This window comes from Chenopodium quinoa, unplaced genomic scaffold, assembly GCF_001683475.1.
Source record: "Chenopodium quinoa cultivar QQ74 unplaced genomic scaffold, ASM168347v1, whole genome shotgun sequence".
Taxonomy (NCBI): domain Eukaryota; kingdom Viridiplantae; phylum Streptophyta; class Magnoliopsida; order Caryophyllales; family Amaranthaceae; genus Chenopodium; species Chenopodium quinoa.
In genome coordinates, this window is record NW_018745195.1 from 452,872 (window position 1) to 741,229 (window position 288,358).

Consider the following 288,358-nt stretch of genomic DNA (forward strand, 5'->3'; position numbering starts at 1 on the left):
CCCCTATCATATATCACCACTTCTCCCATATAGTATTACTTCAATCTTTATTTATGTGATTTCTATGACAATTGTTAAGTACTTCAACAATCGAAAATTCTAGCCAGTGTTTCAATGCAGTTATGTTTTCTTGATGTGGCAAAGACACTGTAACATATCTCATGCTTTCTCACCGCTTGATGGCCATCCATGTCTGAGTGGCTTTGGTATGTAGACCTTGAAAAACTTTGACTTTGGCCTCTGGGCACATTATTATGCCCTACTTGAGTGTGTGCAGGTCTGCTCAGTCTGGACGTAATGCTGTTCTGCTTGAGTTTGTGCATGTCCTTTTCGGAGGCAATTGTTAAGGCTCAAAGACTTTCATTTTTTGTATTTGAAAATAATGTTTTTCTAATGCTTGGCCGACTTTATGTTTCTTCATATATTAAATGTTTGCTTCAAAGCCACCTTTGGCCTGTTTTGGATGCTTGCATATTCTTGTATGATGATTTTAATCCTTGCTGATTATGTGATAATACATTTGGTTCACATATTTGCTCATACGGCAATAAGAGTAGCAAATGGATAATTTTCATCTATATTTTCCCCCAAACCTCCATTAACATGTTTTGTCCTGATCTGGTATATATATTATGTTTTGACTGATTTTACTGTATGATGTTAGAGCCGAAATGCTTTAAGGGAAACATTTCCAAGTTATAGACCTTGCTTGGCCCATAAACTGATCTTATGAAAAACATGGTTGATCAATGACACTGTAGTAGTTTTTGTTTATGGGGTTTCTCAATAAGTGATTCTAAATATTTCAGGTGTGAAGGGTGCAACCACAAAGTTAGAGAAGTTAAAATTCTCTGATGGTGAACATGTCATCATACCGCAGCATATCCAAGTTCCTGATGCAGTGAAAAATGTACTGAGTTTTGGAAGCCTTGATGCATGTTTTGAGGTCAGGGAAAACTGTGTAGTAGCCAGTGAAAGCAATGGGAACTTTGACCTTGGTACTGATTCAGCTCAGGAGGAAACTGTCAGCAAACTTTCTTCATGGTCTGTTTAGTATGCTTATCCTCCCTCACTCCTCATTAATCTATGTCTCCTTTTATTAGGTGTCCTCTTTGGCTACGAGTTAGCTGATGATTGTTTCTATTTTGGCTGATAAAAATTCCTGATTTTAAGTTTGCTTTCTTTCTTTACTCCGCTGAAGTGCTCACTGCTCAGTTATTCTTTATTGCTCAAAAGAATGCAGATTAATTGCCATTCCAACTTTGTAAGTTGATTTATTTGGTTTAAATACATCTTAAGGTGATAAAAGTTAAGTTACAACTTAAGTGATATGTGTACTCAAGGGATGTCAAACAGTTCCATTTCAACATGGAAAGCTTAATCTTGATGTTGTAGATTTGCTGGTCTCTGCATGTTTACTATGTATTTTTTTTTTTGGAGCCTCGTTACCATATTTGTGAGTCATGTGTGCTGTGGAGTTCCCTTTGTCTTTCTAACTGTGGATGTGTGTTTTTTGTATCTTGTAAAAAGGATGACTGGTGGAGCTTATTGAGTTAAAAACCCTATGGCTCTAAATTTATTTTTTTATCTCAAACTATGTGCAGTGATCAAGATGGAATTTCAACTTTACCCCAGGCAATCCATGCAGATCATTTACAACCAGCTTCTCATTTACCTGGCAATAATTCACCCATTGATACAGAAGTTTCTTCATCTGCTACAGTTTCAAAAGCTGATCAGCCAAAGCAAGAGACTTTGCCAGCTGTAGGCCCCCCGTTTCCTGTTGTTCAAACTGCTCCAAGCTACGCCTTTGGTTTCATGCCTCCAATGGTGGCAAATGTGCTTGCCCAACCTGAAGGATTTGAGTCCCAAACTCATATTTCAAACTCTCTGGTATGTTTTATTGGGGCCTTTGTCAAGTATTTTCTCTCAAAAGGTTGCTAATTGATCCGTTTATTGCCTATGTCCCTTGTAGGCATTCTAGCACCCATCCTCATTGAAAATGCTAGATTCATTATAGCGTTTTCTATTAGGTTCTTTTGGCTAAGGGAAAACTCAAGTCCAATCATATTGGAGGCATTTTAGCACAGTAGCACCCATTCTCGTTGCATGTTCATTAGAAGCATTAGAAGTGATTGAAATGCAAACAGAACCTTGGTTGACGAATTTGTTCTTTTTATTTGAATTCACACAAAGTCAGGGTTTTCCAACTTTTGGAAATTAGATTGGACTGCAATAGAAATTTCAGGGGCTGTTTGGTGGTCATTGTGATCTAAGGAGATATGAATTTTAGGTATGGTGACGACTTTATTTGGACCATAATTTCTTTCAAATACCTTGATTGTGATTTAGACCTTTCCATAAGCATGCAACATTCTTTGAGCAAGAATTATACAATAAAATCATGTAAAACTGTTTATGCAGTCTTGTACTCCATGATTATGTGATTAGCTTAGGACTCCTTTTTACATCTTGCCTGTTTTTGCTCTGTTGAGCTCACCTGAATACTCACCTAACTGTTTTTTAATGATTGAAACTGATTTTTACTGATTAAAACTGGTTGTACTGATTCAAAGTGTCTTGTTACATGTGGTTAGTGATTTTTCCTGATTGCAATGGATTTTTCCTGAATGCTACTGATTTTGTCTTGATTAGAGCTGATTGCTGCTTATTAAAAATGGTTTTTTTACAGATCTACACTGATTACTGTATTTTTTTTGGGTGGAACTGAATAGGGCCTTTGTGCTTAACTGCTAACTATGATGTTCTGACTCCTATATGTGATTAGTTTAAAGGTTCTGACTATTGTATGGCTCTTAATTGCAGAGTGGGAGTTCTACAGCTGTGTCTACTTCTGCATCCACCCCTCCTCCAACGCAGTCTGATGCTGGGCAAAGCTCCGTAGCAGTATCTCCCCAGCCAATTCCTCTATTCCGTCATCCTTATCCTCCTAACTATATACCTTATAGCCATTACTTCTCTCCATTTTATGTACCTCCTACAATGCATCAGTATTATGGTCATACTGCATTCCCCCAACCACTTCCTACTGGCAATATGTATCTACCCCCTCCTACTGCTGCAGCAGGAATGAAACTTTCTCCTCATTTTAAGCCAGGTACCAATACAGGAAACCAAGTGCCTGTAGGGGTGCCATCTGGCTATGGGGCTTACAGTACTGCTCAGGTTGCCTACAGTCAAAATGCTGCTGCTGCTGTGACTTCGGGAAATTCCAGTAATGGTGAAGATCTTGGTACACCTGCCCTAAAAGAGAATAATATATTCCCTGGACAGCAGGTTGGTTTATGCTCTGTTTAGCTTCGTATTTGTTCATTAATGCATATTTTTGTTTTAGTTTTGAAATTGAGTATATATGGTAAATATGACAATATTCTTACTATTGTTGGTCTTTGGGGAAATCTAAAAGCTCGGTTTTCAGTAAAATCTCAAATAGCCCTTGTTTCTTTCGTATTTCCTTTAGTCATGTAATTTAGTTTGATAATTTGGTTATGGTGCTGCTGTATTGAAACATGTGCCAATATTCCTATGCGCCAATTCTGATACCTGTATGGCTGGCTCCTTGTGCTAGTATTTTATTCTGGTATATATATGTTATTCCTCTCAACATAAAATCTGAGATCATCCTCTCTTCACTATTTTTTTTTTTTTCCATATATTTGTGCGATCCAATCCATGTTATTTTAAATCAATTAGAACTTAGGCTCACTGTCCTGAACACTTCTTATGCTGATTCTTGATGTTTGAGTCAAAACTTGATTGATTACTAAGCTATTTCCTGCATAAATAAATCAGAACTCGTTGCATTTTTCAACGTAGGCTCACTGTCTTGAACACTTCTTATACTGATTCTTGATGTTTGAGTCAAAACTTGAATGGTTACTAAGCTATTTTCTGAACAGAGTGAAGGTTCAGCTGCCTGGCTTCATCCAGCAGCAGGTCGAGATACACCAAGCTTCTCGTTGAACCCTTTCTTAAATCTTCCTCAACAAGGACAGCACATACTCAATCCTCAATCTGGACACGGTGGCTTTGCTCTCTATCATGCTCTGCAACCCATGGGAAGTCCAGCACCGGGTCTTCCCCTGTTGCAGCAGTCTCAACCTGTGGTAGGATCAGTGGAATCAGTTGGCCCACCTTCAAATTCCTATCAACAGCCGCAACGACAACAGCAGGTTAACTGGAACATGTAGTTTCACAGCAATATTTGGTACATGACTAGAATGGTCTTTTTGAAGCCTTGTGGAGGGGAGGAGATAGTATAAATCGGCCTGCTCATAGTGTAAATATAGAACAATTTGTGGCCATGAATTTGAAAAACTGAAAGGAAAAAAAAAGAAAAGAAAAGAAAAGTGAGTAGATTTCTGTTTTGATCCCCATTGATATGCAACGCTTTCGGAATAGGTTACTAGGAGTTGTTAATGGCTTCCAATTTTAACATTTTCATTCTTTTTGTATTGGAGGCTGATAGGAATTTGGAGAAGTATGAGCAAATGAAATCCTTTTTTGTTATCAGAAAATCATTTCTCCTGTATATTGGATTTTGGTGAAACATGGTGGATTATAGAGTTTGTAATTGGTAGGAAAAAAAAAAAAATCAGTGTTAACTTATTCTATTAGTCATCCAATTGTATCTCTTTTTGTTATTCTTCCTCCAATCCTCCCCTCTCCCCATTCTTTTTACTTCTATTTAATTACAGAGTATATCATACTGTATACAATTGAAAAATGGATTAGCCTGTAAACCCGTGTGATGCACAAGTTATGTATTACTACAAATTACTCCGTATGATAATACTTCAAAATTGTGAGTTATATTACATGGTTTCTAGATACACAACCCTTATACCACCCGGAAAATTCACCTCATCTCTCACTTTTCTTACACTCCGTCGTTTACTCTAATTGCAAATGAAATAAATTGCGTGAAATCCCATACTCATCTTGTTTAATTCATTCAAAACCTTTAATACTTCTTACTTGTATTTTGTTTAATGCTAACATAGGAAATATATTCGATGCTTATACGTAGACTTTAGGTGGCATAAATAATACGAGTATCATTATTAGCCTTATTTTTCCCTCTAATTAACTTGTCCTGTATATGAATATGTATGCAGGTAAAATATGATCCGTGATGCCCTCAACAAAATGCAGACCAAGTCACTGTGGTTTTGTTAACCTAGTATCCTGGTAAAATTTGGCATTTTCTTCCATATTTTCTGGGGTAAATAATAATAAAATAAAAAATAAAATAAAAAAAAAGCTACTCGTATTATCAACCTTTTACTTCAATCTCACATTCACCCAAAGCAATTTCCATTTTAATTAACTATAATTTTCTTCTCTATTTTTTTGTTTTAAGTGGCTCATTAATCATAAATTAGTACACTCATGAATTGATCAAATTTTCTTATATTTTTGCTCATAAAATTATATGCACTAATTAACTTATTACTAAATAAACATTACAAATTAAGAGTTTGTTAAAATAATCTTTTCAGTTTTTTGATCTTTCACTAAGAAATTTTACAAGCATTTCTTTCTTCTAAATTAGCAATGCTGTTTAAGTTAATGATTTTGATACATCAACAAATTTCTTAAAATCAATAAATTTGATTCTATACTTTTATCTTTAGAGGACATTCCAATCAAGGAAACATCTTTAATTCTTTTTTCATCCTTTTATTTAAATATCTATTTACCAATAAAACCTCATTCTATATTGTGGGCATAATTTATTTTAATTATTATTAACATTATTACTGTTATATTGTCGGAGAGTTTTTCATGTCTGGAAAATCAAGGCAAATAGTAGTAGTCCTACATGGGACTGTGGAGGGATGCTACAAGGTTTCTTAAAAGAAAAGAAAGTGATGCAGGAGAATCAGGTTTATTTTCTTCTTCTCTTCAATTTTCCCTTTTTAATGCAGCGATAATAGATTTTAATGCCAACGAGTTGTTGCTCCCGGGTGCACAATATGATTACAACAATGGACTCGATCTTTTACGTGGTAACATATGTCCTTAAAAAGTTTTATCTCATAAAACAATGACACTTTAAAAATGGTTTATATGTAATGTTCAAATCTCCATAAATCAACACAATCAAAATAGAACATACTTTTTCTAGAAAAAAATGGGCATAATTTTAAAACATCTACCATAGATTATACTTTGAGTATTTGAGTGTGACTAAATCATGTCCCTTTGTATATAAGCAATCTACACTATTAGTTACGTGTGTCACATTCAATCTTTGCATTATTTAATGTTTGTTATATAGTTAAGATCATAAGTGGTCCATATAATTGATTCAAAACTTGCTGGTTATTTTTCTTAGCATCTAAGTGAATTGAATTTCAGTTTTATTCCACTCTATTAACGAAGTTGACAAACTTTCTCCTTTACCTGTATTTGTTGCATTCATTTTTTTTTTTGTTTTACCAGGTAGAGCTCTGGAGGAACTAAGAGGTTCTCTGTACAATGATCTACGTACGTCTTCAGAAACCGCCAAGCGGCAACAGCAGCGGTTCTGTGGTCCTGCCGTGGCCATGTCTTTCAATTTCATGGTTGCCGTTGGGATTATACTCACCAACAAATTGGTACATTTTTTTTGATCTTATTGTTACTTTTATAAAAATCTGATTAGATAGGATTTATTAAGTTTAACGGATGTCTGTGTCATCCTTTTCTATTTTTACTACTTTGTTACGTATGTTAGTTTGTGTGTTGCACATTTGTACTCGATCTATCTGTAGAGGTGACAAATGAGTTGTTCGCTTTGATTCTTATGCATAAGTAGCTTTGTTGTAACTTAAGCGAACACGGTTTATTTGTTTGGCTTTGTTGGTTACAGGTGATGGGAAAAGTGGGATTCAATTACCCAATATTCCTAACACTAATCCACTACACAGTAGCATGGATTATGATGGCCTTGTTCAAAGCATTATCTTGGCTCCCAGCCTCACCGCCTTCGAAATCAACACCTTTTTCTTCTCTGTTTTCTCTGGGAATTGTCATGGCTCTTTCCAATGGCCTTGCCAACACTAGCCTCCAGCATAACAGGTTCATCAGATCACCTCCAGCCTCTTCCAAACCCGAAGATGTAAACATAACTTAATCAGGAGTATGCTGTATTGTTTATGTTGTTTTTCATTTTGCAGTGTTGGATTTTATCAGATGGCAAAGATTGCTGTAACTCCAACAATTGTTCTCATAGAATTTGTCTTTTTCCGGAAGACCATATCTTATAACAAGGTCTGCTTTCTGTAATGTTATATACTTATATACTAAGGTGTGTTTTAGAGCTAATTTAAGTGTTATACTTCTTCTTTTCAGGTCATGGCTTTGGCTATAGTTTCATTAGGTATATCTGTTGCAACAGTGACAGATCTTGAGTTCAATGTATTTGGTGCTTGTGTCGCGGTTGCTTGGATACTTCCCAGTGCAGTGAACAAGATTCTGTGGTCTAATCTGCAACAGCAGAGCAACTGGACTGCTCTAGCGTAAGAAACTTCATTTATCGATTCAGAGTTGCTTCTTCGAAATTAGTCTTGTAAGTTTTTTTTTAACTAGGACACTTAATAAAAACAGTCTAACCAATGCAGATTGATGTGGAAGACAACTCCTGTCACAATATTCTTCTTAGTAGCTTTGATGCCATGGCTTGATCCTCCTGGAGTTTTGTCCTTCGATTGGAATGTCAGTAACTCATCAGCAGTTGTGTTGTCTGCTGTTCTTGGCTTTCTGCTACAATGGTCTGGAGCTTTAGCACTCGGGTACACATTTAGCACTTCATTCTATGATTTATTTTATCTCAAGTACCCGTGTCTAATCTGATACTCTACATTGTCACATTGGTATAGACGTACTCTTCACTTTGCACTCCAAACATGCCAAAACATTACTATAAATTGGCTAAAGTTACATTCATGTAACAAAGGTCTTAAGAAAAAGTAACAAAATACTGGCTAAGAATTTGAACAGAATCTTACTAGTTTTATGGAAATGCAGGGCAACATCAGCAACATCTCATGTAGTTTTGGGACAATTCAAGACCTGTGTCATCCTACTAGGAGGCTATCTATTGTTCAATTCAGATCCAGGACCTACGAGTCTTTGTGGAGCAGTGGCAGCGTTGGGTGGCATGTCAGTTTATACATCACTTAGCCTTAATGAATCCGTTGAAAGTGTTGTGAAGCAGATTCCGAGCTTGAATCAACTTGCAAAACCTAAATCAGACATTGAAGAAGATGAGGAGAAAGCAAGTGTGATAAGCGTCTCAAGTACCGAGTGATTAAGTAGTAGTGACAGTTTACAAAGAATGTAATGTAGGTGAGTGTCTAAGGGGCAAAGGAGGAGAAAGTAAGAGAGTGGCTTATTTTAGCTTTGATAATGCATGTTGTACAGAAGAAATGAATATAGGATTATTATGAGTTCAAACAGTAGTCAACTTTTTCATTTCTACTGATCATGCTTTAACAATACAAAACATGGGTTAATAACAAGAATACTTGCAGTCCATTTTCTGGCAGCAGCTTTCAAGATTGAACAACCTACCTTTGGTTTTTTTTTTTTTTTTTTTTTTTTTTTTTTTTTTTTTTTTTTTTTTTGGTAAAAAGGGAACATAGATTAATTATTTAAATGGTTTTGAACAAGGCAACTAGAGCAATTATAAGTTATATTAAAGTAATCCAAAGTAGTAGTTAAATTCAAAAAGCGATTACGAGCAAAGTTAATATCTTCCAAAATAAAGCTTAAGCAGCATGCATGGAGGAGTGTTGTTGTGTACAACCATATTATCAGTTGGTCTGTTCTTCTGCCTTGCTTGCTTCTTTTGCCGGGGCATCTGTCGCCTTGTTCTTCCTCTTTCTTCAAACTCCAAATCCGTCAGAAGTACTTACTTTGGCTTAGGAGTTGCCTGCATTTTTCCACAGTAAAGGTTAGCCTATTAATTTCCTCTTAGATTGGGTTTAATAGAGCAAAACAGGGAGCTAAACTAAACTTAACATTACGCAACACTCTAATTAGAATATGGGGTGTTACAATAATAACATAACTTACACTATCCAACTCTGTTGCCTTTTTTTTTATTCACCTGCAAATATTTTAGACATGTTTCGGTTAGAGGTTAAAACATGTAAATTAGATAAAATATATAAGAATTTATATTAAAAAAAATTAAATTAAATAAATATACTTGACAATGAAAAAAAAAATGTTGGTTTCTTCGATTTTTTGAGATGGGTTTTTGATCCAATTTCCCAAATTTGTAATGAACTGGGTTGAAATCCTTGTAGAGAATATACGATACATCTTGAAGAAAATGATTTCCTTCTACCGATGCACATGAGAATACAAGCGACATCTTCATTTTTAATGTTCGAAACAATTATTAAATTCAAATCAATAATTCTAAAACACAAACATCATAATAATCATAAAACAAAAATAGAATGAATAAAAAAAATTATCAGTTGATTTGATAGCTTTCTGAAGCCTTTTCAAACGGGCTAATTCCAGAGTTTTTTGGTAATACGTCAAAACTGACATGCCCGTTTGTTTTCCGTGCTTATAGTAATTTGATTTTCACTCCGCACCAGCATCATTATAATCACGAAAATTAAGCCACTTTGAAATCAAAGTGTCTCTAATAGGCTCCAACTAAGCAAAAAAAAAAAAAAAAAAAACTAAATTATCCAATGCGCGAAAATTAGATCATTTGAATATCAAAAAAGATTCTTCAAAGTTTAATGTAATATGTTAATTACGTAATTATTTCATGTAATTTGTTACACCTAAATGGTTTCGTGTAATTGATTTATTTAAAAAATTATTACTTATCTGTTTCAAAATGATATTCTCACTGTTCATTTTGTTATTTAATTACTTAAATTGTTTTGAACAAGGCAACTAGAGCAATTAGAAGTTATAATACAATCATCCAAAATAATAGTTAAGTTCAAAAGACGATCACGAGCAAAGTTAATATCTTCCAAAATAAAGTTTAAGCAGCATGGAGGAGTGTTGTTGTGTACAACCATGGTATCAGTTGGTCTGTTCTTCTGCTGTTAAGCCTTATATTAGTGTATAGTTATTGGGCCAATGTATTGAGCCCTAATCTCTTTAAGGTTGTATATATATACTTGTTCATACTCTAATACAAAAACACACTACACTATTCTCTCTATTTTTGACATGGTATCGGAGGCTTAATATTCCAAAACCCTAAAATTCTAAAAATTCTGAATTTTTTTCTTTCCACCGCACTGCTTGATTCACTACAATGGGCAACGATGGAAAACTCGATCTCTCATCCCCTTTTACCTTGGCGCCGGTGATCAACCGGGGAATTTGATCACTCACGTGGTCTTGAAAGGAGATAACTACCTTGCTTGGTCTAGGGCAATTACCTTATCCTTGAAATCTAGGCGAAAATATGGTTTCATTGATGGAACTATCTCAAAACCCTCTGAGAAGAAGAAATTACTTGATTGGGATACGGTGAATTCCATAATAGTTTCATGGATTTTACGAGCTATTGACCCTAAGGTTGCAGCATCCATACCTTACTTTGAGGAAGCCAAGGAACTTTAGGATTATTTGGAGAAGCGGTTTTACGAGGCTAGTGGTCCTCGTCTCCAACAATTGCGGACTGCTATTACCAATTGCAAATAATCGAAGGCTATGACTGTTGAAGACTATTATACTACTTTGATGGGGTATTTTGATGATCTTCTTCGTCTCAAGCCCCCTCATGGATGTGAATGTGGCCATTGCACGTGTAACGTTGCTGCGAAGTATGAATTGAATAGAGAAGAGGAGAAATGCATCAATACTTGATCGGCATTGATGTTGACATGTACGCTGTGGTGCGCACGAACCTTCTCTCGCAACAGCCCTCGACTACTCTTGACCATGCGTACCAAGCATTCCTTCAAGAGGAGCGTTCTCGTGGCATTGCTCAAGGGCATGCTCAATCAGAGAAGGCAGAGGCTCATGTTTTTGCTTTATCCTTAGATCGACGGCCTTCTCAATCTAACACTCGCGTTGATATTGCTCCCATCGCAAACGCTCGGGACACGACAATTCAGGTTGTTTTATACTCCATGGTTACCCCCCTTGGTGGCTCGAGAAGTATGGTAAAAAAGGGGGGGCATCGTCCTCGGGGCAGCAAGGTACTTCAGCTGTGCCCAGCAGGTTTGCTGCTGCTTCTTGTTCGCCTGCTGTTGCTGCTACGACTGTGTCTGATCACAGCAAGCCCACGGCTCGTGCCAATGCCGTGGGCACCTTTCTTGCTGTTGCTACATCTCTGCCCTCGCAGGAAACCCTCCAGGCTTTGTCGGAGCTTCAACCCGAGCATGTTCGTCTTCTTTTGACTATGGTTAATAATTGTCAACAAGACAAGATGACGGGTGAGTATTTTTCTTTGTCATGGATCATCGACACCGGCGCTTCTCATCATGTTACTGCTGATGAATCATGTTTAATGGATGTGCAATTCATTTCTCCTTGCCCTGTCGGTCTTCCGGATGGTGATCAGGCCATGGCTACGAAGGAAGGGCGAGTGTATTTAGCTGACGGAATAATTCTTGAGAACGTTTTATTCGTTCCCGAATAAAATTGCAATTTAATTTCCGTGTCTAAAATGATCGATGATTCACATTGTACTGTACAATTCACTGACTCTTTATGTGCTATACAGGACCAACACTTGGGGAGCCTGATTGGAGGCAGTGAACGGATAGATGGACTACTATTTCCGGTGAATTCCTAATAAAGTATGTGCGGTGACAAATTCGAAGGTCTCTGTATTCGAGTTATGGCATCGACGTATGGGTCATCCGTTGGATAAAATTTTCAAGTTAGTGCCGGATATTAGTACTAGTTCTGGTAGCAAATCTTTGAATAAAGCATGTGAAATTTGTCCACAAGCTAAACAATCACGGGATAGTTTTCCTAATAGTGATAGTAGGGCTAGTCGTATTTTTGAAATGATACATTGTGATTTATGGGGGTCGTATAAGACGCCTTCTACTTGTGGTGCTCATTATTTTTTGACTATTGTTGATGATTTTTCGAGAGGTGTTTGGGTTTGTTTATTGAATGACAAAACTGAAGTTTAATCTTCCTTTTGTTCTTTCTTTGCTATGGTTAAATGTCAATTTGATGCTCATGTAAAATGTGTACGGAGTGATAATGGTACGGAGTTCAAACATATGCTTCCGTATTTTAATAAAAATGACATTATTTTCCAAACCTCTTGTGTTGGCACACCACAACAAAATGGTCGGGTAGAGCGTAAGCTTCAACATATTTTAAATGTGAGTCGGGCATTGATGTTTCAAGGCAATTTGCCGATTGATTTTTGGGGTGAATGTGTCCTTGGAGCGGTTTATTTGATTAATCGCACTCCGTCTCATTTACTAGCCAATAAAACTCCATATGAAATTCTCTTTGGCAAAGAACCTAATTTTGATGAGTTGCGTGTTTTTGGGTGTCTTTGTTTTGCTCATAACCAAAAAGCAAAGGGCGACAAATTTGCTTCTAGGAGTAGGAAGTGTGTGTTTGTGGGTTATCCTCATGGCAAGAAGGGTTGGAAGTTGTATGATTTAGAAACCGGTGATATATTTAATTTGTCTCACGTGATGTTAAATTCTTTGAAAATGAATTCCATATGTGCATAAGAGTGATTCAATTTTTGCTAATGTGAGTACCGAAGGCATGGCAAACGACAATGTTGGGGATGAGGAAGGGGATGAGGAAATGAAGAAAACCATTGCTAAAGCTTGGACTGATGCAAGATCCGGGAAGACTGTCGATTCTCTGAAGGGATACCATTGATGATCTGTAGGCTATCAGAAAGTGCATATGCATCAGTTAGGGGATTCTGATCCATTTTTATGATGAAAATAAAATCGAGTTATAGAATACTGTATTTATTAAAAGTTATGATTAATTTTGTATATATGAAATATTAGAATTATAGTGATAATAAAACTCCATACAACATTTTTATTTTAAAAAATATATCCAAAAATCGCTTACTTAGCATCATATGTGTCACAATGATACCTATTTGTCGCCTACATGGTGCAACACTTGGTGAAAAATTGGAATGTCAAGTGTCACTCTCCGTGGTCTGACTGCGAGGCCGACTTTATTTATTAAAATGATATAATATTAGATTTTTTAGTCGCTTTTTTTTTTTTAAATTTTTTTTTGACAAGGATAGAAGGCGAAAGTAGATTGGTGGACCGAACTACTTCCCAAATTTCCCATGTTTTTTTTGTTTCAATCAGATTGTCATGATTTAGGAGTAGCTCCAGTGGATTTGGCTTCTCCTCGCCCATCATTAAACTAATACCTTGTCGTATTGTATCATTATAATGTTAAGTATTGTAAGATTTGTTACCATCGTCCAAAGGTATATATAGCAATGGCACTAGGTGAGGCAACCCGAGGTATTGCATGGCTCATGGCTCAGCGCATAGGCGCTAAACTTCATTGCGTGATAGGGTTCTGGCTCAGGCTATGCTTGGCTGCCCTTCTGAAAATTGCAACAAGTATCATTACTAGTGGGCTAAATTAGTGTCAAGCTTAGACAACTCTGGTGCACATGGACATATATAAGTCACAACACGAAACAGAGCAATCTTTGCATCTATCTAGTTGAATTAAAAGTGAAGTGAAACGGCCAAAGAAATGAGAACTTTACCTGAATCTATAATCTCAAATACACCAAGTAAAAATCACCAAATCAAAATCATGCATAGCCTCAGTTAACATGAATGATTTCATTTTTAAAAACAGTTAACAAATAAATATTCCAACACCATAAAATCATCTCTACTGTAGTGAAGAATACTTATAATCAAGTTAAACAACATAACATAACAAGGCTTTGAGCGGTAAGATTATCATCATAATACAATCCTCATAATGCTGTAGTTCGCCTCCCCTTCCAAAGGTTGGACAGGAGACAAGCTCACGCTCCAAAACAAAAATGCAGCCTATCCTTGCAAAAATTGATGCATGAAAGCTCAAAATCTCTCTGCCAGTCGTGCAGTGACTGCTCTAAGCTTCGAATAAACCTTTCCAGCAGGTGAACCTAATATTAGGCTGCAGAGTGAGCTCCTCGCTACCTTAATGTTTGTACAAGACCCCAAAATGTGAATCTTTGAGTCTGCAATTACAATGCGAGTCCTTGTTGAATTTTCAATGGCAAACTTTGTTTTACCACCTTTACCAGAAAGCCTTCCAATAGCACGAGATTTGTGGTCACCTTTAAGTGTTTTAACATCCTTGATCTCGAATGATTCAACATAAAGTTCATCTACCCTCAAAAGGGCAATTGCATCCGTAACATCAAACCCAAGCATGAAGGCATGGACAAAATCAGCACACTTCTGCAAGTTACTTACATCAGGGGTGTCAGCCCTTGTCTTCAGCTCAACCTTGCGATCTTTAAGATTCATCCTTACGTCAATTTTCATCTGTTCGTAAATTGGGTTGTAGATTTCCAGCCACGCTTTTTTCAAGGGCGTGTAACGATGAGGAGGAACACTCACCTTTCTGAATTGTACTTGACCATCAGACATCTCATGAACCCTCAAAGCCCCAAATTTGGGCCGTGATGGAAGAGAAGCAGATGCTGAGTTTGATGTCTCAACTTCCATGGCATTCATGTTTGTTTTTCGTTCTATTTCCACTGCTCCAGAGAAAAACTAGCAAAAAAACATATCACAAAACCATTCAGTTTAATATATCACCTACAATTTTTGCCAAAAAAAATAATTATAATAACAAGACACAAATTGATACTCCAACATTAAAATCTATCATCAAAGCAAAAGATGGTATACAATTCCACAGTTCCTCAGCCCTCTTGAACATTTCGATATAACCAGCAAAAGGAGAAAAGCTCCAAGAGCATAATTTGAACAATTTTTAAGCACAACAGTAACAGGACAAGCAAGTGATGTCATAGCTTTAAAGCTACTTTCTTCAATTACATAACCTTGCTCATTTGATCTTAAGATATTTATATCTTCTATAACAACCTATTTCTATTATAAACTAATTATGTTGCTACTGTACGCTTAAATAGAGCCATTATCCTAACACACATTCAATTGTCACAAGTTTTCATTTGTTTCAGGAGTATCCAACTCTATATACAAGATCCCAATCCAGGAAGCGGAACTGAAGTAAAGGCAAGTTGCAAGATATGAAAGGTGAACTTGAACTGATTTTCCTTATTTTAGATTTAATTCAGTTCTTGTCACATCCCAGTCACTTACTATTTAATTAAACTTTTAAATGACATTTTGCATTTTCTTACAAGATCCTATGACCTAAATGACCTGTTCAGAAGCAAGCAAGTATACAACAAAACCACAGCCAAAAGTACAAAATACTACAGTCTGAACATAAAATTGCAAAGTCCATTTTAGGCCAAGCAAAAGCAAAATATAGCCTTAGAAGTGTAATGGATACTCTCATGAACTCAAACATCCTAAAACTCCGAGCACAATTTGCATCGCATAATGCAGATTGTAGTATATATTCTTACTAAAGGTAAAGTTATCATTATAGTATCCTTTGCAATTTGCAAATAAGTAAACATTCATAAAACTATTGCTGCTAGGAGGTCTCGGGCCTCAAACTACCATCATAAACATAAGCTCTTCACGAACCCAGTAAACCCCTTATATTGTTTTATGATTCTTCAATTAGCCATTTTTTACTCCATCCCCAGGGACGGTGAGACGGCCGCCCTTTGCAGGCCCGTCCCTGAGGCAGGGCAGCTAGGCCCAGGGAGAAGAGATTTGATTTCATATTCAATTATCTCCAAAAATACATAATTTTAGGGATACTTGATTCAATAATCAAATTACGCTAATAATTTTCTTTTCTTTTGGAAGTGATGTTTCATAATCTACGAATTTACGAACCCTAAACTTAAAGCACTGATAATTAAATTAGGTTAGATCAAATATTAACAACAACAACAACAAACAACTTACCTTAGAAGCTGCTTCAATGGGGGATACAAGAAATAGATTCAACGGAGAACGCTTCAATGGAGAACGTTGAGTGCACTTCAATGAAATAACTCAGATGTAGGAGATAGGAACGGAGGCCTTTAAAAGCCATGACCCGCCGTAGTTATAATATGGGTTAGATCCGTCTGATAAATAAATGGGACGGGTCTTTATTCGTCTAATTATGAGATAGGTGGGTTTTATAAATGTTTTATGTAAACATGTTTTAAATTTTTTTAAATATTTCCGTACACCAAAGCTTGTATCAATTCTTTGTAAGTTTTTAAGATTTTTTTTTAAAAAGAAAACAGCTGAAATTACATTAATTAAACTGAGTTTACAACAAACAAAAGGACAGTAAGTAACATAAGTTACTATTGGCATAAGAAGCCCTTACACAATATCAATTAAGGTCATTAACAATATTTACCTTTTAGCTATTACAATGAGTGAGAACAACGTATATAAGGCTTACCAATATACATTTAAACATGCGATGAGATTATTGATAGAACGAGTGAAGTTGGTGATGATGTTTCGTGTTGTGCAAGGTATTTTCTAACATACAATTAAAAGTCTATGAATGTTGCTAAAATGACGGAGACAACCCAAAATCATATGTCTTACCCTAAAGGACCCTAATAATTCAAATGGATAAAATCCTCTTGAGATCTATGTTTCATACATGTCAATCACATTTCTTTGTGATCTGACAAAACCATATCTTATACTCCCTCCATCTCATAACATAGTTCATATTGTGTTTTTTTCACGGTATTTAAGAAATGGGAGGAGAAGTGGAAAAAAACTAGACAAAAGTACAAGGCAAGTGGATAATTTAGGGGAAAAAAGTGAAAAGTACAATTATAGACAAAAGTTAGAGAGAGAAAGTGAAAAAAGTACAATGCAAGTGGATAAGTTAAGGGATTTGTTAAACATCGCCCACAAATTACTACATAAAGCCCACAAAATTCACTTGGTTTGACAAAATTGCCCTTGACCTTAAAAAAAAACACTCACACTCTCATTGCTCATCTTCTTTCAACCTCTCTTAAAAAAAAAAATTTTCAAACAACGGCAATGTCGAGGCGGCAAGGCAAGGAATTGGCGGCGGCGGCGGAGGGAAGGATGTCCCAAGGAGGCAAGGTACAATTTGTAAAAAAAATAAAAAAAAAATAAAGGGAAAAACCGCCGTGACGGCGGTGGGGCGCCCTGGCTGGACGCCCAGCAAGCGGTGGTGGCGCCAGCTGCAGACGCCGCCACCAGTTGGCTGGCGCCTGGGCTGGACGCCATAGCCACGGTTGTGGCGTTTATTCAAGGCGCCGCAGCCGTGGCTGTGGCGTCCAGCCCAGGCGCCAGCCCACTGGTGGCGGCGTCTGCAGCTGGCGCCACCACCGCTGGCTGGGCGTCCAGCCAAGGCGCCCCCCCCCCTTTTTTTTTTTATATATATTTGTTTTAAAATATTGTTTTTAATTTTTTTTTTTGTGTAATATATTTTTGAATTGTTTTTATATTTTGTTGTTTATTTTTATATATTTTTTCAATTTCGTTGTATTTTTTCTATGTTTATATTTTGTTTACAATTATTTGTATGTTTTTAGTTTATTTGATTTGGGAGTGGTAGCTATTTTTCGTATAAATTTTTGTATGTTTATATATTTTAAAATTTTGTGTAGAATTCACTGGGTCGTCATGGTGCGGGGAAGAATGTAGAGCTTCTTAGTAGAAGCTATTCAGTGGAGAGGTCGGGGCATAGACATGTCAGATCCCGTGGTATTTCGGCCTCAGCTCGTAGAGAACGGATCCACCGTCGGGATGAGGATGACGATGACGATGATGATGCTGAGGAGGGTGACCAGGAGGAGGGCGCAGATGAGGATGAGGATGTGGACGATGGCAGTGGACCGTATGATGATTACGGTCCATTCAGTCAGAGGGTTGATGACATGTACGAGACACATATGGTGGAGGTGCGTAAGGGTAGGGGTGGTAGGTTTGTTAGTAGATCTGGCACATCATCTGCGTCCACTGTATCTGGGGCAAGCAGGAAACGGTCGAGGGCCGGTAATGATTCTTGGGTTGTTAGGAGTGAGGTGCCCGGTGGGCCTGTTGACAGGAGTGTGATTCCTAGCTTTCTAGGACACATAGCTTCCCGTATTTGGGAGGACCAGGAGAGGCCTTCAGTTACGGGGTTGTTGAAATGTCATACCCGGGAAAAGACTTGTAGCTTTTTGCGTACATGGGCTGAGGCTTGGCCGGCGGAGAGCGAGATGTTCGAGCGACTGGAGGGCACTGGGGTGAATCACGTTCCTGCCACCATGCACGATAAGATTGACAGTACGCTGATCACGGCTTTCATTGAGCGATGGCAGCCGGATACAAACTTTTCCACCTTCCGTTCGGTGAGATGACGATCATGTTACATGACGTCGAGGCCATTCTGGGGATTCGTGTTGAGGGTAAACGACTTTGTGCTGTGGCTGATGCGGATCAGGCAGATTTGCTGGCAGAGTTGTTGGCGGTGGACAGGGCTGCACTGTACACCGAGGCGCTAGGTGTTTGGGAACACGGAGGTGTGAAGATCGCATCCGTGTTGCAGCGGTGTTTGTACCCCAGTGCACGTAGGACGCACGACGCACAGCTGAGTGCTTATGTTTTTCTACTCCTCGGATGTACCTTGTTTCCGGATAAGAGCGGCGGAAACAAGCTCAGGCCACGCGACATAGTGGAGGCGTGTGACCCCGACAGTGTAGGCCAGTTTTCCTGGGGATCGGCTACGTTGGCGTATTTGTATCGCCAACTAGGATTTGCGAGTCGGGCTGACGCGGCAGGTATCACTGGGTGTCTGACTCTATTGTAGACCTGGATATACGAGTACTTTCCTGCATTGCGACCACATCGTGACCCAGTTCCTATTGACGAGGGGATGCCGCGTGCTTGTGCGTGGAGTCCGCGCTCGGAGAAGAAGTCCGTTGACCGCCTCCGATCGATACGGTTGTTGCTGGACAGGCTGTCCCCCTTAGAGGTAACGTTTATAAATTGTTTCTACATTTTATTATTTGCACATATTATATTCATGTTATTAAATTTTAAAACTATGTGCAGGTGAACTGGATGCCTTTCGGCCCGAACCCTAGTGTTAGGGTACCCAGGACCCTGTACACGGGACTCATTCAGTATCGTGAGATCGTCGAGACGTACATGCCCCAGCGTTGTCTTCGCCAGCTTGGATTTTTCCAAGTTGTCCCTCCTCCCCCGGCATGCCCGATGAAGGCGGTCCGACCTGCATCTTCGAGGGACTAGGTCGTGCAATGGCCGGATATCATGACCGGGATGTGGGACCAGTTTCCGATGGTGGCCCGCTTATGGACTGCGGAGTTGCAGCGGCCACCCTCTGGGGTTACTCCCATGTGTGACCATTACTACATGGAATGGTTCAACCGGTATTCGCACCCGAGGTTGATCGCAGATCTCGACCACAGCGATGATGATTATGTGCCACCGCCTACTGCCATGGAAGCGGTATGTCTTATATTATATTTATCGTTGTCTTTTAATTAAGTTTTATATGTTGTTATTGTATTTCATCTTCTGTTTTTTGTTGTATGCAGTGGATGGGAAAGATAATGCAGGACGTACATAAACTCTCTCTTGAGAAGGACAGCATGAGTGCAACAGGGAGAGCTGTTGTTGATAGTCTGGAACAGACCCTTGCGCAGTGGGAGTCGTCGTCGAGGAGGGATTACTGATGGTTTTGTCATTTTATTTATAGAGAACTTTAAATATCATCGTTTTAATTTATTAAATTGGACATTATGTTGTAAGTTTGTAACATTTTAGATTATGTTGTAAGTTTGTAACACTTTAAATACCAATAACAAGCGTCCTCCAGAATGAATGGACCTGATCAACATGTAACAACGCCCTTTCTTCTGTAATAACGCGGTGAATGGTGCATGCGCAAGGTAATCCATGAGTTACTGAAATAGCACACCCACACCGAGCATACACTTCGTCAGCCAAGTCCCTCATCCTGTTCAGCTCAGTGAGAATCAACCCCAAGCAGTAGTGCGACACACGACCATGGAGAATCTTAAATATAAAATGGCTATACATCGTACCATGTCGTCGTCCGGAGTCCTCTAGAGAGTTCCTGATGTCGTTCTTCTGAGTTTCAATTGACTTGTTCAGTCTAGCGAACAGTGTATCCAAAGCAGCGGTCGATGAATCAATCCAGTCCTTGGTAGCTCTATGAGCGCTCTCAACTCTACATGTTGTAGTGTTCCCAAAATGAAGTACCTGGTTTGTCCAATATTTGACAAACTTTTCCCTGTGAGGGACCCATTGCTGCATCACATAGTCCACCAGTGCCGGACACCACTGGTACGAATCCCTGAATTTAGCCAATGCTCGCTCATACGCTTCCTCTGTGGTAGCCTGTAGGATCTTCCGCCACTTACCATTCACCAATCTCTCTGCCATTTCCAAATTCTTCTTGAAAAGGTTGTAGGCTTTCACTTTCACGCAGTTGTTGATGTGCCATGTGCACAATAAGTGGTTCGATTCGGGAAACAGCTCTGCTATGGGGGCAAAGAGACCTCCCTCACAGTCGCTGACGATGGCTGCTGGATGAACATTAGGCCCGATGTAGTTTCTCAGCTTCTCCAACACCCAATAATAACTTGGAGCCGTCTCATCCTTGATGATTGCATGACCAATCAGAAAGTTCTGGTTCGTTGGAGTCATCCCCATGATCTCAACTAGTGGGAACTTGTACTTGTTTGTCTTGTACGTTGAGTCGATCAAAATCACAAATGGCCAAGACTTGATCATATCAGCACAATCAGGATGCACAAGGAAAAGATGAGTCACCTCCGCTGTATCTTCATCAGAATCAAACCAGAACAAGTAACCACGTGATTGTGCCTGGTGTAGCAGCTGCTGTATAGGGTTCCTTCCCTCTGACCGTTCAAACCTGAGTTGCTGTCTGACGTTGTAGATGTGTCTTCGGTTTGGATGGTCTTCTGGAAATTTCTCTAACACAGATGCTAATATTTTAGCAGGCTTCACTTGAGCATCACTCATTTCTTTCACAACTAGTTTCGCAGCAGGACTTAAGCCGCTCAGTTGTCGATGACCCTCTTCATATACTATCATCTCATGGTTGTGATACCCCCATTTAGAGTAACCAATCACTTCCCAACCGTCACGACTCCGTAGTTGTCGAACCTTTACTCTGAACTCACACCCACAACCTTTCCGCTTTGTATCAAACCGAGTGGCTGTACGAAAATCTCTTTCTTCTCTTTTGCGATAACGGTCACATCTCAAAATGCGATCCATTCTACCATCCCGTTGAGATTTATGAGTTACTACTACCAAGCAAAATCCAGCTGCAATTGCAACCTGTTTTGCCCAATCAATCGCCTGTTGAGCTTCTTCGAATGGACCATCATGTCCAAATATCCCACTGTAATCATTTCCGTCTCCACCATATTCCTGCATCAATTATATATTACAATAAATACATTTAACGGATAATACATTTAATTTCTATATTTACACAGAATTAACACAAAAAAAAGCATAATTATATATAATCAAACTTAATTTTTATAAAAACCCAATTCGAATTTTCAAACTAAATTTAAAAATATACCATTTCGAATTTTCAAACTTAATTTTAAAAAAAAACTATTTCGAATTTTCAAATTTAATTTAAAAAAAACCCATTTCGATTTTTTTTAAAAAATCATTTTCGATTTTTTTTTTTAAAAAAATTAAATAAAAAACAACAACAAAATTAAAAAAGAAAAAAAAAAAAATTAATTTATAAGGGTGGTGTCTGCCAGGGCTGCCACAGCCACTGGACTGGCGCCTGGTAGGGCCGCCTCAGCCAGTAGAGTGGCGCCTGGCCAGGACGCCAGTCTGGTGGTCTGGGCGTCTGGGCTGGACGCCACTCTGGTGGTTCTGGCGTCTGGCTTGGACGTCCAGGCTACGGTTTGGGCGTCCATCCTAGGCGCCAGAGCCACTCCGACGGTAAACCGTGAATTTTAACGGTTACTTACCTCGTTTTCCGTCGACGACGACGTACCTCCGGCGTCCCCCGCATCTCCGGCCTGCCCTCCGGTCTCCCCCGGCGAGCCAGCACGGCTCCACATTTTTTAAACCGAGATTATTTCAATTTTAGAAAATGGGCATAATGGTCACACCAAATCATATTTGTGGGCTTTATATGGTAAATTGCGGGCGATGTTTAGCGTTTCACTAAGTTAAAGGTAAATTAGGAAGTTCAACGATAAAGTAAAAAATAAGGGTATAATGGTCTTTACATACTATTTAAAAATAGAAACATGAACAACATTTTGGGTCTTTAAAATAGGAAAACAAAAACTATATAATGGGATAGAGGGAGTATATATTCTCATACAAGGTCATGATGTTGTAATGATTTTTACCGATATCACATACAAATGGGCTTAACAACACCTACTACAGGTTTATGTAAATCTGAAATTGAAATTTTGCTACATCTCCCAACAAACATAAGTAACACCACTTCCATTAAAGGAACACATTTTTATTAAAACTAAAGATATTAAAAAGGGCAATTCCAAGAGTCAAACGACTCCATTTCATCCTCTAATTTACCCTGAATTCGACTTGTTTTCGCTTTTCGATCTATTATATTGGGTGCTTCCAAAATATAAGTTTTATTTTTTAAAAAAATTCACTTTAATTTATTAATTCGAACTTTGAGCAATTTACTCTCAATAATCCTAACTTACATTTATTAGGGAGCACTATGAACTTTTGGGTTGATTTTCTTCCACTAGGTCGATTTACTAGTGACTCAAAGAAAGGGTGATTTTTATTTTGTAAAAGCCACGTGTGATGTATTGCAACATAATTGGTCCAAATTTTTTTTTGTAAAAAGAGAAAAAGAAAATTAAAACCCTTCCCATCCAGATACCATCCTCCCTCCCTTTAGCCTCGACCCTGAGCCCGACCGAAATTCAACTGCCCGCTTCCCCTAGCAACCGATAACAGTCGGTCGGCCCTTCCCTACCCCTAAAAACACTCGGGTGACCCACCTACACCATCGAAACCACCCCCCTTCCCCCATCCCCAAAATAGCCCCTCCCTTCTCAGGATGATGAAACTGCCCCTCCTCTCTTCCCTTGTCGTTGAAATGGCCGATTTTTTTAGCTCCCTCAATTGGAGATTATTGCCAAGAAATAAAATGTAGTTGTGTTACTCAAGGTTTTTGTGGTAGATTTTTTTAGATTTTTTTTTACAAAAAAAAAAAAAAAAAAAATTAAAAATAAATAAATGGTAGTTAGTTGTTCTCAAAGTAGTCATTATAATGGTACTTGTTGGTAAAATTTTCTTAAATTTTCACAAAATTACCCTAATCTAAAGTATAATACTCCCTTCTTCACTTTTTATTGGATACGTTTTGACTTTTACACGTTTGTCAATACACCTATTTGATTATTATTCATTACATACTTTGTAAAATTATAACGATTGAATATTAATAGAGCATTCGTTGAGACGAATCAAACATGATCTCACACGACTCTTTTACTTTTGTGAGTAAATTTGAAGATTATATAATACTCCCTTTATCCCAAAATACATGACACAGTCAACATTGCACACATGTCAATACACTACTTTGAATTTATTTGTATATAATTAAATATTATGACAATTATTTTAAAATTATATTTTTTGGAACTTTATATACATACCTAAAGATTACCAAACTTAAAGGAGAGAAATAAAGAACTGAAATAAATCTATAATAACGATTTATTTCCTTTTTATTTTCAGTAATTTAATTGCTTTGATTAATTATGTCTTGTTTAATTATTTTGTTTAGCTTAGATTTAATTATGAGTGAGTAGATTTATTTCTAGGGTTTGTGGGGATCCTTGAATAATATAAAGGGGTAAATTATTATTGTCAATTGTTAATGCTTGATTAATTTCCTATTGATTGATTTAATGCTATGCAATTAGATTATGCCTGGTTTAATTGTATGAGTTATGCAATATTGATTCGAGATTCGAGAGATGAGAATTGATGTTTAGGCTTAGTTTCAATAGGTAGGTTAATTTTTTTTTTCCACCTGCAAATATTTTAGACATGTTTTGGTTAGAGGTTAAGACATGTATAAAAAATTAAATTAAATAAATATACCCGACAATGAAAAAAATTAATGTCGATTCTTAGATTTTTTGTGATGGGTTTTTGACCTAATTTCTGAAATTTGTAATGAACTGGGTTGAAATCCTTGTCGAGAATATATATACGACACATCTTGAAGAAAATGATAACCGTCTATTGATGCACATGAGAATACAAGCGACATCTTCATTTTTAATGTTCGACACAATTATTAAATTCAAATCAATAATTCTAAAACACAAACATCATAATAATTATAAAACAAAAATAGAATGAATTAAAAAAAAAATTATAAGTTGATTTGATAGTTTTTCGAAGCCTTTTCAAACGGCTAATTCCAGAGTTTTTTGATAGTACGTCAATACTAACATGCCCGTTTGTTTACCATGCTTATAGTAATTTGATCTCCACTCTGCACCAGAATCATTATAATCACGAAAATTAAGCCACTTTGTAATCAAAGTGTCTATAATAGGCTCCAACTAAGCAAAAAAAAAAAAAACTAAATTATCAAAGGCGCGAAAATTAGATCATTTGAATATCAACTTGTACAATAAGAAAAAGTTTCTTCAAAGTTTAATGTAATTTGTTAATTACGTAATTATTTCATGTAATTTGTTACCCCTAAATGGTTTCGTGTAATTGATTTATTTAAAAAATTATTACTTATCTGTTTCAAAATGATATTCTCACTGGTCATTTTGTTATTTAATTACTTAAATTGTTTTGAACAAGGTAATTAGAGCAATTAGAATTTATAATACAATCATCCAAAGTAGTAGTTAAGTTCAAAAGACGATCACGAGCAAAGTTAATATCTTCCAAAATAAAGCTTAAGCAGCATGGAGGAGTTTTGTTGTGTACAACCATGGTATCAGTTGGTCTGTTCTTCTGCCTTGTTTGCTTCTTTTGCTAGGGCATCTGCCACCTTGTTTCTTCAAACTCCAGATCCGTCAAAAATACTTACTTTGGCTCAGGAGTTGCCTGCATTTCTCCACAATAGAGGTTAGCCCTTATTAATTTCCTAAGGTACAGTGTTTGGTCCAGTATCAACTGTATGTATGTTTGGCTTATTTGCAGCTTCCTGAACAACCTACTTAATCATGGATTTATATCCCTAAAATAACAAGAACAAACCTAAATACATGATACTTTCCTTAATGAGACAAGAAATACACAAGTTTTTTCATGGTTTTTGGCAGTCACAAACAAACACAACATATCAGTTTATAGACTAATGATATCTTACAGCCTGCAACGTGCTCACACTCATGGCAAAAATTCAATCCATATATACATGTTCAATTATCATGATTTTATAACCTTAAACACCATTATAAGTTCACAACATATAGGCATACAAACAAACAACAAGCTTAGATTGGATAGCTAAACTAAACTTAAGTGTAAAAAAAGCAACCCAAAATCTAATTTTTGGTTGGCCCAAAAAATATTATACTAAACTAACTAAAATAAAACTAGATCAATTAAAATAAAACTAAACATCACGCAACACTTTAATCATAATATGGGGTGTTACAATAGTAACATAACTTACACTGTCCAACTCCATTGCCTCTCTCTTTCTCTCTCTCTTTTTTTTTTTCCCACCTATATGAATTTTAGACATGTTTTGGTTAGACGGTAAAACATGTAAATTAGGTAAAATATACTGTTTTTTTCACCATATACCCCTAATTTTTTTTATTTATTCACCATATATCCTTGAAAATTTTCAAATTTACCATATACCCCTGAGTTATTACAAAAAATCACCATATACCCCTAATGACAACAAGATGAGTGAAATTTAGTTAATTATTCATCGAAACCACCTTAGATCTCTTCCCCCATCCTCAAGGCCACTCATCTCCTTTTTTCAACCCCCGAAACCACTCCAAATTTCCATAATCATATCTGTATGATTGATTTTGAGGATGAAAATAGGAAATTTGGGGGTGGGGAAAATAAATGTGGGTGATTTTCGGGAGTAGGGGAATGTATTTAAGGTGGTTTCAGGTCATTATTATCCCCAATGACTGACGAAATTAACAATTATTAGTTATCAAGGTGTATGGGCCTATTTTTGTGAAAACTCAAGTACCGAGTGATTAAGTAGTAGTGACAGTTAGGGATGTCAGTGGGGCGGGTCAAATAGGAGACCCGCCCCATGGCGGGGATGGGTCCTGGTTTGGCGGGTGATGGGGCGGGGATGGGGATAAAAACCATACACGCCATGGGTGATGGGGCGGGGGTGGATTTTAGGTTGTACGCCCCATCCCCGCCCCGCTTCGTACCCGCCCCATCCCCACCTACCCCACTTCGTACCCGCCCCATCCCTACATCCATATATTTTTAAAAACAAAATTATATACTTTTATACTATTTTATAAAAAAAATTATGTAAAATAAAATAGTAAATATAATACTTTGTAATACACTTATATTATAAACAAAAAAATGTGTAATATTAACAATAATTTTTTTTCTTTTTGCAACCTTTATTAATTATGAAGGATTGTGTATTTGGGAGGCGGGGATTAGGCGGGTCTTAGGTGGGGGTGGATATCCAAGTGGGGGTGGAGTGGGGATAGTTTTAGAATTGTACCCGCCGGGGCGGGGATGGGGATGAATTTTAGACCCGCCGCGGGGATGAGGATGGGGATGGGGATGGAGATGGGAAGGCCAACATCCGCCCCGTCCCGCCCCATTCACATCCCTAGTGACAGTTTACAAAGAAAGTAATGCAGGGGAGTGTCGTCTAAGGTGCAAAGGAAGAGAAAGTAAGAGAGTGGCTTATTTTAGCTTTGATAATGCATGTTGTACAGAAGAAATGAATATAGGATTATTATGAGTTCAAACAGTAGTCAACTTTTCCGTTTCTACTGATTATGCTTTACTTGATAGTCATAATTATAAAACCCGTCTAAAACAGAAGACAAGACGTCAGCGAAAATAACGTTGAGACGGTAGTGCCACTTTAAAGATTACCAAAAAGGAGAGAAATAAAGAAGTGAAATAAATATATAATAAAGCGAAAGAAATCTCAAATGGTCATATAAACTTTTTAATGAGGCATAACAACCTCAAACCCAATCATCACAAAAAGAGAAGGTTTAAAGATAACAAAAGAAAGTCTATAAGACTGTTAAGAAACAAACTAAACACTTTATTTTCAGCCCAGGCTCAACAAGAACTACTCTTCAATCACCTGCAAATAACATTTGCACCCTTAAATAATTTGTTAACCCCTAAAAATTATATACAATTATCTCACCCTTAAATAATTTGTTAACCCTTCGTTCAAAAAAAAAAAAAAAAGTTTGTTAACCCATTCAAAAAAAAAAGAAAAAAAGAAAAAATGTTGTTAACCCGTCTATAAATTATTAACCCCTTGATAGTATGCTCACCTCTAATAATTTGTTTATTTTTAAAAATCATATATAATTACCCCAATCAGATCAAAAGGGTTAGAACTTGGATGAGCAGTATCCTACCAAATAATTTGTTTATTCTTAAAAATCATATATAATCACCCCAATTAGATCAAAAGGGTTGGAACTCGGATGAGCAGTATCCTACCAATCAGATCAAAAGGTTGGTGCTCTTTTATGTTACACTTCATGTTCTTTTACATATACTAAGGGTTATATACTAAGTAGAGGAACATGGAGTGATATATATCTGTTTATCCAAAATAAAAGCTAAAAAAGTTTCAGTTATTTAAAAATGCTAACCGCAACCGAACCGTTAAGAAGGTTCAGTTACAGGTTAACCGTTAACCTATTTGGTATTGTTTTATTTTAATTATCATTGCATTTATCCTACATTATACAAGACATCAATACACATCAAAACCTAATTATTGCTCAAAAATAATTTCCCTGGGCCTTCTTGGTTATCACACTAGTTAGGATTTGTGGAGTATGCCCTCAAGACTTAATTGCCAAGTAACCTAGCTTCATTAATCGACATCCATATCTTATGTTATTCAATGTGATCACAAAGGTTGATGTCCAAAAATGATCATTGTGGCCTATTATATGTATAGCAATTACACAATCGGAGTTATGATTTAAGAACTCTACAATCATTTATACATCTTTGTGAGTAAATGTATGTTGCTATTGCATCTTTTTCGGGCATCTGTGGTTTTACTGCCATGGTGACAAGACTGCATTTTACTTTCTGAGTGTTGCTGAGCAAGATCACTAGATCAGACTGATATGTTTAACGTTTCTGAATTCCCTTCAATACCTTGGAGTGCCTTTGACATGCTGTTGTGTACTGACATTTTCGCGGACAAAGGGTTTGAGCAAAATCCTATGCTGGATAGCAGCAAGGAGCATTTTAATTAGCTTGTTTGCTTATGAGTGTGCACAATTTGGTCATTGGGCTAACTTCATTCACCCAGTTGCAAAAATTACAATCAACCAAGCTTACTGTACTTTTTATCAAAACTCAAAGAGGAGATCGATGTTGGGTTAAGAAAACGATATGAATTTGCTGTTTACACTTGAAGTTAGTATGCAATAGAAAACATTAAGCTTCTTGCTATGAACCTGAATCTACCAAAAACAACAATTATGGAAGCCTTGTAAAAATGTATCATCGAAGTAAAAAAAAAAAAGAAAAAAAAAAAAAAAAAAACCTCGTACATGAGTTCAAAGGAGAGATCTTTATTTCTTGCAATCATTTTGTAATTTATGAATCATATAAAAAAAATCTTCAAACTCGTGCATCATAAAAAAAATAACAAAAACACAAACTACACCACCTACCAAAATAGAAGCCCAGAAAATGGCATGAAATTCATCTAGGATCTAGTATCAGGGATCACATTAATGATTCACGAGGGTTTTCTCTAAATGTTCATTCTCTGTCCTCATGGCATCAAGGTCAGCTTGCAGTTTATGCTTATCCAAACTCCGGGAGGCAATTGCTGTTAACTTTACTTCAAGTTCTGCAGCTTCTCTTTTAGCTTTATCAGCTGCAAGGATTTGCTCCCGAATCTTCTCGAAGCATGCATGTATATTTGTTAGCAGCCTGTAAGCTTGACGTCCAACAGGATCTTTCTTTGCTTCCCTAAACATAAATGTTCAAACTTAAAAATAAGTCGGTAGCACTTTTGTGCCAAAGCAAGCTTGTTACAGAGATATTTCATATTTTTTTAGCTTTCCCCCCTTCTTAGAAAGAGTTTTTCCATTTTGAGGGAATAAGGCCCCCCTTCTTTTTAACTTTATAAAATCAGTGAAATAGTTTCATTCAGTTGAATTCGGTAGCTGCATTACTTAATCAGTAATAATCAGTTTTAATCAATTAAATCAGTTTTTATTTGAGAAAGTAATTTCAATAAATATCAAGTGAAGAGAAAAGGACCCAAGGTACAAAATTATAGACAATGGAAAAACATACGCCACAAATTATATTGTCTTAAAGGTCTTCCAGAGGGTAAAACAATGCACAAGCAAAACTTTTCAGGGTTCTCACCTTAATATTGTTTCATCAACCACTGCATATGTTCGATGAAGGCGTTCCTCAATGGAGTTACTCTCTAACTTCAGCTCTCTTGTTTCCTTCAAAATGGGATCAATATCTGTGTCCAATTTTCGACTGTTCTTTGTAATCTCAGTGATCCTTTCAATATATGATCTCCTAGAAGCAACTTTTGGCTGCTGCTTCATTTCTCCTGTAAGTTTAGTACATTCCTCTTCCCTTAAAAAAGACAAGAAAATTTAAGTCATTTGCCTTGAGTTTATAACCAGCGACAAGAAGCTTGAATGAAAGTATGTTCACTGAAGGAGATGAGAACGAGGAAAGCCAAAACCAGATCAAACAAGTAACACTTGATTACTACAGTAAAGTCTTATTCATCTATAAGTCAAAAATTTACCCAGTCATCACAGCATAATTAAGAAGGCCTATTTTATTTATACTCCGTACATATTTACCCATTAGGAAACTATATGATGGTAATCCAGCACTTAGGATTACTATAAATCAGGATGCTCATGATTAGGCTCAAAACAGCGTAAGCTGTAGGTATTGTACCTGTTTCTGATTTCAGATAAAACAGTATGAATTTCACTATCAATGTCTTTCAGTTTCTGCAGTTTGAGCTGACAGTCAGGATTACTCTCACAAAGGGACTCCAGAAGATTCCATTTTTTCTCTTCCAAAGACTTCCTATCAATGTCACTGTAAAGATAGAAATATAATATCAGCATACTACAGAATTACAGATCATTTTGCATGTCCAACAAATTGAGCTAACCAACTACGTTTACCCATAACAGAAAATGCCAGTAACATCAGCTAGAGCTATTTATATTTGTTTTGAAGCCACAACATCATATACTGATGCTGCAATGAGACATTAGGATTTGCATCATGCCTTAAAAGCTACACTGGGATTGTCCTACCAGCCTACCGATTATACATTAATGTTTCTTGGTTATAGTAATTTTGTTTCAGGTAGAAAACATCACCTAAGTACTCAATTCAAGTTCAATCTTAAAAAAATGTTAAAAGCATTAAAGCATCACCACTGGTTCTCCAACTCATGAAGGTTTTCATTTCTCGAGACTATTTCTCCACTGAGTTGCTCAACATAGTAACTGAAAGAAAGCTCATTATCAAGTGCCATTCTCATTGCTTCTTTGAGTAGTTCATGTTCTTCCTCTAGATGGTGTAATTCAAGATCTTTTCCTGTATCCTTATCAGGGAACACTATTTCTTGACCACATCTGCTTTTTACCATGCGTTTCAACTGCATAATACGTAAAAGGAAAAGAAATTTTAAGACAAATCTTAGTGTCCAGGTTGTCGACTCTTAATTTTGCTTCACATTTGACAGACAAAGTACTCTCTCCATCCTAAAATAGTCGTCAAATTATCCAAACCCTCATAGTTAAGGTTCTTATTCTTGTGTTCAATGCAGCAATGCCCATCACATAATTAAAGTAGTGACACTGTTAGAAACCAATCATAAATCACTGCGGAATATTAATTTAAAAATGGCAGCAGCTTTTTCCGGTATTCTAAAATAGTATATTTTGTTTAGGACTACTGATTATGGACAGAGGGAGTATCAATTTTCTGCTGTCATATCACTAAGATTTTCCACCACAAAAAAAGGCAAAATGAAAATAAAGTCAAGAACAAGTAGCAACAACATAAAAGATCCAGTCATGCATATACTATAACCTATTCAGTAGTACCTCAGGTGAGAACATCTCACAAGACATTGAATCCATCTCAGGCTTGCAAGTTTCTGTAACAACAGTAGTTTCCTTAACTTGAGCAGTCTTCTCAATCAAGTCTCTTGAACATGCTATTGTTTCTTGCTCGTCAACTTTGCCAGTTATAGCTGCCAAATTCAACTTCTCAGAAACAAGATTATCTTTAAGCAATGGAACTTTGGCACAGTTACTCAATGGTCCCAGTGCATCAGTCTCTGATCTCCCATCCAGCAATTCTTCTCTAACTTTCTGATTGTTTGGGTAGACCAAAGGTTTCAGTTCAGGTTCAGCTTCAGCAGTCGTCTCAGAGCAGGTCCTTGAAATGTCAACATTGCTGGACCTCACATTATCTGCAAACTTGACAGTTTTCCTGGCTTCAGACAATTCAGAAAGCTTTTCCACCAAAAATCTGACCAACTTATGCAAGTCCTCTTCAGACGGGTACAGGAACTGCCGTAAGCAACATATATATTCTGTAAATTATAAATAGTAGTTATAGAAACATAAGCATAATGGTTATGGTGAGAAATGATCAAGAATATTAGAAGTCATTAACAATTCCATTTGCAGACTAGAACTATAGAAATCTAAAACACAATTCTTTAGCAGCAAGAGAACAACCTTCACCAACTACACAAATTCATCTAAAATCATCCAAGAAAAAAGCAAGAATTTCTTCCCATACAAAGGCAGAATATAACATGACAAGGTTGAGAACAAATACTACCTTCCCAAGCTTATGCAGTCAGTTCACACACAATGCCGCAATGGTTGATATATTTGCGCTAGAATTTAGATGAAAGGGTGTTTGGCTGAGATTATTTGTCAGAAAAAATGGTTCCATTCACTAAACTATGGAATTATCTATCTTTTTTTTTTTTTTTTGAAACAAATCAATTCATTAATAAAAAGCTATCCGGCGTCTACAAATAAAATCTAAATTGACAAATACATAAAATTTAATCAAATTAGAGTTTCCTTCATCAAAGCTATCTTATTAATTATGAAATGATCAAGTCCTTTCTGTGCAAGCAGACGAAACATACATTATGAATTCTAGGCGGCGACAAAATGCTCGATTTTCAATCAACATTGAGAATGGCATGCACATAGGAACATGAATAGATTGAGTTCATTTGACACATAGCAAGATAGACTATAACACATCCAATAAAAATTCTCGGTACGATATCATATGTAAATCTCATAAAATTACTTGTACTTCAAAAACACCATACACAAATCACTTAAAACACTGTTAATTGTTGAATATACAATTGCAAAATCTTACTCAAGCTTAGTCACCACAAATCACATAAAAGTACTTGTACTTCAAATAATGACTATTTGAGTGACTAGGGGAGACTAGCCTATCCTGTCCGTTCCATATACTCGTTGTCTACAAGACCTACTAATTCTTTCGATTCATTAAAAATAGGCCAACATTTCCACTTAATTGATAACAGAAACACAGGAAAATACAAGAAAACAACAAATTGACAGAAAAAGATAAATAATTTATTTCCAATCTCAAATTAATTTCCTAAATCAAATATCCAAATTGCAATAATCTCCATTAAAGATAGAGAAAAAGGTTATACCTGATGGAAGCCAATCTCAAAAGGGTACCCGAATTGCTGAAAAAGGGAGGCCAAATGAGTGCAAGAATTGACCTTTTCTGCCATGGAACCAGGGAGTGAGGTTGGAAACGACGACGTTTTATTGGTGTTGTGAAGGAGAAGAAGGAGAGATTGGGAAGAAATGGAGAAGAAAGATGAAGAATCAAGGTCTTTAATTGAAGTGATTTGAGATGGAATTTCAATCCCTAGATTTCTGAGTGAGCTGATTAATATTTCTTTCGATCCTTCCATTTTTTTTTTCTCTCTTCAATGGCGTTCTGCAGTTCTGGGAGTGTAGGACGAATTTTACAAATCTACTTGCAAGCAAAATCATTTTTCGTTAAGTATTCCGATCTGACTCGGGTACTAGTGTCGGACACGATCGCACCGGTACATGTCTAAGTGTAAGTGTAATACTGAATTCGGTTTAATTGTGAAGGTTCGTCATGATTTTTAGGGGTGAGCATGGGACGGGTACCCGTACTGTTAACACTATCGGTTTGGGTACCCGATAACCAATAACACTAAAAATAATATCCATTAGCCGAACCAATAAGTTCGGGCACCCGAACTTCGAGTACTCGGATTTTCGGTTTGGTTATCGGTTACCCAATATGATATCCAATAATAAAAATTTAGACTTTATAATATAGTTATTATGATATCATTCAACACTAATTAGCAATAACACCACATGATCATGATCAAATTACTAATAATTACTAATCATTTAAATTATGAAATGATTACGAAGTAAAATAATCGTTTAGATTTTGAATAAATAGATTTAAGTACGAAAAAAAAAGAAAAAAATTGCTTATCGGAACGGATCGGGTAACCGTTAATTTTAAAATGATACCCGATAACCGTACCCGATAACAAATTATCGGATCGGGTACCCGAACCGTTATGGTTATCGGAACGGGTACCCTTATTTTCGGTTCGGTTACGGTTTGGATTTTCGGGTTTTCGGATAATTTTGCTCAGCCCTAATAATTTTAGCCTAAGATAGAGTGTTTGAGGGTCAACGTATGAGGATCCGACACAGATATGTTGTATGTTAGGTAAAATAAGTAAGATACTCTTGGTATTCGAGTTTCAAGAGAGCAAATTCTTAGGATCCTAATAACAAAAATTATACTCGTATAAAGCACTTTGTACAAGTATTTTGTATATGGTACATGTGTACATTTTTTTTGATACGAGTTCTTTTTTTGTTTTTTTAATTTATTGTACTCCGTAATAACTTTGGAGGTTATTGCTTATGTTAATTGCACATTTTTCGTCACATAAATTATGATTTTATTTTGGCAAAATCCTCCTATTTTTCTAAGGGTAATCAAAAGGCATTTCTAATTGATACATATAAGGTGAATAGTAGAAACATCAAAAGCATGGAAGAATGTGATCCTTTTTATTTTTATAAGAAGGATCATTTAATTTATTGTTACATTTTGGCCTTGTTCTTGTAATACCCATTTGGCTCATTTCAACTAAAAAGATAAAAAGTCCTATTCTTGCATTCTTGTGATGATGCTTCTACTATACATCTTCTGTGTATCAATTAGAAATGCCTTTTGTTGGTTGCATTTTTGTTTAGCTTGAAAGTTTTACAAGTCATGTTCTTGGCATTCTTTGTTAAACCTTTGAAGGATGCAATTCAAGAAGTTGATAAAAATTAATTCTGAGAAAAAAAGAAATAACTAAGAGCATGAAAAAGATGATGTTCACCAACTTATATCATATCTTTGATATATAGTTCATGTTTTGGTTGATTACAGTTGACTTAACAATTTGTTAGATTGAAAATAATGCTCTGATAGTATGATACAACTTTTAGTTTAGGCTAATAAATTTCTTGTTAAATCACAATAAAGATGGAGATTAGGAATCAGGACGAAATCGAGGACATGACATCAGTAAAAATTGGTTCAATGCAGATTGCAGGAAGCAATGGGTTTGGTCATAACATAGACTTAATGTCACAAGCCTATCTCAGGAACAGGAGTTCTGAAATCATCATAGAAGATGATTCTTCGCCTTCAGTGAACCGTCCTATTTCGATATATCTCAAGGTACTTAACAGTTAACATACATGATCATCAGTAAAAACCCTTCTAACAGTTAACTGCAATATGGAGTTAATCATTTACCATTTTTTTTTTCGTTTTTGAAAGTTTGAAGATGTTGAATACAAGGTAAGACACAATCAGGGATCAACAGCAAACCCAGTAAAAGCAGTGGTATCGAAAATGGCCTCACAACTCAATACAGAACATGACAATTATAAGCAAATATTGAAGGGCATAACAGGAAGTATTGGCCCTGGTGAAATTCTGGCTCTTATGGGTCCTTCTGGTAGTGGTAAGACCACCTTACTTAAAATCATCGGGGGTCGATTGCAGGAAAATGTCAGAGGAACTGTAACTTATAACAGCATTCCTTACAGTGCTGCTCTTAAGAGGAGGTTAGACAATAACTTCCAGTAGGATTTGATCATTGTAGGCCAGTAATATTAGTACAAAATTTTACATTCTTAATGAGTACTCTGAATATTTTCTACAGAATCGGGTTTGTGACACAGGATGATGTGCTGTTTCCACAGCTGAGTGTTGAAGAAACCTTAACTTTCGCTGCATACTTGAGGCTTCCTAGCAATATGAGCAAGAAACAGAAGTACCAAAGGGTTGAAATGATTATCAAAGAACTCGGCCTTGAAAGGTCTATCTTTTTAAGAATATATGTGACTGATCATACATTAACCTACATGTATATGCAATTATTGCAATATATGATGATTTTGATATTATTCTTTTGATGTAGATGCCGTCATACAAGAGTTGGAGGAGGGCTAGTCAGAGGAATATCAGGAGGTGAAAGAAAACGAACAAGCATAGGTTATGAGATTCTAGTCGATCCTTCTTTGCTATTGCTTGATGAACCAACTTCAGGACTCGATTCAACATCTGCCAATAGGCTAGTTCAAATTCTTCAAGGCCTTGCTAAGGTTCTTAATTATTTCATATCAATCAATCTTACAATAAATAGATAACTTATAGCATTGGTTTGTGACATATGAATACATTTTTGCTAATGATAGGCAGGAAGGACAATAATCACTACGATTCACCAGCCTTCGAGTAGAATGTTTCATATGTTCGACAAAATTCTCCTGCTATCAGAAGGATATCCTGTATATTATGGCAAAGCTTGGGAAACCATGGACTACTTCTCGTCTTTAAGGTTCACTCCAGAGATACCAATGAATCCTGCAGAATTCTTGCTCGATCTTGCTACCGGACAAGTAAATGGCATTACTGTTCCTGATGAGGTGAAGAGGGATAATGGCTCCCCTGCATCTGACAAGGCTGTTCTGAAAGTACTAATTCTTGCAAAAGCTTTGTTACATTTTTGATTTTTGGAAAAATCAATGTACTTGTAAAGTGTATAACATGTTTGGTTTTGTTTGATCAAATGGCAGTACATACAAGTCAAGTACAAGATGCTCTTGGAGCCGAAAGAAAAGGAAGAAAATCATCGATTGTCCAGCATACCGGAGCATCTTCGAATAGCCATCCAAGTTAAAAAGGACTGGTCTATGACTTGGTGTGACCAGTTCGGTATATTGTTTAAGAGAACATTCAAAGAAAGATGGAGGGATTATTTTGACAAGTTGAGATTACTTCAGGCACTTGGAGTAGCACTTTTATTGGGCCTTCTTTGGTGGAAATCGAAGAGTGAAACCGAGGCTCAACTAAGAGATCAGGTACATGTACTTATGATTATCCTAGTTTTTGTTAAGAATATGAAATGTATTTCCTACAATAATATCTTTAAAACTGGTTTATATACAATTATCAATATGTTTTACCTTGAGAAAAACTTAATTTGTCTAGGTTGGTTTGATGTTCTACATATGCATTTTTTGGACATCCTCGTCGATTTTTGGAGCAGTTTATGTATTCCCTTTTGAGAAGATTTACTTGGTGAAAGAACGAAAAGCAGACATGTACAGGCTAAGTGTGTACTATGTTTGTAGCACACTTAGTGATTTGTTAGCTCATATACTCTACCCTACTTGCTTCATGTCCATTGTTTACTTCATGGCCGGGTTCAAGAGAACCGTTGAGTGCTTTTTCCTTACCCTTTTTGCGATATTACTCATCGCGTTTACTAGCCAAGTAAGTTAAATTCAAAATTTAATGGAAAATTATTTACCGTGTTATCTGTTGAGTACTTATTTTTGCTGATTCTCTAGTATCGACTACTGACTTTGGACAAATGTACATGTTTTGTGCAATCGATTAGGGGGCTGGAGAACTTTTCGGAGCAGCAGTTTTGAGTATTAAAAGGTCGGGAATGATTGCTTCATTGATACTAATGTTGTTTCTTCTCACTGGAGGCTATTATGTTCAGGTAGTTAACTTTAGTTTCAATCGTTTCATAATGTTATCCAATTTTTTTTTTATGTTTTCGAAACAATAGTCTATACTTCTCTTAAACAAGTTAAAAAATAAAGGTTACGTTACATACTCCTAGATCTCCAGCAACACGTATTGTGTATCATAGTGTGGTAGTAATACGTTCTGATTTATTGTTGTTGTTATTGTTATTGTTGCAGCATATACCAAAGTTTATGAGGTGGTTGAAGTACGTATCGTTTATGTACTACGGATTTAGATTACTATTGAAAGTGCAATACTCAGGAGACCAACTATACGAGTGTGAAAGCAGTGGAGGATGTAGGCCTCTGCAGAGCTCCCCTTCCTTTGACACCGTCAATTTAAATGGTGGCTTGCAAGAAGTTTGGATCCTTCTAGCCATGGCTCTCGGCTATCGGGTACTCGCATACATTAGCCTCCGAAAAAGAATCAATTCTTGCCATCTTTGATCATCTAGATGTACTACTAAAACTCTTCTTCTAGACTGATTGATTACTTAACTGTCAAATTATTGGTAGGATAAGTGTACTATTATTGATAGAGAATACATGCACAATTATATTTATTATATTCATCCATTATTGCCAATTCATTTGTAGAGGGTTAAATAAAAATGATTATGGAGCCCATGTGCTTTGGGGTTAGCTAGGCCCGGCCCATGAGCTAAGCATTGTGCCTAAGCCAAATTTTAATGATTTTAGTGAGTTTTGTCATCTCGTGCTAGGTTGTGCTATTCCTTGTCGTGCTCCCAAATAATGGCAGCCTAAGCCGGCATACACTCACAACATGTGTTTTTTTTTTTTCATTTGTGACGGGATGTGGTGATACCGCGGGTGACTAGCCCGACTTAGTGCTATCTTTACAACTAATGTAACTATATTTTAATTTAAATTTTTTTTTTGGCAAGTTGAGTTTCCAAAAGTGCAAAAATTAAGACATTAAGCTCACACTTGATCACTATATAACGTCTGCAAACAGGTTGATTTATGCATGTTAATAGTCATGAAGCACTAATCTTGAATGTTTGTGAGTTGGCCTTGCTTTACATCCAACCGACTTGATCTATACGTAATCATCTTTTATGTAGGGTATGCAATGCACCCCTCTAGAAATTATACTAAGAAAACTATACTACTTAAACCCGATCTACATCCAATTGAACTAATAATTCCATAATCCAAATTTCATAATTCAATTCCGTATTCATTTTCATGAAACCTAACTAGCGATTAATAAAAAACTAATAACCTAACTTATGCAAGCAGTTGGCCACTATATGTACAATGATGCATGATTCGTCATGTATGAATAACTACTAATGCAAATTAGCTGATTGTTCCAATATTATAATGGAAGTTTCGTAGAAAATTCCTAAGATGACAAAAGCCTGACTTCTGAGCGAGCTTATTAAAACCGAAAGGTAAAATTTAAGATTGCACAATCATGATGTCAGATTAAAATACAAGAACAAAAAGTTACTACTGCTGAGGAATTTAGTATAGATGATACTGAATTTTTTGAATAGATATAGTGATATATCAATGGCTAAACAATGTACATCTACGGTGCCACCCCTAGTTTTGTCCATGCTCAAATTATTTGGTCGTGCTAAATCGAGAGTCTAATCACGTACAAGTCCAGTAATGATCCATGTTGAAATTGATCAATAAATGGTAATGGTTGGGAATAAACTTGAATATGAGCTGAAAGGTTGCATTATAAAACTAATTGATAATAGATGGAGTAGCCCACCAGACTAATTACTATGTTGATCGTACTCTTTTCTCTTCTTTAATGTTTAACATGTGTATCTATAAATAGTATCAACTAGCTTAGTCAGCCAAGGTCAAATTCGGACCACTTGTAAAGATTAATCATCTTTTGTTCATCTAAGTGTTCCATAATCTGATACAGCAATTAAGCAATATGATTAAGTAGTATTGCTATAAATTAGGCAATCTTAGAGCTGTATGAAAAAACAATGATCTACCTACTTTAACATATGAAAAACATTTACTTCCTAGTAAGATCCAAAAAGGAAAATTCTTGATAAACATCATCTTCTCAAGTTGTAGGCGGAACATAATATTTTTTTTCTTATGTACTGTATTTATATGCTACCAGAATCTCCTAAAACTACAACACCCAAAATTTCTTGAGAAAAAAAAAAAAAAAAAAAAGCCGAGAATGGGCTCATATTCTTGTAATGTATCTAATAGATATATGGAGTCATGTAGCAGTACTGTCCCATGGAGGGAGATGTTTCAATCTGCTTCGTTTCGTATGCCTAAATCCGATCCTTTTTCTGACACTGAAACAACTGATCATGTAATACCTCCTAAGGATCATGCTATGCAAACACAAGGATTAAGCGCGATTCATGTACCAGAAGCAGATGGAAGAAGTTCATGTTCTTCTGAGGTACATCTTTGTAGGCTAACATAATATACAAGATTTAGAAGTACTAGCTACTTCGTAACACTTTTGATAACATTTTAAAGGACTGATCTTATTTTCTCTCTATGTGAATGACTTCAGTAACAACATGTCCTTGAATTTAAAATGTTTATCACTTCTTAAATAATTTCTTTCTATTCCCTTTTTCTGTTCTGTTCCGAGGACACACACAACTTTCATAACTATATAGACCCAAATTGAGCCTAAGCAAGCCTACTAGTTTAGGATAGATAATTGGCAGCAAATTACAAGAACAAACTACCATTTGTTAGTTTGATTTCTATGAAATACTGAATTTGTTCCTAGCTATATTAGTTTAATTTTTTTAAAAAAGTCTAAAACTTGATATATTTACTGCACTTAGATGAGGTAACTATGAGTTCTACATGACTAGAACTTCGTATTTAGTCAACTACCCTGTCTTACCTCCAGGATCAAATTGAGAAGGAACATAACACTAACCAAAGGCATAATGCCTTGCAAAAATGCAGATCCGTGGGTTGCGTTCTTATTCACTAGATCATAATCCTTCCAGCAGCCTCAACTTGAATTCAGAAAACTCTTCATCTGTCCCTTGGCAAGTCATGTTTCGCACTGCTTCATTCAGCAGGCCTGATATATCTTTTCGAAACCAAAATCCAATCATCGAGGATAATGCAGCAGCTACAGAGAAGGCAGGACATGATGTTCTAACAGAATCTAGCCTCGTAGAAATATCACCTGATGAAAGAAATGTTACAGGAAGCACTTCAGAGACTTCAGAAAAAATTATTGAAAAGATAGAATCTAAGCAAAGTTGTTGTTTTGCTTCTGATGCTTGGATATGGGTTGCAGTCTATGTTACCTTAGGACAAGCAGCAGTCACAGTTCTGATTTCCCTGTCCTACGGAGTCTCCAAATTGCTCGAAGAATACATACGACCAATTATATGGGCATCCCTTTGCTCGATTCCTTTAAGGGGAATCCAAGACACCCTTGTTGAGTTCTGGTCTGAGCCTCTTGAAGCAGGACTAACTGATGCAATTTTAGCAGTACCAGTGGCTATTTTACGAGCTTTTGCAGGAACAATAATTGATGCTCGCGATGTATTTTCTTGGGTTTTCTATGGAGAGAACAAGCTCAAAGATGTAAGGCCAGAAAAAAATGGCTTCATAAGGTTGGTCGGAAGGCTGGTTTCGTTCAGTCTCTTCGTGTTTGCTTATGAACAGATTGGAAGATTTGGGGCCTGTACTCTCATTGGATTAGGCTTCATGCTCAGCTCGAATCTTTCACCTTCAACCATCTCTGCAGTTTCTTCATTAAGAAGTGACAGTTTTCGCCAAAGGAGCACTACTTGTACACAACAAAACACGGTAAATAATCCTAATCTTGATAAGATTAGCAGGCTTGTTAGTCAAGGGATATTAAGCAGGCTGAAAACAATTTTAGCAGTAGGACTAATTATCGGAATGATCATCGGAAGTTTAGCTGGTTTGATGTTCTTCACTTACCAAATTGGAGCCGAGGGAAAAGATGCAGTAATTTCCATCAAATTCCAAATTGAAGAGAGCAACTATGCAGAAAACATCTTCATTAAGAAGTGGATACAGGAGAATCATGCAATGGAGTTGATGGATTGGTACACTTCTGAATGCTATGAGACATTATTACATCAGATTGATAAATTCGCGTCTAAATACAACTTGTCAGAATTCATAGAAGTAATCAAGCATTTTGCCATCACTCCATATACCGATGATTTCCCTGAAAATTCATCAATTTTCTTTGGCCCTCCCCAGGCAAGAAAGTACACCTTTAAGCTGAGAAATCTGATGGAAAAGCCGGTTCTTAATAAGGCGAAATGCCTTGCAACTCAAGGGATGGATTTATGGTTCTGGGTACTGACAAACAGCAAGTTCCTCTTAGATGGAAGTGCACATTTCCTGCTGTACATAGGACATGTAATGGTCTCAGGAGCAGCAGGAATAATGCAATTTCTGCTGCAATCAATAGTATTTTTCTGGGTGTTGTACTATCTTCTGACATCAGAATCTGGTGGGGTGACTGAGCAAGTTATGAAAGTTCTTCCCCTCCAAAAACCCATCAAAGAACGTTGTGTCGAGGCCTTAAACAATGCTATATCAGGAGTGCTTTTGGCAACAGCAGAGATTGCCTTCTTTCAGGGGTGTTTCACTTGGCTTCTTTATAGGCTATTTTCGGTACATTTTGTTTACATGTCAACTATGCTTGCTTTTATCAACCCTTTGCTTCCAATTTTTCCTGCTTGGCTTCCGACATTGCCTGGAGCTGTAGAGTTAGTGTTGGATGGAAGATATTTTTTGGCAATCAGCTTCTGCATAACTCATATATTGGTGTTGGATTTTGGAGCATTCGAAATCGCAGAATCTGTGCCCGGTTATAGCACCTATCTTACTGGTGTTAGCATCATTGGAGGCATGACTTTGTTCCCTTCTGCATTAGAGGTAAAATTCACATATCAAATTCTCCTTATTTTGTTACTTATTCTTGTTTAGTTTCCTGAAACAAACATATGTACTTTAATACTTCATGGTAAAAAAAAAAAATGAGTAGATAAATGACTTTATTTTATGATCGTAAAAGCCAATTTCAATATATGATATAGTACGAGTATAACAATAATATAAACCGGATTTATCTTATAACTTAAGAAGTCTACAAAAATTGACATTTTTGCGGCTTACTATTTGGGGAAAAGGGTTATAGTACTCTTATTTGTAAGTTATTTTCTTGCATTATATGATGATTACGATTGATATATGATGCTGAGTTGCTAAATGCTTAAGCTTAGGCATGTGAGCTTTCTGATAATACTGATTGATTAATGAAGACTAGCTTAACTATGAATAAAGATAATTAGACTAGATTAAACCCTTAAAAAATTTAGACAACGAAACATCATAATTAGAGATATTCAACAAAGCCTAATATCTACATCAACCACTTCCCCCCACCAAAAAATTAAATAATCAAACCAATCTCTCCTCTATCAACTCCTCACATAATAAAATCAATCTTTTTGTCTCTTCATAATCAATAATTTCCAACCTCTTAAATTATTACTCTAAATTTTGTGTCTATATTCCATTCATTTTTTTATTACTAACCTCCAATATTAATAAAAAAAAAATTATTATACATTACGCTCACATTTTCCTTTAAAAATCTTCAATTTCATGAGTAAAAAACTTTAACTATGAATAATACTTGTTCATGTGAATGTGATAACTTGTAAAATTCGTTTTTTTCCTTATATATTACAATGCGTTGTTGAATATGTTGATAAACAAATGTGCGCTAAAACTATAAAATTGTGCAAATGCAAATGAGACAAACAAAAAAACCTAAAATCATTAATTAATTAATCTTCAATTTTCTAAACATTCTATTGTGTCCACCCAATCAAATTCCCCCCTTTAAATTGAAAAAAATATAAAAAAAAAAAAAAATTCTCTCTCCTCCCTTTCTCTTTCTCTCTCCTGCTTTCTTCATTCTCCATCAAAAAATCAAAAAAAATTCAATCTTTCCACCAATTTGATCATCAATTCATCATCATCATATTTCCTAATGGAACTTGTTCCATATTCAGACCCAAATGACCCTTCTTCTTCCTCCTCCACCCCACCTTGGCAAGACATGTTTCGATCGGCTTCCCTCCGAAAACCCACCTCCCCACCACCACCTCCGCCACCGTCTACGGCGGCGCGTGACTCCAACGCGCCGCCACCGTCGCATTCATCTCTCTCCGGGGACCCCCAAGTCCGGCTAGCCATGTACATAGCCATGGCACACGCCTTCCTCCTTTTCTCTTTCCTCACCGTCTACGGCGTTTTCCGACTCCTCGAAGGCTACCTTCGCCCCCTTCAATGGGCCATCCTTTGCTCTATCCCTTTACGTGGTATTCAACGAACCCTAGTTCTGTTCTGGAAAGATCCATTGCAAAAGGGTTTTACCGAAACGATTCTCGCAATACCCGTTTCGATTTTCCGGGTTTTCGTTGGTACAATCGTTGAGATCCGAGAGCTTGTTTTCAAAAGGAAGGAGAAGAAGTCGGATTCCGATGAACGTCGCCGGAAATTTCGCCGAAGAAGTGGGTTTTTCCGGTGGTTAAGGTGGTTGTTGTCTTTTAGTATTTTTGTTTTGGTTTATGAACGATTTGGGGTTTTTGGGGCAATTGGGATTTTAGGGTTTGGGTTTTTGTTTAGGGCTAATAGTGTTGATTCTACAATGGATGCTGTTTCTAGTTTTAGAAGTCAGAGTTTTAGGAGAAGTAGGGTTAGTGCTTTCTTTAGTCGTGGGATTTTGAAGAGATTGGAAACTATTGTTGCAATTGGCTTGATTGTTGTGATGATTGTTGGGTTCTTAGCTTGTGTTATTTTCTTTTCGTATAAGATTGGGGTGGAAGGGAGAGATGCCGTTTTCGGGTTGAAATCTCATGTAGAGGAAAGTAATTATGCTGAAAGAATTGGGTTTAAGAAATGGATGGAAGAGAATGATGTTCCTGGGATGGTTGATAGGTATACTTCTAAGTTTTATGACACAGTTTCGGAACAGATTGATGGGTTGGCAATGCAGTATAATATGACGGAGTTTGTGGCTGGGATTAAGCATTATGTGATTAAGCCGGCTAACGTGACTGGCCGGTCTACTGAGTTGATGTCGCCTTCTCCTTATGCTGAGAAGCTTATAAGTTTGAGGATGAAGTTTAAGGATCGAGAGTGGTGGGATATTTATACTGATATTGATGCTATTGCTAGGGAGCTAATTGCTAGTCGAGTTGATTTGGTTGAGAAGGTTAAGGGTTTTGCTGTGCAAGGACTTGATGTTGGGCAGCGTGTGTTTTCAAGTAGTAAGTCTGTTCTTGGTGGAGGTGCCAAGTTTATGTTTACTATTGTTGGGTCAATCGTCTCTGGAGCTGCAGGTTTTATTAACTTTATTTCACAATCAATGGTGTTCTTTTGGGTTTTGTATTACCTTATTACTTCGGATTCTGGAGGTGTTACTGAGCAAGTGATGCAATTGCTTCCTGTCTCGAATGCAACTAGAACTCGGTGTGTTGAAGTTATTGATAAGGCAATTTCCGGGGTTATGCTTGCAACTGCTGAGATTGCTTTTGTTCAGGGTTGTTTAACTTGGCTTCTGTTTAGGCTGTTCTCCATTCATTTCTTGTATATGTCCACATTACTTGCATTCATAAGTCCTTTGTTGCCCCTTTTCCCGCCTTTTGTAGCAACTGTCCCTGCTGCTCTACAGTTGGCATTAGAGGGTAAATACATACTGGCAATTTGTTTATCAGTAATTCATAATGTGGTCTTGGATTATGGGGCTTCCGAGATCCTAGAGGATATACCAGGTCATAGTCCATACCTTACCGGGCTTAGCATTATTGGTGGAGTGGCATTGTTCCCGTCTGCTGTTGAGGTAAAACTAAATTCGGGGTGGAATTCTTCTATGGTCAATGCATCTTCATATCTTCTTACTGACTTACTAACTTGCTTGTCAGCTATATTTATGTCAACTGTCATAATCAACTCAGACTTTTGCATTTTCTGCAGGGGAATTTTGTTTTCGAGTTTATGATCATCAGTTTTAAGCAAATTTTAAAATTTTGAACCCTAGAGGTTTTTGTGTCGTAGAATATTTATCAATAGCTTGAAACTTATACTAACCGGGTATCTGGTGTGTGAAGATAACGTGATTAAAGGAGTCGGTGATATAATTTACAATTCTATTAAAGTTGCAGCAATAGCTTGAATTACTAATCTGCGTATTGCTGATTCATTGGCTTTATGTGGATTTAATTTTCATGAATGTGCCATTGTGATGGCTTATCTTTCCATTTAGGTTTTGGTGCTTAAATGTTGCTTTCAAGTCCTATGTGGTTAGGGTTGGTATTTCTCTCATACTGAATCAATTTCTGTGATGCAGGGAGCAATAATGGGACCTTTAATAACAACCATTGTTATTGCCCTTAAAGACTTGTATGCTGAGTTTGTGCTGAACGAAACGATGGAAACAAATGAGAAGAGTAGTGAGTAAAATCAAATTCAGATTCCATCTCAGTTATGAACAATGGCTGATCTACTCATACCAGTCTGTCTAGTACATGATTTCCAGGAACACATTGCTCAGAAAATATTATCCATTTTTGGGAGGATAATTTATTTGGCTACTTAATTGAAAGCTGTGTCGATCATTGTTGTTGTAATTTTAAGGCAGTGCATCTGTAAATTTGTATTAATTCATTTCATAGTCTGTTTTCGATTTTTGACAGTTTGAGTGGTATTCAGGTCTCCCATTTTTGCTGTACCTAAAGGCTAAAGCCATTCAAATCGAGGTCCTTCCAAACTTATGTTGTAAAGAAATCATAAGATTATAAGAATACAAATGTATCATTGTTTTACAAGTCTTCCAATGTTGATAAGTTATTTTTATGTAATTTTAATTATCTGTAATTTGCTTCTAGAGGGTTGCCTCAGGAAGAAATTACTCAATATTACTTGTATACTATATAAGTTTTTTTTTTTTTTTTTTTTTTTTTTTTTTTTTTTTTTTTTTTTTTTTTTTTTTTTTTGGAATCAACTAAATTAATAAAGCATATGAAATATGATATTGTGGTACATATACTTGATTGAAGCTTTCAGGTTTGAAATTTGCATGTAGCCCAAACATTTCCTAAACTGATTTTACTAAGAAATTAATTCTAGTAGAGTCAAAATGATTTTAACAAATTTTTCAAACTGCCAAAAAAAAAAAACAATTATATTTAGGTCGGAATAAAAAAGAAGGGTTCATCTACTAGTCAAGTCTTTCTTTCATTGATTAAATCTACTTGCATGAACAATTAGACAAGTACCACTCGATCGTGAGTACAATAAGAAAATATGGAATTCGTATTAAAACAGTATTCCAAAAGGCAATAGCTGGAGACCAAGTTTTCATCCAAACAAGTAAATAAACCTTAGTTTGCACTATCGGGGTAATAACGACATTCTGTTTCAAGAAATTGTGATGGATACAGGAAAGTAGTTTCTTCATCTAATGGCTAATCCAATTTACTTCATGTACTTGTGTAAAAATTTCCTGTGGAAATCACTCCTGATGGTATCATTAATGAAGCGTTTAGTTGCTTTCGTCTCACCACGTGCTTGATTCTTGAACACAACATCATCATCCCACCTGCACCACATCAACAGGATAACTTAGGAGATCACGAAACAGTAACAGTCCAGTAGTCACATCGTTTGTAATTGGCTAGAATTTACAAGGCTAACCTTCTTTTAACGTTGAAGTTAGACGGAGCATTAACATTAATTAGAGGGTTTCCCCTCATAAGTTCTGCTTCTTTGTTTTTCAGTTCTTCCTCTTGCTGTTGTCGATCCTGCAAAGAGCACAATAGCAATGTATAGTCAATAGTCAAAAGTTGCATCACATTATTAAACCCACCCCCCCCCCCCCAAACACAGAGAAAAAGGAAAAAAAAAAAAAAAGAGAGAGAGAGAGAGAGAAAAAATGAAGAAAGAACTACAATAAGCATTGTACGTGGAACTACGGACATGTATAAAAACTAGTTCAAGGTTTAACAGTCACACCTTTCGCATTTTCTCTTCAGCCCTTTCCTTCTTTATTTGTTCAAGCTCCGCTAAAAGCGCTTCAGTTTCATCTTCATCATCATCATCCTCATCATCGTCACTGAAAACAGGGAAGTTAGCACGTAAGAAACCAGCATGTCAAAACAGATCTCTCATACAAAAACAGGAAGAAAAAAACTGAACAATCATAAATTCATAATGGTTTTCATAGAAACTGTCTAATAGCTCTGCACATATCTTTGAACTTTTGTAGGAATAACTTCAAATCAAAATCCAGAGTCATTTATGTTGCCAAGTACTAAGAGTCTTGATCAAGAGCTGAAGCAACCCTTTTATTCATGTTTAGCACTTTGAATGAAGTTTTTAGCATTCTCGCCACATTATACACATCATAGGCAGAGAGGAATTCAAAACCAGGGAAAAAGAAAAGAAACAAAAAAAAAAAAAAAAAAAAAAAAATCTAAACCAGATACCTTCAACTTAAACACCATGGAATAACATTTCATTTCTTTGCGACTATCAAGGTCTATCAGAAGAACGATAGGTTGATAAGGGTAAAGTTTCTATGTGGCAACGAGATTGTGAATGATAATAGTGCTTATGCTCCTCAAGTTGGTTTAGGTGCAGAAGAGAAACAACAATTTTGGGAGGATTTAGATTAGGTGGTACAAGGTGTCCACCACACAAAGAAATTATATATTGGAGGTGATTTCAATGGACATGTTGTGGTGAGCCAAGATGGCTTCGAGAGGGTTCATGGAGGCTTTGGGTATTGGCGGAGGGACGCAGGTGGTGAGGCTATTATGGATTTAACCCAATCATATGATTTAATTTTGGCTAATACATGGTTTAAGAAGCGGGATTCGCACTTGATAACTTTTCGGAGTGGAGCAAATGCAACACAAATAGACTTCTTGCTCACAAGGAGCACGGCTAGACAAAGTTGCTTAAACTGCAAGGTCATCCCAAGAGAGAGTGTGGTCACCCAACACCGGCTTTGGGTTATGACTATTCGTTTGAAAGAGAAGGCGAAGAAAAAAGGAAGACAAGATGAGCCAAGGATAAGATGGTGGACTCTAAGGGATGCAAACACTAAGGTTTTTACTGAAAAGATAATCGAGGCGGATTGGGATGGAGAGGTGGGTCCAGACATGACTTGGTTACTAATAAAGAACTGTTTTTTGAGAATGGCCAAAGAGGTCTTAGGGGAATCAAGGGGGAGAACTTCGATGCAGCGAGATACTTCATGGTGGAATGAAGAGGTGAAGGTAGTAATTAAGCAAAAAAAGGGAATGTTAAATGTAGGAGAGACGAAACCTTTACGGCGTATAAGGAGGCTAAGAGTAAGGCAAAGGCAGCTATTTGCCAAGCGAAAGAAAAGGCTTATCAGGAGGTTTAAAGTTTGACTCCAAGGAGGGAGAAAAGATCATTTATAAGATGGCGAAGAGAAGACAAGAGGCAAGGAAGGATATTGGCATGGTAAAGTGTGTCAAAGTTAAGAACCAAATTGTTCTTATACAAGATGAGGACATCAAGGAGAGGTAGAAGGGGTACTTCGATGAATTGTTTAATGGAAGTAATAGAGTGGTGACAGGATATACCTTTGTGAGTGATGAAGAAATCAACATGGAGTTTGTGCGGAGGATTATGAAAGTAGAGGTAGAGATTGCACTAAAGAAGATGAAGCCTAAGAAGGCGGTTGGGCATGATGGTATACCGATAGAGGTGTGGAGGTGTTTGGGTAAGATTGGTATTGATTGGTTAACAGACCTCTCAGACCTCTTTGACAAGATATGGAGAGCTACAAGGATCCCGCAAGATTGGAGGAAGAACACCTTGATCCCGTTCTATAAAAACAAAGGAGACGCTCTCGAGGGATCAAGCTTATGAGCCACACTATGAAGTTGTGGGAAAGAGTGATTGAACATAAATTGAGGGCATGCACAAGCATTTCAGATAACCAATTTGGTTTTATGCCAGGGAGATCCACTATGGAAGCAATCGATTTGATAAGACGGATGATGGAGTTTTATAGGGTAAAGAAGAAGGATCTGCATATAGTCTTTATTGATTTAGAGAAGGCATATGACAAGGTGCCAAGAGAGGTACTTTGGTGGGCAATGTTGAAGAAAAGTATCCCACGAAGGTACGTGGACCTTGTTAAGGATATGTATCGGGATGTGTTAACAAATGCGAGGACATGTGGAGGGTTGCCAAAAGATTTTCCTATTACAATTCGATTGCATCAAGGGTTTGCAATAAGCCCTTTCCTTTTTACAAAAGTTCTAGATGAAGTGATTAGACCAATTCAAGATGAAGTCCCATGATGTATGTTGTTTGCGGATGATATCGTTTTGGTGGATGAAACTAAAGATGGGGTTAATGCCAAGTTAGAGCAATGGAAGCAAAGTTTGGAATCTAGAGGGTTTAAGTTGATTCGGAGTAAGACTGAATATTTGGTATGTCGCTTTGGTACTCAGAGGGGGATGGCAATGAGGTGGTAAGTTTGGATGGAAAGGACTTGACCATGAGCGAATGATTTAAATATCTTGGGTCGATCATCGAAGAAAAATGGTGACATTGATCAAGATGTGGCCCACACGATTAAGTCGGGGTGGCTTAAGTCGAGAGTGGCCACGAGAGTGTTATGTGACCGAAGCATTCCCTTACAATTGAAGGGAAAATTCTACAGAATTGCCATACCAGTGTTGCTGCTGTATGATACAGAATGTTGGGCTTCTAAGAAGGAGCACATTAAAAAGATGGAGGTTATGGAGATACGAATGTTAAGGTGGATGTACGGGAACACTCTAAGAGATGGAAATATAAATAAGGTTATTCGCAACAAGGTAGGTGTGGTAGGCATTGCAAACGAACTAAGGGAAAATCGTTTGCGTTGGTTTGGGCATGTAAGACGGAGACCCGAGGGTGCACCGGTACGAAGAGTGAAAGAGTGGGACCATGGAGGGGTTAAACGAGGGAGAGGGAGACCAAAAATGACTTGGTTGGAAGGAGTTAGGAAGGATATGAAGTATATGGATTTGCATGAGGATGAGGTATTGGATTGTAAGGGATGGTGGAGGAGGATCTTTGTCGATAGTAACAAGGAATAATTAAATTTGGTTCATGTAGCCGACCCCGATTATGGGATTAAGGCTTTGATTGATTGATATCATGACTTCTTAAAAGTGATTGATCCACATATTCACCAGCTTGTCTGCAGCAAAAAAACTAAACCAAATACGTTTAACTTAAACACAATGGAATAACGGTTCATTTCTTTGCACCTATCACGACTTCTTAAATTTGGTTTTGCAATCGATAATGCATATTCACAGTACTTTGTGCTACAATCTATACCCTCATCAAAAGAGATGCAAATGGAACTAATATATGATGTAGAGGCATATGATCTGTGTGTTCACATTGGAAATCTTAAAGCATCATTTGAAGCTTATAACAGAATCATGCAAGTATTTTTTTTCACCCCCATTCAACATGTGCAATATATGAGCAAGATGAAAGAAGGAATAACATACAAGCAGACAGACTAGTTTGTATAACATCATAAATGGAAATGTAAGTGAGTTAAACTATTGAAGACAAAAGAAGAAACAACAGAACAGGAAATTTTTCTAACCTTTCATCATCACTTTTTACATCCACATCAGAGTCATCAGCATCTACACTTCTAGGAATGATACGGTCTTCAAAATCCCTCTTTGAACCTACTGGTAATATTGTGCACAACAGTTATTTTGACCCATTAATCCATAATATCATAATAAAATGAAAAACTGTGAATTAAAAACAAACAGACAAACAAACATAGGTAGCACCTACCTTCCAGGAGAAGATGGCCTCCTTTTCTACGATCTCTATCCTCTGCATACCACATGTAACAAAATCATAAAGTGGACAAGTGAAAGTAATTCAATCAAGCAACAAGACATTCTTGAGAAACAATTGTACAAACAACGGTTAAGAACCAAACTGATTCTAACGTCTAGTATTCTCAAACTTTCTTACCACCAAAAGATTTATCTTTAGATGAAAAATGCCTTCGTTCACGCTCTTCAAGTTCTTCACGAAGGTCCCTCTTCTGAAGTTCATCCTGGGTGTCCTGTCCGTCCTTTCTGTATTAAAATCAGAAACATGGCAGGATTAGGGGGGCAGGGCAAAGTAGATCCCTGCGCGGACATATTTTATAAGTAACAGCAACATATCACATGGGCAGGCTACAAGGAAGTAGCATTATGGTCTCCCAGCAAACTATTAGCGTCTTTATTTTTTTTTTAAAGCGCAAACTATTAGTGTCTTAAACTAAAATGAATAAGTCAATCAACAACATAAAGCATCTGGAGATCCTGCTATTCATAAAGCAAACAACAATCACGGACACCTAATACACCTTGAATTTATTAATGGCATTAAGTATACACAATCACACAGCAATAAGAACACATAATCATGGTTAAATCAGCTTAGTCAAGTAGTACATATATACTTGAGCATCAAGCAACAGAAAACTATCACATAAAGCATATATCTAATTCATATATTCCCGTCATCAAATATTACTAGACAAGCTAATAGTATAGCTTGAATTATTAACGTGACAATTAAATCCGGAAGAGAGAAAATTTATACCTTGCTAACTGCTTGCCTATATCAAACAAGGTAAAGCAAAAAAAGTAAATTTATACCTGGGCTTCAAATTTGTATGAGCTGCAAGATCCCTGGAAGAATACTTCTGAGACGGGCCAAAAATCCTCGTACCACCTTGCTCGTTGCCACCCTTTGCAGGTGCCCATGTAGGTCTAGCCGCAGTCGTCATTCTTTGTAATATTCACCTACAAATCAAAAGCTGCAAAAACACCCAAATTTACCAAAACGAAGATAACACAATTTTCCAACTTCACCAAGAAATCAGCTAATTTTCTCACAGCTTAACATAATCAATCTCCACTCAAAAAACCAATAGTTTGATTTGCAGAATCGAAAATTCACCAAAACGAGACTCCCCAAAAAAAGACCATCAGATTCTATACCTCTAATTAACAATCCCCAAAACCCTTGATTTCAAACAAAATCACTATCTCTCCAGCAAAATAGAGGGAAAATTTTATACAAATTCAGCAAAATATGTGGAAATAATATGCAAAGTATGAATGATTAATCCGCAAAATAATTTACAAACCCTAGAATTGAGATTAGATTACCAAATTATGATTCCAAGAGAAACGGAAATTGAACATCAAGCATATATATATATAAGATCGAATTACTTTTTTTTCAAAGAATTAGTTTTATACCTGGGAAAAATAAAACGAAATTCCTAATCGCTTGAATTTGATTTGTGGGAATAGATGAACAGCTGAAGAAGGACGAACTTCTGGAATGAAATATTTGGCTGCGAAAATCAATTTTAAGAGTCCGTTTGGTAGGGTGTAAAACATTTTCAATGTAAAATGGTTTTCCATGAAAATCATTTACAATGAAAAACTCATTTTTAAAAAAGCTTTCCGTTGTTTGGTTGAATGGAAAATGATTTTCCATTTTTAAGCATTTTCCATTGTTTGGTTGAACCGAAAATTATTTACTAATGGAAAACTTCAATTCTAATTGTATTTTCTTGTCAAATTGTATGCTCTTGTCATTTCTTTTACTCCTTTTCTTTTCTTATTATTATTTTCAAATATTTTCTTACTCATTATTAGCTACCCCAATATATTATACTATATTTTACTTCAAACATAATAATATAAAATAATCAAAAGAAACCAAATAGTCTTTTTTATAAACTTTATAAAAGTTCAACAAGAGTCCTAACAATTACCACGATAATAAAGGGCTACTAGGATTAAAACTTGTCCATATCGACATATAATTATTATCACAAAGTTGGTAGAACAAAAGAAATAAAAAATTAACGTAGAGATTTAACGAAATTTTGGACCCAAAGCCTACTGATGACATTCCAATCTATTTATTTTCCTTATATAACAACAATATGCTACAGAAGACTAGAATCTGGCTGGGCTCCTATTCAACCCCTGAGGCTGCTGCTAGAGCTTATGATGCTGCACTCTTATGTCTTAAGGGCTCCTCTGCTAACCTCAACTTCCCTCACTCTGCTTATTCCACTACCTCCCCTCTTATTCCTTCTCATGCTGCTGCTACTACTGCCACTGTCATGTCCCCTAAGTCCATCCAAAGAGTAGCTGCTGCTGCAGCTGCTGCTGCGACTACTACCCACATACCACTCATTTAACATGTTTAACTACTCCGTACCACTCAATAAACATCTTCAACAGCAACAATGCCACTAAACAATTACTTTACAATAAGCTCTACAGCTCGGCTGTGTTCCAGTAGAAATTTCATGGTTAATAATTCAAAACACTAATCGCTCCACAAAATCATACTTCGCATTTCTTATGCCAACATTTCTAGCTCAAAATCAAATTTAGATGATAGGCTTGATAGAAATCAGCTTCATTACAGTTACATAAAATTAGACAAAAACCCTACAAATCACTCATTAATTCTAGCCAAAACTCGTTAAATAACTCCGCAATTACAGCAAAAAATACGAAAAAATGAAACAATTATAATTTTCCCTCAACAAGCGCAACCTAGCCAGATGAAATCACGCTCAAAAAATCCAATTCAATCCAATAAAATTAACACAAAAAATCCAAAAACATTGCTTAAAATCGAATATCAACAAAATAAATCAAACAATTTGCACAAACTAATCAAACAATATAACACAAATTAATCAAATCTTGCAGCATATATACCCTAGAAACAATCGAATTTTTCAGAACAAAACCCTAAAATAATTGATTATAAAAGAGATTAGAGCAATTATGTACCAAATTCGTTGAGATTGATGAGTGAGATTTACGATGATAGCGAAAGTGAAGTTGATAAACTAGAATTGATGAGCGAAAATGTTGATGAGCGAATTGTTGATGAGCGTTTAAGAGGAGAGAGAATTGTGATTTGTGAGAACAGAAACTCAGAAAGGAAAACGTTTTCCTTTGATTTTTGGAGGAAAATGTTTTCACTGTGGTGTAAAACAATTTTATAGCCTAAATTTTCCATTTTAATTTTCAGTTTGACCAAACAATGTAAAATGGGGAAAATAGTTTTCAGGGAAAACATTTTACGTCCTACCAAACGGACCCTAAGAGCGCTTTTAATTATTTATATATTTTTGCAATAGTTTGGCTTTTACATTATCTATTAGTTTTGTGCCCGTGTTATGTCTGGGTTGTTGATTGAAATTTAATACGAAGTATAAATTTTTTTATGTTATTTGAATTTTCCAGACGCAAGTAGCATGGTCAGAGTAATTAGAAGAAATCAGTTTGGAGTTACACCTGTTTTCATATGAATGGATGAAATTTTTAAGATAAGGCCCCGTTCATTTCACCTTATTTTTGCTGAACTGAAATTAATTTTAGTGAACTTAAATTATTTTTAATGAACTGAAATTAATTTTACTGAATTGAAATTATTTTTGCTGAACTAAAATTATTTTTACTAATTTTCTATTATATTTCTTCTTTAAGTTTACTGATTTTTACTAAAGTGAAATTATTTTTATTGAACTAAACTTATTTTTACTGAACTGAAATTATTTTAACTGGATATTATTTTTGTAAGGTGAAGTGAACAGAGCCTTAGTTGTGATTTTAATACTATAGTGGAGAGTATTAAAATATACAACAATTTTTTGGTGTAGCAGGCCACACCGTGGGCAGGGGTTACTCGAGTTATTCGGTCAGAGGTTACTTGAGGGGTTTGGACAGGGGTTACTCGAGGGGTTCACTCGGTCAAGGGTTACTTGAGGGGTTACTCGGTAAGGAGTTACTCGGTTAAGGGTTACTCGAGTTACTCATTTAGGAGATACTTGAGGGGTTACTCGGTCATGAGTTACTCGGTCAGGGATTACTCGAGTTACTCGGTCAGGGGTTATTTTAAGGAGTTCGGTTAGGGATTACTCGTGTAATTCAGTCATGGGTTATTTAAGGAGTTCGGTTAGGGGTTACTTGAGGGATTACTCGATCAGGGATTACTTGAGGGGTTCGGTCATGGATTACTCTAAGAATTACTCGATCAGGGGTTACTTGAGGGGTTACTCGGTTAGGATTAGCTCAAGTAACCCCTGACAGAGTAACTTGAGTAACCCCTGATCGAGTAACTTGAATAACCCTACCAACTCGAGTAATCTCGGCAACTCGAGTAACCCCTGACCGAGTAACCTCTACTTCACGGTACAACAGACTGTATAAAAAAAATTGTGTAAAACATAAAGTTTTTGTGTTGAAGGGGAGAGTACTAAATTTTGAACTAATGATTCAAAAGCTCTTATTTTTATATAAATAATTTAAGGTAACATTAGGAAACCATAAAATACGTAGTATTAACAATATGAAGTATATGAAGCAAAATAATTAATTGATACTCTTAGACCTTGTTTGGTTCACCTTATTTTTACTGATCTGATCTGGTCTGGTCTGGTTTGATCTGATCTGATTGTCTGATTTGACCAAACTTTGACCTTAAGTGTATGATAATTTATAAGGAAAAAATATATCAAGTGGGATCTTGTTAGATTCGTAATAATGTGTAGTTTATTAATATGTAATTTTCACAATTTTTTTCATTACGAAATTAAGAATATTTAGCGATAAAAAACCGCACATAAAACAATGTTCTGATCTGAACTTTTTTTTTTTCTGATCTTAACTTATTTTTTCCTGAAATAAGTAAAAATAAGTTAAACTAAACAAGGCCTTATTTGATAGTAGTGCTAAGTTCAAGTATTTACGGACTATGTTTCAAAAAAAAAAAGTATTTACGTACTATGAATAATAATAAAGTTTTTACATATTAGTGTTTTATAAAAAAAAAAGAAAAAATAAGAAAAGAAAACAAAAACTTAGAAAGCTGGGAAGTGTAATATGTAGGGTTGTAAGAGTAGTAATGTACAAATAAAAATAACTATTGTCTAAAGTTGTGATCTCTTTTTATTTTTTCTACATTGTATGTTAAGACTTGAGATATTGGTTATATAGTTATATATAATAACATATCTCTTTGATTTATGTTTTGTTTTTTTTTTTTCCTTTTTTGGAGGGAGGAGAATGGGAATACAATTGTACCTCTATATACCCTACCCCTTTGGATTCACTACTTGTACATACTACGTATGAAATATTGGTACTTTATTGGAAAAAAATTCTAAACAAAAAGTTTTATCTAAAAATCTATCCAAATTTTTTTACACAAAAATCTATCCAAATTTCATTGAAGATAAAACTCTAAAATAACTTTTTTATCGTACAAATCTATCTAAATTTATCCAAGTTTTTATCCTATTCTACATATAAAAAAATATATTAAAATAAATCTTATGTGTCATACTTATATCCAATTACTGCCTACGTGGCGCGACACTTAGCAAACAATAGAAATGCCAAGTGTCACTGTTTCGTGGCTTGGCTAAAAATTTAGCGCTATATATTAATTTTGACCACATTATTCATAATACAGTACGAGTAATATATTTCGTATTAATACTAATACGGAGTATATTATCATTATTGGATTCGTATTAATATTAATATAGTATATATTATCATTATTGGATTAATCTCAATGTATAATTTATAAATACTACGGAGTAATTATGAGTACATGATGCTATCAAAAGAAGATCGTTTACTATTGGTTTGGATAAGGTTTGAATACAGTAATATACTTTGTATCAATACTAATACAGAGTATCTTTCAAAGAGTTAACAAAATCCATCAGCAAAAAAATACTTCTTTTATTTATTTATCGCATCATAGAGGATTTGACGGCAAAATTTAATAGTGGTAAAATTACAATATTGTCCTTGTATTAGAAAAAAATGAGACCCACCACATAAAGCACATGCTGCCAGCTGTGGTGATGTTTGGCAATGTATTACACAAAAAGGGATGCTTTTTACTACCTGCACTCCACTCACAAACAGTGAAAAGTGGGAAAGTTTTACATTTACCAAACAAAATTCAGTTTAACTATCCCCACCAAAATTTTCAACAATGAAATTTTTTTAAATAACCAAACACCAAAATTTCAGAATTTCAAAAAAAACCGCCAACATTGGTGATTCTAAATTAAGACTACCCAAGTACTTCAACTACACTAGAAAAGGAGTGAGTTACTCAGTCCACTACATTGAATGCTTTAACCAACTTTTTTTTTTCTTTTTTTTTCCCGAGGTAGTCCACTGCACTTGGAAGCACACAGCACACATAGCACTTAACACCGTTTCTTCTGTCATCACAGCATACACATCACATTAGGGGAATGGATTCTGAGTGGTTTGAGGATGAAGATCAGCTTTACAATTTGGAACAGTCAACACAGTTTCACGAAGATTACGAGGTACTCTTTTCTTCTGAATCTGAATCTGATTGTGAAATAGGATTAGAAAATAATGGTAATCCAACAATTGTAGTTTTTGAGTTAGAACATGATAATGTCACAGTAGATAAAAATGGAAAAAAAAAATTTGAATTAACTGATAAACAAAGACAACATATTGTTCAAGAACTAATTCTAGCACAAGAAGGAAAAAGGTACTGCCAGGGGGGAATTAGTACCAAAGGGTTCAATTACAAAATTAGCATACAAATATAATGTACATAGGACAACTATTGGAAGAATTTAGGCAAAAGCTAAGGGGCAGTTTGGGGGAAATAGAGTCATTGATGTGTCCAGCAGAAAAAGACAAAGGGGAAGGAAGAGATTATACTTTGATTATACAATTTTAGCAGCAATACCAATTGAAAAAAGAACCACCATTAGAGGGTTAGCTGAGGCACTGCACTTAAGTCATACAACATTCTATAGGTTGCTTAGAAATGGCATACTTAGGGCACATACAAATAGCATAAAACCATCACTTCAGCATCACCATAAAATTAAAAGAGTGCAATTTATAATGGACAATGTCATTTCGGAAACGGTAAATGAACTTCCTAAGTTTAGTGCAATGTATAACATGGTGCATATTGATGAAAAATGGTTTTACATGAGTGATAAGACTCAAAGATTTTATCTTTTCCCGTGGGAGGATGACCCATACAGAGCAACTCAAAGTAAAAATTTCATGGAATTGGTTATGGTTATGGCTGGGACTGCTAGACCTCATATTTGTAACGATGGAGAAATATTTTGGGATGGAAAAATTGGTGTTTTTCCTTTCACAGAACAGGTAGCAGCAAAGAAAAACTCAAAGAACAGAGTGGCAGGCACAGTTGAGACAAAGGCTTTGCAATAAGTTATTAAAGCTATTATCAGGTCAATGTTAATTGATAAAATGCTTCCAGCAATCAGATCCAAATGGCCTTTAGGAGCATGTAAGGAAATATGGATACAACAAGACAATGCCAGACCCCACATCAGCCCTAATGATACAGATTTTTTACATGCTGCAACTTTGGATGGTTTCAACATCAGGCTTTTAAACCAGCCAGCCCAAAGCCTCGACCTCAATATTCTAGATTTGGGGTTTTTCAGAGCCATTCAATCAATTTAGTATAAGGAATTTCCAAGAAGTTTAGAAGAGTTATTACAAGCAGTTGAAAAAGCATACAACACATATGATCCAAAGTCTTTGAATTTCACTTGGTTGCACATGCAATACTGTATGCTGGAAATCCTTAAGGGAAACGAGGGAAATCGATATAAAAACCCTCACAATGGAAAGAAAAAGCTTGAAAGAATGAGACAGCTGCCCGTTCAAATAGAAGTACCAAATGAATTAATGGTTCAAGGTCTAAGTTTCCTTGAACATGGACAGATTGATGTCAGTATTCCCCAACCTAGTAATACTGAACACAATCTGTCTCAAGGGACTTAAGAAAAGTGTTCTAGACAATTGCATTTACAAGGCTTTAATAGTGGAAATAGGCACAGGGACTGCCACACATAACCAACATTTTGTTTACACAATGGGTTTGTAACATATTTTAATCCTCTTTGGTTATGTGTACTTTTGTATTTTGTAAGTTTTTGTCTAAGGCAGTCATGTTAGAAGACATTTTGTGAAGGGACTTAATTTGTAGCTAACTTTAACATTGTATAAAGTCTTCCAAATTACTAGTATTGTATATGAAAGTCAGCTTTTATTTTTTTGCACATACATTTACAAGCATGAATACATTACTTCTAAGTCACAGTAAACATAGGGTGGTTAATCCAACAGAGGGTGTCATTTTTTCTCAAAAAATGATGCAAAAACCATGTTACCTCAACAGTAAGTGCACAACACTAAAACTGGAGCAAATCATAGTTTGGACCAATTTTAATCAACTGAGTCCCTTCATCATATGGATCATTACCTAGAATTTTTTTAAAGCCCTATAAAACTAGTATTTGGAAAGGGTGGAGAATGACCTTTAGTTATGCCCTCTTGTATACTTTGGCCAAGAATGACTTCAGAATTGCTTGCACTGCCGCGCTAGGATATGCATCAATGGATGTGGTCAACCGCACATAGCTCTGTATCTCATACTCGACAAATGCACCCTATATAGAATGTTATAAAGCTTAGGAAATGACAGAAAAAAGACTACAGAGAAGAAAAATCGAACAATAAATCAAAGAACTAACCTGAAGATTGAGCTCATTGTAGAGTTCTTTAACTCTTGCCACACAGGCAGGGTCTTGTTTGCCATAGTTTTCCTGAATACCAAATTTATGCTAAAGAATTGAATAAACAGAATGATGAAACTGTCACAGTACTTTATCAAGAATGCGCGATCATAACTTACATGTAAGACTTTTTTCTGTTCATCATTACAGAGTTCTAGAGCTTTCACAACCAACCACGAACACTTAAATTCTTCAATATCAGTTCCAGTCTGAAGTGTAAGCATAACATATAAGAAACTCAAATAAAACAGACATATTTAAATTTTAAGAATGCAGTAGCAATTAGTTTGCACCCTCGCTCACCTTGCCATTTTCAGGGTCTCCAAAACAATTAAGATAGTCAACCTATAACAGAAGAAATTAAGCATCAAACTTGTAAGAATGAACACAGAAATAATGATGTACTGTATTATTCGTCAAACTAGCTAGTGTTGGAGTTCGTATACACATTTGGTCTTCATTCCACCTGAAGATTTGAACCAAAATGTTGTAAAACTAAAACTAACCTGAATCTGGAAATAATTTCCTATATCAATTAGAATGCTTTTGGCATCAAGATGATCTTCAAGATTTTCTTCAGACATAAGTAAAGCACATGCAACCTGTAAATTTAAGGAAACATGCATGTCACAACAATCGAATTAATTAGAAGAGAACAGTACTAAGAAGCTTATAATATTATTTGCAAGCTCATACAATTAATGGAAAGAAACAGCTAACTAGACTTACTAGAGAGGATATGTACTGTTAGCTTGGCTTAGGACAGGCGAAAATGGTAAATTTTAACTTGGCTATTAGATGAAGGATGCATGAACAATTCAGTTTAACATATTCTGCGACTCTAATCAACTAAGGTCATGTTATGTACATACTAATTACAGTACATATGTAAGCTATTACTTAATTAGTATTTAATTTGAATGCATTCATCACATAAATTCTATGCTTTCAAGAGATATAACTGAGAATAAGAACTTTGTACATAAGTAATACTTGTATGTCTTATGATCATTATAGGATTTAAAACGAGTTCAAGTGAGAATCGAACTTACAGACGGATAGAATGAGTAGCTAGCAGTTTTGTACTGAACAATGCGACAGTGACTACATCAGGGAAAATGAACTTAGAAATATTAATTTATGTAAAGTTATAAGACAGAGGAATAGAAGAATGGTTTAGCTCTACTAACAGATCCAATGAATATTTTGAAAGGTCTTTTTCTTCTTCTAAAGTAGTAAGCAGATCGTTCAGTTGTCCATATGCAGTCTGAAACTCCACCTGTAATACACAGGACACGCTTAACATATATGCATAGCTATATTAACATGTAGCGAAAATTGTATGTAACCTCGGACCAACCAAATCATAATTACCTCATTAAACAAATCCAACAGTTCCACATAATACTTCTTATTTCTGAAATGCTTCTTGAGAACTCTTTGAATTTGATGTCGAAGTATTATACCACCGTTAGTACCCATCATGCGAATCTGAAAGGGGTAAGAACATTCCACTTACAGCAGATATTACGGCTAATGCCTTCTCAAGAAGACTGAATGTAACCTAGGATATATTACACACCTTTGGATCTTTGAACCAGAGAGGCCGATCTCTGATTGTATGACGCTTTTCCAAAATTTCACCAAGAAAAAGGAAATATGAATGAAGCTAAACAAACAAGTTTGTAGTTAGTCTAAGTCTACTCTCTGAAAGTAACGAGTGATTATTATACGACTGCACATACACGAGGCATAGTTTATGTCTATGTACCCATTCGATACACCACCCAAGTGCAGAAGCAAGAAAGATTTCATCATCAGTCAGTTCTTTTCCATCTTTCAAGAGCTTGTAGCTGTCAAGAACAGAAATCCCTCGGCTTAGCTTCTCTGCAGGTCAAAAGAATTGACGAATTTATTGAATGCTAGTATATCAAGGCAAATATAATTTATAGAAATTGTTGCAACTTGGAATAGTTAAGACATAGATTTTTACAGGTTCCTTACCTCCTGGGTTGTCCTGCTCCTGCATCTGAAAAACGGTGCAGATAGAATATCAGACATATATTTCTGCTCAATATATAAGGCAATCTTTTTATTATCGGTGTTCAAGAATTAATGTATTATACGGAGTATATAGGAATATGATTTGGTAACTCTAATAACTCAAGCCTTAATTTGAATACTATCAATACTTTGGTATGATTAAGAAGCAATACTAGAATCGAAATATAAATTAGAACTAGCTAGAAATAAGAAGAACATGCACATTTCATAAATAATTGATCTTTGTCTATCAAGGGAACTCACAATAGTACTTTAACACTAATCAGTTGAGGTTGAGGTAGTGGGATAGTGGTATCGCTCCTTACCCAGATCCCCTATAGTCTATGGATCAAACTTTACGCGACTCATTTGAGGGATTGATTCCCCATACATGCCCTTAGGTGATCCCTTAGCTTCTTCTTAACCAAAAGAAAAAAAAAATGAAACTAACTTAACTATGATGAATCATATAGTATATATGCATAATTGTGTTCTAACTTATACAAGTGATAATGTGATATACTATATGCATGCTTCGTGTAAGAGTCATAGTAGTCACAAAACTTTGATTTATTTATAAAGGAGATTAATAGTTGAACAAATGTAAAAGAGCTTAATCTACCTATATATATATTCCAAAAACATAAAGAAAATAGTGAATATTACCAAGAAAACTAAGTAGAAATCATTGAAAGCATGGTCAACCCATTTTCGAGAAATGTCAATCCCATCAAAAGCAGGGTCATTCATGAGTTCAGATTTAAGGATTTGATAAACATCAAGAAATTTTGACCTCAAATTATCGCTCATTTTTCTTTTTCTTTTGTCTTTCTATGCAACAATCAACCTGCAACAAAAACAAGAAAAAACTTTAATGTCTTGGTGTTTTGTAAAATGTCAAGGTTTATGTCTTCTACTCTTCTTAACTTGCTGAGTTGCTAGCTAAGTGTGTTTCTTACTCCTTCCATTCGCCTTCATTTTTTGGGAAGGTGGGGAGAAAGAGGAAGTTGATACGGAAATTGAATCACACGAGAGCCCTTTAGACTTGAAGTGTGGGGGGTGGATAAGATTTGAATTCGTGACACCTTTATGTCAAGTTGGCTTCAATACCATGTGAGACTACCAATTCAACCAAAAGCTTAAACTGATGTTTGAGGCCTAGGAATATATAATATTCACTACTCTATTATTTATGGACCGGATATACAATAATTGCTAAATTGATGGCGGGATTTGATCCTAAATCTTGAATATTAAGTTAACTTTAACTAACACAATAGTTTTTAATCTAGTCAGTCAATCTAGCAACAATTAATTACAAAATTTTCTTGTATGAAATGTGCTCGACTGTTTGTATTTCCTAGTTTGTAGCTGATTGCATTGCAAGCAAAGCCAAAGGAATTTGATTTCACGTGGCATCAGTTGACCTAACAGTTAACAATTTATAGTTTAATTCAAACTGGTTATTGCTTGATTAAGAAACTGAACGTGGCTTTAGCTTGTTTCTGTAGCGGTTTTCATCCCAACATTTAAGCAACATTTAAGAAGCAAAATGTATGTGATCTAGTCCATTGGTTCCACTAAAATTGTCTCTTATACTAAAATTATTAGATATTCTATTGAGTTTGTCCCATCCTCTTCTAAGGACATTTTTACAATGCGATGACAATCTATGAATGACTATCTTTCGAGGTTATACACAACGCAACATCCCGAACCATGTCATGCACCTTGGCGTACGAGTAGTAATAAATTACATGCATGCTAAGAGATTTTTTTATTGCTATGATTTTTACTTGAGCTTCAAGTAGTAAATTGTGGGATCTTAATCAAATAAACCGTACTACCCTAAACCAGGAGCGGATCTACATTGGTGCACGTGACTCAGCAGTTAAAAAAAAAAAAAAGGCGTGAAGCGACGAAGCAAACCACTGAGTCACTGACTTTTCTCGGACTCCATTGCACGAATTCGCGATTTTTTCTTGGACTCCATTGAAATGCAGATAGAGTAAAGAAAAGAGGAGGAGAGAGAGTGGCACGGAGAAGAAAGAGAAAGGGGTAGCTGGTATTAGCAGTGGTGATATCTGATATTTTGAGTGGGGTGTGAGGTGTCAGGAAAGTGGGGGTAAGGGAAGTGGGTAGAGGAGTATAGTGAAAGATAATTGTATTTACTTGAATGATTAAAAGATGAGTATACAACCTATATTTATACAAGGAAGAGGCTAACAAACTATACGTATACAGCAAAGAGATAAACATACAGCAAAGAGAAGGATAATAATATATCCCTACAAATATGGAAAAGAGATAATCACAAAAGATAATTATCTTGTATCTCTATCATGCCCCCGCAAGACGGACGATGGGTTTGAAAGTCCGATCTTGGTAAGCAATAGACCAAGTCGAGGTCGTGATAAAGGTTTGGTAAGAAAATCCGCAAGCTGGTCCCCTGTGGAGACATGAACTACTCGCAAAACTCCTTGTTGAACCTGTTCTCGAATGAAATGATAAGACACAGCGAGATGCTTCATTCATTCTTGATTGAAAAACAAGATTGGCAGTGAGATACGTTGCACTAAGGTTGTCACAATAGATAACTAGAGTGCATGGCAATGTGACACCCATTTCAGTGAGTAAATTGCGAACCCATAGTATTTCGGTTGTTGTGGTCGACTGACCTGTATTCAGCTTCAGTAGAGGAGAGAACAAGTGACCGTTGCTACGTGATAGGCGTACGACCCAGAACCACAACATACCCCATAGTAGAGGTATAGTCATCACGATCTCCTGCCCAATCGGCATCTGAAAAGGCATAAAGAATGGGTGAAGTATCACGGTAAATCGTGATCCCTTTGTCAAGAGTACCACTCAAGTATCGAAGGAGTCTCTTAAGGGCAGTCCAATGGGCCGTTGTTGGACAATGCATGAACTGAGACAGCCTGTTAACCGCAAAGGCGACATCCGGCCGAGTGAGTATGAGGTATTGCAAGCTTCCTACAGCAGCCCTATAGTCTTTGGGAACAGCAAGGGGGGTGCCTGTCAAAGCCGTGAGATGTTCCGTCAAGACCATGGGAGTTGAGGCTGGTTTGGAGTCAAGCATGCCGAGTTTCTCTAACATATCAATAATGTATCTTCACTGATTTAGGAAAAGGCCATGGGTCGTAGGCATGACTTCCACACCCAGGAAGTAAGAAAGGTCGCACCCAAGTCCTTCAATGAAAACCTGTTAGAAAACTGCTTGATAAAATTGGTGAGAATAGCTTGATTAGGACAGGTGACAATAATATCATCAACATAGACAATGAGATAAATAGAAGTGCTCGAATGATGTAAAATGAATAATGAAACATCGGAGACACAACGGCGAAAACCAACTCCAACTAGATAGGAAGCCAACTCAGTGTTCCAAGCTCTCGGGGCTTGCTTTAGACCGTAAATTGCTTTCTTTAATTTGCAAACATGGGAAGGATATGTAGGGTCTGTAAAACCAGGGGGTTAGGCCATAAACACCTCCTCAGTCAACGAGCCTTGTAGAAAGGCGTTGTTGACATCCAGTTGACGAATGAACCATCCTTGAGAAATAGCAAGACTAAGAAGAATACGAATTGTGGCCGGTTTTACAACCGAGCTGAAGGTTTCGGTGTAGTCAACCCCGGGACGTTGCTGGAAACCTTTTGCAACAAGGCGTGCCTTGTACCGCTCAATAGAGCCATCTTTGTTGTACTTGATTCGAAAAACCCACTAACACTTCACAATGTTAGAGGCAGCCGTAGGGGATGTTAGGTCCCAAGTACCAAGTCGATGAAGGGAGGCAAGTTCCCCCTCCATGGCTTTCCTCCAGTTTGGGTCTTATAGAGCTTGGGAAACAGTGCGTGGAATTTCTGGCCTGGTTTAGGCTGGGTAGTAGTGTGATGCATATATTTCTTGTTGGGCTTGAAGATGTTGTTTTTGGAGCGAGTAATAATGCCGAAGGGTTGGGAGGGTGATTGAGAAGTGTGAGTGGTAGATAGGGGTGCGGTGCTAGCAGTGGCGTGAGGAGAATGTGTGGCAGAGGTGTGTGGCGTGGAGGCAATGGTAGGAGGACTGGTCTGGGCAGAAGGCGTGGAGCGCAGTGAGGGTGATGAGGTTGGAGTAGAGGGAGAGGAATCTGCAATTTCGGTGGCTAGTTGGTGCACTAGATTGTGAAGAATGGGCAGGGAGATTTGGCACCAAGTGTTCGAACTTGGAATAGGAGGGGAAGAGTCAGTAGGTGTGAGATGGGAAATTGGAAATTCATCCTCAACAAAACGGACATGCCGTGATGTGTAGACACGATTCGAGGTGGGATCCAAGCAATGATGTATCCTTAACAAATATATAAACTTGAGTAAAATAAAAAAAAATCAAACTTCAACATAATTTTTGCCAAACACAGTGTCATGTACTTCAATAATTACATATATTTTTTTGAATATATTTATAAAATAACACAGTATATTAGAAGTTTCAAGAAAGTAATTAGAATATTAATTATTTAAAATAAAAGATTTGATATGCAACCTTCTATAAAAAAAACATTAACAACTACGGAGTATAAATTTAAGAAAAAAAAAACCGGATTCTTAACATGTGACATACTGAGTGTAATGTACTATGTTTATTACAGCACCAATTTACTTTCTAAACAAATTAATATAGAAATCTATCTACGAGTTGAATACTAGGGTCCGTTTGGTAGGGTATAAAACATTTTCAATGTAAAACGGTTTTCCATGAAAATCATTTTACAATGGAAAACTCATTTTCAAAAAAGTTTTCCATTGTTTGGTTGAATGGAAAATGATTTTCCATTTTAAACATTTTCCATTATTTGGTTGAACTGAAAATTCAATTGTGAGGGAAAATATTTTCCCTCCACTTGTGATGGAAAATGTTTTCCCTCTACTTGTGATGGAAAATGTTTTCCTTCTAAATTGGGGGGGAAATATTTTCAATAAGGTGGAAAATGATTTTTCACCCCAAGTTTTACATTTTAATGTCTTACACCAAACCAAACAATGTAAAATGGGAAAACACTTTTCAGTGAAAATGTTTTACGCCCTACCAAACGGATAGTATATAGGTTTAAGAAATTCATTTGGTTAATAAGGAAAAAAAATGATACCAATTTGTTGGTGAAATATACAAAAATATATAGATATTGTCAAATGCGTATATTAAAATTCCTATCTGGCTAACATCCCCTTTCATAATAAATTCATTACAATATTTTAGACAATTTTTTTTATATTAAAATTTAGTTTTAATTTAAGAATAACTATTTAAAATTACCGTGCATGGCACAGGACCTAACCTATTAATAAGCTAATATGAAGTGTGCCTACCTTAATATACGTAAATATGCTTGGCAATATCTCAAGAGGTGGGAATTAACTATTATACAATAAGGGACGATAAAGTAAGGAGTTTCATGCCAACAAATTCTTAAGAACCTTCACCAAAAAAAAAAAAAAAAAGATAATAATAATAAAAAATAAATAATAAATAAAATCTTAAGAAACTTGTAAATACAGTAAGGGACGGAAAAGTTGGACAGTTTTATTGCTCTCCCTCGAAAGAAAGGGCGGCCTCCCTCGTGAGAAAGAATTTACCCACCACCGTTTGCCGTGGTTTTTCTCTGGCTACTATGGGTGATGACCTGATTGTTAAGTGCGCAAACCTTAATCTGGAGGAGGAGGATGGCAAAATTGTGGATTTTAGGACTGTTGCTTCGAATGATGCTAGGGTTTCTCTGATGATTGTTGGGAAATTATTGACTAATAGAGTTGTGAATCTCGAAGCATTTAAACGAACAATTACCCAATCTTGGGGGATGAAAGGGAAGGTTGTAATTAGGGCTATTGGCTCAAATCTATTTGTCTTCCAATTTTTCCATTGGAGAGACAAGGAGAAGGTGTTACTCGGGCGGCCATGGTGTTTTGAACATAGTTAACTAATCCTTAACAAAAATAAAGGAGATGAACAACCGACGGATGTGGTTTTGACTCACTCGCCATTCTAGGTTCGATTCGAAAATCTTCCTTTCAATTGCAGATCTGAAGGTCATGTGAAGGCGATTGCTGGAAAATTGGGCGATATTATTGAGATTTGAAGAAGTCGTCCTGGGCATTGAGAAGAATAGGAGGGTGAAGTGCTTCTCGATGTCAGCAGACCTTTGCGACGTTTTATAAATGCGCAGAACATAGAAGGTGTGATTGTCAAAATTAATCTAAAATATGAACGACTCTCATTTTTCTGTTTTATGTGTGGCGTAATGGGTCACAATGAGAAGGACTGTGTGACTGTGCCGGAAGAGATGCAGAATCAAGGCCTTGGGTGGGGTTTATGGTTGAAGGCTTCACCCAAAAGAGGCAGAAGGTTGGATATATGTTGCGGAGGTTCAAGAGCTTAGCGTGGCAAAAAAATTATCCTTTGTCACAAAGGACCCAATTGTTGAAACTAATGCGACGTTGAAGATTGCTCGGAAGGAAAATGAGGTTCAGATGCATAAGGGAAGGGAGGAGCTGATAGAGGGAAAGGAGGGGCAGGGGAATGTGAGTAAGGAGGTTGGGGTGGGGTCTCAATTTTGAGGGAGAGAGATGCTGAAAAAGAAACCTCACTTGGGGTAGATATGGGGGGGGGGGGGGGGTGAGATGAATGCTGACAATATGGAAGTGGAAGGTAATTTAACGATGATGTTAGCTCCTGGGGGCCTGTACCTGTTTTTAATATTGGTTTGACATCTAATGTTCAGTCACACTTTAGCAAACTGAAAAAGAAAGTGATTGTGCAGGCCTTTCTCAAACAGGAAGTAGTAATGTTAGGGATATAGTGGTGAGGGTGGGCAGTAAAAGAAAGGAGAGGGGGAAGGAGGAGATGCTGGATGAGGATGTTAGGGAGGAGTTGGGAAAAAAGCAAAGAACTCTTGTGTGTCAATGGACTTGGTGCCTGTGAGTCAAGTAGCGGAGGTTGGTGATATCTAACCCCGCGAAGAGCAATGAAAATCTTAGCTTGGAACTGTTATGGGCTTGGCAACCCATAAACAATTAAGGCTCTCCAAGATTGGTGTTGGAGGGATAGGCTAAATGTGGTGTTTGTCACGGAATCAAAAAATTGATGACAAACGCTTGGAGTTGATTAGAAATAGATGTGGTTATGTTAACGGTATACGTCTAACTAGTGTAGGGAGATCGGGGGGTTTGGGCTTGTGGTGGAAAGACATCAATGTTGAGGTTCGATCTTTTTTGGCTCATCACATATATGCTGAGGTGTGTGACAACGAGAACGAACCAATTTGGAGGTTGGCAAGAATTTATGGCTGGCCGGAGGCAACAAATAAGCATCTTACGTGGGATTTGATGAGAATACTAAAAGCGGAGTCAAATCTTCTGATATTTAGGGATTTTAATGAGATACTCGGGATGCATGAAAAAGAGGGTAGGGCGGTTAGAAGGGAATGCCAAATTGATGCTTTTCGTGGGGCTTTAGATGACTGTGAATGTAGGGACCTTGGCTTTAAAGGGAACATTTACACTTGGCAAAGAGGCACTCACTACAAAAAAATTAGACATTTAGCAACAGATCAAATCCGTTGCTAGTTGGCAAAACTATTGTCGCTAAATGAGACTAGCGACGTTGTAATTGTTTTCCGTTACTGAACTTAGCAACGGATTTTTATTTCCGTCGCTGGTTTTAGCAACGAAATATTTTTATCTGTCGCTGGTATTAGCAACGGGGAAAAAAAATCCTTCTCTAAATTTAGCAAAGGAAAAAATAATCCGTCGCTCATATCAGCAATTGGAAAAAAAAATCTGTCTCTAAATTTAGCAACGGAAAAATAAAATCTGTTTCTAAATTTAGCAACGGAAAAAATTATTTTGTATTTAAAAGTAGATGCTATTCGGCTCGACCTCACTCGGGTCAACCCGACTTGGCTTTGCATGTAAGGCTCCTTGAATCTTCAATCTCAAGAATCGCAATAGGTAGGAGTCGATCCCGTGACCTCAAAGTCACATAGTGACTTCAAAGTCACATAGTGAAACTCTTACCAATTATACTAAGTATTATTTGTTTACTTCAACGCACATAATTGATAATAAGTGAAAGAAATATTAGAGACGAAATTTAAAATCCATCTCTAGTTTAGAAACAAATTTTAGTTTACATAATTCGTCTCTAAAGTAATATTTTACATAATTCGTTTCAAAAATAATTTAGAGACTAAATTAAAAATCCGTCGCTCATATCAGCAACGGAATAAAAAATCCGTCTCTAATTTAGCAACGAAAAAAAAAAATCCGTCTCTAAATTTAGCAACGGAAAAAAAATCTGTTTCTAATTTAGCAACGGAAAAAAATCCGTTTCTAATCTAGAGACGGATTTTCAATTCCGTTTCTAATTACAGACGGATTTTTTTATTCTGTCTCTAATTTAGAAACGGATTTTTTAATTCCGTTTCTAAATTAATTTAGAGACGGATTTTTTTTTAATTCCGTCTCTAATTTATAAACAGATTGAATTCCGTCGCTAGAATTCCATTTCTATATGGACATTTTTTTGTAGTGACTACCGAAGATACATTGGTTAGGAAACGGCTTGACAGATATATAGCTTGTGACAGGTGGTGTTCTTTATTCCCGTATTCGGAGGTAATTAATCTCCCATTATGCCATTCGGATCATGCTCCCATTTTACTGAAGTTCGGAGATAAGGAGGTGAATAGGAAGAATGACAAAGTGTTCCGTTTCGAAGCTATGTGGCTGTCCAATACGGAGTGTAGTAATGTTGTGTCGGATGCTTGGGGAATTGGTGTGACGGAGACGATGCCCACCAGAATTGCTAGGGTGGCAGAGAGTTTATCATCTTGGGCTGAAAAGACATTTGGAGCTTTGAAGAAAAAAATAAAGTAGGCCGAGAGTAGATTAAAAGTGGCGCAAGGGGGTAGGCTCGATGGGGGAAGGTTGAAGCAGTGTAATGATATTGCGAATGAGATTGAGGAGCTTCGCCGTTTGGAGGAGTCGTATTGGTATACCCGGGCTAGATCAAACGAATTGAGGGATGGGGAAGAAGAATACTATTGCGGGTCTATATGATGAATATGGGGGAGTGGAAATGCTCTAAAGAGGGGATTGATTCGGTTATTACACAGTTTTTTGGGACTTTATTTCACTAGTAGAAAAACATTTATTTGCAGCAGTTAAAAATGATTCATTTGCTGCGTTTTTTGAGGGGCAGCAAACGCCAGGATAGCAAATCAATTGATTCATTTGCAGTGGTTAATGCCATTAACCCCAGCAGATAAATACCTTTTTTTTACAATTAATTAAAAATGTAATTGCTGGATTTTCATTTGTCTCACGTGCTACTAATCTGCTATTCAAAAATTTGCTACTCTGAAACTCATTTGCACTTGTAAGAAAAAAAAAATTGCACCTTAAATTGCCACTCAAAGACTTTATATATATAAATATAACTTAAATATGTCCATTAACAGAAGCCTGTAAAACTACACTTTCATTAAAAAATAAAAATACAATTGGATAACATCAGCCATTTCAACAGCTTAGCATAATACAACAAGAGCACAGCCGCAATAGTAGTGGCGTCAAGCAGGCAGCATCAACAATGGCGTCGAGCAGGCAGCAACACGAGTAGCATCCACCTGATCATCATTTGACATTGTCACTTGAAATTTTGTATCCTGCATATAATTAGCAAACATCCTAATCCTAAGTTAAATATGTTAAAAATTAGCCTTAAAACAGCATATATCCTGCATACAATTGTACAACCTATTGTGAGAAAAATTTATGATACTAGCAATTATGGAAACCAAAGAACTAAGTTAAAATCTTCATTCACTCTAGTTTACGATGAAAGTCAAATGACATGGAAAAAGTCACTAGAGAATATGTTATTATGCTGGCAGCAAGCCAGTTTACACAGACAACAATTATAATGGCCAAAAAGAACTTTTCAAAACCTTAACCACAATTATAAACCTCGGATAAAATAGGGAAAAATTAACTAACATTTCATGTTCACAATAAACTCAATTATGATTATATAATTTAAATTTGTCAAATTATAGAGGGTAAGGAATACATATTGTTTCGGTCAGAAAACAATGGACCCTCAGCAGGTCCTTCGGATGAGTGGAGATGAAGCCCAATTCGAGTGATGACCGAATTGAGGATTTCCTGCACAGCTAAACACACATAAACTGGCCTCGGGGGTTGTGCCGAGGAAGGCCCCTCCGATGCCGAAGTCAGAACGGATGTAAGGTAATGAGAAGAAAGCTATGCAAGATAATTTGTTGTTTGAGGCAATTTGTGTGAATGAATATAATTGTGCAAGAATATGAGTTTTTATACCTTGTTCCAATTGAGTGGATTGGGCTTGAATAGTCAAGTGGGCTGTCATTTGACTGGGCCTTGCTGTACCTGACTTGGCTTTAGAGTTTGAGGGTTGAACCTTGCCTATTGGGCTTTGTTTATTTTCATATATGGACTGACCCCAAATACAAGTTATTTGGACCCCAAACACATAGTATGATGACTGATTAGTATCTAGTGTCTTTTAGCTAGTGTTTGTCTTTCTAATTAAATAGATAAAAGAGACATTTTTTGTGCATATAATTAGTGTACTATGCTTTTAAATAGAGTTAAACCATAATACAAGTGCTACATTATTCAATCTGAATACATTGGCATCAAATCTAAGAAACTGACTTGTATTATCTTTACTACTACTTACATATTTCAAAGTTTTTATCTTTGTCGACAACCTTAATCTAATTAGCTAATTGTCATGTTCATCATGGTGACTAATCTACAAAGTTAGGTGAATTCCCTTTGCTTAACAAGAACAAAAGCATTTCCACCGTCACTGTGACTAAAAAAAAAAAAATAAACAACACAAACTCACAACTTTTTTAAAACAAAAACATATATTCCAAACACATATCTAATTAAAATCCATCAGATCGGTAGGTGCCACATTGATTGAACGATCTGAACGGCGACGAGCGAGGGTGAGTGTGAGACTCAAAGCTACGGTAAGGATGAGTGAGAAACTCAAATCCGAAGCCCCGATGAGGATAGATGAGTAAGAAAAAACCAAGGTGGAAGAGGGGGAGAGAGAGTGTAATGAATGAATTGGGCGGCTAAGGAGGGTTTAGTATAAATGTAGGGTAATTGATTAGCAGCGGTTCTAATGTCATGCTGAAGATGGGTTTTAGTGTTACCTAGATTGGGAGGATTATGAATTGCTTATCGAGTGTTTCCTTCTCCTACAAGCATAATGGCTCGATTTCTGGCTCGCTTATTCCATCTTTGGGTCTTTGACCAGGGGATCCTATATCTCCATATTTGTTCCTGATTTGTGCGGAGGCTTTTTCGGGGTTAATTTCTAAAGCGGCTTCGAATGGTATTATTCATGGTGCTCGTGTTTGTAGAGGTACCCCGAGGGTTTCCCATTTATTCTTTGCGGATGACAGTATTTTATTTGCTAAAGCTACTTTGCATGAATGCTGTAAAATTGCTGATATAATTAGTACATATGATAGAGCGTTAGGTCAGAAAGTTAATCTATGCAAGACAGAAGTGGCGTTTAGTAAATGTGTTGACCGGGAGAGAAGAAAGGAGATCGTTGAGACCTTGGGGGTTCGTGAAGTGGACAAACATGAGAAGTATTTAGGGTTGCCGACAATTATTGGAAGATCGAAAAAACCCGTATTCACTTGTCTAAAGGAGTACATTTGGAAGAAGCTACAAGGGTGGAAGGAAAAGTTGTTGTCTTGTCCGGGTAAAGAGGTGTTGATCAAGGCAGTGGCCCAAGCAATCCCAACCTACATGATGAGCATTTTCAGAATTTCCGATGGATTAATTGATGAAATGTAATCTATCATTGCAAAATTCTGGTGGGGACCCTCCGAATCGGAGAGGAAAATGCATTGGCATTGATGGGAGTCTTTATGTCTTCCAAAATCAATGGATGGGTTGGGTTTTAGGAATATGAAATGTTTCAATCAAGCATTGCTCGCGAAACAAGGATGGTGTTTGTGCAATGATACTTCCTCGCTTTTGTATTGGATCTTGAAAGCAAGGTATTTTAAGCATTCGGACTTTATTGGGGTTGTTAGGGGGTCATAATCCAAGCTATAGTTGGAGAAGTATTTGGGGGGCTAAGGCTCTATTGCTTGAAGGATTGGTCAAAATGGAGAATGGGAAATGGGACATCGATAAATGTTTGGGATGACTCTTGGCTGCCTAGGGATGGTAATCACCGTGTGCCTACTCCGAGAAATGATAGCAATGTCAGTATGCGTGTGTGTGAGTTGATTGACATTGAGCATGGTTATTGGAATTATGAGCAGGTGAGGCATGTTTTGATGAAGTAGACTACAAAGCTATTTTAAATATTCCTTGTCTAGCAGTTGGGGGAGTGACAGAAGGTTTTGGTGGCCAACTTCTGATGGAATGTTCTCAGTGCGATCAACTTATTGGCTTGGTAGACTTGGCACATGAGGACATGGGAGTTGTTTTATGGTGCGTGTGAGAGTGATCTGTGGAAAGTGGTGTGGGGTTTAGATGGGGCCACCAAAGTTAAGTCACTTTATTTGGCGTGCGTGCAAAGGCTTTTTGGGTGTAATGGAGGTGCTATACCAGAGACATATTAGAGAGTCGAAGAGGTGTGGGAGTGTGTGGGGCAATGGAGGAGGCTATACTGCACTCGATTTTTAGGTGCAAACATAGCATTCAAATTTGGGCTCATAGCCAATTCGGTGACATGCTCGCTGATGCTCCTTTTACTTCTTTTCGAGAGTTGTTTGTTTGGGTAGCAAGTAGGCTTGAAAAAGCCCAGCTGCATGTGTTCTCTTCCCTAGCATTGGCTGCGTGGCATTGCAGGAACAAGGTGATTTTTGGAGATGAGGGAGGCAGTGAATGGTGTGATGGTTGCTATAGGTTTTGCTTTATTGAGTGAGGAGTATGGGGTGTACAATACTAGGGTGCGGGGTGGCAGTCCTGCTGCTGTTGATGTACCTTTTGGTTCACATTGGGTGCCACCAGCTAGTCAATTTGTCAAGGTGGATGTGGATGTTGCGATCTTTGGTGATGCGAGAGTAGGGTTAGGTGATGTGATCAAGGACAGGAATGGGGCTGTATTGGCTACTGCAGTGAAGCCTCTTAGCTACTACTGGAAGCCTGCTATGGCAAAGGCTGCTGCTACCTTGTTTAATCTGATGGTGGCGAGAAGTTTGGGGTATATGGATGTGATGCTAGAATGTGACGCTGTCAATGTGGTGCGTGTAATCATACAACATCAGGAAGGGGCAGCTCCTATTTTTATTTTCTTCGAGAATATTTTCAGTATTTGTAACTCTCTTAATAGCTTTAAATGTGTTCATGTGAAAAGATCCGGTAATACGGTAGCCCATCTAGTTGCAAGATGGGCAATAGATATTAATTCTGCTCATATTTTTACTGCTTCTTTCCCCCAAAGTTTTCAAGCTTTGGCGGACCTCGATTTAATTAATTAAATAGCCCGTTTCGTTGTTCAAAAAAACAATAGGAGATGACATACATTTTTTTTTTTTGCTTAAACTATCATGTCTAGTACAGATCACGATATATATACATGACACTGTTTATTATGTAATGAACACCCAATTCTCAATTGCTTAATATAAATAGACCGTTGCTATTGATAGGGGACTATGGAATTAACCCATATCATGCTAACTGAATTATTATAAAATTTGATTGCTTTAATTAAGAAAAAAAAATGACTTGATGAGTTAAATTTAAAGAATTAATTAGCCTTGTCATAATATGCATGTCTAATACAAAATGATTTCGAGAATGCAAATCTAGAATACTATCAATGAGGTAGCAAAGTACCTTGGAATTAAAGCAAGTATATATTCAAATAGATCTAATACTTTAACTTATGCAATTGCACTAATTCCTTAGATAGGTAGTTTATTTTCAATCTCACTTCCAGCATAGCTTAATGTTATAACAGATGCACGAAAAAACAAATATTGAATGTAAAATTAATAAGAAAAACATACATAGATGGTTTACGTAGTTCACTAACAACGCGTTGGTTATGTCCACAGGCAGGCGAGAGTAATAATTTTATTTATCTTAGGAAAATAGATTACAGATTCAGATCAGATTTGAGACCAATCATAGAATACAGATTGATTGTCTCTCACATTTCTAATGTTATTACCTCTCTCAGAACTCACAACAAAGACTCTATGTATACATTGCATAGTACTTCGGAATACGATCACAAAAGACACGAAGAAAAACGTTAATTGCTTCAGTATTAAATGTCGCATGCAACAATCAGAGTTGTGCGGACCCCGCCGTGCGCAACTTCTAAGGTTGCGCACTCACACACTTGCGACTTTGACTCTTGCGCTTGGCAGCCGCATGCATCTACTGACCTCCGTAAGCTATAGCTCACTCGACTAAGAGCTGCTATAGCTCCAATTTCGTCGAAACTCCAAATTTGCCTACGAACCGCTACTAAGCTACCTCACAAGCTATCGATCGCTCGCTATTGCAAGACCCGAAATCAGATTCCAAGCATATCATCATATTTCTTACAATAAAAGTTTCAAGCCTTTGTAATTTTCCGATTATTGACAAGTCGCCTTTTATTTTCTATCTTTATATGGTCCGAAGATTTGTGAGAAAGTTGAATAGAAAATGGCAATATGAACTCAAAACTATGTGTTCTTGTTTCATACCCAAAACACGAAGAGCTACCACCCATTTAAAAATAAGTGTCTTTGACACAACAAAAGGGTATGCATTAAGCTAGCAACAATACTTTTACACTATGTTTGAATAGAGAGAAATGGAGGGAAAGAAGGAGAAGAGAAAAGAAAGGATGCATCATCCTTTCTTTGGATACCTAATGTAAGGAGAAAAGGGAAGGGAATTGGAAGGATCCATTTTCCTTCCCCTTTAAATAAACCAAATCCTTCCATTGTTGAAGAGATTTGGAGGGAAAATGGAAGGTCACCTCCTCCCTCCCCCTCACCTCCCTTTCCCCTCTCTCTTTTTCCTTCCCCTCCTTTTCCCTTCACAAGTGTTATCCAAACATAGTGTTGTGTGAATGTGTGAATGTAAACTCGTCAAGCCCTTAATTAGCAATTTCCTTTTCTCTCTTAGCAATTTTTGTGTGTTTGTGTGAATGTAAACTACTGCATCCAAATCCAAAGGATGTGTTTGCCTCGATTATATTGTTATCCTCAACCCACATTTTAACTTGCTCTAAAGCAATTTCGGCACTTAGCTTCCTAATCATTTGATTGAACCCACTTTTTTCGTACGTAGATGATCTTATCTCATTTCTGTATGGCTTTGTTGTAACGATCCATAACACTGGTGAACAAACCTTGCATCTTTCATATTTTATATCAAGCTTGTGAATTTCCAATTTATAATTAAGAGGGAAACCCCGGCGCTTGATTGGGTGCATCAGATAATAATTATATCATTTGCAGCTTCCCTAAGCTTTACCATGGAGGATATTGCTCTTTTCTATTATGGATCTTGCTAACAAGCGCCCTGGAGCGTTAGATAACTAATTAATATATTATTAAAATAGTACTCCCTCCGTCCCCTTTTGTTTGTCACTTTTGAAGGAAAATCACAAGAATTAAGGTGGAGAATGTGAAGTAATGAAAGTATATGGGAAAGTGAAATTTCCAACCAATAAAGTAATAAAAGTGTATGGGAAAGAGACATTATCAATTAAAAAAGTTATTAAATTACACGGAAAAGAGAAATTGAGAGATTCAAGAGTGTAAAACATTAAATTAGCCAAAAGTTGGCACAATTTTTATGGAAAATGTTAGGGTAAAATAGGAAGAGGACTTAATAAGGACAAAAAAAATTAAGGGTATACAAGTTTTTTTTTTTATAATTATGATAATATGAAATGTGATAAACATTTAAGGGCACCCAAAATAGCTAAAGTGACAAACAAAAGAGGACGGAGGGAGTATTAAGTTTGGAATGCATAACAAAATCACTCGTCAATCGCTGCAATTATATTAGAAAGTATAGAATTTTAAACTTACATGTGAGCAATAATAATTTTAAATGAAATAAGAACATCTATAATTTATACATACGATGCAAAATTAACTTAGCACCAAATTGAGGACGAAGAGTTCCAAAACCTATAGTAGGAGCATGAACATAAGATGGAGAGAGCTCAAAGGAGAATCGTTGCAAAATCATTGCCAATGCCATTTTAGCTTCCATCATCGCGAAATTCGATCCAATGCATATACGAGGCCCCCATCCAAATGCAAAGAAACACATATTATTTTCTTTTGTGGCCTTCAAAATTCCTTGTGAAAATCTCTCTGGGTTAAATTCCTTTGCATCAGTACCCCATAATTTTTCACTATGATGAATAAAAATAGTTGGCAAATTAACATGTACACCCGCCGGTAGAACCATATCGCCTACTCTCATTTCGTGGCTAACCTTTCGATTTAGGGAAAACACCGGCGAATATAGTCGTAGAACCTCATGAAGTATCATGTTCACCTAAACAAATTAATTAAAGCTCATAATAATAATGCATACATCAATGTCGATCAATCATCGTAATTCTTAATTTCATATATGCTTAGCAATGGATTATCAGTTATTGATCAAACAATATTTAATTTTTTACAGTTATTATTCTATTACGTACTAATAAATCAACGTATATTATTTCATGTGAACTTTTTCACGTACCTTCTTATATAAATATACAATTAATTAGTTATAATAACTAATTAGCCATTAACAAATAGCTAGATGGTTTAATTAAAGCGGTAACCTAGATTATATATTTATATATAACTATGTACAATATGCAAGATGTATATGATGCATGGTTAAAACAATTAACTAACCTATCTACTCGGACTTTTGATACACGTCTTTGATATTTTGATTACCTAACTAGTCTGCAGCTCGGTTAGCTTAATTATTATCTATAAGAAACATTACTTCATTCAAAACAAAACCAATTTCCTTCTTAATAAGCTAAGTATGAATATATATACAAAATTACAGACATGTATATATACATACATACCTTTTTGAGTTGGATTAAGCCATCAACATGAGGTGTATTGTGACCGAACATGGCGAAAATCTCTTCTCGAGCTTGTTCTTGCCAATTTGTATGTTTGCTTAGCAAAACAAGAGTCCATACCAACAACGATGAAGTGGTGTCTTGTCCAGCAACATAGAACATTTTACACTCTTCAATTACCTCTTTCATACTCATCTTAAATTGTTGTTGCTTGTAATTTCCATGTAATAATTGATGATCTTGTACTCCTTCTAAGTTCGATTTGAGCAATAACCCTAACAAGTCATCTTTAGCTGCTTCGCCATTCTCCATTGCCTTTTGCCTCTTTTGAATCATATCTTTTAACAGTGATTCCATTTCATTAACGATTTTTGCCTCCCTCTTGTTTCTTTTAGTAGGAAGAAACCTAAAGACAGATCGAGTACCAAATGAGAAACCTTGATACCAATCTAAGTAACAACCAAAGATTAACTCGATGGAGTGATCTCGCGAGTGTTACCACAATCGCAACTGCATCTGAGTATATTAGGACTCTGTTGTTCGGTTTACCTTATTTTTGTTGTATTGAAATTGTTTTTAATTTTACTGAATTTAAATCATTTTTGCTGAATTTAAATTATTTTTACTGAATTGAAATTAATTATACTAAACTGAAATTATTTTTAATGATTGTATATCATATTTCTTATTTAAAGTTATTAATTTTCACTAATTAAAAGTTATTTCACTGAAGTGAACTTATTTTTTTATTGAATTGAAATATTTTTTGTAAGGTGATCGAAGAGAACAAAGCCTTGGTATACATACGTGTGTGGTATGTACAATATGAAAATGACCAAAATAATCCTATTGAAATGAAATAATAAAATTACCTGGATCCAGGAATATAAACTGACTGCATGGCTTGTACAGTAATAGAAGTATGCTCTCTTAAAAGTTCAAACACTCTCCTTCCTTCTTCAAAACTACTTCCAAATGCAGCTCGAGAGATTACATCTGCTGACAGATTGTGTAAAAATGACCACATTTCTACCTCTTGAGATCCCGTTTCGGGTGTCGTCTTCTCCCACTCTTGGATCATCTCATTGCAACTCGCATGAAATGCTGGTAGCATAAGCTAAAAAAATAATAATTCAAAGTTGTAACAAAATGCTAATTATGAATTGTAATTGAGAAAATATTAAATGGTCATGCATATTTTTCTTTGGTTATTTATCTACGTCAATAATGATTGATTACAAGGCGATCCCTATTTCTAGTCCGATCAAATTTTACTCCTACAAAACTAGTTGTAGTACTAGTTAGTTGTTTATCGTAATACTCCTTTCATCTCTTAACAGTAAGTTATTTCTGTTTAAAAAACAATTTTATGTTATTAAAATATTAAAATAGAAAGAACTTTTTATGAAGAAGGAATAATTAACTTTAATCTTTCAAACTCCCTCCACTTTCAAAGCAAGAAGTGATGTTTTAAAAATTCTCATGCCTAATCAAAAACCAATCGTAGTACGTAAAGATATTAATTTGGAATATTGGGTCGAGTCTATTTTAAGTCATGTTAAACAATTGTGCCCATACAATTCGAAATCTATATTTAATCACTTGGGCTTAGGTTGAGTCTAGATATATCTTGAGTCACGTTAAACTATTTTGCCCATATAGGCTGAAATTTATATTTAATCACTTTGGTTTAGGTCAAATCTAGATTGATCGATTGAGTTAGTTTTCGACACTATATACCTCTGCTAGCTATTAGCCTATTATGATTGTAGGAGTATAACGTAAAAATTTATTATGGACTAATTTATTTATTTATTTATTTTTTTTTAATGTAAGCTAAATTTATTTTAATAGATTAAAAATAAACCTTAATTTTCTCCATATGGAAGGCAGGATTAAGCAATTTCCTTTCTTGGGCCCACTTATGGCCTTCGAGTCTAACCAAACCATTAGTAAGCCTCTTCAAAAGTGGAGTCGATATTTTTGGAAAATCATAAATCTTTAACATTATTTCTCTTATTTCTTCTGGTTTTGTTATCATCACAGTTGGCGTTGGTCCGTTCCATAAGAATGATCTATCACCTGCATTTTATAAAATTACATTTTCTATTATTATTATTATTATTATTTTATTATTTTTGTTATAATAAATGTAAGAAAACTAAAGAAATCAACAAATTAGAGCATATATACTATATGTGATCGTAACAATCAGTTAGCTACATCATCTAACATATATACGAGAGGAGAATTTGTTATACTGATCTTGAGGAATACAAATTACAAAATAGTTGTTACGTTAAATACCAAAGAAGTTTATATATATATATATATATATAGCTTGGTACTCCCAAAACATAAGATGGATATGCTGAAAATAATAGGCCTAAAAAAATCATAGCCCACAAAACATTACCATATGAGTTTAACGGACTCAAGGCATATTCTAAAATGTTACATTTTGATTAATTATAACTTTATAATCACAATTAACTATATTTTTCTTTGTTATAATTAATTAAAGCAAAGTAATACAAGTACGTACTCATGCTGGAATAGGGACACAATCAATATTTTTTTAAGAAGAAGACCGAGCTAGGCTTATATTAATGCTAGCTTATCCATGAATACATACATAGTAATATTTGGGGGACAAAAGTTTTCCCACACCTGTTCTACCCCGAAAGGAATTACCGTAGCCAAGTGATGAGTGACAAAGTTGCCATCTCTTTTTACACGAGGCCATCTAATCATATTAAACGAACAACAAGAAGATAGAACTATTAACAATGGTTATACGTCCTTTTTTAAAAAATAAAAATAAATAAAATAAATATATAAAAAGTTATAATTAATTAGATAGTTGTCAAATGATCAATTAAATTAATAACTATTGCAATAACTCATCCTGTTTAAAGTATATATACTTCTATATTTATAAGTACATATAGAACATTAATAACTATTGCAACAACTCATCCTATCTAAAATAATAAGTACTCAATATACTTCTAAATTTATTAAGCACATACTTTTTTTTTTTTACGAGACTTTAAGCACATATTTTGTACGAAGTACATGTTTATAGAGGTTTTTCACGATTGACATCGACATTTTAAATTTTAGAACTGTATGTCATCAATTTTCTAAACATTTTCCCTTTTACTTTTTACGAAGTACTCCATATAGTAGGTTAATTACTTTGAATATGTCAAGGTATATATATAAAGAGTTAAAGACATACTCCCTCCGTCCCATAATACAGTTCCTATTGTGTTTTTTTCACGGTATAAGAAATTAGAGGAGAAGTAAAAGAAATACATTAAAAGTGGAAAAAACCTAGACAAAAGTACAAGGCAAGTGGATAATTTAAGGATAAAAAAGTGAAAAGTACAATTATAGATAAAAGTTAGGGAGAGAAAGTGGAAAATTAAAAGGTACAATGCAAGTGGATAATTTAATGGTAAATTAGGAAGTTCAGATCAATGAATAAAGTTTAAAAAAAATGAGGGTATAATGGTCTTTACATACTATCCAAAAATAAAAACAGGAATAACATTTTGGGTCTCTTAAATAGGAAAACAGGAACTATATTGTGGGATGGAGGGAGTATATACTTTTGACCAATTCTCTTTTTTTTTTCGCTTTCTAGTACTATAATTAAAAAAATATTAATGAACATACATAAGTAGTATATACAAGTATATATTTTTTCAGAATGAACTAATAATAGTTCGATAATATCACGAGTGACGTGTAACATGGACTAACAAGATTAATTATATGACTCTTATGAGAATCGTGAAAGAATAATAGAACTTGTGTAGCACTGTAGCCATAGATAGATAGCTTCATAGTTATCCACTAAATATAGTTTTCATTGGCATATACAAGTATATATTTCCAACTTAGGTCTTAAAGAGACGTTTCAATTGATGTAATTGAGAAGTACAATCTAGGAAAGTGATATCAATCTTTCTTGTCCGAATTTTATGGAGAAAATGTATCTAATTATTTTCATAAATATATTATACAGAGTATATGATATTATGGAGTACTTGGTAAAAAAAGTTGGTTGAAAATTTAGACCTAATTAAAATTGTTCGAAATGTCAGTAGTAAAAATAATTTATTTGTGTTGGGAATCTCTATTTTCCTAAAAATTTCTTCGCTTTATCAGAAAAGTCAATTTTAAAAATCTTTCATTCTAATGTATTGTAATATAATTTTTTTTTTTTTCAATTTCTGTACCCGTCATCGTACCATCCTTACTCGACATATCATCAACCTCATAAGATTGTGACAGGTTTCATCACAATTGTGACCTTTAGCATTTTCGAAGTATTGACTATTATGATTTCAATAGACTTACCACAAACAAGACAACAACATCAACAACAACAAAAACAATCCTCAAAACTTCAAAACTCTAATCAACTTGAATAATGGATAGATGTAAGAATTAGACGCACACAACTTTACACACATAAAATAACTAATTTAACACAGAACATGCGCCTATATATATATATATATGTGTGTATTATATATATATTTTTTGGATTGGCCCTAAGTTAATATGACAATAAATTTAATAAAGACAAAAGATGGAATTATGTTATAATTTATAAACTTATAATATGTAAAATTGTAAATCAAGCTAATTTATAATAATGATCAAAGTATCATACCATAGTTCTTGATAATTTGATGATGAAAAGGGAAGATCCGAGGTACAAAATCATTTGAAAAGTGCTCCATTGGCTTAGAAGTGGTTTGTCTCACCATCTTAGCAATTTCTTTGGTGTCACCAAACAATATTCTATAAGATTTGCCTCGAAACCCTTGTTTTTTAAGGCATCTTTCTAATTTCTTTGGTTTCAACCACACCCAAATAATTGCTTTCCATAGCAATGATATTGTAATAATACACATCAAAGAACTTGCAACATTATTATTGCTCAAACGTAGCTCCATCATATATTCGATCTACTATATTTATTTTATTTTTGGTTTTGTGTGTTTGATTATAAGATCAGATTATTGGGAGTTAGAAAAAGAAAAAGAAGAGAAAAAATATATATATATAGGGAATTATTTGGACAAAATATAAGGAATAATTAGTGCTTATAAGCCTAATGTTTTGACTTTTGAGGCCAATATGCATATGCATGCATGGTCCATGATTATTGATGTTGTATACTAAAAATTAAGTTGTCTTATTACTCAAAGGGCTTGAATATCTTAATGTGGAGGGGCCCCAGTTACAAATTTGTTAATTAATTAAAATTTTCATGATCATGACATCCATTTCATTAATTTTAATTTCTATAATATATATATATATGTGTGTGTGTGGGAAGGAACCACCTTAATTAATAATTGATCGTGTTCATAATCACGGAGTATGTACTATCTATTTAAAAATATTATATGAAGTTTCACCTTCAACTTTAATCTATTGGCCCGTGATTAGGATATTAAATTAATTTGAATACAACTACAACAATTAGATAATGAACTAATGGCAATGAATATAATTATGCATAAAAATAAATTAGGTGACTTTCGATACCATGTTAAGTGATGAATAACATAGCTTGCTCAATATGGTAGCCTTTTTTTTTTTTTTGTTGATAAAGAGGGGCACTTTATTTATATTATAAAATAAGGTTACAACAATATACAAGAATACCATACCCTTGGTATTACTCTATTACCTATTACCTATTACCTATTACCTTCATTTACTTGCTTAGATTTAGGCAAATTAACAAATAACAACACACCTATATCAAGAACTTCCTAATAAGATAAAACTCTACATGATGCAGAAACCTACTTCAAGACCAAGTCGCCAGCGTTTCACATTTGCTTTACAATCATAAATATATCAGATCAAAATCGCATTCTAGTGTTAAACCAGGCCACATTTTGGTCTAACATTTTAAACAACGGGATGACATAATTTTTTTATACCAATAAGGTTGATTTAGGAAAAACGCGTAAAATAGGTCACTAAATTATAATGGTAAAAGCTAACAAATATTCCGGGAGCGTTGAATAAGATAATTAAAAGTACAAATATTATGTTGAAATAAACATTAGTTACACCAATTAACACGTGATTTGTTGGCAAATAATTAAGAAACATAAAAAAAATGGTTATTAAATAACCATGCATTACCATTGAAAATTAAAGGTGTTTCCAAATATAGGGAAAAATAACTAATGGTAATAAATATTGCAGGCTAAATTTTAAATGGCTTAGGTTGTTTTAGGAAAAACTATAAATTGAGCATTTCCTTCATTTGTATGTAATAATTTCAAGAGAAAATCTGAGAGAAGAAAAATAACTCAGAGAAAAAAGGGGTTGTGTTTTTTTGCACTTTGGTATAAATAGACATTTTGTTTATGTAATTTATTTCTCCCTCAAATTTGATTAAATAGAAAATTTGCATTATTTTCTTAACAATTGGTATCAAGAGCTTGGTTGACAATTAGTCCACATTACGATAAAAATAAAAATCAGTGCAAGGAATCCAAATAATTTCCAAAACTCAAAGACTGTGGAGTGTTGGAATTGTGGAAAGATTGGGCACTATAAAAATCAGTGCAAGGGAACACCAAAAGGCAAAGAAGTGAAGGCAGAGGCAAATGTCACTTCTACCGGAGAAGGTGATGATGCGTTGATATGCTCATTGGAGAGCAAAGAAGAGTCTTGGGTATTAGACTCTGGAGCATCGTTCCATGCTACTTCTAATAAAAACTTTTTTGAGAAGTATGTCCATAGAAACCTTGGACAGGTATACCTTGGTGATGACCAACCTTGTGATATTTTTGGTCAAGGTAATGTCAAAATTAAGTTAAATGGGTCAGCTTGGGAGCTGAAGGATGTCAAACATGTTCCCGACCTAAGAAAGAACTTGATCTCAGTTGGGCAGTTGGCTCGTGAAGGTTACACTATAATCTTTCAAGGTGATAATTGGAAGATTTCAAAGGGAGCAATGATAGTTGCTCATGGTAAAAAGAATGGTACTCTCTATTTAACAGCTGGAGCGTGTTATTCGATTGCAGTTGCAACAGAGAATGAAAATTCCAAGTTATGGCACCAAAGACTTGGTCACATGAGTGAGAAAGGAATGAAGATCATGCATTCAATTGGAAAACTCCCTAGTCTAAAATCTGTGAATTTAGACATGTGTGAAGAATGCATACTTGGAAAACAGAAGAGGGTAAGCTTTCAGACATATGGAAGAACTCCAATGAAAGAAAAATTGGAGCTTGTTCATTCTGATGTGTGGGGACCAACAACCACCCAGTCTATAGGTGGAAAACAGTACTTTGTGACTTTTATTGATGATCACTCTAGGAAAGTATGGGTTTACTTTCTAAAATACAAGTCCGAAGTGTTTGAAGTTTTCAGGATATGGAAAGCTAGGGTTGAAAATGAAACAGGTCTGAAGATCAAAAGATTCAGGTCCGACAATGGCGGAGAATATGAGGACACCAAATTCAAGAAGTTTTGCTACGAGCATGGTATTAAGATGGAAAGAACTGTGCCAGGTACGCCTCAGCATAATGGCATAGCTGAGCGGATGAACCGAACATTGACAGAAAGAGCCAGAAGCATTCGTATACAGTCAGGTCTACCAAAACAATTCTGGGCAGAAGCAGTCAATACAACAGCTTACTTGATCAATCGAGGACCATCAACCCCATTGGAGTACAAATTACCAGAGGAGGTATGGAGCGGCAAAGAGATTAAATTGTCGCACTTAAAGGTATTTGGTTGTGTAGCTTATGTGCACATTAGTGATCAAGGCAGAAATAAGCTTGATCCTAAATCAAAAGTTTGCACTTTTATCGGTTATGGCGAAGATGAGTTCGGATACCGCATTTGGGATGATGAAAGCAAAAAGATTATTCGTTCAAGAGATGTAATTTTCAATGAGAGAGTCATGTACAAAGATAGGCATAAAATTGAGAGTTATGAAACAAATCAAAAAGAATCTACATTCATTGATGAAGATTATGTCCCAGACAGTACGATGCAAGAGTACACTATCATAAGTACTCCGCAACAAGAAGAACAGACTGTACAGAGCAGTACATCGCAATCAAATGACATACAACAACCTTCTTGTCCAACTCTTACCCTAAGAAGGAGTACTCGACCACATGTGCCTAATAGAAAATATATGAATTATTTGTTATTAACTGATGATGGGGAACCAGAAGATTATTATGAAGCATCCCAGACCAGAGATGCTAGCAAGTGGGGGCTTGCAATGAAAGATGAAATGCAATCCCTGATTTCAAACCAGACATGGGAACTAACTGAGTTACCCATAGGTAAGAAGGCCCTTCATAACAAATGGATATATCGAGCAAAAAAGGAGCACGATGATTCCAAGAGGTATAAGGCTCGACTAGTTGTCAAAGGTTTTCAACAGAAAGAAGGAGTTGATTATAATGAGATATTCGCTCCTGTTGTGAAACTCAATACCATTAAAACAGTGTTGAGTATTGTTGCAATTGAAGATCTTTATCTCGAGCAGTTAGATGTGAAGACTGCATTTCTTCATGGAGATCTTGATGAAGAAATATACATGCACCAGCCAGAAGGTTTTATAAAAAGTGGGAAAGAGCAGATGGTATGCAAACTTAAGAAAAGTTTATACGGGCTAAAACAAGCCCCAAGACAATGGTACAAAAAGTTTGATAACTTCATGCACAAGGAAGATTTCCAGAAGTGCAACGCTGACCACTTTTGCTACTTCAAGAGATATCAATCCAGTTATATCATCCTATTACTTTATGTTGATGATATGTTAATAGCAGGTTCTGATATGAATGATATTATAAAGTTGAAGCATCAATTGTCAAAGGAATTTGACATGAAGGACTTGGGTCCAGCAAAGAAGATTTTAGGAATGCAAATCACAAGAGATAAGCAGAGAGGCACTTTGCAGTTATCACAATCAGAGTACATCAAACGTGTTCTTCTGAGATTTAATATGGGTGATGCTAAGCCTGTTAGTACACCGTTGGCGAGTCATTTTCGTCTATCAAAGGATCAGTCCCCTCAGACAGATGAAGATAAAGAATATATGGCCAAGGTTCCTTATGCCTCGGCTATTGGAAGTTTGATGTATGCAATGGTTTGTACAAGACCAGATATTGGACATGCAGTGGGAGTTGTAAGCAGGTTTATGTCCAATCCAGGAAAAGTCCATTGGGAAGCTGTTAAATGGATTTTGAGGTATTTACGAGGTACAATTAATAAGTGTTTGTACTTTGGTAAAGGTGAATTGAAAATACAAGGTTACGTTGATGCAGACTTTGGCGGTGAAGTCGATAATAGAAAGAGAACAACGGGTTATGTATTTACAGTTGGAAATACAGCCGTAAGTTGGATGTCCCAACTACAAAAGATTGTTGCTTTATCCACTACAGAAGCTGAGTATGTGGCAGTGACCGAAGCTAGTAAAGAGATGATATGGCTTCAAGGTTTGTTAGATGAGCTGGGGTTCAAACAAGTGAATAATATTTTGTATAGCGATAGTCAGAGTGCTATACATTTAGCAAAGAATTCGGCGTTTCACTCAAGAACAAAGCACATCGGTATTCGTTATCACTTTATCAGGTCTCTTCTAGAAGATGAAGTGTTAACTCTTAAAAAGATTCTTGGAAGTAAGAATCCAGCAGACATGTTAACGAAAACAGTGACGATTGACAAGTTGAAATTATGCTCAAGATCAATTGGTCTTAAAATGACAGAAGACTAGTTGAGGTTCTACTCCTTGGTGTGAAGACAGATTGAAATCAGTCTTCAAGTGGGAGATTGTTGGCAGATAATTAAGAAACATAAAGAAAAAAATAAATGGTTATTAAATAACCATGCATTACCATTGAAAATTAAAGGTGTTTCCAAATATAGGGAAAAATAACTAATGGTAATAAATATTGCAGGCTAAATTTTAAATGGCTTAGGTTGTTTTAGGAAAAACTATAAATTGAGCATTTCCTTCATTTGTATGTAATAATTTCAAGAGAAAATCTGAGAGAAGAAAAATAACTCAGAGAAAAGAGGGGTTGTGTTTTTTTGCACTTTGGTATAAATAGACATTTTGTTTATGTAATTTATTTCTCCCTCAAATTTGATTAAATAGAAAATTTGCATTATTTTCTTAACATGATTTTGGCATGCATTCCCAAATTAACACCATTTAGGGACTGTTTGGTTGAACTTCTTGGAATGGGTTGGAATAGATTTAGAATCCATTCCATGGTTTTATTTATTTGGTTGGACTATTTAAGTATGGAATCTCAAACCTGGGGGAGTTCACTCCACCTCATTCCCTTGAAATCTCATACCCACCTCCCCCTAAGGATTTATAATCCATATTACCACTCAAGTATGATAATTCATTCCATGATAAAACCAAACAACTTTAGATTGGTATAGGAATATAGAATCCATATATACCACCCAATTATGAGAATCCATACCAATCCATTCCAACTTAGTGAACCAAACGACCTCTTAAAGAACTATTTTAAAGGGTTATCTAATACTCCGGGGCGTTTGTTAGCAAGATCCAATTATAATTCAAGTTGACAACATAAGAATTAAATAAATTTACATATCTTGAAACAAATACCTACATTTATGGTTCATTTACGTCACTAAGCTATTTAAAGATTTTCTTCAAGCCAATAATTGGCCAATTAAAAAATTAGACTACATTAATATCATAGTGTTATTATTTTAACCAACGGTCGTGTTGCTCGTATCATTTAAGAAAAGTAGGTGATTCTACCAATAAGTGGAAGCTAGATACCAATTACAATTAGCACGAAAATAAAGCTAGTTGACTTTAGTTTTCTAAGTATACGGCATATAATCTATCGTCTAGTTCTTGGCAAAATATCACCTTTGTAGCTTGCACTCTCCTTTGACGTTCTTTGATTTTGGACATAAACTTTCTCTGTCAAAATTTCACTTAAACTAATTCTTCCTTCTTTTAATTTGGTGTCTCTTTCTCTTTTTTGTGTGCTTGGGACTTGGGAGGAATATCATGGTCCACATGTCTTAGAACCTCAAAGCATGGCTTGTGAATTAAATTGCGTTCAAACAGTTCAGTTTATCGAATTTTCATTAATCAAAACTCAACAAAATTTAGTTTAGGTATAAAAATAAGGGTAATGATATATGTACCTTTTAGGGCTCTATATAAGCATTATATATACTTTCTAAAATGGAATTAAGTTTGGAATTCATGACAAAATCACGCAGATCGGTGTAATTAATGTTAATTTATCCTCATATTTCCTTTTTTTAGCTTCTTATACATAGTGCTTAGGGCTATGTTTATCAATTTCCTAAAAATAAACTTGGACAACCTTTACCTTTACTGAATTGGACTTATTTGAACTTAGCGTATCTTTCATAAACACGAACTTAATAGCCCTTACCCCAAATTATATTTCTCAAAATCAAGTAGACAAAAAAATGTCAATCTTATTTTTTGGAAACTAAAAATACCCAACAATATCAATTAATATCATGTATTTTTAAAAGCATTGGCTTAATCATACATTAGTAAAATAAAAAAAATAAAAAAAAATAAAAAAGAAAAAGAAAAAAATAAAGCAAACTATAAGTTTTGGGGTCATTTAAAATCCTAACACATCCTAAGTTAATAAATTTGAGCTATACTTTAAATTATGAAGTCATTTAATTTTACCTGTTATAAAGGGCATACCCTAAACAATATAGCATGTCTTTCTCATTTAGTATATATATTAATTAATATATTGTATTCAAATTAACGAAAGCAGTGACATCAGATCACATCGTTGCTAGTGCACCTAGTCAATGATAACTATAGTTGTGGCTGGGAAATCAAAGCCGGCAGTAGAAATGAAAGCTGATTAGCAGGTTTGGAAAATCTTATCCTATTTATATTTTTGAATTATAGGTGGCCTAAAATGTTTGTGACATATATACTGCTAAACTTAAAGGACCAACTCAACAAAAAGTTTAAAATGATAGTTAAACGATTCTAAGATCGGTTTATTATACTTTATCATGTCCTTCATGTGAATGCGGTTTGAGCCCCAATTAATATCCAACACAAAGTTAAAAGATCAACTCAACCAAAAATTAAGCTTATGATTAAAACCCAAGATCGATTTGTATAATTTTCATATACCCTTATAGTTTCAAAAATTCAACATGTACTCGTAATGTTTGATAAAAATTCACACGATACCTTAAAAATTAACCATTAACTCTCACTCGAGTTTCCGCCAATCAAACAAAATAAGATGCAAAGCAACATACATTGGCCGCCGATGGTTGTGAAAATTTTAGCTTAGGAAATAAATGGGGATTTGTTAAACGTTGCCCGCAAATTTCCATATAAAGCCCACAAATTAGACTTGGTTTGACAATTATGCCCATTTCTAAAATTGTAGTCAAAGTGAACAAATCTCGACCTAAAAAATGTGGAGCCGTACTGGGTCGCCGGGGGAGACCGGAGGGCGGGCCGGTGATGCGGGGGACGCCGGAGGTACGTCGTCGTCGACAAAACAAGGTAAAGTACCGTTAAAATTGACGTTGTACGTAACGACATCTGAAAGAGGTGCCTGTGCAGTGGAGTCGCCGCCTAAATTGGACGCCACTACCGTAGCATGGGCGTCCAAGCCAGACGCCACAACCACCGTACCGGCGTCCAGCTCAGAAGCCAGAACCACCAGACAGGCGTCCTGGCCAGGCGCCAGTCCAATGGTTGTGGCAGCCCTGCCAGGCGCCATGTCCATGGCTCTGGCGTTTCTGCCAGATGCCGCCCTGCAGTGTATTTTTTTATTTTTTTATTTTGTGGTTTTTTTTTTTGTTTAATTTTTTTTTTTAAATTGAAAATTCGAAATTGTGTTAAAAAAAATTTTGAAATGGTTTTAAATTTGGAAATTCGAAATGGTTTTTTTTAAAATTACGTTTGAAAATTCGAAATGGTTTTTTTTTAAATTAAGTTTGAATATTCGAAATGGTTTTTTTTAAATTAAGTTTGAAAATTCGAAATGTTTTTTTTTTTAAATTCGAAATTGTATTAAAAAAAATTTGAAATGGTTTTAAATTTGAAAATTCGAAATTGTTTTAAATTTGAAAATTCGAAATGGTTTTAAATTTGACAATTCGAAATGGTTTTAAATTTGAAAATTCGAAATGGATTTAAATTTGAAAATTCGAAATGGTTTTAAATTTGAAAATTCGAAATGATTTTAAATTTGAAATGGCGAAATTGTATAAAAATAAAATTCGAAATGGTTTGAAAATTCGAAATGGTTTTAAATTAAGTTTTTTTTTAAATTAAATTTGAAAATTCGAAATGGTTTTTTTTCTTTTATTTTTGGTTTTTTTTTTAAATTTAAAAATTCAAAATGTTTTTTTTTTGAAATTAAGTTTAATAATTTTATGTTTTTATTTATGATGTGGAAATTAGATTTGTGTTAATATATATTATTATGTTTTAATTGTTTATGTGTATGAATACTTTTATAAATGATTGTGTTTCAAATTTGTATGTGTATGAATAATATTATACATAATTATGTTTTTAATTTTGTGTTAATTCTGTGTAAATATAGAAAGTAAATGTATTATCCGTTAAATGTAGAAATGAAATTTACAAATTAAAAATGTAGATATTAATTATGTGTTAATGTTGTGTTAAATGTATTAATTTAAGCTTGAATTAATATTTATTATAATATATAATTGATGCAGGATTATGGTGGAGACGGAAATAATTACAGTGGGATATTTGGACATGATGGTCCATTTGAAGATGCTCAACAAGGGATTGATTGGGCAAAACAGGTTGCAATTACAGCTGGATTTTGCTTGGTAGTAGTAACTCATAAATCTCAACGGGATGGTAGAATGGATCGCATTTTGAGATGCGACCTTTATCGCAAAAGAGAAGAAAGAGATTTCCATACAGCCACTCAGTTTGATACAAAGCGGAAAGGTTGTGGGTGTGAGTTCAGAGTAAAGGTTCGACAACTACGGAGCCGCCACCTCTTTCCCTTGCCGCCTCGACATCGTCATAAATAATTTTTTGTGGGCTTTATGTGGAGATTTGCGGGCAATGTTTAGCGATTCACAATAAATGTACGCTCACGGCCCGTTTAGTAAACACAACATGGTTGAAATAATAAATTACAACTTATGATCTGCTTCTCTATATGTGAAATAATAAGGTTGAGCAGTCTAAAACATATGCGATTAATTAAGTAATATAATGTAGTTTCCAGCTCTTATATAAAATAATAATAATGTCTTTAATAAGTAAGAATTTTTTTTTTTTTTTTTTTTGACAAGTAAGATAGATAATGTCTAATAGCTGCTAGCCTAATTAATACTTCTGTAATGAGAGATTGTTATATACCTCCGGGTGCACGGTACACCCATGAGCATTTTGTTCTCATTTTGATAATTGTTTTTTATTTAATCATCAAACGAAGAGCAAAATCTAATTTTGAGTTAGTTGGGTGCATGATACACCCGGGTATGTATAAAATATTTCACCGTAGAGATCATATTCCTAATTTGATTAAAAGCCTTTATGACGTTTTCTTTCCTTGTGCTGAGCTCTTAGGCAATACAATTAGCATAAATTTGCAAGTCATACACTTAATATCTTCGTAATAGGATCGGAGTACATTAATATGCACGTGCCCTATAATATAATCTTAGATATTAAAGTAGCATTATATACAAATACTTTCTCGATTTGTTTTTAAGTAAATACATTACAATTAAAAAAGAACAAAAAAATATATATATAATCAATGTTGTCGTATATAAGCTACTCCATTAATTTAAACTCATCAGCTTTATTGCTGCAACTATATATTGTAGCAATAAATTAATTTAAAGAAGCATAATTTTAGATACGACGTAGTATTAAGTTTGCACCAAATTGAGGACGAAGGGTTCCACGGCTACTAGTAGGAGCATGCTCATAAGATGGTGAGAGGTCTAAGGAAAAACGTTGCAAAATCATTGCCAACGCCATTTTAGCCTGCATCATCGCGAAATTCGATCCAATGCATATGCGAGGCCCCCATCCAAATGCGAAGAAGCACATCTTTCCTCCGGTTGCATTCGAAATCCCTTGTGAAAATCTATCTGGGTTAAACTCCTTTGCATCAGAACCCCAATATTTTTCACTTTGATGAACATCAATCAGTGATAATTTGACTTGTACACCAGCTGGTAGAATTGTATCTCCTACTTTCATTTCATGGGAAACTTTCCGTGTAAGTGAAGGTACTGGTGGATATAGTCGTAGAACCTCGTGAAGTATCATGTTCACCTAGACAAATTAAAGCCCAAGAAACGACGACATATATATGTACTGTTAGATACAAGTGCGAGTATATTTATCCCTTAACTTGTTAATTGAAAGACGAAATGATGACCAAAATGGGTTAGAATGTACCCTTAAAAAGGTAAAAAGACCTAAATGGTTTGTAACCAACCTTTTTTTTTTTTTTTTTGTGTTTCACCTGGTTCATCCTTTGGGCTAATCCGGATTTAGGGATCAGTTTTGGGTTGGTTAATAACCTACCTGCATGAGCTACTAAGATCATATTTTCAATTGATTTTAAGATTGTACCTCACTTTAGCTATGTTTGTGGACTTTCTCTCCTCTATTCTTAGCTTAACAACATATTAATGGGTAGTCAAAAATCATCCTTTGCCTAAACAATTTTTTATTAAAAAAAAAAATACTATGATCTCATTTTTAACAATGTAAAATTATGAATTAACAGGTTATTATTTTGTGATGACAATCAAAGATCTATCTTTAAACGTACATTTAGGTTGGGTTATTTCATGCATGACTAGCAAGTAATTTTAACTTATCTCATCCCAAATAAATTTTGTTAATTCTAATGGTTAAAGTAGTGATACTATTTTAGTATAGCAACCCAACTAATTATGAATTTAAATAGTCAATTTGCTCAAAATTATAGAAATGTATAGTAAATACCTTTTTCAGCTGATTTAAGCCATCTAAATGAGGTGTATCATGGCCGATAATCGCGATAATCTCCTCTCGAGCTTGTTCTTGCCAATTTTGGTGTTTGCTTAACAAAACAAGGGTCCATGCCAACAATGTTGAAATGGTTTCTTGTCCAGCAATATAGAACATTTTGCACTCTTCAATTATTTCTTTCATACCCATTTTAAAATGTTGTTGTTTGTTATTTCCATGTAAAAATTGATGATCTTGTATTCCTTCTACATTTGATTTGAGTAATAACCCTAGCAAATCATCTTTAGCTGCTTCTCCATTATTCTCCATTGCCTTTTGCCTCCTTCGAATCATCTCTTTTAGCAATGACTCCATTTCATGGAGAATTTCCGCCTCCCTTTTGTTTGTTTTCGTTGGGAGAAACCTAAAAACCGATAAAAAGGGTTATTAAACTCAGCCAATAGCTAGTCAATACATTTAGTTACATCAAACACGACACAACATGTATATGTTTAATTCTTAGCCATGCGTCCATGTATATATAATTGTTATGGCCTATTTGGTAGGAAATAGTTACAGTTGTAGTTATCGAACTTATCAATGTAAAGGGTACACGTACATTATTTTAGTAAGAAAAGTCAAATATTAATTAATGTGTATAATAAAGTTAGACAACTAACCAATAACCAACCAAATTAATATCTATCAATGCAATTACGTACCTAGATCCGGGGATATAAACTGACTGTATGGATTTAGTAGTTATTGAGATGTGTTCTCTAAGAAGTTCAAACACTCTCCTTCCTTCTTCAAAACTACTCCCAAATGCTGCACGAGAGATTGCGTCTGCAGATAGATTGTGTAAATACGACCAGATTTCGAGCTCACTCGATCCTGTTTTCAATGTCATCTTCTCCCATTCTTGTATCATGGTGTTACTACTCGCTTGAAATGCTGGCACCATATGCTAAAACAATTCCAAAATCATAATAAGCAATATAATTAATTGAATAAAACCTCCCTAATTCCAAAATAATATAGAAATATGTATTCCAAATCTAGGTTTAGTTGTAGGTTTTATATTATTACTCCGTATTATATACTAGTAATCTAGTAGTAGTATACATACTTTGTATATGACTATAATCAATACAGTCAGTTATTAACTAGATTTAAAATCTAAGATCAAATCTCGCTTTATGATCTACTCTTTGTGCCTCAATAAATCTACATACACACGAAAAATATAAAAATACGATAAAAACGAACCTTTAGTTTCTCCATATGGAAAGCAGGGTTGAGCAATTTTCTGTCTTGAGCCCATTTTTGGCCTTCGAGCCTTGTTAAACCATTAGTAATCCTTTTTACAAATGGGTGTGGTATTATCTTCGTAAAATCATAAATCTTCATGAATATTTCTCTTATTTCTTCGGGTTTGGTTATAATCACCGTAGGTGTTGGTCCATCCCATACAAATGATTTTTCACCTACATGTATGCATGCCAAAAAAATATTCAATTATTATACACTTAAATATACCCTTAAAATACAAGGAATTAATTAATAGACCAAAAGTCAGGAAAGTAATGAGATAATATCGTATAATATATTTTTGGGAATTATATTATCTTATGAAATATTTGTTAGGATATATTATCCTGTATTATAGTCAAATTCTATCTTCCTAGATTATTGTTAATTCTAGGGTACTATATATTCCTTTGCAAGTTAATGAGAAAGGGGGCCATAATTATAAAAATTCTTCAGAAAGACAACACAAATCTACAATAGATTTAAGGTATTTCGTAATATGCAATCACACATAACATTTATAAAAAGACGAATGGAGTAATAAACATACCATAACTCTTGATGGTTTGAAGATGGAAAGGGAAGATCCGAGGGATATAATCATTGGAAAAGCTCTCCATAGGTTTGGAAGTGGTTTCGTTCACCATTTTAGCAATTTCTTTGGTGTTACCATGCAACACCTTGTAAGGGTGACCTTGTAATCCTTGCTTTGTAAGGCGTTTTTCGAGTGCTTTTGGCTTCAACCATATCCAATTCAATGTCTTCCAAACCCATGCTATGATGATAGTACACACCAAGGAGCTTGCAATTTTGCTTAAGGTAATCTCCATAATAATTACTCGTATATTCTACAATAATGATAATAAGATTTTTGTGTATCAAATTATAATGAGAGCGGAAATTAATTAATTGAAACAAACATGAGGAAGAATAATAATAATTACTCCATATTTAAGAGAATTGTTCTTTGAATTTTATGAGCACTACTATTCAATATTAATGCATTATTTTAATCATGACGTCACTACTTACTTGGATAATGTGTCTTAATGCAAGAGACGTCAAACACAAATTGGCTAAGTAATTAGAAATTTAGGGTTAAGACTCTTAAGAGTTCTAGACCAAGACATCAAGCATACTACGTTCATGCAATTTTGAATTTTCGATTTCTACAATTAATTAATTAATATGCTGTTATTGTCACCAAAACTCTAGAAATTGTTATATCAAGTGATATGATTAGATGTTTCAACTTTCTGAATTTGACTTTGTTGATGCTTATAATTATAAAAAAAAAAAAATAAATAAATAAAAAAAAAATTAAAAATTATGAAATGATACTGTAATATCGTTTTGTATTAACTTTTAAAGTGATTAATTAAGTAAGTGTTATTCTAGATGCGCAAAGGCATGTACTCCTAGGTATAGAGCAAGTGACTTAATGTGCAGTCTCTTAATTATCTGGGTTAGAAAAACTAATTTGCAATTTGGCAAATGAGCGTCGAGTTGAGTTTTAGTATATGTTCGATTTAAGCTTGAAAGAATTAAACGTTTGGCTTATCTTGAATGAGCATTTAAAATTCTTGTTCTAGTTTTACATGTTAATTGTTTGATTTTTTTAATCTTAGCTTGTGACTATGCTCATATGAATTTTAATTAGTCAAATTTGAGCCTGAACGGGACTATATATATAATCAAGCTTATTTGATAAACGAGTCTTTATCACTCAATTCTTTATCTTTTTTTTTTTTTTTTTTTTTTTTTAAAGTCATTTTAATAATAAAAACTACACCAACCTTGACATTTGGGAACCTTATACTTTTCAAATTACATATCTTTTTGGCTTCTTCATGCCGCTTATATTTTTATAAATAAATAAATAAATAAATTATTTTTTCTTATTTAGATGTGACTTTTATTTGATAATGGCGTTTGTTTAAGTCATGGTCATGACATGCATGAACCAACACTATGCGAGTCGGTGGTTTCATTACACGAAGTAATTGTCTTTTTTTGTCAATATTAGTGTGCAATGAGAAATCTTCAGATCATAATTGACTCAAATTCGGCGTGTGCACTTATGAGAAATTATTTTTTTGAGCCCCCAATCTAAATAATTTATTAACGGGTCAATTTTTATGAAGGCCCAAAAGGCCCAACTATTAGAAATGACAGCTTTTGTCCAAAGGAATTGGATCCACCAAGACTCTATACCTCAAGCGGCCTGCAACTTTCCAAAGAATGCCCTTCCGTTTGATTTGACAGAAAATATTTTTCTAGATTTTTTATTTTTTCATTTTTCATTATTTGGTTAGTGAATGGATGAAAATAGATCTTCCAATAGTAGAAAATGTTTTTCTTCTAAAAGGAAGGTATGCCATATTTTCCTCCATACTTCGTTCTTAAATTCCTTATATCTCCTCTTATCCGTCTTCTCCCTTCTACCCCTAGTTTTCCCTTCCTATATACTACATAATTTTTTGTAAAGAAACAAACAAATGAAAACTATTTTTACAATTGTGTTTACCCTTGAAAATTATTTTCCATGGAGAATCATTTTCCCAAAACATTGTGTTCCGCTAAAACAAACAAAGCCTATAAGAAAGCAAAATTCTAATTTATCATACATGTAGTAATAACTATGGATGATCAACTAGATTAGTTGGTTAAAGCTTTAAAGGGTGACACCCAAGACCTAAAATTAATCTTGTCTACATCATTTGTCTTTGAGGCCCTCTCTACATACACCTAAAAAAAAAGTAATAGTTGCATTATTTTGATTAATCTAATATATATATATGTATAAATAAAGTAGGCATTTTTGCAAAGCATTTGGAACACCACGTAAAAAATATACTTATTTCGATCAATAAGAAGAAAGATTTTGTATTTTATTTTTGAATTAAAAAATAATCTCGCCACCTAGATAAAAGTAACGAATTAGATTTGATATACCTAAAATTTTAATACCACGTAGATTATAATCCACGAATTAAATTATTTTAATGAAAAATAAATAAAGTAAAAATATAGGAAAAGATAAATTTATTAATTCAATACTACGAGTATAAGAAATCCAAAAAAAATTTATTAAAAAATATCTAAATGATAAACGCTTATAATAAAGTTTGATACCTATTATTATAAGATAAATTTTGATAGTATTTACGATAAGAAATACAAATTGTTCGTTAATTATAATTAACTTAAAATTTGTGATACCTACCATTATAAATTGACACATCATACGACACAAACAAAATCTCGTATCAATAAAAAAAACCCATCAAGCGAATTTTGTTTTGTATTTTATTTTTGAATTAAAAATTTATGTCGTCACCTAAATAAAAGTAACGAATTAGATTTGTTATATTTAAAATTTTAATGCCACGTAGATTATAATCCACGAAATAAATTATTTTAATGAAAAAAATAAAGTAAAAACATAGGAAAAGATAAATTTATTAATTCAATACTACGAGTATAAGAAACCCAAAAAAATATACTAAGAAATATTTAAATGATAAACGCTTATAACAAAGTTTGATACCTATCATTATAAGATGAATTTTGATATAGTATTTATAATAAGAAATACAAATTGTTCGTTAATTATAATTAAACTAAAATTTGTGATACCTACCATTATAAATTGACACATCAACGACACAAACAAAATTTCGTATCAATAAAAAACTCCATCAAGCGAATTTTGTGTTATTAATTTTGTGTTAACTTTTGGTCATCAATAGCCGGGTAATTTTTAGCTTAAATTTTAAAAACCTGTGTTTAAATTAGTATTTCTATGTTTACCAATACTGTTAAAACAATGATTAGTATTTCCATTTAAACATAGGATTTTAATTTATATCAAAGAGGTTGGTGATTCTATCGAATATTAAAGATTTTATATTACGGAAAAATATCATATTTACAATTTATTTATAGTTAATAAATTCATTATAAGTTATAGTAAAAAAATAAAAATATTAAACTTTTGTAATTTTGTCTGAGATTATTAAATATAATAAATCAAATAATTAAAAATATTAGATGAAAAAACCGTGCATCACTTTAGATGCACATCTTTTTTTACATAAATCTCATGAAAAGATTATTTTCTTAATTTAACCCTATAATTTTATACAATTTTCAAGAGTGATTTTCAAAAGTTTATTTAATAATAATAATAATAATAATAATAATAACAATAATAATAATAATAATCTAATCTAATATATATAAATAAAATAGGCATTTTTGGAGAGCATTCGGAGCGCCACGTAAGAAATATACTTATTTCGAACAATAGGAAGAAAGATTTGTATTTTATTTTTGAATTAAAAAATTATGTCGTCACCTACATAAAAGTAACGAATTAGATTTGATATATCTAAAATTTTAATGACACGTAGATTATAATCCACGAATTTAATTATTTTAATGAAAAAAATAAAGTAAAACTATAGGAAAAGATAAATTTATTAATTAAATACTACGAGTATAAGAAATCCAAAAAAAATATACTAAAAAATATTTAAATGATAAACGCTTATAATAAAGTTTGATACATATCATTATAAGATAAATTTTGATTGTATTTATGATAAGAAATACAAATTGTTTGTTAATTATAATTAAATTAAAATTTATGATATCTACCATTATAAATTGACACATCATATGACACAAACAAAATTTCGTATCAATAAAAAAACCCCATCAAGCGAAATTTGTGTTTATTTTTGGTCATCAATGGCCGGGTAATTTTAAGCTTAATTTTTAAAATCTTATGTTTAAAGTAGTATTTCTAATTATTACTTACATCATATTAATTTGGGATACTCAATGATTATATGTTTATGTTTTATTTACTAAATGTTTATTTACATGCAAACCTAACACATCATACAACACAAATAAATTTCGTATCAATACAAAACTCCATCAAGCGAATTTTGTGTTAGTAATTTTGTGTTAGTTTTAGGTCATTAATGTCTGGGTAATTTTTAAAACCTTATGTTTAAATTTATATTTGTAATTATTAGTTACATTGTATTTATTTAGGATACTTAACGGTTATTTGTTTATGTAATGACATACGATTAGATGTTATATACATAATATATGGATGGTTTGGTTATTTTTGGAGATGATGAAAAAATTCCAATGCATAGATTTGATTTTATATTGTGGACGAGGTTGGTGATTCTATCGAATAAAAGATGGTAAAATAATGATTTAGGATTTAAGTTATTAAAAATTTATCATTTCACAATAAAGATTTTATATAACGGAAAAAAAAATCATATTTAAAATTTATTTATATTTAATAAATTCATTATAAATTACAGTAAAAAAAATAAATGTTAAACTTTTGTAATTTTGTCTGAAATTATTAAATACAATAAATCAAATAATTTAAAATCTTAGATGAAAAAACCGTGCATCGCACGGGCTTCCATCTAGTTTTCCAATATTTTGGGGTTTATCAATTTGACCATGAGTTTTCATAAATTTATAATAAATAGTTTAGTTTTGTAGTCGGGATCTCATTAGAGAACAATTTTTAAAGCATATGAAAATGGAGATATTAGTGTTTAAAAATATTTATTAAACATACGTAATGGCTCTCTCTACACTGTACACACATGCGTGCACACATACGCACACATAAAGATGATGGCTTTGGGTCGTGCCTCGTGCAGGCCCACGTGCTTTGGGGTTAGTTAGGCCCGACCCATAGCTCGGCCACGAGTTTCATGCCAGGCCATGACGTGCCGAAGTTTTCAAAAGGTTGGCCCGTGCACGGCCTAGGCCCACGTGCCATCGTGCCGGCCTAACGTGTCTAAGCAAAATTGCATTGATTTTAGCATGCTTTGTCATGCCGGGCCCGGCTGTACCGTGCCTTATCATGTTTTTTCCAAGTAAAGGCAGCCCACGGCCCACATGCACAAAACCGTGTCGTATTTTTTTCGTGTCCATATCGTGCCGTACTTTTTTTGTGCCGGGCTTTGGGCTGGCCAGGCCCAGTGCCTTCTTTACGTACACACACTCGTATGTACGTACTTTAAAGTAAGAAAAACAAAAAGGAATCCAAGAGAGCACTCAGTCACGCACATACACGTACTTATATTAAAGTAAGAAGAACAAATAAAGGATCCAAGAGAGTATAAAATTTGGTGAGATTTGTCTTTTGTTCCTTTATAGTTTATTTTCTTAGAACTTTTATATGATGTTAGGCATATGACATGACTTTTATAGAGAGTATATTTTAGGAAAACTACTCACAGATTAATTAGTAGAGAATGACTTTTGAATTAGGTTTCGCATATCACATTTGCAAATTGCTAGAAGTTTCTCTCTAAACTCACATCTACTAGTCATATCCATAAAGACACAAAGCCACCCAATAATGAATGAAAACCTTTATTTAGCAAATAAAAAAAATAAAAAAAATTGAACCACCTAAAAATGAAGTAAAAGGGTGTGGTGGGCTCTACTTCTACATCCTAACTTAGTTAACTAAATTACTTCCAAAAAATATAGTCACTTTCTCTGAACAAATCACATATTTAGAACCATATACATCTTTCGTATATATTCGAGATTAATAAAACTCTCATCTACTTAAAGTTAACATATTGTTAGTGAACTACGTAACTTTACTGTATCAACCCAAAAATTCCATGAGAGCGAGATAGAGGGAATGTATGAAGGTAGGACATATCCATGTATAAGAATCAAAGAATGACATAAAATCTCAACCATATGTAGTGATCGAAAATGCATGACAAGGACACAATTTAAGTATGAACTCTATGTAGCAACTTCAGGTGCAAATAATCTAAGAAAATAGAACAACCATGCTAATTTATGCACCAAGTATAATCCAAACTACTGCAGGTTGGGTTAGTTGGCCAACTTAATCATCTTAAACACCCACTAAACCCTCCCAAAACTCGAAAACACAAAAATAAAAATAAAAATTCCTACTTCACTTTCCATTATTATTTTGAAAATGACACTAAATATTGTAAACATGAAACTTGATTTGCTAATACATCTCTGACAAATCCATTTAACAGAACCATACCCAAATCCTAACTACTCTTATAAGCTCAATTACATAAAAGATTAGATAATAATTTGTTGATTTAATTTAATAACTAATTTGGTGATTTACGTAAATAAATAATGAACATAATAAATATAATTAAATTTGTTAGGCCAACAGTTATTGTAGGAAATTCCCTTTACGTCAATTTCAAAATCCATCCAATCTCACCAATTCCTCTTAATATTATGGGTAATACATAACCTTCTAAGATACCCTTGTTATCAAAGCAAAGGTTTTGTTGGGTTGTTGGTCACCATCTTAAAACCCAACTTCACCTTCCTCTCTTATTCTTCAAATTTCACTCTTTCTTCAAATGCTACAAATGAATTCCTCTGATCATCAACTCATTAATAATAATAATAATAATAATAATAATAATAATAATAATAATAATAATAATAATTCGACTAATCCTCGAGCTTCTTTAGCTCGTCGAAAATAGCTAAGCTAGCTAGCTTAGCATTCATTTTTATTTTTTCCTAGATGGGGTTTTCTAATCATGTACATATTCCACTTTCATCATCAAGTTTGTTACGTGGTGAAACACGAGGAGAAGGTGGAGTAGATGAGACCGCGCATGAAGCCCTTTTTACAAGTAGTAATGATCAAATAAGGCTGGTTAGGGAAATTCCGGCTTCATTTGTTGTAAGGATGGCAATGAGGGTATCGCGAGCAAAGTGGTTTACATTCCTTAGAAGGGTTTTTCATTACCAAAATGGATCAAGATCTCACCTTGGAGAAAACCCTTTTAATTCTTGTAGTTGGATGATGCTTGAATTTCTAGCACTTGTTATTCAAATATGTGTTACTTTGATTACACTATGTTTTTCTAAGGAAGAGAGGCCTGTTTGGCCTATGAGAATATGGATTGTTGGGTATGATTTTGGTTGTGTTATGAACCTTTTTATCCTATATTGGAGGTATAGGCATTACCATTTGGTACAAGGAAATAATGGGCTAAACATTCTTGATTTGGAACAACAACGAAACAATGAAGAACCAAGGTACTTTTTATGTCTAATTCAAAATTACTTATCAAGTACATCACATTTTATTATTTTGTTGCATACTTAATTACTTAGTCTTGTCTAGTGTCAATGCAAGAAATTAAATTTAAAAGAATTGTACTTGTAATAGTTTTAGATAATATTATTAAATCCATGGATAGCATGCATATGTTTAACTTTAATGATATTTTATGATTAGTTCATGATTACATGTGGATTTACTTTAATCTAAATAATGTACATGCCATACCTACTAAATGCATGCAAGCACATATATAAAACATCATTACATGTTATCTTAATTAGTTTATAGATTAGTATGCAAAAATAACACATTTTAAGTTAATAATCTTACAAACTTTAATAAGATTGATGTGGTACAAAGTATGCTGATATATTATTGGTGTTTATACATGGTTTTGGGCAGGGGCTTGCATTTGGTGAACAGATGCAGGGCATCTCTAGACTTGTTCTTTGCAATGTGGTTTGTGATGGGGAATGTATGGGTTTTCGACTCGCGATTTGGATCCTTCAACCGAGCTCCAAAGCTTCACATCCTTTGCATAATCATATTGTCTTGGAATGCCATAACTTACTCCTTTCCTTTCCTTCTTTTTCTTCTTCTTTGCATTTGTGTTCCATTAATTAGTAGCTTCATTGGCTATAATATGAACTTGGGTTCTGCTGAAAAGGGAGCATCTGATGATCAAATATCTCAGTTACATTGCTGGAGATATAAATTGGTTGAGACCAGTTTAGGTGCTGGGAATTCCTCCCCTACTAAGGACAATCCAGTAAGTTCACCTCCTTTCATTATTGTTCGTCTCATTTACTATTCATACATGGCATGTTGTCTAGTTAAAGTCTTAAAGATGCGGTTTATTCACCTGATTTTACTTATTTGATCTTATTAAATCATATAAAAACCTATTTTAGCTGTAAATTAAACTTTGGTAATCCTTATTAACCCTTATCATTGAAACCCTGGTTTTTTTTTTTTTTTTTTTTTTAAGATTTTTTTTTTCATAAAAAAAAATTGAAATAAGTGAAAATAATAAGGAAACTGAACCGAACTTAAAACTTTGACAACCATGCATGAACTTAATGATATACGGGTCGGAGTATAAGAAAAAAAAAACACAGAGTCTGCCGTATTTAAAAAAAAAAAAAAAAAAAAAAAAAAAAAAAAAAAAAAAAGCTTCTCTACAAAAAGAATCTTCCACAAATTTCTTGTACATATTTCACCTTAAGATATCTTTTTTTTCCTCAACTTAAATAAATACAAAGTAATATTAGTTTTTAATCAGTAAAAATTACTTTATTCACTAAAAATCAATATTATTATGTAAAAATCAGTCTAAATTAGGTGAAGAAAATGGGATCTTTATTAACTTGTGTGTTATTAGTTACTTGATAATTAGCACTAAAATTAATTAAATGCTTAATTAATGTTGCAGGAGTGTTGTATATGCTTGACAAAATACAAGGACAAAGAAGAGATAAGGCAATTGCCATGTTCACATATTTTCCACAAAAAATGTGTGGACCAATGGCTTAGGATTATATCATGCTGTCCTTTATGTAAACAATGTTTAGATTGATCAAAGCCTTTATATATAGGTTAATTGTTGATATATTGTTACAAAATACTAACGAGAAACTATACACCCTTTTTTTCTTTATAATAGCTTAATTATATGAAGTATATTATAAAATGGGGTATACACTACTTTCATTGTACAACTACTTTTTCACCATATATTGTAAAGTAAGAGTATATATAGTATATTATATAGATTGTCTATAAATTTATGAGGAATGTAACAATTTCATCATGAAATCCTCTTATATACGAGTATATGTATACAAAAGTTAATGACATCTGTTTTTTTTTTTTTTTTTTTTTTTTTGGGTGTGTGTCTTTAAAGCTTTATTTTTTAAGTTCATATTAAAGGTTTTACAGTTACTTTTGTTTGTGTGGTTAATAAAACTACAAAATTGATTTTCATCATACAGTTGAGTGATTATATCGAGCATTTCACGAACTAATAATTATCTCATTCACTTTTGTTGTATCTATTTGGAATCTTGTAAGACAAAAATAGATAAATCAAAATTCTTCTAACCACATAATTTTCAATTTATATAGCTAGGGGTTTTTAATTTGGTTATGCAAGTCAGGGGGCAAAATAGACTAATCCAAAACTAGTCAACCTTCTAATGTGAGTGTTTGGTTGACAGAGGATTGATATACAGAGATTTGAGTCCAAAAGGTAAATTTTGAAAAGCTAGTAATAGGAGATTTTTGGTAAGAGAGATTTGTGGTCATTGAAGCCTTTGAAGGAAAAATGACTATTCTATTCTAAAGTAGATCTAATTTAATTACTAACCTTTATCTAGTTTGCTCAAGCATATACTTGATATTAATTAAATTATGCATATTTCACTATTGGTCCTATAATACATTATCATCTAACAACTACTTTATACCAAATTAATTTACACACTTTTACACAAACATCTAATACAAGCAATTAGTCAAAATAACTCACACAATCTATTAGTCAAACTAGCTTAATCATACAAAAAGAGCTAACCTCTTGTCACCAAATAGCTTAGGCAAATATAATAGATAGAGCCTTAATGAATTTTCATCAATTATTATATCGATCTCATTCCAATTGGAATAATAGGCAACGTTCTCATGATCTCTCTACATTTTTTTTTTTTTTTTTGAATAGTATGTAAATTTAATTCATTAACAATCACCTCTCTCTACATAAGAATAATATTTTGCATTGTCTATTTTTTCGTTATATACATCTAATTATTTCCCTGCAATCTTTTCTCCTTCAATTTCGATCTTTGATTAGCTTTTTGCATGGTGTGATGAGCAAAATGTCTCCTATGGCTATATTCCAATATAATTGTAGCTCCTTTTTTTAGAGGGAAAAAAATAGCTCCTAACTTCCTTAGTATTCTTTATGCAACATCAATATTATTATTTCCTTGAAGATTTAAAGTATGATTATCCAAAGTACAAAGAATGTGATTAATTAATTAAACATCTTCCTAAAGATGAATATCTTTAATTATACATAAAATATTGAAAGTTTTTTTTTAATAAAATGCCAAATATATTCTTTGTCACCAAAAAAGAGCGACATATTCTACTAGTATATTTCTTATTTTTTTTGCATTACATTTGCTGGAAAGAGGAAGTACGAATCACATTGCTTTATTTTGCCCATCTTAGTGGAAAATTTCCCATATCCACTTCGTCACATGATATAATGTGGAGAATTATTGCTTTAATTATGCAAAATTATATTATGGAAGACAAATCTTATATGCTTGCGTTAATGGGACCATGCACCCTTTAGTTTAAACATTGGAATCAAAATATTACATATACCCTTAATTTATTTTATGCATGTACGTGGCAACCTCCATAATTAAAATAGTAATTCGGGTTTATTCTCCTGGGTCGGAGCTGAGATTGGATTTATATTATCTAACTACTTAACTAACATTTCTTATGTTAAGTTTGATTCTTTCAATATGTGCTTATGGACACTTGTTAAGTCAACTCTTGTTTATATAATTGAAAAATCAAATAGTTCATCCTTTGGCCTTGTGAAATTTTGTATATACACTCAGGTTTTAAGTGCATGTACCCAAGATTATTTTAAGTCATCATTTATTGCTCATTTGATGATTAATTAAATAAGTAAAAAAAATAAAAAAGTAAATATACTCTTTGGTGCACCGTGCACCTGGATGTATATTATAATCTCATCAGATTGAGCTCAACATTCTCGGTCCATCGCAAACCACAGTGCATATAACAATAAAAGTATCTAATACATTCAAATTAGTACGTATTTATTTGAGGATACATGAGAAATTTACATGTAAATCAATGTACGTAATTACTAATGTTTAATTAAATTGATTTGATGACTTAATAACATTTTCCTATATTTAATTATTAATCTAAAACATCGGGATGTCAATCGGATGCATATATATTTATTCATCTCGTACGTAATTATCATTGCTCTTGCTGATCTATTTACAAAGAAATAAAAAATTATGTTGGATCTTTTAGATTTTACAGATTTATTGGTCTGGTCCAATTCGATTAGATTCTTTTTTTTTTTTTTTGGTGTGCGCGCTCCAAACCGATGTTCTTGACCTTCTTAGAAATCTTGACATCTTTCTTAAGATTTGAACCTATAACTCATGGTACATAGGCCTTCAATCAGAGTTCAGTCCTAATCACTTAGGTAAAAAACTCACTAATACGAATTTCGTATTCTATCAATTTATCATTGTTTTCTTTACACCCAAAAAATATTGTGTTTTTTTTTTTTTTTTTTTTTAACAGGACCAAATAATATTGTTAGATCTATGATCATTTTGGATTTTGCTGATTGATTCTGGCATTGATATCACATAATCTGAACTGATTTGCTGTAAAAAATAAAAAAATTTAGAAAATATCAATGACAGATTGTCAGGCACTTTTTAATGGTAGAGCTGACTGTAGTAGACGACGCCGTTTGGAGGAGGACGAGAAGTTCATGCAGCACGTGCAACGTAGAGTCAAAAAATGGAGTAGTTATTTAATATTTATCGTCTAGCGAGGAAAGCAAGTGACTCCCATACCCCCATAATTGCCCAAATTTACAATTTTGCCACTCTCTTATATTCAATCAAACGTCAAATTTGGAAAATAAACACTAAAGAAAGCCCAATTATATTGACAATATGGGACCTTTATGTTTCCAAAATAAAGATAGAAAAATAGTCAATCCGAGGTAGCAAACGAGTCACTTCAATTGAATTCGATTTACATTGTATACTACGATTAGATTGAGTCAAATTAAATAAGATCATATTCGATTCTATTAACATACTATGTATTCATTATATGTAATTCGATTATTTCGTATTGTTTATATTTAATTCGGTCATTCAGGTCAGGCTAATTTCACCAATCAAAATAAAATCCTATAATTCCTATTGAATCCTATAACGAATTCATATACTCCGCGTCATCAACATTTAATCGGGTAATTTATTGCAATTATTAGTCTTATATACTATGTGCCATTCATAGTCGGGTCATTCGGGTCAAGTTAATTTCACCAACCAAGGCAGTTGCTCTTGCTCCTTGCTTCCCTCGTGAATTCTGATTTGTCCAACCTCAAATTTGACTCTGCTTATATAAAAAAAAAACCCAAGAACAACTCTCGATTTCCTTACCTCTTATTTCTCTCTCTTCTCTTCTTTTTCTCTCTCTCACAAACTGATTATTTTTCAAGAAGAGAAACATGAGCGATCTGAGGTCAAAATTCCTAGATGTTTATCAAATTCTTAAATCTGAGCTTCTCAATGATCCTGCTTTTGAATGGACTGACACTTCTCGCCAATGGGTTGACAGGGTACCTATTAATTTCTTTAATTTCACTTTTTGTTCCCTTTAATTTGCAATTTAATTTTGTTTTTATGGGGTTTTGATGAATTTTTTTTCTAGAGGATTATCTACCTTTTTTGTAATTAGTCAATAGTTTCTTGTGTTTACTGATAGATTAATCTGTTTTAGATTGATTAATTGATCTGGGTATTTTTTGTTTAATTTAAACTATTCATTACTCTTGTTTTTGTGTAGCAAATTGCATGATTTAGCTTTTGATTAGTTTTATTTAATGTTTATGTTATTTATTGACGCAATGTGTTTCAATTAGCAAATTAATATGCCTAATTGTCTGATCTACAGTCTTTGAGAAACCATTGAAAATCATAGCATTTATGTTAGTCTATGTTTGGTTAATTAAAAATATTAATAATATTTTGAATTTTTGTTCTTAAATATGTTCCAATAAGTTGTAGATTTTCTTGAGTTTCCATTTTTAGAACTAGATTTATAAATTATCATTAACATTAGTAAATGAAGTACGCTAGATAATGCAAGGTCATCCAAGTTATAGCACTTTGCCTAAGAAAAACTTGCTTAGATTTTGGTGTACTTTAAACAAGCTATCCTTTCTACCTCGTGGCGTACCGTTTAGCATAGTTTAGTGAACCTATCACTGTATTAATTCATATCTAATCTGAAGAATAATCCGATCAACAGTTAACTTCTGAAGCCACTTAGAGCAGCCTTAGTTGTACCGACTTAACATGTCCATAATGTTGACACCCCTGCCTCCTGGTTCACAGATTTGAACCTAATTATCGTCTCTTAAGATGATTTTAGTTAGACTTCTCTATGTATTTAATCATGTCTTCTAGCAATTTCGAGTGCTGATGCTATTGAATCAAGAATGTGAGACTATTTGCATAGGAAATCATAAGATATAAAGTGGGGTTCTTGGGTTTTAGAGTTTTGGTAGTTAAAGTTTGAATGCAATTACTAAACCTTTTTGTGCCTAATTGTGAATAAAGAAGTAAAAAATAACTCTGTAAAATCATTGAATTTTAAACTGCCTTTTTCGTTTTTTGAAATAATATTATGGTGTCGTATATATGGTTCTTACATGCTCTTTTTTTTTTTTTTTTTTTTTTTTTTTTTTTTTTTTTCCCCTGCAGATGCTGGATTATAATGTTCCAGGAGGTGAGGAAGTTCTGTCCTTTACAATTTACTCATTTTTAAATAAATGCTGGGCCATGTTTGGAACATAAAGGATGTTTGGCATTTGATTCTTTGCTCTGTCTTGTGTTTGTTCTTTTGGAAGAAAAAAAAAAATTGTTTAAAATGTTTTATGGTCACCTTGATTTTTTTTTTTTTTATGATATTGAGGAAATAATTGTTTTATACGAAGTATATCTTATGAGTGACAAGAATAAACAAAAATAAAGATAATAATAAGTTCCTCTACTAGATTTATGATGTATCATTTTAAAAAATTTCACCGAATGATGTGATGGTTATGAAAATTTGAAATTCAAAAGGCAGTAAAAGCTTAAGATATGTCCTTCTTCCTTGTATACTTTGAAATTTATGTAGCTTAACTTTCAGAAGAACAAGATATTGAAGATATTAATGTCATAAGGAACAAGTAGAATATCTAATTTCAGAAGCTTGAGACACCTATATACAAACAACGCAAGCCTTAACCCAATTTTTTTTGGAATTCCACAAGTTGATTTACGTTACATTTTGGTGCTGATTTTGTGTCTTGCAGGGAAGCTAAATCGCGGGCTTTCTGTTATTGACAGCTACAAGCTGTTAAAGGAAGGAGAAGAGCTGACTGATGATGAAGTCTTTCTTGCTTCTGCCCTGGGGTGGTGCATTGAATGGGTATATAGATATGAATTTTCACTGAAGTTATGTAGCAGTCCCTTCTTTTGATCTTTTAGGGATATCACTAACAGGATTTTTCTATTTTCTGGTCCCTCTCTCTAACAGCTTCAAGCATATTTTCTCGTTCTTGATGACATCATGGATAACTCTCATACAAGGCGTGGTCAGCCTTGCTGGTTCAGAGTTCCTAAGGTTTGTTTCTGTTGTGAAAATGAGCCTTTTTATACTGCATTATAAGCTTGCAAAATCAGTATTTAATGAAAATTTTATCCTGTCAGGTTGGGATGATTGCTGTTAATGATGGAATAATACTTCGAAACCAAATCCCAAGAATTCTCAGGAAGCATTTTAGGGACAAGAAGTACTATGTTGACTTGTTGGATCTGTTTAATGAGGTAACGATGCTTTGTAAAGGGTTTCTAACAAGGAATAATTATTATGAAAATAAGAATAAGCTCTGATAAACATAAACCTTTTCCATCAATTATAGGTAGAATTTCAGACTGCTAGTGGACAGATGATTGATCTGATCACTACCATCGAAGGAGAGAAAGATCTTTCAAAATATTCATTGGATCTGTAAGTGGAAATGAAACAAATCTTCTTTTTCAGCTTTGCTTAATATAATACTCATCTAATAATATAAAGTTGAATTTTGTAATGCAGGCACCGTCGCATTGTTCAGTACAAAACTGCTTATTACTCATTCTACATTTCTGTAAGTTTTTTTCTGGAAAATATGCCATAGTGATTTTATAGCATGTTTTGGTAGACCGCGACTCTCCTCTTAAACTCTCAGTGGTTAAAGCAGGCTTTTGCTGTCATTACCCTGCTGAATGCTAAATAGTTTTTCAGAAAGTTAAATAATGTGAGGTTGCATCCTGTAAGGCTGTAATGAAAGTTAATTAGATCATATATATGCAGAAAAACATGAATGAGATTGGGATAGTTCCATAAAATTCATTCAATTGTTGATACTAGATAATGTCAACTATGTCTCACATGTTGCTCTAACATGCAGGTAGCTTGTGCTTTACTAATGTCTGGTGAGAAGCTTGAAGATCATGAAAATGTCAAAGACATTTTGATTAATATGGGAATATATTTCCAAGTACAGGTCAGTTGACAGAATAAAATAGATGAGTGTACCTCCAGTTCCTGTACCTTCTTCACAGAATTGCCGTTTGAATTTAGAATGATTGATTCCAATGTTTCTCCTTTGTAGGATGATTATCTTGATTGTTATGGAGACCCAGAATTCATTGGCAAGGTGATATACAAACCTGTTGCCTGCAATATGTTTTGATTTGTGTATCTGATTATTCGAAAGTCTTAATTTTATGATATTTACTCTTCAGATTGGAACTGATATTGAGGATTTTAAGTGCTCCTGGTTGGTTGTGAAAGCCTTAGAACTTTGTAATGATGAACAGAAGAAAGTCTTACATGTAAGTACTGTCATTCTCATGCAATTTTAAGTCACTGCCATCTTTTTGTTCTCATCCATAAATTGGTTTTCCAGGAAAATTACGGCAAAGAAGACCCAGCTTGTGACGCAAGAGTAAAAGAACTCTATAATGTGCTCGATCTTCAGGTTAGTGTTTTCCATTGTATAATGTTCTTTATCTATCTTGGATAAGTCTCAGTTGTCTCACCTATTAACTTTACCTATCCTCTTTCGGTCTTTCCTGTACTGAATACACTCATTGACTTTCTTAGGGTGCATTTGCCGATTTCGAGAGCACGAGTTATGAAAACTTGATTACCTCTATTGAAGCACATCCTAATAAAGCTGTACAGGCTGTCCTGAAATCATTCTTGGCGAAAATATACAAGAGACAGAAGTGAAGTCTTGGTGCTTTCGCCCTCAATTGATTCTTGATTTATTTTGTAATTGGTTTGTTGTGTTATGTAGGTGCTTTTGTAACTTAATTTTTCTGCAAAGACGGCTTATATTTATAAATGATCCCTTCCACTTGTGAAGGAGATCGCCTTCGTGTCTAAGTTTGTCTATATTTAAGCATCTTTAACGTGTCTGGATCAGTGATCACGTTCATTTTCTCTCTCGAGTATTGACCATCCCCAATCTCCCTAAAAGAAAAACCGAAAAAAGAAGTATGCACGAACACCCTATATGATGCACCACGGCAGAAATTAGAAGGCAGGAACACCCTATAGTCCTATACTATTCGTAAACCAGGAAGGCAGGAATTAAGAATGCTCTGCTCTGCAGTAGCTGTCATAGTTATGGCGGAGCCAACTCTACTAAAGCACAACATAGTGTTCGTAAAGGTATTGTTTTGGAAGAATTACAAAAGGTAGTTTTTGGGGTAGTCGGGTAGAGGTTGCACACTTGCACCGTAATATACAGTAACATTTACTTAACGCCTCATCAATATGTATACATATGTAACTGCTAATCTTTTTTTCGCTAACTTCCTTTCTGATATTGATAAATCTGAACTTGTCTTATTCTGACTAAATTACCTATCTGTTACTTTGCTGCATCAAGTTCTTGCCTGAAAACCAGTGAAAGTTTCAGTCTTCTGAGACTAAACTTTCTTCGCTCGTACCAATTTACCATGCAGACTTATCTAAACTAGTACTTAGTATAAGTTTATACTTATGCTGTTTTCTTGAAATCTGAAGTGTTACATATTTAATTATTTACATTGTTAAGTATTGTAATGTCTGTAATTCTACAAGTCTACTGCTAGAGAAGAGAACAATAAAGCGAAACGCAATGATCTTAGGCTATACATAGCTCTTAAGCATACATTAATGTTCAGGTGCATGCCCGATAGCATGTAGTTGCTATCAGAGATTTACAGTGATCCAGAACTCAGGAGAGTTTACTGAGTGGTTTTGGTGCACAACTGTAGTATCGCCGTTTCAAATTTCATTGATTCTAGTTTACTGAGTTGTTTTGGTGCAGTTAAGCTTTCATGTTCTATTAGCAGAACAGAATAACAGAACATGCAAATATGAATATGGAGTAAAAGGATATGAGGATGCAATCACCAAATTGCTGCAGATTCACTGACCGGTGATGAGCGTGTGAGAAAACACTTCTTAACGCTTATCATGATACTCACAAGCTTCGAGTACTCAATATTTGGGAGAAATTGTCCCTAAAAGGAATTTTTTTTTTTAAGTAACACCCTATTTCTTCTCCAATTTTATTATTAGGTTTGATGATTGATTGTCTCCAACATTAGAGGAAATTCCTTAAGGACAAAATACTGTGAACTCGAACTCGAGCCTTGTATGGGTAAATGGATCATGTTTAAAGACTTTGAATATACATTCTCCCATGTAAGTTTCCTATATAAATCTGCTGAAATGTCAAAATCTACAACAAAACATGACATTTTACATTGTATAGTGAAGTAAAACTCTATTATCTTAGCTTTAAATCTAAAATGATTCAAGTGATTGTATGTTTGTATCATTCTACTATACGGTTTGAAAATACAAACATTTGGTAAGATATATGAAGTATGTCATTTTACATTGTAGAGTCTAGTAACTAGTAAGTAGTAAGCAATCATGATCTAATTTAGAAAAATTTACATCATTTTACATGGCATGGTGAAAATAACAAAGTTAAGTATTTATCTAAACAAATATGATACGCTTTTGCCTTTGATTTATTTGATAAGTAACATATCAAAGCAAATTTGTAACTTTGCTAATTGATACATACACCTAGAGTATTGAAAAAGGTGTTTTTTTTTTTTTTTATCGATATTTTACATTTAATAATGCATTTGACAAATGTCAAATTCGTTGCCGTTATAAAACAAAATTGCCACTCAAAATATCCATGTACATTGAACAATCTAAAAAATGATCACAACCTAGATGCACGCTCCAATAACACAGAAACATTGATTTATGCCTAAAATTAGTATTCCAATAGCTGTTTATATTCTAAATATATAAAAAATTTGCGTTATTAAAAATAGAAGCTCCCAAAGAAGTCATCATGAATAAACAACTTATATTTTTCTTCCCCTTTCTCTAAGGGGTTCTGTTCCATCTCTGGTCAATTCTTTACCAAAAGAGAAGGCACAAGAACTTTGGATACCCTAATTAATCTTCTCACCTTGCACTACAATTTTCATCATAAAATCATTAATATATTCAGCTCTGAAGACGTAATTATAAGGTATCTCTTTTCGTTACCCTCGTTTAATATATTGATTACATTATATCAAATGATATTCATGCATATAATTATTAGATCATTTTAGTGTATCTAATTTAACGTTTATTATGGCTTTTGAAGTCATCAACATGAAATTTTTTTTGGTCGTTTAATAATAAGTTTAGAGAGGTTTTAATATTGACGTGTTCACTATATATAAAGAATTATTTGGGCGAATCACTCTATGTACAAAGTATAAGAACTTAGGCTCAAAGTCTAAACATAGGTTATATGAGGTTATGAACCTTAAGTACCATTAAACTATAATAAACTATTAATATATTAATTTAAGAGTCAAGTTTAATGAGAAAGCTTTAGAAACTACTCCCCATTTTGTCTTCAGAAACATATAAGAAATATCCAATAACTACAACTATCAAATAAGAATTATTATCTTCCTTCATTTAGAATATATCCCGTGCTAGGAGGCAAAAGAATATATCTCGTGCTAATGCATAGGTACATTCTAGTATTCTTCTTTTTTTTTTTTTTTTTTTTTTTTTTTTTTTTTTTTTTTTTGAGGAAACATACCAGTATTCAATTAAGGATTATGTAAAAAGAAAATTTTATGCATAATAATTCACAATTTTTTTTTTTTTTTTTTTATATATACTTAGTCTAACACGTAAATTAGGCCGTAAAACATTGGGACACCCATGGATCAAATAAAGGAGGAACCACCCATGAGGCGCAAAAGCTCATTGCAAAATTTAAACAGAGAAGAGGCCCACAAACAAGAAGAAGCCCAAAAAGAAGCACAGGCCCAACAAAAGGGCCCATTAAAAAAGTCGTCAAGTACCCGAATAAACTGTCTTTGCTCCCCAACTACTCATGTTGGATCCTTTCGATGTCGGCTTCATAGACACGGGACCGGGTTTCGCCGTGGACACTCGGTCGGGGCGGATTTATCCGAGATGGATGACAAGTCAAATACAAAATCAAGCTCATCCTCCTCGACAATGCAAATGCATTGACTAAAGGAGGTTTAATTTGATGTTAATATTTTATTTTTTTTGAAACCAATTTGATGTTAATATGATGATATGATAATGTACTAATTATTTATGTGAGGGAAATTAAAGTGCCTTGACTTTGCTAGCTTTGGTCTGTGAGATTAAAGGGTGGAGAAACTTGGATTAATTTTTTTTTTAACGATACCTTGTATCTTCATTCTTGTATGTAAAAAATTAGCTTTTGACAAGTTAATCTTGTTGTGAAGTACTAACTAAATAATTTGCAATATATATGATCCGTATAACCACATTAGTTCGATACATCTTTGTATATAATCCATATGTCTTCTCAATAGTTGCATCATTTTGACTTTTTACATTAAATCTTGTACTAACATTGACCATGTTTATTTACTAATATAAAAATAAATTTTATAATATTTAATTTGTTGAGTTAATATGATGCAATTACTAAGAAACGGAGTTATTATAATCATTTGAGCAATAAAGAGTGATATTATTGTTGGAATAAATTTTGAAGTCTATTTATGAAAATTCAACTCCCAAATGTTTTTATTTTTTATATTTTTACTTTTTTACCCGATTTAACCATAAATTACAAATAGAGTGAAGACTTTAAAAATATGACCTAACGTACACTAGCCTTCGATCTTAACTATTAGGCCATTAAAACCTCATTGGGGCTCCTTGTATGTTATAATGCTAAAAAAACTTCAACAACATTCTCTCGCACTAATGTTGACTAATCGACTTTATCCATGGAATAACGTTTACCTTCCAAATAAAAAAAATGAAAAGATATAATTAATCAATTGATTAGTACTACATGATTAATAAATAATAATGACTATGTGGGATTAATGTGTGTTTATGAAATGCAAATTGCACCATCTATGCCTTGCATATGTTGCCCACACGATCAATATTCTATAAAATTACTCAGAATTAAATTAAGTTTTAGACGTTAACCAAATTATCGTAATTAATAAATCTCAATTTGAAAACTTACTAGCAAGCATGAACTCTTGAAGCATCATTTAGTTGACTAGTTCGAATAATATAGTTGATTATGTTAAAAAAAAACTCCCAATCTGTTTTTGTTATGTTTGATCAATTGTTTTTGATAGATACGTTTACTTTTAGGTTCCTCCTACTGTATTATGTATCCTCGATTTAATACATGGTAGTATCATTGTATTTTTAATTAATTTTATATCATGACTATTAAAATTTCCATTGATCGATAATTTTTGTCCTTAGGCCTCTCTTTTCTTGATTTATAATCCATGGTAATTTATTAATTTATCCCGCTTAGAAACGAGGAGTAATATAATTTACAATGCAATTGAGTTGCTCTCGATCAATTTTAATCTTTCGATTACGGAATAATTATTAGTAGAGTCTTTTTTATCACAAAAAATATTGACAAATTAGTAGTAGAGCAATTGGTTTATATACAATTTCTTGGATCTACAACTTATATAATAATCTAATGTGCAAAAATTAGTCATTGTTAGTTGTCAACTTGTCCACGATGTATCAACTTCATGTTTGACATTTATTAACTATTACTAAAACAAAACATGTTGATGTGATCAATTCCTAAAATGTCTTATGTATCAAGCTATCATAAAAAATTTCCCTCCAAATTTACATATAATGTCTCTTCTTTTTTTTTTTTTTGCCTTTTCATTTTATTTGCTAGAAACAGGAACAAAAAAGGTGTGAAACTAAAAACCAAACCTGACTTTGACATCAATATTGTTGTGCTTCCACTCTAAATGTATAATCTCATTTGATAATGCAATACTTTATACAAAGTATATTTTTTCTAACCATCATAATAGTATATTTTCAATAACTTAACATGGTAAATATTATGATGTAGCATTAAATTATAATCATTAAAAAAAAAAAAAAGATGGTATACATGTTTTTTTTTTTAATATTTATAGAGTAACAAACTTTATTTTTTTTTTTTTAATATTTATAGAGTAACAGACCTTATTTTTACAAAATAAAAAGCAAGCTAAGTCATGTTAAAAAGTTATCAACAACAAAAGATATAAAAGAAATGATTATCACCACCAACGCGCGGGTACTAATCTAGTAATAATGTAATATTAATAACAAAAAAAAATGCCTAGTGTGAAACTACTATTAAATTAATACAAGAACAAAAACAGCTTAATTGTTATCAACCCAAAACTTGAGCATCTTATCATATTACAACAACCAAGTTAGTAATCCTTCAATTTTGCTACGTTATTGTCAACATATAACAATATGAGAGGTCCAAAGGTGCTAAAAATAGTACCAGGAATAATAATGTTTGTAACATTATTGTCCCTAGCTACCACCACAACTTCAGCCACCGCGACTGCTCCCACTCCAGCCCTCACGGCTGCTCCCACTTCACCATCGCCACCTCCTGTTTGCGATGGTGAAGTTACCCCCGCCATTACACTAGCACAAGACGAAGAAGTAGTCAAGAATTTCACAGACTTTATAGTAAAGACCAACGTCGAAAAGCTTGTAAATGGTACGTACAACCCTTTGTTGCATGGACGTCTAATTGATTGTGGATGTGGTAAAATAATAGATACACGTTCACCTGGAGAAATGGAAGCAGCTATTCTTAAGTTTTGTCAAGGAAAGGAATTTGTTTCGGTTTTCGAAGCCTATGTCCTTTATCTCATACAGTTGGCCACGGAGTCTCAAGGCGGCTCGCAACATCAGCTCCCTCTATCGCCGCCTAGTGGTGCTTTTTTGAACAGTATACCATCGTCGTCTGTTACACCAATCTTGTTGATTCTCAGATTGCTAACTTTGAATCTTCTATCGAATCAATGGGAAACATTGGCTAACAAGCTAAGGATTACACCTAACAACCATTATAGCCGATTAGTTGGTTTACTTGTGAGAGGTCTCAGTTCATTAATGTCTTTCTACTTATAAAAAAAATAAAATTGTACGTCTTTTGGTCGGTCTTATTGCAATTCGTAAGATGTTTTTACGTGGTGTGTGATCATGATGTATGGTCTTATATTTTATTAAATTAAAATTTGTTAGTTGTTAATTAATTGTAATTGGTTTTTTTCATATTCACTTTTTTTTATGAGTGTATTATTCCATGAGTTTTTATGAAATCCTATTCATACCTAAACAAGTTCTTGGATGCCTGATAACATATTATTTTATTTTAACATAAACAAGACGAAAATATATAAATTAACCATTACTGTTTTACAAAAGATAGCTTTAAACACAAGGCGAAATATGAGGATATGACAATATAACTCATCGAAGGCTTCAAGATATGCGCAAATTATAAAGCTTGCCTAGATCTTATACTCCCTCCGTGTTTTAATAAGTGTTACACTTTGACCGACACCTACATAGTTTTAAGCAATTTAATTGCCTTAAATAAAATAAGAGGTAAGTGGGGGTAATTGGTGATTTAAAAATTGTAAAAGAAAAATAGTGGAGTTTATAATTTATTGAAAAGTAATGAATGCGAGAAGAAGAAAATAATAACAAAATAAAAAAGTTGTGGGTGTGAACTATAAAAGAGAAAGATATAATATTAAAATGTAGTTTTTTGCCAAAACAAAAAAAGTGTAATACTTAAACACAGTCGCATTTGTTAAGTGTAACAGTTAAACACGAAAGGAGTACATAAGATAGGAATAACACATAAAGCCTGGAAAAAAAACATACTAGAATTGGAACCAAGCTTACAGCTTAGAGTTTACATATAATTGTGCATAATAAAAAATATAATCATTTAGAGTTTGATATAATTGTCTCCATATATAGTTTCATAATATCAATTTTTATAATTTACACTTATTGTTAATTTAAGACACGTATTATAGATCAAAATTTGGCTTTACACATACGTAATCCATTAAACTAGGGCACTAAATAAAAAGAGTAAATGAAAGAGAATACAACACAGAGCTTCTATGAATAGTGAATAGTAGAGGGATGTTATTGATTTTGTGAAGTACGGGAGGCTCTTTTCCAAATGCACCCTAATAAATTGAAACCTATGCTTGGCTCTATAATTTCTGTCCAACAAAGTGCTTTTGTTCCGAAGAGACTCATTACAGATAATGCACTTATTGCTTTTGAGATCTTTCATGCTATGAAGCGTGGGGGAGAAGGGAAGGATGGAACGGCGGCTCTTAAGCTTGACATGAGTAAAGCTTACGACAGGGTGGAGTGGTGTTTTTTGGAAAGAGTAATGTTGAAGATGGGATTCGGTGTGCCGTGGATTAAAAGAATATTGAATAGCTTATCGAGTGTTTCTTTTTCCTTCAAGAGTAATGGGAAGATTTCAGGGCATCTCAAGCCTTCCCGGGGTCTTAGACAAGGGGATCCGATTTCGCCGTACTTGTTCTTATTATGTGCCGAGGCTTTTTCATCTCTGCTTTCCAAGGCTGCGTGTGATGGGGTGATTAAGGGGGCGCACATATGTAGGGGTGCTCCGAGAATTTCACACCTTTTTTCGCCGATGATAGCATCTTATTCGCGAAGGCAAACTTGCAAGAATGCTCCAAGTTAGCTGCTATAATCAGTACCTATGAAGGGGCGTCCGGACAGGAAGTGAATCTTAGCAAAATTGAAGTCGCGTTTAGCAAAAGTGTCTCATCGGATCAAGGAAGATTGATTGTTGAAACTCTTGGTACGAGGGAGGTGGACAAGCATGAAAAATACTTTGGACTTCCTACCATTATGGGGAGGTCGAAAAAGGCAGTCTTTACATGTTTGAAAGAGCGGATTTAATTTGGAAGAAGATGCATGGATAGAAGGAGAAGTTGTTGTCTCGCCCGGGTAAGGAAGTATTGATAAAGGCGGTGGCCCAAGCTATCCCTACGTATATGATGAGCATCTTTAAAATTCCCGAAGGTATCATAGATGAAATACATTCAATTTTGGCTCGTTTTTGGTGGGGGTCGGGAGATGCGATGAAGAAAATGCATTAGCATAGTTGGGAGAATTTGTGTTTACCAAAATCGATGGGTGGAATGGGATTTAGGGATTTTAAATGCTTTAACCACGCGTTGTTAGCAAAACAATGTTGGCGGTTGTGTAGAGATGGGGACTCATTGTTATATGCTACATTGAAAGCAAAGTACTTCAAAAACTCCGATTTTTTGAGTGCTTCTCGTGGTTATGATCCTAGCTATAGTTGGCGAAGCTTATGGGGGACAAAACCGCTTCTTCTTGATAGATTAAAATGGCGTGTGGGAAATGGGAACTCCATTAGAGTGTAAGATGATTCTTGGATTAATGGTAAGGGGTGGCATTATGTTCCTACTCCTCTCCCGGATTCAGACCTGGACATGCGTGTGTGCGAGTTAATTGATTTTGAGGGGGGTAGGTGGAATGCAGAGCTGATTGATTCTGTGTTTGCTGATGAAGACAAGGATGCAATTCTTAACACTCCTCTATCTATCAGGTGGCCAAGTGATGTTAGATACTGGTGGCCAACATCGGATAGTATCTACACTGTCAAGTCTGGATATTGGTTAGGCAGACTCGGGTGCCTGAGAGCGTGGGAATTACTCTCAAATGGCAGCAATACGGGGCTGTGGAAGTTGGTCTGGAATTTGGGTGGTCCACCAAAGGTAAGCCACTTCCTATGGAGGGCCTGCAAGGGAAGTCTTGGGGTGAGGGAAACACTCTACAAGCGTCACATTTGCCCCACTAAATGCTGTAATATCTGTGGGAGAGGGGATGAGTCAATTATCCATGCTACTTTCTTGTGCAAGCACGCTTCTGTTATATGGGGGGTGAGTGAGTTTGTTGATTTGCTGAGGGATGCTCCTGATGCATCTTTTGCTGAGAGGTTTGAATGGGTGGCTGCACGATTGGAGAAAGAGAAGTTGAGGGTGTTTGCATCTCTGATTTGGGCGGCTTGGCATTGCAGGAACAAAGAAGTATTTGGCGAGGCTGCTGGTTTGGATGCATCTAAAGTGGCTACAGGTTTTGTTCAATATGGTGTAGATTATGTTGCTTACAAATGTAAAGGTCTGCATGCCAAACAGAAGTGCTGGTGCGTATCCTGGTATTGAAAGATGGGTTCCCCCCGATAGCTCTGTGAAAATCAATGTGGATGCCCACATTTGTAATGGTGTGGGTGTTAGTTTTGGGGTAGTGATTTGTGACAGCGGGGGGAGTTTACTTGTAGCTGCTGTGAAGAAAATCCGTGCAAGCTGGCCTGTTGTTCTTGCGGAAGCTGGTGCTGCTGCCTCAATTGGCTAAAAGGATAGGTTATCAGAATGTCAATTTTGGAGAGTGATGCTTGGAATGTCGTTCGTGCTATTCAACACAAACGTGATGGGGCTGCTCCTATTTTTCTGTTTTTTGATGATATTAGTAGTGTTAGCAGAGAGTTTGTTTCTTTTAAATGTACTCATGTAAAGTGGGGTGGGAATGTGGTAGCGCATTTTGTTGCTCGGTGGGAAACCTCTTTTTCTACAGAGCGAGTTTGTATGAATGTTTTCCCCCAAAATTCTGGTAGAGCATACCGTGGTCCTTGGGGTAGAAATGGATTCCAAAATTTTAATGTGGCTCTGCTAGTTAATAACAGTAGTTGGATTTATGGGATCGCTCTAATACTTCATTTAAAAATAAAATAAAATAAAATAAAAAGAGGGGGGACTTATTTCTTGCTGTTCATCAGAAACACCAGATTTGATCAAAACATATTTGCATTAAAATGTAGGCTGTGGGAAAATTGCCTTCAAGATGTTTTAGAGTACAGCGTAACTATCAATCTAAAATCAACTGCGTAAAATCCTAATATACAGTGAGCAATACCCTCTGATACTAACAAGGAGCCAGCACAATTACAATAACAATCAAAAGGGATCGAGTTTGATTGGAGTCTCTATCTCGTTGGTCTAGTCCAAGTAGTCTCTGAGGTATTTGAGTTAGCATAGTAAACCTGCTTAGACGAATCATCCCAATAAGCCTGCAAAGTACATAAAAATGGCAATAATATTAGATTTGAACACCAATAATCTCTTTACTACATATCAATCAGAAATTATTGATCCCTGGAGCTGAGTCTGCATGACATACCTGCCACCCAGGAGAAAGATCTCTTGAAAGTTCATTCATATCAGGCTGCTTGGATCCATCATCCGCATTGTCTGAGGTTGTCCCCACAGCAGCTGCTTTCTGAGCTCTCTTGCGCTTCACGCGTTCACGCCTGCAGTGTTATCAAATAAGATTAGGCAGAAATGGCGGGCACATGCTTCATGCATTTCTTTTCCTTCTTACTCTATCTCAGCTAAGCAAGGCTGCATAAGTGCCACTAAATGGCCAGTCTTACAAATGATTTTTATAAAAAATTTAAATAATTTACAAATGAAAAAGCTACAGGGTAACTTTGGATTGTATTCTGAATTTTAGAATGGGATTATTCAAGCATTTTAAGGCTTGCTTACCAGTCACCTCCAAGCAGTTGGAAATTTGCATTTTCTTTAGCCTCTCCACTTGCAATCTGCTGGGCACGCCATCCCTGCAGTCAAGTCCAACAGTTTAGATTGACAATATAACGCATCGCACATTCATGCCGTACCACAAAAAATCAGCAATGGTTCAATTGTTACCTCTATTTCTCGTTGTCTCTTCTTTTCAAGCATTTCCAACGGAGTTTTACGTTCCTCTTTTTCCTCTTCCTGTAGCTCCTCTTTTGCAGCCTTCCACTGCTCAATGAAAATATACACAACATTACTCATCATATCTTAAACATACCTTTTTGATGAGCTAGAATAACAACAAAGAACCATCGTTCAGAAATTCACCTTGTCAACTAAACCGGACACTTTCTTGTTAGACCTTAAAGAAGAATTTACAGAAACCTTTGGTTTTTTCATTCGTGCAGCTGCATAAAAGGGAAATGTGTGAGTGCTGATAACCTTGCATTGAGGATTATACATCCAATCATAGCAATAATTCATAATAAGATAACAATTACCAATGTGAAAACTCACTGTGATAGGGTCTAAAAAGTTCCCATTCCATACACAACCATGCTTACCTCTAATCAGTACAAGCCAGTAGAGAGATTATTCCCAAAAGACCTTCAAGACTCGAAAGAAACAATTTTCTTCGAGAAGGTACCAATCAAAGTTGCAAGATGATAAAAAAAATAATCTCCAAGAATAATAGTGAGAGTAGGATGCAAAGGCAATACTAATTTACAACTATCAATCATGTTGCAGCAACAAGAGAAAGAAATAGATGAATAATTTGCTGATACCAGATTTTGCCTATTTTACCCTCTTCAAAGAAAAATAAGAAATGAGCAAACCCAGAGCATTGACCCAATATATTTGCCCATCTTATTATGTTGAGTTATCCCAGAGCATTGACCTCTTGGGTTAAAAATAAAAAATAAAAATCCATTGATATAAAATTCTGAACTCCTCCACTATATTAACATAGTACTCATTCAACTCTGTAGTTCTGTACAAGTGTTTATCCTCCCTGATACCTGTGAGAAGTCAATATGGTCAAACCTAGATCGAAAGGGAATTCTATACTATGCTTACCATTATCCTCTCATAACCCATATGAAAAAGAGAATAACTACTGCTCACACTCTCACAGTTCCACACACTAGCAATGTTTGACTTATATCATACTTTTTAACTAGGTTCTACTGTTTCAAATAGCAAGTTGGAAATTGAGCATGAATAGCAGTTTCAATTGTAATGTCTATCAATTCGTTAGCTCAACTTGTCTGTTCCCGAAGAGAGCAGACGCCTTGCAATTTGCTACCAAAACCCTGAAATAGTAATTGTGAACAAAAACACTACCTTTAGGCTGCACCTTTGAGAATGCAGCAGATGCATCAGGAACAGCAACAGATGTACCCGTGACCGTAACACAAGTAGCAGCAGCACTGTAAGAGGGAGCTGAAGCAAAATCTTTTAAGGATACAGTTGCTGGAGCAGATGATACAGAAGTTAAGGACAATTGAGTAGGGGCAATATCAGGCTCAGCATCAGGGGCAACAGGGTCTACAAATTGTTTCGACAAAGAAGATGCCCTTGCCACTGCATCTACTGTCCCAACTTGCTCAGAAGATGGAGGATCATAATTTGAATGACCTGGTGCTTCCAGGAGATTAGAAGGTCCCATAGTAGTGGGCACATGTACTACTGGCAATGCCCCATTAGGAACACCATAGTACACTGCAGAATCAACAGGATTTAGCACAGGAGTGGACTGAGCATTTGAGGCGGCAGCATAATAAGCTGGGGGAGCAAGGGCAGCTATCTGACTTGCATCAGCATGCTCATAAAAAACTGTGCCTGTTGAATCTGTGATTGTGTTTCCATAATAGTTCCCACTGGGATCTATGTAAGTATTACTGTGTTGTTCACTATACATAGATGGCATTGGTTCTGGTTCAGATGGGGGTGGTGGTGGGTATAGAGACTCGGGAGGTTCATCAGGTGGGGGAGGAGGAATCCCCTCGTCAGGGGGGGGTGGGGGAATCCATTCCTCTTGTGGAGGAGGTGGAATAAAAAATTCATTTTCTGGTATTGGGGAAATCCCTGCCATTGGAACATTTGTCTGAACTAATTCCCCTGAATGGGCTGCCAATTGATCTCCAATATCAACAATCCTTTTCCTTGCAGGGCTTTGATCTTCAACTTCCATGTCAATATCCATGTCCACATCTTCATTAGATTGAAATTCGAAATTCGGAGTCGCTTTGCCATAAACTGCAGGCTCATCGAATTCTCTATCACCTTCAATTCCAGAATGCTGATGTCCAGGAGGGTCTTGTAGAGAAGATTGCTGAACATTTGAGATGCCATCATCCAAAGCCTTATCATGTATATCTTTCTGAGCCATCACTGATGTATCCACATTGTGCACAGCCTCAACAAAATTTTCAGGAGACAGCTTTCTCATACTAGCATCCACCTCAGCTTCCCCTCCAACTTTCAGATTAGCCTCCTTTCCTTCAGTTGACACGTGCAATACACTAACTTTATTATTATGGTTCCCAACTTCAGTGTTGAAAGCATTTTCAAGCTGATTTAACTGTCTTTCCACGTGCATCCAAAACGGAACCAATGACATCCCGTAGGGTAAAAGACACCTAATATCAGAAAGCCGAATCTCAATTTCCAACATATATTTGGATAACCAACCATGTTCAACAGAGTCTACCCCAGACCTGAAACAAATAACAAGAAATAAACCAAATACTTTACGATCCAAAAAATTACTAAATAGAAAATACATTGTGATGAAAACTTGGTATTAAAACAAACAAATTAGTACCCTACCTTTGCAGTAGCTTCAGTTTCTCTAGCAATGATTCACCATTTTTCAAAAGTTGTGAAGGAAGATCAACAGCCCCTTGTTCTGTGGTTAATGCACTCTGATCATGTCCCTCATAACTACTGGCAGCTAAACTCCCACCACTAGGATCTAGATGTCCAGATAAAGAGTAGTTCCCAAGAGAGGAGGCTCCATAAGGAACTGCACCAACTACAGGGAAGCCCCCCAAAAACTGACTTCCATCAACTCCAGCTTGCCCAAGAGATTGATCTACCATCGATCCTTGTTCATACATGGCCTTCAGACCCGAAATTTCACTAGTGTACCCTACACCTTGACTTGCCGAATAGTTATCCAAATTTGCTCCAAAAGAAGCTGGAGCAGCTGGAGCTGCATTCACTTTCATATCTGTCCCCAAAATTTCAAGTTCATTAGGAAATGCAGCATCCTGGGCCAAACTTTCAGGTATGTCCCATGAGGTTTCTCCAGTAACGGTGTTCCAGTAATAGTATCTGTTGCTCTCTTCATGCAACACCATTTTCCATGTGGAACTCCTACCTTCAGAGGTTTTCGTATCAGAAGCCACAGGAACATGATCTTTGTTCTCGATACCTTCATGACCTTTCTCGTCCGAACTAACCATATTACTCTTCACAGCATCAGCCTCTGCTATTGGTGAAGCATTTGCAGAGACAGAATCTTTCCCCACACCCAAATTGTGAGCCGTTAGAGAAGAATGGTCCTCAATGTCAACAATTTCCCCCTCTTCAAATGGCTCGCAGGCAGAGTCATTAGCCTGTTAAAAATGAGACATGAGTCCAAAGACAAAGCTAGCACATTCAATATATAAATAAGTCAGACCCATGGAAGTAGACTGAAAGTTTGGAAGAGACACTACTTTTACAGTTCTACATGCTTCATTTCACTGTTAACTACCAACTCCAGATAAACATCAGCCCCACAAGAAGCTAAAAGATTTTTAGAATAAAAAGGTCTTGTAAGTCAGATTCCTAGTTTTAAAGGAGAAACACATCTGAATAATTAAAGTAAGTACAGATGATGAGTACACATAATCATTACAGAAGGTTGACATTAAACTTTCCCTTAATGTTAAGAGTGTGTATATTTTAAAAACCATATGTTCAAAATTGGTATAGAAATCTACATTTCTAATATATCATACTCAAAATCAAGCTCATAATGCTAGGTCATCCAGTTAATAGTAACCTGTTTATCATCATCCGAGTTAGTAGCTTCTTCATTTAATCCATCATCCAATTCATCATCACTATATTGACCAAGCAGTGATAGAGGGTTCTCTGGTGGTTGACCTGAAACACGACTTCAAAAAATTACAAACTTGTGCAACATCCATACAATTCTAACAGCAAAGAACATCGCACAAAAGCATATAGAGGCAACAGGGATAGGAAAAAGGCAAAAGTGCCAAAGTGAGCAAATGAAGTCCAAATAACTGAACAAATGGGCTGGCATAAGAGCACTTATTATCTGTTCACCACCAACCTGATACACATTAAGAAACGTCAGCAAGGTGTGATGCTAATGAAGTGAGAGATATACGAACCGAAGAAAATATTTCCCTTGCAATTCTCCATAATGCTGCGATGCTGCCTGAAACAGCATTACATGTAGGAAGACATTCACTGTATCACAGTGGCAGGACAGGGCTTATCTCACCAGTGAATGTTAGTAACACCACAGCCACTCTACATTCTGAAAACAGATACTTGGAAGGAAAAGCAATATTTCTTATATCAAAAACCCATATTTCCATGAAGACAATGTCGTATACTCATGCCTTCTCTACAAAATCCTTTTGAAGAAAACCGACAGAACCCACCTGAAGAAGAGGGTGAATTTGACAACTCAGGATCATGTTTGCTGTCCACATCCTTTCCATCTTCATCTTTTGCAGAGGTGCCACCCAAATCTCCTATGTAATTAACCACCATAACAAATTAAAACATATCTTAACATTAACACCAGGAAAATTAAAACTATTCCAACAAAAAGAGGATATTAACCCATAATGAAGCTCTAATCACCTAAAATAGTGGTCTCGGATAACACAATTCACAACAAAATTACATTTTCCAACTGAAAGAGGTCATTTTCCAAATTAAAAACATATCTTAGCATTGACACCAGGAGAATTAAAACTATTCCAACAAAACAAGGAAACCCGTAGAAAGTTCTAATCGCCTAACATAGTGGTCTCGAATAATTTGATTTACAATAAATTACATTTACCAACAGAAAGAGGTCATTAACTAAGATTGAAACTCAATATTCGTACTTTTATAGTTCCAACTTTTAGTCGTTCAACAACAACATTACCATCAAACACTTCAATTTAAACCAGCAAAATCAAGCTAATTACAACATACAGTAATCAAAACCAATGCTTACAAAACCCTCTGAATTAATTAACTCCAAAAATCATAATAAACTACCGTAGTAGTAAATCAATCAATCAATTTCAGTTATTTGCAACTCCTAAAATTTCCAATTGAACACGGAAATTTCCAATCTCGGCAACAAATTAAACCCAAAAATTAGAATTCAAAACCCTAAAACAGAGAAAATAAACAAACCAGCGGGTTCAGCGAAGAGATCGAGCTTAACTCTGCGACCAGCACCAATCTTCGCAGCTAATCTTCTCTCTTTCCTCTTCCCCATTTCAATTTGATTGCTTCACTCTCAAAATTGAAATCACCTTCTTCTTCTGCTACTAGTTAGAAAAAAAAATCCCAAAATAATCGAATTTTCTCGACGATTGGTTTATTGTGATTTCGCGGATTTTTTGGGGAAAATCTGAATTTGTACGGAGTGAATTGGGGGAAAACGTAAGAACCCTAGAAAAAAATTACGGAGTATTATCGAGAGAATTTTGGCTGTCTCACGTGTCGTTGATTCTGTTAATCGTACATCTGATTGATTAAAGGGGTTTATATGAAGCCCTGTTAATTTGGGGGCGGTGTTCGTGGTACTTTTGTAGCCAGACTAGACTGTGTAGTAAATCAAGCCCACATTCACCTCGAGAGCCACTTGTTCGGTTCAAATCCGATCATATCGGTCAAAACTAAGATGGTCCGGGATGGGTTAGGTAATCTTCAATTCTAGTGCTACTTGAGTTTTTATAAAAAAAAAAAAAAAAAAAAATAAGAAAGTAAATTAGAGGTGATCATAGGTCAGGTTGGACTTTAGCTGAAAAGATTAATCTTAAGCCTGACTTTGGCAATCTTGCTTTCGGGATGGAAAATTTATGCCAAACTCGATAATTTGAGCAGGTTTAGAATGAACGTTTCTCTGTTTCTGGCTGTAAATGATGTGAATTTTGATCCGAAAATCAATCTTCACAATGGGATATGATTAAGCTTCGTTCTATACAGGAAATCCACCAAGAACTAAGCAAAATCTAAGACTAATTAACCAAGAATCCACCTAATTAATTAATCCAAATGATGTGAATTTTAGTCCTAAAACTAAAACACACAAATATATGAATCAAGCTTAATTCTATACAGGAAAATCCACCAAGAATTAAACAAGAAACTAGATTAATTAACTAAGAATCCACCTAATTAACTAACCTAAACGAATGTTTTAACTAAAACAAGCAAAACAGCAATTGAAATCCATCAATTAAAACTCAAGTGTTTAAACTCAAAACAATGCAATAATAATCTCTCGAAAATTACCCCTATTTATAAACATAGGAGGCAACTAATTCTACTCCTACAAGGACTAGGACTAACCCCTAACCTTGTTCCCCAAGTATCCTAACTAGAATAAAATTACTACTTCTAACTAGAATAGGAAAACTTATCCTAATCAAACTCTAATTAACTAACTAAAAACTTTCCTAACAACCTTAGGAAGTTTATAGCAACTAAATGACAGAAAATTAATCTTATCCTAAGTGCTTAAACCAAGAAAAACCCTTTCAAGTGAAAGGTAAAAACTTACAAGCAAAAACTCTAGAAATAAACTAAATCTTTAAAATCATTCTTTTCATATCTATCGCCGCCACCACACCACCACACGCTTGTCTTGGAACCTTCAAAAGAATAAGCCTCTTAATTCACATCAGTAAATCTAGATGAGCCAATTGTGATCGGCTTTAAGATTAAATTCTTTTCAGTTTCAGCCATATATGTTTCATATCTATTTTGTCATTATATCTACAAGCTCTACTATAGCAATACTCCATATCTTCCAAATTTACTAAATTGTCAAATACAAGTATTTGATAAGAATAAACAATGTGAGTATATCTTTCAAATAAGTACTATTAGAATGAAAAAAGTATAACTGCTATGAAATGTGTGAGATAAACTAGGTGCTCATTATATAGTATCTCAATTAACCTTCAAGATGTTTCAAAAGAGATAGAAAGACTTTTTCTATGTTTTCTAAAGAAGAAAACCTCTTATCTCTTAATTGCTCGAAAGGGTACTTGGATAATCCTAGCATAACTTTTGGTACTTCTTCAAACCCTATCATTCAAAAATTTAGAGGCAATGAAAAATTTTGAGGTCGTATTGGACTTTACTCCTACATTCATGAAAAAAATACATATTGCCTTTGTTAGAAATTGTTTTTCTCTATCCATTTCCCTATCTACTACTTCCTTTAAGGATGACATGAGGAGTTGTTGAAGAAAGCTTACGGCGGGGAAATGGACGAGAGAACTCAAAGAAGATAACAAAAATACTAACTTCAATTTTTTAACCTATGGCAATATCCATGTATGTTTTAAATATTCATGTACTAAGCCTCCATTATTATTAAACTTGATATATTTATTATAAAATGCAAAAATTGTAAATACTTGAATTGGTCTCGTCTTATTGAACCTGATATACTATCATGTTAAAACTGTAACAACGTAATATTTGGATTAGCTATCAGCTACTATTACATATAGCCGAAATACCAATGAAAAGGAATTACATGATTTTAAATTTGTATAATATTATATTATTAAGGAAAGAAAGTAAGAAACTATATATGCTTTAATAAAGTCATTTATATAAGGTTGAAAAGTCATAAGTATGCTTGATAAGTTACCTTAAAAGGATATATCGAGTAATAGACATGAATAATATTCACAAAACAGTTCATCACTCATTATTATGACACATCCAATAAACAATGAAAAATCCGTGCATGTAAAAAAAAATGAATGATTTAAAATCTGTACTGAACTTATAATCATTCATCCTAACAAATACACATTTTAAGAGCATTAGGACGTAACATGAAAGCTAATTCTCTAATCATGCATAACTCTTATAGTACTTACCTATCTTAAACGCATACTCTACAACAAAGCTTAAAGATAAGACATTTAAGTTATTGCCATTGCTAACATTTAGAAATGTTGCCAGTATTGCAAACATGATCAATATGCAATCAAGAAATATAAGAAAAGCTCGTTGATCTATTTAATAATCAAATTCATAAGTCATCAATTACTCGATGATTTAGTGACATGATTTTGCATGATATTTAAGTATATTTAAGTACAAGTTGCTCATCACATGAATGTCTCTAGCCCACATCGTTTTAGTCCCAGTTGTATCAAGTGTATAGCTATAGAAGTCAATCATGCTTACATCGACTCAACTCCAAACCACTAAAAACACATGACAAATTAATAACACAAAAATAAACTAATCAGTGTTTAACACGGAATTAGTCCTTCTCGCCGTAATTATAAATATCGACACAAAAACCATTCATATCCCGTATTAACGATTTGTCGCAACACATTCGCTATTAATGTCCATAACCACGGAGAATCCAACCTCAATTGGGATCCTCCAATATTGTAGAGTACACCCCTTGTACAACTGCCGGCCCTCCAAACCTAACCTTGATTCATACCAAATCAACAGTATACAAAACCCAACTCAGTCAAGCTCAAGCAATACCCTATTTTTTATTCCCCCAAAAAAAAAAAAAAAAAAATCACTACCATCTTCTCTGTCTCTCTCTACTTAGCTGTCTGTCTCTGTTGTTGTGCCCCTCTCTCTCTTTTTTCTCTTTCTCTCTCCTACCTGTCTTCGAGACTCTGCTGCTTCATCATCGGAAGGTGAGATTTTTCTCTTTCTTGTAATTGCTGTTGTTTTTTCTGGATTGATTGAATTTTTACAGATTGAAGGATTTATTTCAAGTTCTGGGAATTTGTTGTGAGATCAGAATTGATGGTTTTTTGTAAGAAAGATTGAATTTTGATGATTTTTTGTTTGTGGGTTTTTATTCAATCATTCAGCTCTTAAATTTTTGTCTGAATTTTGTAAAGATTAGATCTTGATTATGTTAAATAGAGATTTCTGGAATTCTGGTTGTTTTTTTCCTCTTCTGCTTTTGTCGTTAGTTGATTCAATCATTTCTGCAAGTGATTGTTCTTTTCTAGAAAAATTCAATCAGAAAACGAGCATTGTTCATTGTTGCAATGATTCATTAATTGAATGCCAAAGAGAGTAGTATCCGTTGTCAGAAATTCAGTTTTATTTACTAGTATAATTTTTATAATCCTTATTTTAATTATTTATTTGTTTATATATGTATGTATATTTGTTGTGTGTGATTATGAGTGTAGACACCAGCGAGAAAAGCAGGAAAGAGTTAGGGTTTCGGCTTTTTCGGGTTGGTGTGTTGGGATATTTACGTTTTGGTGGATACTTATATGTTGTGGCATTGATGCTTGATACACTACAATGATAAAGAGTTGTAGAAGATTGTGGTTTATCAGGAGATATGGAATGAGTGAGTGTGTTGAATGCCACCTTTTAAAAGTTTGAGTTTTTTTTTGGAAGTAGAAATGTAGGCATTGGGGTGTTGATTATGATTATCGGATATGATTTCATTTCACTTTTGTTGGGGGGAAGGGGGCGGGGTGGTGAAAAGAAGCTGTTCGGAATTATGTAATTGGAAAGGGATTTTTGTAGTCTTCTTAGATTGCTTTTGGGTTGAAAGCTCTGATTAGAATATCAGAATTTGAATTTAATAGTTTTAAATGTTGTAATTCAATCCCTGTTGAATTGCTTGTATGCATTATGAATTCAATTCTGGAATTTTGATATCAGAGTTGGTGTGGGCGCCTGTTTCCAACCAAGGTTTAGTAAAGGAAAGCAGAGATGAAAATGGAGGTTCTCTGTAGGAAGGTTTAGCAAGTTGATATATAGGTTGCAGGCAGGGGTAAAATTTTCTATGAGATTAGGTATGTACGTGGGAGGAGGAGTTGGACTGTTGCAATTGCAAGTCATATTTTGGTGACTAGATATTTGAAATCTTCATATTTTATGGAAACCTGGGTCAATAACTAATAGAAACACGCTTGTGCTCCCAAACATATAATTTGCCTCTCTTCTTGGATTTTATTGAAATTCAGGTATTAAATACATCATAAAGGAGCTACGAGCTAGTGCATGTATATGATATACAAATCATGTTAAGTAGTAGAAAAACCTAATCCTAGATCCTTTCAAAGAGAAGTACCTTAAAATGACAAGAAAAACAACTCTATACAACTAAGACTCCTTGGGCTTTTGTTCAGGCTTTTGTTCCTTTCCGTAGATTGTAGTGCCAGAGAGATTGGTTGAGTCCACCATGATTACGTTTGCTTGTTCATCTAAAGGCTTTCCTACTAGGGCTTGGTGTTAGTTTTGGAGAAGTTATGATTAAAAGAGTACAAGTGTCCAGCATTTTTATAAGTAATCTGTTTGTAAATATAAGAGAATGATTTAGATCCCCTCGTTTCAGATCAACCTTACGAACTGTATCTATCTGTGGTATTAGAACCTTCAGTGTTGTCCACTGGTATTCACCCCTCGTAGGCTGAGATTTTCTTCCTATGCCAATATCGCTAGCAATATCTTTTGACAAGATTGTTTTTTGTTATGTAGATTTTTTATTTAATTTTTTATTTTTTTTTGTGAGGCAGAAGTATGCTTGAGGGAGGAAAATCAGTCAAGATGTTTTTTTACTCTATAAACAAAGTGTAGTTATAAAAGGCATGCTTTAACTTTCTGTGAAGTTAGAGCTTACTTTAGTAAAAGTGCTATTCTTTGGGCGTCTTCTTTTTTATTGTCTATTTGGTGTGGTTGATAAACTTGTGGTTGATTTTTGGAACAGATCAGTTTGAGAGCTCTACAGTGTAATATCTTAATCAACTGAAGTCAGCAGCAATATTTGGAAATGGTAAACAGGTGCGTTATAGTATATAGCGAACAGATCTTTTGGTCGATGCTAATAACTGATGGTAAAGGAATAGAATTTTTATGTAATTTTGTATGGTATGTCTCATGCTGATTTTCATGGCGATGTTTTTCCTTCCTTTATTAACTCTTTTCTTCATGAATTTCTATTACCATTCATTACTACCTTAGACGTAATATTGAGTGGTTAGGGAAATTTATGAAATATTTTACCGTGGACATTGACAATTTTGACGTGGGATTTTATTTACAAAACAGCATACTGTTTATTATATTTATCTTAATTTATTACTGTCCACCAAACAGGTTGTATATGTTTTTTTCTGGTTTAATTTTTATACCAGTATAATTCAAACTATTTAAACCTTTAGCTAAATCCAACAGGTATGGAGACTTTTGATTTACAGCAATTATCATGGTGCAGTGTATAGATGGAATTCAGCATTTATTTCTTTCCATTTTGCGGTGCTGTGAAATTGATGGTACCAAACCGCCGCGAGGTCTTGAAGATCCTGAGCGTCTAGCGAGGGAGACTGTCTGTAAGAAATTATTGACCTGTGCCTTTAGTTTGTGAATCATTAACATATTTAACCGCATTCTGAATGGTTTATAAGTTAAGCTTCTGTGATCTTTATTCAGTAGTATTCACTTGCAAATACAGTATCCAAATATTTAGTCATCCTCCTTAAAATCCTTGGAAAATGAATATATAGGAAAAATAAGAAAATGAAGTGTATAAAATCTTTATGATTAAAAGGCTGTGCACTGTTACTACTGTATACTATACCACATTGTGCTCTGATTTATGATCTGGTATAACATCTCCTTAAATGAGTTAACTTCTCCAATGCAGTTAGTGTGAGTGAGATAGAGGCACTTTATGAGCTTTTTAAACGAATCAGCAGTGCTGTGATTGATGACGGTCTCATCCAAAAGGTTTGCACACCCTTTTTTTGAAGGCTATATTTCATTTGTTAGTCTTTGCTATTCATTATGTGAAAATGTTTCTGGATTAATTAAATATGTAAATCTGGCAGAGATATAATTAATGCTCACTCTACGGTCACCAATAATACAAAATTTCTCATTCCTATAAATGAGTTTGTTTAAAAACTTCTTAAATGTCTTGCATGACGAGTATAATGAAAAACGTGTCAAATAATGTCACTAAAAATCAAAAGGTACTCCTTCCGTCTCTTAATTACGCGCCTGTTTTCCTTTTAGGAGAGCTCAAAATGTTTTGCTTATATGCGAATCTTTTTATTTAAAGGTTGTACTTTTTGACAATATAGTAAAACTTATTTCATTCCTCCTATCTCCTTTATTTTGCTGAGGTGGCATCTTTTTTCTTTTCTTTTGTACTATTGATGCCTTTTGACATCAAATCCCAATCACACTTTTTTATTCTCTCTCTTCATTAATTTTCGACCAACTTTTCTTTTTCTCTCTCTTTTATCTCTCTCTTCAACACCACATGCACAATTGTACTTGCAATCATGGGATTTGAGGAATTTCCAATTTCCTTAATTCCCGTAAAAAAACTCAAACGGGGACGTAATTAAGGGACAGAGGGAGTAGATATAAATCAAGATGTCTCATGAATCATGATGGAAAGAATATAGTGGGAGACATATTGGCTTTATTTTTTTTATTTTTTTTTTCCTGTTATCCTGGCGTGATGAGATTGAATCCAATTTCATGTTGTACTTTGCAGGAAGAGTTTCAATTGGCCTTGTTTAGGACCAATAGAAGGGAGAGCTTGTTTGCTGATAGGGTAAGTCCTCTGGGTAAAACTGAAAGTGCCCCTGCATGAAAGTTAAATACTTCCAAACCATGAACTGTGGAACACTCTTTCTTATCCAAATGCGTCCTCTTCAATGTCTAGCCGCATGAGGATTGAATACTTTTTCTTTGCTTGCCCATTTCTAATTTTTCTGAGCAATATTTGATGATACATCTCTTAGGGTTCTCAGTAATACCAACCATTTTTTTTTTGCAGGTCTTTGACTTGTTTGATACAAAGCACAATGGAGTTTTAGGCTTTGAGGAGTTCGCTCGTGGACTCTCTGTATTCCATCCACAAGCTCCCATCGAACAAAAAATCGATTGTATGTCTCTGTCTCTCTTTATATGGTTGATAATTTGTTGTCCTCCCAATTCTAAATTAGAGAATACTAAGGGTAGTAAGCCTGAAGGTCGAAAGCTGTAGGTCTTAGTTTTGCTTTGCAACACCACCAATCTAGGGATCTAACTTTCTGAAAGCATGTCATCAGATGGTTATAGATATGTCATGTCCGTTGCCATCCTATTTCATAGCATTATAATGATACTTTTCTTTCCCATTGGCTCTCTTCCGCTTCTTCTTTTTTTTCAATATGTATTTGTTATTGTTCTTATTTATTATGAACACCACCAATCTAGGGATCTAACTTTCTGAAAGCATGTCATCAAGATGGTTATAGATTTATCATGTCCGTTGCCATCCTATTTTATAGCATTATAATGATACTTTTCTTTCCCATTGGCTCACTTCCGCTTCTTTTTTTCAATATGTATTTGTTATTGTTCTTATTTATTATGAATTGCCATATACAGCAAAAATTGTGGAGAGTAGGGGGTGAATCCTTGTTGTGCATTTCCATACACCAATAGATTTTCTTGTGTGATTCTAATAACACAAGCTTACCTATTTTTCGCAGTTTCTTTTAAGCTTTATGATCTCAAGCAACAAGGTTACATTGAGAGGGAGCAGGTGAGTTGTAATTCCATCTGTTTTGTCATTGATTACTAAATACTGACGTGCTGAATATGGGCTGTTGATTAATGCATAATAAAAACTTATGTGTTACTCCCCACTCCCCCACCCCACCCCAAAAGCATGACAATATGACATTCATTCATTAGGTCAGCAAACTCATGCTACAAAAAGAGTTTTTCGTAGCTTACATATGCTTGGACCAGCGATTGGCTTGAAAATATGAATGGATTAGGCAAGGCATCTCCCTAGGTGAAAAAGGTGACCCAGGTAGGAGAGAGATATAAATGTTGAAAGATCTTATGTTGGGTTTCAATTAGCATGATGTCGTAATTATATGTTGATCAAAGCAGGTCTCTATTTTTTTTTACTTTACTTTAAGAGGAACCAATTCTTGAGCCCTTGATAAGGAGCACAAGTAAAATCAAATAAACAAGTGACATTGCTGCACTCAATTTAACACTCCTTTGGCTTTATTTGATACCTAAAGGTGTAGTATAAGCCATACCGACCTCCCACTGGGTTTATAAACCCTATATCTTGTGGGTTTGAGATATGGGTATGAAAATTAATATTTTGTTAAACAAGTACAAGGTATAGGTTTTATCCATTCTAAACTCGTACCTTTTTTTTTTTTTTTTGAAAGCTTCTAAACTCATATCTTATACCTGAATTACTTGAACAGCTTTCCCCGACAGAACTCCCTACATCATCATTTTCCCGACTTCCCTCCCCAATAAGAAAAGAATAAATAAAAAAGGAATGGTGGAATAAAGAACACAAAGTATGGTTTTGCTGTACGAGTACAAGTATGAAACTTTTCTGCTGATAGTAGTGAATAAAAGAGCCAAGTTTCTTGAATTGGCTGAGGTTGATGACAAGGGCCAATTCCCAAGGGCTGGGACCATTACATACCAGTCTGTCACCCACCAAGTCCGAGAAAATTAGGGTTGCTTCTGATCCCTAGACTCCCTACTGTACCCTAGTTACTTGGTACACTTTGGCCATGTGAGCCATATAATGATGATTTCAATCTGGTCCTGCCAGACCTTGCTTTAAGTCCCTTTCAGTCATGGCCATTAATGCTAATTGAAATTATTGTGATCCTTATGTAGTTTAAGGGCATTTTCCTTAAACAATCAAGCTTGATTTTTTTCCCCCCTTTTTCCAAAACATGCATAATGCAAACTGCTTAGTACTTCAGTTCCAATTGTCCAGTTGGTGACTAAATGCTTAAACAGTCTGACAAGATTCTCCTCTATCAACTTAGTTGAATTGCTTGAAGGTCTATTTTTCCCTTCCACCTATGCTATGGTTCTTTAAGAAGAATGATGTTACCCTTGACTCTGATCAAACTGAACGTTAGCCATCCATATCCAGCAGTCAATAACATTATTGAAATCTCTTGAATTTACTGAAACTTAGCCTGATAAAAAATGATGCTTTCTTTTTGGAAGGAAGGATATTTGTGAAAAGTTCCTCAATTGGATACTATACTATCTATGGTGACATCTATTATTAAACTTACCATATCGCAAAAGTCCTTGTTGTAGCAGTTGTAGCAATTCTTATTTCAATCATTATGTCCTATCATGGTGGTATATTCTACTCACATTTTGTAACAGAATATCAGTATAATTGTTCAGAAACCATCCCCAATACGCTTGTTGATTTTGCATTATCAAATATTGAAATTTGCTGGCTTACCCTTGCTACTGTTTTTTGAGCAAATGTTATTCTCTATGTTATTCTTGATTTGTCTCCCCAGAGTTGAGCGTTCTTGCCAACATTTATTTATACAGGTGAAGCAAATGGTTGTGGCTACATTAGCTGAAACTGGTATGAATCTTGCAGACCATGTTATTGAAGAAATCATCACCAAGGTCAACATCAACCTCTCCCTCCCTCTTTTTTCCCTTTAAAAAATTTTGGTTCTTAGGTACTTTTAAAATATTGTTCTGTTGTCATTTAGGTTAGGCTGTGTATTTTTGAAGGATAGAATAAAAAAATAAATCAGGTTTCAATTTCATTTTCCTTTGTTTGATTCCTTGATAGAAGGAAGTGGAAACAACGGGATGGAAGGGAGGAGTGGAGGAAGGTGTAATATCTAGTGAGCAATGTATTAACCGAAATGTTTTCTACCCTTGGGAAACTATTTACAGCCAAACAATTTTTCCTTTCACCCCTTTATAAATTAGGTGACAAATTTATGTGCTTAAAGAAGTTCGTGTGGACTTTAGTCTCTGACTTGTTGGGACTATAACTAATTCATGATTCTTCGTGCAGACCTTCGCTGAAACAGATACCAAACAAGATGGTAAGATTGACAAAGAAGAATGGAGAACCCTTGTCTACCGACATCCTTCACTGCTGAAGAACATGACCCTTCAATATTTGCAGTAAGTCCACTCAATTGCTAGACTCATTAATCATAATACTATGAATCCATGATAGTCCCTTAACTTCAAGGAAAGATTTTCAATTTTGATTGCTGGATAAGTGAATAGCAGAATTGTCGTTTTTTTTATTTCCTGATCTTCTTATTTGTTTTTTGGCAGGGAAATTACAATTACGTTTCCGAGCTTTGTGTTCCATTCTCAAGTTGATGATACCTGAATTCCATTCAAGTTTTGATCTTTGGATCGTTTCATCCGTTGATTTATTGATTGATTTTGCTTTTACCAGACAAATATTCAGCATGGTTTTTTTTCCTTTATGGAACCCTTTTGTACAGACTACAGAGGTTTGAAAGAATTGCTTCATTATACATTATGAATCATGATTAGCTTTTAAATAATGTAACTTCTTTCTTTTGCGTACTTTTTTCTCGTTTGTTTTTTTCTTATATATTTCAAGTGACAAGGGGACTATATGTTAAGTGACACGTATATATTTCACGTATATATTAACATATTTATTATGATGTTTTGCTCTCTTCACTTTGAAATAAGGTGTTATAGACTTATGGTTTGAATTTTTGAAACGTCTAATAAAAATTGCTATGATATAGAACTGATTCCAACAAACATAAATATTACTTCTTTGACTCGCAAATGTAATTTTACATGATTAAAAAAAATTAAATAAAAAAAGGAACAATTGGTAAAAATAATCTCAACTTTTGCCTATTCGCAAAAAATATTCCCAACTATGGATTATTTTTATAATTCGAATTTTATGGGTCATTCGCTCAAAATAGTCTCAAGTGACCGGTAACCTATTAAAAAGTTTTTATTTATTTAAGTGACACGTGTCACTATGTGATTAGTTGAAAAAATAATTAAAAAAGAAAAACTAAAACTAAAACAAAAAAAAGTCCTATCCACCTATCCGGCAGCCTTCCCTCCCAAAAGCCCAGCCCTGGTCCCCGCCCCCACCCTCACCAACGCCCATACCTCCCCCTCCCCCTCGCCGACGCCAGCGCAACCCTTCCCCCTACCCCCGAACCACCAAACCAGGCCACCACCTTACCCTAAATGAAACCCCTAAAAAAATACTCCCCATCGCATAAACCCCCTAACCGGCCCACCCCCACCCTCACCAGCGCCCATACCTCCCCCTCCCCCTCACCGACGCCAGCGCAACCCTTCTCCCTACCCCCTGAACCACCAAACCAGGCCACCACCTTACCCTAAATTGAAACCCCTAAAAAAAACTACTCCCCATCGCATAAACTCCCTATCCGGCCCTCCCCCACCCTCGTAACCCGACTTGCTATAATTGATGGTGTATTGGAGCAAATGGATGACGGATTGGTGCTATTGTTGTGCGAATTGCTGACTTTGGCTGGCGGTGTACAGGGGTGTTGAATTGTGGTCGCAGCGGAGCTGGCGGTGTATAGGGGTTTTGTGGTTTCAGGCGGAAGGGGAGTGACGTCGGCACGGGGGAAGGGTTTCTGGGCAACCGACGGGGATGGGGGTTCCAGGAGGATGCTGTGGCTGGTGGTGGGGAGGGTAGTCGTGGGTGGGGCTGGGTTTGTTATTTTATTTTTGTAAGTTTTTATTTTTTTAATTAATTAAGCTTTTTTTTAAAAAAACATTCTAACCAATTACGTGGTGCCACGTATCACCTTAACCTGTTATAACAGGTTGGGTGACTGGTTGAGACCATTTGAGTGAATGACCCCCAAAGTTCGGATTATATAAAAATAATCCAAAGTTGGGATTATTCTGAGCGAATGGGTAGAAGTTGGGATTATTTTTACAAATTTTTCCATATATATATATATATATATATATATATATATATATATATATATAAAAAGACTAGCCTATTTTCTTTGACTTGTAAATGCCCTTTTACATGAAAAACTAGCCAATTTTATTATTATAACCTTGCTAATTCCTCCATTTTTTATTAGATGCATCATGTTTTAAAAACGAAAGTTTCAATTGAAATGCATTACTTTCCCTTTTAATTAATACTTTCTCTCTATCACTCTCCTACTAGAGCTCTCTTTATTTTTTCTCTCTATCTCTCTCAATTCCAAAAATTGTCTAAGAGTCCGCAATTACATAAGTTTTTTTTTGGTGTTTAGAGAGTCACAAGGGCGAGGGTGAGAATCGATCTCGGGGTCTCCTGAAATCGAGAGGGAAGCTCTCCCGCAATTACAAAAACAAAGGAAGTACAAAAAAAAAAATTCATTCTTACCATTCGCAATTTCAAAAGTGATAGAAGTACAATTTTTGTTCATTCTTATCTGTAAGGGTAATTTCGTTTTTTCATAGCTTAATACCTACTCAATTTTCCTCCCACCACCCAAACTCCCTCTTACATTCCTACGAATCCTAACCCTTATAATTGTTATAAATAATTTCCCAATTGAATTAGACTTCAATAACATTGCGCAAAGTTGAAGAGAGAGAAAGATGATCGAGGTGGTGTTGAACGACAGATTAGGGAAGAAAGTGCGAGTGAAATGCAACAAAGATGACACCATTGGAGACTTGAAGAAGCTTGTTGCTGCTCAAACTGGTACTCGCTCTGAAAAGATCCGAATTCAGAAATGGTACACTATTTACAAGGATCATATTACTCTTGAAGATTATGAGATTCATGATGGCATGGGTCTCGAGCTCTATTACAATTGATCATTCATGGTTCTTTCTCTCTCCTCGCCTTTTTTTTTAAGTGAATTTTTATGTTAATTTGGGACTGATTTTGTTTGAATGTTGATTATTTGATTGATAATTTGAGTTGTTGTTGTTAATTTTGATGGGTTGGATTATGGATATTCTGGGAATTTGGATGTGGGTTTTTGTTTATTGTTGTGCTTGGTGAAATTTGTTGGTTATTGGACCTTGAAATTGAAATAAAAGCTATTAAAAACCCTAATTTTCGGGTGTTTGAAACGAAATACTATGATTTAGGGTTTGTTATCACTATAAATTGTTTGTTTTGGGAATATATAGATGAAATTTGATTATAGAGCATACAAGACTTGAATATACAGTAGCTTTTAAAGAGATTCTAAGCCTAGTAATTAGTGCTCACTGCTCTGTGATGAATTCTTTCTAATTGGAAAGGTACACGGCTCTAACGATCCCCCTATCTTGGAAGACGTGTCCAGTGATGAATGATAATGTCTTAACGAGAACTATTGAGCAGTGTATCGTGCAAATTGTAGTGAATTTTGAGATCTTCCTTCATCTTTTTTAATGAAATCATCAAAATTTTCTGTGAAATTCCTATGTACTAATCTTGACAATTACTTTCTCTTCTTGTTCTGCTTCATCTTCGTTATAATTGTGCTCTTCATAAGATCAGCTGTCAGAATATTCCTTCTTGTACTATTTGTTATCATCATCAATGATCACATCTTCCTGATTATCTTCTTCTGTTAACGATTTTGTTTCTTTCTAATCCATTATCATTCTCATCATCACTGGTGGCGTACTCCAGGCCTCCAATTGTGATTTCCCTATCGAGGATTGCATACTCTGACTGTATGCCTTGTAATACGAGTCGTTATCAGGACTTGTCTCAGGCAGAAGTGGAAGTGGTGGTGGTGGACTGGTGGGCATGTATGGAAAGTGTGACTTGAGTATTTTTACAATGAAAATCAGTAATCCATTAAATAACAAGAATATGCAATTGTAGATAAATGGGAGATGAGAAAATGGAAGAAGGATGGCCAAGACGGGTGCAAAATTAACAATGAGGGATTTATTTGGGTTATTTTGGATTATTAATACATCGCTGTTACAAATTTGGATCATTACCCATCAAATTATTTCAAACAGAGATGATTTTAAATTTGGTAGAAAGTTATAACGGAGAAGCTTAGCATTCTTGTTGGTTTTAGAAGCTAAAACCCAAGATCTCAATTGTAGTCTATTTAATAATTTAATTGCTTTAGTTAAGACTTGGCTGTATTATGTTGTGCAGAAAATAGATCTTATCTGTCAAACTGATTCTTATTTTCTGTACTCGTATTATTCATGCAGGCTGATGGTCTGATGGAGCTGCCAAGCGTGAATGCCTTGCTTTATACTAATTGTATGTATGAGGTTTGAAGAACAAATAATTAGACATGTAATACATACTCCAGTGATAGACAAATGGATTCTATGATATAGATATGTAATTGTCTAAAACATGTAATCAATTTAAGATATGTAATATGTTATGCTGTGAACTCTTCTTAATCTGATCGTTGTTAATTCAGTTATGTGGATGGATAGTGTATTAGTGTGCTTCAAATTAGAGAAAATAGTCCTATCTAATTGACAATTAATAGTTCTCCACCAAATTAATAATTCTAGATCCGCCTCACCCTTGGCATTTTCCATTGGTTATTAATCATACTAACCACCACCGCCACTTTTGACTCCAGCAATGGCAATGATAAGAGAGAAATGACGAACCGTTACTCACATTTGCATTTGCATTGCACTATCCTGTATTCATCATCCAAAATTATTCACTTCATTTTCACCAAAAGTCCCATTCCATGTACCCCTTGAGATTTGGCATCATTGTCGTTGGTCTACAATTATTTGCTATCTTATTACATACATATTCCCTGTTCAAGCACAGATTTACATAATTATATATTCGTCTTACTGAGCTAATCACTCGTCATTAGGTCATCCATTACTTGTCTCAATCTATTCCTGCTTAATCGAGTTGGAGGCTGGGAGTGCAACCGTCATATGATTCCTCTCCTCTGAACTAGCTAGGCTACGTTAGGCCAACTTCCAACCCAGAGTCTAACCCAAATCGATTTATACAAGGACATCAATTTTCACAGATTTACATTCGTCTTGCTGAGCTAATCACTTGTCTTCCATTTGACAAGTTCTGAGATCAAAGCTTATACGCTACGCAAAAGAGTGCATTGATAACCAAGTTTACAACCTTTATCGTCTTAAGTTGCAAGATTTGGGTAAATCTGCACTTAGTTTCTACAGTAAGACTTTCTGCTTCACCACGAAAGTGTAAATCTCTGCAAGACTTCTGCTTAACAAAAGCATACAAATGATTAAGCACGCTAACAATCTACATATCTAATGACCTCAAAACAGGTCCAATAGACTGCTGATTTTAACAGCACATTTCTCTCGATAGCTAACCTGCCTAATTAATCAAAAAATGCATAGTTATACTTATCTTATCTCATATTCTCAGTTCAATTAACAGAAGAATCTGTAAAAATAATTAAAGAAAATGCAAACACAGAATTACGCAAAATATATAGATTCATTTAACTGTGCTAATCACTTGTCTTCCATTCAAATCTAAACAAAAGGCCCCAAGCAAAACATGGCAGCTACCACCCAAAAAAATTCCCATAGTTCAAAAGAGACTACTCACATTAAACAGGGGCAAAATGATAATAAGAGTATTAAAAATACGGAAAGAAACTAATAACTACTACTACTACCCAGTAAATCAGATAAAAGCTAGAACCCATCAAGCTTAGTCGACCTCCTCCATCTTGGATCCTTCAGCATCAACTTCCTCAAGTGCTGGCATGTCAACATCAGCTTCTCCAGCATCGTCGTCAATGCTCAGACCAAGTTTCAGCATTCTGTGGATGCGGTTCCCGAAGGTGTTTGGCTCGTCAAGGCTGAACCCAGAAGTCAACAAGGCAGTCTCGAACAGGAGGAGAACCAAGTCCTTAACAGACTTGTCATTTTTGTCAGCATCAGCCCTCTTCCTGAGTTCTTCCATGATTGGGTTCTCGGGGTTGATCTCCATGGTCTTCTTGGAAGACATGTAACCAGCCATGCTAGAGTCCCTAAGTGCTTGGGCCTTCATGATCCTCTCCATGTTAGCAGACCAGCCATACTCACCAGTGACCAAACAGCAGGGAGAGTCAACAACACGGTCAGAGACGATAACCTTCTCAACCTTGTCTCCAAGAACATCCTTGATGACCTTGCACAGACCCTCAAATTTCTCCTTTTGTTCCTCACTTTTCTTCTTCTCATCCTCGCTCTCATCAAGCTTAAGTCCCTCCTTGGTGGCAGAGACCAACTTCTTTCCCTCAAACTCCTTAAGCTGACCAACTGCATACTCATCGATAGCATCAACCATGTATAGGACTTCATAACCCTTCTTCTTCAGCTTCTCAAGGAAGGGAGAGTTCTCAACAGCCTTCTTGCTCTCACCAGTGATGTAGTAAATCTCGTTCTGGCCCTCCTTCATTCTGGTCACATAGTCCTTAAGGCTGGTCATCTCCTCACCGCTCTTGGTTGAGTGGTATCTCAGCAACTCAGCAAACTTGGTTCTGTTGGTAGAGTCCTCGTGGATTCCAAGTTTCAAGTTCTTGGAGAAGGCCTCGTAGAACTTGTTGTAGTCTTCTTTGTTCTCAGCAATCTCAAAGAATAGCTCAACACATTTCTTAACAAGATTCTTCCTGATGACCTTCAAGATCTTGTTTTGTTGCAACATCTCCCTGGAGATGTTAAGAGGAAGATCCTCAGAATCAACAATACCCTTCACAAAGCTAAGGTACTCAGGGATCAAATCTTCACAGTTGTCCATGATGAAAACACGGCGAACATAGAGCTTGATGTTGTTTGGCTTCTTCTTTGTGTCAAAGAGATCAAAGGGTGCTCTCTTGGGCACAAAGAGGACAGCCTTGAATTCTAGCTGACCCTCAACAGAGAAGTGCTTCACTGCCAAGTGCTCTTCCCAGTCATTGGTAAGGCTCTTGTAAAAAGCAGCGTACTCCTCCTTTGTAATCTCCTCTGGCTTCCTCATCCAGATGGGCTTTTGCTTGTTAACAACTGACCATTCATGGGAGACCTCCTTGATCTTCTTTTTCTTCTTCTCTTCTTTCTCTTTTTCCTCATCAACATCCTCTACTTTACCTTCCTCGTCTTTCTTCTCCTCTTCATCCTCGTCATCAGAAATCTCCTTCTCAATGGTCTTCTCAATCCAGAGAGAAATGGGATAGCTGATGAACTCAGAGTGCTTCTTGATTAGATCCTTGAGGCGACGCTCTTCAAGGTACTCTTGTTGGTCCTCCTTAAGGTAGAGAGTGATTTTAGTACCCCTGCCAAGGGGCTCACCAGTTGTGTCCCTAGTCACTGTGAAGGAACCACCAGCTTGGGACTCCCACACATACTGTTCGTCATCATTGTGCTTTGTTGTGACAATAACCTTCTCGGCAACAAGGTATGCAGAGTAGAACCCAACACCAAACTGACCAATCATACTCACATCAGCTCCAGCTGCCAAAGCTTCCATGAACTCCTTTGTTCCAGACCTGGCAATAGTACCCAGGTTGTTCACCAAATCTACAGACAAAAATTCACAATCAGTACACTAGTAAGTCAAAACACACAAACTAAAAAGTACAAAAGACCACAGCATAATTATACAAGTAACAAATAGGATTAACTAAAACTCACCAGCCTTGGTCATTCCGATGCCACTGTCAATGATTGACAGGGAGTTGTTAGCCTTGTCTGGCACGATGTGAATAAAGAGTTCTGGCTGTCCATCGAGCTTACTTTTGTCTGTCAAGCTCTCAAAACGGATCTTATCCAAAGCCTAAAGAGACGGTAAGAAAATCATTAGATTTATATTCAGCACCTATAGTCCACATGACACTGACTTTGACAATTTAGACAAAAATTAAATAGGAAAGGACCAATTTAATAAACAAATTACTTCACAATCACTCAACGTGCTGCAAAAATCAAAAGCTGAACTTCACTCAGACAGCTAGAATAAAAGTATTCTCAACCACGCAAAAACAATTAATCATCACTCACAATTATAAGCGGTTTACAAAGCATATACCAGAACAATACTTAGCGTGATTGAATAAGCTATCAATACAAGAAAAAAGACAATTGGAATAATAATATCTAAATTTCCGATAAATAATTGGAGTATTTACATCTAAATTTTTCACAATTTAGAATTACAAAACAATATGCAGAGATCTACATAACTGTAAACCAATACATGCTGTTATATAAGAAAGCTCCAGGCAATCATATAACATGAACTGCACTCATGAATGTTGACACAATACAATCAGAACACCAATAAAAGGCAATCAGAGTAACAAACACAATCAGAACAACAATAAAAGGCCATCAGAACATCATGATCATATCAGACGATGTATTCTAATATCATCCTGCCTCGGAAAATCTAAATCAAGCAACATCACTACACTCTAAATCTTCACTGATACAATGAATTCAAATCTTAGGTCAAACCACAATTGAATTCAGATACTAATTTTGTTTGCAATTTCTTAATTCATACAATTTAAAAACAATTCAATCACTAAATTCTAATTGTAGCCGTTGCCGCAACCACCTAATTACATCAACATATTCACGGATCGAACAAAAAGCATCATAAAACATGAAATTAATATAAAATCACATATCAACTACTCGATTGCAATGATCTAGATCAATACACATGAGGTCAAACATTCACAAAAATAAACCATTTCTCGCAATATAAACGCCTAAAAGCAAAATGAAAAGCGAAAATTCAACTCCAAAAACACAAAAACAGCATCATACATCAACATCAAAACCTAATTCAAAATCTAAAAACAATACAGTCCAGAATCAACAACATATAATGTAAATCGCACATCAAAAAACCGTGAAATTAACAATTAAATCTACAGAAAGAGCAAAAAAATGGAGAGAAAATGGAATCATACATCGGAAGAGTTACTGATAAGCTCACGAAGAAAGATCTCCTTGTTACTGTAGAAAGTGTTGATGATGAGACTGAGAAGCTGGTTGATTTCAGCTTGGAAGGCAAACGTCTCAGCTTCCGCCATTGATGAGATTTCTCTGACCTCGAGATCGAATTTGAAATGAAGAGAGAGAAATTGAAGAAAATGAGAAGTTAGGGTTTAAGGAGTAGGAGGCGGAATAAGAAATAAGAATGGAGAGCCAGTTAGTTTTATAGGGTAAAGTATTAGGGTTTCTAGATCCTTCTATTTGAACGTGAAGCTTAGGAAATCTCGGAGCGGAATTTTCTTTTTTTCTTTTTTCTTTTTCTTTTTCTTTTTTTTTTAGGGGGGAGTTGATGTGATGGTAAGAAGGTGATGGTTGGGATATTTTTCTCATTATTAATTAAAGGTTAAAAAAAAAGTGCAAATTGAACAAATGATTGATGCAATTGGGGATGAGGTTGCTTCATAGCTAGGTAGATCATCCTTCTTAATTTTTTAATGAAAAATCGACTATCACGATGAGGTTGTCTTATTTATGATTACATTATTTATATCAATGAAAAAAACAAGTGTTTGTTAGGCATTTTAAAACCTTACATTAAGATCTTATTTTAGTTGGGCCAATCTATGGTGTACCGGTTGTTATGCGAGAATGGATGTGCTTAGACGACTCTTGGAACTCGTCTTTGCGCCCTTCGTTCAAAATTTCTTTTAAAAAAAAGAAAAAAAAAAAAGACTTTAGAGCAAAGTTCGAAAGAGAGGTTTATTAGTTTGATTGACTTGCCCTCAATAAAAAATATTGAGCTATTTCAATAACTACTATTGAGTATTTTGTATATTACAAAAAAAAAATGGAGTACTATGTAATAACAAAGAGAGATGTCTGATCAATTAAGAGGTATACTAAGAAACGCAAGGTTTGGGAGATTCAGTTAGGATTCTCTGTACCTTACAAAAAATATATACATAATAATAGAAAATTAATGAAAGGTGTTTGCTTGGTTTCCCCTTTACAAAACTAACCTAAAACGTACAGTTGTTATTGTCATTCACAAAAGAATAATCATTGGCGTAGAGTTCCTCCATTTCACAATTATTAATTCATATTATATACAATTGATTTTTTTTAAGCTCGTGTATACGTTTTATATATACTAGGATAGCCAACGCGGGCGTTGCGCGCGGGGTGACTTGCCTTTTCGGGTTAATTTTTCTTGGCTTGTGTTTGAACTTCACATGGAATTAATTACACATGATTTAACAAGCTCAAAAGTTAACAAATAAGTAGAAAATGAAGTTGGACAAAATGCTTCTAAGAATTTAGCTCTGCTAAACCTTTGCTAGCTCCACTTGTAGCCTCTTTGTCCACCCTTGATAATTCCCTTGAATCCCTTCTTGCTTTCTTCCCCTTTTCACCATAGTCAGTTTGGTTTCCTTTCTTCCTAGTACATCTACTTCGGCACAATCATAGATTAATTTCATTAGTCTCAATGTCTTTTAAACACAATTATGGGTAAGTCGTTAATTTTGACCTTCACGAAATAAAGAAAAAAAACGCTCACATAAAGCAACAACCTTTCGTTGTCCGGTGACTAGTGTTGTCATGTAATTAAACCAAAACTCCCATTAAATATAAAATTTTTAAAATTTTATTATTCCATCCTCCATTTAATTTCTAATTAATTAATGGGTCTTTCAAATCCATCCATCTAATGGAATCACCAAGCTGAGATAGAATTGCTAGGAAGATTATGAGATAGAACAAGAAAAGACAAATAACCAAATTCATCATTTTTCTTATTATCATTCACTATTCAACTTTCAGGCAATTAATATCATTTTCATGTACCTACATTCGATTAACACTCCACATCCTTGCTAAAGCCCCTCATTTGCCTCCCCTTAAAATACTACAATAATATTACAAATGAGCTTAACAGTACTACTTAAATTTGGTAATACATTTTATAATTTGAAGTTAATAGCAAATGGAAACTTGTAGATGATAATCAACTCAATCTTCACATAAAAAATGTGACTGAAAGCTCTTAAAATTATACTAATTTGTACTACAATATTTAGGGGTGAAACTTTAAGAAGCATATTAACTTTATAAATATATGACCAATTAGAAACTTATTTAACTAATCATCAAAAAAACAAATGAGATGAGCAAAGACAACAAAATTATTGGGCGAAACCACAAATTCGAAGACAGTGAAGCTTCTATTATAGAGAATGAAAAATGGTATGAAGTAATACGAAGTATATACAAAGTACAGATAATTTACAATATACTCCCTCCGTTTTTAAATATTTGCTCCACTTTCCTTTTTCAGCCATTTTTAAATACTTGTTTCATTTCCTTATTTGGAAAGCATTTACAATATTTAATTTATTTCTCTCACTTAGTGGACCCAACATAAATTATATTTTATTAATTTCATATTCTCTCTCCTTCAATTCTCTCTATTATTTTTTTCTTTTTACAACTTTTTATTCTTCCACCTACCTCACTACCTCCATATATTATTACTTTATCCAATTTATCCTAAAACCCCGTGCATGAGAAATGGAGCAAATATTTAAAAATGGAGGGAGTATTATTTAATACTACTTTCATTTCCATATTAGTATAATAAAAAAAAGAAGAACAAATCAAAGGATAACAAAAAAAAAACCAAAATCAAACTAATCAATCTCCAATAAAATGGGCAAACATCGACCGCGAAAAGGTCCTTCCTTGCTATTTCTTCTTTTTTAATTTCCACTATTTCTTGGACTATTTCTTGGTATTGTCAGCTTTTCTTGACTCCAATTTGGTTTTAATTGTTCTTGATTCCCCATTTGATGTTAATCGTTCTTATGTAATTTTGGGATTGTGGAATTAAGTATATCAATGGAGATGGTGAACAGAGATGGAGAAGAAACAGAAAGTAAAATGTTCAAGAGTAATCAGTACTTCAAGGAAGGTGAACAGAGAAAGGAGAAAGAAAGCTCAAAACTCATAAATGGTTAAGGAAATGTACGGACAATTTCCCAATGAGAAAGTGTAAGGAAAATTTCAAAATTATATATGGGGGTAAGAAGGTAAACAAACATTTTAAGGGGTATAATAGTCCGTGCACTATTTATAAGAGCAATCTCCTACTTTATATAAGGTAGGGATACTTGTATATGTATACAACATTTTTTGGGTATTAAATTGGTCCTTAACCCATTATCTTAGCCTTTTGGTTGAAATGATTGTTAAACAAATACTAACCATATTTTTGGAAAAAAAAAAAAAGAAGTTAACTATACGAAATTAATCTAAGACCCTGTTTGGTAAAATTAGTAATAGTGGGTAGCTTATAATAGTTGAACTAGTTTTAAGGCCCGAACGATGCCTCGAGTTAATGCATTAATTCCATAATTGAAATCCTTATTTATATTTAATTTGAAGAATGACATATAATATAGTAACTAGTTATTGGCTCGGGCGATGCCTCGAATCATTATAAATTTATGATTATGTGAGTTTGATCAAATTTAAATTTAAAGAGGTTGATTTTCAATGATATTAATAAGTGAATGAAAAAAAAAATTAACATTTTTTCTTAATTTTGCATCAATAGAATGAATCGCATCTTTGTTATTTTGATATCCATGCTACTGATATTATATTCCGTACTCTATAACTACAGTTTTATCATTAAATGCACATGTTTCTTTTTGAAAAGGACTTAAATTTGTTTATATAATATCATGAGTGATATTATGTAACTTGTAATGAAATTTCAATTGAATAAACAATGCTATAAAAATGACCAAGTTGTTTACATATAATAGATAGTTGTTTAAATTGAAAGTTTAAATATATGAAGAGTTTTTCTTGTAGAATAAATTTTATTAATGCTTATTGTTAATTATTGCTAAATAATATGATAATTATAATTATAGTGATTGGATAGACACAATATATAATAATATAGCTTATATGAAAGGTTTTATGAGGCTTGCCATGTCATTACTAATGTGGCGCCAAGTCATGATGAGAGAAGGTGACACATGTTTCGGGGTTTTCTGATGTCCTGCGGGAGAGTTACAATTCCGAGACTGGAACCGGACGCCTGTACCTGCAAAATAACGGAGACTCCTGAGAGCTCCGCCTCCAACGGTCAAGTTAGTACCTGATTAAGGAGTAATTAATACAGAAATTAAAGTAATAAGGTCTCTCTAGGTGAGAGTATTTAATGTAGGTAATCTGCTTTGCTAGCGAGATCAGCCGGTTATTAGTGTGTTCCGTAAATTATTCGGTCCCTCGATTAATGAGGATTAATCGAGTATTTATAGCCTTGGGAAGCGTGCAACTCTCTAGGTTTAAGGTAAACCTAGGGCCGATCGGGCTTCTAGACTGAAATGGGCCTTGATGGCCGGTTGTCCCATTTGGCATGGGTGGACACGTGGCGTGTCTTAAGTGGTCCGTGGAGGACGCGTGGCGGAACCTGGTTGGTCCACTTGTCAAACGGCGCTTGGTGGATAAAAATCCCCTAATCATTTGCCCCTCACAGGTGGCACGCGACTGGTCACGTGTCGCCTGTGACAGGCGTCGCACGGTGACAGGCGACAGCCCGTTACAGGTGTCACCTTGCAGACGGCCGGGAGACTCTCCCGCCCAAATTTGAATTCGGAAGCGACCCTTCGCCTTCTCATTTTGCCTATAAAAGGAAGTGCTGACTTCGGTCATTTTCACATTTGAGAATTTTTGCGAGAACATTCGGACCCCTGAACTTGCTCTGACATTTTCGGACTTTTTCTGCCTACCGCCTGTTCTGACAAGCCGACTGACCCGAACTTTCAGGACTTCATCAACTGTCATCCATTCAGGTAACTCAGTTCTCTTACTCTTAATTTTCTTTTTATTTTTTGAAATGGCACCATGGAAGCACACGACACGCCCTAAGTTAGTGATCAGCCGGTCACCGGGGACGGCTGAATCTAGGACTAGGAGTGCCGCCTGCCCTTTTCTGGACCCATCTTTGCCCTTTATACAAAGTCCGACTGAATCTGTGTCTATGCAGAACGTGATGGCCAGAACAAAAAAGACTGCTAGAATATCAAACTCAGACGGCTCCTCCCAAAGGGTACTCCTTAGCGAAACATCTGACCAGGCGCCAGATGTGGAACGAGGCGACTGTCAAGCTGACAGTTCTGAGAGAGGGACCAAGGTGTTCCCTTCTCATCTAACCGTGGACATGTCTAATTTACCTTCTGCTCCTTCTAAGGGAGAGGAGGCGGGCCCCTCTAGGAGAGGGGAGGAGTCGTCCTCTTCGGACTCGTCAGGGGACGAGTCCGATTCCAGCTCTTCTGAGCATAGTTCTTCTGACTCAGAAGAAAAACATAACCGCCTACAAGAGGCGAGAAGTTCCCATGCAGTGGAGAAGGGGGATAATTGGGCAGAGCCGTCCGCCTCTTACAGAGAGGAAAACACCCCCTACTACTGCAGGGTGCCCCGGGGCCGGATCGCAACCATGCGAGACAACGTGGCGAGCTTTATTGCTAACCACAAAATGGGCCCGGAGTATTTACTGTTTGTGCCGGATCCAGAAGATACTGTCGTCTGGCCGGCTGGTACCAGCTATGGTGACGGCTGTTTTGGCTGCTATGTGGCGGCCATCACAGCTGGTCTGCGCTTCCCATTACATCCGGCTGTTCAGCGGATTTTAGATGGGTATGATCTGGGGTTATGGCAGTTAGCCCCCAACTCTTGGGTAAACGTACTCGGCTATGTGGCCGGGTGCGAACTGAACGGGGTGGAGCCAAGTTTTGAGGCTTTCGCCCACATGAACTATCTCAGCCGGACCCCTAAGTCGGGAGGTACCGGCTGGTATCAACTAACAAGCCACAGGGGTTACCTCATGACGAGAGGTAAGGCAAACAAATGGAAGGATTGGCGGAACACCTTCCTTATTATCGAGAGTTCAGACACGGAGCTGAACAAACGTTTTAACAAGTGGAACAGGGATCCGCCTCTTCTTGCAGGCGGCCGCAGCATGCCGCCTGTTCCCCCTAAGGCTAAAAGAGAGATCCTAGACAAAGGACTCTTCAAAGTAGAGACTAGGGTGAACTCTACTTCAGGGGTACGAGAGCAAGTACCCCTACACTGCGTCCCGAGCTTCAAGTGGCTCTATGATGAGTACTTCTTGGCCGCCTGTGGCCTCGGCAGTCGGTGCTCTAGAGGTAGCCGGCCTGACGAATACTCTGTTTTCTCACGCCTTGTTTACTTGGGATTTTTACTAACTTTGCTGTTTATTTCTTTCAGCCGACGCCATGAGTAAAATAACAGCATCTAAGACTGCGGCGGCCATGCTGCGGGTTTCACTAATGAAGCAGTCGTACGCCGACTCCCCCAGCAAGGAGGCACCCTTGGTCAGCTTTGAAAACTCTTCCCCTTTAAGTTGTATTATGCATATACTAACTCTTTTTGTTTTCAGTCTGGCACTCCAAGGGCTTCTTCCTCGCAACAGCCGGACCCCAAGGCCCGGAGAACGACTGTTGCAAGCTCTCCTGGGTCTTCCAGGAAAACAGTGGCGGCTGAGAAGCAGCCGGCCACTTCCTCAAAAACCCAGGCGGGGCCGCCTAGATGTATGGACACTTGCTTGTAAAAACTCACTCTTGCTTCCTTCTTGATTAGGTCTAACTTGTTTTTCCTTTTGCTTAATGCAGCCGGCCCCCAGGGACTTGACTTGGTTGAGGTAGCCAAGTCAATGGTTAAAGTAGTTCCTCCCTCTGACAGGGAGGCGGTCAAGGGTGCCGGCACCCTTGACCTCGATGGAATTTCGGGGATCCTAGCTGAGGTATACCCTTTTGAAGTTCCAGGACGCCTGTTAACCCTTATGATTGGAAACTGACGCCTGTTTTTCTTTGTACTTAGGCCCTGCTCCGAGTCAACAGCCTTCGCAAGCCGATTGATCGGAAAAACAAAGAGGTAAAGGCCGCAAAGGCTATGGCCGCCTCCAGCTGTGATAAAGCAATGTTTCAAATTGCCCAAAATGAAGTACTGACCATTGATCTTCTTTATTATCAGGCGCAGGCGACCGCCGCTGTTCGGGCTCAGCTAGAGGCGGCCCAAAAGAAGGTTGACGAGCTGGAGGGGACCGTCACCAAACTTAAAGCCGAGCTGAAGCCCCTTCGTCAGAAAATGCACTCTTACGAAGCCATGGAGAAATCTTTGGCTAACGTAAAAGAACGCCTGGTGAACCAGGAGAAGAGTCTTACCCAAGAGCTCTCGGACAAGGCCGAGCAAGAGAAACAAGAGCTCGTCCGGGAGATGGTGGAAGACTCCGCCCAAATCCAACGCATGACCTGGGAACGACTGTTCCCCAGTGCCGACTTTGCCTCATGGGAAAGAACGTACCGCCAGTGTTCGGAAATATATAATCAACAGATCCTGGCGGCTGCTGAAGAAGAGGCGATGGACGGTGCGTTGGAGGAGGAAGAGCCGGTTGTGGCGCTTGTGCCACTTGGGGGAAAGGCATCAAAAGATGATGCAGCGAAGGCCGAGTCCAGCAAGAAGAGTGCTGACCAGGCGGCTGCTGCTGATACTGAACTGCCCCCTTCTTAAGCTTTAAGTATATTTTTTCTTTTCACGGCCTGCGTGCCGTTTGCTTTGTAATTACCCGGCCAGGGGGCCGGGGTTTTGAATATTCTGCTGGTCTTTTATGGCCGGCTCATTTTAATCAAATTTGTCTAAGTATTTGAAATTTGCTCACTAGACAGACTGTTGTGTATGGCCGAACGTTAAGACAGGTACAAATAGTAAGTATGCCGCCTATGCCCCTGGACGACTGGTTGTCTGTTTCCAGGATAGATGATCAGTCGGCCATTTAATCAATCGGTATTCGAACTCTTTATTCAATTTGACCAAGTAAATAGAATTACCAAGTAGCCAAGGAATTTAAGTAGGAAAACAAGCGGCGGGTACCGGTTGTTTCCCTTTATTGCCAATGTTGGCCTCTAATTTGTTATTTGTTAACCTAGCAAGAGTATTGGTTGAGAGCCTTTGTTTATTAAAAACAAGTGGACGACTCGTACCTTTTAGGCTCAGTACTAAGTTTGAGTGACTATTAAGTTAACATAGGAGTTACTTAGTCTTCGTCACAATCTTGATTGAGTAGTAAAGGTATCAGGCGGCGTAGGCCGGCTAGACCCCTTGATTTACCAATGTTTGTTGGCTATTTACTCAATAGGTTATCCAGTAGGAATAGGGGTTCGAGTGCCCTTGTTTGTATAAAACAGGCGGACGACTCAAACTTTTTAGGTTCCATACCAAATTTGAAGGAGTGACTATGAGTTAACTTTGGAGTTACTCAGTCGCCGTCACTTTTGTTTGAGAAGTAGAGGTACCAGGCGGCGTAGGCCGGCTAGACCCCTTTATTCGCCAATGTTTGTTGGCTATTAACTCAATAGGTTATCCAGTAGGAATAGGGGTTCGAGTGCCCTTGTTTGTATAAAACAGGCGGACGACTCAAACTTTTTAGGTTCCATACCAAATTTGAAGGAGTGACTATGAGTTAACTTTGGAGTTACTCAGTCGCCGTCACTTTTGTTTGAGAAGTAGAGGTACCAGGCGGCGTAGGCCGGCTAGACCCCTTGATTCGCCAATGTTTGTTGGCTATTATCTCAATAGGTACCCCCTGCATTTATCCCAAGTAATACAGGCGGTCATCTGACTCAGATGTCAACTGCTACCACTGGTTTGGTTAGTGATAGAGTTATCCTTGTCTCAAAAACGGCTACGTGGTTGCCCTTTGGGACAGTCGTATAGGTGCCGTGTAATTAGTTTATAGAACAATGTTCCACCCAAAAGGGAGCTGCTCTCTGCGACGAATTTCATCCGAATGGATGCCGCCGGACGCCTGCTATAATGTTGGGACAGGTCGGATTAGTTTTTAAAAGTTAGATCAGTTGACTAGGCGCCTGGTCTGATCATTCGGCCGGTGGCCTTGGTAAGTTCTTGGTGAACGTAGGTGCTAAGTCAAAGAAGGGTAGCCGCCTGTTAGGCACAGGGTCGGCCAGGCCCTAATCTTTTTAGCTAAGTATTGTGAGTAAAATACTCAATGGAGAGTAGCCGACTGTAAAGGTACAGACGGCATGCCCCTCTGATGATAGAGTGAAAAAACTCAATGGAGAGTAGCCGACTGTAAAGGAACAGACGGCATGCCCCTCTGAAGATAGAGTGAAAAAACTCAATGGAGAGTAGCCGACTGTAAAGGTACAGACGGCATGCCCCTCTGAAGATAGAGTGAAAAAACTCAATGGAGAGTAGCCGACTGTAAAGGTACAGACGGCATGCCCCTCTGAAGATAGAGTGAAAAAACTCAATGGAGAGTAGCCGACTGTAAAGGTACAGACGGCATGCCCCTCGTAATACAAAATTGAATAGTAAGTGCCAACTTTATTAAGTAGCTCTTTACTTTACATCATTCAAAAGAAATATTTCTTAAGGTTATCTACATTCCAAGTTCGAGGCAACGGTTGTCCGTCTGGTGTTTCCAGACGGTAGGTACCGTCCCTGACTTCCGCATAGATTCGGTAGGGTCCTTCCCAGTTGGGAGTTAGTTTGCCAGACTCGTTAGCCCTACCAACTGCTTCCATTTTTCTAAGTACAAAGTCCCCTACTTTGAGTGGACGCCTGTGCACTTTCTTGTTGTATGATCTAGTCATTCTCAGGCGGTAGATTTCATGGCGCAAAACAGCATTGCCCCTCTTTTCAGGAAGTGAATCTAATGCCAGGCGCATAGCTTCCCAGTTTGCCTCTTCGTCATATAGCATTACTCGAAGAGTCGGCTCGTAGTGTTCTATTGGAAGAACAGCTTCTGCACCATAAGTTAGGAGGAATGGAGTTTCTCCAGTCGCCCCTTTTTCAGTCGTCCTAATGGCCCAAAGAACATGTGGTAGTTCATCTGCCCATAGGCCGCCTGCTCGTTCAATTTTTTTCTTGAGACCGTCTGAGATGATTTTATTAAAGGCTTCTACCTGGCCGTTTGCTTGTGGACGGCCGACAGATGCAAAGTAATGTCCAATTCCTTGGTCTCCCAACCAGCTTTTGAGAACAGGCGTCTCAAATTGGGGACCATTATCAAAAACCATAGACATGGGAACCCCGAACCGAGTGATGACGTTTTTCCAAATGAATGAAATTACATCATTCGTCTTGATTCCCTTTACAGCCTCCGCCTCTACCCATTTAGTGAAGTAGTCAACGGCAACAAGTATATACCTTCTGCCGCCTGTAGCAGGCGTATATGGACCCAGAATGTCCATGCCCCACTTAGCAAACGGTAGTGGGCTGTGAATGGTAGTGAGGTCAGTAGCCGGACGGTGAATTAATTTGCCAAACCTTTGGCACTTGTCACATTTTTTCACCATCTCCATTGCATCTGCTTCCAAAGTAGGCCAAAAGTAGCCCTGCCGCCTTGCCCTTTGAGCAAGCATCCTACCACCTATATGGGAAGCACAGAAACCAGAGTGAAGATCATCTAGTATCTCTCGTCCCTTTTCAGGAGTAACACACTTTAAGAAAGGTTGAAGGTGCCCCCTCTTGTGCAGTTCCCCCTGTATCATTTCAAAACAGGAGGCTCGTTTTTTCAGTGATGCCGCCTGTTGAGGATCATCCGGCAGTGTACCGTTTGTCAGATATGCCCTGATTGAATCCATCCAGGTTGAGCTTCTGTCTAGAATTCCAATAGGATTTTCCTCGATGCTTCTCTTCTCCATTACTTCCCAAAACACAGTTCGAGGAGTATCGGAGGAGGCGGATGATGCTAATTTCGAGAGTGCATCTGCCTGGTTGTTTTCTGATCTCGGTACTTGGATCAGATGGAAATCCTCAAGGGAGCCGACTGCTTGTCGGACCGCCTGTAAATATTTGATCATGGCCGGATGTGTTGCTTCGTATTCGCCATTGTACTGACTCACTATCAGTTGTGAATCAGAACAGGCGTCTATTTTCCTTGCCCCGGCCGCCTTACACATGCGGATCCCGGCTAGTAAAGCTTCATATTCTGCCTCATTGTTTGAAGCCTGGAAACTGAAGCGTAGAGCATACTCGAACCTGTCGCCCTCTGGAGATTGACATACGACGCCTGCTCCACAACCGTTTGAAGTAGAGCTTCCGTCCACATATACCTTCCAGACTTGGTCTGGAACTTGAGAGTCAGGAGGACGAGTCATCTCTACAATAAAGTCAGCAAAGGCTTGCCCCTTCACTGCTTTTCTAGGCTCGAAAGTAACTTCGAGACTCTGCATTTCTATGGCCCATTTGATCATTCGTCCGGAGGACTCCATGGTGGTAAGGGGCCGCTTGATCGGTTGGTCGGTATACACGACGACTGCATGTGCCAGAAAGTAGGGCTTCAATTTTTTAACAGCCATGAAGAGTGCAAGACCAAATTTCTCCACTAGGGGATACCTCAACTCGGCATTTTTCAGTACGTGACTGACAAAGTAGACCGGAAGTTGACAGCCGTCCCTTTCAGCAAGGAGCACCGCGCTTAACGCATGATCAGAGACGGCCAGGTACATGTAGAGATTTTCTTTGGGCAAAGGGCTGACCAGCCTTGGCAAGGAATGCAAGTGAACCTTTAATTTCTGGAAGGCGGCCTCAGCATCCGGCCCCCATTCAAACCTTGCCTTTTTCTTAATTGCCTGGAAAAAGTATAGGCATTTGTCGCCTGATCGGCTTAGAAATCTTCCCAAGGCCGCCAGACAACCTGTTAACTTCTGAACCTCTCGGACGGTACGAGGCGACTGCATGTCAATGACCGCCTGTACCTTCTCAGGGTTCGCCTCTATTCCTCTCTGGTTGATAAGGAATCCGAGAAATTTCCCAGACTCAACTCCAAATACACATTTCTTGGGATTGAGCATGACATGGTGCCGCCTGAGTGTGGCGAAAGTTTCTCGGAGGTCCGTCAGATGATCTTTCTGAAGTTTAGTCTTAACAATCATATCATCAATGTATGCCTCGACGTTTCTCCCAATCTGATCAAAGAACACTGTGTTTATCATTCGTTGGAATGTAGCCGGGGCATTCTTAAGACCAAACGGCATGACCGTATAACAGTATAATCCCTGATCAGTGACGAAGGCCGTCTTCTCCTGATCTTTCTTCCACAAAGGAATTTGATGAAAACCAGAATAGGCGTCCATAAAACTCATCAAGGCATGGCCGGCTGTTGAGTCGACCAGGTTATCAATTTTGGGCAGAGGGTAACTGTCTTTGGGGCACGCCTTGTTCAAGTCTGTGTAGTCTACACACATTCGCCAGGTGCCATTCGGCTTTTTAACAAGTACCACATTTGCAACCCAATCTGGGAAGTAACATTGCCGAATGAACCCTGCATCAAGTAATTTTTTGACTTCGGCGGCGGCCGCCTGACCTCTTTCTTCACCATGGTTCCGCTTCTTTTGCCGTACCGGCTTCTTTTTCGGATCCACAGCGAGTTTGTGTACTGCCAGATCAGGACTAATGCCTGGCATTTCATGGACTTCAAATGCAAAGATGTCCTTGTATTCTTTCAACAGGTTGTGAAAGTCATCACCAAGGTTTCTCAGAGCAGTCGTCCCAACTTTGACTGTTCGGTCAGGGCGGGAGTCGTCTAATATCAGGTCCGTATGCTCACCAGCCGGCTGAGGGCGGAACTCATCCGGCCGGTCCTCTGCCAATGATTGCTATTTTCTTGCCTTTCTGGCGGACTCTGTCTGGGACGCCTTTCTTTTTCTGTCGCCTGTTTCTTGAACAGGCGCACTTTCCTTGACATTGTCAAGGTCTGTTTTTTCTCCACTTGACCCAGTGGCCTTAGCAGTGGTTTTGACATCCGAGAGATAGCACTCTCGGGCCATCCTCTGATCTCCCCTTAGGGAGCCGACTGTTCCATTGTCCCTTTCAAACTTAAGCAGCATAAGTGACGGGATTATAACAGCCTTGGCACTATTCAGGGTTGGGCGACCCAGAATCATGTTGTAGGCAGAGAGTTCCTCTACAACTAGGAATCGGACTACCATGTGTCGTCCTTCCCCTTTTTCGCCCAGGCGGACGGGTAGATCAACTCGTCCCAGTGGGTGGACGACTCCTCCTCCAAACCCTATTAAAGGGTGGGAGGCCGGATGTATGCAGTCCGTCTGATATTTCAGTTTTGACAGACATTTGCTGCTGATGAGATCTGAAGAGCTCCCAGTATCTATGAGGATTCGACCAACTCTCTGGTTGGCCACTTTACATTCAATAACGAGAGGGTCGTCATGCGGCCCCCTTATTCCTCCTAGATCCTCTTCAGTGATGACAATCTCAGGAAATGTATATTTGGACGGTCGTTCTTGGTGAACGGAATTTACATCTAACCGCCTTATATTATCTTTGTTGCCCCTAATAGTGGGGCCGCCTCCTGAGAAGCCGCCTGCAATGATGTAGACGACTGCATCATCTGTATCGGAACTGTCGGCCTGTTGATTCTTTTTGGCCGACTGCTTTTTTGAGGAAGTATTCCCCGTAGATTTCTTGACATAAGTGTCAAGATCACCTTGATCAGCCAAGCGGTCTAGGTACCGCATGAGACTAATGCAGTCGTTGGTGTGATGACCAATGTCATCATGATAAGCACAGATTTTGTCTTGGTTCCGGTTGCTCGCAGAACCCTTCATGGGGAGCGGTTTCTCAATTGAGAGCCGTCCCTTTATTTCTTTTAGGATAAACTGGTTATCCTTGTTAAACACATACTTTGGGGAGTATGGTTTGAATTCCTTTTTCTTCTTGGCCGGCTGTTTAGAGGAATCAGCCGCCCAGACCCCTTTTCTTTTTTCATCTTTGTTGGACGACTGTTTCTGTCGTCCTTCTCTATTGTCGAACCTCTTCCCGTCCGACTGTTTCATTGTACACAGATCAGTCGCCTGTATATAGGCTTCTGCTTCAATCAAGGCCTCTTGAAGAGTCGCCACCCTTTTTCGAACTAAATCAAATTTGAAGGTAGACCCGTCTTTGAGACCTCTAAAAAAGTCAGTATAAGCTACCTCATCCGGTAACCCTTGAATCTGTATTCTCATCAGGTTGAACCGCCTGATGTAGGAACGAAGCCCCTCCTTTTCACCCTGCTGAATGGTTCCCAAATCAAGGGTCGTTTTCTTCGCAGGGATGTTCATTGCAAAGTTGGAGGCAAATAAGTAAGCAAGCGTCCTGAAACTGTTTACACAACCAGTCGGCAGGTTGCCGAACCATTGCTGTGCAATTCCCTTGAGAGTTGCTGGGAAACACTTGCACCAAGTGGGATCATCCAACCCTTGAAGGTACATCAGGTTGGTGAATGCCATCAGATGGTCTTCCGGGTTAGTAGTGCCATCATAGGCGCCTACTAAAACATTTTTTACTTTGGCCGGCTGAGCGGCTTCAGTAATTTCCTTGGAGAAGGCCGACGGCTGTTCACCAAGTCTAAGCAGCCGTAGCTGCCAGTCCATAGGTTGGACGTTTTTTGCTGCAGGTCCACCAAATGGAGGTGGCTGCATAAAATATTGTTGTTGCGGCACAAATGGTAAATTTGGTACCGCCTGCGCACTATGAAAGCCAGACTGACGGGAGGTGCCGCCTGACTGACTCGCATGGTACGACTGAGTTGGCCTCATCGAGGCATTTTGCAAACTGTCCTGAAAATTTGAAGTAGAAGCCGACTCTGATAATCGGTCACTCTTCTTCTGCTCTAGCAGGTGCCGAGCATCTGTGAACGTTTGCTTTGACCCGTCCGCCTGAATATGACGAACCGGTTTCCTATTTCCCGTAGGATAACGGAGTTTTGTGAAATCAAGAGCAGACGGCTCCCGCTTCTTAGATTTAGGATGGGGAGTCGCCTCTCGCCCTTGAACTGGCTTCCTCTTCAGTGAAGTGGAAGGTTTTTTGGCCGCCTGCTCTTTGACTGAAGCAGGCGGTTTTTTGTTGATCAACTCTTGGATCTCTCCCTTGAATCCCCTCATGAAGGTCATGAGTTCGTTCCTTGTGATGGGAGCAGACCCATCAGTCGGCTGTTGCCGAGCAAGCGGTGCGCCTGCTGGCTCGTTTCCTGTTTGAAGATACTCCCGTTCCCTTATTTCAGTATGACGGGTACGGCGGGCCCTTAGGGTCCCGTCTGGAGCTGTATGAGTTTCAACTTCAAATTCACTTTCGGTATCATGGTCCGACTGAACTTGAGGGTCGTCTAGGGGACGCCTCTCTTCTGGGGTCGGTACAGACTTGGATGCCATCTCTGAAGTACTCTCCCCACAGACGGCGCCAAATGTTTCGGGGTTTTCTGATGTCCTGCGGGAGAGTTACAATTCCGAGACTGGAACCGGACGCCTGTACCTGCAAAATAACGGAGACTCCTGAGAGCTCCGCCTCCAACGGTCAAGTTAGTACCTGATTAAGGAGTAATTAATACAGAAATTAAAGTAATAAGGTCTCTCTAGGTGAGAGTATTTAATGTAGGTAATCTGCTTTGCTAGCGAGATCAGCCGGTTATTAGTGTGTTCCGTAAATTATTCGGTCCCTCGATTAATGAGGATTAATCGAGTATTTATAGCCTTGGGAAGCGTGCAACTCTCTAGGTTTAAGGTAAACCTAGGGCCGATCGGGCTTCTAGACTGAAATGGGCCTTGATGGCCGGTTGTCCCATTTGGCATGGGTGGACACGTGGCGTGTCTTAAGTGGTCCGTGGAGGACGCGTGGCGGAACCTGGTTGGTCCACTTGTCAAACGGCGCTTGGTGGATAAAAATCCCCTAATCAACACATGTCAATACCATGTTGTTCCTTTGAGTTTTAATAATATTATAACTATAATATTATAGATAGTTTAGTGGCTAACACTATATTTTTAAAACTTAAAGTCGTGGGTTCAAATCTTATACAAGCCGTATTTGTAAGCACGTGAATGAAAGACTCAATTGATTGAGGAAAGTGCCACGTGGCACCTAAAATTCTTTAGCAACACCTTTAAAGACTCGATTGATTGAGGAAAGTGTCACGTGGCACCTAAAATTCTTTAGCAACACCTTTTAATAGATAGTATAGATAGCGGATAAATGTTAGAATAACAAGTAGTTGCCAATTATTAGTGAGTAGAGGTTAGTTTTCAAGGTGAATAGTTGTAGCTATTGGAAGTTAGCCACTTTTAAGCAACTAAAAATTGTAGTCCTTGTAGAGGTAACTATGAGCTGTGAAGTAGTAGCTATTAGAGGTCAAATATCAAGATAGATGCCATATTATGAATGTAAGGCAAAACTAGTTGTTGAGACCATTATATACACAACTTAAGTAGGATATATGAGGAAAAACACATACCTCAACAAATCAAAAAAAACTTGTATACTTTCTTTTGCTCCTTTTATCCCCATATAACATAAAAATTAAAATTAATTATGGTTTTGGAAGAAGAAGATGGAGTGTAGAGTTTATAAAAGGAGGATATAGAAATTAAGATAACATGAGATAGAAATTATCAGGTAGAAAACCCACTATTGTGGTTGATTGAAAAAAAAAATACACGCCATATTAAAAAAAATTAAAAAAAATAAAAAGAAACTAAAATATAGGTTGAAAGCCTACGCTATTTTTTTTTTAGTTATTAACAACAGCTACCTCCACCACTAACAATTATTTAAATCACTACTTCGAAATTTTCTAGGTAGTGTTTGGATTAGGTCAAAGCTAAAAACTACCTCAAAAGCTACCACCAAAACAGACCCAGTATGAGTGTTTGGTAAAAATAACAATTGAAATATCAAAAGTTTAAAACACCATGAAAGATATCATTTACATCTTTTTATACGTGCTTCGTAGCAATTAAGAGTACTTCTCCGTATCTATATATATATACACATATACTAAATGAGAGTTTTTTGTATAGGGAATTTTTCCACCTAAACTCATATTTTTTTTAAAAACAAAAAGATTTTTACAAAATTATTAATTTGCCTACGATTTTTTTTTTTTTTGAATCATCTAATGTTGCTTAAGCTAGGTTAGAAACCGTGCGATGCACGATTTATATAAAATCTATTTTTATAATTTGTACATTTAAAAGAAAATGGATAAATATAAATAAAAATTATGCACCTTGTACAAAAATATTTGTAATTTTATAGTTTTAGATTTTCATCAAAATTATGATATAATACGGTAATACCGGTTCAATGTCGCCTAATACATATTTCAATACAGGAGTCCATTTATTAAAGTGCTATTTACAATTATTTTATTTTTTAAAGGTAAATTGATAGGTTGTAGTTGTAATGTAGAAACTTCTAATATTCAAATTTCAAAATTGTTAAATATGATAGCTCCACAAAAAAAAAAATGACAACATCCTTACATTTAGTTGGAAAAAAATTTATTATGTGAGTGACATGTGTACAGTGATGTCAGCAACGTTTTATTTTAGTAATAGTTAATCAGCAACTTTTTGGTGCAGCAGGTCACACCGTGTGGCAGGGGTTACCCGGGTTATTTTGTTAGAGTTAGGGGTTACTCGAGATACTCGGTCAGGGGTTACTCGAGATACTCGGTCAGGGGTTACTTGAGGGGTTCGGACAGGGGTTACTCGAGGGGTTCACTCGGTCAAGTGTTACTTGAGGGGTTACTCGAGTTACTCGGTCAAGGGTTACTCAAGTTACTCGGTTAGGGGTTACTCGGTCATGGGTTATTCGAGTTACTCGGTCAGGGGATACTTGAGTTACTCGGTTAGGGGTTATTTAAGTAATTCGGTCAGGGGTTACTTAAAGAGTTTGGTCAGGGGTTACTCGAGGATTCAGTCAGGGGTTACTCGAGTTACTCGGTTAAGGGTTACTCGAGTTACTCGGTTAGGGGTTACTCGGTTATGGGTTATTCGAGTTACTCGGTCAGGGGATACTTGAGTTACTCGGTTAGGGGTTATTTAAGTAATTCGGTCAGGGGTTACTTAAAGAGTTTGGTCAGTGGTTACTTGAGGATTCAGTCAGGGGTTACTCGAGGATTCAGTCAGGGGTTACTTGGTCATAGGTTACTCAAGGGGTTACTTGGTCCGAGGCTACTTGAGGGTTACTTGGTCAGGAGTAACTCAAGTAACCCCTGACCGAGTAACTTGAGTAACCCCGACAACTCGAATAACCCCTGACCGAGTAACTCGAGTGACCCCGTCAACTCAAGTAACCCCTGACCGAAAAACTCGAATAACCCTTGACCGAGTAACTCGAGTAACCCCTACCATACAATATAGCAGGCCGCATACAAAAAAATTGTAATAGCTAATAGATTTATATATCCTTCAAAATAAAACGCTTAAAATAAAAATAAAAATTGGAGGGAGTAACATGATTTGATTATTTGATGGGTAAGTTAGGTAGCGAAAAAGTCTAATAAACACGACTAATATAGTAATATTGGCTGACTCCTGCATAGTCTACCTTGTCATGCTCACTCCTTTGATCCCATAAATTAATCTGCTTCGAATTTCATAAATTAGGGTATCCGATTTAAATCTTAATCATTCAATTTGATCACAAATTTTCAATCAATTATGCCAAGCCCCAAGAAGAATATGGAAAATAAGGGATTTTTCTCTTCAATGACTTCTAGCTTATCCATGTTCAGTAACGCCATGCATAGATCTGTCAATGGGTATTTCCTCTTTTTCGACGCTTTTTCAAGCATTTTTTTTTATTTTTTTTTAATTTCTACGCTTCTGAATGTTGTTCTTTATGCTGATTAATATTAGTGAATTACTCCACTATTTTTGTTTTTGATGATTAATTTTTTTTTGTTTGGTTATTTTCAATATTTTGTTGATTGTTTTCAATCAAACCATTTTTTTTTTAATGTAATTTAATGCTTGACATTTGGTGAATATTTTCTCCTTTTATTAAGTACTGTTTATGAATTTTTATGTGATCTTTAGGTTTATAGGGTATGAAAATCTGGAAGTCGTAAATCCTGAGGGAGGTAAGGATGATACTGAAGAAGAAGCACAGAGAGGAAGGTGGAAACAAGAGGTTTGTATATCTGCTATTTATGTGATTGAATTTATCAAACTTCGACTTTTTGTCGCATAATTTTCATTACACACCTGGGTGTACCTAAGCGGAGTGGAAGAGCTTCCATGAACAGAAAATAGCTTTGGGTGTACTAAAGTATGAATTTTTGTTTATATTTTATTGGGATGGAATCATGGAAGTTGTGTTTGATGTTTATGTTTGTACTAAGATCAGATTGTTATAAATTTCCAAATTAAGAAACTTCATACTTATATTAGAATCATTCTAGTATAATTTACCTATTATACATGTTATTAAGTAGCTTTTGCTTGTATTTCATGTAACAATTTATGGCCACTGCGATAACTCGGGTTTTTGAGTATGGTTATTTTTGGTATATGTGGACCTTCACCACAAGAAACCTTGGAGTGATTGATCTCAAAGATCTTTGGAGACTATACACTAGCTTTCAGGACTGTTCTAAATCAATATTTAATTGCTATTGCTTACTTCATTTGTTGAATTTCTGTGATTACAGGAGAGAGATAGCTACTGGAAAATGATGCAGAAGTACATTGGGTCAGATGTGACATCAATGGTAACTCTACCAGTTATAATCTTCGAGCCTATGACTATGCTGCAGAAAATGGCAGAGGTTTGTGTCATCTCTTGTTTACCATTGATGCGTGTGCAGTGATATTTTTGCTTACCAGTATATAGATGTTGTGATATGGGTTTAACTCTGGAAATGGTGTATGGTTGTTACAGATAATGGAGTACAGTTACCTGTTAGATCAGGCTGATGAATGTGAAGACCCTTATCTGCGATTGGTTTATGCTGGTGAGCAACTGAGCAGACTCTCTGATAGAATCTGAGGCAAATTCATGTTTCATTTAATATGAAATCTATACATGTCTTGGTTGCAGCATCTTGGGCAATATCTGTGTACCATGCTTTACAGCGCACCTGGAAGCCTTTTAATCCCATCCTTGGTGAAACCTATGAAATGGTCAATCATAATGGGATTACTTTTATTTCAGAGCAGGTCTGTCTGTCTGTCTTTGAACTTCTGTTTAACCAACACATGTTTGTAGCTTCTTTTGGAACACGACTTTGAAATAAATCTGGACAGTAATTTCTCTTTCTACCCAATCTAGCAATTTTACCATGACTGCTATTCTTGCATTTAATTAGGTAGTGCTGATGATTTGCATTTTCTGTATATTTTAGGTGAGTCATCATCCTCCTATGAGTGTTGGACATTGTGAGAATGAGCATTTTACATATGATCTGACATCAAAGCTGAAGACTAAATTTTTAGGCAACTCCCTTGATGTTTATCCCATTGGAAGGTAAGTAATTTTTTTTATCTTTTATGGTGCTATCTAATTTCTTAGTAGGTGTTTGTGGTTAAGGTTGCACTTAATGTATGCGGTGCAAAGTATGCCTAGCCTTTTTGTGGTGTGATGCCATTTTAAAATGATCATAAAATAGGTTCTTGAAGATACATTGGTTGGGAAAATTGTAATTTCTTTTAACTTGTGGTGATCATTTTTAAATGAAAATTGTATGTGAGTCTTGCTCATAGCTATCGTCTGTAATTTCTTTGATAGACCCCATTCTAGAGGCCTTGAAATTTGCTTTAGTGAACTACAAGAGCAAAAAGTATCCTTTAGTCATGCTATGTTTCTCACACATTATAGCCAATTGTACTACATCCTCAAAAAGTGAGGTGGTTTCATGGCAATCACCTGCCTTATATTAGGGTCAAAACCAACGATTTACCTGATTGTTTTGTGCTCAAAAGATACCATTCAAGCTAAATATCATCAACATTAGTTTTTCAAGTTCCTTAGCGCATTGTGCAACTGACATGGATCCTGAGCCTTTACTTTAATGAATTGTTCTTGGTGCAAGCACCTTTCAAGTTACAGGTTTCCCTTTCGTTCTGCTAAGCACATTTCTGTATTTCATAAATTAGACAATGGCCAATTTACATTAGTATCATTGTAATCTTTGTTGTCAAGATGTTGTTATTTTCCTCAATCATTCAAAGGATGCAAGAGGGTTATAGTTACCTTCCAAGTATAGAAGCTCTGTTTTGATGATTGATATCCTAATTATCATCTCTGTTGAACTTTTACTGCTTCATTGGAATCCTTCTTTCATCTCCAAAAGCTCTGCCATCTTCAAATTATTCTTTGGGGTAGGTATGCCACTTTATCTTTAGCTTGCCAATTTAATTTTTACCCAAGACTTGTTTAAGACGTTGGCTTCATTGACATGTTCCTTTGGAAGTTGGAATTGGATTTATCATGAAATGAGTTCTTTTTATGTTCCTCAGTTGAAGCTGAGGGATTGCATTTGTGGATTTAGAGTTTGACAATTGAGGATTTTGAAAAACTATAGGCAGAAAAGGATAATTTCAGAATATGCGTTGAGGTGTGGAGAAAGAAAGGGAGGACGTAAAATGATTGGGGGGTTTAAAATTTCAAGCTTTCGAACCCACTAAGATTTTTGCTCAGATGTCAGCTTTGATGATATATGTATCCTTGACATGCATACCAAAAGTTGATGTGTACAGGCCCCTTGGAATTCTGATGATTTGAATCAAAATCTTCCAAAATTAATGTGTAAAAGAAAATATTTTCAGGGTTTTTTGTTCTGACATTGAACGGGAAAATAGAGATATGAACTCACATTAGAGAAAGAAAGGCTAAAGCAGTTATATAAGGAAGTAAAAATACTCCAATAAACTAGCAACAAGCTTGGATTAACGAAGCATCAAAGTCACAAAAGGAAAAATGTAGTCACTAAGGCAATATCATTAACAAGCTAAAGAACTCTCTCTCTCTCTCTTTTGTTGAACCCTATGTGGAAGCTCATATTTCCTGGCATTAACCCTTATCAGCATCATGCTTGCATCACTAACAAGTAAAATCAAAAGAATTCTATTGCTAATGCTTGATGAAAGCTACAGCACAAGGGCATCAGGGGACATGAAATGGTTGTGCTAGCTCAGTGTGGATTGTGGAAGTGGCGTTGCTTGCTTCTTGCCTCATTCTGGGGCTCTTTATTTCCTGGACTTTAATGAACAGAGTAGTGTGAGCTCGTATGATAGCTGTGCAGCCCTCTGGTATGATCTAGAAGCTTTTTGTTTAGGCATGTAGGAGTCATGCCTAGCATGACCTGAAAACAACCAGAACTTAGACTCATGACTCTCATTTTCTGTTTTATCTCTATCCAAAGTGGGTGCTTTGACATCACTATTATTATTATTATTCTATGTTAAAAAATAATTCTATATATCTTGATTCTTGACACATTTATTTTCATGTTAATTAGTGCTGTGATAGATAGTCCGATAGTATATGGCAGTGAAGCTTACTACATCATAATGTTTTAGTTTGCCATGTTATTAATCATGGTTATCTCGAATGCAGGACCCGTGTCACTCTCAAAAGAAGTGGTGTAGTGTTGGATTTGGTCCCACCTCCTACAAAAGTTCATAACCTAATATTTGGCCGAACTTGGGTGGATTCACCTGGCGAGATGATACTGACCAATTTAACTACTGGAGATAAAGTTGTGCTGTATTTTCAACCATGTGGTTGGTTTGGGTATGTAGTGATTTTGTTTCTTTAATTACAAAATTTGTATTCCAGACAATGATGCGCTTAGTATTTTCTCTGCTTGATTATCTTCTTGTTTTATTATTTTTAATTTCTTTATTATTCCTTTGTTTTGACATACAATACCATCATCATAGTGTCTAATAAGACTCGCATTAGAATGTTTGAAAGACAATTGACATGCTAGTTCTCAGCCAATAAGTAGAGGATTGTTTAGTAAGACATTTGGCTTAGTCCATGGCATTCTGTAGTCAAATGTGTGTCTCCAAGTCTAATTTGCCAGTACCATTTGTTAGCCCTAAGCCCTTGCAGAGTGCACTTGTTACGTGCACTTCCTGTTTCTGGCTTTCTGCTATAAGTTTAATTTATTACTTATTTTTATTATTTATTATTTTTTTTTATATAATTCTTACTTATTTTGGCTTAGAATAGTTAGATGGGTATTTGACATGGCTTATCCAGTGTTGCTTGTTTATATATGTCATTAGATTGGCAAGTGGCAACTCTATTTCAAGTCTGCAGGCTTGAAGACTATTTTATTTCCCTGCACTCATTTTTCTTTAAGGTTTATTCTGGCTTATTTGAGCTTGTATTTTCTTGTAGAGCTGGTCGATATGAGGTGGATGGTTATGTATATGATGCTAATGAGGAGCCTAAAATATTAATGACCGGCAAATGGAATGAGTCAATGAGTTATCAACCATGTGATGTGGAAGGGGAACCTCTACCTGGCACAGAACTGAAAGAGGTTCATATCTAAGAAACTTCAGTTTTTCTCTGATATGTCTTTATGGCTTTAATCTCCTAGAACCATTCAGTGAAATATTGATACGCGGATGGAATTGAACATGATGACTGGCTTATTCTTAAGCCTTATGACTGTTTAGAACTTAGATGTGTCAGTTTTGGTGTTTCTTTATCTTTCCTATAATAAATCTATGAATGTATGAGTATATCTTACTGAATGGATTTATAATAATCTATGAATCTCTGATGAAATTAAAAAAAATAAAAAATGAAGCTTAATTCTCATCAGTGATAGGATTCTTCTACTCTGCATGATATCTAGTATAAAGTATTAAAGTCTCAAAACTAAGGGTTTGTTCTATTCTTTTCATGTTGTCTGAACTTATTTTGTCTAAACTTATTTTATATGAGCTTATTTTGCTTTAACTTGTCTGAAATTATCTGAACTTATTAAACTTATTTAAACTTAATTGGTTTGAAATAATATAAGGTCAGTAGATCATCCAAGCAGATTACGTGCTTTTATGTAACCTTCAATTTCTGCTAAATTTGGTTTCAGTTTTCACACCCTCATCATGACTGTTGTTTATGTATACATTTTGCAGGCTTGGCATCTTGCAGATACTCCGAAAAATGACAAATATCAATATACATTCTTTGCCCACAAGATAAACAGTTTTGATACAGCCCCCAAGAAGTTACTGGCATCAGATTCACGTTTACGGCCTGATAGATATGCTCTTGAGATGGGCGATTTATCCAAGTCTGGTGCTGAAAAGAGCAGGTTCCTCTTCTGTCTATGGTTGTGTTTCTACATTTTGGACTGTTAACTTCATGAAATGAGTGACCAATGTGAAAGTTGGCTGATGGATATGTCATTATGCTGCAAATATGATCAGTGCCTGTTCATATTTTGGGATTTTTTTTTTACCTTTTCTGTTCCAAATTAAAAGATATTTAGCAGGTACTATTTTTAGATGCTCAGAAATGATCTCCACCGTTCCTTTTTCAAGTACAGTACTCAGTAAAAAATATAATTGCTTTGCCTATTCTCTTTTCACTGCAATTAATTTCTTTTCACAAGAATCACAACACTTACCCGTACTCCTTTTCCTATCTCTATCCTCCACTTTCATAATAACTACTCTTAATCTTTGTGCTGAACTCAAAATTCTGAAATTTTCCTATGGAGTGGAGGTATTTCCCTGATGTGTCATTAAAGCTTTGAACCATTTAATCAAGATCAGAACATTGTTTTTTGTGCTGTAAGTTTGAGAGATAGCCTCTATCCTAATCTTGACTTATGGTAACTATGATGTTTTAAAGTTTAAACTAAGTTGATTGTTTGTGAGTGTTTCGGAATATTGATGCTTCAGTAGGTAGTAAAAAAAAAAAAATGTCCGCTTCATTTTCCATCCTATGTTTTCATCTTGGCTGGTGTCAGATTGGTCCTGTGTTGTTGCTTTTGGTCGTATGCTTGTACCTGTCTTTTCTTGCAAGAAGATAGAAGTACCACAAGTCTTGATGATGTTACATTATTTAACTTTCATGTTAGTGTCCTGTTTTGACACTCATTCAGTGATTATTCATTGTCATGATGAAGAACAGTTAGCAAGGATTTCCTCTTATTATTGCCATCTCCTGACATAAATAACACACATAGATTAGTGATTTGTCAATTTTGCACGAGCTTTCTAGTTTACAAGCTGTACAACACAAACTTAATACAAAGAGAAAAGAAAACATGTTTGAGAAGCTTTTGTACCTTAATACAAAGAGAAATCCTTTTACCTGTTCTAGGGTAAAATAAATTTTGTGCTGTTATGTGCTTATGTCCTTTTACCTTAAGGTTTTGATTATATTCTGCTTCAGTTTGGAGGAGAGGCAGAGAGCAGAGAAGAGAAATCGAGAAACCAAGGGTGACAAATTCACTCCAAGATGGTTTGATTTGACCGAAGATGTTGCAACTACCCCCTGGGGTGATATGGAGATTTACCAGTACAATGGCAAATACACTGAACATCGGGCAGCTATAGATAGCTCTGATATTGTTGAGCTAGAAGATGTGAAAACCAAGGAGTTCAACCCTTGGCAGTATAATGATTTATCTGGTGTTTGAGGTAAAGTTTTTCCCACCGCTTAAAAATGTCTAGTGATAATCGTCCCATAAAGTATTACCTTCTGATTTAGCCTGGTCTTTACCTCCGCATGCCAAAAGAATCTAAACCAAAATCAAGCCTTTACCCAACTCATGTCAACTACACAGGTAGCAATTGGAATTTATAATTTAAAAGCATTCAAACCTGAGGTTAGTGTCTAACTTAGTTGCACCAAAATCAAATGAACCTAAACTGGGCCTTTAACCATGTAAGTGTTGTCGATTGCATGGTGGTTGTCATAGATCCAAAATCTAGATTCTGCCAAATAAGTTCCAACAGTTGCACCTCTTTTAAGGATTGGAAGATGGATTGCAAGACCAAAGCCTTCTCTAGGATAACATACAAAGAGGGTATAAGGTTTAGAAACAGGGTAAAAGGGAATTTATCACGCTAGGCTACATTATAACTCGATCATTTTTGTTTGCAGAAATTTTGTGTGCCGTCATCGTAACTGCAAATTACAGGAGTGGCATGTGAAGTTGGTCAAAGGATGATATGATCTCTCCTACAGTTCTGCCTGCCATTTTAAATTTACCAGTAGTTGATAGAAAAACGTATCCTGCATTAAACTCATTATTATGAAGATGATTTTTTCAAACAGAATCAACAGATGAACAGAGGTGAGAGGTCCTCTATCATCTATCAAGTCTTCCTCACCGGTATGCATGCTCGTCCTGTTTACCATTTCTTCAAGTTGGATGTATAAAGACCAGGTCCATCTACAGATAGCTTATGTTTTACCATCTTTTTTGATTGTATATTGCTTGTTTGAATTTTGTACTCGTAGTTGACAGACATTAAGCTCTTTATCTGTTTGAGTTTAGAGGTAATGTTCAATGTTTTGTCAATCTTCATGTACTAATTTTTGCCCGGTCATAGGTTTTGTTCATAGCTAGCTTCATATGCTATACTTGTTATTTGGTTATTTTTACTATATTTCATACATTCGTTGTGATGAAAACTAACATGGAGCAACTCAATGAACTCATTTGACAAACCGATTCCATTCCAACTATTAATAACTACGACGATGAGGAAGCTTTAATGGTGGTGTGGGTGCCCTTCCATTTATATGTGTTGCTCTACAGTAACATAGGACATCATTCTCCAGCTAGCATATGACATGTCAAAAACATTGTTGCTGAAAAAAAAAAAAAACACAAAGCCACTAGATAAACATTACTCGTTTATCTATAAGATCAATATGGTTGCCTCCCCTTTTTTGGTACATTGTTATAAGCTATGCAACTGCAGGTGTTCACATCAAATAAGATGAAAGTCATATAAGAAAATTGAGATATTAAAAGTACTAGCGATCGTTTACAAGAATATTATATAATAAGGGTATTAGTTTTTTTTTTTTTTTTTTTTTTTTTTTTTTTTTTTTTTTAATATTTGAAAGGTACACAGTACTAGTAATCTCCCTATCTCAGGAAAACTACTAGAATCTATTAAAAAACATAAAAATAATAATAAACACCTAAGCTAAAAAAAAGTTTCTTAAGGAAACTAAACAAAACTTCTCTAAGATGCTAAAACGTATAGCTTCTCATAGAAGCTAAAGCAAGCAACTAATAAACCAAAAAACCAACGACAGTGGTGAGTGACAAATAGCGGTGAGGCGGCGAAGAAATCAGTGTTGATCTCAACTAACATATGGCGTTGAAACACTAGATTGTCGGTGAGGATGATCAAGACCATTAGCAACTAGAAGCGGAGGTGCAAGCAGCTAGCAGAGAAGAAAACAAGGCGGATACACCGAGCCTAAGAAATTCTAGAGGAAACTACAAACAACAATTGAAAAAAAGTAGAAAAGAAAACCCATCCCACCCCCCCACCCCCAACAAAAAAAACTACAATTTGACAAAGATGAGAAAAATCTCATATCAAAAGACTTGTTATCAAACTTAAAAAACAATACCATGAGAAAAAACTCATCAAACGCTGTAAAGAAAAGCTAAGAGAAGGCTAATGGAAAAATATCATGAATCCAATTAATTGAACAAATATCAAAAACAAAATTCTCAATACCCAAAAATTAAAAACTAGCCATAAAGATTGAGCAAAACCAATTTAATTGCAAGTACTATAAAAGAGCATAAAAAATGTCATACACATCTTTAGATGTGAGAATCAAGGCTAAAAGCCAGTCAAAAGCAAGAAAAGCTTGCTTAATTTCATATAAGATGATGGTCGATGGTTAAGAGGCGGCGGAAAAATCGAAGCTAACTCCCTAACTGACAAAATCCTTAGATAGATCTAGCAAGCCCAGCAAGAGAAGGGAGGAGAATAGGCTTAGGATGGGCGATGGAAAGACAGTGTGAGGGCGGTGATAATTTCCATTTTTAGAGAGAGAGGATGCTTTCCTAGAAGAAATGAATTTATAAGGGGATTAGTTACTTTGAAGTGAATTTATATAAATAGTGCACTCTGTAGTAGAAATGTTGCAAGTAAAAAAACTTTTTAACTTTATTTTTTCACACTTGTACGCTGTTTGAGCCTTCCACCAAGGTAGTGGCTCCAACGACGAACTCAAACATCTTTGTGGTGTTGGATTTTTTTTTTTTTTTTTTTTTGGGTATGTTTTTGGGTAGGCAATTATGGTGGAAGTTGGTTTAAAAAGGTGGACAACTATTCGATGGGTGATGGTGATAAGCATGTTTCACCTGACTATACTCGGGATGTAATATTGGAGAATAAGTCTTCCTAACTTTTCGTAACTTTAAACTTGCTCTAATCTAATTTATACCCCCGGCTTTGCATCAAAAAATATGGTGATAAGCATGTATTGTAGTGGTGGCTATGAGAAAGAGGGAGAGAGTGGAGAGAATTAAAGGAAGGGAAGGATATACATAAGAGGAGGGGTAAATAAGTTAAAAATTGGAGCCACTTCAAAGAGATTTTAAACAATTAAACTTGTTTGTTAAAGCATACCCAATAAATGACCAAAATATCTTGGTCATGGACTATTATATAATTTCTCTCTCTTTCCACTCATCCATGACTAAGTCACATGACTAACAATAACCAAAGACTCCCAATGGTTGCCAAAAATAGCTTTGGTCATGATAAGAAATAGTAAATAACAATTCTCTCTCTTTTCCATTTCCTTCCAATAGTATTTTGCCACATGTCAACTACTATACTCATGACCAAAGCTTTGTATTGGTCATTCCAATGACCGGGTCATCACCATCTCTCCTCTCTTATTTTCTTTCTTCTAATTTTTTAATACCAAAAGTTCTTTCTATCTCCTCATGATCAGATCATTGGTCATCTAAAAGTTCTTAGAGGGATAGAAGAGGGAGGATAGGATAAAAGAGGAGGGATTTAACAAGTGTTTTGTTTGTTTAGAGGGATGATATTGAGAGGGGGATAAAAAGGGAGTTATCCCTCCAAATTAGGGTGAATTTATCCCCAGATTCGGACCTAGACTTCAGACTCTACCACATCAACTTTCCACTAACTTTAAAATACTTTTTATTATTCAGATTCATGCAAAACTTTCTCCAAATTCACACATATTCCAAGACTCACTCAATCCTCTTCAAAATATATTGGGTTTTTCTAAGCTATGGCCCCGTGGTTTTTGAGTTTCTAAGGTGTGCCCATGCTTTTTCAAAATTACAAGATGTACCCTCCAACTTAAGGTGTTTATTCAACCGTACCCTATAACGTTAATCCAACGTTAGTAGTTGTGTTAACGGTTTATTACCACACTTTGGAGAGAAATTTCACGCCCAAATTGGGTTAGAGTTATATAAGTAGGTTAACATTTAGCATTTTTTCCAAATTTTCTCATCTATTTTTTCTTCTTTCTTCTAAAAGCAACCATTGATATGTCAAGCTCTCAGTGTATTTCTTATTCTTTTTTCTCATCCGCTTCTTATTACTTCCTATTTATTTACAATTGTTAATGTCGAGTTTACATTAGAGGGTACGATTGATTAAATAACTTAAGTTGGAGGGCACAACTTGTACTTTTGAAAAAGCATGACACACCTTAGAAACTCAACAACCTTGAGGGTATAGCTTAGAAAAACCCAAATATATTTATTTTTTTATAAAATATACTTAATTATTTTTTAAAATTTTTTTGTAAACTTTTGGTTGGTGAGGTGGCCAATTTTCATTGGCAACCAACCAAAAGATGGTAGTATTTGTTCCCTTGCAAAGTCTTGACATGGGTTTGAATATTCCAAACTCCATGCAAGACTCATGTGAGTCTTGGATGAGTTTATTGCAAGAATCTTGAACAAGACTCATGTTGAGACTTTGCTCAAGACTTGCAATAAACTTATCCTTATTAAAAGGGGGTGGTATAAGGAATGAGAATTAAATTTAATGCGTAAAAGACATTTCTACCCTTAATGAAAGAGAAAGAAGAAGAAAAAGTAGTAAGGGTAATTTTGCATTTTTATTAGTTGTTCCAATCTAATCTCAACCCGTACCAAACAATGGAATACGTAGTACACTATTTTTATCCTTATCCCATTTATTAATTCCACCGTTTTATTCCACTTTCTTTTCCAATTTAATCCCATCCCTCCTACCAAACGCTCCTTTAGAAAATACGGAGTATAAAACTTTTCTCTCGATTCCAAGACATTATACATCTGGAAAAAAAAATACTCTATATTAATTTTTAAATAAGACAGTCTTACCGTTAACTTTTAAATAAGACCAACTATTTTGGTTCACTATATTTTTGGTCACACTCGTCAACTCATCATTTTTAAGCTCAACAAAAATTCAGCCTGCATAACAATGGCGTTCACGCCTGTCACTTTGCCGCAACTTTCAATTTCTCTTCCTTGCCCTTCATTGCTACCACGGTAATATTTTATTCAAAATTCTACATTTATTTAATTTAGGTTATTTGTTATTTTATTCTGAATTCCCAATTAAATCTAAGCTTATTTCAGTGTTCAATATCATCTATTTTTTTTCTTTTTATTTTATTAAGAATTATATATTTTTTTTCCGAATGTTGGTAGTTGAAATCATTGTTCAATTTGGAGCGAAGTCTTATCAAATTGAAGGCAATTTGAGAATTTTATGGCTAATTTGATATGATATATGAATTTGTAATGCTTTGAATGTGAATTGTTTACCATATTGAACTTGGGTTATATAAAAATCTTGATAGGGTTTTTGGATTCCATGAAAAAAGGTATGATTTTTTTTTGTTCCGGTAGTTGCTTTATGACATTTAGAATCAAATTTGGTTAGAGAAATTGTTGCATATGATTGGAATATACTGTCATTAACAGAAAAGAAAGTTACCTGACATTAAATTAGGAAATAATTGGTTGGCTGGCTAACACTGCTATAATGCAACTTTTTCTTTGAAATCATAATAGCTTGCTAGTCACTTGCAATATTAAAATCCTTGTTAGTCGGCGATGATATGTAGTTGTCATACATTAACTCATGTCCTTCGATAGAACGGGCGATGATATGTAGTTGCCTAGTTGGCCTAAATAACTGGAAAAATGTGATATGATATACAGTTATACACCTAGAGGATAAGCTGTTTTTGAAGGAATTTGCTAGTATAAGAATTGGCAATGTATAATTGGTTTTTCGGGGTAAAATGGGGTGGAAATATCCTCTCCCTAAGAAGTTAGTTTCATATTCTTCTCCGTTCTCTTGTAGATACAGAGACGAGAGAAGTATCTACTCTAGAAATAAATGTTGCATTTTAATCATTTTGCGTTTTCTTTCTTCTCTCTTTCCCTAGTTTTCTCCATCTCACTAAAGCAAGGAACCTATGTTCTCCATCTCACTAAAGCAAGGAACCTATGTTCTCCATCTCACTAAAGCAAGGAACCTATGTATAAAATACAAAGTAGTTTAAAAGCCGATTAAAGTTCTATTGAACTTAATATACAAATCAATTTTTTTTTTTTTAAATCTAATACAATGTAAAGAAATTTCTACCAATATTCATGCATTAATTGATGAAAAACATGAGGTTGAGAATATTGCACCATTCTTTCTTTTGCAAAGTAACCTCTTGTTCATTTGCTACCAACAGTATCTTTACAATAAACTTATACTCCCTTTCTCTCTCGTTTAAATTGTGAAAACATCCCACCACATTAAACTAATTACGACTTTGCTGAAATCAGAAGCTTTTTAGAGTAGTGACAGTTTTCTTTGTTCGTCAATTTGAGTACATTATTTTTTAATTGAAAATTTCTGTGTAATCCTACACTTGTAGAGACTAACTTATAATCTCTATCGTCTCTTACAGTGGTACTACTAGAAAACTCAATGTCACTGCAAATTACTCTGTTTCCAATTTTGCTTCTTTGACTGCTAGAAACCTTTCAAGGAGGATGTTACTTTCCATGGGAGCTATACCTATCTTGTATAATGTAAATCTTGCTCTTGGTGCACCAATTCCTCAGATGGAGGAGCCTGAAATACTTCGGTAAATTGCCAAGTTTTTCCAGCATTTCTCTTTTCTATAACTGGCATGCTACTCAGCTCATCTTCTGTGCAAATGACATTTGATGTTTGAAGTATCCAGTACCAGGAAGCTTCCCAGTGGAGTAGGGTTCAAGGTATATTTGTCATTGGACATCATGCTTTCTTGCAAGGTTGCTGGTTTAATTATGGTCCTGAACTTGATGTTTCCTTGTGTATCAATGTATTATAACATGAAACTTGTTCATAGTCTTTATACTGAAAATTTCTGCTGCAAAGAGTAGTTTTCATATTCCTAGAGTTTCACTCTTGTGGTCTGTTGGCTTTTTGCCTTTTTTGTATGTAGCCTTTCCCTTCTGCCAAGATGTGCATACTTTCTGTCTAGAGTAATTTATGTGCTGCCCAACCAGTGTACTCCAAAGAGAGAACAGCAGTATAGGAGTTTGCGAGAGAAAGAAGGGTGTGTAGCACTAAGTAAGTCCATTATATGCTAATGATTGGTACCATCAGCAGAGGTACAATACCTGTTCATTGCCTTGACTCAATCGGTTATTATGTGTTTAGATAGGGTAATTTTAAGAGAAGGGGGAGGGAAGAGAAACTGCCTTGTTTGGATATGATTTGGGGAAGAGGGAAGGGATTGGAATTGGAAATTGGAGGGATTGGTTTTCTTTCCTTTTTAACAAGCCAAATCCTTTTGATGTTGAAAAAAAAAGGAAAATGCAAGCTCACCTCTTCACTTCATTTCCTTTCTCTCTCCTTCCCTCTCCTTTCCTTCCACCATAGCTATTTAAAATCTTAAGCACAGTGTTAGTTTTTGTCAAAAATTGGAAGGTGGAGGCAGGGGATGGACTATTCCAACCTATTATGTTTGCAAGATCTTTTTCTTCGAGCATGAAATACCTTCGTTTGAACCCCTGAGATCTTTTTCTTCGAGCATGAAATACCTTCGTTTGAACCCCGGATATCTTTTTCTTCGAGCATGAAATACCCTCGTTTGAACCCCGGGAATCCTGGAGATAACATGGTGAAACTTCTAGACTAAGTGAAATGACTCCTTGATACATTCAGGTAGGATTAGGATACACACTAGCATCAATCGTTGACCCTCAAGTGAAATCTGATCCATACAGCCCTTAAACCTATTACTTGTAAATATCATCTATGCCATCGCACATGTATAAGGGATGTGCTCCATACATGGTTCAACCATAGAAATTTTCTGAGTCGATTGTGGTCTGTTTCAGATATTGTTGATGGAGAGGGACCAGCAGCTAAGGAAGGAGATGTTGTAGCATTTAATTATGTTTGTCGGCGATCAAATGGGTATTTTGTTTACAGGTATGTGAATTACATATATCCTCCCCCCACACCCTCCAGCTTGTTCCTTCTTTTCTAATCTTTGTGCTATGCCATGATTTCATCGCCTATTATTCTTCTTAGAATAATTTTGGATTCTTGATTCCTGTAACTATAATTTTTAATCCCTTTCTTTAACCTTTTTTTATTTTTTTTTTATTTTTTTTATTTTAATCAAGTTCTGGAAACTACGCTTTATTGTTTCACTTCCCTTCTCCCATTATTGTGCAAACCACCTGTATGTTCCCAGGCTTATTCTGTTTGATGCATATGATTCAGCACAGTAGATCAATTTACTGGAGAAGCCATGCCTGTTACACTTACTCTGGATGAAAAACAGGTAAATACCCCATGCAAAAAGAGCTCTAAAAAGTAAGGACATAATTCTAGGACATAGTTTCTTTCTGATTACTCCTTTAATAGTACTCCTAACTCTTATATTGATGCAATGGCTTGTTGGTGCATTGTTTTTCTGCTTTAAATTGTAATGAGTTAATAAATCGTCTCTTAAAAGGCCTGCTGGTTGACGTGTTTTATTTCATTTTTCAGTTTTGAAAACAATGAAACAAAAAAGAAAATCAGGAAAAAGTGGTTTTCACTTTTCTGTTGTCAATTTTCTAAATAACCATAATTTCAATAGGTTTGTCTAATTGTTGATTCTTTATATGACATATATTTTATGATTTTCAAAAACAAAAATTGAAAATTACAGTGATACCGAATGGACCCTAAATTGTCTAGTTCTTTAAATTTTATTTTGGAGTAATAGACCTTCAATGCCTTTTTTCAATGTGGGTTTTGTTATTGATTAGGAACATTTTCTCTTAATCTGTGCCTCTTGGCACTTGGATATGTATATATACTACTCACTTTTTACCCCTTTCATTGGCAGAAGCCTCTTGAGAGGTATAGGGGTCATGGTACAGTATGGTGCTTCTTGATGCTCAAGGATGTATTATACTATCATCTTGGGTAGCTTGAGCATCTGTGCAGCCATAATGTGATTCCTTTTGGAAAATATTTATAAATGTGAGATGTGTAAGTAACTAATATCATGTGTTGTAAACAGATCATAAAAGGCTTGAAGGATGTATTAATTGGCATGAAAGTTGGAGGTAAATTCTGAATGACATATTGGGTGAATATCTGTATTGTTTGAGGAAGATATGTTACCTGTTTGCTATTGGACTTTTGTATTATTGCTTGAGCCTTGAGCAATACCAAAAACGCCACACGTGGTACTACTTATTAATGTGTCAAACTTTTGAAAATTTTTGAGTCCCCTTCCTAAGCTGATTATATTCACTTAGATGTTTATTTTGATGCATGTATTTGAATTTCTGAAGGTGATATGGATTTTCCAAAAAGTGTTGCTCTACAGTATTGTCTGGAATCCTGAATCAGCTTCACTCCTCTTTTCTCTTATTAAAACGATTAACTCTTTCTTGTCTAAAGGGGAAAAACCGAAAAATGCGGCTTTTGACTTGCATGTGACAGATTGACATATTGCTTTAATTTGATCTAAATCTTGGTAGTGACATGCTCCTTATATAATTAGAGAAATCTGAAAGGTTGATTACTGAGCATATGTGAAACATCTATGCGTATATTCTAGGTTGAATCTTGAAATTGCAAATGATTTAGTATGGGACTAATCTTAAGCTTTTGGTGGTTGCTGTATAAACCTCTGCCGTTCTTCTGGAAAGTTAATCAATCTATTATATCTGCTTAAAAGATGTTGGCTATCTACCTTAGTTTAATGCCTGGGTTTCCACATCTCTTTTCTTATTTCATCCTCCTAGATTTTTGCATCTCTTCAGTTCTGATCTCTTGCAGCTGGCCAAGAAATGGAAATTGCTGTGTGAGCCTACCGTAATTCAAGGAATAAAAAGCAGGTTTATCACTTAAGGTCAATCTCATAGGCCTGATCAGCATCTAGGCCACATGTTTCTAAAAGCCTAATAAAAGAAAGTGAATAACAAGCTCCATCAGAGACCATAGTTACCTTTGTTGTGCTTCTACAGTGACTGGAATCATCCTTTTGAGTCTCATAAGAGTATCCCAGACAGTAACAATGACTGGTTATGGTTTATATTGGCAGACAATAATATGATACGAGTTGAACTTTTGAGGATTCTTGAAATCCATGTCAAATTCTACCCAAATAGTATACATATACGGAGTAGCACTTTATTCTAGATTGAGAATTTGCAGGTCAATCTTTTGGTAGTTTATAAGGGTCTTGAACCTCCCAAAAATGCCTAATTCAAAGGAATAATTAGGGACTCCCAGGTGAAATTCCAAGATTTTTGGTGCCACTATAAAAATTTCTGTAACATAATTTTACTGTTGCATGTGGATTATCATTTGTTTTAATAGTGGTACGTAAATTCACTGTTGAATCTGTAGATGTTTGCTATCTCTTTGTTGTTAAGCTGTAACCCTTATCTATGGGCCTGCTAGTTTTTATTTCTTGATGTAATACTGCTGACTTTCCCCCTTTGATTTTTCTTTAATGCATCTGATGTGGTTTGATCTTGTTGCACGTTATATATCCTTAACTCTTTTTTTGATGGAAATCCTTAACTTTTTACTTCTGGCTTCTCTTTCTTTATCAACTAACTGGAGTATATGCTTCATTGAATACTTTTAGGGAAGAGAAGAGCCTTGATTCCGCCATCAACGGGATATGTAAATGAAAGTTTGAAACCCATCCCAGAGGAGGTTATTTCTCTTAGATGGAGTAGACTTGTTATCCGTTTCTCCTTTTCTCCTCCATACTAATATGTTTCTAGACATTTAACTCATGGTTGTTCATTGCAGTTTGGCCCTCGACGTAGCCTTCTGTCCCATGCAAACGAGCCTTTGATCTTTGAGGTGCAGCTTTTGAAAATATTGTAATGCCCTTTATATGCTTCGGTTATCACATCTTCTGTAATTATGAAATTGATTTATATGAAGCCATTTCTTGATTTATTGAAGCTCTTAATCTAGATCAGTTATGCCTGCTGGATGATACCCTCTTTGCATATGAATATATGTTACAGGTCTCCGCTGTTTTTGTTGGCTTTGTGACTTATGATATATGAACAGTTGATAAGAGACATAAAGAACATAAATCAATTCTAATTATGATGGCTTGTGAGCATAACCTGTTATTGAATGTATGAGTAACCTCAAGATTATGTCACGTGTCGTTTCCGAGTACCCTAATACTCAATTACTCATGTACTGTTCATAATGATGTATCTCCCTTTCCTAGTAGGCTTTTTCTTTGTTAAGGTTCTGAATACTACCTATTCTCATGTCAATGTCCATGATAGTGCATCTTCTTTAGTTCAAGACTATTTGTACTATTCATAGACTATTTTTGTTTTACTAATCTACGATTAAAAAATGTTCTTATAAATGCTGTTGGATTATACTTACATTTGTATAATCGAAATATCATATGTTCTTGTGTAATTGTATGTGAATAGTGCACATGTAGAAATGTTATTATGTTGCAACTAAAAAAAAAAAAAAAGCGGAGGAAGTATTTATTTTATTAAACCATCATACAGTATGAATTAGAAGGTTAGAAACTTAGAATTCAATCTTTTGTAATACTAAATACTCGAACAAAGTGAAAAAAAAAAAGCTTGGAAGATAAATCAATTGACCCTTTGCTTAGGAGATTTGCTTGGTTTAAACTCTTGAATAACTTCATTTATTTGAGGTGGAAGGGAAATGTTCTTCAACGTCGGGCAATCTCTATGTACAGCCAGACGGAGCTGAAGTAGAGCATTTTTTCCGGCTTTTACTGTCTTCAAATTTGTTAACCGTCTGATACGTAACACTTGCAGTTTCCTCAGTCCCTTGTAACCAAAATCCAAGACCTTACCATCATATGCATTATCAAGTTCAAGCACTAGCAATTCTTGCATCACCTTGAGCTTTTCTAGCGGATCGCTCTCAAAACCTGAGTTTTTCAACAGCAACCTAACCAAATGCTTGAGTTTATGTATCCATATTGGCAATTGTTTTTGCTTCAAAGGCCCTATTAAGTAAAGCCGCTCTAGAAATTCAGGAGGAGATTTGATGTGGCTCAAATCAAGAACATCTTCATCACTTAGCATTCTGACACTCAATGATCGGAGCTGTTTCATATTTTCTAACGCCTTACAAAAGGGCTTTATGTTCTCCTTCTTCATATTTACTATTGCCAACCTTCTCAATTGTGTTAGCTTGTCCAAACCAGGCACTAAACCAACAATTGGTTTGGAACTGCCATCCTCCTTTTGTGAATTTTCTTCTTGTAATTCCTCCTTTTGAGGATCCCCCTTTGGTAAATATAGACTTCCATCCACAAATGCTAGCTTTTGCAGGTCCTTGAAGTTACTCAATACCCCTTCGGGTATCTTTACTGGCACCATCTTTTCGTCTTCATTATAATGGCATACAAGAAGATGTCGGAGCTTGTGAAGGCGATTTATTCCTGTTGGTAGCTCCTTTACATCAGTGTTTTTGAGATCCAAGGTTTGAAGGTTCCAGAGTCCACCTATAGTTTCCGGCAGTTTATTAACCTTGGTATTTCTCATGCTTAGATAACGCAAGTTATGCAGTTTTCCCACCACTCTCGGGACATCAACAAACTTGGCATTTTGAAGGTCAAGTACTTTTAGCCGGAATTCAGCTTCCTGGAATGGCGATGACCATGCAATCGGAAATTTTTCAAGTTGGACAAATGAAAGGATTGAGCGGACACTTGAGGCAATGACTGTATTTGGTGCATCCTTGTGAATCGAAAGCCTTCGACATTGATTGTTTGTGCTTAACCTGTTTTGCGTTAACACTTGACAAAAACTCAAGTCTGCCAACTTTTGGAACATTACATGTTGCCACATACAAGGAAGTATTAAAGTCCTGTTTCTTCCTGTTTCGTCGCTTTTCAAGAGATGAAGCATACCTATAAGATGCATATTTGTATGTCACAAGGAGTTCTAACATTTTACTTATTTTGTTAGAACTTAATTTCATAGGTAAAATAGAATAGAGCCTTATATCCTAGAGTTATTTAGATTTTATATGGAAGAATGGAACCTAAGTACATATTCTGTTTCGAAAACATACCTCTTTCAACAAGTTCATTAAGATATTCTTCTGCAGCTTCTTCGAGAGTGCTATGATCCTTGGCTTCCACAAAACCTTCAGCAATCCATAGACGAACTATTCTCGTTCTTTTGAATTTGCAACTTTTAGGAAACATGCATAAATACAGGAAACAAGGCTTAAGATGATAAGGCATCTCGTGGTAGCCGCTGAAGAGTAGATTGTCCTTGCTCCACTCCGGTGATACAGGGTTGATTTGGAAATTCTGATACAACTCAATCCACTTATCCGTGGTTGAGAAAATTGCCCCTACTTTCTCAATCAGGAAGGGCAAACCATCACATTCTTTCACAATTTTGTCCCGTAAACTTGTTAGCTTCCGAGGGCACTTTCCTTCGTTCCCAAATGCCTTCTTATTGAAGAGACGCTTGGCCTCTTCTTCAGATAAAACTTGCAGATTGTAGGCTTCACCGTAAGTACTTGAAGTCTTCCAATAATTTGCATTGTGTTCACTTTTCATTGTCATTAGTATTCGACCACCTTTGCTGTAACTAGGTACCAGAGTAGCCTGAATGATCTTAGACAACTCCTCCATTTCCGAGACATCATCAAGAACCACCAAGTACCTGTAAACAGAAACAAACGTCGGTACTTATTCAGCTATCTTTTCCAAACCTTATTGTTTGAATCAATGAAGGTATATAATTAACACCATCTATAAACGAGTAATGTTTCATATTAATCTATTGTTCAGACATAGTAAACCGAATTATATAAGCTGTAATAGTAAGTTTTACACATTGCAATGCGACAAGTGACTCGAATGAGTTACTGAACTGCTTGATGCAAGTCACTGGATCATTATTTTGAATATCAGGTAAATACAGCTGACATTTTTATTAGCAGAGTAACAATAGTTAGGATTATTCCTGTCAAATACGAGTAAGAACTGAATATCAAAGAATTAGCAATCATGTTCAGGAATAGAATTATGAATGAAGTCTGCAAAAATTACCCTTTTTTGGCATCGTTTATCATTAGGTAACTCCTTAAACGATCAGTGATCGTCGCCTCATTATCTGGTAATTTCTGCACTTCTTCTACAGAAATACTGTCAGCAGAAACATTGTCTGCAGAAGAATAACTATATATGAACTGTTTAAACAAACACTTGAGTAGAGCAACACTTGAGTAAGGCTTGGTTGCTGTGATCCAAGCATAGTATGAGAAATTATTCCTTTCATTCTCGTACACTTTTTGAACAAGAGTTGTCTTCCCAAGTCCCGGCTGACCCCAAACTGCTAATACAAACTGTTTACCGTCATACTTCTCATCCTCCAAACGTAATTTCTTCTTTACAATCAATTCACGTTCCTTAAACCCTACAAAATTTTCCTCATCCTTATAAAGCGGACAAGTTCCAGGGTCAAGCTTCTTTTTCCCCGAATCTTCCTCACCAAGAGCAAAAATCGTTTCCTCATATCCTTTTCCATTTCCTTTTATTTTTTCCATTGCGTTTTTAATCCTTACAATCGAGCAAGCAATCCCACGTTTGTCCTTGTAACCCTCGACATCTTTAGAACTTTGATCTAATATTTTCCACATTCCGATCATGCACCCTTTGTCAACTTTTTCGCTTTGGTGGCCTAATTGTTGTTGCTTAATCAGCTCGTAGTCATCTATGATATCTTCAATCTTAAACACCAATGACCTTAACTTACTCACTTGCTTGAGCTTATCTTTTGATCCATCTTCTATTCTGTCTACCTTTACCTCGACCTTCTTCAAATAATCTTTAGCGATATCCATTTCATTTTTGATGTCACTTACTAATTCCGGGACACTCTGAAACTTTCGTGTCTCGGCCTGTAGTACAGGTACAACCTTCTCCAACAGAAAACTCAGCAATTTCTCTGGTATTGGTATTGCTAGAGCCATAACTTTCACTGCATACATATAAAAATACAGCAAACTTTCATACAGTTTAAACACATACTATAGGAAACTTAGCAATTTTTTTGGTATTGGATTGGTGTAATTAATATTAATTTCAAGTTAATATTTTTACTTTTAGTCATCTTATCCAACGTCCTTGGGACGTTCGTTAGCTTTTACCTTTTTTTTTTTTTTCTTTTAAAACTTTAATTTGAATTGCAAAATGAAATTGTGGAAATGAGATGTATTGTGAGACCTAATTGGCCTTTTTATTGGGCTTCCTCTATCCCAAAATATATAGTGTCTATTCAGTTTGCACGATATCCTTTGACACCATCAATATTTATAATTACATTAGTATATAAACATTAAACTAACACATTAAATAATGATGAAACTAATATATCCTACCACATGATTATATTTTTTGTACAAACTAAAGAGAAATTTAATATGAAAATAAAAGTGACGGAGTAGAGCAAATTAAAGGGATCGGAATATATCATGGTAATGTTAGTCAATACAGTACATAGTAGTTCTCTTTCTCTTTCTCTATGAAGTCAATCAATATGAAGTTTATATGTTTTTTCCTTCACATAGTAGTATTAGTTTTCTTGTGAGTTATGTGCAATTTATTACATAAAAATTTGGTATAGTTTATGGCCTTATAATCTAATTTTTCTAGACTTGAAATCAAAATAAAATAAAATAATATAAAATCACCATATACTCATATAGTCGTAAGCTAAGCTAGTAACCATTGGCATTACAACATTCCTAGACTACAAACTTCAAAGGTTGCAATCTATAGATATCATGTACTCATAAAAAATTGAGTTTCAACACGAAAAAAGATCTAACTTACCATCTACTAGCACAATTTAATCTTATCTATTTTCTTGAAAATTCTAAGGTATTAGGATGAAGATCAAGCACTTGTTCATTATTACAAATGTAGTATAAAAAATATTCATATTTTAAATAAGATTAATAGATGAGGAAAAAAAAAATATATACCTGGAAAATTTGTAGATGTATAATATATATATACTTCGTATGTCGTTTAGACCGGGTTAAACCGGTTCGTCGGCCAGCTGATCGGAGGCTAAGCTTGCTAGCTTAGTGAGAGAGTAGATCAGACTTTGGATCGATCTTGGGTTGGTTGTATGTATATATATATTTGTATATCATTTTTAAATGCATAAAAGCATTTATAAACTACATACTAATCTAGCTAGTTAAGCTTGGGGAGCCTTGGAGTAGTTGTACTGTATTTGTCATGAACTTGGAATTAAAAAGGAAAAGACATTATAAATACATTAGTTGAGTTTTTAAATTTTGAAATACAACTAGTTGAATTAGTATGAAGCATATAATTAGAATTAATCTAGTTTTTAAAGTCAAACTTTGTTTGTCATCTCACAACTAGCATTAATTTCTTGTTAAAGAAAAAAGAAAAAAAAACTAGCAATAATTATAAACTTCACAAAATTTTGATCCTAACTTTTTACACTTACATATGTGTATAAATATGTTGTCATTGCTTTTTGTTTGGGTTTAATTTTAACCCTCCTTCGCATCAAATAAAAAAAATTGTTTTAAAAAATTGTCTAGACGATTTTATAATTAGGAAAGTATGTTAGCTAAATATAATAGAGATGATGAACGTATAGAATTTACTTTTAAACTTTGAGTGTATTAGATACTATACTATTTTATAGGGACTTAGGGTAATGATTTGCAAGCAAGCATTTACACAAAGTATTGGGTGGGTGATCATGTGTGTTTCAGCATGAGTTCACTCATCCAAAATAAACTTATACACGAAAAGTCAAAAAACGTTACATCTAATTAAATTCATATAACGAGATGTTAAAAAACTTATATTGTATGAAAATATGAAATGGCCAATAATTTATATGCATCTCATCAAAAGTCTGATCACACAATACCTTCTCAAACATTTAACATCTCTCACCGATTGATATTTTAGGAATGCATTATAGAATTATATATACTCCCTGGTGGCCTCCATTTTTAATTACTTACTCCACTTTTCATTTTCGACCGTTTTTAATTACTTGTTTCATTTCCTTATTTGGAAAGCTTTTATAATATTTAATTCATTTCTCACAAGTCTTAACTAGTGGACCCAACATAAATTATATTTTATTAATTTCACATTATCTCTCCTCTAATTCTCTCAACTACTTTTGCTTTTTATAATTTTTTATTCTCCCACCAACCCCGCTATCTCCACATTTCATTACGGAGTATTTCTCCAATTTCTCCTAAAACGGAGAGAGTAATACATTAATTATTGTAATGAGTGATTATTTTAATTATCTTTTCAATTTTACTCTTTACACGTAGTTTTTAGTGATGAATGATTGTTTTAATTATCTTTTTCAATTTTAACTCTTTATATGTAGTTTTTAGGGTTTTGTAAATCATTATTCTTTTATCATAAAGTATATACACTGTATATAAAAATTACTCAATGGTTAAAATAATGTCTATAAAACGGAAAGGCATGTGAATGTGATCCATCTATTGAAAATGAAGAATTATTCCTATTTTACTAACTTCCATAAATTTCAACTAACTATAATTGATTTATACGAAGAATTTAACATGACTCTCCTCAAAAGTTGCTATGTCGTTATTCAATATTGATTAAAAAAAAAAGACATCTACCCAAATCCAAAGGTAACCAAATTAAAACCTTCCTTGGGATAAATAAATAAATTACGCCTAAGTTTACAATTATAGACAATGTCAATAAGTAACTGTTACAAGACTTGCAACAATGTCAATAAGTAATCTAGGAGAACATGCAAAGGTTAAAGACTATGGAGTACTACCGTACCGAGGGTTGTGAAATAGATAACTTATTATAATAGGATGTCTTTAATGCACGGCATGAGACAAAATAAACTGTTTAAAATTTGAATAGAATAGAAAAAAAAAAAATTAAAAAATTTCAATCCGTACTACTTCACATTTAATTTAGGTAAACATCAACAAATGTCATCAAGGGTGTTAGATAAGATAATTAAAAGAAAAATATTAATTTTTTTTTTTGACAAGAAGAAAAATCTATTAACTATTACTAAAATAGAAAACTGCTGACATCATCCTCTCTCCCAAACTGTATATGTGTCGTTTTCTCATAAAAAAAATTTCCCGCCAAATGCACTTATGATATCATATATATATATATATATATATATATATATATATATATTTTAAGGAATTGGTTATTTTTTTTATTTTTAATCATTTTCATTTCAATCTTTTGACTGTGTCAATAAATAAATAAATAAATTTTTTTTTTGGTTAGAATAAATAAATTGATATCGAGCTTAAACTTTTTCGGTAACTACGAAGTTTTTTTAAGGTTTTAATGTTATTATTAATTTTTTTTTAAGGATGCTATGAAGTAAATGTTAGCATTGTTTTATATTTCCAAGGTATTTATTTAAATTAGGATCTTTAAATTACAAGTATTTTTATTTTGTGTTTTAAACTCTTAGATATGGAGTATATAAATTGGTATGCATATGGTTTGATTAGATTAGATTGACTTCATTTTTATATTTTGTTACTCATGTAATTTATGATGATAGCTAGATATCTTTTATCATCTAATTTATAAGTATATACAGGAACTTAAATAATAGAAATAAACTATTTCATTTCAAAATTTTTTGTAATCCGTGCATCACACAGGTCTTATCTAATATTAAATTAAAATAAACATTAATTATACCAATTAACTCGTAATTTTAACATGTATTTCTAAATTAATAACATGTTAAGAAATTTTTTAAATTATTATCTGACACTCTGTAGACATGTGTTATCAAGATCTTTAAATTAATACAATGGTCTATGAAGTAAAAGTCTTTAAGGGCATCTAGCTAGCTAGATGACTAGGTAATATTGAATTCTTCTAGATTTTACAAGTAATATTTTAAGATGACTACTATTTTATTTTTTATATTTTTTGGGTGGTACGGTGGGGTGTTAAAGATGACTAGGTGTTATTGTATTCTTCCTTTTTTTTTTGGGGTTGGTTTAAGATGACTTCAACAACCTTAAAAATATCATCAATTTGTAAGAAGTAGCAATTTTGTTTGTGATTAGATCCACAAGATAAGGTGGAACAGATTCCGGGAAGTACCAATTTGGCCTGACTTTTTTGTTTTGTGTTTGGTTCCTTTGACTACTCTTAAGGTTGTCCGTATTTAGATGTCTTGAGTAAGTTGATATATGACGTCATAAACTCAGTGGTGGAGCTAGAAATTTTTTTACGGAATTTTCACCATGTACCACTGAGTTTTCACTTAAGTCACCATATATCATCGAAAGCTTTCTAATTCACCATATACCACTGAGTTTAACAAAAATGTCACAACATGCCCTTTTCCTTAACTCCGTTAGTCATTCTTAGTTAATTAAGTCACGTGGTAGCCTCTAATTGGCTCTTATTTTAATTAATTAATTTAAAAAATCTTTTTACAAAACTTATTAAAAAAAAAAAAGAAAACCACCACCACTTACTGCCCAGACACCATCCCGACCACCCATAATCGCCACCTAGCCTTACTCATCATCGTCGGCTCCAAACTGCTTTCATTCCCCACCGCGCCGGCGCCGCACAACCTCCCTGTCTTGCGCCGGTGCCCGCGTTCCTCCACTAAACCACCATACCCAACTCGAATTCCCTCCCTTTTCTGCGAACGAACAACCATCCAACCAAAATACCTTTGCCGAAAACCAGCATGTCGAAACCCAACGTCTGCGCCCAGATCCCCCACCCTCACGTTGTCGCCGCCCGATTTAGCTGCATACAACCAACCTAAAACCCCAAAACCCAAAATCGAAACCTTAGATTTTGATTTTAGGGTTTTGGGGTGGTGGATTAAGGGGGGAAAGGATTGGAGTTGGAAGAGGGAGGGGTGATGTAGGTTCGACGGCCGGGGAAGAGGTTTGGGCGCCGGTGGTTTGTGCATTGGTTGTTGGGGAACGAGAGTTTTTAAGGGAGGGAGAAGGTTTTAAGGTGGTGGGATAGTGGTGGTGGCTGGGTGAGCGGATTCCGCGCCGGCTGGTGAGATTCCCTGTTGGCTGGCTGGCCAGTTTCCGCGCCGGCGGACGGTGTTAGAACAGGGTGCACCACCAATGTGTTATGGAGATGCAAATGAGATTTGAAATGATGTCCAGGGTTCCTTATCACTCCAACTTAACCCATCCTTAGCTTGTACTGGTAATCCCACTAGTGAATGTAAGCCAGGTTTTTAATTCTATAGAAAATCCGGCAGCATTTCCCTACAGTTCTCCAAGTACACGATGTAGGCGATTAGACACACCTACATATGTATCCAGAGAACATTGTAGAGAAATGAGAAGCCAGGATATTCCCTAGAATCAATAACAAGGCATACATTCACCACCGAAGTGAGAATAAGCGTACAAGGACAGTCCCAACCGGGGACTATTCAAGGCATACTCCTATTGTGTATGCCTTAAATGTGTATATAGGCATATGATTATGCAAATGATTCATTTACAAAATATATATAGTAAATGACACATGCATTATACTAAACAAATATATCATAATTAAACTAAACTAAACTAACATATCATAATATCATAATATTAAAATAAACCAAATCAAACAAAACCAAACTAAACTAAAATATCATAATATTAAACCAAAATAACATATACATTATATAAAACTAAACTAAACTAAGCTACATTATATTAAACTAAACAAAACTAAACTACATTATATTAAACTAAAGTAATCTAACATACATCATATTAAACTAAACCAAACCAAACTAACATATCATAATATTAAACTAAACTAACATACATTATATAAAACTAAACTAAATTAAACTACATTATATTAAAATAAACTAAACTAAACTAAACTAACATGCATTGTATTAGGGTTTGTAATGTGACTAACCTTTAGATCTGCACTTCTTTTGTACAAATCCTACAAAAAAATTAAAAATAAAAAATTAATAAGAGTTTATTATTTTACCAAAATAAAATTGAATTTAAAAAAAGGGGAAAAAGAACTCATTATGGGTAGATATAAACTCGATGGTGGCTGCACGACAAGCTTGGTGGAGGTGGCGTCGGTGGTGGCTGCAAAATAAGGGTGGTGGAGGAAATTAATTCATTAAATATATAAAAGGGGGGGGGGGAAAGTAGGAGGACTTACCGGAAGTTTCAGTAGGGGGAAAGTATGGTGGTTCTGGTCGCGGCGACGGAGGGGTGGAGGTCAGAGGTAGCTTGGTGGAGGTGGCGTCGATGGTGGCTGCGAAGAGGTAGTTAGGGTTTAGCGCAGGATACATTGAAATAATTAAAAAAAAAACAACAACACTAACCTCGCGGCGGCGTCAGGGGCGGCAAAATGTGGTTCTGGTCACACCGATGAAGGAGGAACGGGGGTGGCTGTAGACATGGTGGTTCCGGTTAGGGATCCGACCGAAAAAATTAAAGTAAAAAAAAAAAAAAACAAAATGCACTACACTTACCCAACGGCGGCCAAGGAATAACGGCGGTGTAAGGTCGGTGGTTGCGGCGGCGGATCTGGTAGTCGCCGGTCTTTCTCTTTCCTTTTTTCTGTTTCTATTTCGATACAATGCAGAAGTGAAGATAAGCATTGTTTTTTTTAATTAGTTTTGAAGGAATTAAAAATTCCTTCGGAAATTAATACTTCCACGGAATATTCTGTCGAAAGTATTAATTTCCGAGGGAAATTAATTCCGTCGGAAAATTTACGAGGGATAATTTTACGACGTATTAAATTTCCTCGGAAAATTCAAAATTTCCAACGGAAATCAACCTATTTCTAGTAGTGGTGGTGGCTGGCTGGGTGGACGTGGGTGGTTGTTTTTTTTTTTTTTTTTTTTTAAATTTTTTGTTAATTAAATTAAACAATTTAAAAAGGGAACCAATTATATATTTATATGTTGCCACGTGGCCTTATTAGCCATAATGACTAACGGTGTTAACGTCTGTTAGTCATTAATGGTATGTTGTGACATTTTCATAAAAGTGAATGGTATATGGTGAATTAGAAAGTTTTCGATGATATATGGTGAATTAAGTGAAAACTTAGTGGTATATGGTGAAAAATCCGTTTTTTTTTCTTATGGAGGCCAAATCTTATGCACTTGTATCTCATAAAAACAAAAACGATTATTTATATTTCGTTGTAATATATATAAAAATCTCCAATTCTAGAACAATAATTTAAATGAGTGAGACCCAATTATTAATACAAAAATAAATAATTGAGTTAAGTACAATTTGGAAATAGGGAGACAAATGCTTTTACTGAGTGCGCTAAAACAAACTTGTATAAAAAAAATTGCAATGCACAAGATTCGAATTCACCCAAGATGTGAAAAACAAAGTATGAATTTTGCAAACCAAATCCACTACTCCGTACAAATGCTTTTACTGAGTGCGCTAAAACAAACTCGTATAAAAAAAAATTGCAATGCACAAGATTCGAATTCACCCAAGATGAGAAAAACAAAGTATGAATTTTGCAAACCAAATCCACTACTCCGTACAAATGCTTTTACTGAGTGCGCTAAAACAAACTCGTATAAAAAAAAATTGCAATGCACAAGATTCGAATTCACCCAAGATGAGAAAAACAAAGTATGAATTTTGCAAACCAAATCCACTACTCCGTACAACTTAACATATAAAATTTATTGCTACTTTTAAGAAATAAATACAGCCAAGGGGGAGGTCATGAGCTACGCCAACCCCCCTTGGTTCCGCCACTGATAAGACTAAAACCACTCACATATTTACTGAGTTTATGACATCATAAACCTAAAATCTGCATATTTGATTGCTTGTATATGGTCATTTCATTACATTAGGTTTTTGGTACGTGAAACACATGAGTTTTTAATTAAACTAAATCCAAAGAAACATACAAAATTAAAAGCATTTTGGACTGGGTTTTTTCGATAATTCATAACAAGTACATACGTACGTTACTTTGATTAATATATTTGTCAATGTTCAACTTTCCAGCTTGAACCGATTTTGAATACCCCTAATTGGAACAGTAGAGACACTTTTTTTTTTTTTTTTTCATTTTTTTTATGAACTTATTTTTTTGAATTTTGAAAATTTCTTAGCCAAGGTGCCCCATAATCCCGACCTAGATCCTTAATACGTTCCGGGTGGGGAATTAGTAGCCTAGTTGGAATTGTTTATTTCAGTTGACTTCTTAATGAAGCTAAATTAATTAATGTGTTAAAATAAGACATTTTAACTAATATTATTATCCTTCAAAAAAAAAAAAAAAACGAAAAAAAAAACTAACATTATTATCAGGCAATTTATTAAACATGTACTGTACTTGCATGGTTGTTGCATCACATGCATGACTTTTTCTCTTGAAAAATTTGGATGAAAATTTAGATGTTTAATAATACTACAATAATTAACTTATTCATTTTCTCTAATTATCGATGGTAAATGTATTGTACCCTGACTAATCCTCTAATATATTTCTTAAATTACGTGCCTAATCTAAATAATGAGTTGCAAGTAAAAAGAATAAAAGTAACAAAATGCCTCACTCCAAAGGCCGCGTGTAATAATTTAAGTCTATAAGACGGGTGCTTGTAATTAATTAATTAGCATATGTACGGAGTATAAATCAACTAAGACAATTTGATTTAATTTCTTCTTTTTGCTCAACACACATCCATTATATTCCTTCTAGTTCTACCTACTATACTCTTGGAATTTCCTTAGACCAGCATCATTCAAATGGCTTCAGACTCTGATCTCTACCAGAATCTGATCTCGACCGACTTCGAAAACACAACGGCATTTGCTATTAATGCTTGTTCTCCGAACTTGGTTATGGCTACTTCTGTTAATACATCCATTTTGTCTTCCTTTTCAAGATGTTTACCTTTCTTCATCACACATACCGCACCTTCTTCTAAGCCGACTAATCCCTCGACTATTGATCAGTCTAAGTGTGAGTCCGAGTCCGAGTCTGAGTCTGATTCTATCGCTCGTAAGTTTGATGATGAATATGAAAGGACAAAGTTGGTTAATATGATGAAAGCTGGTTTTCAGCTCTTATTTTCCGAAGTTGATGACAAAAGTCAATATACCTCTCTTGGAATAAAGGTAAATTCTTTACTATTGTAATTGATCGTCATTTGACATTTACACTATTCATATACGAGATTTGACTTAAGTTCTTTAAAATGCGAAACAACTAATAATAGGTTATATTGGAGATTGATCATGAACAAATTCAAGAGGAACTTGAAGATTCAGCCAAGGCAACACCTTGCGATGCATCTCCGACATATAAATTGGAAGCCGAAGGTTCGATCTAAAAATTCTAAATGCTACTACTTCTATCTCTTTTATTAGTCTGATCATCACGTCGGAGTTTTGTTATTGTTTAAGAGTAAAGTCGTGATCCGTCTAATTAATTTTAGCATTAAAAAATAATTCAAAATCATTAAATCACAACCGTTTAATTTTAAAAATTGTGATAGTCGTTTTTCTTGTAGAATTTTCTGTGATCCCGTATAATTATTTGCACAATATGTTATTAGGCAAACTTAAAAGAAAAAGGGGCAAATGAAAGGTGTACGTAGAAGGATTTCAACTACACTCGTATTACATATTTGTGGTTGCTTGCAGATGCAATTGGATTAATTTTGGACTATGCAGGATTTTGGATATATAGTTGCTCCTCTGTAAGTTGAGCATTATGTAATTTGATTTTGGTTGAAGATTTTGTCCACATTTAATTTATTAGGTTTGATTTTCCGTTATTTTTGGGTTTAAACATTAAATCTCGCACTTATTTAAGTATACCAATAGGTTCATCAACACATAATAACTCATAGATTGTGGCCATTGCATATATAGTAAACTAACTCAGAGGCACGTACCAATAAAGTGTTAACTAAAGGTAGGAGTTTGAATCTTACTAAGTGAGCCGAGGGTGTTTGGGGTCGGGTAGGGTGATCAGCTCTTATCCTCCCCTCTATTCCCAAGTGCCTAATTCGCAAATACTTGATCAAAAATAAGGGTTGAGGTCAGGTCAAGATAGATCTTCCTTATCGTAAAAATAAAATAAGAATACAAATAGTAAATAGACACAGTGATCACTTATTATATTAACTCAAGTTTAATGGTCAATAGATTTGATAATATATTGAAAAGGTTGATGATCCATACTCGATACAATAGCTTAAAAGAGTAAATTTAAGAAATTATTGCACCTTCATTATTAGTTTCATAGTATGAATAACATTGACGCATTTTGTATACCTAAAGTTTATTATGCATCATTTATAATGCAAATTTAAAGACGTTAGGGCTTGATTTTTGTTGGTTTTTGTAACGTAGGTACTAACCGATGAACTCGTAACTTCATCGGATGAGAAGACATCCTTTTTAAATCTTTGTGGTAGAAATACAGAAGAAAGCAATCAATCAAGCAGTGGCTATGCAGAGGTGATTATATACTTCGTACTTTCTTCGTGTATTTTTTTTTTTTTTTTTTTAATTTGGACTCATCATATCATATAACAAGATGATGAGAGCCTTTTCTTTTTTTGAACTTCAGGTGGTGTTTTTTGCACTCGTTGAAGGTCTAATTGATGATAAACTCATTTCTGATAGTGAGCAACTGAAGAAGTTTTTGAAAGATCTTAGCGAAAAAAAAATGGTAGGAACTGGATATCGAAAACACAACTTTTTTTAGCAAGTAGTGTTTTTGAGTAATAATTTATCAATGTATGAATTGAAGTGTTTTCACCCTCATTAATATTCGATTATACCATTTTTGTAGGGAATTTGGTCAAAGGTGCATGCTACATGTTCAAGTGTTGCCGAGAATTAACCTTGTTCTCATTAGGCAGTGTTATGCACAGCTTGTTGGTGGCTCGACGTACATACATCTGCAATAATCATATAAGATTAATTAGCACATGATGTTAAAGGACTAGCTCAAGTTAGGGTAATATAAAAGTTACGGGCTCAAATCTTATCTACCGTTCCTTTCAAATAGAATATTGAAAATGCATGGAGTATAGGGGGACCGAAATAAACTTAATTTGTATAATTAATACTCCGTATAAGAATATTTTTGATACTACAAATTACTCATCATATATATATACTCGATTGGTTAGCTACTAAAAGTAGTGCAACTTTTTTTTACTTTTTTTTATTCTTAATTTTATTACCCAATTTCAAAGTTTAAAATATGATTGGACTAACTTTTACAAAAATATACTGTAAATATGATATACTCCCGAGTCCCATTAATTGCCTCAATAGTTGATAATAGTGACAAAAGATATATGTGTAAAATCACCAAACGCTACCTTCTTTCGAGAAACGAAGACAGTGGTAATAATGAAGAATAATTAAGAATTTTTATTTATCATAAATATTTTCTCAATAAATATACATTTGGGTATAAATTCTTTTGACATATTAAAAGGACGACATGAAATCACATGCTTTAAACAATATTGGGAAATATTTAATAAGCGTGAGCATGGCATGGCGTGGCTTGTTAAGTCACAATGACAATTTGTATGGTACTTTCTCCGTTCTTTTTTATTTGACCCACTTTAATTTTTATACTATTCAACATCTCTTTTTTTACCGTCTTTTGTGAATTATATGTAAGGAAACATACTCATGTGGGATATTGTTAGATTCGTCTCAATAGAAACTATCATAATATATAACTTTTATAATTTTTACTTATGGAGAATTAAAATTATTGATCATTAAAGTTCTGCATTCGCAAGCGTGATAAATGAAACAGGTCAAGTAAAAAAAAACAGAAGAAATATGTATTATCTTGGGCCAGGTTTACTCGTAATTTTCGTAATTTTGCATTGTATAGACGTACGATATACTCCTTCAAATTTCTTTCCTCTATAACGTCCAATGCAAATCATTGGCCTTATATATATAAAGTATTTTTTTTTTTATCAATTGATCATAAACTAGATTATTCATATAATTACATGGTTACACCAACCACATATAGAATGTTGTAGAGAAAAATGTGGATAAAAATTGCAAATTTAGTTGAAAATGTCTTTATAATATAATTTGTCAATATAATCACCCACTTGTAATAATTTGGAATAGCAAAGAATTTCTCCACCCCTTCATTGCTAATTTCTGTGCTATGTAATTAAGGTATAATTAATTATCTATCTATAAATTAATCATACTCCTTACTATCTAAACAAAATTTTAAAAGGGGTACAAATATTAATCATCCTCATTTGTTTTAGATCGATTGAAAAAGAAAGGGAAAGAAGAGAAGGAAGGATTTTGTTCAACAATGCAAATTCCAATGCTTTTACAACATTGTCTCTTATTATCATCACTTCTTTTTTCATTACAACAATTACCTACCTATGCTGCCCCTAAGGTAAGTCATCAATTTGCCTTGATCGATCATCTTCATCTTCGATCTTTGACTAAGCATATCGATTGAATTCAGACTGAGACATGCATAAAAGAAAAGTGTGACGATTAAAGAAAAATGTAAATTTAATTTTAATCATTATTATATTCTTTTTTGCATGTAGTTTTATATAGTCTACTTGGGCTCTCACCACGCAGAACCTCGTTTATTAGCCAGTCCCGAGACTATTACAAAGTCCCATCATGACTTGATTTCTTCTGTATTAAGGAGGTATAATACAAATGTGTCATATTTATTAATTGTATCTTGCCTTAGATCTTTTATTTACTTGAAAAGGGATAATTAATTAATTGTTGAACTTCAATTAATTATCCTTTGGTTTGATTATGTTTGCATACATGGAACAGTGATTCTGTATCATCTTCAGAAAGGATAATATATTCTTATAATAAGATATATAATGGCTTTGCTGCAACATTACACGAAGAAGAGGCCAATGAGCTCTCAAGTAAGGCATAGATGAATCTAAATATATACAACATCCGCTCGGTTTTTTTTTTTTTTTTTTTTTTAATTTTTTTTTAATTATTATTTTTTTATTTATCATCTGACTTTTGCTTTAAATCTAATAGTTCTCTCTTTTTTACTCACGCCTTACCCCCTCGTTTCTATTGGTATATTAAAGCCCCGTTTGGTTTGATGTAAAATATTTTCATGAAAAATGATTTTCACATTTTTTTTTTTTTTGGGCTTGTGAAGGGTGGAAAACAATTTTTACAATGGTGGAAAATTGCATCCTTAATGATGGAAAATATTTTTTCCTTAACAAAACAAGGGAAACCACATTTTCCTCCCTTTTCCTTACCTCCTTTCTATTTCCCCTCTCATCCATCCTCACATTCCTACTCCTATTTTTTTATTTTTCCTGAACTTTTCTTGTATGCAATCAAATAAAGGAAAACTAATTTACAATTTTCCTTGAAAATGTGTTTTCCATAAAAATTAATTTATCATTGAAAATGTTTTACATCAAATCAAACAGAACCTAAATAGTAAAATTAAATTAATGAAGAAATTATTTAATTTAAGCTCATTCTAAAAATATTTTCATCTAATTTATTAATGCATGGTTTAACTTTCATGTAGAGCATCCAAGTGTTGTATCAATATTTGAAAGTCGAATTCTTGAATCGACAACGACTCGATCAGCGGATTTCTTAGGATTACATTATCCACCTTCCAACCTTGAAGATTCAATATGGCATAAGGCAAACTTAGGAGATGATATCATTTTAGCAAACATAGATTCCGGTAAGTTTTGCGTTGATCCAATATTATTTTTTGTTTCGTTTTGAGAGCATACGAAAAAAGTTTCTAAAGACATATTTGATTAATATTACATGATTCGTTTTATAATCATTGATTTTGGAAGTACAACACAGTACAACTTTGTAAAATATACAAGTCAAAAAAAAAAAAAAAAAAAAAACTGATAGTAATATTGAACATAATTAAATACAAGTATAAAGTAAATACCATACAACCTTTTGATTATTTTGTAATAATATAACCTTTTGGGGTATTAATTTTAAACAAGACATAACTGAATGCAACCGGATAAACAAGTTACCACTGCCACGTGTCGTCGCTATATGATTGGCTTAAATAAGTTTTTAATTTTTTTTTATTTTCTCTCTCCTTCCCCAAACACCACCACTGCTCCACCCTCTCTCGCCATCCCCACCACCACTGTACTACTTCGTACCATCATCACCACCAGAACCGACCCTCCCCTTCCCGACCACAGCTGCCAACCCCCACCACCAAGCCGAAACTCCCACATAACCCACCAACCAGCCTCGATTCCACCCCCACAGCCCCCATTCCACCTCCCCCGACCACCGCAGCCAACCAAGACCACCAAAATTCCCACAAACCCTACCATTCCACCGACGAGCCGCTACCACCAGCAGCCACCTCACGAACCGCTGCCACCAGCCACCAGAAACTCCCACACAGCACACTTCACGAACCCAGCAGCCGCTGCTACTACCTCTTCTTGCATCCGCATCACCAATTCCCCAATTGCACACCAAATCACAAACAACGCCACCAATTGCCACCAATCCGCCATCCCCATTCAGCAATTCGCCACCAATTTTCAACCTTTTCGCCTTCCACCATTGATTTTGTTGAGATTTGTGATTGATGGTGATGGCGGGCATGATGTGTGAAGAAGAGAGTAGGGTCGTGGAGGAGAGTAGGGTCGGGGGTGGTGCCGGTGGTCGGAGATTAAGGATGGGCGAGTAGGTAGGCTCGGGGTGGGGGAGGTGGGCTTGTCACCGGCGGCTAGCGGGGGGAGGGGGCTGGACATGGAGGGGCGTCTTTTTTTTTTTTTTTTTTTGTATTTTGTAAATCAATTTAAAAAAAATAATCAAATTTTAATGTTTAGACAAATTACATAATGATACGTGTCAAAGGTAACCTGTTTTATTTTTTGGTTACAAGTTTTTTGTCTTGTTTAAAATTAACTTCCCCAAAGGATATATTATTATAAAATAATTCAAAGATTGTATTATTATAAAATAACCGGCCAAAGGTTGTATTATTAATGGCAATTTTTCCTAACGATTTTTGCAATAATAAAATGAATGCATAAGGGTGTTAGATAAAATTATTAAAAGTAGAAATATTAACGTACATGAATAAACATTAATTACAGCGATTGATGTGTGATTTTGACACATATTATTCTAAAATTAATACCATTTTAGTTAGGAAGTATATTAGAATGTTAGATGATCTAATGCCTCGAGAGCTGCATGACACTTGATTTTTATGTACTATGTATTGAAATTTGAGATAGGTGTGTGGCCGGAGATTCAAAGCTTTTCTGATGATGAAAACTATGGCCCGATTCCCAAAAAGTTCAAAGGAGCCTGCGAAAATAAATATGATCCGACATTCAAGTGCAATAGGTCATTATATCATCAACTTTACTTCTTACGGAGTACAATACTTTTTACTCCTGTTTTTTTAAATGTCTCATTTTGATTTATTTTTGTAAAAAATTCATGTAAATCCAGGAAGCTTATAGGAGCCAGATATTTTTACAAGGGCATGGAGAAGCATAGTAATATACAAGAAAATTGTACCTTCAATCAAAAGTTGAGCCCTAGAGATGACACAGACGGGCATGGCACCCACACCCTATCAACGGCGGGAGGGAGTATCGTCCCATACGCAAGCTGGGGAGGACTCGCGAATGGGACAGCTAAAGGAATGGCACCGAAAGCGCGGTTGGTGGCCTACAAGACGATGTGGAACGTTCAATGCCCAACATTTAAAACCACAGGAAGCAATGAAATAGATATAATGGCTGCTTTCGAAGCTGCTATTGATGATGGCGTTGACGTTATAAATTTTTCTCAAGGATCAATTAATAGTGCTTATCTTGATGATGCTGCAGGAATAGCTACCTTCCATGCCATGAAGAATGGCATCCTCACTATTGTTGCTGCAGGAAATAGTGGGCCGAATGCCGGGACTGCTGCAAATAATCATCCATGGGTGCTATCTGTTGGTGCGTCTACTATTGATCGTGTTTTTTCTGCTCACGTTCTACTCAGCAACAATCAGAAGATCAAGGTATGTATGTATATGCACATATATTTATATGCTATATATTGATTGATGTGATGGTTAAACTTGTCCGTTAGAAAACATGATAAAAAAAAAACGTGTCAACTGAAAAAAAAAACAGAGAAATTGTACTTATAAAGAAATCCTAAGCCTCTTATTACCTAACTTGCTTTGACAATCATAGAATCATAGTATCAAGTGGGTAATATAATTATTCTAAACTCCTTTTCCCAAAATTTAATATGGAGTAATAAATTAAAATTAAACTATTTACTGCAGGGTACACGGTTTTATGATTTTGTAGCAAAAGTTGACGTTCCTAGTGAATTGTACCCACTAATCACTGGTGCAGATGCTCGCATATCTGGTGCTAATGTTAGCGATGCGTAAGTTTAATTAATCTTCTTCTTCTTAACTTTTTTTTTCTTTTTTTATAATTTTGAATAATTATGTTAAAACCCACCTCAACAAAAAATTGAAGCTGTTGGTTGAGTCCCTGACATACCCATCGCTTAACATTTCATTTTTAAAGGAGGTGGTGGATGAGATTCGAGCTCGTAACCTTCTTGTTACATTATCTTTGATACTTTGTTAAAGGATAATCTCAACCAAAAACTTAATCCGATGGTTGAGGCCTAGTAATAGATTTTATATTGTATCACATTGTATAATTATTGGATTGTTAAGCTAGATTACAACTTATTAAAATTGCTAATACAAAACATATGTTATTTCTTTTTATGATCGATATGATATGCATGTGACGTTGGATGTAGATCATTATGTCAAGAAGGAAGTATCGATGTTGCGAAGGTGACTGGAAAGATTTTGGTATGTCGCAACGCTGGAAGAATTGTTGGAAAAGATGAAACATTGGCTAGTGTTGTAGCTAGAGATGCTGGGGCTGTTGGGATGATCTTTGTATATGAAGAGAAGATAGGAGATGGAGATGTCTTTCACCAATTTCATGCAGTCAACACTATAGTTCTTAGCTATAAAGACGGCGAAACTCTTTTTTCTTATATTAACTCTACAAGGTAAGATCAATTTATAACGCCTACCTCATTTCCTGTTTTTGGGCATAGATATGGTGTTACAACTTAAGCTATATATGTTTATTTCACTTCAGATTTACAGATCAAACCGAGCCATGAGGTAGGTTTTTTCTTTTTATTTAACTAAGTTAGCTCTTGGATATGTATGTAATTGATGCTAGTACGGTGGAAGATCATGATATATACTTCCACTGATTTCTTTTACTTGCAACAAAATTTATAGTCTGACACTTTTAGGAGGTGACTAATGAAGGTAAACAAACGATTTTAATCAAAATAATCATTTTAACAACGAGAATAGAGAAGGGTTAGGTACTATGTGTAAAAATTATATTGATTTAATTTGTTTGTTTACATTGTATAATTTTGGCCTCAAAATGCATGCAACAAGGCTGTATTGCAAGTAAATAAAAATCAAAAATTAGAATTAAGAAGGTGAGACGATTATATTTAGTTTTGTAAATAATATATGAATATCAAAGAAATAAAGATTGCAATTTGTAACAGGACTCCAACCGCGTCAATCAGTGGCGTAACAAATACATTGGGAGTAAAGCCATCTCCAATCATGGGTTTTTTCTCTTCGAGGGGTCCAAACCAGAATAACCCTGGTATTTTAAAGGTATACGTACTCATTATTTTTTTTGATCTAATTATTACTTCTTTCATTCCTATTTGTTTGTCTCGTCGAAATGTATTTTATTAAGGATTGAACCAAAATATAGGAAGAAGGTAAGAGTATCTTCGTCTTTTATACTTTTATTAATGTATGCAAGCGGGGTTAACGGTGGAAACAGAGCAATCTTTAAGGGCCATCTTAGAAAGGAATATGGGGCAAACAAATAGGGACAGAGGGATTCTATAATAAATTCATTCATAAAATGGATTCCTTAGCATGCACAATATAGTTATTTAAAGTAATTTTACCTTGTGCATATTCATCTACTACAGCCTGATGTTACAGCTCCTGGGGTAGATATTCTCGCTGCTTGCCCTCCAGAAATCTTTCAAAATTCTTATTGCATGTTAACCGGAACATCAATGGCTAGTCCTCATGTTACTGGTATTGCGGCTCTTATTAAGAAGCTACATCCTGATTGGAGTACAGCAGCTATCAAATCAGCAATCATGACTACAGGTATGTTGTGTACACAAACTACATGATATAAATATATAATATGTATATAAGATAGCAATTACATACGGTTTATGGATCTGGTTCGGTAACGTAGAACCGATTTAAAGTAAATCACTATACACATATAAGTCAAATTTTGAATCCATAATATTTTAGTAGATCAAGTTAAATTGGATCAAGTCGGGTCAGTTGAATTTTTAACACCTTATTACATATATTGTATGTGTAAGGAACCTAACTTTCGATTGTGTACCATGTAATAATAATGCAGCAAGTCCCCTTGATAATGAAGGGATGCCTATACGTGACAGTGACAAGATAAGTGATGCTAACCCATTTGCATACGGGTCGGGCCACGTTAAACCCAATGCGGCAATGGATCCAGGGTTGGTTTATGACATGAACCAATATGATTACCTAAACTTCCTATGTGCATATCCTCCTGAGAGTACAACTCTTAAAGAATTTAGCCAACAACATTCTTACAAATGCCCGCGCTCCTTCAACATCTTGGATTTCAATTATCCTTCCATATCGATCGTAAATTTTACCGGCAATGCGATAGTTACTCGGAAGTTGAAGAATGTTGGACAACCTGGAACCTATGTTCCACGCATTGAGCCGCCACCCGGTGTCTCAATTGTGGTGGAGCCTAAGACTTTGGTGTTCTCTCAAAAAGACCAAATCATTATGTTTAAACTTATCCTTACAGCGGATATCAATCATCTCTCCACTGACTACATTTTTGGAAGTTTGGTGTGGTCTGATGCTAAACATGTTGTTAGAAGTCCTATTACGGTCAAGGCTAAAAATAGGTAGATAGTTGTCTGTAGTATTTGGAAAAATTCATGGGAATAATCCCACCTTTTGGCTGTTCATTTTTAATAATCCCACCTTTGAGATATTTTTTAATAATCCGACCTTTATCCCCCATTCTTTTTTAATGGTCCCAACCGGTCATGTAATCTGTTATAGCAGGTAACATGACACGTGGCAGCCTGTGAATGGTAAAAAAAAAAGCAGAAAAAATTAAATTAACAAAAGAAAAAAAAAAAAAAAAAACAGCCAGCCACCAGGGAGCTAGCCCAACCACCAGCCCAGGCCAGCCCCCTACCGCCAGTACCTGCTCTGGCAGGGGCGCCAGCGGCCGTCGGCCTCCCTCCCCTTCCCCTCCTGCTTCATTCTCTCCTTTCTCTTCCTCCATGATCACTCCATCACAACCACCACCTGGGAAACGGCCGAACTGAACTCCCTATACTACCCACGTCCATTTTCGTCCTGGCAGCCACTCCCTTACCTTGCCTAAGCCCCGACAACCACCCCTCCCCCTGCCTTACCGCCGAAACCACCCTCCTTCCACAACCACTTGACCAGAACAGACCCCCTCCCCAGCCCCACCCTCGAAATCGCCCCTAACTCGAACCCCCCACTCCGAAACCACCCTAAACCCTCACCCTAGATAGCCCCTAACTTGGTTTTGGAAGTAAAGAAGGAAGGGGGTTCGATTTCCGTTACCCTCAAAGGTGAACAAGGGTTTTGGGGATGGGGGTTGAGGGGCAAGGTGGCTACGATGTAAGCTTCGATCTGGTGGTCGGGGCTGGTGGAGGAGGTGGCTGGGGCCAGTGGACGACGACAGCGGTGGCTGGGACTTGTGGAGGAGGTGACTGCCGGTTTTTTTGTTTTTTTTTTTTAATTTTGTTTTTTAATTTAAAATTTTAGACAAATTGTATAGTGACACGTGTATTTTAAACCAAATTTTTTTTTTACCTCTTCTACTGGTTACTGGTCACCCGAGACCATTAAAATAAAGGGGGGGGGGTAAAAGGTCGGATTATTAAAAAATATCTCAAAGGTGAGATTATTAAAAACGAACGGCCAATAGGTGGGATTATTTCCATGAATTTTTCCATAGTATTTTTCATTTACAATGTTTACTAGTACACTCCTTTAATTTCTATCCTACTATATACTTTGTATATATTAGAATGTACCAGAACCCGAGCTAGTGCGCAAGAAATACTAGAACTAACTATGCGCACGAAATTAATTTTAGATATATTGTAGTATTTGTGGCAATTCAGATGTAAGGAATAATGCATGAAAATAAAAAGAATGCATTATGTAAAGACCAAGCCCTTGTATTAATTATTACTTCTGTTAATTTTTAGTTATAATAAAGGGGTGATATATTTATGAGACATAAAAATTTCTTTGTTGTATTGCAACCAAAAAATTAACAGAGATAGTAGAAAATCACTTGTATGTTGTATTGTCTGTTGTCTATTGTCTAACCATCATAAACAAATTTGAAGCTCCTTTTTTATACTTGTGTGAAGATTCATATCATAGCATGTAAAGAGTAGATCAAAGTTTTACTTATATTAACAGGATATTTTTGACTCATGCATGAAGTAACATCATATCAAGGTAGTTAATGAAAAATAGTACATATTATTAATGATTTGGAAAATGATCCCTTCATTTAATGATTTGAGCCAGTGGCGTATCCAAGAATTTGGAACAGTGAGTTCGGAATTCATTTAATGATTTGAGATTTTGAGCTAATAGTCTTGTCGAAAAAACATTGCTCGTTAATAAAAGACTAATTTTTGAAAGAGGCCAACATACATGTTGATGCGTCAATCATCAACACCATAAAAAATTTGAATGGTTCACATGAATGCGGAAGGTGTTCGGGATCCTTTAACTTTTGTTATAAATGGTCTAGTAATTAGTTCCCAACCTAACAAGTCGTACAAACAAGGTCATGGACTTAATAAAATTAGCAAATGTCCATATGTATGAATTAACAATAATGATCCTACACATCACTAGGTGACCAAGTTTATCACGTCACAAAGAATATTTACCATCATTGTTTGCTAATTTCAGATTAGTGATATCATACTATGAGACTGAACAAATTCGCCATACCTTACAAACTTGCTAATAAGATATAAGATGAATGGTAAGGTATATTTGATTCAATTTTCGTTCGCGGTTTCATTCAATATAACAACTGTTTTTTTTTTTTTTTAATCCATACCTTATAGAAAGTACAAGATTACTCTTATGAATAGTGTGCTGCGCATTTACATGTTTACTCTATGTAATATGTATTAGTTTTTATTTTGGCTTCATTAATGATAGTTGTCTTTTTTGGTTTTTTCCTTGGTTAATGTTAATTGCCTTTTTTTTTTACAATTTCGAATAGTGTACGGACATTTTTACCCCTAAAAATATTTGTTTACATATTTTCCGTCATTAATGTAAATAACAGTGGAAAAGCTCCTTAAACATGGCTAGCTAGATATACCTCATTTCATGCCTGTCAAATTTATTTCCTTTATTACGCCCAATGCAAATCACTGGCCTTATATATACAGAGTATTTTTAATTAATTGATCATCAAGGATCATAAACTAGTTTATTCATATAATTATACCAACCACATACAGAATTTTAAGGAGAAAAATGTGGATAAAAAATGCAAATTTAGCTGAAAATTTCTTTATAAATTGTCAATATAATCACCCACTTGTAATAATTTGGAATAGCTAAGAATTACTCCCTTGCTAATTTAAGAGCATGCACTATGTAAGGTAAAATTAATTAGCAATAAATTAATCATGGTCCTTATTATCTAAACCAAACATAAAGGAGAAAATTAAATTTAATGAGATACGTATATTAATCATCTCATTTGCTTAAGATCAATTGAAAAAAAAGGAAAAAAGAGGAAGAAGAATTTTGTTCAACAATGCAAATTCCAATGCTCTTACAACATTGTCTCTTATTAACATTTCTGCTTTTGTCATTGCAGCAATTACCTACCTATGCTACCCCTAAGGTAAATAAGTCATCAATTTGGCTTGATTCATATATAATAAGCGTGTCTATTAAATTGAGATAGGCGCAAAAGAAAAGTGTGAAGATTAAATTAGGAAGACAATAGTATAAATTTAATTTTGATCATCGTTATAATCTTTTTTGCATGCAGCACTATATAGTCTACTTAGGTTCTCACCACGCGGAATCTCGTTTATCAGCCAGTCCCAAGACTATTACAAAGTCCCATCATGACTTGATTTCTTCTGTACTAAGAAGGTATAATACATACAAATGTGCAGAATTTATTAATTGCATTTCGCCTTACATCTTTTAATAACTTAGAAGAGATAATTTATTGCTGAACTTAATTCAATTATCCTTTAATTGATTTGATTATGTGTACATACACAGTGTTTCCGAATTATCTTCAAAAAGGATAATCTAATATATTATATAAATAAAGTAGGCATTTTTGGAGAGCATACGGAGCGCCACGTAAGAAAAGGAATTATTTCGACCAATAAGAAGAAAGATTTGTATTTTAGTTTTGAATTTAAAAATTATGTTGCCACATAGATAAAAGTAACGAATTAGATTTGATATATCCAAAATTTTAATGCCACGTAGATTATAATCCACGAATTAAATTATTTTAATGAAAAAAAAAATAAAGTAAAAATATAAGAAAAGATAAATTTATTAATTCAATACTACGAGTATAAGAATTCCAAAAAAATACACTAAGAAATATTTAAATGATAAACGTTTATAATAAAGTTTAATACCTATCATTATAAGATAAATTTTGAGATTATTTATGATAAGAAATACAAATCGTTCGTTAATTATAATTAAATTAAAATTTGTGATACCTACCATTATAAATTGACACATCATACGACACAAACAAAATTTTGTATCAATAAAAAACCCCATCAAGCGAAATTTGTGTTAGTAATTTTGTGTTAATTTTTAATTTTTATATCTAGATATGATCTAAACTTAATTTTTTTCAAATCTAATATATATATAAATAAAGTAGGCATTATTGGAGAGCATTCGGAGCGCCACATAAGAAATATACTTATTTCGACCAATAAGAAAAAAGATTTGTATTTTATTGTTGAATTAAAAAATTATGCCGCTACCTAGATAAAAGTAATAACGAATTAGATTTGATATATCTAAAATTTTAATGTCACCTAGATTATAATCCACGAATTAAATTATTTTAATGAAAAGAAATAAAGTAAAAATATAAGAAAAGATAAATTTATTAATTCAATACTACGAGTATAAGAAATCCAAAAAAAATATACTAAGAAATATTTAAATGATAAACGCTTATAATAAAGTTTGATACCTATCATTATATGATAAATTTTGATAGTATTTATGATAAGAAATACAAATTGTAAAATTTGTGATACCTACCAATATAAATTGGCACATCATACGACACAAATAAAATTTCGTAACAATAAAAAAAAAAACCCATCACGCGAATTTTGTGTTAATTTTTGGTCATCAATAGACGGGTAATTTTTAGCTTAATTTTTAAAATCCTATGTTTAAATTAGTATTTCTAATTATTACTTACATTGTATTAATTTGGGATACTCAACGATTATATGTTTTTGTTTTATTTACTAAATGTTTTTTTACATGCAAATCTAACACATCATACGACACAAATAAAATTTCTTATCAATACAAAACTCCATCAAGCAAATTTTGTGTTAGTTTTAGGTCATCAATGTCCGGGTGATTTTAAAATCTTATGTTTAAATTTATATTTGTAATTATTAGTTACATTGTATTTATTTAGGATACTTAACGATTATTTGTTTATGTAATGGAATACGATTAGATGTTGTATACTTAATATATGGATGGCTTTGGTTATTTTTGGAGATGATAAAAAAAATTCCAATGCATAGATTTGATTTTATATATCGCAACAATTTTTCATTTATTGGTAAATATATTGATCTATTTTATATAAATGTAGAGATTTAATTTATATCAATTTCAGTTTGGCTAACATTTTACGGTTTAATTTATCCATTGATGTAGTAGGTTGGTTGTGGACGAGATTGGTGATTCTATGGAAATAAAAGATATGGTAAAACAATGAAAAATGATTTAGGATTTAAATTATTAAAAATTTATCATTTCAAATTAAAGATTTTATATAGTGGAAAAAATATTACATTTACAATTTATTTATATTTAATAAATTCATTATAAATTATAGTAAAAAAAATATTAAAATTTTGTAATTTTATTTGAAATTATTAAATACAATAAATCAAATAATTAAAAAACTTAGATGAAAATATCGTGCATCGCACGGGCTTCCATCTAGTATATTCTTATAATAAGATATATAATGGCTTTGCTGCGACATTGCACGAGGAAGAGGCCAATGAACTCGCAAGTAAGGCATAGATTAATACAAATTGCTTTAAACCTTTGATCTTTTACTCTTTAATTTCTTAGACCATACCCTCTCATTTCTATTGCTATATTAATTATTAAATACAGTAGTAAGATAAAAATATGGAGAAAAAAATTTAATTTAAGTTTGTTCGTTCTAATAAATATATGTTTAATCTTTATTAAATCCTCTAACTTTCATGTAGAGCATCCAAGTGTTGTATCAATATTTGAAAGTCGAATTCTTGAGTCGACAACGACTCGATCAGCGGATGATATCATTATACCATAAGGCAAATTTTGGAGATGATATCATTTTAGCAAACATAGATTCCGGTAAGTTTTGCATTGGTCAATATACTTTTGTTTCATTTTGAGAGCATACAAAAATAAGTTTCTGAAGACACATTTGATAAATGACATTTCATATATTTGCAATAGTATGTAAAAATAATAGACAAAAGCTAATGAATGTCCCAAGCTCGTTAATTAGATGATAAGATTACTAAATGTAGTGATAGAGTATAAAACATATTCCTGGGCCTCAACTATCATCTTAATTTTTTGGTTGAATTGCTTTCTAACGTGGTATCGGAGCCAAGTTCAAATCTCACCCACCCCCACTTTCATGTAGAATATTTCGCGCAGGTTATCCGGAGAGCTCATGCACGGTGCATCCACACTTCAAGCCCAACGGACTCTCGTGTGAGGGGTCGTGATAGAGTATAGAACATATTTTTGGGCCTCAACCATCAGCTTAATTTTTTAGTTACGTGAAATAATAAAAATTAATTACATTGATCGACATGTGGTTTTAACATGTATTCCAAAATTAATACCTTTTTATTAAAAAAAGTATATTATAGAAATGGGATCATGTAAGAACACAACCCTTATGTGAGAACACTCTAATATATAAGAACAAATCTACACCCTTGATTTGCTTAGATCTAACCGTCCATTTTCACTATTTAATATTGGCATATATGTAAATTTCATAGCTTACATTAAAAAATTTCAGCTACTTATTTCTCTCTCTCTCTCCCTCTCTCCCTCCTCTCTCTCTCTCTCATCCTAGTGTATTTGGGTGAAAATTTATCATCAAAATATGGTAAGGTTATCAATTTTATCATCAAATTCTTCTACGTTAATAGATTTTTTCAATGTATAATGTTCAATTTTTTTTTTTTAATTTTTCATTTTTTACAGCTTAATTTTTTTTTTTCAAATACACGTGTTCGATTTTCTTGGATTAATTTTTCAATTTGTGTTTGGTTTTTTTGGCTTAATTTGTTCAATTTGTGTTTGATTTTTTCGGCTTAGTTTATCACTTTGTGTTCGATTTTTTCAATTTCATCATCAAATTTTATGAATTTTGTGTTTTTGTGGACATTTCAGTCTGTTTTTGCTGAATTATTTAATGTAATTGTGTTTATTTTTTAGACATGTAATGTTTTGAAGTTTGCTAGCTACTTGTTAAATAATGCAGTGTAAATATTTTGTGTTCTAAGGTAGTAATAATTGATTTCTAATTAAGGGAATGTAATGTGCACACCAAGTGTTTGATAAAATTCTCTGATATGATGTTACATACGTTTGAGTTCTAATTAACTGAATACATATCAATTAGCACTTTTAAGGTTGGATCTTAGAGCTGGAGATGGTGCACACTGATATTGAATGGTAGAGCATGTTTTGGAGTCTGCTTTCGGATATATGGTTACGAAGAAATGCTTGGGTTTTTGAAGGGAAGATGGTTGATCTAGCTGGGATTCAACAAAAGGCGATGAGCATAATTGGAGAGTATAAGAAAGCCAATAAAGCTACATCAATTATTAATTTGGGTGCTGCTAGTGTTGTGCAGAAATGGGAGAAGCCTGAGGCGAGTTGGTATAAGGTAAACTTTGTATTAGTTGAGAATTGTTTACTCATTTGATAAATGAACAAAAATTGTTGCTCATTTGATAAATGAGCAAAAACTTGTTTGCTCAATTGATAAATGAATAATGAAATGTTTGCTCACTTGAAAATGAACAAAGAAATGTTTGTTCATTCGACAAATGAGTAAAGAATTGTTTGCTCATTTGATAATCCTATAAAACAAATGAGTAAAGAATTAAGAAGGATAGTAATAAGAAGTTGATCTGTGGTTTATGAATCAAAGCTTGAGGACTGGTTGAAGGGTTATATTAATGAGACTGTTTGTGGATTATAATAATAAGGATAAATTGGATTTTAACACCTGACAAAAGGCTGAAAATGGTTTTTAACACCCCCCAAAAAAAAACTTTTATTTTAACACCTCCCAAAAATATAAAAGTTGGAAGTTAACACCAGTTAACGATTTCCGTCACGGAAATTTAACGTGGGTCCCACAAATTGGCTTCAACTTCAATTTTCACCCAGCAAAATACGAAACTTCCTCTCTGAACCTTCATTTCATTGATTTTATCCATTACAGATTTTTGGTGCTCATAATTTACAGATTTACAGATTTTTGGTGCTCATAATTTACAGATTTACAGATTTTTGGTGCTCATAAATCAAACCATACAAAAAATAAATAAAAAAATTCAACACCGGTTCATCTTCTCCTTCGTTGGAGAACAAAGCGACTGAGAACTTCCATTTTTTTTACCACCAATTCCGCCGCCCATAAAGGGCCCTGTACGGCTACTGACCAAGCCTTCGCAGCCAGCAAACATGTTAACTGGGGACCGGCCACCAAAATTAAATCAACCACCCAAGAAACCAACCTTGCCCCATCCCGTTAGCCACCCAGCTCCCTCCCCCGACCGACGACCGGCGAACCCATCCCACCCCTTTTCCCCACAAACGCAACCCAACCCTCTCCCTTTTCCCCTGCTGCCCCGACCCAAGCCACCACACCGAAACCACAATCAAAGATCTGAATCGCCGCAACCACCACCACTACCACCACTCTTCTGCAACACTTTGCTCCAAACCCTAACGAATCGACCCGCCTTAACCTTTTCGGCCACCCTAACCCCTAAACCACCACACCGTAACTTTTTTCGGCAAACTTAAATTGATTTCTAGACGAGGTTCGATGGATCTGCGATTTGCTCTGATTTCGGGAATTGATGTTGGGAATTGATTTTTTGCGGTTTGAGTGAGGAGGTGGCTGCAGGGGTTGCGATTGTGGGCTGGTATTTGGAGAGGAGCTGATTTGGTTGCGAGAACGGGGAAAGGGAAGGGGGGTGGGTTCGGTTGGCAGCGTAGGGGTGGGGGAAAGGGAGGGGGGTGGGTTCGCGCCGGCGCCGGCGCCGGCCGAATCTCTGGGCACCGGCCACCGGCAAGGGGGAGGGAAGGGGTGGCAGTTGAGGGGAGGGTGGGCAAGAACGAAGGAAAGAGTTTGGGATGGCAGCCATGAAGATGAAGGGAGGAAGAAGACGAAGAAAAGATGAAGGGAGGAATAAGAAGAAAAAATGGGATGGCAGCCACGAAGGTGGGTGTCGTAAAAAATTGAAAACGAAGGAGAGCGAAAACCAATTTGTGGGACCCACGTTAAATTTCCGTGACGGAAATCGTTAACTGGTGTTAACTTCCAACTTTTATATTTTTGGGAGGTGTTAAAATAAAAGTTTTTTTTTGGGGGGTGTTAAAAGCCATTTTCAGCCTTTTGTCAGGTGTTAAAATCCAATTTATCCTAATAATAATGCATAAAAATAGTTGGTTTCTTCCATTCCTATAAAACAAAATGATCAATATTTAAGAGAAGAAAAAGGGAAATTGATCTTTCATTTGTATGAGTGCTGCAGACACAGAACATGTAACATCTTCATAAATGAGTAAAGAAATATTTGCTCATTTGTCAAGTGAGCAAATAATTGATTGCTTATTTCACAAATGAGCAAAGAAATACTTGTTGATTTAATGAATGATTAAAGAAATATTTGCTCATTTGACAAATGAGCAACTAAGTTTTTGCTCATTTGTTAAATTAGCAACTAAGTGTTTGCTCATTTGACAAATGACCAACTAATTATTTGCTCATTTCACAAATGAGCAACTAATTATTTGCTCATTTGACAAATGAGCAACTAACTATTTGCTCATTTGCTAAATGAGTAATAAATTGATCGCTCATTTCTCAAATGATCAAAAAATTGATTGCTCATTTCCCAAATGATCATTTTTTCTTCATTGATATTTACAAAAAATTACAGGTTATAAAATTGCAAAATAATTCTTTGCTCATTTATCAAATGAGAAAAATATTTAATGCTCATTTGTCAAATGAGCATATAATTCGTGCTCATTTTGTCAAAAATTAATATTTATTCTTTACTAATTTGTCAAAATGAGCAATTATTTTTTGCTCATTTTTCAAATGAGCAATTATTTTTTACTCATTTGTTAAATGAGCAATTAATTTTTGCTCATTTGTCAAATGAGCAAACTATTTAATGCTCATTTGTCAAATGAGCAAATGATTCTTGCTCATTTTGTCAAATTAATGCTCATTTGTGAGTGTGTTTGAATGTTTTAAATACGTTAGCCTACTAGCTCAAGGGTAGAGCATTGTGCAAATGCACAAAAGATGTGGGTTCGAATCCCACGTAGGTTCATTTATGTAATGTGGAGACACAAGTTTGTATGAGAGTTTAATTGTAACAAAGTTTATATAGTTATAAATCATTTCAAACAATTTTTTTGCTCATATAATTTAGTACGAATTTGATTTTTTTTTTTTAACTAATTTTGTTTATAAAGATAACCTATGCAGGAATTGAACCTACATCTCCTATGCATTTGCATAGTGCTTTACTAATTGAGCTAATAGGTTTATCAAATGTCTTAAATCATTTTCTATGTTATCAAATGTTTTAAATTTTGAGTGTGCTAATAGGAATTCCTCAAGCTTTCTTTTGATGTGGCTGCAAGATAATAGATCAAAGTTTGAAGATAAATGAATCAGAAGTAAGAAACATTGTTCCAGCAAAATTCATAGGCACTTATACCAACCTTGGTAAAGAACTATAAATTACAGGAACTGAGGACTCTTTGTTATTGCATTCATCTTTAGTTGTTTTAGAACCTATTAATGGTGATAAACCCGCATTAAAGATAATTTTGAAATAAGACTAGTGTAGAACAACAATAAGAATCATATTATTGAATTTCATGGAGTCAACAGCAAAACGAGAGATTATGCTACAAAATAGCAAAGATTTCATATAATCCAAAAACCATTAATAAAGAAAATTGGTCAAAACAAATTGCCAAGAATGAACCTCAGATTAACACAAGCTTACTTTGATTTAATGTGCTGAAAACAGGAAGCAATAAAATAAGAATAAATTATTACCAAAAATGATCTTTTTTCTAAGCACAGCAAATTGGGAAAGATAGCAAAAAGAGCATAGACCTAACATTCACATGAGAAACTATGCATATCATATCAGCTTCCCAATTAATGTCTCAACGACACCCAGAATCATTAACATTAAGAATCATGCATATATTAACAGCAAAACAAAGTGAGATTATCTAGGAGACAAGCAGACCTTGCTGTATCATAACATTTTCAACAGGTCCAATTGTTTCAAGCTATAATACTGGATGGTCTGGATGTACTTACCATTGATTTTATTTGTCAGTTCCAAGTTCTTCATTCGCACCAACTAAGGAGCCAATTCCACCATTATTGTTAGATTGAATAACATTCACCTTTGAAAAGTGACCAACTGACAATGTTTCAACCACTTCAGAGCTATTTATTGGTGGTTGCAAAGTTACATCTTTGTTGATGCCTTTAGCCATATTTTGAGTGCCCTGAATTTCTTCCTTTGCCTGTCCTAAATCGTCAATGCTAAAGATGCAATTTTCAACATTATTGGCAGTTGTTTGAGATAAATCAGCATTATTTTTTATATTGGAAATAGAATCCAAACTTTTCATATCATCTGATTCACTTGAGGTACATCGTCGTAGGACCTCCTCCGAGTCCTCCCCAACCATGCTTTGTGACTCTTTTTCTCAGAATGTAGCTATATTTTGGAGCTTTAGCGAAAGCAGTAATTACTTAAACTGAGCTGCACATACGTCACTTCTACGAGTTCTTTCAATTAGCATTTAAAGCCCATGGATTATCAACTGACAATGATAAGAAAAAAATCAACCATTCATCAGGACCAGTGTAAAATATGAACTACTCCCTTTGCCCCAAATAAGAGAAACACTTAGTATTTTCACATCTCAAAATGCTTAGTTTAAAACTCTACCAGACTACACAATTATTTCAATGCTACTTTAATTTATCAACAAACCTATGGATGCTCTGAAATTTTTTTACATCAATAATATAGCTTGTTGTCAATCAAGTGCAAAGAATGAATACAAAATTATACATTAATCAAAATTAAAAAATGTGAAAACCCAAATTTTTGTAATTAAAATCGCACAATCTTGATTTAAAATTCGAATTAAATCATACACAACAATGAAAATCAAAATCAAATTAACTTACAGTGCCTTAAGTATACAAGAACAGCAAAGGATGATGAAAATTTTGTGATGTTTCGAATTTTCCCAATCGAAAATCGCGTAACCAGATTTTGGCAAAAAACCTAATTTTCGAAATCAAAATCGCAAAAACATGTATCAAATTCAAAATTAAACTGAAATTTACATACCTTAACAGATTATCGCGAGAAATTGATGAGCAAAAGCAAAGAACTTGAAGAGCGAAGAAATGGAAGAGCGTATTCAGATAACCTGGAAGAAGAGAGAGAAAATCCAAAGAGGAGAGAGAAAATCTCAGTTGTTGGATTTGATCTAATTTAGCGGCTGAGATTTGTCCTCACATAAGGTGTGAGTTCTCACATAAAGGGTGGTTCTCACCGGATCCCGACCTTATATTGTTATATAATGCTCTAGAAGCTCTCGTTAGCAATATCCATCATAACAATATATTTTATTTACTTCTAGTAATTATGTATTGAAATTTGTGACTAATAGGTGTGTGGCCTGAAATTCAGAGCTTTTCCGATGATGAAAGCTATGGCTCAATTCCCAAAAAGTTCAAAGGATCTTGCGATAATAAACACGATACGGCATTTAAGTGCAATAGGTCAATACATCATCAACTTTACTTTATACAATATTGTACTGTATCTGTATGCATGCATTACTCTGTTGTACTCTCTCTGTTTTTTTTTTAATTTTTTATTTTCATCTTAAATTCAGAAAGCTTATAGGAGCTAGATATTTTTACAAAGGTATGGAGAAATTGATTAATTTAGAAAAAAATTGCACCTTCAGTGAAAAGTTGAGCCCTAGAGATGACAAGCATGGGCATGGCACCCACACCCTATCTACGGCGGAAGGGAATATCGTCCCATTCGCAAGCTGGGGAGGACTCGCGAATGGGACAGCTAAAGGAATGGCACCAAAGCGCGGTTGGTGGCCTACAAGACTTTGTGGAATGTTCAATGTCCTACATCTAAAACCACAGGAAGCGATGATATAGATATGATGGCTGCTTTCGAAGCTGCTATTGATGAAGACGTTGACATTATAAATTATTCTCAAGGATATTCTAGTTCTAGTGGTTATTTTGATGATGCTGCAGGAATTGCTACCTTCCATGCCATGAAGAATGGCATCCTCACTATTGCTGGTGCAGGAAATAGTGGGCCAAATCCCAGGATTGTTGGAAACAATTATCCATGGGTCTTATCTGTTGGTGCGTCTACTACTGATCGTGTTTTTTCTGCCCATGTCTTACTAGGAACCATCAAAAGCTCAAGGTTCGTATATACGTATATCAATTAATTTATTTATATGTTTACAAACGAACAGTCAAGCATAGTTGTTAAAATCCCGATCCAGATCTTACGATCCTACGATTCTACGATCTATATTAAAATTGCGTGATCGATCCAGATCTTTGATAGGATCTTAAAGTTTGTAGGATCTTACGATCTTACTTTGATATTAATTATGAGTGGTAGGATTTCAACACGATCCTACGATTTTATTACGATCCTACGATCTGAGCCAACATTTCACTATAATATGAGACTTTAATTTATTACTCATTAGGTAATATGCACCTAAATTTAATGTATTCAATAATTATCGCTAATAAATTAGCGAATCCGTGATATTAATATGATTTTATCAATTGACAACTTGCAGTTGTCATAGTTAAGGTCTCATTCTTGACAAATTTGCACATAATTTATCAATTTAAAGTTCTGTTATTAATCTTCTAACTACCATACAGACAAAGCTAAATGAAGATCGACTTTTCTTAAGCAAACCAATGTCTTTTAGCATTGAAACCCCTTTTCAAAAAATGTTTTTAAGGTAATTTATAGCATAATATATGATATTATTTGTTACTAAGTAGGATCTTACGATCCTACGATCAGATTCTATTGATTCGATCCCACCCCCCCTCATCGATCCAAGGTAGGATCCCGATCCTAACAACCTTGCAGTCAAGAACTCAGGATACAATGTTTACACACATATAATATATGTTATTGCGTGTATATAGTGATTCCCTTAATTGTTAAACTTGTGCATTGGAAAATATGATATATAATTAAAAAACTAATGTATCAAATTATCAACTAAAAAAGAATATAGGAATTATAGCTTATAAAAATATCAAAGAAGTATATATAACATCAAATTAATATAATTTCTAATTCCTTGTCCATTATTTAAGACATAGTAATATCATACCGTGTTAGGAATTGATTTTGTTTGATTAGTATTAACAATAAGAGAGGTTTATATACAACTTAATATCATTAGCTAAATACAGTAAGGCTTAGCATAATAAAACTAATACGAGTAATTTTTTGCAGGGTACGCGGTTTTATGATGTTGCAAAAGTTAATGATTCTAGTATATTGTACCCACTAATCACGGGTGCGGATGCTTATATATCTGGCGCTAATATTAGTGAAGTGAAGCGTGAGTTCAACTAATCTTCTTCATTGAATGATTGTACTTCCTTCGTTTTTATTAGATGCATCACTTTTCATATATGGAACTTTCAATTTAAATGCATCATTTTTCCTTTTAGTCAACAATTTCCCATCTCTCACATGTCACATGGGCCTTCATTATTATTTTTTTTTTCTCTATCTCTCTCTCACTAGTTTCTACTCCAAAAATTACCTAGGAATCTGCAATTTTAAAAGTGATGCATCTAATTAAAAACGAAGGAAGTATAATTAATGGATTGTCAAGCTAGATTTTACCTTATTAATAAAAAAATTTATATGTATGTTATTTTGTCTGTATGATCGATATGATATGCATGCATGTAGATCATTATGTCAAAAAGGAAGTATTGATGTTGGATTTCAATTATCCCTCCATCTCTATCGTAAATTTTACCGGCAATGCAATAGTTACTCAGAAGTTGAAGAATGTTGGACAACCAGGAACCTACGTTCCACGCATTGAGCTGCCGCCCGGAGTTTCAATTGTGGTGGAGCCTAAGACTTTGGTGTTCTCTTAAAAAGATCAAATCATTATGTTTAAACTTATCCTTACAGAGGATATCAATCATCTCTCCACCGATTACATTTTTGGAAGCCTGGTGTGGTCTGATGCTAAACATGTTAGAAGTCCTATTATGGTCTAGTATCTTTCATTTACAATGCTTACTATACTCCATTCCATCCTTCTATGTACGAAGAAGTAAATTAGTTAGATACTTGTAGTAGATTTGAGCAACAAACATTTATACTATATATATAATACTTGTAGATTTGAGCAACGAACATTTATACTATGTATGTATATAATAGAATGTACCCGTGCTACTAAACGAAGTTTGGTGTTATAAATGGTGTAGTAATTATTTCTCAACTTAACAAATCGTACGTGCAAACGAGGTCACAACTTAAATTAGCAATAATGATCCTACACTGTACTAGGTGACCAAGTCTTTCACGACACACAAAATATTTACAATTTTTTTTTTCGGATGATTCTAAATTATACTGATTTTTTTATTTAATGATTTTTATTAATATTTATGTCAAAATTAATTATAAATTATTTTTCTAATTTTAAAATTCATTCATTAATTTTGCGCAAATTTTTGAATTTTTAATTTTAAATTTACCTAACTAATTTACAAAAATAAGTTGTTTGTTATTGAAATTAAAATATATATGAATTTTTTTAAAAAAATATAGCATACAGTACACTATTATTAGAAATAATGTACTAGTACTCTTTAACCTTTTTTTTTTTTTTTTTTTTTTGTATATAAACTCAAAAAAAAAAAAAAAAAAAAAACCCTGAAGTTGAAGATTTTTATGGATTCATTTAATACTCCATAATAAAATGTTCCATATTAAATAACCCAAGTTGCAGTTTTCTTATTTTATATTCATGGGTTCTTTAATGATGAAACAAATTTCGTTTTTTTTTTTTTTTTTTTTTTTTTTTTTTTTTTTTCTGACAAACAGATTTAATGTTGAAAACTTGAAACTTCTACATATGTAACATCTTCAACAATTTCTTGATGGCTTTCATCAAATAATACGTAACGAAAAAAAGTCTTATAAATAGGTTGAACTATTTTTTCTCACGCACACAAAAGTAAAATTAAAAAAAGAAGTGTCGATCACATGGCGAATACTCGATATTTATCAATCATTTGCATCGTCCTAATCATTTTATCTGTTTTTGGTGTCAACGAAGCATCGTCTACTTCATTTTCATCGTCTAATACTACAACCACTATCGTTTTTCATCCAGGCGATCGTCAAATATATTATGACTTCCCATCAAAGGTTAAGCGTATTTCATTGGTAATGTTATTGATTTTGCTAACTTAGTCGTGGGAGTGACTTCGTTGTTTGGGATGAAGTTTGGCTGAAAACTAAAAGCCAAAAAATTTCTTACAGTTACGTTATATATAAGTATTTAATATCTCTTCTTTAGTCTACGGATGTATTAAAAAGGATCCTGATAATTTTAATTATACTATAATCTGATCCGTATGTAGTTGCTTTTTCACTTTTGCTATATTATTAGTTATTGTTATTAATGTTTGATTAATGGCTTATGGACTATGGTCACCTAGTGCTTGTACTTTCTCGAAGATATGTGGTGTTGTACTCGTATAAATAAGAATAGTTTGTTATTTTAAATTGATTTTGAGTTAATTTATATATGCAAAGTTAGGAGTATTATTTTCCTATTTCAAACCTATATTCATAACCGAATGAATGACCCATTATGCATGTCTTAACTTTGTTAAACTTAGTGTAAAATGTCTATAGTCGCATCGGAGTGCATGTTATATATTACGCGTAAATAATATTTTATTCTTTTATTAGGGTGGACTTATGCAAAGTAGAGATCGAAATAATTCTCATTCTAAACTCATGTTTTCATCATTAAAAGATAACAAGACATATATATTTAAACTTATCTTTACAGCGGATATCAATCATCTCTCCACCGATTACATTTTTGGAAGTTTGGTGTGGTCTGATGCTAAACATGTGGTTAGAAGTCCTATTATGGTCAAGGCTAAAATAGGTAGATAGTTGTCTAGTATTTTTCGTTTACAATGCTTACTATACTCCATTCCATCCTACTATGTACGAAGAAGTATATTAGTTAAATACTTGTAATAGATTTGAGCAACGAACATTTGCACTATATATATAATAATACTTGTAGATTTGAGCAACAAACATTTATACTACATATATAATAGAATGTACCCGTGCTACTAAACGAAGTTTGATGTTTATGGTCAAATTCGACTATAAAAATTCAAGATTTGGAGTTTTTATGGTCGAATTTGACCATATAAGCCCAAAGAGGAAGAAGTGCTGGGAAAGGTATGTTGTTTTGTCTGAAATTTTTTGTTTGTTTTTGTTCTTTCTCGATTTTGTGGTTTTATTTCATTTTCTAATCGAATTTCCATGTTAGTTTGATTTTTTTCGATTTCTGTTTGAGTTTTTAATTTGTTCGAATTTCTTTGACTTTGGGTTTGATTTTGAGTTTTCGTTTAATTATTTGTTCGAATTTTGGTGAACTTTTTTCATATATTGTTCGAATTTTCTAGGTTTGTTCATATTTTGTACTAATTTCATTGATTTTGTTTGAATTTTGTGGGGTTTTCAAGAATTTTGTAGGGTTTTTCGTGAATTTTCGTGACATTGTGGGCTATTTTGTATTTTTGTTAATTTTGAGTTTGATTGTGGGTTATTTTTTAGGGTGTAATTTTTTTGATAAATTGAAATGTTTTTTTTTGGGTTAATGGTTGTTTTGGGTGGGCGGTGGTGGTGGGTAGAATTTGTTTTGGGTGTGGGTGGTGGTGGGGGGAAGGTGCGGTGGGTGGAGTTGGTTTGGGTGGGAAGTGGTGGTGAGGCTGGCTGTGAAGTACAGGCAGTGGTGGATGGGTTTTTTTTTTAAAACTTTTAGTGACCGCGTAAAGCGTCCGCTATTTTCCAGATTTGCAACCGTTGTTAAAAACGGTCGCAATTAATAACATTTACGACCGTTTTCCATGCGGTTATTAAAAATAATTAAAACGGTCACAAAAAATCTACGACCGTCATTCAGTCGTAATATCGGTCTTTTTGCTTGCAAATGAATAACGACTATCATGTTACGAAAGTCGACAGTCGCAATCATTTTCAGCGTTCGTTTTAACCTTTTTAGTTGTGTGAGCCCTTCATTATCTGATGTCTTTCTTAGGCCATGTGTCATGCTCATATCTGAGCTAAATGCCAAGTGTTGGCTTATAATTGGACCACTTGTCGGCTTCTCATTTGTCTATAAAGGGGTTATAATACCTCGAAACAGGAATTGATTTTTTTTTTTAATCATGTGATGCCAAATATATTAAGGAAGCGTACGGTGACACATGGTGATACCATGTTATCCCCTGAGTTTCATTATATTATAGATGGTATTTTTAGCCCCATTGGCTTCTACATATAAGCATAATAGGATTATTAAAATGGAATAACGTTGAAAATTCATGACAAATGCATAATTAATATAATAATAGTTGAATTATGCATTCCAAAAAAAAAAAAAAAATGTCCTTTAAAAAAAAAAAAAGTAACAAAAAAAATGTCTATAGGCCTATTTTTATTACTATTACACGGAGCCTCCATAATAGTTAGGGTGACTCATTTGAATGGGTTACAATTCACATGAAGGTGTTTCGTATCCTTCAACTTAACAAATCGTACGTGCAAACAAGGTCACAACTTAAATCAGCAATGATGATCCTACACAGTACTAGGTGACCAAGTCTTTCACGACACACAACATATTTACGATTTTTTTGCGGATGATTCTATATTATACGAATTTTTTTATTTAATGATTTTTATTAATATTTATGTCAAAATTAATTATAAATTATTTTTCTAATCTTAAAATTCATTCATTAATTTTGAGCAAATTTTTGAATTTTTTTGTTTAAATTTTCCTAACTAATTTACAAAAATAAGATTTTGTTATTGAAATTAAAATATATATGAAATTTTTGTAAAAAAAATACAGCATTAACTATTATTAGAAATAATTGTACTAGTACTCTTTCACTTTTTTTTCTTTTTCATTTTTTTTTTGTATATAAACTCAAAAGAAAATAAAAATAAAAATAAAAAATAAAAAACCCTGAAGTTGAAGATTTTTATGGATTCATTTAATACTCCATAATAAAATGTTCCATATTAAATAACCCAAGTTGCAGGTTTCTTATTTTATATTCATGGGCTCTTTAATGATGAATTTTTTTTTTTTTTTTTAATTTTTTTTTGTTACAACAGATTTAATGTTGAAAACTTGAACTTCTACATATGTACCATCTTCAACAATTTCTTGATGGCTTTCATCAAATAATACGTAACGAAAAAGAGTCTTATAAATAGGTTGAAAATGTTGAAAAACCCCATTCCTTGGTCATAGTTAGGAATATTTTTGGTTTTTTTGAGCCACTTTTATTACTAATATGCGTTTTCTAGTGTATTCGTAGTTTTTGGTATTGTTTTATAGAAAATTGCGGATTCAAAGCATTTTTCCGGACTTATTTGAGTCACTACAAGCATTAGAGTGGGATCGCATTATTATGACCATATTCCGTAGCCCAAGACCGCATTGGAGCAACTAAACCGGTGATTAAGGGCTCGGTGAAGAAGAAGAGTTCGTGGCAATGGACCGAGTCTTAAGGACCCAAAGAGGAAATGCGGATTGGGCTAAGAAAATAGCCTAATTGAAGAAGTCCATTACGCCCGAGAGCTCGCCCGACCGGGTGGGTGTCTCGCCCTGAGGTGTTCCCCGGTCGGGCGAGGCATACAGAAGAAAAGCACGCTTCGCCCTGTCTTGCGCCTGACCGGGCGCAAGTGAAAAAGATGCCAACAAAAAGGCGGGCCCGGCCAGGCGAAGCTCCGCCCGATCGGGCGCGTACCGTGTTTCTAAGAGGAATTTCGGCAATTTACATTGTTTTTAATTAGGATTTTTAAGCTTAAGTATTAATACGCTTTTGTTAAGTAGGTTGAGGGGGCTCTGGACGTTTTTCTCATTAGTTAATTCTCAGTTTTTAGTTTAAGCTTTTGGTTAATACTCTTATTCTTTCTCTCTACTCTTTTAGTTTATGTAATTCATTATTTCCGTTTATTTTGGTAACAATTTCTTCCCTTTTTATTTTCAGTGATTTAGTTGCTTTGATTTAATATGCTTTGCTTAATTGCTTTGCTAAGTTTAGATTTAATTATGCGTGAGTAGTTTTATACTAGTGTTTGTAGGGATCCATAAATAATATGATGGGATAATTTATTAATGTTGATTGTTAATGTTTCAAATTAATTTCCTATCGATTGATTTACTGCTATGCAATTAGTTTAGTGCTGGTTTAATTGTATGAGGTATGCAATATTGATTCGAGAGATGAGAATTCATGTTTAGGTTTAGTTTTAATAGGCAGGTTAATTAATAAATGGTTAAGTCAAGATTCGAGAGATGTGATTTAATACCGGTAGATTAATTCTGTGATTGTAATACGTAGCGAAAGCCCTTGATGATCTGATTAATTTATGCATTGATAATTGATTATTATGTTTTACCCTGGAATATTATTTATTGGTGAACCTAAACTCTAGGCCTTTTATTATTGTTTTCCTCTCTTAATCAATTTGCTTTAGTTTAATTCTCATTAAAAACAATTTGGTTACTTGATAATTTAGATTATTTTAATTAATTAGGAATAGAAAGACTTATTTTCCTGTGGATTCGACCCTACTTCCCTATCTATTTTAGTTAGTGTTTTAGGAATTACTTTTGATGAGCTGATACGAGTTTAGCCTATCAAAATTTGGCGTCGGTGGTGTTGCGGCATTTTTTTTTTAATTTCATTGAAGAATTTTCCGACGAACTTTTCTGGTGCCGAAAATCCTTTTCCGACGAAAGAATTCCGTTGAAAAAGTGTTTCCGACGTAATTTCCATCGGGAAAGATCATTTTTCCTACAAAACCTCTTCCGACAACCGGTTTCAATGGAAATTCCGTCGAAAACGTGTTTTCCAACAAAATTCAGGGTGTTTCGGACGGAATTTTTCCGTTGTAAATAGACTGTTTTCTAATACTTCGTAGTATTGTTTTTTACAAAATATAGAAATATAATATTTTTTTTTTATAATAACATCTGTTTTTAGTACTCTTAACTTTAATTACCATTCAAGGTCTCATTAGCTTAATTGCAATTCTTATTAAAGTAGAAATCCCTATTTTATTTGTTGAAAATAGTTGCTTGGCCAAAACATTAACTATTACATAACTATCTTTATTTAGATTGAGGAACCTCCTTATCTTAGATTAATTTAAGGATACACGAAAACATATACTTGAATGTACGCGGTACATATATAACAATAATTAACACAACTAGGCGGTCACAAACGTTTACTAAGCTATTTAGTCCCAAAATGAAACGCTAGAGATTAGTTTGCCTTTAATCAAAGGATACTTATCCAAATTCATACATGCAAGAATCCTAGCAATTTCGATTATTAGTCCTATTATTCACAACGAAGGATTACTCTTGTGTAGAAAAGAACTCTCAACCTTATAGAGAATAAATACATAAATTTCGCTTTTAGATATACCCAATAATGTAAGCTTGGCAATACCCAAAATTTAATTTTGGGCATATCCATAATTTGATTTTTTTTTTTTTAGTAATCAGAACAATTGACAAAGATAAGAGTTGACCAAGACATAGATCACGGTGTATAAAATGTTTTCCATTTTTGGTATATCTAAGTAATATTTGGGTGTACCTAAAATGGAGTAGTTCTATCCTTTTTTTTTTTTTTAAGAAAATACAGAAGTTTAAGGTTATTTCGGATAATCGCATCTGTTTTTAGTACTCTTGACTATATTTTTTCCATTCTATCTAATCATGGTCTTATTAACTTATTACGACTTCAAAGAAAGATCGATTTTAAATGCTGAAAATAGTTGCTCGGCCAAAAAGTTGCCTAATAAATAATAATCTTTGTTTAGATTAAGAACCCCTTTATTAGATGTTTTCCATTTTGGGTATACCTAAGTAATATTTGGGCGTACCTAAAACGGAGTAGTTCAATTCTTTTTCTAAAAAAAATACAGAAGTAGTTTAAGGTTATTTCGGATAATCACATTTGTTTTTAGTACTCTTGACTAGATTTTTTTCCATTCTATCTAACCATAGTCTTATTAACTTATTGTGACTCTTTTTCAAATAGAAAGACTGATTTTAAATGCTGAAAATAGTTGCTCCGCCAAAACATTGCCTAATACATAATGATCCTGGGTTAGATTAAGAAACCCCTTATCATAATATTTAGGTATCAAGAAAACATATACTTGAATGTATGTAGTACAATACGTAACAAAGAACACAACTAGGCGGTCCCAAACGACTACTAGTTAGTCTCAAAATACAACGCTAAAGATATGTTTGCTTTTAATCGAATGACAATTATCGAAAGGAAAAATTGTCATAAATAATACCACCTTTGGAAGTTGTCCGCTTTCAACAAGTTGTTTAACCTGCAACCTAAATGACCGGTTAAATTTCTTTATTCTTTTTAATAACTTCGTTTAATAATAAAATTAACTCTTAACAACAAATTTAATGATTGTTAATTACAATTAAAATATTTTTATCTTTCAAAAAAAAAACAATTAAAAATATTTTAAAAATTTTCTTCAAATTAATCTATTCGCAACAGCCCCACCCATTCTCCGGCAACCCCCACCTCTTAACTGCAGCCCCATGCGAAACCCCCACCCTTTCATGGCCTTCCTCCATGAGTTTTGAAAATTCTTCTCTTAACAAACCAATTGAACTTCCCATCACCTGTTAATTGAAAAAACCCCATCAATGAATGGGAAATAAAGAGATAAGGAAGAGATTCATGAGTTGTATTTCACTGAATACAATAAGCCTCACAAATGGGTCTTCAAAATAGGGCATAAATTGGGTGAATTGCTGCATTGGTGGTCGTTTTAGTGTTGAATTACTGCTACAGGAGTTGTATGGGGTTGGAATTGAGCAGCGAATCGTTGGATTAGGGGTGGCTGTGAGGTGCCGCTAAAATGGTGAATAGAATTGGGCGTAGTGGCTTGCTGCGGTTGATGGTGTTGATTCGTTGTTGCGGGTTATGTAATGACGAAAGTGCAGCAGCGATAAGGCTGTCGTGGCCCTGTTGTGGTGACTTGTTTGGTGAAGGTGTCAGAATAGGGGTGGTAGCTTGGGTGTTGTTATGTGATGTTGGGTGGGTGAAGTAATGGTTAAGGTGCGTGGCTGGTGACATGGGTTTCTGTTTTGATATGAGTTGGTTTTGTTGGGCATGGCTGGGCAGTTTTATCAAAGTGACAAGGCAATTGTTTGGGCGGTGATGGCAGCAAAGGAGCAGGGAGCCTGCTAGTGCTTGTGGTGTCGAGGTTGGGTTGCGAGGGTTGCCGCAGAATGGGTGGGGTTACCAGGATGAGGAGGGGGTTTGGGATAGGGCTACCGGGAAGACATTCGTGAAGAGGTGTTGGCAGCCTTGGCAGGGAGGGGAAGGGGGGGCTGGTAGAGGAGGGGGTTATTTTTTTCTTACAAAAGTAATAATAATAATAATTAATATTATTACATATTAAAAATTAAAATATTAAATAAAAAAACAAATTAAATTTTTTTAACCCAATGAAACATTGACACGTGTCCCATATACCTATTAATCAAGTCAACAACAGGTCATGACTTGTTTAAAGCGGGCAACCTTTAAAGGTGATATTATTTAGACATAATCAAAAGGTCGATTTATTTTTAGCGGACGGTTGAAAGGTGGTATTATTTATGACAAAAATTCATACACGCAAGAATCCTAGCAATTTGTCTATTAGTCCTATTTTTGAAACGGATTGACCTTGCTTAGAACAAAACTCACAACCCCTAGAATATACATAAATTTCGCTTTTAGGTATCCCCAATATATTTTTGGGTGTAAAAATTTGAATTTTATTAGACAAACAGGACGATTGATAAAGATAAGACATGGTTAAAACATATACTTGAATGTTCGTAGTATGCAACAATAATGAGCACAACTAGGCGGTCCCAAAGGACTACTAGTTAGTCCCAAATAAAACGTAAATATTAGTTGGCGTTTAATTAAAGGATTATTATCGAAATTAATTCATGCAAGAATCCTAAGCTAGCAAATTTGATTAGTCCTATTTTCTTGACGGAGGATTACTCTTGCGTAGAAAAAAACTATAACCCCTATAGAGCAAACATACATAAATTTCGCTTTTAGATATCCCCAATTTAATTTTGGGTGTACCCAAAAGTTGATTTTTTGATAATCAGAAGGATTGGCTAAGATAAGACTTGATCAAAACATGAATCACGGTGTATAAATTAAAATGTTTCCCAATTTGTGTATACCTAAGTTATATTTATTTGGACATACCAAAAATTTAGTAGATCAATACTTTTTTTTTCCTTTTTTTTTTACAAAATACAGAAGTATAAAGTTATTTTGGATAATCACATCTGTTTTTAGCACTCTTGATTAGATTTATTGCAACTTTATCTAACCATGGTCTCATTAGCTTAATCACGGTTCTTATTAAAATAAAAAGATCGATCAATTTTAAATGCTAAAAATAGTTGCTTGGCTAAAACATTACTTATTACATAACGATCATTGTTTAGATTGAGAAACCCCTGATCTTAAATTAATTTAGGGATACGAGAGATTACATATTTGAAAGTTCATATTACGTAACAAATTAAATAGGAAAATTAGGCGGTCCCAAACTAATAGTTAGTCACAAAATAAAACACTAAAGATTAGTTTTCCTTCAATTGAAAGATAGTTATCGAATTCATACATGCAAAAATCCTACCAACTTTGATTATTAGTCCTATTGTTCGCAACGAATTACTTTTGCATAGAACAAAACTCACGACCCCTACAACATGAATAAATTTTCTTTTAGATATCCCCTATTGAATTTTAGTCATACCCAAAATTCGAATTTTATAATTAGTCAATGAGGAAGATTGACAAATATAAGAATTGATTAACACATAGATTATGGTATATAAAATGTTTCCCCTTTTGGGTATACCAAAATTATGTTTGGTCGTACCTAAAACGAAGTGATTTAGTTCTTTTTATTTTTTATTTATTTTTATTTTACAAAATAGAGAAGTTTATGGTTGTTTCGGATAATCACATCCATTTTTAGTACTCTTGCTTATTAGCATAATTATGGTTCTTATTAAAGTAAAAAGCCCAAAATTAAATACTGGAAATAGTTGTTCGCCCAAAACATTACCTTACACAATTATCCTGGTTTAGATTGAGATTTTAAATTGGAATTATATTAAATTAACATCATTATTATTAAAAAAAAAAACAAAAATTATCATCATTAAACTTTAAGGGATAATTTCGGTAGTTCAAATGTTGGACATACACCAACTACTTTTTCACTATATCACACATACGAAAGTGGTATAAAAAATGTTAAATATCAAATTTTAAATATATAAAAAAAATTGTACTTGAACCGTCAAAATTAACAATTTATGTATTTATAATTCTATATATGTGAAATCCAAAAATTCTATAGTAAATACTGCTATGTACCACTAAAGCATCGTACTACAAACTTGCAAATTACCACTATTAAAGTTAATTAATATATTATTTATTTTTTGTATTTTTTTAACTATTATTAAACTTTAGCTAAGATGGTGTATTGTTAATTGATGTTTTTTTTTAGTAATATTGTTTATTGATTTTATTAGAGGATCTTGGATCAAATCTTATTTCCCATAATATATTTATTCATTCCTTATCATATTTTTCTAAATTTTAGGTGATCAGCTATATTTTCTAAAAATTGATTTTATTTTTTTTGTTATTCGATCGACCTTGGCTAAATATCATCATAATCGGAAAATACACATGTATTCCTTTGTCATTGATGACATTTATGTAATTTTGCAACTTTAAAAAATTCAGTTTACTATTGAAGAAATTTCAATTATATTGCCTTTTGAATTATTTCATTTATTTTTTATATTTTTTCATCGATATATTAAAATTGAAATTGAAAGCCAATTTAATTATAATTTATAAGTTCAAAATTACAATAATTATACTCTAAAATAATAACGCAACCACTATAACAAGATCAGTCATATTTATATCGAATTTCATGCTAAATTAATAACCATAACTAGGGATGTCAGTGGGGCGGGTTAAATAGGAGACCCGCCCCATCCCCGCCCTGTTGGGGCGGAGATGGGTCTTGGTTTGGCGGGTGATGGGATGGGGATGGGGATAAAAACCATACCCGCCATGGGTGATGGGGCGGGGGTGGATTTTAGGTTGTACCCGCCCCATCCCCGCCCCGCCCCACTACGTACCTGCCCCATCCCCACCTGCCCCACTTCGCACCCCTCCATTAACAATAAAATACTTTTATACTATTTGATAAAAAAATTATGTAAAATAAAATAGTAAATCTAATACTTTGTAATACACTTATATTATAAACAAAAAATGTGTAATATTAACAATAATGTTTTTCTTTTTGCAATCTATATTAATTATGAAGAATTGTGTATTTGGGAGGCGGGGATTAGGCGGGTCTTAGGTGGGGGCGGATATCCAAGTGGGGGTTGGGGCGGGGATGGTTTTGGAATTGTACTCACCGGGGCGGGGATGGGGATGAATTTTAGACCCGCCGCAGGGATGAGGATGGGTAAGAAAATTTTAGATGGGGATGGGGATGTGAAGGCCAACATCCGCACCGTCCTGCCCCATTGACATCCCTAACCATAACCTTTAAATATGATGACCTTTAAATACTCTATGTATATATATACAGTTGGTTTCAATTCAATGAGACGGTTGAGACAGATTAATATACATAGTACAATTTTTTTACCAAATATGTAAATGTTTTCATTTTAAGTGAATATGTAAATTGAATTTTCAAGCTAGTAAAAATAATAAATAAGAAAAAAATATAAAATAACTATCCAACTAATTTTTTTAAAGTGAAAAACTACCCAACTAAAAAAACGGATTTAAAATAAATGTAAAATTGAAAAAAAGAAACAACGTATATTTTTAAAAAAATTAGTGAGATAAAAAAACTGAAAAAAAAAATAAAATATGTTTTATTTTTTATTCCTAAATTTAATTTTTTCAAAAAAATTTGAATAAATGTATTTAAATGTAATTAAATTTGAATAAATGTAATTTAATTTGAATAATTGTATTTTTTTGTATCACTTTAATTGAAACAATTAAATTCAGGAAAATATTTTTTTTTTGATGTAAATCAATTAAATTTAGCAAAAGATAAGTTATTCAATTTTTTTGTATATATCAATTTCTTTCCTTAAATAACGCTTTTTTTATTCTTCAAAAAAAAAATAACACTTTATTAAAAAAAAAACATTTGGCAGAGCTTGATTTAATATAATTTCCGGCTTACTTTTCCTCAAAAAAAAAAATTTATTTATTTATTTATTTTTCTATTTTTTATTTATTTGGTATCACTGTAATTGAAACAATTAAATTTGGGAAAAGATATTTTTTTGAAGTAATCAGTTATAGTTAGGAAAGATAATTTTTTTTTGTGTTTTCAGGGGAAAAAGATATGTTATTTTATTATTTTTATATGTTTCTTCCCTTAAATAACGCTTCGTTTTTTTAAAAAAAAATACTGAATCGCTATTCGTCGTTCGCAAATTACTGGGTGACGTTCACATTTTTAATTGAAATAACTTTTTTGTCCTTATGGGTATTTTATCTATTTAAGGGTCCACCATGGGTAAATTTAGTTACCGACAACATTAAAAACATTACCGAGCCCACCACTTGTGTTAAAAAAATCCCGAGCATTAAAAAATCCCGGTTCCACCATTGTACGGTAATCCCGAGGAATTTAAAAATCCCGGGGCAGAAAAGAAAAGTGTACGGAGTGGTGTTTTACGATGGACGACGACAACGTTCACACGCCGGAGGGTTCGACGGAAGAATCTGTAAGTATTTCGGAATTTTTTTTTTTTTTTTGTAAATGGACATCCGCCTTTTTTTTCCGGAAACCTGGGGGAGAGCCGCCCAAAATTTCCGGATGTCCCCCATTACATCCGGAAATTTCATCCGGATGGCTACATCCGCCTGAAATTTCCGGATGTATGTGGGGACATCCGGAAATTTTGGGCGGATCTCCCCCAGGTTTCCGGAAAAAAAAGGCGGATGTCCCTTTTTTTTTTGTTTTTTTGTTTTTTTTTTTCTTACGTAATTGTTATTATTATTATTATTATTATTATTATTATTATGGTTATTAATATTAGTTTTGTTAATTTTGTAAATTTTTGTTATGATTATGATTATTATTAATATTATTACTACTATTATTATTACTATTGTTGTTATTATTATTATATTAGTTATTATATGTTAATGTTACGTAGTTATTGTTGTTATTATTATTAGTATTATTATTGTTATTGTTATTATTATTATCATTAGTATTATTATTGTTATTATTATTATCATTAGTATTATTATTGTTATTGTTATTGTTATTATTATTATTATTATTACTATTACTACTACTATTAATACTATTAATATTATTATTGTTATTATTGTTATTTTTATTATTATTATGATTATTTGTATTATTATTGTTATTATTATTGTTAAATTTAAAATACTAATCCTTGCGTGTTTTATTTGTTTGTGTTGTTATTTTGATAGGATTCGGAGGTTGAAGACGACGGTGACGTTGTGAATTACAGTGCACATTTTGTGACAGACACGGTTTTTCTAACGTTTGACGATGCAGTTACATGGGCGGATGCTGTTGCAATAAATCTGGGATTTATTTTGGTGAAATCGTCTTTCAACAAACAGAGGGATGGTCGACCAGTTCGATATTTAAGATGTGACCGGGGACGCAGGAGTAAGCCGAGAGATCTTGAGAACGCAATTCGGAAGGACACCAAAACCAAGGGCATTGGTTGTCCTTTCTACATCAAGATATGTTACGAGTTCGTCACCAATACTTGGTTTATCCGGGCGAAAGATGATGTAACTGGGACCCACAACCATCCAATGATTGCGTATCCAGAGGGTCATCGTAAAATTAGTGGGTTGAGCCCGAATGCGAAGCAGGTTGTGCGTGACATGACGAAGTCTAAGGTTGCACCGCGTAACATCATGGCGACTATTGCGGAGCAATTTCCTGATGATCATCCAAACATCAGACACATCTACAACTGCCGGAATGACTTCAGAGAGGAGATGTCTGATGGGAGAGAAGTTGTTCAGCAATTTCTACATTTGGCGAGACAGAGTCAGTATGTTTACTGGGTCATGTCCGATGATGAAGGCGTTTTACAGCACGCCTTTATGGCGCATCCAGTCATGGTAAACATCCTACGGACGTACCCCTATGTGATCGGTATGGATTCCACTTACAAGACTAACCGATACGGGATGCCGTTCTTTGAGATAGTTAGCGTGACACTGATGAGTCCATTTTATATAGTATTTTATCCCCAGTCCCACGGTCATATTTGTGCTTATTTTGGCTCTCCGGAGCTACTTTTAGTACTAATATGCGTTTTCTAGTGTTTTCGTAGATTTGGTATTGTTTTATAGGAAATTGCGGATTTGGAGCTTTTTCCAGAATTTATTGGAGTCGCTACGAGCATTGGAGTAAGGTCGCACTCATATGACCACATTCTGAAGCCCAAGACCGGTTGGAGTCATTAAATCGGTGATTAAGGGCTTGGCAAAGAAGAAGAGTCCGGGGCAATGGACCATGTATTCAGAATCCAAAGAGGAAATGCAAATTGGGCTAAGAAACGGCCCAATTGAAGAAGTCCAAGCTTGCCCGGGAGCTCGCCCGGAGGCGCGCCCGGCCGGGCGAGATGGCGCCCGACCGGGCGCGTGCTTTTAATCTTCGTTTTAGCTTAGGTTTTCTTAGTTTTATATAAATACACTTTTTCTTTTAGTTTTTGGGGGAACTTTTTACTTTTCTCTTAATTTTTCTTCTCTCTTTTTCTTTCTCTACTTTTCTCATTAGTTTAATTTCTTAGTTTTTAGTTTTAAGATTTTAGTTAATACTCTTAATCACTCTCAACACTTTTAGTTTATGTAATTTCTTACTTCCGTCTACTTTGGTAACGATTTCTTCCCTCTTTATTTTCAGTAATTTAATTGTTAGATTTAATTATGCTTTCTTTAATCGCTTTGCTTAGTTTAGATTTAATCATGTGTGAGTAGTTTTATTTCTAGGGTTGTGGGGATCCCTAAATAATTTGAAGGGGTAATTTATTATTGTTAATTGTTAATGCTTTGATTGATTTCCTATTGATTGATTTAACACTATGCAATAATTAGATTAGGCCTGATTTAATTGTATGAGTTATGCAATATTAATTCGAGATTTGAGAGATGAGAATTGATGTTTAGGCTTAGTTTCAATAGGCAGGTTAATTTATAAATGGTTAGGTCAAGATTCGAGAGATGCGATTTAATACCGGTAGATTAATTCTGTGATTGTAATATGTAGCGAAAGCCCTTTATGATCTGAATAATTTATGCATTGATGATTGATTATTATGTTTTACCCTGCAATATTATTAATTGGTGAACCTATACCCTAGTCCTTTTTATCATTGTTACTTCTCCTATTTAATTTGTTTAGATTAGTATTAGTTACACATTCATATAAACAAGCTATTTAACCCAATAATCTAGATAGCATTAATTAATTAGGAATAGAAAGACCCGTCTCTCTGTGGATTCGACCCTACTTCCCTAGCTATATTAGTTGGTGGTTTTAGGTTTTACTTTTGATTAGGTGATACGACTTTAGCCTGTCAGACACCGACAAATCAGAATTTTCTCGTCGCTTACGTGTTCATGCGCAACGAGAGCACGGCAAGCTATCGATGGGTTTTGCAGAGGTTGAGAGACGTGATTGGGTATAATAAGGAGCCGTCGGTTTTTTTAAAAACAACATATTAAAAACAACATATTAAAAAAACAACATATTAAATAAATCACAAGTTTTTTTTAAAAAAAACAACTTATTAAAAACAACATATTAAAAAAACAACATATTAAAAACAACATATTATAAACAACATATTAAAATAGCAACTTATTAAATTATACCAAAAAATACAACTACTTACGTAATCCGTGTTAGTTCTCTCTAGTAGTGTGCGACTCTCATGTGATGACGCAACTGGAGAAACACGTGGATGAGAAAATCGGTACAGCCACTACATGTAACCAGGACCGACTGTAGGAGCACCACCGCCAAGTCTGCTGAGGGCACCTACCACGACACTAAAAGACATACCAGGGACAAACCGAGTCCACATCACAGATGTCATCTCTGGCGGAAAGTCAACCCGATACATCTTCAAGTTCGTCGGTCTCTTAGCGTTCTCAGGCCTGATAATGGCTGGTGGAATGCCCTGGACGTATCCAAGTTGCTGAACCACTCGATCAGGCATGTATGGCTCAATGATGCTACGATACTGGATGCAGCCAATGAAAAGAGTAGCAGGCACACGTCGTGCTGGATCAACTCCGTACGGTAGCCAGTTAACTTCATTGTCAGTCAAATGATCCAACCTAGCCCGAAAAGCGAGAAGGCGCTCCATGCTCTTGTTAGGGCACCCCGATCCAACATCCCAGGCGGACGCACGAGGAATAGCAAGCTCTCTGGTCAAGGTCCCCTGCTGAGGCCGGAAACACGGAAAGTACTCGTAGATCCACGCCTGCAGAAGCGTAAGGCAGCCAGCGATAGAATCAGCATCTCTTCGTGATGCTGTACCCAATTGCCGGTACATGTATGCTAGCACAGCAGAACCCCAGGAGTACTCACTAATCTGAACATCCTCAACAAACAGCTCGTTGAGGAAGGAAGGATGAGTATGGTTTCCACTCTTGTCCAAAAACAAACAACCGCCGAGTACTAACCACAGGTACGCCCTGTAATGGAAACTGAAGGGCCTCTGCGCCTCCAAGGTCGACTCCACTATCCTCTCAGTCAGGACCCCATTACCTGCCATACGGTTTTGGTACCGCACTTCTCATTCAGCTCTTCCTCAGTCATATCCAAGGTAACCGAGCACGCGTCCCGTAAAACGTCCGTGCTAGGAGTAGTGGATCCCAAATTAAAAACCTAGGTTTCTTAATTAATGTGTGTTGATGGAAATTGATTGTAGGTGATTGAAACTAATAAATTAGATGTTTTAACATAATTACATCAATTTTACATGGTTTTATGAAGCTGGAATTTTTATATAAAGCTATAATTATGTTTTTTGAAAGGATTTTTAATTACCCATTTATTGAGAATAAATTAAAAGTAAGGGTTTAAAATTAATTTTCAGCTTATTTAAGAGGGTTTATGAGTGATTTATGGAGTGTATATATTGCTGAAAATATATATTGAATAGGTATTAATGTCTCTTTGTAATTTTGGGTTGTAGGAGATTTCTAAGTGAGTGATTTTGTGTAGTCGTTCGCGTACTTGGTAATTATTTAAGTGTATAGAAGCATGCTAGGCGTTATTTAATTATTTCCATGGTAGTATCATGATAGGTATTGGTTGGAATTGTGGATTGGATTGATGTTGTTGATTGGTTTGTGAAGTATGAATTATTTGTGGTGAATTGATGAGTGGAATTAATTATATTGGCATGTTGAATATGAACTACACTTTTATTATTGGCTTAATTGAGAGCATGTTTAATTAAACTAAATGTTTAATTTGGTTTGGAATATTGAAAGGGAATTTAACATGATCAACATACATATTCACCTAACAACTCTTGTTTAACATGATCAACATATTCACCATATCAGGCTCTCTACATAGTGAGTATGAGATCAATACATACTCCATTCTTACCGCATGTGGAGCCCATAACATTTAGACTTGTACAACCTTACTAGTTCTTGTCAAACCATACCTTTTACTTCTGCTCTCAAGCATGGAAAAAACCCGATCACTTCTTGACCTTCAACCAGAAAAGTCAAAATGATGGTTCTCTAGAAGTTACACACATTTCAAGTTCAAAAGATAAGCTAAAAAACACAAGAATTAACAACAATAATTCTAAATCCCCTTTTTCAAACTAAAGGGAACATCACAAGCTTAAATAATTCAACACACATGCTATCAAAAGATTGAACAAATAACATCCATGATCAACTAGGAAAAATGCCAATACACATAATCATACATGATTAAACTATGCACACAACAAATAGCAGAAATAAGGTACTAGAACTTTAGGAAAATTAATTAGCACTGTTGCTAATAACTCACAAAAATTCCCATCTCAAAAACACTTACCAACGTGAGGTTAGAAATATCTTACACAAATTTGAGAAGGAACATATCTGATATTGAGCACGATTGACCGCGCATCCCGTCTGCTACCTTGGCACAACACGCAGACTTTCTCAAGATTACCCATTGCATCTGTTAACTAGCACACGACCTCGTTCCAAAGAGAACAATCCTTCGATGCCATGGTCGCAGTACCACAACAGTACGCTCACTTTGATATTTAAAGTTAATTTGATTTCAATGAACAAGCACTGTCCATCATTAATCCATAACAAAAGTTGTATAACAATATATTTCGTATAAGAGCACTTAACATCACGAAACGAGGAATACACTTTTGCCTACGACGATGACGTAACCTTGATGAATTCTTAAAAAATAAAAGTTGACTTCCCAAAGTAAAGTCTACAAAACCACACGATCGTGTAGAGTAACGTAGACGACCATGAGTATCACAGGGTCATGTAGTACAAGGTACATGACCATGTATCGGATTGTTGTACAATAATGAGTTTTCAACCAAGGAGTTACTCTCACCTACTCGTTCGAACAAATCAATCCGATTAAGTCTGAGATAAAAACTTTTCGGTTGCATTACTAACTCCAACATACTCTACTAGGAAGCTTATCATATCTCAATGGCAATTTGGGATACATACACTTCATTCAAAGTATTGAACACGTACTTGTATGTTAATTGAAAAGACATAATATACTAGTGTGAGATCTTGTTGGATATTGTATGTTTTATCAATATCTAATTTATATAATTTTTACACATATGAAAATAAAAATAAAATCATTTTAACATGTGTATTAGAGACCGTGAAAAAGTAAAAAAAAAAATGCATCAAAATATTAGGTTAAGAGGGAGTATATATAACAGTGGACCCATATTATATAAAGGTACTTAATAGTTGAAGTCGTCACATTCAAGGGGAGTACGCATATAATAATCCATACTTCTTACATGTAAAAAGTACACATTTAAAAGACACGGCCGTAAATTTCATCAATGCCGTAAATTTCATTAGAAACAACCAATGATAAGAAGATAGGAATTGAATATTTGGTGATAGATGAACTATTTTTGCTACTATGTATCTTGTTAAATATCTTAATCGTTGCCATAGTATTAATTAGCCAAAATTAAACGGATTGAAGTTTGATAATTGAAGAACACGTGAAGCAGCGTGATTGGAAAAATTTATATTTTTGATCATGTTATTCATGGAAATTGGAGAAGGAGGAGGTGAAGAGATTAGAAAACATTGTAAATTTCACCTAATTGATTGATATGATAGCTAAGTAATTAATGCTAATTGCTAAATAAATTGAGTAATTAACTCTTAGAAAGCTCTTTTGTTGTAATGTAAGTTGGACAAAGAACACGGAGCCAAATCTACAACTAAAGCCCACAAGTTACAAAGTATTAAAGTAAACTGATTTTTTTTTATATAATTTTGGGCCTTTTTTGGCGTGGGCCCTAGACTGTCGCACTAAGGGCTGAGACTAGGTTTGCATCTCACAATCTTGAGGTTGTGGGATATATCAAACTAGGGCTGAGCAAAACTATTTGAAGATCCGAAAATCCGATAATCTGATCCCCATCCGATCCGAAAATTATGGAAATCTGATCCGAATATGATTTCAAATCGGATATCTGATCCGGATTTTTAAGATATCGGATATCCAAATTTTGGATTTCAAATATCCGATATCCGAAAAAAAGTCGGATATCAGATATCGGATATCCGATCCGATACCCAAAAAGTAGTTGTTTTTCCATTTTTATTTCTCGAATATTCTCTATTCCTTAGCCTTTTCACATAAAAAAAAAAGATTGGAGACTAGAACCCTAATTCCCTAAACAGAAACGCATTTCCCACATACTCCCGCATCTCTCCTCTCAAAGTCTCAAGTCTCTGAGATTTCAGTCATCTCACTCCTAAATCGAGTGCCCTCTTCTCAGATTTTAGTCATCTTACTCCCAATTCGACTACGGTGACGGCGTCTTCTCCATTTCTTGGGTCGGTGACATCGTGGCAGAGACAACTACTCTATCTTCCTCACGACTTCTTCCTCTTCAATAAGTTTCTTCCTCTTTTTAATTTGCTCCCTTGTTCATTTTCTCCTCTTTTCTCTCCGTTAGGTCATTTAATGTTGAATTTCATTTTCGCCTTCTATTATATTGTTGATTTCAATTCTTTTGTTTATGTATAAATTTCTGATTTCAATTCGTTTTTGTAAGTATAAATATACCCTTGTTTTTCTTCAATTACTGGTTCAATTAACATGTGTTCATACTGGCAGTATATAGGGTTATAGGTTGATTTGTGTTCAATTAGTGAGTTAGTGATGTTAGTGTTCAATTTTGTGGGTTGATATTTGATTGTTCATTATAATTAGTATGCTTTAATATTTAATTTTTTATAAGTTAATATTCTGCAATTTGTGGGTATTTAAATTCTAAAGTGGTCTAATGTTGTGTTGTAGATAATGGATGATATTACTGCTGAAAGTGCTGCCCCAACTAACCCGTCAAGTGAGGATCCCTAGGTTTCATGTGCTGCTGCTGTCGAGCCTGTTTGAGATCAAAATCCACCACCAACAGTTTCAGCAAAGAGACCTTCAACTGGGACTAGTAATGATGTAGGAGCTGAAAGTAAAGGTAAGAAAAAAAGGTCTTGGCTTTGGGATCATTTTGTGTTGATAAAAAAAGGTGAGGATAAAAGTTCAAAATGTTTGTATTGTCAAGTTGATGTTTGTGGTGACTCTAAAAGTGGTCAAGTGTTATGAAAAATCATCTTTCAAGGTGTAAGGATTATCCCCCTAATATTTAGCAATCACAAAGGCTTCTTGCTTTTTCTAGTGAGAAAAGTCAACAACATTTAGTAGATAGTATAGGTGACAATAAAAAAAAATGTGAAAAGAAGGGGAAATTAGAATTTTGGAAGTTTAGGAAGGAAAATGGTCGAAAAGCTTTTGATAAAATGATAATAATGGATCAATTCCCATTTAGGTTTTCTGAGCGTGAGGGTTTTCGCCATTTTATGTCTGCTGTTCAACCAAATTTCATTATTCCCTCTCGTTTCAAAGTTGCAAGAGATTGTATCGTGTGTTTTTGGATGAAAAAAAAAAATCTGATTAGCAAGTGTTCTTCTCGTATTTGTATCACTACCGATACATTTATAGACCTCTTGTCAAAATTTGTCTTACATGTGTTTAACAGCCCATTTTATTGATCATAATTGGAACTTGCACAAAAAAAAATTAAATTTTTGTCCAATTAGTGACCATACAGGTGAGAGTATTGGTAAATCTTTTGTAAAGTGTTTGCTTGAGTTGGGTATCACCAAGGTAATGACCATTACCGTAGACAATGCAGGTTCAAATGATGTAGGGGTTCAATATTTGAGGAGAAGGTTGCAAAGATGGAAAGATGGGACTATTTTAGATGGTAAATTCGTGCATATGTGATGTGCAACCCACCTTCTTAATTTAAGAGTGAGGGAAGGTTTTAAAGAGTGTGATGAATCAATAAAAAGAATACGTAGTGGTGTGAGATTTGTTAGATCTTTCCCTGCTAGATTGCAAAAGTTTCGAAATTGTGTTAATCAAGAACAAATTGAATCCAAACGTCAACTTTGTTTGGATGTTGAAACTAGGTGGAACTCCACTTATTTGATGTTACAATATGCTATGGTATATCGAAAAGCTTTTGATTTGTTGGAAAATTCTGATGGTGATAAATTTCTTGTTGAATTAACAAAACTCTCTGGTGTTCCTACTGATAACGATTGGAATCGTGTTGCTTCTTTGCTTACCTTTCTCAAGATATTTTATGATGCCACTTTGAGACTTTCTGGAAATTTGTATGCCACTACAATTGTGTATTTGCTTGAACTTGTGACAATTGGAAGATGATTAAAAAAAAGTGTGAAAGTGTTGATAGTGGTGAGATGTCAATGGCTCATGGGATGAAGAAAAAGCATGAAAAATATTGGGATAACGTGGATAACATTAACTTGATGTTGTATGTTGCTGTTGTCCTTGATCCTAGATGGAAAATGCATTATGTGAAATGGGCTATTAATGATCAATATGACTCTGTGAAGGCTGCAAAATTGCATGATATGGTCATGAATACTTTGACTACGTTGTATAAACATTACGCTTCTTTACAAAGTCAAAATGTTCCAAATATTTCTGAAATAATGATTTGATGAGTTCAAAGAGACTTGGAAACTTGTAATGATTGGCATGATGTGGCATATTATGAGATTGAAAGGGATATTAGTGGAATAATGGTTTTTTGATAAAAAAAAATAGTGATTTGGACAAGTACTTAATGGATGATAGAGAGCCTATCACGGATTATAATTTTGATGCTTTGGGATGGTGGAAAAAAGGGGTGGAGAGATATCCTATTGTAGGTCTTATGGATAGGGATGTATTAGCCATTTCAGTTTCTACGGTTGAATCCGAATCTGCGTTTAGCACTGGTGGGAGAGTACTGGATGTGTTTCGTAGTTCTCTTTCCTCACATATGGTTAAAGCTTTGATATGTGCACAAGATTGGATGCGTACTACACGTGATCTACTTATGATTGAAGAAAGTATTGATGATACTCAACAAATTAAAGAGGGTAATACTTTTTTTAATATCTATTATTATTTAAGTTGGAATTTGCAAAATGTTTCTGTTTTTATTTTATTTTAGTTTCTGCAACTATTTGTATGTATTTATTGTATAACTTACTGTTTCTTTTAATGTAGAGTTGTCTTCTCTTGTTGATCCTCCCTCGGTTTCCCTCGTCGATGATTATTTTTAGAATTAGAGGTAATACTTTTGTTTGTATTTTATTTTTTTTAATGTTATTGTTTCTGCATTTTTTTTTTTACTTTTATTGTGTTATATTTTCTGCATTTTATTGTTTATATTAATTGTAAAATTTGATTTTTTTTTTTTTTTTTTTTGGTAGAGTTGTCGACTTGTCGTCTCTTCTTGATACGCGGTTTCGTCGTTGATGATAATTCTTAGAATTAGATTGAATGTTTATGTATTTTTAATATTTGGACATTGGTTTGTTTATTTAGACTTTGTACATTTCTTTGTTTCGTAGTGTGACAATTAGTATCCAAGTTTTCTAAAATTTCTTTGTATTGTAATATGTTATAATTAATATCTCTAAAAGTAAAAAAAAAAAATTAATTTTGCATTTAAGAGCATTATTTAGTATAAAATGATTAATATTAAATTATTAATAAAAAGAATCGAATACTGGGTATTCGAAGCTTTCGGATCGATATCGGATATCAGATATCCTAATTTTCTATGTTAATAAAAAAAGATAACAAAACGGATAGCTGATTCAATTCATGGTTGAAGTTGAAAGTATACATAGTACACATCCATCAAGCCAAACTATACGTAACGTTTAACGTAACTCTCTCTCTCTCCGGCCTACTCTCTGTATATATACATATGTATGTATAGAGCTTAGTTCACGTACTGTCTCTCTCAAGTCTCACAGGCCTTAGCTCCAGTAATTAATTTCACAAGAAAATATAAACTTTTTCCAAATGTCAATAACTAGATCATCCATTGGGTTAATGATGCTAGCCATTTGCATGGTCATTTTAATGACCAATGTCTATCCCACCAAAGCCGAGATTCTCCAGTTCAGTTTACCCCCCAACAGCGGGATATCACCGGATTCCGATATCTTTACGCCCCTACTCCATCCACAAACTCCGCACTAGCGACATGTGCGTCCAGAATTACCTTAGATTGTGCTTCTGAGATTATACGTAATGATGATTTTTTTAAAGTCCATTTCGAGGTTAAATGTTGTCGGCAGCTTGTGGAGATGGGTAAGGCGTGGAACGATTTGATCGTTGATGATCTTCTTGCTGAATTTGCTGATACTAATACAAAGAGATCGATCGAAATGCACCAAAGGAGCGACTATCTTTGGAACAAGTGCCTTCAGGTTGTGAATCATATTTAATTTATGTTCAAGCGGATGTCGTATGATATTGATGATATCGGAAATTTTCAATTCGTCTTGGGGAGTTAATTAGGCGTATGTTTCACCATAATAAGCCCAAAATTAGTCAATTAAAAGTCATGGAATACTGATTATTATATGCATTACTATTCCTAGCTAATAAGCTAGCTATTACCTATTAGTAGGTGCCCCAAGTGATAGATCGATGCCCAGGTTCAATTCTTCGATTATTGTGTAGTTATGTTGTCCTGTTGGGTTATAAATGAATTGATTATATGTCCGAATTAAATCTTCTAATATTTGACCATGTAGCATGTATAGTGTTGAATGATCGACCTATATTACTCCTATGAAAATTTCTCTATTATAAGATAGACTTACAGTACAATATATTTTGTATGGTAATCCTTTTCGTTAGATGTTAGCTTCCGCTTTAAGCAAAATAACTAATAATTAGCTTATATACACACAATAAAACCCCGTCCATAATCCAAGTAATTAAAACTTGTATATATAGTACTATAACACCCGTTCACCCATCATGTTATAAAGGTACCATAATATATATACTTGAAGTCGCTTGAAAAAGTATACTTCGTATAAATTATGTAGTAGTACCATACACATCAATTAGAAATGGTTGTCCCATTATTTAAATTAATTATGCACTTCCTTCTCGGCATTATTTTTAACCATTTCTCTAGACTCTAGATAGTATCCACTAGTTTATTACTATAGGGTTTGGGGAACAAATGATGCTTGAAAAGATTTTAATTTAGATATAATAAAGTGTTGATTTGGTAATTAACACTTACTATCTTCCAATCCATATTGTTGATTATTATGTTATTGCGTCCCTATAAGAAAACAAACACCGAATATAGATAGTTTGCTTTAACTGGCTAAATTAAATCTTTCAAAAATACGTAAATTTCGACAATTTGAAAATCTCTGACGGTTGTAAATCACTACCGATGGCAATGAAAACCATCGAAAAGTGACTTAAAGTCGTCGGAAAGCCATCGGTAAATTAGTTTTAAGAACATTTTACATTTGCTCCACTTGTGCTCAATGCTGTTAGGATCCAAATCCTATTTTGAATTGAAAGGGATGATAGGATCAGTTCGGTAAAATCGGATCGTATAATCATAAGATCCTACAAAACCTCGTTAAAGGGGTGATTTTCGATGGTTTGGAAAGCCATCGAAAATTTGTGATTGTCGTAAACCACTACCGGTGACTGGTGGTTTAATTTCATCAATATATTGAACCATTTCTCTAGCTAGTAACCCATTCACTTATTATATGTTTGCATACACTATCTTATTCATTCTTTTTAACTTTCAAGTTTAATCTAGTTTTGTTAAAGCTGCTCTAGACGTTTTATTTCTTGTATATGACAATAATTTAGTTTCAATATATTATTATTATTATTATTATTATTATTATTATTATTATTATTATATTATTGTTATTATTGTTACTCCGTATTATTGTTAACTCAAGTTGAATATTTTTACGGTTTCATTTAATAATGGAATGTAGCTGGCAAATGTAGCAAACTAAAGAAACTGAAGTTGCATTTATTATTGACTTTATTCTTTAACAGTACACGTCCATTTTCAACATATCTTTCATTATACAATTAATGTAGCCGTTGCAGCAAAATAGATTAACTTCCATTAGAAACAAAAAAAAGACTTCACAACAAATCATATAAATGGGCTAAAATTTGCCAAACTTTTTTCACACACAGAAGTATACTTTCTTTGAAAAAAAAAATCATAGCAAAAAAAAAAATCATGGCAAATACTCATTCTTCAACAAAGAAGAAGTTCTCTAAATTCTTCCTTCTCATGATATTAATATGTGCTCTTTTGGCAAATGGAGAAACCAATCAAACTTCCATGGTCTTATCTAATACGAGCCGCCTCACATTTCAACCTCCATTTGAGAATAAGAGGTTTTCATGGGGTACCGCTTTCAATGGTTTTAACACAATCTTGGGGGTGGGGCAACTCATTGGGAGTATTATTTATAAAGATAAGCCTAAAAATTAATTAGTCATTTGTATTAAGGAAAAGGCCTGATGTTTTTTATATTTATAAGATTGTTTATGTAATATTAACGACTTTTTTTATTTTGAAAGAATTAGTATTGATGACTTAATATCGACGTACTTATAATAAAAATATATAGTTTATCTTGTTTTATTTTTATATGTGACAATATTAATTTCATTTGTTTTTATTGCTTTATTTGTACACTTGTATTCATAGGAATAAAAAAAAAAAAAAAGTCTTGCTATCTTATCTTCTTCCTCCCAAAAAAAAAAAAATCAAAAGAAAATTTCTCAATATATATCTGTTAGTGGTCATATATAAACAACATTTTGGGTTTATCAAGTCGTGCACGATATTATATAGATGACATGGTTCAGGTTGTGAATAGATATAGATTTATGTGAGTTGAATTGGTAATGGGCTTATTGTAGCATAGGTTTGCTCATATTCATTTAAATTTTATTTAAAGACTTTATATCGTTTTTACACAATTGAAAGTTTCAATACCATAAATTGTTTGCTTGATTAATTAGTGGACAATATTGATTATTACCATTATTAAATTGATAATTTAAGACTAAAACCTGACTTATATCACTAGGTTGTTAATCAGTTTATTTATGAATTTAGTACGAGTTGATATAAATCATGTAATATAATAAATTGTTATAAGTTATTGTAGTCTATAACTACGAAGTGTGTACCTCACTTTAGATTACATTATAGCTTATGAGACCATAAAATTGCATGGTTACGTACTTTATATACTCATTTCTTTTTTTTAATCTTTTTTTTTTTTGGAAAATAATATTTTATACTCTTTAATCTTTATGAACTTACTATAACTTTGTTTATATAAATGACTAAATGAAAACTAAACAGCAGAGTAGCAAGACATTGGCAAAGCCATAATTTTTACAATGATAGGGCACTATACTGTCCGAAAATACTTCATTAAACCCCTAAAATCTGTCTTTTTAAGCTATTTAATTAAAAAAAAAAGAACCAAGTCACAACTACGTATCACAAGTGTTCTTAATATCAAGATTCAAATTTATTTTACGTAGTATATACTTAAAAATCTATCAAATATTACCCCGGCCTATTCAAGACTTTAAGCAATAACTCAATTTTAAAAATATTCTGCTTATTGGTTCGGAAATCACTAAAAACGTTATTCGTCCTCCTTCATCTATATAACACGTCCTCCTTCATCCTAAAAAGACAGAGAAAGATAAAAACAAAATTCCTTTCTCACAAAAATGATGCTTCACTTCATACCATTATTCTTTGAGCATTGTTCGAAGGTGTTCTCAATTTAATTCTTTATCGTACACCAAGAGTCATGTATCCCTAGAGGTCGATTGCTACGAGTCTATATGTGCAGTATGAGGCAAAGTCGATTTTAGGGCAGTGATGATGCTATGTCACGCTACAACATTATTAAATCAGATTAGTTAGTTTTAATCTTTATTGCTATTAGTCGTATTTCCTACAATCTAAAGTTTTTTATAACTTCTATTGTGGCTAATGGTGATACTTGTTTGTGGTATAAAGGACTATATATTATCAAGTTTATGTTTGTATATACTTAACTAAGTCATATTTCCTACAATATAAAGCCATTGATCGTGCATGGTATTATTAATGTGAGGAGAATATATGTTGCATAATATAAATCCAAGTTATTTAATCTATATTAAGAAAGTGTATATAACCTTCTCGTACGTGTTTAATGGCGGATCCAGGATTTTAAGGCTGTTGGGCCACCGTCACTTATCGACCGTCACCCATCGAACGCATACCCATTGATCTACGAGGTAGCTTAGATCTTTGTTGAGGATGATTTTGTGATATAGGAAAATTTTAATGCGGAAGAAGTTTTATTTTGGACTAAAGAAACTAGCTTGTTATAAATTACATGTCTTTTTTCTTTTTCGTTATGAAAATTAAGTCACAATTTCAATTAGATTAAACAATCCTATATTGTCAAAATACCCAAGCTAACTATATAAAAACATAAACTTGATAATGAATTCACCAAAACATATTAAAAAAAGAAAAAAGAAACAACAACATAACATGATTATGATATAATAAATAAATTATATACTCAATTTAGCAAGCAGTTCAATCATCACTATGTTTAGTTTAAATTCAACAATTATCAATTTAGCAAACAATCAAAATCCCCATTATAATTGTAATACCCCGTATCTTGCCCAATGTAGAGAATAACCAAAGGTAAACTCTCTATCTCTCTTCTCTCTCCTTTAATTTTCCTCCTCCACTTTCGTTTTAATTTCACACACATCACCCCACACACACACCTCCACCACGGTGACAGTTGCCACCACCACCACAGTCGGCGGTCGCCGCCAGCACAGTGCCGGCAGCAGCAATCGCTAGCATAGGGCCGGCAGCAGCAGCAGCGTGGGAGGTGGCGCTAGCCACCCTCCCCTTCCCCCCTTGTTATTCGTGTGTTTTCAAAAAAAAAAAATTCTTTTGTTTTACAATTATTCAAGCTTTAATTCAATAATTGTTTTTGGGTTGTGTGATGATTTTTATGATGTTTGATTATAATTATTATGTATATAATTTTCATATTTGGTTTTTGAATTAATAATCCCCAAATTGAAAACCCTAGGTTTCTAAATTAATGTGTGTTGATGGAAATTGATTGTAGGTGATTGAAACTAATAAATTAGATGTTTTAACATAATTACATCAATTTTACATGGTTTTATGAAGCTAGGATTTTTATATAAAGGATATAATTATGTTTCTTGAAAGGATTTTTAATTACCCATTTAAGTATCACACGGTCATGTAGTACAAGGTACATGACCATGTATCGGATTGTTGTACAATAATGAGTTTTCAACCAAGGAGTTACTCTCACCTACTCGATCGAACAAATCAACCCGATTAAGTATGAGATAAAAACTTTTCGGTTGCATTACTTACTCCAACATACTCTACTAGGAAGCTTATCATATCTCAATGACAATTTGGGATACATACACTTCATTCAAAGTATTGAACACGTACTTTTCTGTTAAATGAAAAGACATAATATACTAGTGTGAGATCTTGTTGGATATTGTATATTTTATCAATATCTAGTTTATATAATTTTTACACATATATACTAGTGTGAGATCTTGTTGGATATTGTATATTTTATCAATATCTAGTTTATATAATTTTTACACATATAAAAATAAAAAATAAAAAATCATTTAAACATGTGTATTAGAGACCGTGAAAAAGTAAAAAAAAAAAAAAATGCATCAAAATATTAGGTTAAGAGGGAGTATATATAACAGTGGACCCATATTATATAAAGGTACTTAATAGTTGAAGTCGTCACATTCAAGGGGAGTACGTATATAATAATCCATACTTCTTACATGTAAAAAGTACACATTTAAAAGAAACGGCCGTAAATTTCATCAGAAACAACCAATAATAAGAAGATAGGAATTGAATATTTGGTGATAGATGAACTATTTTTGCTACTATGTATCTTGTTAAATATCTTAATCGTTGCCATAGTATTAATTAGTTAAAATTAAAGGGATTGAATTTTGATAATTGAAGAATAAGTGAAGCAGCTTGATTGGAAAAATTTATATTTTTGATCATGTTATTCATGGAAACTGGAGAAGGAGGAGGTGATGAGGTTAGAAAACATTGTAAATTTCACCTAATTGACTGATATGATAGCTAAGTAATTAATGCTAATTGCTAAATAAATTGAGTAATTAACTCTTAGAAAGCTCTTTTGTTGTAATGTAAGTTGGACAAAGAACACGGAGCCAAATCTACAACTAAAGCCCACAAGTTACAAAGTATTAAAGTAAACTGATTTTTTTTTATATAATTTTGGGCCTTTTTTGGCGTGGGCCCTAGACTGTCGCACTAAGGGGTGAGACTAGGTTTGCATCTCACAATCTTGAGGTTGTGGGATATATCAAACTAGGGCTGAGCAAAACTATTTGAAGATCCGAAAATCCGATAATCTGATCCCCATCCGATCCGAAAATTATGGAAATCTGATCCGAATATGATTTCAAATCGGATATCTGATCCGGATTTTTAAGATATCGGATATCCAAATTTTGGATTTCAAATATCCGATATCCGAAAAAAAGTCGGATATCAGATATCGGATATCCGATCCGATACCCAAAAAGTAGTTGTTTTTCCATTTTTATTTCTCGAATATTCGCTATTTCTTAGCCTTTTCACATAAAAAAAAAAAGATTGGAGACTAGAACCCTAATTCCCTAAACAGAAACGCATTTCCCACACACTCCCGCATCTCTCTTTCTCTCCCCTCTCTCCTCTCAAAGTCTCAAGTATCTGAGATTTCAGTGATCTCACTCCTAAATCGAGTGCCCTCTTCTCAGATTTTAGTCATCTTACTCCCAAATCGACTACGGTGACGGCGTCTTCTCCATTTCTTGGGTTGGTGACATCGTGGCAAAGACAGCTACTCTATCTTCCTCACGGCTTCTTCCTCTTTAGTAACACTAGTAGAAAAAATTAAATAGACACCCCCCTATAGCACCGGTTCTTAAAAACCGGTGCCAAATAAAACGGGCGGGACCAAAAAAATTAATAGTTGGCACCGGTTCTATCCCAAACCGGTGCCAAGCATGCAATTAGCACATGTTCAAACCGGTGCCAACTTGTAAAATTAAAAAAAAAAGGATGGGGAAGGAGTTGGCACCTGTTCTCCTTAAACCGGTGGCAATTAAGCAAGTTAGCACCGGTTCAAACCGGTGGCATTTAAAAAAAAAACGCGGGTTTGCTGGGTTTGCTGCTTCACCCTGTTCAATTCAACAGCACTTTCTTCATTGTTTGCTTCAAAAATTCCCAAAAAGTTTCGCCCTATTCTCTTCTCCCTCCATCTCCATTGAAAGGCTAGAGCTTTCTCCTCTCCATTGAAGCAGTTAAGCTAAGCAACCTTACTCACATTGCTACTTCAATTCTCTGCATTTCCTCTTCCCAAACCCTTCCTCCATTGAAGCTTCCATTGAAGCTTCGGCCTCCTCACGCACGCAGCCTGGATGGGCTTTGTTCTGCCTCCTCGCGCACGCACGCACTCAGTTCTTCTCTTCTGTCTCCCTCCATGCATTATTGAAGCAGCTTCGACCTAGGTAAGTAATAACGCTCCTCCATTCACTTAGCTTCTCCATGTATTGCATTAACACCATTGTTGTGGTTTTATGAGGAATTGGTCTTTAGTTTAATATTTGTAAGTTTCTTGTAATTTCTAGGGCTTGGCAATTGCTACTTAAATACTCCATTAAACTCGCAAGGCTCCCCCTCCATTAAACGCACAAGGCTGCCCCTCCACAAATGTAAGTCCTTTGTAGTTGTTATTGTTGCTGTTTATAAGCTGAGAATTCTATTTAGTACAACCTGCATTTATCTATAATTCTAAATTGTTATGAGAACTTTATTTATCATCACTAATAAAGTTGAGAATTTTATTTTGTTTATAGGATAATTTAGTACTTTTTATTTAAGAGAAAAAAGTTGAGAGGAAGCTAATAGTAGTAGTTCATTTACATTAGTAGCTCATCAAATTCTACTAAAAAGCGTATCAAATGAGATAAGTAAGCATTAGATATTGAGTAAAGTATATAAGAGTAAAGCATTTATAGGGTATAGGGTTTAGGGTATAGGGTATAGGGTTTAGGGTATAGGGTTTAGGGTTTAGGGTTTAGGGTTTAGGGTTTCTGTAACTTATGAGTTTAAGCGTCGAACATTTTGCTTCCTTCATTTAACTTCCCTTGAATATACTTTTCTTTACGAGTTGGTTCTCACTATATATGTGTTTCAGGCTAAGAAATGGGTGTCAAGGGCTTCTAGGGTAAGATCATCAGTTTGGAGAGTGGGCGGAAAGCATCCTGGTATCTTACTCTGACTGTCCTTGTTCTTGCTCACTAATATCATTCTTATCTTTTCCCTTAATCTGGTTTCTATTTGTGTTCTATATAGGCTATATTGAAAAAGATTCAGAGGAACTTTTGGGCGAAGCATTGACCTTCTATTTGAGAGTGTTGAGACTTTGTAGGTACTCAGGTATATATATAACTTTATGTGCTATATATAAGTTCTTGTTTGCACACTTTTGTGGAGATGGTGTATGATATAACTTTAGTGCAACTTCTATCATGATGTGTGATTAATCCATTGTTTTTTAATTGATTGCATGTATCATCATATGCCTAGATACCCGTTCAAGGCTCTTGAATAGTCCCCGGTTGGGACTGTTCTTGAACGTTTACTCTCACTTAGGCGGTGAATGTATGTCCTTTTTTTCGATTTTAAGGAACATCTTGTCTTAGCATTTCCTCGATCACCATGTTCTCTGGGTACATATGTGGGTAAGTAATTACCTACGTCGTGTACTTGGAGAACTGGGGGGAAATGCTGCCGGATTTTCCTTAAAATTGGAAAGTCGACATACATTCACTAGTGAGAGTAAACGTTCAAGGATGGGTTAGGTTGGAGTGATAAGGGCCCTTTGGAAGCATATATGCATTTTTGTATCTATATGATTGTTATATGCATGTTGTGTGTTTGAATTTAATTTACTTATATAATAGATGGTAGCAATTATACATGATTCATAATATATTGCCCTGTTTAGTGACAATTTACTTAATGGAGAAGGATCGTGGCTGGATGTATGGTAGACGTGATACATTGGAATTCTTTAATGGGGTTCAAGAGTTTTGCGCGAGGGCTTCATCTTATTAGCGCAGAATGGGTTTCGATTGCCTCTATTGTCCTTGTGTTGATTGTATTAATGTGAAGGTGGTCAATAGTGTTGATATCATTAGAGATCATGTAGTTTGTCGTGGGTTTAGGCTTAAATACCATGTGTGGATTTGGCACGGTGAAGAAGGAGGGTACATTGGGGATGTTATTGGGAATGATGTGCATGATGATAGAAACAATGACATTTGTGTGGAAGAGGAATACAAGAATGATGAACATATTGTTGATACTGGTGCTGAGGATGGATTTGAGGATGATCATGTGGATGAGGTCGAGGATGAAGGGGTGGATGAGATGATGCGTGCTTTTGAAGGTGACGTGTTTGAGTCATTATCGGAGGCTTCTAAAAAGCCCTTGTATCCTGGGTGCAAAAAATACTCTAAACTATCCGCCGTGCTAACACTTTTTAACATTAAGTCAAAGCATGGGTGGACGGACAATAGTTTTACTTCTTTGTTGAGCGTGTTAAGTGAGATGTTGCCTGACGGGAATGAAATTCCTAAGTCTTACTATTACGCTAAGAAGCTCATGTGTCCATTTGGTTTGGAGTATAAGAAGATACATGCATGTCCTAATGATTGTATTCTTTATCGAAATGAATATGAAAAATTGGAGGAGTGTCCACGATGTAAGAAGTCGCGCTACAAGCGCATGAGTTGCAATGCTGGTAAGCAGGGACCGCCTGCTAAGGTGTTGTGGTATCTTCCCATTATTCCAAGGTTTAAGCGTCTATTCTCAACACCAACAGACGCTAAAAACTTGAGGTGGCATGCAGAGGGAAGAAAGAATAACAGAATGCTGAAGCATCCAGCCGACTCCCCGCAATGGAAGAACCTTGATATCAAGTTTGGAGAATTTGGTGATGAAGTTAGAAATTTAATGCTTGATTTGTGCACGGACGGGATGAATCCATTTGGCACTCTCAGTACCCAGTATAGCACATGGCCGGTACTGTTAGTGATCTACAATTTGCCTCCTTGGTTGTGCATGAAACGAAAATACATAATGCTTTCTCTATTGATATCGGGGCCAAGGCAACCTGGAAACGACATAGATGTTTATCTTGCGCCCCTTGTTGATGATTTGAGAAAGATGTGGGACGAAGGGGTTTCTATTTTTGATGCTCATAAGAATGAGATGTTCACATTGCGTGCAGCTCTTATGTGGACCGTTAATGATTTTCTTGCGTATGGCAACTTATCCGGGTATAAGAACAAAGGGAAAAAATCATGCCCCATTTGTATTGATGGTACGCCAAGCAGGCGCCTTGATCATTCTCACAAAGTGGTGTACTTGCGCACCCGAAGGTTACTCAGGCGCGATCACCCGTACCGTAGGCAGAAAAAGGCTTTCGATGGGACAGTGGAAGAGGGGACTGCTCCTAGGGTTGACTGGTGAAGAGGTTTACGCTCGAGTAAAGGGTGTACGAACAGTCTTTGGGAAATCAGAAAAAGCGGCGGAGTCAACTGCTCTCTTTAAAAAAGAATCAATCTTTTGGTTGCTCCCGTACGGGAAAGAACATGACGTTAGGCACTGTCTTGATGTAATGCATATAGAGAAGAATGGTTGTGATGTTCTTATGGGAATGCTGATGAATATTCAAAGCAAGACAAAGGACGGAAAGGGTGCACGGGACGATTTGAAAAAGATGGGGGTTCGTCCAAAATTTTGGGTTCAGCAAAGGGTTAGTAAGGGAAAGGAACAGGAAAAGGAAAATGAATTGAGTTCGAAAACATAAAAAGGGGAAGAGCAAGGGAAAGGGAAAGGCCACGGATGCGTCGAAGAAGAAAAAGGAGGGAAAAGCCAAGGAGGGCAAGGCCTATTTACCTCCGGCTTGCTACACATTGTCAAGGGTAGAAAAACGGATGTTTTGTGCATGTCTGTATGGCATTAAGGTTCCATCAGGGTACGCATCTAACATGAAGAGATTTGTATCCTTAAATGGAGAATTGAAGCTGACAAGTATGAAATCCCATGATTGTCATGTTCTGATGCAAGTTTTCCTACCAATTGCAATACATGGTATTTTATCAAAGCACATGCGGGTAGCTATTACAAGCCTCTGTTCGTTTTTCAATACAATATGCAGCAAAGTGCTTGATCCTTGTACACTTGATGCTTTACAGGCGGATGTGGTTGTGACTTTGTGCAAATTTGAGATGTACTTCCCACCCTCGTTTTTCGACATAATGGTGCATTTGATTCTTCATTTGGTGCGTGAGATTAAGTTATGCGGTCCAGTGTTCATGCGGTGGTGCTATCCTTTTGAAAGACATATGGATACATTGCAAGATAAAGTCAGGAATCGGGCTCACCCGGAAGGAAGTATGATTCAAGGGACCGTGGCTGAGGAGGTCGGTAATTTTGTGGCCGACTATATAGCCGTTGCTAAACCTATTGGTATTCCTACTTCTCGACACGAAGGGAGACTTGATGGTCATGGCACAATCGGGTCGAAACGAATGTCGCCTGATCAAGATAAGTTCTTACAAGCGCACCTATATGTGTTGCACCATGTTGCAGATGTTCACCCATATTTAGACGAGCACATGGCTAGTTTGCGTGATGAATTTCCATCGAAAGGTGAACGGGCACTTATGCATTTGCATAATAAGAAGTTTGTGAGCTGGTTTCGTGATCGAGTGATGGGTGGAAAGTATGAGAATGTCACAGATACAGTAAGATGGCTTGCTTATGGTCCTAGGGATGACGTTCGCTCATTTGAGGGATATGACATAAATGGGTACACATTTTGGACTGAGCATCAGGATTTGAAATCATCCTTGACCCAAAACAATGGTGTAACTCTTGTGGCATCGTCAAGGGAGTTTGCAAGTGCTAAGGATAAATCACCTGTTGATGCAGAGTTGTCATACTACGGTCGAATTCAAGAAATATGGGAGCTTGATTATTGTGACTTCACGATTGCTCTTTTCCGGTGTAAGTGGGTTGATAATAACAGGCGTAACGTCAAACATGATGACTTTACTCTTGTAGATCTTGGCCACCTGAATGATAGAGCTGAACCATTCATCCTTGCATCTCAAGCCAAGCAAGTGTTTTACGTAAGTGATCCAGCCGACTCAAAATGGTCTATTGTGCTAGCCGGCAAAAGAAGAATCCTTGGCGTTGGAGATGTCGAGGATGAGGAAGAATATGATGTGTTTGATGACTCAACACCTTTCACTGTTCCTAGACCTATTGTACCAAATGAGATAGACGACCAAGCCAATTACATGCGATCAGACCACGACGAAGGAATATTAGATTGAGGTACTATTTTTTGTTAGTTTGAAATTGTAGGCGTCGAACGTATTATTAAATCACATTTTTAGGTGAAAATGAATGAAATTGCTAACTTACTTGCCCATTTTTCTTATTTTCTTTTAAATGAATGAAGTAACTTAGTTCCCCATTTTCTATGTTAATTTGTATTATAATTCAGCAATTTATATTTGATTATAAATTTACCTTATAAATTTATTTATATTACAACTAATAACATGTTATGTTTGTAATGACAGGTTTTACATCTCATGGCGGATGATCACTACCGTATTGGAGTGGAGGATGTAGAGGATGATGATGATGATTCATCTGGGGTTGGGGACGAGTTGTATGATGTGAACAAGGAGCCTAATTTGGGTGAGGCAGAAGATCAGGCTCAAGATGTTTTGGATCGTATGCTTGATGAGTTTGAAATTGCAGCTGAACAAGCGCCTCCTATCGAGAATGCAATGTCTGAGTCGTTCGGCGAGGACCAAAGTGGAGGGGGGGTGAAGGGACCAGCGCAGAAAAAGCTGAGGGGTCCGACTACAAGTTTCAAGAAACCTGTCGGTCCAATGGTCTTGGAGTATGACAGGGTAGGACAACCTACAGGCAAATGGCGTCGTCAGTATGCTGTTCAAGTTGGGATTTGTGCGCGCAAAATCCCCATTACTCTTCGTTTGAGCGACGTACCTATTGGCTTGATAGACACGTTTTGGAATGATACACGGGTAAGTGATTTGTTTCCACATTTGTAAATTCCTTCACTTTATTGTTATTTAATGGGCAAACTAATAATGACTGTTATTTGTGCTTGCAGAGTCTATTTAACATTCCAAATGAGTACGCCAAGCGAAGGGTGTTTGAATCCTTACTTGCGACAAGATTCAGAGGGTTCAAGACCACCTTAGTTCGTCGGTTTATCACAAAGAAGCTTGTGAGAAAACCAAAGAACAAGAAAGAAGGTGGCATGGATGAAGAAGTCATCGATGAAGAGAAACTCCCATGGCAAATATGGCCTAGTGTATCAAAGGAAGATTGGGATGCTTTCGTTCTTCAAAAAAGCAAAAAAGAAGCAATTGTAAGTTCAAGTAACTCTGATGACAATTGTAAAATATATTTAATATTTTGGTAGTTTTGAAACTAATATGTCTAAATATGTAGGAAATAAGAGAGCAGAATTCCAAGAATGCATTGCAGAAGCAATACTACCATCGTATGAGGTGTATGACGTATGATGAATGGAGGGAGACATGGGTGAGTGAGGGAGTATACCCCACTTCGCTACTAGGGTCCTCCACTGTGCCCTCTGACTCCACGACCAGTACTTTGGTGAGTCGTGCTGGAGATTTCTTCTGTTCTTTGCATTCTCGTGACAAGAAAACCGGAAAATGGTCAATCAAGGCTCCGGAAACAAAAGAAATGGCAGATAAACTTGTAAGCAACTATGAATTGTGAACTGCATGAATCTGTTGTATATATATCATTTTACATAAACACTAACTTGATGTTGCCTTTTTGCTTTTGCTACAGCTTGAGTACACTGGAGAGCTTGTTGAAGGCAAGCTCGTCCCAACAGTGGAGAAGGACCCTTTCACCTTGGCTTTAGGAAAGCCCTACCATCCAGGACGTGTATTGGGTGCGGGGGGGAGCTTGCTAGGATGGGAGAAGGTGATGGGTCCAGAATATACCAAATCAGGGAGATCCCGGGCAAGTGTGAACTCACCGGTCAACTTGGATGCTACGGTGGCATTAATTAAGGAACAAGTGCGCAACGAGATGCGAGAAGATTTCAATGCATGGGCAAAGCAAATGAACTTGCCGAGCTTTCCTTTCTCCTCGACTACAACGGTCGACTCTTGTAGTTACCCACGAAAACAAGGAGAAGATGAGATACATGCAGACGAGGAGGTACATGATTACGTGGTTTCTAATCTATAAGTATTTTGACTTGTTGAGGTATGTGGGTTCTAATTAGCCTCGCACTATCAATACATTGTTGTAGGTTGGTAATCCTGCACATGCGTACTTGAGGGAGCTTGAAAATCCAACACCACATGACTTTCCGGTTCTACAGGTGAGTTGTGTAGTTTTTCTTTGGATGGTGATATTGGTTCTTTGATTCAGCTGTGAATTTGTGAAGTTTGTTGTGTTGTGCGGTTTTTGCGTTATTTTGTGTTGTATGTTGTTGCGGTTGAGTTGCTAATGATGTGTTGCTATTGAACTACTGTTGGTGTTGTGTGTTGCTGTTGTTTACAAAAATGGTAGCAGTGAAAATGGCCTTACTCGGGCCATTTTGGTTGAAAATGCGTTCTAAAACCCCTTAATTGCTATTTTCTTGTAATTTCAAGCCTTAGTCACCAATAACTAAGTGATAAAGACATGTTATGACTAATTATGAGTTCAATAGACAAGAAATGTAGGAAATAGGCATCCTAGTAGTCAAAATGGCCTTACTCTGGCCATTTTGGTTGAAAATGCGTTCTAAAACCCCTTAATTGCTATTTTCTTTTAATTTCAAGCCTTAGTCACCAATAACTAAGTGATAAAGACATGTTATGACTATTTATGAGTTCACTAGACAAGAAATGTAGTAAATAGGCATCCTAGCAGTCAAAATGGCCTTAATCGGACCATTTTGGTTGAAAATGCGTTCTACAACCCCTTAATTGCTATTTTCTTGTAATTTCAAGCCTTATCCACCTATAAATAAGTGATAAAGACATGTTATGACTATTTATGAGTTCACTAGACAAGAAATGTAGGAAATAGGCATCCTAGTAGTGAAAATGGCCTTACTCGGGCCATTTTGGTTGAAAATGCGTTCTAAAACCCCTTAATTGCTATTTTCTTTTAATTTCAAGCCTTAGTCACCAATAACTAAGTGATAAAGACATGTTATGACTATTTATGAGTGCACCAGTGCACAGCACACTATTGCACAACACACCGGTGCACAGCACACCGGTGCACAGCAGAGCACACTAGTGCACAGGGCACCACTGCACCACTGCATAGCACAGCAGCTGGCACAGCAATGCACCACCAGTGCACAGCATCTGGCACAACAATGCACCACCAGTGCACAGCAGCTGGCACAACAGTACACCACTGCACAACACAGCAGCTGGCACAGCAGTGCACCACCAGTTCACAGCAGCTGGCACAGCAGTGCACCACCAGTGCACAGCAGCTGGCAGCAGTGCACCAGTGCAGCAGGCAGCAGTGCTGTGTTGCTGTTTTTGCGTTGCTGATGTTTTTGCATTGTTGTTGCTGTTTTTACTGTGCTATTGCTGTTTTTTTTTTTGTTTTTTTAACTTTTTTTTTTGTTTTGATTTTCTTTGTTTAACTTGGTTCTAACAACTGATCTTCGGTGTAGGAAGAGACCCGTTGTTAACTTCTTCACCCGGGCGATTCATACTGTGGAGCTTTGAATTTGGTTGCGTATGGAAGTGCTCAACCATCCGAACAAGTTACGGTCCATTTGCGACCGCTTCGGCCAGAGCACTATTCGGTTGGGATCAATTCTGTGGTGGCCGGATTCGAGGACATCCTAATACCTGTGCCCATAGAGGAGGATGAGTTCACTACACTTTGGGCAACCAAAGGTAGTTTTGTGCAATGGCCATGTGCTTGGATACGGTTTACAACCCAGGTAATTTACATTTAGAGTTCACGCTTTACTCTATACCCGATTTTAATCCCAAGTGTTGGAAGAAATTCTTTTTTAACCATTTGTGTCCTTTAATTTGTCTTATTAGCCATCGAGGAAAAGCCAAACTTCAAAGAAGAGGGTGGAGGGGCAAAAGAGCATTGATCGACCGATGTCAAAGAAGAGGAGTGAACATGGGTCGATGAGTGGAAAAGCGTCGAACAAGAGCTCTTCGCGAGGTTCAGCTATGCAAGCTACTCCACTAGTTGAAGACACGATGCTTCAATCGCTCTCTAAGGAGTTAACTTATCTGCACAACCGTGTTTGTGTGTTGCCTAGTGATAGCCCCATTCAAGTTCCACTACCTAAGGAAATGTTCCACTACGATGATGATGCAATGGCATGGCTATTCAAAGAAGATGTGAAGGAATTTCTAAGTGGTGCAATGCTTAACATTTCCCTCATTCAAATATGCATCAAATAATTCAACTAGTACTCAATTTATGTTATTCAGTTTAGTGGTGATTGTCATTTGGTTTTCGATTAACATTCTATTATCATGCATGCAGAGCACTCCAGGAGCAAATATAGGAGCTTGAATCTCCGTGTCAAATTGGGTGGTTATGCCCTGAGCAGATGTCCACTGCTAGAATCTTAGGCAACTCTGCTGACGTGTTGTACTATGCTGAACGGGCTATCAGGGAATCAGTGGCTGCGAGAGACAAGTTTATATTCGTCCCATATTATGAGGAGTACGTCTGATTATGATAGTCAAATTCATTTGTTTTCCCAGTTTATATGCTGTACTAGGCTAAATATTGATTTGTTTGTCTCGTGTGTAGTTATCATTGGACCCTATTGGTGATTTGTGTTTCCAGTAACACAATCTTCTTCTTTGATTCTGCTCGGTTACCTCAACCAAGAAAGCGCCTCGTGAGGTCCATACTGCAAAAATAAATATCTTGTTTGTTTCAATTCTTGTTATTGATTATCATAACCTAACTCATATGTATTAATTATACTAATCAAATTTGAACTTACTTTTGTATGTAGTGTGATGAAGAAGATAAATCCTCGAGCTCCTCGAGGTCCTACATGGAAAGCACCCAAGGTAATGCCACATGATGTTGTGATATTCTAAATATACAATGCGTAAGATGTGGCTAATTTGCTATGCATTGTGATTCATGTGCTTTGTTCCTCATGCTAGTGCGCACAACAGGAAAATGGAGTTGATTGTGGCCTATACGTGATGAGATTCATGTATGACATAGTGATGAGTCATTGTACAGACACACAACAACTTGAAGAGGTATGCCATTTTGGTTGAAATTGCGTTCTAAAACCCCTTAATTGCTATTTTCTTGTAATTTCAAGCCTTATTCACCAATAACTAAGTTATAAAGACATGTTATGACTAATTATGAGTTCACTAGACAAGAAATGTAGGAAATAGGCATCCTAATAGTCAAAATGGCCTTACTCGGGCCATTTTGGTTGAAAATGCGATCTAAAACCCCCTTAATTGCTATTTTCTTGTAATTTCAAGCCTTGGCCACCTATAAATTAGTGATAAAGACATGTTATGGCTATTTATAAGTTCACTAGACAAGAAATGTAGGATATAGGCATCCTAGTAGTCAAAATGGCCTTACTCGGGCCATTTTGGTTGAAAATGCGTTCTACAACCCCTTAATTGCTATTTTCTTGTAATTTCAAGCCTTGGCCACCTATAAATAAGTGATAAAGACATGTTATGACTATTAATGAGTTCACTAGATCAAGAAATGTAGGAAATAGGCATCCTAGTAGTCAAAATGGCCTTAATCGGGCCATTTTGGTTGAAAATGCGTTCTACAACCCCTTAATTGCTATTTTCTTGTAATTTCAAGCCTTGGCCACCTATAAATAACTGATAAAGACATGTTATGACTATTTATGAGTTAACTTGACAAGAAATGTAGGAAATAGGCATCCTAGTAGTCAAAATGGCCTTACTCGGGCCATTTTGGTTGAAAATGCGTTTTAACACCCCTTAATTGCTATTTTCTTGTAATTTCAAGCCTTGGCCACCTATAACTAAGTGATAGAGACATGTTACGATTATTTATGAGTTAACTCCTACTAACTTACGTTTTGTGTATGTATTCCAAGTTTTGCCAGGGACAAACGGGAAATCCGTTCACGAGCGAGGAACTCAATGTAATTCGAGACATGTTGGCGGCCTACATCACATTTAATTTGTAAATATCATTTATTTCTGTTTTAACTAGCTTAGTGTACTACATTATTACTAATTATATTTGTTTTTTTGTAGTTATGACACATTTTCCTAATTAATATCATATTTTGGGATTGTTATCAATATTTATGTCCTTGTTATTATTTTCAATTATTATTATTAATAATATATTAATAATACTAATTATTATTAATATTATAATAATAATTATTATTATTAATATTATAATAATAATTATTATTATTATTAATATTATAATAATAATAGTAATTGTTAGATCTTCCCCTGCTAGATTGCAAAAGTTTCGAAATTGTGTTAATCAAGAACAAATTGAATCCAAACGTCAACTTTGTTTGGATGTTGAAACTAGGTGGAACTCCACTTATTTGATGTTACAATATGCTATGGTATATCGAAAAGCTTTTGATTTGTTGGAAAATTTTGATGGTGGTAAATTTCTTGTTGAATTAACAAAACTCTCTGGTGTTCCTACTGATAACGATTGGAATCGTGTTGCTTCTTTGCTTACCTTTCTTAAGATATTTTATGATGCCACTTTGAGACTTTCTGGAAATTTGTATGCTACTACCATTGTGTATTTGCTTGAACTTGTGACAATTGGAAGATGATTAAAAAAAAGTGTGAAAGTGTTGATAGTGGTGAGATGTCAATGGCTCATGGGATGAAGAAAATGCATGAAAAATATTGGGATAATGTGGACAACATTAACTTGATGTTGTATGTTGCCGTTGTGCTTGATCCTAGACGGAAAATGCATTATGTGAAATGGGCTATTAATGATCAATATGACTTTGTGAAGGCTGCAAAATTGCATGATATGGTCATGAATACTTTGACTACGTTGTATAAACATTACGCTTCTTTACAAAGTCAAAATGTGCTAAATGTTTCTGAAATATTGATTTGATGAGTTCAAGAGACTTGGAAACTTGTAATGATTGGCATGATGTGGCATATTATGAGATTGAAAGGGATATTGATGGACAAACGGTTTTTTGATAAAAAAAATAGTGATTTAGACAAGTACTTAATGGATGATAGAGAGCCTATCACGGATTAGAATTTTGATGCTTTGGGATGGTGGAAAAAAGGGGTGGAGAGATATCCTATTGTTGGTCTTATGGATAGGGATGTATTAGCCATTTCAGTTTCTACGGTTGAATTCGAATCTGCGTTTAGCACTGGTGGGAGAGTATTTGATGTGTTTCGTAGTTCTCTTTCCTCACATATGGTTGAAGCTTTGATATGTGCACAAGATTGGATGCGTACTACACGTGATCTACTTATGATTGAAGAAAGTATTGATGATACTCAACAAATTAAAGAGGGTAATACTTTTTTTAATATCTATTATTATTTATGTTGGAATTTGCAAAATGTTTCTGTTTTTATTCTATTTTAGTTTCTGCAACTATTTGTATGTATTTATTGTATAACTTACTATTTCTTTTAATGTAGAGTTGTCTTCTCTTGTTGAGCCTCCCGCGGTTTCCGTCGTCGATGATTATTTTTAGAATTAGAGGTAAGACTATTTTATTTTATTTTTAATGTTATTGTTTCTGCATTTTTTTTACTTTTATTGTGTTATATTTTCTGCATTTTATTGTTTATATTAATTGTAAAATTTGATATTTTTTTTTTTGTAGACTTGTCGACTTGTCGTCTCTTCTTGAGACACACAATAAAACTGATTATTATATGCATTACTATTCCTAGCTAATAAGCTAGCTATTACCTATTAGTAGGTGCCCCAAGTGATAGATCGATGCCCAGGTTCAATTCTTCGATTATTGTGTAATTATGTTGTCCTGCTGGGTTATAAATGAATTGATTATATGTCCGAATTAAATCTTCTAATATTTGACCATGTAGCATGTATAGTGTTGAATGATCGACCTATATTACTCCTATGAAAATTTCTCTATCATAAGATAGACTTACAGTACAATATATTTTGCATGGTAATCCTTTTCGTTAGATATTATCTTCCGCTTTAAGAAAAATAACTAATAATTAGCTTGTATACACACAATAAAACCCCGTCCATTATCCAAGTAATTAAAACTTGTATATATAGTACTATAACACCCGTTCACCCATCATGTTATAAAGGTACCATAATATATATACTTGAAGTCGCTTGAAAAAGTATACTTCGTATAAATTATGTAGTAGTACCATACACATCAATTAGAAATGGTTGTCCCATTATTTAAATTAATTATGCACTCCCTTCTCGGCATTATTTTTAACCATTTCTCTAGACTCTAGATAGTATCCACTAGTTTATTACTATAGGGTTTGGGGAACAAATGATGCTTGAAAAGATTTTAATTTAGATATAATAAAGTGTTGATTTGGTAATTAACACTTACTATCTTCCAATCCATATTGTTGATTATTATGTTATTGCGTCCCTATAAAAAAACAAACACCGAATATAGATAGTTTGCTTTAACTGGCTAAGTTAAATCTTTCAAAAATACGTAAATTTTGACAATTTGAAAATCTCTGACGGTTGTAAATTAGTTTTAAGAACATTTTACATTTGCTCCACTTATGCTCAATGCTGTTAGGATCCAAATCCTATTTTGAATCGAAAGGGATGATATGATCAGTTCGGTAAAATCGGATCGTATAATCATAAGATCCTACAAAACCTCGTTAAAGGGGTGATTTTCGATGGTTTGGAAAGCCATCGAAAATTTGTGATTGTCGTAAACCACTACCGGTGACTGGTGGTTTAATTTCATCAATATATTGAACCATTTCTCTAGCTAGTAACCCATTCACTTATTATATGTTTGCATACACTATCTTATTCATTCTTTTTATCTTTCAAGTTTAATCTAGCTTTGTTAAAGCTGCTCTAGACGTTTTATTTCTTGTATATGACAATAATTCAGTTTCAATATATTATTATTATTATTATATTATTGTTATTATTGTTACTCCGTATTATTGTTAACTCAAGTTGAATATTTTTACGGTTTCATTTAATAATGAAATGTAGCTGGCAAATGTAGCAAACTAAAGAAACTGAAGTTGCATTTATTATTGACTTTATTCTTTAACAGTACACGTTCATTTTCAACATATCTTTCATTATACAATTAATGTAGCCGTTGCAGCAAAATAGATTAACTTCCATTAGAAACAAAAAAAAGACTTCACAACAAATCATATAAATGGGCTAAAATTTGCCAAACTTTTTTCACACACAGAAGTATACTTTCTTTGAAAAAAAAAATCAAAAGAAAATTAATTAGTCATTTGTATTAAGGAAAAGGCCTGATGCTTTTTATATTTATAAGATTGTTTATGTAATATTAACGACTTTTTTATTTTGAAAGAATTAGTATTGATGACTTAATATCGACATACTTATAATAAAAATATATAGTTTATCTTGTTTTATTTTTATATGTGACAATATTAATTTCATTTGTTTTTATTGCTTTATTTGTACACTTGTATTCATAGTAATAAAAAAAAAAAGTCTTGCTATCTTATCTTCTTCCTCCCAAAAAAAAAAAATCAAAAGAAAATTTCTCAATATATATCTGTTAGTGGTCATATATAAACAACATTTTGGGTTTATCAAGTCGTGCACGATATTATATAGATGACATGGTTCAGGTTGTGAATAGATATAGATTTATGTGAGTTGAATTGGTAATGCGCTTATTGTAGCATAGGTTTGCTCATATTCAGTTAAATTTTATTTAAAGACTTTATATCGTTTTTACACAATTGAAAGTTTCAATATAAAAAATTGTTTGCTTGATTAATTAGTGGACAATATTGATTATTACCATTATTAAATTGATAATTTAAGACTAAAACCTGACTTATATCACTAGGTTGTTAATAAGTTTATTTATGAATTTAGTACGAGTTGATATAAATCATGTAATATAATAAATTGTTATAAGTTATTGTAGTCTATAACTACGAAGTGTGTACCTCACTTTAGATTACATTATAGCTTATGAGACCATAAAATTGCATGGTTACGTACTTTATATACTCATTTCTTTTTTTTAATCTTTTTTTTTTTTGGAAAATATATTTTTATACTCTTTAATCTTTATGAACTTACTATAACTTTGTCTATATAAATGACTAAATGAAACCTAAACAGCAGAGTAGCAGACATTGGCAAAGCCAAATTTTTTAAAATGATAGGGCACCATACTGTCCGAAAATACTTCATTAAACCCCTAAATTCTGTCTTTTTAAGCTATTTAATTAAAAAAAAAGAACCAAGTCACAACTACGTATCACGAGTGTTCTTAATATCAAGATTCAAATTTATTTTACGTAGTATATATTTAAAAATCTATCAAATATTACCCCGGCCTATTCAAGACTTTAAGCAATAACTCAATTTTAAAATATTCTGCTTATTGGTTCGGAAATCACTAAACACATTATTCGTCCTCTTTCATCTATATAACACGTCCTCCTTCATCCTAAAAAGACAGAGAAAGATAAAAACAAAATTCCTTTCTCACAAAAATGATGCTTCACTACATACCATTATTCTTTGAGCATTGTTCGAAAGTGTTCTCAATCTAATTCTTTATCGTACACCAAGAGTTAGAGTCATGTATCCCTAGAGGTCGATTGCTACGAGTCTATATGTGCAGTATGAGGCAAAGTCGATTTTAGGGCAGTGATGATGCTATGTCACGCTACGACATTATTAAATCAGATTAGTTTGTTTTAATCCTTATTGCTATTAGTCGTATTTCCTACAATTTAAAGTCGGATTTATAAATTCGTCTATTGTGGCTAATGGTGATACTTGTTTGTGGTATAAAGGACTATATGTTATCAAGTTTATGTTTGTATATACTTAACTTAGTCATATTTCCTACAATATAAAACCATGGATCGTGCATGGTATTTTCAGTGTGAGGAGAATATATGTTGCATAATATAATTCCAAGTTATTTAATCTATATTAAGAAATTGTATATAACCTTCTCGTACATGTTTAATGGCGGATCCAGGATTTTAAGGTTGTTGGGCCACCGTCACTTATCGACCGTCACCCATCGACCGCATACCCATTGATCTAGGAGGTAGATCTTTGTTGAGGATGATTTTGTGATATAGGAGAATTTTAATGAGAAAGAAGTTGCATTTTGGACTAAAGAAACTAGCTTGTTATAAATTACATGTCTTTGTTCTTTTTCGTTATGAAAATTAAGTCACAATTTCAATTAGATTACACAATCCTATATTGTCAAAAATACCCAAGTTAAGTATATAAAAACATAAACTTGATAATGAATTCACCAAAACATATTAAAAAAAGAAAAAAGAAACAACAACATAAAATGATTATGATATAATAAATAAATTATATACTCAATTTAGCAAGCAGTTCAATCATCACTATGTTTAGTTTAAATTCAACAATTATCAATTTAGCAAACAATCAAAATGCCCATTATAATTGTAATACCCCGTATCTTGCCCAAGGTAGAGAATAACCAAAGGTAAACTCTCTCTCTATCTCCTCTCTCCTTTAATTTTCCTCCTCCACTTTCGTTTTAATTTCACACACATCACCCCACACACACACCTCCACCACGGTGACAGTTGCCACCACCACCACAGTCGGCAGTCGCCGCTAGCAAAGTGTCGGCAGCCGCAATCGCCAGCATAGGGCCGGCAGCAGGAGCAGCGTTGGAGGTGGCGCTAGCCAACCTCCCCTTCCCCCCTTGTTATTCGTGTGTTTTCAAAAAAAAAATTCTTTTGTTTTACAATTATTCAAGCTTTAATTCAATTATTGTTTTTGGGTTGTGTGATGATTTTTATGATGTTTGAATATAATTATTATGTATATAATTTTCATATTCAGTTTTTGAATTAATAATCCCCAAATTGAAAACCCTAGGTTTCTAAATTAATGTGTGTTGATGAAAATTGATTGTAGGTGATTGAAACTAATAAATTAGATGTTTTAACATAATTACATCAATTTTACATGGTTTTATGAAGCTGGAATTTTTATATAAAGGCTATAATTATGTTTCTTAAAAGGATTTTTAATTACCCATTTATTAAGAATAAATTAAAAGTAAGGGTTTAAAATTAATTTTCAACTTATTTTAGAGGGTTTCTGAGTGATTTATGGAGTGTATATATTGCTGAAAATATATATTGAACAGGTATTAATGTCTCTTTGTAATTTTGGGTTGTAGGAGATTTCTAAGTGAGTGATTTTTTGTAGGCGTGGTGATTTTGAGATCATATTCAAGGTACGCTCGCGTACTTGGTAATTATTTAAGTGTATAGAAGCATGCTAGGCTTTATTTAATTATTTCCATGGTAGTATCATGATAGGTATTGGTTGGAATTGTGGATTGGATTGATGTTGGTGATTGATTTGTGAAGTATGAATTATTTGTGGTGAATTGATGAGTGAAATTAATTATATTGGCATGTTGAATATGAACTACACTTTTATTATTGGCATGATTGAGAGCATGTTTATTTAAACTAAATGTTTAAGTTGGTTTGGAATATTGAAAGGGAATTTTAACTTGATCAACATACATATTCACCATATTCACCTAACAACTCTGGTTTTAACATGATCAACATATTCACCATATCGGACTCTCTACATAGTGAGTATGAGATCAATACACACTCCATTATTACCGCATGTGGAGGCCATAACATTTAGACTTGTACAACCTTACTAGTTCTTGTCAAACCATACCTTTTAATTACTTCTACTCTCAAGCATGGAGAAAACCCGATCACTTCTTGACCTTCAACAAGAAAAGTCAAAATGTTGGTTCTCTAGCAGTTACACACATTTCAAGTTCAAAAGATAAGCCAAAGAACACAAGAATTAACAACGATAATTCTAAATCCCCTTTTTCAAACTAAAGGGAACATCACAGGCTTAAATAATTTAACACACATACTATCAAAAGATAGAACAAATAACATCCATGATCAACTAGGAAAAATGCCAATACACATAATCATACATGATTAAACTAAGCACACAAAAAATGGCAGAAATAAGGTACTAGAACTTTAGCAAAATTAATTAGCACTGTTGCTAATAACTCACAAAAATTCCCATCTCAAAAACACTTACCAACGTGAGTTTAGAAATATCTTACATAAATTTGAGAAGGAACATATCTGATATTGAGCACGATTGACCGCGCATCCCGTCTGCTACCTTGGTACGACACGCAGACTTTCTCAAGATTACCCATTGCATCTGTTAACTAGCACACGACCTCGTTCCAAAGAGAACAATCCTTTGATGCCATGGTCGCAGTACCACAACAGTACGCTCACTTTGATTATTAAAGTTAATTTGATTTCAATGAACAAGCACTGTCCATCATTAATCCATAACAAAAGTAAAGTCTACAAAACCACACGACCGTGTAGAGTAACGTAGACGACCATGAGTATCACAGGGTCACGTAGTACAAGGTACATGACCATGTATCGGATTGTTGTACAATAATGAGTTTTCAACCAAGGAGTTACTCTCACCTACTCGTTCGAACAAATCAACTCGATTAAGTCTGAGATAAAAACTTTTCGGTTGCATTACTAACTCCAACATACTCTACTAGGAAGCTTATCATATCTCAATGGCAATTTGGGATACATACACTTCATTCAAAGTATTGAACACGTACTTGTCTGTTAATTGAAAAGACATAATATACTAGTGTGAGATCTTGTTGGATATTGTATGTTTTATCAATATCTAATTTATATAATTTTTACACATATGAAAATAAAAATAAAATCATTTTAACATGTGTATTAGAGACCGTGAAAAAGTAAAAAAAAAATGCATTAAAATATTAGGCTAAGAGGGAGTATATATAACAGTGGACCCATATTATATAAAGGTACTTAATAGTTGAAGTCGTCACATTCAAGGGGAGTACGTATATAATAATCCATACTTCTTACATGTAAAAAGTACACATTTAAAAGAAACGGCCGTAAATTTCATCAATGTCGTAAATTTCATCAGAAACAACCAATAATAAGAAGATAGGAATTGAATATTTGGTGATAGATGAACTATTTTTGCTACTATGTATCTTGTTAAATATCTTAATCGTTGCCATAGTATTAATTAGCCAAAATTAAAGGGATTGAAGTTTGATAATTGAAGAACAAGTGAAGCAGCGTGATTGGAAAAATTTATATTTTTGATCATGTTATTCATGGAAACTGGAGAAGGAGGAGGTGAAGAGATTAGAAAACATTGTAAATTTCACCTAATTGACTGATATGATAGCTAAGTAAATAATGCTAATTGCTAAATAAATTGAGTAATTAACTCTTAGAAAGCTCTTTTGTTGAAATGTAAGTTGGATAAAGAACACGGAGCCAAATCTACAACTAAAGCCCACAAGTTACAAAGTATTAAATTAAACTGATTTTTTTTTATATAATTTTGGGCCTTTTTTGGCGTGGGCCCTAGACTGTCGCACTAAGGGCTGAAACTAGGTTTGCATCTCACAATCTTGAGGTTGTGGGATATATCAAACTAGGGCTGAGCAAAATTATTTGAAGATCCGAAAATCCGATAATCTGATCCCCATCCGATCCGAAAATTATGGAAATCCGATCCGAATATGAATTCAAATCGGATATCTGATCCGGATTTTTAAGATATCGGATATCCAAATTTTGGATTTCAAATATCCGATATCCGAAAAAAAGTCGGATATCAGACATCGGTTATCCGATCCGATACCCAAAAAATAGTTGTTTTTTCCATTTTTATTTCTCGAATATTCTCTATTTCATAGCCTTTTCACATAAAAAAAAGGTTGGAGACTAGAACCCTAATTCCCTAAACAGAAACGCATTTCCCACACACTCCCGTCTCTCTCTTTCTCTCCCCTCTCTCCTCTCAAAGTCTCAAGTCTCTGAGATTTCAGTCATCTCACTCCTAAATCGAGTGCCCTCTTATCAGATTTTAGTCATCTTACTCCCAAATCGACTACGGTGATGGCGTCTTCTCCATTTCTTGGGTCGGTGACATCGTGGCAGAGACAGCTACTCTATCTTCCTCACGGCTTCTTCCTCTTTAATTAGTTTCTTCCTCTTTTTAGTTTGCTCCCTTGTTCTATTTCTCCTCTTTTCTCTCCCTTAGGTCATTTAATGGTGATTTTTTTTATTTGATTTCATTTAATGTTGAATTTCATTTTCGCCTTCTATTATATTGTTGATTTCAATTCTTTTGTTTATGTATAAATTTCTAATTTCAATTCGTTTTTGTAAGTATAAATATACCCTTGTTTTTCTTCAATTACTGGTTCAATTAGCATGTGTTCATACTGGCAGTATATAGGGCTATAGGTTGATTTGTGTTCAATTAGTGAGTTAGTGATGTTAGTGTTCAATTTTGTGGGTTGATATTTGATTGTTCATTATAATTAGTATGCTTTAATATTTAATTTTTGATAAGTTAATATTCTGCAATTTGTGGGTATTTAAATTCTAAAGTGGTCTAATGTTGTGTTGTAGATAATGGATGATATTACTGCTGAAAGTGCTGCCCCAACTAATCCGTCAAGTGAGGATCCCTAGGTTTCATGTGCTGCTGTTGTCGAGCCTGTTTGAGATCAAAATCCACCACCAACAGTTTCAGCAAAAAGACCTTCAACTGGGACTAGTAATGATGTAGGAGCTGAAAATAAAGGTAAGAAAAAAAGGTCTTGGCTTTGGGATCATTTTGTGTTGATAAAAAAGGTGAGGATAAAAGTTCAAAATGTTTGTATTGTCAAGTTGATGTTTGTGGTGACTCTAAAAGTGGTCAAGTGTTATGAAAAATCATCTTTCAAGGTGTAAGGATTATCCCCCTAATATTTAGCAATCACAAAGGCTTCTTGCTTTTTCTAGTGAGCAAAGTCAACAACATTTAGTAGATAGTATAGGTGACAAAAAAAAAATGTGAAAAGAAGGGGAAATTAGAATTTTGGAAGTTTAGAAAGGAGGATGGTCGAAAAGCTTTTGCTAAAATGATAATAATGGATCAATTCCCATTTAGGTTTTCTGAGCGTGAGGGTTTTCGCCATTTTATGTCTGCTGTTCAACCAAATTTCATTATTCCCTCTCGTTTCAAAGTTGCAAGAGATTGTATCGTGTGTTTTTGGATGAAAAAATAAATCTGATTAGCAAGTGTTCTTCTCGTATTTGTCTCAATACCGATACATGGACCTCTTGTCAAAATTTGTCTTACATGTGTTTAACAGCCCATTTTATTGATCATAATTGGAACTTGCACAAAAAAAAATTAAATTTTTGTCCAATTAGTGACCATACAGGTGAGAGTATTGGTAAATCTGTTGTAAAGTGTTTGCTTGAGTTGGGTATCACCAAGGTAATGACCATTACCGTAGACAATGCAAGTTCAAATGATGTAGGGGTTCAATATTTGAGGAGAAGGTTGCAAAGATGGAAAGATGGGACTATTATAGATGGTAAATTCGTGCATATGTGATGTGTAACCCACCTTCTTAATTTAAGAGTGAGGGAAGGTTTTAAAGAGTGTGATGACTCAATAAAAAGAATACGAAGTGGTGTGAGATTTGTTAGATCTTTCCCTGCTAGATTGCAAAAGTTTCGAAATTGTGTTAATCAAGAACAAATTGAATCCAAACGTCAACTTTGTTTGGATGTTGAAACTAGGTGGAACTCCACTTATTTGATGTTACAATATGCTATGGTATATCGAAAAGCTTTTGATTTGTTGGAAAATTCTGATGGTGATAAATTTCTTGTTGAATTAACAAAACTCTCTGGTGTTCCTACTGATAACGATTGGAATCGTGTTGCTTCTTTGCTTACCTTTCTCAAGATATTTTATGATGCCACTTTGAGACTTTCTGGAAATTTGTATGCTACTACCATTGTGTATTTGCTTGAACTTGTGACAATTGGAAGATGATTAAAAAAAGGTGTGAAAGTGTTGATAGTGGTGAGATGTCAATGGCTCATGGGATGAAGAAAAAACATGAAAAATATTGGGATAATGTGGATAACATTAACTTGATGTTGTATGTTGCTGTTGTCCTTGATCCTAGATGGAAAATGCATTATGTGAAATGGGCTATTAATGATCAATATGACTCTGTGAAGGCTGCAAAATTGCATGATATGGTCATGAATACTTTGACTACGTTGTATAAACATTACGCTTCTTTACAAATTCAAAATGTGCCAAATGTTTCTGAAATATTGATTTGATGAGTTCAAAGAGACTTGGAAACTTGTAATGATTGGCATGATGTGGCATATTATGAGATTGAAAGGGATATTGGTGGACTAACGGTTTTTTGATAAAAAAAAATAGTGATTTGGACAAGTACTTAATGGATGATAGAGAGCCTATCACGGATTATAATTTTGATACTTTGGGATGGTGGAAAAAAGGGGTGGAGAGATATCCTATTGTAGGTCTTATGGATAGGTATGTATTAGCCATTTCAGTTTCTACGGTTGAATCCGAATCTGCGTTTAGCACTGGTGGGAGAGTACTGGATGTGTTTCGTAGTTCTCTTTCCTCACATATGGTTGAAGCTTTGATATGTGCACAAGATTGGATGCGTACTACACGTGATCTACTTATGATTGAAGAAAGTGTTGATGATACTCAACAAATTAAAGAGGGTAATACTTTTTTTAATATCTATTATTATTTAAGTTGGAATTTGCAAAATGTTTCTGTTTTTATTCTATTTTAGTTTCTGCAACTATTTGTATGTATTTATTGTATAACTTACTATTTCTTTTAATGTAGAGTTGTCTTCTCTTGTTGATCCTCCCTCGGTTTCCCTCGTCGATGATTATTTTTAGAATTAGTGGTAATACTTTTGTTTGTATTTTATTTTTTTTAATGTTATTGTTTCTGCATTTTTTTTTTTAACTTTTATTGTGTTATATTTTCTGCATTTTATTGTTTATATTAATTGTAAAATTTGATTTTTTTTTTTTTTTGTAGAGTTGTCGACTTGTCGTCTCTTCTTGATACGCGGTTTCGTCGTTGATGATAATTCTTAGAATTAGATTGAATGTTTATGTATTTTTAATATTTGGACATTGGTTTGTTTATTTAGACTTTGTACATTTCATTGTTTCGTAGTGTGACAATTAGTATCCAAGTTTTCTAAAATTTCTTTGTATTGTAATATGTTATAATTAATATCTCTAAAAGTAAAAAAAAAATTAATTTTGCATTTAAGAGCATTATTTAGTATAAAATGATTAATATTAAATTATTAATAAAAAGAATCGTTGATGATCTTCTTGCTGAATTTGCTGATACTAATACAAAGAGATCGATCGAAATGCACCAAAGGAGCGACTATCTTTGGAACAAGTGCCTTCAGGTTGTGAATCATATTTAATTTATGTTCAAGCGGATGTCGTATGATATTGATGATATCGGAAATTTTCAATTCGTCTTGGGGAGTTAATTAGGCGTATGTTTCACCATAATAAGCCCAAAATTAGTCAATTAAAAGTCATGGAATACTGATTATTATATGCATTACTATTCCTAGCTAATAAGCTAGCTATTACCTATTAGTAGGTGCCCCAAGTGATAGATCGATGCCCAGGTTCAATTCTTCGATTATTGTGTAATTATGTTGTCCTGCTGGGTTATAAATGAATTGATTATATGTCCGAATTAAATCTTCTAATATTTGACTATGTAGCATGTATAGTGTTGAATGATCGACCTGTATTACTCCTATGAAAATTTCCCTATCATAAGATAGACTTACAGTACAATATATTTTGCATGGTAATTCTTTTCGTTAGATGTTAGCTTCCGCTTTAAGCAAAATAACTAATAATTAGCTTGTATACACACAATAAAACCCCGTCCATAATCCAAGTAATTAAAACTTGTATATATATAGTACTATAACACCCGTTAACCCATCATGTTATAAAGGTACCATAATATATATACTTGAAGTCGCATGAAAGAGTATACTTCGTATAAATTATGTAGTAGTACCATACACATCAATTAGAAATGGTTGTCCCATTATTTAAATTAATTATGCACTCCCTTCTCGGCATTATTTTTAACCATTTCTCTAGACTCTAGATAGTATCCACTAGTTTATTACTATAGGGTTTGGGGAACAAATGATGCTTGAAAAGATTTTAATTTAGATATAATAAAGTGTTGATTTGGTAATTAACACTTACTATCTTCCAATCCATATTGTTGATTATTATGTTATTGCGTCCCTATAAGAAAACAAACATCGAATATAGATAGTTTGCTTTAACTGGCTAAATTAAATCTTTCAAAAATACGTAAATTTCGACAATTGAAAATCTCTTACGGTTGTAAATCACTACCGATGGCAATGAAAACCATCGAAAAGTGACTTAAAGTCGTCGGAAAGCCATCGGTAAATTAGTTTTAAGAACATTTTACATTTGCTCCACTTGTGCTCAATGCTGTTAGGATCCAAATCCTATTTTGAATCGAAAGGGATGATAGGATCAGTTCGGTAAAATCGGATCGTATAATCATAAGATCCTACAAAACCTCATTAAAGGGGTGATTTTCGATGGTTTGGAAAAGCCATCGAAAATTTGTGATTGTCGTAAACCACTACCGGTGACTGGTGGTTTAATTTCATCAATATATTGAACCATTTCTCTAGCTAGTAACCCATTCACTTATTATATGTTTGCATACACTATCTTATTCATTCTTTTTAACTTTCAAGTTTAATCTAGTTTTGTTAAAGCTGCTCTAGACGTTTTATTTCTTGTATATGACAATAATTCAGTTTCAATATAATAATTATTATTATTATATTATTGTTATTATTGTTACTCCGTATTATTGTTAACTCAAGTTGAATATTTTTACGGTTTCATTTAATAATGGAATGTAGCTGGCAAATGTAGCAAACTAAAGAAACTGAAGTTGCATTTATTATTGACTTTATTCTTTAACAGTACACGTCCATTTTCAACATATCTTTCATTATACAATTAATGTAGCCGTTGCAGCAAAATAGATTAACTTCCATTAGAAACAAAAAAAAGACTTCACAACAAATCATATAAATGGGCTAAAATTTGCCAAACTTTTTTCACACACAGAAGTATACTTTCTTTGAAAAAAAAAAAATCATAGCAAAAAAAAAATCATGCAAAATACTCATTCTTCAACAAAGAAGAAGTTCTCTATATTCTTCCTTCTCATGATATTAATATGTGCTCTTTTGGCAAATGGAGAAACCAATCAACTTTCCATGGTCTTATCTAATACGAGCCGCCTCACATTTCAACCTCCATTTGAGAATAAGAGGTTTTCATGGGGTACCGCTTTCAATGGTTTTAACACAATCTTGGGGGTGGGGCAACTCATTGGGAGTATTATTTATAAAGATAAGCCTAAAAATTAATTAGTCATTTGTATTAAGGAAAAGGCCTGATGCTTTTTATATTTATAAGATTGTTTATGTAATATTAACGACTTTTTTTATTTTGAAAGAATTAGTATTGATGACTTAATATCGACATACTTATAATAAAAATATATAGTTTATCTTGTTTTATTTTTATATGTGACAATATAATTTCATTTGTTTTTATTGCTTTATTTGTACACTTGTATTCATAGGAATAAAAAAAAAAAAAAGTCTTGCTATCTTATCTCCTTCCTCCCAAAAAAAAAAAATCAAAAGAAAATTTCTCAATATATATCTGTTAGTGGTCATATATAAACAACATTTTGGGTTTATCAAGTCGTGCACGATATTATATAGATGACATGGTTCAGATTGTGAATAGATATAGATTTATGTGAGTTGAATTGGTAATGGGCTTATTGTAGCATATGTTTGCTCATATTCAATTAAATTTTATTGAAAGACTTTATATCGTTTTTACACAATTGAAAGTTTCAATATAAAAAATTGTTTGCTTGATTAATTAGTGGACAATATTGATTATTACCATTATTAAATTGATAATTTAAGACTAAAACCTGACTTATATCACTAGGTTGTTAATAAGTTTATTTATGAATTTAGTACGAGTTGATATCAATCATGTAATATAATAAATTGTTATAAGTTATTGTAGTCTATAACTACGAAGTGTGTACCTCACTTTAGATTACATTATAGCTTATGAGACCATAAAATTGCATGGTTACGTACTTTATATACTCATTTCTTTTTTTTAATCTTTTTGTTTTTTTGGAAAATATATTTTTATATTCTTTAATCTTTATGAACTTACTATAACTTTGTCTATATAAATGACTAAATGAAACCTAAACAGCAGAGTAGCAGACATTGGCAAAGCCAAATTTTTTAAAATGATAGGGCACCATACTGTCCGAAAATACTTCATTAAACCCCTAAATTCTGTCTTTTTAAGCTATTTAATTAAAAAAAAAGAACCAAGTCACAACTACGTATCACGAGTGTTCTTAATATCAAGATTCAAATTTATTTTACGTAGTATATATTTAAAAATCTATCAAATATTACCCCGGCCTATTCAAGACTTTAAGCAATAACTCAATTTTAAAAATATTCTGCTTATTGGTTCGGAAATCACTAAACACATTATTCGTCCTGCTTCATCTATATAACACGTCCTCCTTCATCCTAAAAAGACAGAGAAAGATAAAAACAAAATTCCTTTCTCACAAAAATGATGCTTCACTACATACCATTATTCTTTGAGCATTGTTCGAAAGTGTTCTCAATCTAATTCTTTATCGTACACCAAGAGTTAGAGTCATGTATCCCTAGAGGTCGATTGCTACGAGTCTATATGTGCAGTATGAGGCAAAGTCGATTTTAGGGCAGTGATGATGCTATGTCACGCTACGACATTATTAAATCAGATTAGTTTGTTTTAATCCTTATTGATATTAGTCGTATTTCCTACAATTTAAAGTCGGATTTATAAATTCGTCTATTGTGGCTAATGGTGATACTTGTTTGTGGTATAAAGGACTATATGTTATCAAGTTTATGTTTGTATATACTTAACTTAGTCATATTTCCTACAATATAAAGCCATGGATCGTGCATGGTATTATCAGTGTGAGGAGAATATATGTTGCATAATATTATTCCAAGTTATTTAATCTATATTAAGAAAGTGTATATAACTACGAAGTGTGTACCTCACTTTAGATTACATTATAGCTTATGAGACCATAAAATTGCATGGTTACGTACTTTATATACTCATTTCTTTTTTTTAATCTTTTTTGTTTTTTTGGAAAATATATTTTTATACTCTTTAATCTTTATGAACTTACTATAACTTTGTTTATATAAATGACTAAATGAAAACTAAACAGCAGAGTAGCAAGACATTGGCAAAGCCATAATTTTTACAATGATAGGGCACTATACTGTCCGAAAATACTTCATTAAACCCCTAAAATCTGTCTTTTTAAGCTATTTAATTAAAAAAAAAAAGAACCAAGTCACAACTACGTATCACAAGTGTTCTTAATATCAAGATTCAAATTTATTTTACGTAGTATATACTTAAAAATCTATCAAATATTACCCCGGCCTATTCAAGACTTTAAGCAATAACTCAATTTTAAAAATATTCTGCTTATTGGTTCGGAAATCACTAAAAACGTTATTCGTCCTCCTTCATCTATATAACACGTCCTCCTTCATCCTAAAAACACAGAGAAGGATAAAAACAAAATTCCTTTCTCACAAAAATGATGCTTCACTACATACCATTATTCTTTGAGCATTGTTCGAAGGTGTTCTCAATCTAATTCTTTATCGTACACCAAGAGTTAGAGTCATGTATCCCTAGAGGTCGATTGCTACGAGTCTATGTGTGCAGTATGAGGCAAAGTCGATTTTAGGGCAGTGACGATGCTATGTCACGCTACGACGTTATTAAATCAGATTAGTTTGTTTTAATCTTTATTGCTATTAGTCCTATTTCCTACAATCTAAAGTCGGATTTATAAATTCTATTGTGGCTAATGGTGATAGTTGTTTGTGGTATAAAGGACTATATGTTATCAAGTTTATGTTTGTATATACTTAACTTAGTCATATTTCCTACAATATAAAGCCATGGATCGTGCATGGTATTTTCAGTGTGAGGAGAATATATGTTGCATAATATAATTCCAAGTTATTTAATCTATATTAAGAAATTGTATATAACCTTCTCGTACGTGTTTAATGGCGGATCCAGGATTTTAAGGCTGTTGGGCCACCGTCACTTATCGACCGTCACCCATCGACCGCATACCCATTGATCTAGGAGGTAGATCTTTGTTGAGGATGATTTTGTGATATAGGAGAATTTTAATGAGGAAGAAGTTGCATTTTGGACTAAAGAAACTAGCTTGTTATAAATTACATGTCTTTTTTCTTTTTCGTTATGAAAATTAAGTCACAATTTCAATTAGATTAAACAATCCTATATTGTCAAAAATACCCAAGCTAAGTATAAAAAACATAAACTTGATAATGAATTCACCAAAACATATTAAAAAAAGAAAAAAAAAAACAACAACATAACATGATTATGATATAATTAATAAATTATATACTCAATTTGGCAAGCAATTCAATCATCACTATGTTTAGTTTAAATTCAACAATTATCAATTTTCGCAAACAATCAAAATGCCCATTATAATTGTAATACCCCGTATCTTGCCCAAGGTAGAGAATACCCAAAGGTAAACTCTCTCTCTCTCTCCTCTCTCCTTTAATTTTCCTCCTCCACTTTCGTTTTAATTTCACACACACACCTCCACCACAGTGACAGGTGCCACCACCACCACAGTCGGCCGTCGCCGCCAGCACAGTGACGGCAGCAGCAATCGCCAGCAAAGGGCCGGCAGCAGGAGCAGCGTGGGAGGTGGCGCTAGCCACCCTCCACTTCCCCCCTTGTTATTCGTGTGTTTTCAAAAAAGAAAAATTTCTTTTGTTTTACTATTATTCAAGCTTTAATTCAATTATTGTTCTTGGGTTGTGTGATGATTTTTATGGTGTTTGATTATAATTATTATGTATATAATTTTCATATTTGGTTTTTGAATTAATAATTCCCAAATTGAAAACCTAGGTTTCTTAATTAATGTGTTTTGATGGAAATTGATTGTAGGTGATTGAAACTAATAAATTAGATGTTTTAACATAATTACATTAATTTTACATGGTTTTATGAAGCTGGAATTTTTATATAAAGCTATAATTATGTTTTTTGAAAGGATTTTTAATTACCCATTTATTGAGAATAATTTAAAAGTAAGGGTTTAAAATTAATTTTCAGTTTATTTAAGAGGGTTTATGAGTGATTTATGGAGTGTATATATTGCTGAAAATATATATTGAATAGGTATTAATGTCTCTTTGTAATTTTGGGTTGTAGGAGATTTCTAAGTGAGTGATTTTGTGTAGTCGTTCGCGTACTTGGTAATTATTTAAGTGTATAGAAGCATGCTAGGCTTTATTTAATTATTTCCATGGTAGTATCATGATAGGTATTGGTTGGAATTGTGGATTGGATTGATGTTGTTGATTGGTTTGTGAAGTATGAATTATTTGTGGTGAATTGATGAGTGGAATTAATTATATTGGCATGTTGAATATGAACTACACTTTTATTATTGGCTTAATTGAGAGCATGTTTAATTAAACTAAATGTTTAATTTGGTTTGGAATATTGAAAGGGAATTTTAACATGATCAACATACATATTCACCTAACAACTCTTGTTTAACATGATCAACATATTTACCATATCAGGCTCTCTACATAGTGAGTATGAGATCAATACATACTCCATTCTTACCGCATGTGGAGTCCATAACATTTAGACTTGTACAACCTTACTAGTTCTTGTCAAACCATACCTTTTACTTCTGCTCTCAAGCATGGAAAAAACCCGATCACTTCTTGACCTTCAACAAGAAAAGTCAAAATGATGGTTCTCTAGAAGTTACACACATTTCAAGTTCAAAAGATAAGCTAAAAAACACAAGAATTAACAACAATAATTCTAAATCCCCTTTTTCAAACTAAAGGGAACATCACAAGCTTAAATAATTCAACACACATGCTATCAAAAGATTGAACAAATAACATCCATGATCAACTAGGAAAAATGCCAATACACATAATCATACATGATTAAACTATGCACACAACAAATAGCAGAATTAAGGTACTAGAACTTTAGGAAAATTAATTAGCACTGTTGCTAATAACTCACAAAAATTCCCATCTCAAAAACACTTACCAACATGAGGTTAGAAATATCTTACACAAATTTGAGAAGGAACATATCTGATATTGAGCACGATTGACCGCGCATCCCGTCTGCTACCTTGGCACGACACGCAGACTTTCTCAAGATTACCCATTGCATCTGTTAACTAGCACACGACCTCGTTCCAAAGAGAACAATCCTTCGATGCCATGGTCGCAGTACCACAACAGTACGCTCACTTTGATATTTAAAGTTAATTTGATTTCAATGAACAAGCACTGTCCATCATTAATCCATAACAAAAGTTGTATAACAATATATTTCGTATAAGAGCACTTAACATCACGAACCGAGGAATAGACTTTTGCCTACGACGATGACGTAACCTTGATGAATTCTTAAAAAATAAAAGTTGACTTCCCAAAGTAAAGTCTACAAAACCACACGATCGTGTAGAGTAACGTAGACGACCATGAGTATCACAGGGTCATGTAGTACAAGGTACATGACCATGTATTGGATTGTTGTACAATAATGAGTTTTCAACCAAGGAGTTACTCTCACCTACTCGTTCGAACAAATCAATCCGATTAAGTCTGAGATAAAAACTTTTCGGTTGCATTACTAACTCCAACATACTTTACTAGGAAGCTTATCATATCTCAATGGCAATTTGGGATACATACACTTCATTCAAAGTATTGAACACGTACTTGTATGTTAATTGAAAAGACATAATATACTAGTGTGAGATCTTGTTGGATATTGTATGTTTTATCAATATCTAATTTATATAATTTTTACACATATGAAAATAAAAATAAAATCATTTTAACATGTGTATTAGAGACCGTGAAAAAGTAAAAAAAAAATGCATCAAAATATTAGGTTAAGAGGGAGTATATATAACAGTGGACCCATATTATATAAAGGTACTTAATAGTTTAAGTCGTCACATTCAAGGGGAGTACGCATATAATAATCCATACTTCTTACATGTAAAAAGTACACATTCAAAAGACACGGCCGTAAATTTCATCAATGCCGTAAATTTCATTAGAAACAACCAATGATAAGAAGATAGGAATTGAATATTTGGTGATAGATGAACTATTTTTGCTACTATGTATCTTGTTAAATATCTTAATCGTTGCCATAGTATTAATTAGCCAAAATTAAACGGATTGAAGTTTGATAATTGAAGAACACGTGAAGCAGCGTGATTGGAAAAATTTATATTTTTGATCATGTTATTCATGGAAATTGGAGAAGGAGGAGGTGAAGAGATTAGAAAACATTGTAAATTTCACCTAATTGACTGATATGATAGCTAAGTAATTAATGCTAATTGCTAAATAAATTGAGTAATTAACTCTTAGAAAGCTCTTTTGTTGTAATGTAAGTTGGACAAAGAACACGGAGCCAAATCTACAACTAAAGCCCACAAGTTACAAAGTATTAAAGTAAACTGATTTTTTTTTATATAATTTTGGGCCTTTTTTGGCGTGGGCCCTAGACTGTCGCACTAAGGGCTGAGACTAGGTTTGCATCTCACAATCTTGAGGTTGTGGGATATATCAAACTAGGGCTGAGCAAAACTATTTGAAGATCCGAAAATCCAATAATCTGATCCCCATCCGATCCGAAAATTATGGAAATCTGATCCGAATATGATTTCAAATCGGATATCTGATCCGGATTTTTAAGATATCGGATATCCAAATTTTGGATTTCAAATATCCGATATCCGAAAAAAAGTCGTATATCAGATATCGGATATCCGATCCGATACCCAAAAAGTAGTTGTTTTTCCATTTTTATTTCTCGAATATTCTCTTTTTCTTAGCCTTTTCACATAAAAAAAAATATTGGAGACTAGAACCCTAATTCCCTAAACAGAAACGCATTTCCCACACACTCCCGCATCTCTCCTCTCAAAGTCTCAAGTCTCTGAGATTTCAGTCATCTCACTCCTAAATCGAGTGCCCTCTTCTCAGATTTTAGTCATCTTACTCCCAATTCGACTACGGTGACGGCGTCTTCTCCATTTCTTGGGTCGGTGACATCGT

At 34.9% G+C, this 288,358-nt stretch overlaps 23 protein-coding genes and 1 pseudogene across 32 annotated transcripts in view; 13 read left to right on the plus strand and 11 right to left on the minus strand.

The window, feature by feature from the left end:
• LOC110711031 (GBF-interacting protein 1-like) overlaps nt 1-4,664 on the plus strand; it is an 8,881-nt gene extending 4,217 nt beyond the window's left edge. The window contains exons 8-11 of the mRNA XM_021889402.1: nt 810-1,044; nt 1,605-1,893; nt 2,827-3,297; nt 3,921-4,664. Coding sequence (XP_021745094.1) covers nt 810-1,044; nt 1,605-1,893; nt 2,827-3,297; nt 3,921-4,211 — 1,286 coding nt within the window. The 3' untranslated portion in view covers nt 4,212-4,664. The remainder of the gene's footprint in view (nt 1-809; nt 1,045-1,604; nt 1,894-2,826; nt 3,298-3,920) is intronic.
• A 1,643-nt stretch (nt 4,665-6,307) lies between these two features.
• On the plus strand, nt 6,308-8,544 carry LOC110711020 (nucleotide-sugar uncharacterized transporter 2-like). The gene is made up of 6 exons (XM_021889384.1): nt 6,308-6,623; nt 6,878-7,086; nt 7,185-7,278; nt 7,360-7,526; nt 7,629-7,799; nt 8,035-8,544. Exons 1-6 carry the CDS (start codon nt 6,573-6,575, stop codon nt 8,315-8,317), a joined length of 975 nt encoding a protein of 324 aa, XP_021745076.1. The 5' UTR covers nt 6,308-6,572; the 3' UTR covers nt 8,318-8,544.
• A 5,234-nt stretch (nt 8,545-13,778) lies between these two features.
• Nucleotides 13,779-16,203, minus strand: LOC110711003 (annotated as a pseudogene).
• Nucleotides 16,204-28,581: 12,378 nt separating this feature from the next.
• LOC110711013 (coiled-coil domain-containing protein 22 homolog) lies at nt 28,582-33,595 on the minus strand. The gene is made up of 6 exons (XM_021889378.1): nt 33,106-33,595; nt 31,484-31,954; nt 30,809-31,032; nt 30,315-30,461; nt 29,754-29,978; nt 28,582-29,348 (listed from the first exon to the last, which is right to left on the minus strand). Exons 1-6 carry the CDS (start codon nt 33,373-33,375, stop codon nt 29,105-29,107), a joined length of 1,581 nt encoding a protein of 526 aa, XP_021745070.1. The 5' UTR covers nt 33,376-33,595; the 3' UTR covers nt 28,582-29,104.
• A 1,317-nt stretch (nt 33,596-34,912) lies between these two features.
• On the plus strand, nt 34,913-38,153 carry LOC110710994 (ABC transporter G family member 26-like). The gene is made up of 9 exons (XM_021889354.1): nt 34,913-35,198; nt 35,301-35,590; nt 35,689-35,844; nt 35,947-36,130; nt 36,224-36,502; nt 36,605-36,889; nt 37,020-37,304; nt 37,432-37,539; nt 37,745-38,153. The coding sequence occupies exons 1-9, from the start codon at nt 35,001-35,003 to the stop codon at nt 38,012-38,014; spliced, it is 2,055 nt and encodes a 684-aa protein (XP_021745046.1). The 5' UTR covers nt 34,913-35,000; the 3' UTR covers nt 38,015-38,153.
• A 1,296-nt stretch (nt 38,154-39,449) lies between these two features.
• Nucleotides 39,450-46,485, plus strand: LOC110710990. 2 transcript variants are annotated; one of them, XM_021889347.1, is made up of 3 exons: nt 39,450-39,986; nt 40,514-42,484; nt 45,969-46,485. In XM_021889347.1, exons 1-3 carry the CDS (start codon nt 39,753-39,755, stop codon nt 46,077-46,079), a joined length of 2,316 nt encoding a protein of 771 aa, XP_021745039.1. In that variant the 5' UTR covers nt 39,450-39,752; the 3' UTR covers nt 46,080-46,485. The 2 variants fall into 2 exon arrangements, with proteins under 2 accessions (XP_021745039.1, XP_021745040.1); XM_021889348.1 differs by lacking the exons at nt 39,450-39,986; nt 40,514-42,484 and adding an exon at nt 43,221-45,461.
• Nucleotides 46,486-46,836: 351 nt separating this feature from the next.
• LOC110710992 (protein CWC15 homolog) lies at nt 46,837-54,697 on the minus strand. Of its 2 annotated transcripts, none has more exons than XM_021889351.1 (8): nt 54,514-54,697; nt 52,339-52,499; nt 51,662-51,768; nt 51,476-51,517; nt 51,273-51,360; nt 47,633-47,732; nt 47,315-47,421; nt 46,837-47,219 (listed from the first exon to the last, which is right to left on the minus strand). In XM_021889351.1, exons 2-8 carry the CDS (start codon nt 52,467-52,469, stop codon nt 47,096-47,098), a joined length of 699 nt encoding a protein of 232 aa, XP_021745043.1. In that variant the 5' UTR covers nt 52,470-52,499; nt 54,514-54,697; the 3' UTR covers nt 46,837-47,095. The 2 variants fall into 2 exon arrangements, with proteins under 2 accessions (XP_021745043.1, XP_021745042.1); XM_021889350.1 differs by having other exon boundaries at nt 51,273-51,363.
• Nucleotides 54,698-57,507: 2,810 nt separating this feature from the next.
• On the minus strand, nt 57,508-63,358 carry LOC110711018 (farnesyl pyrophosphate synthase 1-like). The gene is made up of 13 exons (XM_021889383.1): nt 63,069-63,358; nt 62,364-62,388; nt 62,131-62,246; nt 61,942-62,028; nt 61,734-61,850; nt 61,550-61,638; nt 61,412-61,463; nt 60,866-60,961; nt 60,663-60,704; nt 60,479-60,568; nt 60,318-60,389; nt 60,102-60,233; nt 57,508-58,110 (listed from the first exon to the last, which is right to left on the minus strand). The coding sequence occupies exons 1-12, from the start codon at nt 63,210-63,212 to the stop codon at nt 60,108-60,110; spliced, it is 1,056 nt and encodes a 351-aa protein (XP_021745075.1). The 5' UTR covers nt 63,213-63,358; the 3' UTR covers nt 57,508-58,110; nt 60,102-60,107.
• Nucleotides 63,359-65,121: 1,763 nt separating this feature from the next.
• LOC110711040 (uncharacterized mitochondrial protein AtMg00810-like) lies at nt 65,122-65,520 on the minus strand. Its single transcript, XM_021889411.1, has one exon. It carries the CDS (start codon nt 65,518-65,520, stop codon nt 65,122-65,124), a length of 399 nt encoding a protein of 132 aa, XP_021745103.1.
• Nucleotides 65,521-78,455: 12,935 nt separating this feature from the next.
• Nucleotides 78,456-84,700, minus strand: LOC110710996 (cytochrome P450 CYP72A219-like). 2 transcript variants are annotated; one of them, XM_021889359.1, is made up of 5 exons: nt 84,235-84,700; nt 81,412-81,626; nt 80,417-80,661; nt 79,545-79,950; nt 78,456-79,003 (listed from the first exon to the last, which is right to left on the minus strand). In XM_021889359.1, exons 1-5 carry the CDS (start codon nt 84,521-84,523, stop codon nt 78,563-78,565), a joined length of 1,596 nt encoding a protein of 531 aa, XP_021745051.1. In that variant the 5' UTR covers nt 84,524-84,700; the 3' UTR covers nt 78,456-78,562. The 2 variants fall into 2 exon arrangements, with proteins under 2 accessions (XP_021745051.1, XP_021745052.1); XM_021889360.1 differs by lacking the exon at nt 81,412-81,626 and having other exon boundaries at nt 84,235-84,524.
• Nucleotides 84,701-94,156: 9,456 nt separating this feature from the next.
• Nucleotides 94,157-98,079, minus strand: LOC110711004 (cytochrome P450 CYP72A219-like). The gene is made up of 5 exons (XM_021889368.1): nt 97,460-98,079; nt 96,868-97,085; nt 96,321-96,565; nt 95,614-96,022; nt 94,157-94,932 (listed from the first exon to the last, which is right to left on the minus strand). The coding sequence occupies exons 1-5, from the start codon at nt 97,737-97,739 to the stop codon at nt 94,504-94,506; spliced, it is 1,581 nt and encodes a 526-aa protein (XP_021745060.1). The 5' UTR covers nt 97,740-98,079; the 3' UTR covers nt 94,157-94,503.
• Nucleotides 98,080-104,286: 6,207 nt separating this feature from the next.
• LOC110711014 (E3 ubiquitin-protein ligase At4g11680-like) lies at nt 104,287-106,919 on the plus strand. Its single transcript, XM_021889379.1, has 3 exons — nt 104,287-105,033; nt 105,464-105,830; nt 106,494-106,919. The coding sequence occupies exons 1-3, from the start codon at nt 104,513-104,515 to the stop codon at nt 106,635-106,637; spliced, it is 1,032 nt and encodes a 343-aa protein (XP_021745071.1). The 5' UTR covers nt 104,287-104,512; the 3' UTR covers nt 106,638-106,919.
• Nucleotides 106,920-110,257: 3,338 nt separating this feature from the next.
• Nucleotides 110,258-114,371, plus strand: LOC110710984 (farnesyl pyrophosphate synthase 1-like). The gene is made up of 12 exons (XM_021889336.1): nt 110,258-110,486; nt 111,634-111,658; nt 112,230-112,345; nt 112,454-112,540; nt 112,627-112,743; nt 112,839-112,927; nt 113,015-113,066; nt 113,370-113,465; nt 113,574-113,618; nt 113,707-113,796; nt 113,871-113,942; nt 114,068-114,371. Exons 1-12 carry the CDS (start codon nt 110,376-110,378, stop codon nt 114,194-114,196), a joined length of 1,029 nt encoding a protein of 342 aa, XP_021745028.1. The 5' UTR covers nt 110,258-110,375; the 3' UTR covers nt 114,197-114,371.
• A 9,865-nt stretch (nt 114,372-124,236) lies between these two features.
• On the minus strand, nt 124,237-130,813 carry LOC110711023 (formin-binding protein 4-like). Of its 6 annotated transcripts, none has more exons than XM_021889390.1 (11): nt 130,502-130,813; nt 129,717-129,809; nt 129,441-129,589; nt 129,083-129,186; nt 127,861-128,651; nt 126,373-127,748; nt 125,356-125,435; nt 125,161-125,256; nt 124,996-125,069; nt 124,628-124,757; nt 124,237-124,517 (listed from the first exon to the last, which is right to left on the minus strand). In XM_021889390.1, the coding sequence occupies exons 3-11, from the start codon at nt 129,469-129,471 to the stop codon at nt 124,434-124,436; spliced, it is 2,766 nt and encodes a 921-aa protein (XP_021745082.1). In that variant the 5' UTR covers nt 129,472-129,589; nt 129,717-129,809; nt 130,502-130,813; the 3' UTR covers nt 124,237-124,433. The 6 variants fall into 6 exon arrangements, with proteins under 6 accessions (XP_021745082.1, XP_021745081.1, XP_021745080.1 ...); XM_021889389.1 differs by having other exon boundaries at nt 129,441-129,602; XM_021889388.1 differs by having other exon boundaries at nt 129,441-129,809.
• A 3,007-nt stretch (nt 130,814-133,820) lies between these two features.
• On the plus strand, nt 133,821-141,749 carry LOC110710983 (calcineurin B-like protein 2). The gene is made up of 10 exons (XM_021889335.1): nt 133,821-133,976; nt 136,022-136,095; nt 136,489-136,643; nt 136,958-137,040; nt 137,819-137,878; nt 138,104-138,212; nt 138,804-138,856; nt 140,662-140,742; nt 141,146-141,258; nt 141,418-141,749. The coding sequence occupies exons 3-10, from the start codon at nt 136,520-136,522 to the stop codon at nt 141,473-141,475; spliced, it is 681 nt and encodes a 226-aa protein (XP_021745027.1). The 5' UTR covers nt 133,821-133,976; nt 136,022-136,095; nt 136,489-136,519; the 3' UTR covers nt 141,476-141,749.
• Nucleotides 141,750-143,549: 1,800 nt separating this feature from the next.
• On the plus strand, nt 143,550-145,529 carry LOC110711012 (ubiquitin-like protein 5). Its single transcript, XM_021889377.1, has 2 exons — nt 143,550-143,958; nt 145,306-145,529. The coding sequence occupies exon 1, from the start codon at nt 143,728-143,730 to the stop codon at nt 143,947-143,949; it is 222 nt and encodes a 73-aa protein (XP_021745069.1). The 5' UTR covers nt 143,550-143,727; the 3' UTR covers nt 143,950-143,958; nt 145,306-145,529.
• Nucleotides 145,530-146,532: 1,003 nt separating this feature from the next.
• On the minus strand, nt 146,533-150,234 carry LOC110711021 (heat shock cognate protein 80). The gene is made up of 3 exons (XM_021889385.1): nt 150,009-150,234; nt 148,723-148,864; nt 146,533-148,608 (listed from the first exon to the last, which is right to left on the minus strand). Exons 1-3 carry the CDS (start codon nt 150,129-150,131, stop codon nt 146,780-146,782), a joined length of 2,094 nt encoding a protein of 697 aa, XP_021745077.1. The 5' UTR covers nt 150,132-150,234; the 3' UTR covers nt 146,533-146,779.
• Nucleotides 150,235-168,438: 18,204 nt separating this feature from the next.
• LOC110711048 (oxysterol-binding protein-related protein 3C-like) lies at nt 168,439-176,527 on the plus strand. Its single transcript, XM_021889424.1, has 11 exons — nt 168,439-168,688; nt 168,966-169,059; nt 169,580-169,696; nt 169,810-169,882; nt 169,969-170,087; nt 170,273-170,394; nt 172,486-172,662; nt 173,278-173,422; nt 174,027-174,205; nt 175,294-175,541; nt 176,008-176,527. Exons 1-10 carry the CDS (start codon nt 168,588-168,590, stop codon nt 175,538-175,540), a joined length of 1,374 nt encoding a protein of 457 aa, XP_021745116.1. The 5' UTR covers nt 168,439-168,587; the 3' UTR covers nt 175,541; nt 176,008-176,527.
• A 3,738-nt stretch (nt 176,528-180,265) lies between these two features.
• On the plus strand, nt 180,266-186,383 carry LOC110711002 (peptidyl-prolyl cis-trans isomerase FKBP16-1, chloroplastic-like). The gene is made up of 8 exons (XM_021889367.1): nt 180,266-180,415; nt 181,840-182,019; nt 182,112-182,152; nt 183,263-183,356; nt 183,654-183,714; nt 184,444-184,489; nt 186,028-186,098; nt 186,198-186,383. The coding sequence occupies exons 1-8, from the start codon at nt 180,348-180,350 to the stop codon at nt 186,273-186,275; spliced, it is 639 nt and encodes a 212-aa protein (XP_021745059.1). The 5' UTR covers nt 180,266-180,347; the 3' UTR covers nt 186,276-186,383.
• A 95-nt stretch (nt 186,384-186,478) lies between these two features.
• Nucleotides 186,479-191,974, minus strand: LOC110711001 (disease resistance protein RPM1-like). 2 transcript variants are annotated; one of them, XM_021889365.1, is made up of 4 exons: nt 191,418-191,974; nt 189,481-190,411; nt 188,487-189,091; nt 186,479-188,322 (listed from the first exon to the last, which is right to left on the minus strand). In XM_021889365.1, the coding sequence occupies exons 2-4, from the start codon at nt 190,401-190,403 to the stop codon at nt 187,028-187,030; spliced, it is 2,823 nt and encodes a 940-aa protein (XP_021745057.1). In that variant the 5' UTR covers nt 190,404-190,411; nt 191,418-191,974; the 3' UTR covers nt 186,479-187,027. The 2 variants fall into 2 exon arrangements, with proteins under 2 accessions (XP_021745057.1, XP_021745056.1); XM_021889364.1 differs by lacking the exon at nt 191,418-191,974 and having other exon boundaries at nt 189,481-191,390.
• Nucleotides 191,975-199,145: 7,171 nt separating this feature from the next.
• On the plus strand, nt 199,146-201,751 carry LOC110711025. Its single transcript, XM_021889394.1, has 6 exons — nt 199,146-199,607; nt 199,709-199,811; nt 200,136-200,191; nt 200,850-200,957; nt 201,070-201,171; nt 201,295-201,751. Exons 1-6 carry the CDS (start codon nt 199,236-199,238, stop codon nt 201,343-201,345), a joined length of 792 nt encoding a protein of 263 aa, XP_021745086.1. The 5' UTR covers nt 199,146-199,235; the 3' UTR covers nt 201,346-201,751.
• Nucleotides 201,752-202,742: 991 nt separating this feature from the next.
• LOC110711017 (subtilisin-like protease SBT5.4) lies at nt 202,743-210,924 on the plus strand. The gene is made up of 11 exons (XM_021889382.1): nt 202,743-202,905; nt 203,066-203,172; nt 203,310-203,410; nt 204,049-204,213; nt 205,769-205,880; nt 205,989-206,550; nt 206,824-206,930; nt 207,321-207,581; nt 208,107-208,221; nt 208,551-208,737; nt 209,009-210,924. The coding sequence occupies exons 1-11, from the start codon at nt 202,816-202,818 to the stop codon at nt 209,554-209,556; spliced, it is 2,355 nt and encodes a 784-aa protein (XP_021745074.1). The 5' UTR covers nt 202,743-202,815; the 3' UTR covers nt 209,557-210,924.
• A 29,925-nt stretch (nt 210,925-240,849) lies between these two features.
• Nucleotides 240,850-241,647, minus strand: LOC110711041 (protein MAINTENANCE OF MERISTEMS-like). Its single transcript, XM_021889413.1, has one exon. It carries the CDS (start codon nt 241,645-241,647, stop codon nt 240,850-240,852), a length of 798 nt encoding a protein of 265 aa, XP_021745105.1.
• Nucleotides 241,648-261,341: 19,694 nt separating this feature from the next.
• LOC110711015 lies at nt 261,342-262,231 on the plus strand. Its single transcript, XM_021889380.1, has 2 exons — nt 261,342-261,812; nt 261,902-262,231. The coding sequence occupies exons 1-2, from the start codon at nt 261,351-261,353 to the stop codon at nt 262,214-262,216; spliced, it is 777 nt and encodes a 258-aa protein (XP_021745072.1). The 5' UTR covers nt 261,342-261,350; the 3' UTR covers nt 262,217-262,231.
• The last annotated feature ends 26,127 nt before the right edge of the window (nt 262,232-288,358 follow it).

Coding starts and splice junctions, on each gene's coding strand:
- LOC110710983 (XM_021889335.1), top strand. CDS start 136,520: ATGGTGCAGTGTATAGATGGAATTCAGCATTTATTTCTTTCCATTTTG. Junction 137,041..137,818: donor ATGACGGTCTCATCCAAAAG/GTTTGCACACCC, acceptor TGTACTTTGCAG/GAAGAGTTTCAATTGGCCTT. Junction 138,213..138,803: donor CATCGAACAAAAAATCGATT/GTATGTCTCTGT, acceptor TATTTTTCGCAG/TTTCTTTTAAGCTTTATGAT.
- LOC110711020 (XM_021889384.1), top strand. CDS start 6,573: ATGTCTTTCAATTTCATGGTTGCCGTTGGGATTATACTCACCAACAAA. Junction 7,527..7,628: donor AGCAACTGGACTGCTCTAGC/GTAAGAAACTTC, acceptor TAACCAATGCAG/ATTGATGTGGAAGACAACTC. Junction 7,800..8,034: donor TCTGGAGCTTTAGCACTCGG/GTACACATTTAG, acceptor ATGGAAATGCAG/GGCAACATCAGCAACATCTC.
- LOC110710996 (XM_021889359.1), bottom strand. CDS start 84,523: ATGATGGAGCTACGTTTGAGCAATAATAATGTTGCAAGTTCTTTGATG. Junction 80,662..81,411: donor TCCATATGGAGAAAATTAAG/GTTTATTTTTAA, acceptor TTATTTTTTTAG/CTTATGCTACCAGCATTTCA. Junction 79,951..80,416: donor GTTTATATTCCTGGATCCAG/GTAATTTTATTA, acceptor ATCTGTCTTTAG/GTTTCTTCCTACTAAAAGAA.
- LOC110711017 (XM_021889382.1), top strand. CDS start 202,816: ATGCAAATTCCAATGCTTTTACAACATTGTCTCTTATTATCATCACTT. Junction 202,906..203,065: donor CTACCTATGCTGCCCCTAAG/GTAAGTCATCAA, acceptor TTTTGCATGTAG/TTTTATATAGTCTACTTGGG. Junction 203,173..203,309: donor ATTTCTTCTGTATTAAGGAG/GTATAATACAAA, acceptor TACATGGAACAG/TGATTCTGTATCATCTTCAG.
- LOC110711023 (XM_021889387.1), bottom strand. CDS start 130,555: ATGGGGAAGAGGAAAGAGAGAAGATTAGCTGCGAAGATTGGTGCTGGT. Junction 125,070..125,160: donor AGAGACAACGAGAAATAGAG/GTAACAATTGAA, acceptor ACTTGACTGCAG/GGATGGCGTGCCCAGCAGAT. Junction 124,758..124,995: donor CAACTGCTTGGAGGTGACTG/GTAAGCAAGCCT, acceptor ATAACACTGCAG/GCGTGAACGCGTGAAGCGCA.
- LOC110710992 (XM_021889350.1), bottom strand. CDS start 52,469: ATGACGACTGCGGCTAGACCTACATGGGCACCTGCAAAGGGTGGCAAC. Junction 51,518..51,661: donor TAAAGATAAATCTTTTGGTG/GTAAGAAAGTTT, acceptor TGTGGTATGCAG/AGGATAGAGATCGTAGAAAA. Junction 51,364..51,475: donor AGGCCATCTTCTCCTGGAAG/GTAGGTGCTACC, acceptor CAATATTACCAG/TAGGTTCAAAGAGGGATTTT.
- LOC110711012 (XM_021889377.1), top strand. CDS start 143,728: ATGATCGAGGTGGTGTTGAACGACAGATTAGGGAAGAAAGTGCGAGTG.
- LOC110710994 (XM_021889354.1), top strand. CDS start 35,001: ATGGAGATTAGGAATCAGGACGAAATCGAGGACATGACATCAGTAAAA. Junction 35,199..35,300: donor CTATTTCGATATATCTCAAG/GTACTTAACAGT, acceptor CGTTTTTGAAAG/TTTGAAGATGTTGAATACAA. Junction 36,503..36,604: donor CTGACAAGGCTGTTCTGAAA/GTACTAATTCTT, acceptor ATCAAATGGCAG/TACATACAAGTCAAGTACAA.
- LOC110711002 (XM_021889367.1), top strand. CDS start 180,348: ATGGCGTTCACGCCTGTCACTTTGCCGCAACTTTCAATTTCTCTTCCT. Junction 180,416..181,839: donor TGCCCTTCATTGCTACCACG/GTAATATTTTAT, acceptor CGTCTCTTACAG/TGGTACTACTAGAAAACTCA. Junction 186,099..186,197: donor TGAAACCCATCCCAGAGGAG/GTTATTTCTCTT, acceptor TGTTCATTGCAG/TTTGGCCCTCGACGTAGCCT.
- LOC110711040 (XM_021889411.1), bottom strand. CDS start 65,520: ATGTTAGAGAAACTCGGCATGCTTGACTCCAAACCAGCCTCAACTCCC.
- LOC110710984 (XM_021889336.1), top strand. CDS start 110,376: ATGAGCGATCTGAGGTCAAAATTCCTAGATGTTTATCAAATTCTTAAA. Junction 112,541..112,626: donor GCTGGTTCAGAGTTCCTAAG/GTTTGTTTCTGT, acceptor TTATCCTGTCAG/GTTGGGATGATTGCTGTTAA. Junction 113,943..114,067: donor ATAATGTGCTCGATCTTCAG/GTTAGTGTTTTC, acceptor TGACTTTCTTAG/GGTGCATTTGCCGATTTCGA.
- LOC110711004 (XM_021889368.1), bottom strand. CDS start 97,739: ATGGAGATTACCTTAAGCAAAATTGCAAGCTCCTTGGTGTGTACTATC. Junction 97,086..97,459: donor TCAAACCATCAAGAGTTATG/GTATGTTTATTA, acceptor GCATACATGTAG/GTGAAAAATCATTTGTATGG. Junction 94,933..95,613: donor GCTTAAATCAGCTGAAAAAG/GTATTTACTATA, acceptor TAATTTGTCTAG/GTGAACATGATACTTCACGA.
- LOC110711041 (XM_021889413.1), bottom strand. CDS start 241,647: ATGGCAGGTAATGGGGTCCTGACTGAGAGGATAGTGGAGTCGACCTTG.
- LOC110710990 (XM_021889347.1), top strand. CDS start 39,753: ATGGGCTCATATTCTTGTAATGTATCTAATAGATATATGGAGTCATGT. Junction 39,987..40,513: donor GAAGTTCATGTTCTTCTGAG/GTACATCTTTGT, acceptor GCAAAAATGCAG/ATCCGTGGGTTGCGTTCTTA. Junction 42,485..45,968: donor TGTTCCCTTCTGCATTAGAG/GTAAAATTCACA, acceptor TCTGTGATGCAG/GGAGCAATAATGGGACCTTT.
- LOC110711001 (XM_021889364.1), bottom strand. CDS start 190,421: ATGTATGCAGTGAAAGTTATGGCTCTAGCAATACCAATACCAGAGAAA. Junction 189,092..189,480: donor ATAAACGATGCCAAAAAAGG/GTAATTTTTGCA, acceptor TTCTGTTTACAG/GTACTTGGTGGTTCTTGATG. Junction 188,323..188,486: donor TAATGAACTTGTTGAAAGAG/GTATGTTTTCGA, acceptor TGCATCTTATAG/GTATGCTTCATCTCTTGAAA.
- LOC110711014 (XM_021889379.1), top strand. CDS start 104,513: ATGGGGTTTTCTAATCATGTACATATTCCACTTTCATCATCAAGTTTG. Junction 105,034..105,463: donor CGAAACAATGAAGAACCAAG/GTACTTTTTATG, acceptor GGTTTTGGGCAG/GGGCTTGCATTTGGTGAACA. Junction 105,831..106,493: donor CCCCTACTAAGGACAATCCA/GTAAGTTCACCT, acceptor TTAATGTTGCAG/GAGTGTTGTATATGCTTGAC.
- LOC110711018 (XM_021889383.1), bottom strand. CDS start 63,212: ATGAGCGATAATTTGAGGTCAAAATTTCTTGATGTTTATCAAATCCTT. Junction 62,029..62,130: donor TTGGGTGGTGTATCGAATGG/GTACATAGACAT, acceptor TTGTTTGTTTAG/CTTCATTCATATTTCCTTTT. Junction 60,390..60,478: donor AACAGAAAAAAGTCTTACAT/GTAAGTTATGAT, acceptor TTTGGTATTCAG/GAAAACTATGGCAAACAAGA.
- LOC110711013 (XM_021889378.1), bottom strand. CDS start 33,375: ATGGAAGGATCGAAAGAAATATTAATCAGCTCACTCAGAAATCTAGGG. Junction 30,462..30,808: donor CATGAGTTGGAGAACCAGTG/GTGATGCTTTAA, acceptor CTATCTTTACAG/TGACATTGATAGGAAGTCTT. Junction 29,979..30,314: donor TTATCTGAAATCAGAAACAG/GTACAATACCTA, acceptor GTCTTTTTTAAG/GGAAGAGGAATGTACTAAAC.
- LOC110711021 (XM_021889385.1), bottom strand. CDS start 150,131: ATGGCGGAAGCTGAGACGTTTGCCTTCCAAGCTGAAATCAACCAGCTT. Junction 148,865..150,008: donor TTATCAGTAACTCTTCCGAT/GTATGATTCCAT, acceptor CCGTCTCTTTAG/GCTTTGGATAAGATCCGTTT. Junction 148,609..148,722: donor CATCGGAATGACCAAGGCTG/GTGAGTTTTAGT, acceptor TTTTGTCTGTAG/ATTTGGTGAACAACCTGGGT.
- LOC110711048 (XM_021889424.1), top strand. CDS start 168,588: ATGCCAAGCCCCAAGAAGAATATGGAAAATAAGGGATTTTTCTCTTCA. Junction 169,697..169,809: donor TGCTGCAGAAAATGGCAGAG/GTTTGTGTCATC, acceptor TGGTTGTTACAG/ATAATGGAGTACAGTTACCT. Junction 170,395..172,485: donor GATGTTTATCCCATTGGAAG/GTAAGTAATTTT, acceptor TCTCGAATGCAG/GACCCGTGTCACTCTCAAAA.
- LOC110711025 (XM_021889394.1), top strand. CDS start 199,236: ATGGCTTCAGACTCTGATCTCTACCAGAATCTGATCTCGACCGACTTC. Junction 199,608..199,708: donor ATACCTCTCTTGGAATAAAG/GTAAATTCTTTA, acceptor AACTAATAATAG/GTTATATTGGAGATTGATCA. Junction 199,812..200,135: donor ATATAAATTGGAAGCCGAAG/GTTCGATCTAAA, acceptor GGTTGCTTGCAG/ATGCAATTGGATTAATTTTG.
- LOC110711015 (XM_021889380.1), top strand. CDS start 261,351: ATGGCGGATGATCACTACCGTATTGGAGTGGAGGATGTAGAGGATGAT. Junction 261,813..261,901: donor CGTTTTGGAATGATACACGG/GTAAGTGATTTG, acceptor TTGTGCTTGCAG/AGTCTATTTAACATTCCAAA.